This window comes from Bos grunniens, chromosome 22 (assembly GCF_055505025.1).
Source record: "Bos grunniens cultivar Pamir isolate PY7600 chromosome 22, Bosgru_T2T1.0, whole genome shotgun sequence".
Classification (NCBI taxonomy): Eukaryota; Metazoa; Chordata; class Mammalia; order Artiodactyla; family Bovidae; genus Bos; species Bos grunniens.
The window spans coordinates 60,143,662-60,421,600 of record NC_141186.1 but is presented as its reverse complement, the minus strand read 5'-3'; the positions used below and the strand labels follow the sequence as shown (position 1 = coordinate 60,421,600).

Here is a 277,939-nt window from a genome sequence, read left to right as displayed (position 1 = left end):
GTCCCTGCTGAACTCTCAGGTCGGGAGCTGGAGCAGGTGGAGGAGGCTGGTCGGGTGCTGTCCGCCCCCATCCTGTGGTCATAAACCTCACTAAGCAGAGCATCCACCTGAGAGCCTTGTGGGACGAGGCAAAGCCAGACATGCGGAGAGCTGACAGACGGAAGGGCGTCTGAGTGTGTTATACGGAGGGTCATACGTGGTGTGGGTGTGCCTGTAGACGGAGGGGGTGTACACGGCGTGGTGTTTGTACACAAGGGTGTGTACACATTGTGGGTGTTCATAGACAGGGTAAGTACACGTGTGGCTGGATCTGTAGACAGAGGGCATGTACACCTTGTGGGTGTGGGTGTATCTGCAGACAGAAGGTATGACACATTGTGGGTTGGGTGTATCTATAGACAAAAGGAATGACACATTGTGGGTATATCTGTAGACAGAGGCTATGACAGGCTGTGGGTGTGCGTGTCTGTAGACAGAGGGTATGTACACGTTTTGGGTGTGGGTGTATCTGCAGACAGAGGGTATGTACACCTTGTGGGTGTGGGTGTATCTGTAGACAGAGGGTATGTACACATTGTGAATGTAGGTGTATCTGTAGACAGAGGGTATGTACACTTTGTGGGTGTGGGTGTATCTGTAGACAGAGGGTATGTACACGTGGGTGTGGGTGTATCTGCAGACAGAGGGTATGACACATTGTGGGTTGGGTGTATCTATAGACAAAAGGAATGACACATTGTCGGTGTATCTGTAGACAGAGGCTATGACAGGTTGTGGGTGTGCGTGTCTGTAGACAGAGGGTATGTACACGTTGTAGCTGTGGGTGTATCTGCAGACAGAGGGTATGTTCATGTTCTGGGTGTGGGTGTATCTGCAGACAGAGGGTATGTACATGTTGTGGCTGTGGGTGTATCTGTAGGCAGAGGGTATGTACACCTTGTGGGTGTGGGTGTATCTGCAGACAGAGGGTATGTACATGTAGTGGCTGTGGGTGCATCTGTAGGCAGAGGGTATGCACATGATCTAGGTGTGGGTGTATCTGTAGACAAAGGGTATATACACCTTGTTGCTGTGGGTGTATCTGTAGACAGAGGGTATGTACACCTTGTGGGTGTGGGTGTACCTGTAGACAGAGGGTATGTACACGTTGTGGGTGTGGGTGTATCTGTAGACAGAGGGTATGTACACGTTGTGGGTGTGGGTGTATCTGTAGACAGAGGGGATGACACATTGTGGCTGTGGGTGTATCTGCAGACAGAGGGTATGTACACGTTTTGGGTGTGGGTGTATCTGTAGATAGAGGGTATGTACATGTTGTGGGTGTGGGTGTATCTGTAAGTAAAGTGTATGTACACGTTGTACACACATCGGGTGTGAAGCCTTAGGGAGACTTACCAGGCAGAGATGAGTTACAGAGCTCCTGAGCGGAAACAGTGCAAGTGACCCGGGGGCCCATCAGTGATGAGCGGGCGGCCACAGCATGGCAGGTCCGCTCAGTGGACCATTGTTCAGCCGTGGGAGGAGATGGAGCACTGACAGTCCCCATGGGGCAGGGACCCCGAGAGCAGTGTGTCATTGCATGGCAGGCTCTCCTCTCGCAGGACACGTCCACAGGAGAGCCCCGAGGCAGGGAGCAGGCTGGTGGTTTGGGGCTGGGAGTGGACAGGGAGTGATTGCTGACAGCAGGCTTCTTTCCTGCGGTGGCAGAATGTTCTGGGATTAGTTACTAGCAATGGTTGCAGAAAGCAGGGAATTGTATGCTTTAAGGGGGGTTTGTGGGCTCCCCTGGTGGCTCAGATGGTAAAGAATCTGCCTGCAGTGCAGGAAACTGGGATTCGATCCCTGGGTTGGGAAGATCGCCTGGAGGAGGAAAGAGCAACCCACTCCAATATTCTGGCCTGGAGAATTGCATGGACAGAGGAGCCTGGAGGGCTACAGTCCATAAAATGGGGGTTTGTCATCTGTGAACCGTGTGCATGGAAGTGGGGTGTCAGGGCTCCTCAGTTGCCTCCACATCCAGCTGTGCATCTCTAAGTATGTCACTGCACTTCTCAGCGGAAGACAAGACTCCCGGACCAGCCCCTACAGGCTGTCCGGAGCCCCCACCCATGACATCCACACAAGTGGCCACACAGCCCGCTCTGCATCTGAGACCCCATTCCGAGGCTCTGGGGCCTGGGAAGTGTCGATGCTGGGATGCTAGCCACGGGGGCGCCAGCTGGGCTGTCTCTGACCTCAGGCCGGGGGGCCCCGCATCACCCCACTCTGTCCCTGAACCCTCTTCTGTGCCACTCCGGGATCCTGCCACCTTCCCCAGAGCGCTGTAAGATGGCCACGTCTCCCCCAGCCCAGCTGAGCCCGAGAGATGGTGGCCAGCTGAGGGCACCTCTCCCCTGGGGTCACCCCGCAACCTGAGTTCCTGCCCCTCGTCGGCCTGGCTCCTGGGCGTGGGCAGGCCTGTGACCCACATTGGCCCAGGGGCCACCAGCAGGCACGGCTTCAGAAGAGGCTGGAGAGCACTCGCCCCTCCGGCTGCCCCGGGCCGGCCGTGGAGGGAAGTGGGCATCTCTTTGAGGAAGGGGGCGTGCCCCCCACCCCAGCCTTGCAGCAGAGGGCCAGACATGGGGGTGAGGCTCCTGCGGGATGTCTGATTCCACCGTCCTGCCAACACACAGAACGGCGAGAAACAGTGCATTTGCTGAGAAAACCCACTGTGTGTCCTTGGGGGTGAGGCACGCACATGAGCTCAGTCTCAGTTGAGTGTGACTCTCTGGGACCCCCTGGACTATAGCCTGCCAGGCACCTCTGTCCATGGGATTCTCCAGACAAGAATACTGCAGTGAGCCCCCCTTTCCTCCTCGAGGGGATCTTCCTGACTCTGGTTTCCTCCTCGAGGGGATCTTCCTGACTCTGGGATTGAACCTGCGTCTCTTGCGTTTCCTGCATTGGCAGGAGGGTTCTTTCCCACTGCCCCGCCCGGGGAATCCTGCGCATTGGGGATGGCTTATTATGTGGCAAAACCTCACTGATGCGCCTCCGCCCGGGAGGCTGTCCCCTGGAGCAGAGCAGCCGTCAGCGGATCCATCACCAGGCTCCCAGACCCTCAGGGCTTTGAGTAATTGGCGTCGCAGCCAATTAAAGCCTTGGCTCCTGGAGTGAGAAGCCAAGTATCTTGCTCCATGCACCCACTGTGGCTTCCCTCCACTTGGGGGCAGCTGCCTCTCAGTCCCGTGGACACAGGGGAGGAGCTCCTGGACAAAGAGGGGTTAGGATGAACCAGAGCCTGATTTGAACACATCGGAAAGGCCCGAGGCACAGCAGGGGCCGCCTGGGCTGCGTCTGCCTCCGGGGGACACAGGCACACGAGGGCTGCGGGGGACAGGAACCCTGGTCCGGGGAGGAGCCCGAAAGAGACCCAGTGGATGGGCAAAGACATGGGGTGCAGGGTGGGCAAGGAGGGTCACAGCCAGTGTGAAGGCCCAGGGGCAGCCAGGAGGACCAGGAGGAGGTCATCGTGTCAGGGGACAGAAGGCGGTAGCCCTTGGGGGCCTGAGCTGAGAGACCTCCTCAAGCCCGAGGAGGCTCCAAAGGGCTCCGGACAGGCCTTGTCCAGGGGTCAGCGCCCCCCCAGCTGGCTCCACCTGGCCCAGGCTGCTCTCTCTCAGCAGCCTTCCCCGGCCCTGGGCTCCTGCCCTGCGGTCCCCTCGCCTCCGCACATAGCCCAGAGGGTCATCCTAAAGAGGTGTCTCGACTCCATCCTCCACAGCGGCTGTGCCCCCCGGGACAGCATGGCAGGGACCCCACTTGGCTGGCTGGCTGGCGGCCGGCAGCGATCACAGCACTGCCCCCAGCGATCGATGCTGGCGTGCAGCCCCTGTGCGTGTCCGCGTGAGGCTGTCTCTGCGATGGTCGTCTTTGTGCGGCCAGGGGCTCGCAGGGGTCTAGACACTCCCTGAAAAGGCGGATAAAGAAAGCAGGCAGCGGCCCCCCACGGGCCCAGAGAGGCGGTGCCCCGAGGTTCCCCGGGCTGAGTGCTGGCCGCGGGCAGAGGAAGGAATCCCAGCTCCACCGGGGTTCATGGGTGCCCGGCCAAGGGTCCCGCACAGATCCTGCGCCAGGATCTGGATCCCAGCCCAGCACTGCAGTGGCAGGGGCGTGGCAGGGTGGGGACAGCAGGCCTGGGCCGCTGGTCCTTGGCCAGGCTGTGAGGATGTGCCCCCAGCACGTCCTGTGCCCCTAGCACTTCCTGTGGGGGTAGGGGGCACTCGGGGACCCAGGGCAGCAGAGGGGGTTCAGGATACGCAGGGCCTGGGTTGTCCCCTCTTTGATCCGCCGGGTGGTCACTGAGGTCCCCACGGGCAGCAGCACCGGGTCCCGCTTAGGAGTCAAGGCAGTCGCCTTCCGGGGAGCCCAGCGATGGGACCCCAGACCCCACCCCTGCTGCCCTGGGGCCTCGGTGTCAGCCTGCCGTCTGGCTCATCAAGACCAGGCCACCGCCCTGCTAGGGACAGCGCGGGGCCGCTCCACCTCCAGGTGCGGAGCAGCCCAGCCCCCTCTGCCCAAACCCCCAGGCCTGGCTGGATCTCCCTGGGGCCTGACCGGCCACACCTCCGTGGCTGATGATTAGTGGGTGAGGCCAACGAGACAGCAAGTGACTGACCACTCCTGGGGGCTGGAGGCAGGAGCAGAGCAAGACGTGAGGACCCCTAGTCCCGCACAGAGGTGCTCAGGAGGAAACAGTGAGCTCGAGACCAAGAGGCTGTGGGGCGGTGCCTGCTGTGACAGCCAGGAGAGGGCGAGGACCGGGGCCAGGGCCAGGGCCAGGGAGGGCCAGGCCCCAGGTGGGCAGAGCTGAAGGGCTGGGGAGGCAGGCCTCTGTCCTCGGGAACAGGCCTCCAGGGTGCAGGGCAGCGCCTGGAGGGTGTCCTGGGGGAGGGGGCACCTGAGGGGTACCTGGAGGGAGCTCTCTGGCTGCCCAGCCGCCTTCCTCCCCTCCCTCGCCAAGGTCTTTGGTCAGCACCTGGCCCCCGCTGTGGTCTGGGGGGACACCCCTCCCCCGTGATGGTCTGGAGACATCACCCCTCCCCCACCACGGTCTGGGGGACACCCCTCCCTCACGATGATCTGGGGGCGGCACCCTGCCCCTGCCGTGATCTGGGGGCCCCCCTCTGACTGCACGGATGGTGCTGGGGGCACAGAGGCTGATCCCCAGGGCCGCCGCGGACGCAGCTGCTCCAAAACCACCAGCTCAGCGGTTTCTGCACAGACACCTCGCTTCGGGGATTTGCATCCGAGGCCCCGTTTAATCCGCGGGCACTGGGGGCGCCGGGTCCATTCATTCCGGGTCGGGGGAGCAGCTGGCTCTGGAAACCCTGCGTGGGGCCGCGTGCCGGGGCAGGGCGGGGGGAGCGCCCCCAGTCGCACCTTCTTGCAGCCCAGCTCTTTCTCTTCTCTTGTGCATCGATCCTGGCCCTTTGCCCAGAGGAGGGGATTACTGCGTCCATTTCGGGAGGTTAAGTCCCGGGTCAGGGTCCGAGTCCTCTGAGCCCTTGCTGCCCCCCACCAGCGGCTCTGGCTGGAACAGCGGAGCCCAGCCAGCCAGGCGCAACAGGGCTGCAAAGAGCCAGCCCTCGAGGGGGCCCAGAGATGCTGAGACCTCCCAAGGTGGGAATTCCCCTTCCTGCAGGTCACGGAGATCAGACCCTGAGCGCCCCTGGGCCTGACCCCGCTGGGTGCTGCTGTCCCCATGCCGCCTCGCACACTTGACCCCGCAAGATCTCCTGCCTCCCAGGGGTCATCCTGAGAGGGACACTGGGGCTTTAGCAGCTGGGTTAGCAACAAAGATGCTGTAGCCTCAGCCCAGCCCTGACCCACAGGCGGCTCTCCATCCCCAAGGCCTCTGCGGAGAGGACACCCACCAGCCCACCCTCGAGGCCACACCAAAGAGACACCCCCACCCCCGCCCCCCGCCTGCTTCTGTACCCCGAGAACACTGCCTTGGCTGCTGGCCAGGCGCACCCCACGAAGGATGATAAAATGATGGCTGTTATCCTGGGACGCGAGCTGGGGGCGAGGGGCTTGCGTGTGGTCACACAGCACACCACGCTGGGTGGACAGGCCTGAGGGCGACGTGGTGCAGAGTCGACAGGTACTCCTGACGCCACGGGGGTGGCGTGGGCAGGACCTGGGTCCCCCCAGCCTGACGGTGTCAGGAGGCAGGCTGGTGGCACCATCCATGGGGTCAGAGTGTAGCCCTGGCCAGTGGGCAATGCCCAAAGAGAGGAGACCCTGGCTCACGCCCCCCACCCCTGTGAGGACGCGCGCTCCCAGCCTCCAGGCCCGTCAGAGGCACACACCTGCCCTGCAAGCCGCCCAGTCTGTGGCATCTCTGTGACATCAGGGATGGCTCAGGGCTCACGAGTAGAGGAAAAGCAGCTGGGGGCGCCTGGATCCAGCCGTGCCTGACGTCTGATCTGCACTTCTCAGCTTTATGAACCAGTCAGCTCCTTTTCCTCACTAACGCCAGTCTGTGTGAGCTTCTACTAAGTGCAACCAAAAAAAAAAAGGAAAGAGCAATTACACCTGTAATGAGATGGAAAATCTTTTCATCCCAGAATTCCTCTTGGGGACAGCGCTGTGTCTGTTTGGAAGAAATATGTTTAACAGCTTGACGCCTGAAGCGAAGAGTCCAGGGGACCTGAGTGTGGGGAGACAGAGGGAGAGGAGCTGGTGTGGACTCTCCGGGGGTGTCTAACCCCACCTCCCCCACCAGGGCGCGACCCCATGAGAGGCTCACCGGAGGTGACACTTGGTGGGGAGCGCCCTCTGCCAGACGCCCCCAGCCAGGTTCTGGGTGTGACTGTGGGTGATGGGGCCTCCCCTGGGCCTCTCACATCTGGTCTGGTGCTTGTGGCCCGGCTCAGCAGGTGAGGACAGGCCGGCTGCTCGGGGGCGGGGGTCCGGGGAGCCACCCTCCAGTGCTGGCGTGGACCCCTGCGTCCCTGTGATGGCGGGAAGACCAGGCCTGTGTGCGCACCGGTCTGCCCTGAGCACGCGGTCATTCCCAGAGGGCCCTGCCCTGCCAGGTCTGCCATCGCTCAATCCCTGTGGGAAATCCTTGCTGCTTAGATGGTGAAAGGGATCAGAACCCTGACAGGTGAGGGTGTGGGTTAGGGTTAGAGGTTAGGGGTCAGGGTTAGAGGTTAGGGGTTAGGGTTCAGGTTCGAGTTAGGATTAGGGGTTAGGGTTCAGGTTGGGGTTAGGGTTGGGGTTAGGCCATCTCTAATGACTTTCCAGGCTGAGCCAGGAGGCATTGGCCTGAGTCTGGAGCCTCTGAAAGGTCCGGGGCTTGCTCCTCCATGAACACCTGCCCCCTGGACACACCTGCCTGGCCCACCCTTGCTGCCTGGGTGGCGGAAGAGGCTGGGACGACCGTGCCCTGGTCTGCAGGGCCCGGCTGGGCACCCCCCACCAGTGCGCAAGGCTGCAGGAGCTCCGATGGGGCCCCCTCCCCCGCCCGGGGCTGGCGGGAGCCCGCCTCTCGGGCCATCCCTCTGCCCACGTGCTGCTGCCCCCCACCTCCCAGAGCCTGCCGGCCGGGTCTCAGGGTTGTCCAAGGTCAGGAGGAAGAAGGCGGCAGGGCGCTGGCCGGCCCCCATCCGTACATCGGGAGCTGAGTCGCTGTGGAAGGGGGGCCTGTCTCTGGAATGAGGGGCTCAGAGGGTCCAGGGGAGAGGTTTCCCAAGCCTGAGGAAAGCCCCAGAGTCCCCTCGATGCGGCGGTGGTTTGCCACAAGTGAGGGCCCCACATGACAGGCTCGGGCTGGCCTCATGCGTACTCGTCGTTCTTTGAATGCTATTGACCCCCGTGAGGTGAGACATTATCCCCGTTTACAGATGAGGAAACCGAGGCACGAGGAAGAGAAATCACTTCCCAGGTCACATGGGTCAGGGGTCATGATTCTTTCCCAGTTTTCTGACATACGTCTCTGCGTGACAGGTGTACGCGTGATGGTTTGATTTAGACGCGGGGATGTGACCCCCAAGCAGGTTCAGGCAACATCCACCGTCTCGTGTACAATAAACAGAAGGCAGACAGACCTCTCTGCGCGGTGAGAACTCAGCGTCGGCTCTCAACACCCTTCCTGGAGGTCCCCGTGAGGGGCCTGTCTGTGGTCAGCATGCGGCCCATCACCTCCCAGGGCTCCTGTATCTCGGAACTGGGAGTCTGCCCTCTGACCGCCTTCCTCCAGTGCCCCCGCCCAGTGCTGTCTGTGGTGGGCTCCCCTCGTTCGTGGCTGACGGATGTCCCTGTGTGTGTGTGTGTGTGTGTGTGTGTGCCTGCATGCACGTCTCCGTGTGAGTGCGTACACACAGCCCCTATCTGCTCGACCCTCGGTGGACACTCAGGCTATTTCCACGTCTGGGGGCCGGGACTGCAGCCCGTGCGGGAGGGACCGTGGAGTAAGAGGCCCAGCCCTGGAGGAGGGGCACGGGCAGGTGCAGACAGACACGGGGGAGCCAGGCTGGGCTGTGCAGGGAGCGGGGACTGAGGTGTGAGCCAAGTTTATGACCAGATGGCTGAGGGTGGGGGTCCAGAGGAGTGGGGGTGTAGGGAGCAGGCCGCCGACCCCTGATCACGGCTCCCCCGTTGGGCAAGGCCAGCAGGCTGGGACCAACAGGGTGCGTGAGAACTGCTGACTTGGACCCAGAATTCAGTGGTGTAGACAAAGGATGGGGAGGACCCAGCCTGAAAAAAGTCCTAGGAGAAAGCTCAGGGGCTTTAGCCAGCCACAAGCAGAAGCCAGCCTTGAGGCAGAGGTGCCTCTTGTCTTAAATCGCACCACGGGAGTCAGAGTGAACAGAAAGGAGGCGGTAAGCACAGGCCTCGGGTCGCATCGTAAGAAGCACAGGGACCAGAAGGAGGGAGGGGACTGATGGGCAGGCCACATCCGGAAGTCAGGTGACAACTTTTGGCCCCAGGACCTTGGGTCAGCGCCCCCACTTCCCTGCTGTGGCCGTGTGTCCAGGGGGTCTGGCAGGGCCTTGCCCCTCCCCCTTGGGTGCAGGGACGGCGGAGGGGCAGGAAGGGGCTGAGAGGAGAGCTGGCCCGCAGCCAGGAAACTTGTTCCCGCAGCATCAACCGCGTAATTGGGCTAATTCTGCCGTGTTTGTGTTCGGGGCCTCTGTTTCCCTTTGTCTGTGTAGCTCCTGATTGGAACGCTCGCTGCTGCCTTTGTGTGGTCCTAAACCAATCCTTCGTGATGACGAACATGAATGTGCTTCTGATGGATGTTTTCCAGGGCCCTTTGTTGCCTCAATTAAGGGATAATGAACAAGAATTGTTTCTATTTGTAAAACAGCCCAGCCATTTCCCGCTTCCCAATTGGTGGGACAATGTATCTTAATTAAGCTCAAAGACTTGTCACTTCATCTACCGTCAAGATCCCCAGGGGAGCACGGAGGAGGCTGAGGGCAGGGAAGCCCAGTGAACAGCTCGCGCGAGGCAGGGGCTGCGAGACCAGCGGTGGCGTCAGCTCCCCGTGCCCAGCGCCCAGAGGAGCAGGGCGGGCGGCTGCCTGGGGGCGGGAACCCGGCCTTGCGCGGCTGGGCAGGACACCCCCCCTCGCTGTCCCTGGGTTCGGCTGTCTGGGTCCCGGCCCCACGCTCACCTGCCCTGCTGGGTCTCTGAGCGGAGGAGCAGGGCTCCCAAGACCCGCAGGTCCCCAAACTGCCAGGCTCCAGGAAGACAGTCACATGCATCTGTCCAGGGCTCCCAGCTCCCCAAAGACCCCGCTGTCGGTGGCGCGTGAGGCCATAGGAGGTCTTTTGGCTTTTCGTGGGTCCCCTCCACCGAGGGGTTGCCCGGGCTGCAGGTGAGGGGGTCAGCACCAGTCAGGTGTGTGTAGTGACGGCTGGCAACGTGTCTCTATGGCTAACACAAGTCCCAAGAGGTTCCTTTCTGAGACGGTTCACACTTTGCTCCCCAGGTTGAGCTGGCCTCTGGCGGGGGGGCTTCCCTGGTGGCTCAGCTGGTAACCTGGTGGCTCAGCTCGAACCCTGGGTTCGATCCCTGGGTTGGGGAGATCCCCTGGAGAAGTGAAAGGCTACCCACTCCAGTGTTCTGGCCTGGAGAATTCCATAGACTATACACTCCATGGGGTCGTAAAGAGTCGGACACAACTGAGCGACTTTCACTTTTTCCCTTTCTCCTCAAGTCCTCCCAGAGCCCTGGGAGGTGGCCGTTATGATAACACTCTCATTCCCACTTTAAAAAATACTTCCTTTCGTTTATCATGTGGCTGCCGGGGCTCCGTTGCTCCTTTCGTTTATCATGTGGCTGCCGGGGCTCCGTTGCTGCTTTCGTTTATCATGTGGCTGCCGGGGCTCCGTTGCGGAGGGCGGGCCCTTCGCAACTCTTGGTTGTGGCCCGTGGGCTCTGGTTCCCTGACCAGGGATGGCACCCAGGCCCCCGTGTCGGGAGCGTGGCGTCCTACCCACTGGACCCCAGGGAAGCCCCTTGTTCCCACTTTGAACATGCATCACTACAGCTCAGAGGAGCCCGCCAGGGTCGTCCAGAGGTGGTGAAGGTGGGATCCTAACCGGGCGTCTCCAGTGCCACCCCCGGCGGGTAGACCTGTGCGCTGGTCCATCGTGGTCCCCTCCGTACCGTTCTCATGGTTAGGCTCCCACACCGTTTTTTTCCTTAATTTTGTTGACTAAAAAGATGCACGATGTGAGAGTCGTGAGTTCAGTTTTATTGGGGGCAAAATGAGGAGTGTGGCCTGGGAGACAGCGCCGCAGACGCTCTGAGAGGCCGCTGCGAAGAGGCGGAGGGGCGGGGGCGGCGTGTCGGACTTCTGTGGGGGAGCTCCGTGCGATCGCGAGTGTGCTTCACAGGAGGTTTTCTGCAAGTCAGGAGGAGCTGATGTCAGCGTGAAGGGACTCGGTGCTGTGCTAGATGTTTTGTGGTTCAGTTGCTCAGTTGTGTCCGACTCTTTGTGACCCCATGGACTGCAGCACGCCAGGCTCCCCTGTCCTTCCCTATCTCCCAGAGCTTGCTCAAACTCATGTCCATTGAGTCAGTGATGCCATCCAACCATCTCGTCCTCTGTCATCCCCTTCTCCTCCTGCCTTCAATCCCTTCCAGCATCAGGGTCTTTTCAAATCAGTCAGTTCTTCACATCAGGTGGCCAAAGGATTGGAGTTTCAGCTTCAGCGTCAGTCCTTCCAATGATACTCAGGACTGATTTTCTTTAGGATGGACTGCTTGGATCTTGCAGTCCAAGGGACTCCGAAAGTCTGCTCCAGCACCACAGTTCAAAAGCGTCAACTCCACAGTGCTCAGTGTTTGTATGGTCCCACTCTCACGACCGTAGCTGATGCTATTTCATGTTTATTCTGACTGAGTCGCATTGCATTGTGTGTACATGTGCCACATCTTCTTTATCCGTTCATCTGACGTTCATGCTGCTTCCCTGTCTTGGCTGCTGTGAATCACGCTGCAGTGAACAGCGGGTACGTGTGTCTTTCTGAGTTAGAGTTCTCCAGATACATGCCCAGGAGTGGAATTGCTGGTCACGTGGTAGCTCTGTTTTTCATTTTTTTGAGAGACCTCCATACTCTTCTCCATGTGGCTGCCCCAATTTACGTTCCTCCCGGCAGGGTAGGAGGGTTCCCCTTTCTCCACATCCTCTCCAGCGTTTGTTTTTTGTAGACCTTTTCTGATGGCCGTTCCGACCAGCGTGAGGTGGTTCCTCCTGCAGCTTTGATTCGCGTTTCTCTACTTATTTCCTTGGCTGTGTTCCGTCTTGGTTGTGGCACCCAGATCCTTCAGTTGCCGCATGTGGGGTCTAGTTCCCTGACCAGGGATCGAACCCACCCCCCCTTGCTGAGAGCGTGACGTCTTAGCCACTGGACCGCCAGGGAAGTCCCTGCCCGTCTAACAGTTAGCACGTGGCGTGCCTCCTCGTGTGCCTGTTGATGGGCAGGAGCCCTAGGCTCGTCTCCCAGCCTCCTCTGTCTGAGCCCCGCTGCCCCGGGAGGCGGGGATCCTTGCCTTGGCCTCCCATGTCTGTCTTCCCAAGGACGCGGGTGGCTCACGGGCCTGCCCAGCCCCATACCCACGACGTTGGGACCAAACCTGCAGCCCTTGCAGAGCAAAGCCCGGCCAGGGAGGGCCCAGCGGGCGGCCAGCGCCACTCGGCACCTGGAGAGGGCAGGGCCTGCTGCCTGCCGCGGACAGAGGCGCCCCCACAAAGGGAAATCAGAAACTGTTACAGAATAGGAAAAAAGCAGAGGCATGGCCTGAACCCAAGAGGAGGTCGTCGGGGAGGCCTCTGGTCCCCTGTGAGCACAGCTTCTCAGGGAAGCGGGGCTACCTGGGCCCCTCCGCTCAGTGCACCCCCGACTCCCGCCAGAACCACGCTGGTGCCTTCACACAGCCGCACCGCGTGTGCTCCTTCAGGAAGGCCCCAGCGACCCATCGGGTTTGAAGGCAGCTCTGTAACGGGTGGGGGGTGTTCTGACCCCGCAGCCGCCACCCAGGGCCAGGCATGTTGGGAAGACGGGCAGGGAGGGTGACCGAGGCATGGCCACCACCTCAGCCACGACTGTCTGCGGTGGGGACGGCAGCCTCCCCGGAGCTCCGCAGGCGTCTCTCCTGCTTGTGGTCTGCACGGCTTGTCTTCGGGAACAGAGCTTATGACTAAAGAACATCCCCCAGGTGCTGTTCGAGAACCAGAAAACGCCACTTCCACAGCAGAGGCTGGCTGCGGATCTGGGAAGCGGGTGCGAGCTTGGCTCCCCTGTCCAGGGATGTCGCCTTCCCCCGCTTTTCCACGTCCGCCCACAGAGACTGGGGCCTGGCTTTGAACCCAGCCCGTCCTTCCTGAGTCCTGAGGTCTCTCCTCCAAAGCTCAGAGCTGTCATCCTCAGGACACCTCAGTCTGCAGTGTCCTCTGCACTCTCCCTGGGATTTTCCCTCCACACTGAAGCAAAGCAACTCTCAGGTCAAGAAAGCCCAGGCCAAGACTGACTTGTGCAGCAAACATTTAACCAGCGTCTGCTGTATTTCAGACACGGTTCCAGGCGTGGGGCCTGTAGCACTGAAGAGAAAAACTGCCTGCAAGTGGTGTCTCTGGGCTGCAAGGAGCAGAATCCCAGCTCATGAGGCTTAAACAGTAAGGCTAGTTACTTTCTTAGTTTCCTCCATAACAGGAGTTCTGCTGGTAGGGAGGGTCCAGGACTTGTTAATTCAGTGAACCAGTGATAGAAGGGACCCTGGTTCTTCCCATCTCTCTTCTCTTCCATCATCAGTAGGGTAGGTACCTTTGCTCCTCAGACAAGCTGTCCTCATGGTCACAAAATGGCTGCCAGAGTTCCGGACATCGTAGCCAGTTACTGAAATGTTCAGAAGAAAACAGGAGCATCCTCCTGCTGAGTCCTTCTAAGAACTGTGACGTACCCATGGATGACTAAAATCTTCCTCCACCTGAAAAAGGGAATCTGTGAAAAACCTCCCGCCAACATCATAGAGAATCGTAAAAGACTGAACGCTTTCATCCTGGATCAAGAACAGGCAAGGATGTCCACTCTCACTGCTTTTATTCAGCGTTCTCTTGGAGCTCCCAGCCAGAGCAGTAAAGCAAGAAACAGAGATAAAGGGCATACAGATTGAAAAAAATGCAGCTGATAGTCTTGTCACTGTAGAAAACCCTCAAGAGTCTAAAAGGTGCTGCCAGGACTGATGGCAGAGCTTCACAACTTTATAGACACAAGACCCATGTACACACACCATCCTTTTTCATGCTAGAAATGAGCAGTTCAAAATTGACAGCAAAAGTCCCATTTACAGTAGCTTCAAAAGTTATAAAATGCTTAATTACATATCCATCTTACCATCTGATGCCAAGAGCTGACTCACTGGAAGAGCCTGATGCTGGGAAAGCGTGAGGGCAAAAGGAGAAGGGGGCGACAGAGGGCGAGATGGTTGGACGGCATCACCGACTTGATGGACATGAGTGTGAACAGGCTCCGGGAGGTGGGGAAGGACAGGGAGGCCTGGCGCACTGCAGTCCGTGGGGTCGCAAAGCGTCGGACACGACTTAGCAGCTGAACGACAACAATAAATCTTACAAAATATGCTCAAAATCTGCTGGCAGAAAACTGAAAGTGATGGAAGGAGTCAACGCCCGACACAACAGAAAGACGCATCCTCCCGGGTGGGGAGACTCCGTGTTGTTGAAATGTCGGCTCTCCCTTAACTGGGCTGTACCCAAAAGGCAGCCCCAGCCACAGTCCCAGTGGGGTTTCTGCACAGCCCCTCACCTGGTTCTTGAATTGATGTGGGAAGGCAAAGAAACTAGAATAGTTAAAACAATTTTTAACAAGAACAGAGTTGGAAGACTCATACTACTTGACTTCAAGACTTGTTATTAAAAAAAAAAGTGGGGGTTGCTTTAGGGGGAAAAAAAGACTTCTTATAAGGTCACCATCATCGTGAAGTGTGGTGCTGGAGAAAGGACAGACACGCAGATCAATGGATCAGAAGAGAGAGTCTGGAAATAGGCCCACACGTTTATAGTCAATTGATTTTTAACAAAGGCGCGAAGGCAATTCTACGGAGAAAGGACAGTCCTTTCTGCAGATGGGGCTGGCACAGTTACACATCACACGCAAAAACAAAGAAAGAGCACTGACAACAGCTTCAATCCATATCTTGAACCGTGTGAAGAAATGAACTCAGAATACAGGGCTAAATGCAAACCTAAAACAACAAAACTTCTGAAAGAAAGCATCGAAATCTCCACGACCTCCAGTTAGGCAGAGCCTCTTGAGGTTCAGTGCCAAAAATCAGTTTGTGTCATAAAAGAATGGATTTGATCAGCATTAAGAACGTCCACTCTTCACACTCACAGACTTAGAAAACGAGCTTATGTGGGGGAAGGGATGGTTAGGGAGTTGGGGATGGACATGTGCACTCTGCTATATTTCCAGCGGGTCAGCAACAAGGACCTACTGTCCAGCACAGGGCTCTGCTCCGTGTCACGCAGCAGCCTGGATGGGAGGCGAGCTTGGGGGAGAAGGGGTGCATGTATGTGTGTGGCTGAGGCCCTTCGCTGTTCCCCTGAAACTACCACAACTTCTTAATCGGCTAGACCCCGACACAAAGTACAAGCTGAAAATTTGACAGCGTGCAAACACTGAAGTAAATCCTATCTCTGATAAGAGCTTGTGTCCAGAATGTGTAAAGAACTCTTGAAACTCAGTAACAAGAAAAACAACAACCCACTTTTTAAAATGGCCACAAGACTCAAACAGACCCTCTATCAAGAAAGTTGGCAAGCAACCCCTGAAAAGAGGCTCAGGATCCTTTGTCTTTAAGGAAACGCAAGTTAAAGCCTCAGTGAGATAACGGTCATGGCCCTGAGAGAGGCGGGAGTTTAACGGAGCAAAAGGCACAGCATCCAGGTTGGTGAGGGCTGGGCCCTCAGGAAGAGAGCTCATGGCTTCTCAGGGGTTAGACGGACATCTGTGTGCGTGACCCCACACCCCCCTGCTCGGTGGTGCACGGAGACCCACAGGAATGTCATGGGCGTTTCATTCCCATCCACCGAGCCCCGAGGCAGCCCAGATGCTCCGTGACTGCAAAGTGATGGGCAGCGTCCGGGCCATTGTCCAAGGGCGCCCTGCCTGGCAGCCTGAGGAAGGTGCTCCTGGTGCCCGGGCCAGGCTGAACCTCAGGCTCCAGGGTGCGGGCTGCACAGTGTGGCAGGAGGAGTGGCGGGGCGGGGTGGGGGCGGGGGCCCCGGCGAGGGCACAGGGGGCCGCCGTCGTACAGGCCGAGGGTAGTGGTGGGTCCGCAGCCGACACCCTCATCAAAAGTCACCAACTGTCCCCCGGAAAGGGTGAGTCTTCCCTGTGGAAGTTACACCTCAATAAAAGCCAGGGAGGAGCCATGAACGATACCTTCTCCCCACCAGAAGCAGCCTCACGTCTCCCTGACGAGGCTCGTCTCCTGCAGCTTCTGAAGCCATCCACAGCGAGAGCAGTCGGGTCGCAGGGACTGGTTTAGACCCCTCAGCGCCCCCAGGACTCAGTGAGGTGGAGGGCGGACACTCAGCCAAGCCAGCCTTGTTCAGAGGGAAGGAGGGAAGAGAGGGTTGGTCAGGCTTGCTGCCTGTGGGCGAGAGAGGAGCCTTCAGGAAGGCGACGGAAGGACCCAGCCAGGAGGGCAGAGCCCGGCTCTGAGTGCCTGGGGGGCACAGGGGCACAGCACTCGGGGAGCTGGGGGCGAGGGCTGCGGCACAGGGGGGCACAGGGCCCAGGGCGGCTCCCCGGACGCAGCCAGAGGGGCAGACGAGCAGAGGGGCTTCGCACCCAGGGCCTTTGCATGCGCAGATGACATGACTCTGGTCATATTTTCAGAGGATGACAGCTGTGTGCAAAGTGGGCTGGAGGGGGGCGAAAATGAAACTCAGGGTGACCTGAGTCTCCTGGGTGGAAGATGACATGGAAAGAAAGATGCTGGGGACCGCAGGCTGGTCACGGCCTCGGGAGCTGACAAGACGTGGGTGACGGCCGGAGGAAAGGAGGCGTCCAGACTGCGGTCCTGGGGTGGAGCGCTGTCCACATAGTGATCTCTGACGGGCAGGACCAGGGCTGCACGCCAGGAGCTCTGCTGGGCGGGCGGGGGCGGTGGGGACGCTGAGATGCCTCGGCCGTGTCCGTCTATAAGACGGGAAACCACACTAGCTGTGGCAGACGGTGGAAGTCCTCTCTCAACAGCGCGTCCGTGCGAACCAGCAGCCCCAGTCGCTGGTTCGGTCTCCGATGCGCCAGCCTCGGGTCTGCGGCTTTCAGAGCCTCACGTGAGGGGCTGTGGCAGCCTCCCGTAAGGCCTTCAGCTTCCTTCCATGGATGCAGAAACAGGTTCAGAGCAGTTCATCGTCAGCCCAAAGCCCACCCAGCAGGGAGCAGTGACACCTGCGTCAGAAGGGAGCCCGGGGCTCCCAACGTGAAGTCTTGGCCCTTCCTTCCACCTCGTTTCCCAGGTGAAAGGGCGATGTTTTCAGTCGGGAAAGGAGGCACGTGGGAGCCACAGCCCCCAGCCCCTGTCCAGATATCCAGCGGAGTTGGGGTAGCAGGTGCTCCATCCTGCTAGGAGGGAGGCAGCCGCCGGCCTCGCCTCTGTGGCCGGCCCAGGGTCTGCAGGCATCAGCATTAGCCAGGCGGTTCCCGGCGGAACTTAGCCATCCCCTCTGCTGCATTGAGCACAGATGAATATTTTCGAGAGAGGAGGGAAGAGAAAGCATTTTGCAACAAAGCCGGAGCGCAGCCCTGCGCCCCCGCCCTGCAGATCTGGATGGAACGAGTCTGCACCTGGAGTGGCTGGAGGACAACGGTCCTCTGGGGCTGGGAGCAGGCCCAGCCATGCGGATAAATGCCCTGCGCTCCAGAGGAGCTGATGGTTGTCAAGAGGCTGGTCCCTACCGGGGTGGGGGCGGGGAGCACCCGGGCCTGGGTTTGGAGGATGGATAGAGAATAAAGACACCCCGGGTCCAAGGAGGCCACCTGCCCAGGCCATCCCCCAGTCGAGACAAAGGGGAAGCACCCCGTGCAAATGGGCCACAGGCCAGCTAGCCGCCAGGGCGGTCTGACACCCACACCCCACTCCCAGCTCCATGGAAACCGTGACGCTCTGGGACTTCTCAATGAACGGCCCAGGAGCCCAGGTTGGCGATCGGGGCACCCTGCAGACCTGTGCCCACCCCCTTGACCCATGGAGAGCTGCCCTCCACCGAACCGCCCACCCCACACCCCCCGACACTTTCAGGCTGCGCCGTCTTCACACGGAAGACCCCTCACTGCCTGCAGCGTCGCCCCAGTGTGGCCCACAGTGGGGCGCAGCGGGCAGAGCCAGCCTCCAGCAGTGTGGTTGTCGACGGGGCTGAGACACTTCGTGGCTGGCAGGCAGACGGGCACTGCTCCAAGCCCTGAACCCGGGACCCTGGCTGCTCCTGGAGGCCTGGGGCCCAGAGGCCCTTCCTATCGGCCGGTCCTCCTTCAGGGGTCAGACAAAGCTTCAGATTTCTCCCTGGAACAGGGGTCAGACCCCTACACGGTCTCCACCAGCCCTCAGCCCCCCACGGTGGACCAGCCAGGGTGGGGAGACTGTGGACCTGTGTCCCCAAGGCCCCGTCTTTCTCCCACCGCCCAGCCCGGCTGCCTCCCAGCTCCCACCTTCGCTGGTCTCCCACCCCAACTCAGATGGGACGGGAACTGCCCAAACCCGGCCATCCATTGTCCTCCCACTCTCGGTTCAGTTCATTCCAGTCGCTCAGTCGTGTCCGACTCTCTGCGGCCCCATGGACTGCAGCACACCAGGCCTCCCTGTCCATCACCAACTCCCGGAGCTTGCTCAAACTCATGTCCATCGAGTCTGTGATGCCTTCCAGCCGTCTCATCCTCTGTCGTCCCCTTCTCCTGCCTTCAGTCTTTCCCAGCAGCAGGGAGGCCCCTCCTCGTCTGGGCCCCCGAGACTAGCTGGGGGTGCGCAGAGCAGCCTGGGCTCCGGGTCCTGCCCAGGCCGGGGGATCGGGGGTTTGAGAAGGGGAAGGGGAACCGCAGACCTAGAGCCTGAAGACAAAGGGGCAGGGCCGGAGCAGCAGGAGTGCTGGGCCCGAAAGGCCGCTGAGGCATGTCTGGGTCCCGCTGGCAAGGCCTGCGGCCGGCCCCGCCCCTGAGGCCGACCCCCGGACTCAGCCGGCAGACGGCTGTGCACCAGCGGCCTCGGCCCTCCCGAGCAGGCCCGCCTGCCCGGCCCGCGGGTCTCCAGAGCCTGAGGCCCCGCAGGGCTGAGAATTCAGTCCACGTTTGCGTCACAAGTCGTGGCCACCGAGGCTGCTTCTCTAAGGCCAGCGGCTCTCAGCAGGGGGGAAAGAGCGTCAGAAATCCCCGAGGTGCTGTTCCCAAGTGCACCCTCCAGGAAGTACTGCGGTGGGGGACGTGGGGGTGTGTGTCAGAGTCCCCGGAGATGTGAGCGGGAAGGGGCGGCCGGCGGAAGAGCTGTGAAATCTCGAGCGCCCTGAGCAGGGCCCGCCCGGGGAGGGATCATCAGCCCTCCGTCCCGTGAGTCCCACCATCCACGGCGTCTGGGCCTCGAAGGCCCGACTCTGGGCTCCCCCCGCAGCTCTGCATGCCGGGACAGAGGGCTGACCCAGAAGGCCCAGGAGGGGCAGAGGGGAGCCGCAGGGAGAGCCTGGCCCGCGCCCAGCCCGCCCCGGGCACGTCCAGCCCGCCCCGGGCACTGTTACCTACACCTCGGTTTGGTTTTAGAGACACGTCCGCAGGCCAGGCCTGGTCCTGACGCTTCACGTGCATCGCTCAAGTCTTCCGAAGCACAGAGCTGTTTGGCTGCTCACAAGCTGCGTGCATCTCTGTGCCTCAGTTTCCCTGTCTGTTCAACGTGGAAACAACTTCCTGCTTCGGAAGACCAAGTGACGCACGTGAAGCGTCAGGACCGGGCCTGGCCTGCGGACGTGTCTCTAAAACCAAACCGAGAACGTAGATAACGGTGTAGATAACGGTGTAGATAACAGTGCCCGGGCCGGGCTTTCCCCTCTGCCCCTCCTGGGCTTTCTGGGCCAGCCCCACATCCAGGCACAGCTGTCCAGGACAGAGCCAGAATTGACACTCAGGTGTCTGGACCCCCGTGGCCTTGGCTCTGAGCCCTGCTGGGGGTGTGGGGGTGGGCGGCGGGTCCGGGGGGTGTGGTGTGGGACTGCAAGACACTTGGCCCTCCGTCTACCCAAGCAGGGCGGCCGTGCGTGAACCCAGCCCCGCGCCCCGCAGGTTCCCTCTGCTTCTTACACTTCAGCTGACGTTGAGGAAACCTCCGTATCTTGGCCAAGACATAGCTCGTTAATGCACGTTTATGCCAGTCATGACGGCTTCTTTGCACAGAGACTGAAAGTGCCTTCTCGCAGAGCTGGTCACCAGAGATAGCATGCCATGCAAGGCGGTCCCTTCGATGACTCAGCCAACCCTCGGTTTCATTTTTCTCCCGGAGCTGCCTCCGGGCGGTCTCTCCCGGACCGGCCCCAGAGATGCAGGTCAGGAGGGCCCCTTGTGGAGCGACCCTGGGATTGTGGGGCCTCATCCTGGACCAAGCGCCTTGATGGCAGCTGTGAGTGCCTGGGCTCCCTGAGCCTCGGTTTCCCCATCTGCACAATGCGCTTCCTTGGGCACAGTCTCCCACAATCCCTGGTCATGCAAGCGTCAGACGTGGTGGCCAGCATGCTGGGGGCAGTGCCCGCGTTAATGTTCCCCGAGCGGACAGAGGACAGAGAGGGAGGCCCCACCGCTGACCTTCCCGGGGTGTCCAGATTGGGGCGGGGGAATGTACCCTGAGTGGCGAGAGGCCGCGAGCCCTCACCAGGGACCGTCTAGAGCAAAGGTTGATGGTGGTCTGAGGGGCATGGGGGACAGGGTCCAGCCAGGCAGGGTCCGCTGGAGCCGGGGGGGTTGGGGGGCTGGCCAGGCCATGCCCACGTGGACTCAGGACTGAGGATCCTGCAGGGCCCATGCGTGTTCAGGAATCACTGCGTCCCAGGGCCCCCACGGCAGCCAGAGGGAGGCTTGGGGCTGCAACCTCAGCAACAGGGCCCCTGCAGCGGGTGGGAGCCCCCTGTACCCCCAGAGAGACCCCGAGGGGCCCTGTGCAGCCAAGAGCCCCTCCTCCCTCGGCTAGGTTTCCTAGGAAACGGGCCAAGTGCCTCCTGCCGCGACTGTCCCCTCCCCCACCTCCATCTGCAGTGAGCCCTGCTTTCTTGGGGGTGGGCCAGCCCAGACCCCTGCTGCCCCACTGCTGGCTGGCGCTCCAGGGCATGGGATTCGGGGGGCCGAGGACACAAGGAATGTGGCTCCTGGGGTCTCAGAATGTCCACAGCGCAGCTGTTTGAATGTGGTCACGGAGGGTTCCAGCATCGTGGGGGTTGGTGTGGCTCCCGCGGCCCCTCTGAGTCAGGCCCCCCGCCCTCGGCCCAGCCCACCCTGCACCCATTTCACAGACAGGATGGGCTCCAGGGGACACCTCAAGGCTGGCAGGGGGCCTGGGGCAGCCGAGTCTGTAAGCAGGGCACCCGGGGCCCCGCAGGGCAGTGCTCCATCCGCCCCTCCCTCCATCCTCCCTCACCCTGCCTCTGCTTCGGAGGAGTTCCCAGGGTTCCCTGATGAGGAGGTCATGTTTCTTGCAATTGTACGCGTCTGTCTGCACGTGGCTGCCCGGGCCTCCCTCCAGCTGCGGACGGCGGGGTTCTCCTTGTGGGCCACAGGCGTCCCGCCACATGGAGGATCTTCCCGACCAGGGTCACAGCCGTGTCTCCTGTACTGGCGGGCAGGTTCTTTCCCACTGAGCCTCCAGGGAAGCCCGAGGAGGTCAGTCTGTAACAGGAGCCGGAGGTGGGAAGCCAGCTTTCTCCCCCGAGGAGCCCAGTCAGCGCCTGGCCCTCGCCCCCAGTCCACACCATGAATCCAGTTTGGAAACGACACTTTCAGACTATTTCAGTGAAACTGTGACTCTGAGTGCTCCCTCCGAAACTTAGATTCCAGGCCAAGTGACCTGACCCTCAAGAGGCGATGGGCACCATGAGAACCAGAGCTGGCTTCCTGTCTTCCAGCCAAGCCCTGGGACTCCGCTGCCCTTGGGAAAAAACCCTTCCAGATACCACCGCACACACACCCACATGGCAACCCTGCGGAGACAGGCCTCCTGGGAGTGATGCTGGGGGTGGAGGGGGGTGGTCAGGGGCAGACCAGGACCCCCAGGATAATGATGATGGGGGAGGGGGAGACAGGACCCCCGGGCAGTGATTCTGGGGGAGGAGGACCCCCGGGCGGTGATGCTGGGGGAGGAGGACCCCCGGGCAGTGATGCTGGGGAGAGAGAGACAGGACCCCCAGGACTGTGATGCTGGGGGAGCGGGAGACAGGACCCCCGGGACAGTGATGCTGGGGTCCCCGCATTGCACCGTCAACCCCGACCACCTGTTTCCTTGGCCAGGCTGCAGGGTATGAAGCCCTGTCTGCCCAGCTGCACCCCCTTTGAGCCCCGGAAACCGGGCCCCCAGCACCGTCACCAGGAGGGGCGGCCAGCGTCCCCACGTCACGGATGAGAAGCGAAGGACTCAGCACCCTGGGAGTGCAGGGTCTGTCCAGGGCTGCCCACTGGGCAAGCCTGGCAGGAAGGGCGGGGACAGAACCCACAGGAGGCCCGGAGGAGGCGGGAGAGGTGCTCACTGGACCCACGGCCTAGGGCAGGGGCTTCGGCGTCTCACCTGCAGAGGCCTCGCCAGCGCTGAGGCAGGGGCTGGAAGGAGGGGCGTGGGGCAGGCAGGCCAGCCACGGCCACTCCTGAGTGCCAGCCTGCCTTGGTCCCGCGGGCCCAGGCCTGGGGTGTGGTAGCAGGCTGGCCGCTCTGCCGGGAGCCTGTGCCCCCAGGCCGAGCGGTGCCCTAGGCCGCCTCTGTCGTCACAGAGGCATAATGACACCATGTCACCAGCAGGGGAGAGGGAGACAGGGGAGAAATAACCAACAGACCCAAGGTCCCCAAATCAACCTGTTGCCACAAAGCAAGTAAAATTCAGAGGCCAGAGCTGACCTGTTCGCATTTTCCTGGAAACGGGGAAGAATTGCAGCTGCGCCTGCCCCCCGCCAGGCACATCCACAGATGACCCTGGAACCTGGAACTGAGCTGAGGGGTCACTGGGGTGTCGGCCCGAGGTCACGAGTCTGCAGCCGGCCGGCACGGGGGCACGGAGCCATGGTGCCCTGTTAAAGCAGAGGGGCCGAGAGGGAAGGCGCGCTGTGATTCAAGAGCGGCAGACGCGCGCTTCCGAGCGTGGGAATCGAGAAACAACAAAAGATACGAAGGAAAAGAAGGAAGAAAGAAACGCAGGTGGGAGGTGATGAGCGCCAGGAACCCGGCCCCCGGCCACCCCCCCGCACACACGGTCCCCTCCTGGCCTGGTCTCCGTGCCAGGGCACCCCCCAAACACACAGGCCCCTTCACGGCCTGGGAAGCCTGGCCCTCAGGACTCCAGCCAGCAAGCGTCTCCAGCACCGCCCTGGACTCCACTGGCCCTTCACGCCCACGGGGAGCCCGTCCTCAAGGGCCGTCAGCCCTCCCTTTAGATGTCCGGGACCCCCCCTCCCCGCCACCACAGCCCACCCCCACCTCGGGGCCTTGCACTGCCTCTCCTGGTCAGTAGCACACCCCCAGCCCTCTGGGCTGGGAGGCTTATGTTGCTCAGGCCTGGACAGCGCTGGCACGGGGGCTGGGGGTCTCTGGGGCTGGACAAGGGGCCCCCTCATCTCATCTTTACCCTCAGGGTCTGAACCACACCAGACGCGCCGACTGGAGACCCCTGGAGCCAGCTGCAGTCCAGACGCCTGTTTGTTGGGTGTGTATGCTCGCTGACCTGCTGCCTGACCTCACTAACATGGAAGGAAGCTGTTTGAGGGGGCAGGGTGGACCCACAGGTGAGGACCCCCAGCAGCGGTCTTCCCTGCGCTTTACCGGCTTCAGAGGACTTCCCATAAAACCGCCTGGACCCAGGGTCTCCTGTTTTTCTTTTCTTTCTCCTTCCCTCTTCTTTGGATCAACCTTCCTTAGCTCGAGTTCCTGGTCACAGATTAAGGCGGAAAGCTGCATTTCACAGGGTTCTGAGGGCTTCTGGAGCCCCTGGGAGGCTGAGGGGTGCAGGCAAGAGTGAGGAGCACTGTCTGAGCAGAAAGCCCCTGGCCTGCTCGCCCCCACCCCTGCCCTAGGGCAGCTCGGGCCCTTGTCACGAGAACTGGCCTCTGGCAGGAACCGTGCCCGCGCCCCTGGCTTCCAGCCCCAGAGTCCCGCCTGGGTCCGGGCACGTGCCCTCCCTGGGCTCCAGGATGTGTGGAAACGCAGGGTCCAGCTTCGCCTGTGGAGTCCAGACACAGGCTGGCCGAGGGGACAGGGCGGCAGCGTGGAGGGGGGAACCAGCTGGCAGCGTCTGCTGCTTGGTGTGTGCATGGCTATTCCTAAAAACTGCTCGCTTTGCATGAGGTTGTCAGCTGAATCGGCCAGCGGTTTGCGTCTTCCCGGCTTTTCGGGGGGTTTTTTTTATGGTTACTGGTGCGCTTTTCTCATCTTCCTGGCTTTTCGGGGTTTTTTTTTTATGGTTACTGGTGCGCTTTTCTCATCAGTCTTGCTGGGTTTGTCTAGTTTATCAATTTTTTCCCAAGAATCATTTTTCATTTTCACAGCCCAAATCTACTGGTGTCATTAATTCTGTTTCATTAATTTCTGCTCCTTTACTTCATCAGTTTCTTCCGTCTGCATTCTTTAAATGGATTCTGATGTTCATTTGCAGCTTATTGAGGTAAATGCTCGTTTTCCTTATCTTTTCCATGTTCCTCTTTTCTGATGACCACATTGAACACCATTCGTTTTCCTCTAAGCACACGGTCTTGGGTGGTGTCCTGTGGGTTTTTATATGCAGTGTCTCTATTACTGTTTTGTACTAAATAGTTGGTACTTGTTTTGATTTACTGTTTAATTCGCATTATTTAGATTTGTTTGTGAATTTCCAAGCAGATGGATTTGAGGAGGTTACCCTCCTGTTAATTTCCAGCTTTATTTGCCTTGTGTTTGGAAAATCTGTTTGGCGTGATCTTTTTAACTTTTAAAAAACTGGTTTTAAAAAGCAAAGTCGATAGAGATTTATATTCTTCCTATAAGAGAGAAAATCCATACAGAAGTTTTTTGAATCAAACATCAAGAAAAGTGTCCCTTTGTAATTACCGTCTTTCTCCCCAACTTCATTTTCCTACTGAGAACTAATCTCTGTTAGTAGTCTGGGGCCTATTTTTCAGGCCTGTTTTTAAATTTTACATGTATATTTATATACTCATCCCTAGAGTTTAAAAAAAAAATTACTTCTAATTTAAAGCAGTCTTGGCAAACTCTCAGCTAACTTTTAGTTACTTTAAGTCACTTTGGCTTCCAAGTAAATGCTATTTTGTTTTAAAATAAATAGGTGCTTTTGTTCCCAACAAAAGATATAAATTTTGAGATATTATACTCCCATTGTTCATTTTTGTATTGGTTTTCATTCATTTATATGGCCACGCTGGGTCTTATTTGTGGCCCTCGGGATTTTCACTCTTTGCTGAGGCCTGCAGAATCTTTACGTGGGCCCTGTGGGATCTAGGGCTTCCCAGGTGGAGCTACTGGTAAAGAACCCACCTGCCAATGCAGGAAACATCAGAGATGTGGGTTTGATCCCTGTGTCGGGAAGATCCCCTGGAGGAGGGCATGGCGACCCAGTCCAGTATTCTTGCCTGGGGAGTCCCATGGACAGAGGAGCCTGGCGGGCTGCAGTCCACGGGGTCGCAGAGTCGGACATGACTGAGGGGCTTCGCACACACAGTATCTTTAGTGGTGACAGGTGGGATCTTTAATCTGCTACTCGTGGGACCTGGGTCCCTGACCAGGGGTGGAATCCGGGCCCCTGCTTGGAGAGCTCGGAGTCTTAGCCACCAGACCACCAGGGAAGTCCTTCCTTGTTCATTTTCAAGAAATATTTCATCTTCGTTTTGGTTTACATTTTACATGAAAAGTTGTTTATAAAAGAATGTCTTAAAAATTTTCCAGTTTTTAGGTTTAAGAGTATGGAGGTAGGTGGAAAACTTTGTGCTTCTTTCTAAGAGAACTAGGCAAGGATGTAAAGACAATGGAAATTTGTAAACCTATAACACATGTTAAAAAATAATCTCCAAAAACCGAACCAAACTATGAATAGATTGTAGCCCAGATATTCAGAGGGAGGGAAGTGACCCCGCCCCGGCGCTCCCAGGAGCTGCGGTCAGGCTTTCAGGCTCCGTGGAGAAGGAGTTGCTGGTGGCCGCCTCTCTGCCTGTGCTGGTCGTCCGGCTCCCTCGGGGGGCCTTGTCCGCCCACCCCCACGCCAAGTTCACTTCCTCCATTTCCTCCTGCTCTGACCCAGGACGGGTTCACTGGGTAGAAACACTCCCAAGTTGAAGTCTGTGTGTTGGGAGAGCTGTGAAACAGTCAAACAGAACCCCCAGCCCGCAAAGCAACAGTGCACCTCACGGGCTACCTGTTGAGATGCAGCAAAAAAAAAAAAAAAAAAATTAAAGGAGCTTTGATAAACAGGAAACAAAAAATAATTGGGAGCAGTAGATCCTAATGTAACTGGGATCACGTGCAGTATAAATGGGGTAGTGGCTCCAAACAGAAGACAGAGATTCTTAGAGGAATTTAAAAAAAAATCGAGTAAGGTGGATTCTAGCAGCATGCATGTGTGCTGAGTCGTCTGACTCTTTGTGACCCCGTGGGCTGCAGCCCGCCAGGCTTCTCTGTCCATGGCATTTTCCAGGCAAGAACACTGGAGCGGGCTGCCATTTGATCGAAACGGCATCTCCTGTGTCTCCTTTGCAGGCAGATTCTTCACACGCTGAGCCATCAGGGAAGCCTGGATTCTACCAGAAACACACTTAAAGAGATGGAAATAAAGGGATGAAAAAAGAAACAGGCAAATAAGGAAAGTGAGAAAGTCAGCCTGGATTTTCAACATCAGAAGAGAGAAACAGAGGACCCAAGGGAAATGCTTTCTAAGGCGTAAAGAGGACCTTTTATTTTGTTAAAAAACAATAAAGGGACTTCCCTGGCAGTCCAGTGGTTAAGACCCCACCTTCTAATGCAGGAGGCACAGGCTCGATCCCTTGTCAGGGACCTAAGATCCTGCACGCTGAACGCAGTGCTGCCAAAAATTTAAAAATAAAGAACAATGAATTGAGGATATATAATACTAGCAATAAGCATATGTTCACTTAAAGGAGGTCAGCCCTGAATGTTCACTGGGAGGACCGATGCTGAGGCCGAAGCTCCAGTACTGTGGCCACCTGATGTGAAGAGCCGACTCACTGGAAAAGACCCTGACGCTGGGAAAGACTGAAGGCAAAAGGAGAAGACGGCGGCAGAGGATGCGATGGTTGGACGGCATCACTGACTCCATGGACACGAATTTGAGCAAACTCCAGGAGACAGTGAAGGACAGGGAAGCCTGGTGTGCTGCAGTCCACGGGGTCACAGAGAATCGGGCACGATTATTGACTGAACAACAAAAACACATGACAACTGAATGAGCTGTGGAGAAATCTGGATAACGCCAGGGCTGTGCTTGAAGATTTCACATCTCTCACAAGCACAAACAGGTCAGCCAGGCAAGCAGCACGAGCTGATAGATGTAAGAAACGCTCCACCCAACAAAGGGAAAACGTGTGACTTTTCAGCTCATATGGAACATTCACAAAATCAACCATGTATTAAACACCAACGAAGCCCCTATTTAAAAAAAAAAATCAATGTCATACAAGCCAGCCTCCAAACAAAATGTAATAAAATCAGGAACAAAAGACCAACTTCTAAAAATCCCCATATTTCTGAAAAGCAGAGAAAAATTGCAAATAAATAAAATATAGACCAAGAAAGAGACAATAAGTACAGACATGAGAAAAATTTCCAAGTAAATGGATATTGTGAACAGCTATACGTCTAACAAATTCAAAAAGTTGGACAAAACAGATAAATTCCTGGCAAAGCATAAAATGTCAGCGTCAGAGCCAGAAGAAATAGAAGATGTAAATAGATTAATGGCCATTAAAGAAGCTAAAGTAACACCAAACACACACTTTCCCAAAACATCAGGCCAAACGCATTTTACAAGTGAGCTCCACCAGACTTTTCCGTCATTGGAAAAGACCCTGATGCTGGGAAAGGTTAGGGCGGGAGAAGAAAGGGGCAAAACAGGATGAGATGGTCGTTTGGCATCACTAACTGAACGGACATGATTTGAGCAAACTCTGGAAGACAGTGAAAGACAGGGAAATCTGACGTGCTGCAGTCCACGGGGCTGCAGTCGGACACGGCTGAAGTGACTGAGCAATCACACACGCAATGACAGTTGAAATCCCAGCAGAATTTTTCTGAAGAACTTGACAAACATCCCTCATCCTCATGGAGAAGGTACAAGAACAGCCCGCAAATTAATAATAATGGTGCTGGCAACAGCAGCAGGACGGAAACAGCACAGACATTTCTGAGACAGTTTGGTGAAGAAACGGGCATCTTGAACACAGTAAAATTGGCAATCCACTTGACAGCATGTACCGTGATAAATTTCAGGGAGATCAGAATTCTGAACATAAAGAATCTATAAAAGCACAAGGAAAAATAGGGCATAGACTTTTGAACTTGGAGGTTGGGGAGGGTCTTTCTAAGTAAAACCAAAGACCAGGGCGCCATAAAGGAGCCCTTCTGAATATAGCAGAAAGGTCTATACGGGAAATGACACGATGAACAGATTTCAAGCACGATTGTCAGCCCAGGGGACAGTATTCAGAGCGTTTATCGCAGGAAAAGCACTTCTGTCCACAAAGATAAAGAGCCCCTAACACAACAAGGAAAACACAAACAGCCCCGTGGAGACGTGGCGAAGGCCATGAGCGAGAGATTCAACAGAGAGACAGACACCCATAGCCCAGAGAAAGAAGCTCTGTCTCACCAGTCAGGAGGCACAAATTAAACACAAAGTGTAACCCAGATTTTATCCATCAGATTTGTAAATATTTTAAGAGTTGATGGTCTCTGGGATTGGGAAGGCTCCTATTCACCTGGGGAGTATTGATCGTATTTTGTTTGAAATTGATGACAATTATTTTTGCTATTGTTCACATGTATTACATTTAAAATGTTTGACATGGACCATTTTTTACAATCTTTGCTGATTATGTTGCGATGCTGCTTCTGTTTTATGCTTTGGTTTGTTGACAGCGACGCACAGGGCATCTTTCCTCCCTGACCAGGGACTGAACCCACACCTTCTGCATTGGAAGGTGAAGTCTGAACCCAGGGCCGTCAGGGAAGTCCGTATACTTAATTATTTGGGGCCATGCTGTGTCTTTGTTGCTGCGTGCGGGCCGCTTCTGGTTGTCGTGAGCAGGGCTTCTCCCATCCCGGGGCTTCTCTCATCTCGGGGCTTCTCCCGTCTCGGGGCTTCTCCTGTCTCGGGGCGCTGGCCCTAGGGCTCACACGCATCAGCAGTTCTGCCATGGAGGCTGACTTGCTCCATGGCACGCGGTGTCTTCCTGGACAAGGGGTAGAACCCCATCCCCTGCGTTTCCAGGTGGGCTCTTAGCCCCTACAATTAACTGTTAAACAATAACACGACTGCTTATTTTTGCAATTTGCTCATTTCACATAGTAAACCCAGGTCATTCAGGAGGATGTCCTGCCGGCGAGGGACGCCCCACGACAATCTGTCACTGCCAGTTTCTGAACTTGACGCCCTGGACCCGTTCCTACAGCTCTGCACAGACGCGGCTGCACAGGGCTCGTGTGTGTGTGTGTGTGTGTGTGTGTTCACTCACCCGCCGTGGGGCTGAACATGACCTCGGTGGCCTTGACCCACCGTGGCTTGAAGCAGGGTCTCAGTTCCCAGCCGGAGCCTGAGGCCCACAGCAGCAGGGGCACTGAATTGCAGCCACCAGACCGCCAGGCCAGTGACCAGGACAAGGCCCTGGCTCATCAGCTGCGAAGAAGTGAATTTCCACATAGAGACAGAAAGCGGTGAAGCGAGTAAAGTGTTTATTAGGAGGAGAAAGGGTCTGTGTGGTCAGACTGACGGGGGCACTCGGAGAGTGCCCTCGTGATGGCCTGGGTCGCGGGTATGGGGCTTGTCTTCCAGGCTCCTCAGCCAGGCATCTGCTCTGCCTGGCTCTGAGTCCATGTTTGGTTCATCTCAGGGTCCTCCCACGCGTGTGGGCATCTCTCCATCAGATGGATTCTGTCAGAGAGGCTGTGGGTGGTGTACAGCAGATCTTGTCTCACTGGTGAGGTCTCTGGATGGCCAGAGCCTCCCCCAGGCGTGGGTCTGGGCTCAGTCCCAAAGCACACCCCCGCCCCCCGCCCCCTGGGCCCAGGACACCAAGGGCCAGGACACAGGCGAAGGGCCCCGCAGGCGGCCAGTGTCCCCTCGTCACGCCGGCCCATCTGCCCAGTGTCAGAGCAGGAGGCAGAGGAGAAAGGGAGGACCGCTGTTCCCATCGGTCGCATCTCGGGAACAGGAACTCCGTGATCAAGGGACATGCTCGGAAAATGGAAATATTTGGCCAAGCTTTCAGGGATTTAATTAAAGTTAACATTATGCCTTCTGGAAGCAGAAAGCTCAGCACTGCACGCGTGCAAGAATCCGTTTAACCAATTAGTCAAACAAGACGGCCCAGCCTTCAGCGAGGCCTCTACACTCCCTCCTGGGCCAGAGCCGAGGCTGATGCCATGGGCGTCAGACACGTGGCCCAGCCAGACGGGTGATGGGTGACGCGGTGAGCTGAGGTCTCAGGAGAGACTTGGGAGCGGAGGATGGGCTTGCCATGCCTGCCCGGATCCACCTCAGCAAGACTGCCCGGGAGTGTGGTTGCAAGATCACAGACGGAACTGCTGGCTGGGATTCTGAGGGGGCTCCAAAGAGGTCATCCCCTATGTCTCACTGCGGAAAGAACTCATTGAGAGGCAAAGCCATAGATAAGAAACGATGTATCAGAACAGGACGCGTGTGAGCCTCGCAAGTGGGCATACAAGAGGGTGACGCATCCCAAGAGCTTGGTGGGCCGCCGTTGTGTGATCAAAGGGAAAGTGGGGAGGGGGAAGACCGCCTTGTTCCTCGTTCTTCAGCAGAAGCCACGCTTCCGTCACCAGCCCCTCCTCCAGGTTGGGTGGCGGGGTTTTGTCCCAACGTGGTCAAGCCAGGACGGTAGCAAATCATTCCAAGTCTATGTACGGTGGACGCCTTTCTGTCTAGGGGTCGCTGAGCTTGCTGGACCGGATGGGCCTCTTGCCACCAACGTTTTGCTGTTTTGGAAGCACGTCTCCTGCTTCTGCTGCTCGGTTTTATAGTCAAACCTGCTTTCTTGAGTCATCGCTGACTTACAAGGATCTCCCATACTTTTCCCACTTACAGTCTCCTGTGGGATTAATTATTTAATCGTCTGCTTTGTCCCTTTGCTCTGCTCCTGTCAGACTTCCTTCCACGTTCACCAGCTGTGTGACTCTGGGCAGGTTACGTAACCTCTCTGGGGTAGCATTGTCACTTCACACAGCTTGTAGAGAATGTTGGCGCCAACAGGCAGAGTGGCCACAGCAAGCTGGTTGGCCAGAAGCTGAATCCGGCAGTTTGCCTGTTTGCATTTTCCACCTGAGTTTGTTCACAGCATTTTGAAAGTTTTCTGTTCCCATTTCTCACCAGACAAAATGGCAAGGGTCCCACAGTTTGGTGATTCTCTCTGTGGGCAGAGCTGTAGGGGAACCAGCACGCTGACACGTCGCTGGTAGGAGTGTAGACGGATGGCACCCTGATGAAAGGAAGCCGGCGGAATCCAGCAACATTACAAATCCCATCAGGGACCAGTAATCCGCTTTGAGGAGCTCGCCCTGTGGGTGTCCTTGCACACAAACAACATGAGAGCGTGCGGACAACTTTCACTGTTTGTAACGGGAAGGACGGGAAAGCCCAGCTCCCCGCCAGTGGAGGGGGGGGGGCAGTCAGGGCCGCCAGACAGATCCAGGAGTCCCACTGAAATCTGAATTTCAGATAAAGACTGCGTGCTTTTTGGTGTAAGTACACACTCAGGCCGTGTGTGCTGCAGTCTCCTTTCCGCCTGTGACACCCCTCGGCAGGTAAATCAGCACACCTCAACCAGGGCACTAGGAACAGTGGACAGGATAATGCCTCGGAGGCTCTCTCAGGAGCCCAGACTGGTCCTGGCGGTTCTCTGCCTGTGACCATCTGAGTTCCCCAGAAAGCCACTTAGGACCCTGTGACCTGTTGGCTGGCATCCGCTCAGCCCAATGCCATCCCTCCTTTGGAGGCTCTTGTGATTCAGAAGGCATGATCCTAGCTCACACAGGCCTAAATAAAGGGAAGGAGAGCTACTGGCTCCTGTACCAAAGAGCCTTGGGGCTTCAGGCACAGCTGGATCCAGGAACACTGCCAGGAATCCGTCTCTTGCTACTTCGGAGCTACACCTGGCTCTCTGCTGGCCTCATTCCCCAGCAGGCAGCTTCAGACTCATCTTCCAGCAGCCTCAGCACCACCAGCCCAGCGGGACCCTCCGGTCTGGCACACCTTGACTCTGAGTGACTCTGCTGCAGCCACGTGCCCACCCCCCAACCAATCAGTTCAGCTGGGAGATGATGACTGCGCATTGGGCTTCCCTGGTGGCTCAGATGGTAAAGAATCTGTCTGCAATGCGGGAGACATGGGTTCGATCCCTGGATTGTGAAAATCCCCTGGAGAAGGGAATGGCAACCCCCTCCAGTATTCTAGCCTGGCAGGCTACAGTCCATGGGGTGGCGAAGAGTCAGACACGACTGAGCGACTAAGCACATTGGCCAGGACTGAATCATGTGCCCCTGCCTCGGCTCGGCGGGGGCAGAGTCAGCCCCTGGGAACCACACAGACTGAGGAGGGAGGAGAAGCTTTCTGAGAGGGAGCTGGCGGGGGAACAGGTGCTGAGGGAATGCCCTCCCTCCTGCCGGCCAGGCTCTGCCTCAGTGTCTGCCTCCTCCAGGAAGCCCGCTGATCACCTCCCTGCCTCCTGCCCCAGCGGCAGCTGTGAGAGCTGCTGACACTGAGGACACCCCGGCCGGGCTGCACCCCGAGCGCTTTCAGGGTTTCGTCCCATTTAATCAATCAGCTCCCCGGGAAGTGTAATCCCTCACTCGGTGCTGAGAGCCAGGCCTTGACTAGACGTGTGAGGACACCCAGGCTGCAGGGCAGTGCTCTGGGCCTGGCTGCTCCAGTCCTCTCTGCAGATCGTGGGCGGGGCGGGGGGCAGGGAAGTGCTGCAGAAAGGGAGCTGGCTCCCGTGGTTCCTGGGGTGAGCTCCAAATGCCTCCTCCTGCTGTGGAAAGCCTAAGACCACAGTCCCAGGGTCAAGCAGACGCGGGCCCCACTTCAGGGCTGTTACCCTCTGGGCCACTGAGCCACGCTTATAAGACTCCCTCGTCTCTGAAGTGGGATAACCTCAGTGCCTACCTTGTAGGGCCGAAGCAAAGACGAAAGGATGCAGCGCTTCGGCACTGAGCCAGAGCCTGGCGCGGAGCAGAGTTTAAACATGCGAGCCGTGGTGGTGCTGGGGACGGGGTGCAAGCAATCTGCTCCCCTGCTACCGCAGAAGAAAAGAGGGGTCCTCTCACCCCACAGAACTCACAGCCAGAGGAAGGGCTGGTCGGGGGACCCGTGCCCCTTCCGTTCTAGTTAACCCCCTGCCACCTTCTCGGGACTCGAGGCTTCGACGTACCTGTCTCCTCTCAGAACACGGTGCCCCAAGAGCGGGAGAAGCGGGACCAGCGCTGTGGTTGCCATGGAAACCATTGAATGCAAATGTCATTTTCTGCCTTGCCCAGCTAAGCTATCGATTCAGCAAGAGGGAAAGAAATAGGGAGCAGTTCCTTCCCCAAGTGAAGCAGAAGGAAGTGTGGTCAGGTGTAGCGAAACCTCTTAGAGGAGAGGATGGAGCGGGGTCAGCTGTGCTCGCCTCCCAAGGGGCAAAGGCGGAGGGGCTCCCTGGAGGGTGTCTGCCCCCGTGAACCCACTGGCACAGGTAAGCCACACTCCAGTCGTCCGATCCCAGCTCTAGACCACTAGCTGCGTGAGCTGGAGCAAGGGCTGAGCCTCTCTGATTCTTCATGTGTTAAAAAAAAAAAAAAAAAAGTTGAGAAAAGCTGAAATTGGTAAGGCCGGTCCTGGGAACACGCTCACCCCCTCCTCTACAGCTCCCCCCAGCGCGCGCTTCTCCTTTCCAGCCTGAAGTCTCCTCCGTCGTTGTCACCGTGACATTCAGCACACCCACAAGAAGAACGCTGTCCCCGGAAGCTGCCGTGAGAAGTCTGAGGTCCCATGAAAGGAACTAAGAGGGAGACGTTAAGGAGAAGGGACCCGGGACAGGTAAGCTTTCACGGGGCAACCGGAGTGGAAACACGGGCAAATGGGCCGTGGAGCGTCCAGCGTGGACACAGATAAACAGAATCTGCGTCCACTGCGGGGCTCTAGCCTGGCTACGCCCTGTGCCCCCGCCCCCCGCCCCCAGCACTGGCACCTGCACCCCCGTACGTCTCTTAGAGGCCAATCCCTCCCCCGCCGGCTGCAGGGCAGGGAGGGGCTGCAGCCTCCTCAAGTCCTGGGGCTGCGGACTCTGCCCCCAGCGATGGGGCTGCCTTGGCCGCACGACTTGCCAAGGATGCCCTGTCACGCGTGGTGCGGGCATCATGGACGCACTAATTGGGAAGGGAGACGAGCAGAGAGCTTTAACGAGCTACCTTGTCGTAGCTCTAGCAGGCTGACGCTATTTACAGAGATTCTGCTAATGAGGTGCCTGTCAGAGGGGAAGCCCACGAGGGGGAGGGGGACGCCGACCAGCCAACGGCAGAGGGATGAGGATGAAGCCCGTCTGTGCCCAGCTCTCTGGGCCACAGGATCCAGCTCCTCACCCAGGAATTGCGTGGTGCCAGTGAGGCTCGTGCCAGGAGCCCAAGCCAGGCCAGGTGCTCATCTGGCCAGCCCCTCAGGGACAGCAGGTGCACTCAGCCCCGCCTGATGTGGCTGGCAGTGCCTGTGTCCATGAGGAGAAGCATTGGAGAGGAGGCCGCGCCCTGCCCACTCCCTGCCCACTGCGCCGTGTGCCCCTGGACACTCAGGGGCCCTTAGGAGGGGCAGCTCCCAGCCCCGTTGACACACCCATTCTCTGGGTTGGGCCTGGATGGACCAGGGTCCCCCAGCCACCCCTCAATGCCTCCTCCCCGAGGTCCATGGCCAGTGGCTGGGAGGTCTCAGCTCTGCCCCCGGCAGGGGGGGCTTGCTCGCTCTGGGTCACCTGCACCCCCGCAGTCCACCCACCGCTGGCCAGGGACTGCACTGCCAGCTGTTTCACTGGGCTCAGCCTGTCAGAGGGATAATCAGTCTGCAGCAGAGGATCAATTTGTAGCCAAGATAAGGGCTCTGACCCTCCACCTTGGTTTTCCCATATGCAAAATGGGATTAGTAAAACGGGCCTTTCTGGAAGATGGTGGACGAGAGAGGCGGTGACAGTGCCTTGTCAGCTGTGACCATCCACGGGGGCCCTCTGGGTGCGAGGCTGACACCAAGCTCCCAGTGCCAGGGGGCTGTGCTCCCATCCCCCTGGGCCTGGGTCTCCCCCTCTCCACTCTCACCGCCACGACTGGCATCTTTAATTATAACGTCTGTGAGTCTCTTTAGGAGCCGCGTGGCTCCTCCTGACAGCCACCTATTCAAAATGAAAGGCACTCAGAACTTTGCGAAGACTCAAGTTTTTTTTGGGGGGGGGAGGAATGCATTAATTGCTGAGTTGCTATTCGCTCTGATGTGGTCGCAAAGAGAATCTTGACGTGTATATTCAAGAGACCAGCGTGAGGCTGGCGTCAGAGCCAGGAGCTCATCTAGGAGCACTGGGCCCCTCCTCTCTCCACACAGGCAGCCCAGGGAGCGGGGGTCCCAGAGAGGTTAAGGGACTTGCTGCAGGGCGCCACACCCAGATGGCAGATCAAGGCGGCTGCCCGCAGGCTCACGCGGCCTCCACACAGCAGCTGGTTGATCCAGAGAGCACAGCCCTGCATTCCTTCCACGCATCAGCACTCGGGCCATCTGGGGTGCTGTCTGCCCTGCAGGGCCACTGTGCTGGCAAGTGCCGCCTGCCAGGGGGCCTTGTCCTGGACAAGGGGCCTGCGGAGACCCTCCTCTGAGGCTCAAGATCCGCCCCTCTGTTACCAGGACGTGGGCACAGCCCCACTGAGCCGCCATCTGTGGCAGCCGGCTGAGACGCAGGTGCCAAGTGCCAACCACAAAGACTGCGTCCAGCGCCAGAGCCCAGCGGGCAGACGGGGCAGCCCTCGGGGGCACAGCCCTGGGTGGCCGGACACGCCCCCAGCCTCTTGGGAGGAAAGCCACTGCGAGTGGACGGAGCGCCATTTCTAAGCCCAGCTGTCAGCTCAAAGCCCGGCGAGACCCTGCCTTTGCCAGACACCCCAGAGACTTACTGACCCTCTTCGTTTCCAACTCTGTCTGCCAACATGAGCACCAGGCTGGACCATGCGGGCTGGGTTGGGGCCTAATGAGTGGACGTGTGATGAGCGCAGCCCAGGGCTGCCTGCTGCGCAGAAAGGCAGCCGGATCTTGACCAGCAAGCACACACAGCTGCAGGCTGGAACCTCCACGGACGGCCCGTGGGAAGGGCCCCTGGGCCAGGGAGACCCTCTGGGAGCCGGGCTCTAGACCAGGGCGTTTCTGACGGCCTGTCTCCTCCCCTCTCTTTGCAGAAGGCTCAGACCTGCGCCCTCCCCTCTTCTCTCTCATGGCGGTCCTGGTAATAAGCCCCTTGCAATTCCAGCTCCATCATCTTGGCATTGGGTCCCCTGGGGCCCCAGCAGACAGAGTGTCAAGCTTTCCCCAGCTGTAGGCAGGCCATTGGGGTGTGGCATGCTGCAGGACCCGTGGGGAGTGGCTCCCAGAGCGGCTCAGGCCCCTCCGGCTGCCCTGCGTCGTGCAGAGCCCCCAGGCTGAGTCCCACTGGTGTGCCTGCCCCAGCTCCTTTGGCTCCCGGACCTCCAACTCGCTCACGCGTGGAGCAGGCAAGCTGACAGCCACCGAGCGCTGGAGGAGGCACCTGCTTTCAAAGGACAGGACCCAGGAGTGTGGGATTTGAGGTCCATTTCATTAGACTCTAGATGGTTGCGGGTGAAAAAGCCTCACACTTGGATGGTTCAGGTGGAGGGCTGGGGTTGAAAGGCCCTTAGGCAGGGGTGTGGAGGCCGCAGCCGTCTTACAACCAGGCAGAGGGCGCCTGGTGTGACCCCGCCCCCAGCCCCTCACCCTGTCCCAGGCGATTCCAGGACCCGGTGGGAGGAGAGGGACACCCAGGAAGTTCCAAAGACCACCCAGGCAGCCAGAGGGCGACAGGGGGGCTATGATGCCCGTGATGGGGGTGGTGGGGGGCTGACGCCCTCCTGCCCCGCCCCACCCCTACACCCACCACTGCTAAAGAGCCCTCAGGGACCCCCCCTCTAGGGAGAGGGCAAGCGGAGACACACAGGAGGTACCCCAAGAGACCCCTGGCGCCAGCCCTATTTGAGTCAGAGACCAGACAGGACGAGAGACAGGAGGCCAGCAGAGCAGTTCGGAGAGGGGAGGGGAGGGGAGCAGACGAGTGGGGAAGGCAGGGGTGCAGAGAGCCAAGGACCCGCGGAGAGGCGCAGTGAGCCCAGGGGGAACAGTGGGCAGCCTGGCTGGCGGGCTGGGTGGGCGTGCGCCCCCTGGGCTGGCTCATGGGGCTGCGCTCACCTAGGCCCCGCTCACCTGGCTGCGCTCCCCTGGGCCGGCTCACGGGGCTGTGGTCACCTGGGCCGGCTCACCTGGCTGCGCTCACCTAGGCCCCGCTCACCTGGCTGCCCTCACCTGGGCCGGCTCACGGGGCCGCGGTCACCGCGTCTGGCCGCCGCGCACCCTCTTTGTCCTGCGCTGAGCACGTTCCGGCAGGCCGGGGGCGCCCCCTGCCGCCCCCAGAGGGTCGCGCAGCAGAACGCGCTCAGCCCCGCCCGAGGGCGGCCGGGCTCTGCCTAAACTAGACCGTCCACTGCTGGTGGGACAGTGAAGACCAGAGACAGCACAGCGGGGCAGCTGCCGCGCCAGGACCCAGGCCAAGCCCCCGGCTCCTGGTGCGGATGCCGGGGCCGCCCGGGGCCGTTCCGCGTCCGTAGGGCCGAGCGCAGCCGCGCGGAAGTCGACCAGCACCCAGATGAGCCAGCTGGACAGCCGGACAACTGGACAGCTGGAAGGACCGGAGACCCCCAGCTCCCGGCCCGCAGCCCCTCCCAGAGGAGCCCATGCCCAGCTTTGCCAAGTGTTCAGATTTTTCTAAAGAAGCCAGAAAATTAGATTTCTATGGGAACGCCTCACAGTTCAGTAGCATTTCTAAACAGCGTGGGGGAGAGGGTTTGGCCCAGCTTGGAGTGAACTAAAGTGCCCTCCTCGTATTTCAGCCAAAGCCCTCTGGCCCCTCCGTGCGTATTGCCCTTAAGATTTTTCATGGCTTAAAACATTTATTGAGAAAGGACCTCTGTGTCCCTGTTAGCATCAGAAACCTCGTGCCCTGCACGTGAGAGCCAGGTCATGGCGGAGGTAAAACGGGGCCAGACATGGAACGTCTGTCCTTGCTCCACGTCACAGCCGCCCCCCAGGACTGCTGACCCCGGGAAGTGGCCTCCGGGGGTCCGGGGGGCCCACCCCATCCATGCTGCCCACTTTCAGCTCCGCCAGGGTGGGGGACCAGTGGGCGAGGCCTCCCTGAGATGCAGGTACAGAGGCTTCAGGGCCTGGCAGACAGGAAGCAGGGGACAGCGGGGACAGCGCCTGGACGCGGCCTCTGGCAGGGCCTCCATCCTCTTACGGCTTCCTTAGGGGTCCGCTGAGCGGCGCGGGGGCGGGGCCCCTCCTGACAGCCGTGGAGGAGAAGCAGGGGGGTCCGCGGGGGACACAGAGGCAGGGGACGGAAGAGGGGACCAGGAGGGAGGAGGGTCTGGGGTCCTGTGCCCCACAGACCCCACCCACTTGGATCAAGATGGATCTCCGCCTGCCTGGTGGCCCCACGTCCAGCCTGCTGACTCCCCTGCAGATCAGCCTGGGAGGAGGGAACAGGTGGCCAGGGTGCCAGTGTGAAATGGGGCATCCTGCTTGGGGAGCCCAGGGAGAAACTGGGGAGGTAACCCGATTGGGTGAGGGGAGGCGGGCCACGGAGCAGCCACCCCAAGGAATATTAGGCCACCTATAAAAAATTTAATTAACTCTCCACCAATAAGCTTAGAGAGATTGCTATACGGTATTGTCGAGTGAGAAAAGCAATTTGAAGATAAGTAGGTATAATACGATCCATTTTCATAAAACAATGACCAAACCACACTGAGTGCGTACCTATGGCTGCGTCTGTCTGTGTAGGACTTCCTTAGAACAAAGGGAAGCACAGAAGGATATGTGCTGGGCTGTTAACCTGAGTTTTCTTCCCAGAAGTCTATTGTGGGGGAAGAGGGACTAGAGAAAAAAGAACGTGGAAAATAAAGACCGTCTTTTGAAAGATGTATGACCACAGCCATGCGCGTCCCAGCATCACCCATCACCGTGGCTGGACTTGTGGGGAGTGGGCTTAGGCGGTTCCTGCCTGTCATCCCCCATGGCTGCTCCTGTCTAGATGACCCTCTCTAACTGCAGATCACACACAGAGCCCACTCTCCACAGCCCCCATCTGACAGCTCTGATTGTGCTGAGAGAAAAGGACACCCCCAGTGTGGCTCCCTGCCACCCCTGAAGCCTCGGCCCTGCCCACAGCACATGGCCTGTGTCCCCGGCCTCTGAGTCCCCTCAACCCCAAGCCTTTCACCAGTCAGACGTTTGCTGTGTTCCAGTCATAGGTTTAAGCACTTGGCATTTATTAAAAGCATGTGATCCTCACAACAACCCTATAAAAGTAGATAACGTTGATAAATTCAGTTATATTTTGCAGGTGGGAAAACAGAAACACAGAAAGGGGCTGTACTTTGCCTTTTAAAGTTGCACCACGAGCCGGTGGCCGAATGGTCCCCGAGCCAGCACTCTCGAACCTCTCTGCACTGACCCCCACTCTGGGTAGTCTCAGTCTTCCTTTGGCTAAATCCTGATGACCGCTAGATCTCAGATGAGATCTCACCTCCTCCAGGAAGCCTTCTCTGACCCCCACGTCTGGGTAGACCAGTCATTCCTCCATGGTAGCAGGTCTCGTCCTGCTCTGGGGCCGCAGAATGTCCACTGTGGCCCGTGACTCACAACAGGCAGGGGCCTTCACTGACTCTTCTGAAGACGGGTCCTTAGTGCTTGGCTCAGGGAAGGCCTGCATGAGGGGCTGAGTCAGTATCTACTGGATGAAGGAATGAATGTTAGCACCTGAGCCAGGCTGGGTGGCCCACGTGTAGGGTGGGGAGGGGAGGCCTGGGGAGGCCGTTCAGCACCGTGGACAGCTCCTCGGTGCCGGGCGCTGGGCTGGGGTCTCTGCCTCTGGGTCTCTGATCTCAGGGAGGCCCTGAGACCCAGCTTGGGCTGGACTGTCCAGGCACAGAGGGTCAGCTGGTTTGCCTGAGCACACAGATCAAGGCCAGGGTTCGGGGGAGTCTGAGAGCTGGAATAAGCACCCCCCCACAGGTAGAGCAGCGCCCCCACCCCAGGGCCCCAGCCTCAGTCACACCCCATCTCATACTTCCTAACCGATGCGAAGTTTTAAAAAAGTAGTTGCAGAGCCTGTTGGAACCAGCACCAAATCTGTGTGTTTTCTCAAATTATTGAACTAGAAAGAAATGAAAACATCAAAATACTCTTTGTATCAGGCTTGAATGGAGCGGCTGCCTCCCTCAGCCCAGGCCTCTCCTGACGGGAATGATGAAGCGGTGGGGAGACAGCGGATTGAAAGAGAAGTCGGCTCAGCGGGGAAGCTCAGATTGCCTTCCCGGACCACAGGCTGGGAACCAGGAGAGGAGACTGCGAGATTGACAGGTGAGGGGAGGGGAGTGGGGAGGGGAGGGGGAGGGGGGGAGGGGAGGGGGCCCTGTGGGGATTGCTGGGGCACAGAGCAGCACTGTCCTCTGCCCTCAGTGTGAGATCCCGTGCCCACACGGGCGGGGGGTGGGGGGTGGGGGGCAGGCCAGCCAGAGCCCGCAGCCCACGGCGGGGTGAGGACACCAGGAGCCACAGCCACGGGGTAGGGGGGCGGAGGGAGGTGGCCAGCTCAGAAGACAGAAGCAGAGGAAACCCTCAGCCCTCGAGGCTCCCTGACAGCAGGGCTGGCTGGGGTCCCAGCCTTGGGACAGACCTGGCCTCAGATGGACCGAAAGGCTCGGTCACCCCTGGGTCGGGAGAGCCCCTCGCAGACGGAACCCTGTGGCTGGAGTGCCCTGCTCCCCAGCAGGTGCCATGGGCTGAGCACCCGCCCCGGCATATTCACCCCACACCCTCCTCTCGCCTCACCGGTCACCTCTCCAGATGCACCCCCCGCCCCGAACCCCAGCCCCGTCCCCAGCCCTGGCCTGAACCTGCCTCCAGCTGAGCCCTAGAGGGACCGGGGGTCTGACCCCCGCACCCTGGGACTTGCTCTCTGCTGAGTGTTGTAGACGCCCCTCTGGATTCTAGTGCATTTCCTGAGAACCGCCCCGTGTCACAGGTGGGGAACTGAGGCAGGGGGCGGGCACAGAGACTGCAAGAGGCCAGACCCCCGCCTCCGCTCTCAACACCCTCCTGCCCCTGGTGACGTGTGAGCGTGTGACCCTGAGTGTCCAGGGGGCCCATCCCCCTGGAGGGAGGGGTGGGGAAGGGCGTCCCCTCTCCTGCAGGGAGCCCTCTCGGCCCCAGAAAGGAAGGCACTGGGGGTCCCCAAAGTCTGATGGCAGCACCAGAGCGCACGGCAGCCTCGCAGGAGAGCTGATTCCCTCACGCGAGAGCTGATTCCCTCGGTTGTAATGACTGGAGGAGCTGCTGGCTTCTGACTGAAGCGTAATTACCGGGAGACCTCCGTGAAGTAATCCACCAGATAATTACACGGTGGCGGTGGGGGTGCGTCCTGCTCTGGAGGTAGAAAGGCAGCGTTTAATTTCAAGGGGCACACCTAATCCTGTAATTAGTACAGTCCCAGGCTCGCGCCCACCCGCCTCCCCGGGGCGGCTTGACCTGCAGAACCACAGCCAGTAAGACCTCTTCCCAATGTGGAATCAGGGGTGCGGTGTCAAGGGGGCCTGGGGTGGCGCTGGGGGTAACACTGGGGCCTCCCCGAGCGTCTGCAGGGAATTACCCTTGGAGCCAAGAGCACAGCAAGAAACAGGCAGGATGGGAAGGAGAGCCTTCCTCTGTGTACGAGAGGGAAGCCTCCGGGGCCCTGGGAGTCCGGAGTTCCGAGCATGCTCACACGTTGGGGCATTTCCGCCCCTGAGACCCGCTTTCTTTGTTCCATGGCTGGGGGGGGGGGGTAGGGTCGCTGAGCCACGTGCACACACGTCTTATCACAAGTAGAGCTCCTAACAGACACCCCCAAGCAAAGGCTTTGAGACCAAACCCCACAGCTCATCTCCCGCGGTCAGGCGGGTGCTCGGCCCTAGCTGGGACTCGCCCACAGGGCAGGTGACGCTGCCGGGGGCCCCAGCCACGCGTGTCTCGTCCCCCGCAGGCCAGCCCAGCCTGCCCCCGGGGCAGCTGGGCCGGGCAGGAGCCACGGTGGATGATACAGGCTTCCTGAGACCTGGACGGGGAGCGAGAGCCCCGTCACCTGCGTTATGTCCACAGGCCAGAGCGGGTCCAGTGGCCCGGGGCTGCCCCACGTGCCGGGAGCAGGGTGCAGAGGGGTGAGCGCGGGTCCTTGTCTGTAACCTTTCCAGTGCGGCCTGCCTCCCGGGGTTACTGCAGGATTCACGGACCAGGCTCATAGGGCTCTCGGCACGTGCACGTGTGCAGGAAAGCGGAGGCTCCTTCCTGCTGCCCGACCCCCAGGCCGCGGTCTACTCTCTGCGGAGGCAGACGCGGAGGAGGCCGGGCAGCCTGGATCTGGGGTGGAGTTAGAGGCAGGGTCACGGAGGCAGAGGAGGCGGGGCGACCTGGATCTGGGGTGGAGTCAGGGGCAGGGTCACAGAGGCGGAGGAGGCGGGGCGACCTGGATCTGGGGTGGAGTTAGGGGCAGGGCTAGCGTCTGCGCCCCTACCCAGCCTGCCTCTAGCTACCGCCGCGTGACCAGCAGGTCACCCCTCTGAAGGCCCAGGTGTCTAACCCTAACCCTCCACCGGGCAGCTCGGGGACGCCTGGAGAGACTGGCCCCGGTCCTGGCCACTGTCTGCTTCTTGTTCCCAGTTTATCAGTTTATTTTTGGCCACACCGGTTTTCTCTGGTTGCAGAGAGCCGGGCTACTCCCTGCCTGCCGTGCCTGGGTTTCGCATGCTGGTGGCTCCGCTTGCTGCAGAGCTCGGGCTCTGGACTGGAACACAGGCCCCACAGTTGTTCTGAGGCAGGTGGGGCCTTCCCGGACCGAGGATCAGACCCGTGTCCCCTGCACTGGCAGGCAGGGTCTTGGCCTCTGGCCCGCCAGGGGAGTCCTGCTGCGGCCTTCTTAAACCCAAGCCTGGAGAATTGTTTAGTTCTACTTTCTGTAGGTTCTACAGGATACAGGAAAAATACTTTCATTTCCCAAATACGGCATTATTATATAATATGGAAATGCTTTGTTAAGCCAGGTGTTTCCTCATGGAGATTCTGGTACATTCTATGCTCCACATCCCATCCTGCCCTCACCCCCTCCCCAGCCTCCGTCTCCCCCTCCCCCAGCCTCCATCTCCCCTTCCCCCTCCCCCTCCCCCCACCTCCATCTTCCCCTCCCCCAGCCTCCATCTCCCCCTCCCCCAGCCTCCATCTCCCCCTGGCCCCCATCCCCTGCCAGGCATGTTCCCCCCTTCCCCTCCCAGGTCCATCTCCCCCAGATATCTTACCCTGCCCCCCGCGCCCCCCGACCCATCCAGGCCCCGTCTCCCCTGTGAGGGGCCATGTCTCCTGTTTCCCTGACCTGCTCTCCATCTTCAGCCCACTCTGCCTGACCCAGGTCTCTGGCATTGGGCCCCAAGGCCTGGGGTCCCTGACCCGCAGGGATGAGGGACCTGGCCATGCTGTGCCCTTCCCTCCTCGGGGACCTGTGGGGCTCAGACCCCCCAGCCCGCTCTGGCTTCAGCCTGGGCCCCCCGCCCGCCCACTGCAGTCAGGCCTGGCCGCTTCCCTCGGGCCACAGCCTCACATCAAACCCGTGCTCATTAAGAGGCGCCGTGTGTGCCAGGGTGACATCTTTATTCGTGCGCCCGGAGACTTCAAAGCCTTCAGGAGATCTCCTCAGTGGATTAGACATGAAAAATGTTGGAGATGAGACAAGCGAGAAAGCAGACGGCCGCTCCGGGCGTTAATTAGGCAGGGGGTGGGTGCGCCAGCTGAGGTGAGGGGCGCAGGGCAACCTTCTCAGGGCCGAGGAGTCCAGCCTGCCGCCGGCTCGCTGCAGCCACAGTCTCAGGGCACCTGGAGGTCAGAACCTGCCCTCCCACCGGCCAGGCCTTGGTAGGTGGGACGAGGCTGGGCCCTCCAGGGAGGCCACTCTACAGCCAGGGTTCCCTGCCGCCTGCAAACGAGGACTGATTCCCAACCACGTGGGTCTGTGAGCCCGTGGTAAGGAGGAGGAAGGGGGCTTGGGCCACCCTAGGAGCTCCAGGTGGCCAAGGGGGCTCGAGGCTGGGGGCCTGGGGGAAGGCAGGCCGTCCTCTGCTCACGGCTCCCCACAGGGCTCCCCCTGGAGATAAAGCAGGACGGGGGCTCAGGGGTCTTCAGTGTGGCAGTGGGGTCACTCTTAGGGCTTCCAGGATGTGTGGTGACCCCGGGGAGGAGCTAGGAGGAGTCAGGAGCCACAGGCCGCAGTCCTGGTGGGAGACACAGACGTGAAGTGGGGGAGCCCAGAGGAGGTGGGGGAGGGGGCGGGGCAAGCTGGGCCCCGGAGGGAAAGATGCAGAGGAGAAGCTGGCACAGAGCATGCTGAACTCAGTCCAGGAGGGGCCCAGGAGCCTCCCGGATCTTTAGGTGAGATGCTGAGATGGGAACCTCAGGCCCGGAGCCCATGGGGAGCATCCACCCGAGACGTAGGGTCGGGAGTGGGCCAGGCTCTCACCAGCGTCCTGTCCCCAGGGAGACTGTCTCAGGCCTTGGGGGCCTGGGCCTCCACTGGGGCTGGAAAGGGAGACGTAAGGAGCCATGCCCAAGGGGTGGGGGGCCCTGGGTCTGACCCTGAGAAGCAGTGGAGCAAGGACCCTGGGAAGGACGACCGTGGGGGCTCGGCGGCCACGGGGGACCCAGGTCCAGCCCTGGAGGACCACGTTTCTCCACAGGCCGAGGTGCTCACGGACCATCCTCCCGGCTTCACACGGCCCCCGCCCGTAGCCAGGGGACGGTGGACACCGGGCCAGGGGGCAGGCCTCTGGCGGTCCCCACCAGCGTTCCCCAGAACATTTCCAAGGGGAGACGTCAGGGCAGAGGGCAGCTGAGAAGGGTCGTTCCTGGGCCCTCGGGCCTGCGAGACAAGAAAAGAGAAGGCCATCTAAACGCGCCTCTCGCCGCCAGGTGGGCTGGGCCAGTGGAGCTATTGATCGGCCCGTTTGGGGTATCGGCTCTGATTATGTGTGTCTCCTGGGCGACCAGTCTCATCAAGGGGCAGCTTTAGGGTCTCTTGGCAGGGGGTGCTCGTCCAAGGCCCCTGCATGGGGGGAGGTATGTGAGCTGTGTTGCATCTGAAAGTATCAAAGGAGAAAGAGGAGGAAGTCTGCAAGAATTACAGGCGACCCAGCTGGAAGGGCCCTATAGCCACGCGCCCCCACCCCGCCCCGCGGATGGGTGCTTGGACCCCAGCTGGGGCCCTCGGCCTGCGAGCAGAGCAAGCCAGTGGCGGGGGGCGGGAAAGCGCTGCAGAGACCTCTCCGACTCAAACTGAGCTGCTTCCCTTTGTTCAGGCCCGGTGCTGTCTGTAATTAGAAAATAAATTACTTTGCCTCAAAGAAGCACGCTTGGTCCTAGCAGCAGGATAAGGGGATCAGAGGCGAGGAGCCATCCACAGCCTGACGGGTACAGAGCCAGCGCCTATCAGCCTGTCCAGGCGGCCGAGGCCCCGACGAGGTGAGGGGGCAGGGGTCCGGGGCGGGGTCGGGGAACAGCGGCTGGGCTCCGGTTGACCCTCAGAGTCTGCAGAATCCGGGAATCCTGGAGGAGATTCTGGGCCTCCTCGTCCCCTCCCCTTCTGCGTGTGAGGTGACGGCATGGGCCCAGATGTCCTGCAGGGCAAGCGCCCCCCCAGCCGGGGGCCGCCTGCAGTTATCACCCCCCAGCCTGTCTACCTTCACCCACCCACTCTGGCCACTCACCCCCACCCCAGGCCTTTCCCCTGCCTTCCCTCTTTCGTGGAGACGTCCCTACCCCAGGGCCTCTACCCTGGAAGTCTCTACTCTCGGGGTCCCTTGCCGAACACCCCTCCCTCATGCTCCCTCCAGAGCCCACATCTTGGTCACTCGAAGACAGATGCTGGGACTTCTTCCTGTGCTGTCTCTCCCGTCCCCCCAGATATGCTCAGCCCAGGGCTCCCAACTGCAGACCCGGGGTCCCCGGGGATAGCCCTAGCCTGCCTGGAGTTTACTTCCCTGTGTCTTACCCGCCTTCGGGGCACCCCCAGCACCGGGAGGAAGAAGCGGGCATGGAGGGGCTCCTTGGAGGCGCCTGGGGCCGGGCAGACGTTCCCCGAGGCAAGGGGACTCGGGGGATGATCCGGCGGGAAGATGGTCTGTGGGGAGCCCCTGCAGGCCCGCGGCAGAGACCCACGCACCCAGAGAGGGGAGAGGCTGTGGACACGCTGATGCCCCGCATGCCTGCACACCCTCGCCCAGGTGGGAAGGTCCTGGGCTTGGGGACCTGTGGGGCCCCTGGCAGTTACAGCCACCCCACACCCCAGGAGGGATGACCAGCCCAGCGAACTTCAGTCTCGCCAGACCTGTGTTGCGTCCATGGGGTTCAGACCCAGCACGTGGCCGGGCTCACACATTTCTCACCGTGGCCTTCAAGTTGCCTACAAAGTCTTTCTGAAGGTGGGTGAGGGATTGACTCTGACATGACCCCCAGGTCTGTAACGTCCACCTGCTGTTGGAGGGCTGAGATCGCCGTGCAAAGCGACCCGCGGAGGAGGCACCCCCAAGGCTACTCGCCCCAGAGGTGACCACATCCTGACGTCCAACAACCCAGAGGCTTTGTTCTGGCTTTGGACCTTGAGGCCTCTAGCGCGGGGGTACCCAGCCTCCGGGGCCTGATGCCTGCTCTGTGAGGTGGAGCTGAGGTCACGACGGTGCAAATAAAGGGCACAGTAGATGCAGCATGCTTGAGTCATCCCCAAACCTCCCCTCCTCCTGGGTCCACGGAAAACCTTCTTCCGTGGTTTCCGCCACAGAAACCCGGTCCCTGGCGCCCGAGAGTCTGGGGATGGCTGCCCCAGCGCGTGCCTTTCTCTCCATCAGGGCCGACGTCATGAGCTTGGATCCGTGCCCTCAGTGGTCAGTTCTCGGGCGTGGCCCACCCAGGCTCCTGGGCATCTAAGGCGTTTCTGCTGTGCATGGCCCCCAGCATGGACCTGCCAGCTCGTGGGACAAAGGGGAGTCTGTGTGGTGGGCGGCAGCTCTCAGCCGCTCGGGGTGGGGTGCGGGCTCACTGCTCCCACCCCCACAGCACCTGCAAGGGCGGGGGGCGCCCCATGCCCCCTGCGGGGTCTGCCCTGCGTGCGGCCTGCAGAGGTATGTGATCACTCAGTGGACCCCACCTACTTTACTCCGTACCTCCATGCTGACAGCACAGGGTAGCTGTTCACAAGTATTTGTCGTGAAAGGCAAGAAGGGGGTGGGGAAGGAGGAGGGACAGGGAGGAGCCCCGGAGGCCAGCGGATCCAGCAGGCACCGGCCAGCCCCCAACAATTCCGCAGGCAAAGAGCAGAACAACCTGGGCACTCTGACAGCTCCTGCTGAGATGGACGAGCCCCTGGAGGCTCGGCAGGAGGCGGACACCTCAGGACCAGTGCAGCCTCGCGGGAAAGGAGAATGTGGAGGACAGAGACGCGTCCCGAGACTGCCTGTCTCAGGCTGGGGGATGGGCCGGGAGCTGCCTGGGGAGGTTACTTGGAGGGCCAGAAGATGCAGGGCGGGAGGCCAGCTGACCCCTGCCCCCACTTTCTTTGGGGGCACACGAGCTCTGAGCAGGGGGGACAGAAGATCAGAGGGGCCGGGGAGCCAGGAGGCGCCACGGGGCCAAGGCTGGTGGGCGCATGTCTGGCGTCTGAGAGTGCTGCTGTCGGCCGAGGCTGGCGGCTGAGAGGACAGAGCCGTCATCCCAACACACATGCTGCTCGGTCGCTCAGTCATCAGCATCTGCTCGCCTCTCTCCACCTGCTGCCTCAGGCCCTCTGCATGGCGGCTCGGCGCACAGAGATCCTTAGACCCCCTTCAGAGACGGGTAGATTGAGGCATAGGGAGGTCACCCCAGAGAGCGAAGGGTGGGAGCACCCAGCAGTCCCGCCTGGACTCCCTGTTCTCAGACCCTCGCAAAAAAGTTCAGTGGATCCTGATGTTTTTCTTTTCTCTAACATTTTAACGCTTACTCCTTGGAAGGAAAGTTATGACCAACCTAGATAACATATCAAAAAGCAGAGACATTACTTTGCCCACAAAGTTCCGTCTAGTCAAGGCTATGGTTTTTCCAGCGGTCATGCATAGATGTGAGAGTTGGACTGTAAAGAAAGCTGAGTGCCAAAGAATTGATGCTTTTGAACTGTGGTGTTGGAGAAGACTCTTGAGAGTCCCTTGGACTGCAGGGAGATTCAACCAGTCCATCCTAAAGGAGATCAGTCCTGGGTGTTCATTGGAAGGACTGATGCTAAAGCTGAAACTCCAGTACTTAGGCCACCTCATGCGAAGAGTTGACTCATTGGAAAAGACTGATGCTGGGAGGGATTGGGGGCAGGAGGAGAAGGGGACGACAGAGGATGAGGTGGCTGGATAGCATCACCGACTCAATGGACGTGAGTCTGGGTGAACTCCGGGAGTTGGTGATGGACAGGGAGGCCTGGCGTGCTGCGATTCATGGGGTTGCAAAGAGTCGGACACGACTGAGCGACTGAGCTGAACTGAACATTTTTTAGCTTTATTAATTTTATCTCTGGCCATGCTGCGTGTTTGTTGCTGCACACTTTTCTCTCGTTGCGGAGATCGAGGACAGGGCTTCTCCTTTGTGGACACCAGCTTCTCACGGTAGTAGCTTCTCTTGCTGTGGTGCACGGCTCCGGGCACACGGGCTCCGGGTACACGGGCCCCGTATTTGTGGCTCCATAGTTGTGGCTCCATAATTGTGCCCCACGGGCTCAGTTGCTCCGTGGCACGTGGAATCTTTCCTGACCAGGGATCAGACCCATGTCCCCTGCATTGACAGGTGGATTCTTAACCACTGGGCCAACAGGAAAATCTTCTAACATTTTTTAATGTTAAAAATAAAGGGGGAAAAATCTAGTTTGGGTAGACATTTTAATTCACTGATTCTCCTTAGTGAAATATAAAATGAAAAAAATAAGCACAGAGGATGTGCTTATGAATGCTGTGGTCAGAGGAGAGAATTAATGCATAAACATCTGCCATTACAGCCAACAGACAGAGAATGTGCTGCTAGGCTGAGGGTCACGGAGGGTCCATAAAGCATCTTTAGAAGCTGACCTGGTAGTCAGGGTGCAAATGTCAAAAATGTCTAAACAGATCTCTTAGAGACAAAAGTCCCGACCACAGTATAATAAAACTAGAAATAAATGCTTCCTAAAAATAGAAAATTGGAGATTTAAGACTACTGTCATCGATAACATCTAGGTCAAGGAGAAAATGAAGCACACAGCAGACACCGTAGAAAACAATGTCAGCTCAGCCCCGTGAATCAGAGCCTCTGGGACCGCCCCCACCCGAAGGCTCCCCCACGACCGTCAACGCTTCTGCAGCCAGAGACCTGCTCTCAATAGAGAGCACAACAGATGCACTTTCCACCTCAGATCCTTAAGGAGAGAAGAAGCCCCGAGGAAACGGAAGAAAGGAAATAATAAAGATAAAAGCAAATAAATAAATTACAGAACGTAAAATCATTGGCAGTAAATAAACGCCAGACCTGGTTCTTTGAAAATAAACTAGTAAAAAAGAAAAACCTCCTACAAACCCAATCAAGGAAAATTCTGTTATGTGTGGAGCCTTCCCACTTCAAATTCAGCGCTCGTTAATTCTTTAAAGGCAGTCAGATTATTAGACCAGGAAAAGCACAGACTCCGCTAAGGCCGTGGGGTGGGGAGGTTCCAGCCAACATACGCGGGACAGATGTCCGTCTGGGATGCCACCCGGGGGAAAGAGGACGTGAGGTCCCAGCCTCCCGCCAGGGACACCTGATCCCTGGGAGGCGTCCTCCAAGGCGTCTGGGGGCCGTTGTCCGAGGTCCCGAGTGCTGGAGTGGGTGGGTCCCTGCGGCCCTGAGCCCATTTCACAGGTGTGAATGGTGAGGTCCGCAAGCCAAGTGATGTTGAAGCCCCCAGCACCGGCCCCTCTGTGTCCCGGGAAATGGCCTCCCATCCCACCCTCTCTGTCTCTATTCCAAATTTCCCTGGTTCTCTTTTCTGATGAATGTCTTTCCCACGTTCCTTTCTTGTTTCTAAGCAAGGAGGCCGAGGTCTCAGCAGGTCTGGGTGGAGCACGCTCAACTCCAGTTGCTGAGTGAGGGCCCCGCGCCCACGTGCCTCTCTCAGAACGCGAGTGGAGTGGTCGGTTTTATCATCACTTTGATGCGTGGACAAGGTGAGTTCACAGCGCACGCAACCACAAGGATCACGCAAAGTGGCCAAGTGGAGAGTGTCTTTTCTCAGCCAGATCTGTTGTAGGCTGTGTCCAGGCGTGATCGGCTGTGGCTTAATCCTTCCTGGACTTGGGTGACCGTTTCCTTCCCATGTTAGGGAGGTTTCCATCTATTTTCTTTCCCCATGTGTTCCCAGGCCCTTTCTCTCCCTGCCTCCTCCTGACGCCCCTAATGCGTGCATCAGTGCCCTTGCCATCGTCGGAGGCCGCCCTCGCTTCTCGCCTGTCTCCTCCCTTTGCCCCACAGCAGTGGCGTCCGCTGCTCTGGCTTCCATCCCTGTGTCCCGCCGTCTCCTGCGGTTCCTCCCAGGACTTTTTAACTTCAGTTATCACATCCCTTGTGTCTTCTCTTTGTTAGAAACTTCTGGCTTCTCCCCTGTGCGTCTTTCTGCTCCGAGTCCCAGGTCGTCTGCAGTCAGCGCTCTGAAGCCCCGCGGCGGGCGGCCCGTCCCGCGTCACTCAGGTCTGCTGCTGGGGTCTGTCCTGTTCCTCGTCTGGGCCGTGCTCCTCTGCCGGCTCCTCCTGTCCGTGTTGCCGTTTGTTTTCCGTTTCTTGGTTCCGTTTCTGGACCTGGGCGAGCTGGGAGTGTCCTGGGCGTCCCCTCTCCCCGGGCGCTGACGGGGGCTCTGGCGGGCAGGTGGGTGGCCAGGCCCCTGCCCTGTGTGGATGCTGCTGGCGAGCGGGGTCTGGTCACGTGGCGGCCGCTTCCAGAATCATAGGGCCCCCGGCTGGTGCCAGCTCACTGGGGGCAGAGTCAGCCCAGGAGACTCTGGGCCGCGCCCACCCCCTAGCGGGGAAGCCAGGCCTGGGGTGGTGGTGCCCACTACAGGCAGGCGGAGCTGGTCCTGGAGTGGGGGACCACTGGGGAGGGGGGCGTGGCTCCCTATAGTGAGGTGGGGGGCCCGGGGGATCCCAAAGCTTGCTTTGGCTGCTAGTGTGCAGGGCTGGGGCCCAGCTGATCCCAGGGGTGGGGGGCGTCTGGGTCTGGTCTGCTCTGGATGGGCCAGGTCAGGTGGGTGCAGGACTATGGTTTCCTTTGTCTCCCTCTGGTGGGTGAGGCTGGCCTAGTGGCCCCACAGGTGGACGACGCTGTGTCCTGGCCGTCTGGTGGGCAGGGCCGTGTCCACCAGGGGGATCAGGGGGGTCTCAAGGCAACCTGTCTGCTGCCGGCTGGGGCTGTGACCCTGCCCCAGGGCTGTTGACTGAGTCTCCCGGCTCTGGATCTGACGGGCCCGGATCTCAGCCCAGAGGCTGTGTTCACGGGGCCAGTGTGTGTCCAAGCGAGCCCCGGCCGCCCCGTCTCTGCAGGAGACACTCCATGGGCAGCAGGTAGGTCCAGCCCAGGCTCCTGCCCGGCTCGGCATGCGTGAGGTTCTGTGAGGCCGTGTCAGTGTGAGTCTGTGAGTCTCTGCCTCACGCCTTCGCAGCCAGATGCTCCAGGGGCCCCGGGGTCAGACTCCCACATGGGGAGCAGGGTGGGCTCCCAGCGCTCACTCCCGGGGGACGCTCTGCAGCGTCACCTCCCCTCAGGGTGTGGTCACCCACCGGGAGTGCAGAGCGGGACTGTACCCTGGGTGCCACTCCCAAGGTCCCGTCACGGTTCCTCACGGCGGCAGGAGAAGGGGCGGGAGGGGACGGGCAGGCCCCAGGTCTGTCACAGCCGTGGCCTGGCCGCCCGGTGAGGGTCCCCGGGTTCACGCAGGAAGGAGCTCAGGCACCAAGCGCAGGGGAAACGAGTGGCCTGAGACCAGGGCCCTGCAGGGCACGGTGCTCGGGGCGTGTGAGCCGGGTGACTGCACGGCCTGAGTGGCTGGGGGTGGGGGGCCGATTCCAGCTACTTAGGGGAGGGGCTGGCATTTCCAGGACTTGGGCCACCGGCCTCTGTCCTGGCCATCGCGGGGCCGTCATACAGCTGACGTGTTACCGTGGGCGGGAGCAAGGTTCGAGGTTGGCTCGTCTGCCCTCTCAGGTCTGGCCGTCGGTTCTAACCCGTGTCAGTCGAGTCCTGTTCGTCTCGGTGGCGGAGTCCTTTACCGGGTGTGCCCTGCGCCCTTCCCTCCTGTTTCACACCTTTCTGTCTTTGGCGCGGACCGTCTTTTCTGCTTGGTTCTGGTCTTCGACGATGGCTCTTCTGCGGAAGGCTGTGATTTTGGTGGGCCCCCAAGAGGCGCTTGAGCCAGGCTCCTCTCAGTGTACACCCAGATTCCAGGTCACACGTCATTGTGAGCCGACGGTCTCATGTATTTCACTTCTTTATGTAGCTGAGTACATTTTAGGAGGGGATGCGATGCTGGTATTATGTCACTTACAACTTCCAGTGGACGAGAACCCAAATCAAGCTGGCTTAGGCAGAATATGGGGCTTCCCTGGTGGCTCCAATAGTAAAGAATCTGCCTGCAGTGTGGGAGACCCCGGTTCGATCCCTGGGTGAGGAAGATTCCCCTGGAGAAGGGAATGGCAACCCGCTCCAGTATTCTTGCCTGGAGAATCCCATGGACAGAGGAGCCTAGCGGGCTACAGTCCATGAGGTCACAAAGAGTCGGACACGACTGAGAAACTTCGCTTTCACTTAGGCAAAATGAAACAAGGGACTTCCTGGTGGTCCGGTGGCTAACTCTGTGTCCCAATGCAGGGGGCCGAGGTTCGATCCCTGGTCAGGGAACTAGACCCACACGCCACAACTAAGAGTCTGCATGCTGCAATTAAACGTCTCCTGTGTGCAGCGAAGACCTGGTTCAGCCAAACAAAGAAACACAGAGACAAGCGGGCCTCTCTCTCGGCTGGGCCCTGGGAGTCCCGGGGCTGCAGCAAGTCTGACGGCCTGGCCAGCGCCTGTGGGTCTGCTTCCTGGAGAAGTGGCTGGGTCTGGGGACTGCGGGGTCCCTCTGCCCACACAGGGGATGGTGAAGCTGGTGAACACGGGCCGCAGATGAGGCTGAGGAAGGCCTCCATCTCCTGAACCCACTCTCAGGATGCAGCCAGAAGGGCTCAGGTGTTGTGCGTGAGAGAGGGAGCCCTGATGTTTGAGTCCAGGTGCTGCCTGTTCAGACTTCTCTGTCCTTCCATCTTTCTCTGCTTTACAGGTTTTCATCAGAAAAAATGGCAGGAGAGTGGCCAGCTACGTTTGGTTTTAAATGATAAGGAAATGATACAGATTTTGCTGGTAAGGGCGGGGTTTGTCTGCCTGAACCTGAGGCCCCTCCCCCTGCCTGGTGGGTGGGTGTCCCACTCGAGGGCTTCCTGTGCTGTCCCCAGGGTCTCAGGTGACAGGACAGGCCATGTGGCCAGACCCTGGGGTCCCCAGCTCTTTGCACAGGGCTGGTCTCCAGATGAGGGAGGGGGCACCGCAGCAGCCTGTCCCCAACAGCTCCCCATCGATTGCGCGAGAGCAAGAGGAGGCTTCGCACAGTTGACCCAGGGGCTGGGGCCCGCACACACACCCGCAGCCCTCATCCTGCAAATGAGTCCTGCTTTGTAGCTCAGGAGTTGCCGAGTGGGTTCATTGTGATAAGCCCATGGCAGGGGCTGGCTCACAGGGAACGTTCAGTGAATCGTTTGCTGACAGAGCGATGGGGCGGGTGGGGAGGGGGGCAGGGGGCAGGAGGGCTCTGGGCTCCAGAGTTTGCAGCCTCGGTCGGAGGGCAGCAGCTGAGGTCAGAGCGCGAGTGTGGGCTCCAGCCTCGAGCCAGCTGGACTGGGCTGCCTCTGACGATGCTCTGAATTCTTTCCTTGCAAACAGCAGAGTCTGTCAAACTGGCTGGAGTCCTAACCGCGGTGGGTCGTCTCAAACACTGGAAAACCCTCTTGAGTCAAGGTGGGAGCACCCAGGACTCTCCCTCCCGTCTCTCTCCCTGGGAGCCCCAACCCCCCTGCCCCCTGAAACCTCTTGTCCTGAACTGGCGTGGCTTCATGACGTCCGCTGGTCCATGATGTGAACTCCAGAGTCTGGTCTCGGGTGCTCAGGAGTAAAACGTTTTCTAGTGAAAGAGGGGCACCTGCCCTTTGTTTTTGGTGAAATTTCCCGCTTTTCGTTTTTTATGGGGTCTTTATAAGCATCTGCTGGTCAGTTACCTCTGATTCCTCATCTCTGCACGAGGCCGTGTTTTGTGGACGAGCTGTCCCCACGGGCACCGCGGAGGAGAGACAGGCTCTCAGCCACGGCTGGCCAAGTGAGCACCTGTCTGTGCCCAGCAGGGTGATTGTCCCCTGGAGGTCTGGCCCCACGGAGGGTCACCCGGCCGCGTGGCCGGGGGCTTGTTGCAGCTGTGCGATCGTCCACCTGGGCCGCCACTGAGGTCAGTTCGCTGCTCTCAGGCCGAGTACACAGAAGACAAAGGTTCTGTTCCCCGTCTACCGAGGGTCGGGTCTTACAGGTACAGCTGTGGCTCTCCCTCAGACACAAGTACTGTGTCAGCTGCTTCTGGCTCCTCCGGCCATGGGCAGTCGCTCTGCTTCGTCCGGCAATCCTGCTCAGACCGTATTGCTTTTTTCTGCTTCACCTATTTTTGTGATTTGATGTTTCAGCTAAATCCTCATTCTGATCAAGCTGGAGTCTGATTTTCTTGCTGTTTCGGAGAGATTTCAGTGAGATGGGTCTGTTTTCAGAAGTCTCCTTTGTATTTTTAAATTTTGTACCAATTTCACTTTCAATCAATGTCATCCAGTGCACGCATCACATTTGGGTACGGTGAGAAGACAGGTTCACACCTGGGTCTTGCGGGAAACACAGATTTCGAGGGAACGGTGTGGCTATTTGTGGAGCCTGGGCGACGCTGCTTCATCCTGGAAGCCGGCGGCGTTTCAGTGCGCGCCTGTTCCTATTTTCATGCTCTGGCAATCTGGCTTCCTAGTTGGAGAGCTCTAAACCCAACTTTAGTTGATTTATTCAGAAGCAGAGCTTGTTGAAAGGATCCTGGGGCAGCTCAGAGAATATTATACGAGGATCTGCAGGGCTGCTTTCAAGGCTCCCCCTCCGGACACCACTTCAGAAGCCTCCTGCAGAGCTGGGGCCGCACCCCTAGTGCCCCCAAGTCCAGTCTCTGGGAGTCTGGGGGTCTGGGCTGTGTGCAGCTCTGAGCCAGGCTGGAAGGCGGGTGCTGGGGTCCCCGCTGCTTCCATGGGGCCGGCCTCCTGGTCCAGGGGGTGCCCATTGGCTGGGACGGTGCTGGCTTCTGTCTCCTTGACCGTCTCAGCTGCAGACCCCTCGCTGGGGTAGAGCCCCTGGCTGGGGCATCCCCTGCCCCCTGCCCCCTGCCCTTAGCCCTCCTGTGTTGGCCTGGCCCACTCAGTCCCTCCCGTTCCCCACAGTGACCCTCTGGGGAGGAAGAGCCCAGCACCGCCCTGACAGCCACCTCCTGCCCAGACGCCACCCAGCAGGGTAACTCCCCCGCCTTTTCTGCCCTTTGAGGGGCGTGGAGGCCCTGCAGGACCTGGCTGGCGGGGTTCGCTCACAAGGGAAATCACATCCTTCCAGTGGGACTGCAAGAGGAACGAGCTGACAGCCAGCAGGGAGATGGGTAGGCTGAGCACGCGCTGGCCAGAGGTTGGAGGGGTGTGCGGAACCTCAGGGTCACTGGAGCAAGTGCTGTGTCCCCTCGGGTGCTCATCTCCAGATGCTGTGTCCCCTCGGGTGCTGTCTCCTGGTGCTCTGTCCCCTCGGGTGCTCATCTCCTGGTGCTGTGTCCCCTTGGGTGCTTATCTCCTGATGCTCTGTCCCCTCGGGTGCTTATCTCCTGATGCTCTGTCCCCTCGGGTGCTCATCTCCTGGTGCTGCATCCCCTCGGGTGCTCGTCTCCAGATGCTGTGTCCCCTCGGGTGCTCATCTCCTGGTGCTGCATCCCCTCGGGTGCTTGTCTCCTGATGCTCTGTCCCCTTGGGTGCTGTCTCCTGGTGCTCTGTCCCCTAGGGTGCTGTCTCCTGGTGCTCTGTCCCCTAGGGTGCTTATCTCCTGATGCTGTGTCCCCTCAAATGCTGTCTCCTGATGCTCTGTCCCCTCGGGTGCTCACCTCCTCGTGCTGCATCCCCTCGGGTGCTCATCTCCTGATGCTCTGTCCCCTCGGGTGCTATCTCCTGGTGCTCTGTCCCCTTGGGTGCTCATCTCCTGGTGCTCTGTCCCCTCAAGTGCTCATCTCCTGATGCTGTGTCCCCTTGGGTGCTGTCTCCAGATGCTCTGTCCCATCTGGTGCTCATCTCCTGGTGCTCTGTCCCCTGGGGTGCTGTCCCCAGATGCTGGGTCACCTCGGGTGCTTGTCTCCTAATGCTCTGTCCCCTCAGGTGCTCTCTCCTGATGCTGTGTCCCCTCGGGTACTCATCTCCTGGTGCTGTGTCCCCTTGGGTGCTTATCTCCTGATGCTGTGTCCCTTCGGGTGCTCATCTCCTGATGCTCTGTCCCCTCGGGTGCTCTCTCCTGTTGCTGTGTCCCCTCGGGTACTGTCTCCTGATGTCTCTCCCCTGGTCCCGCTGGGGCAGTGCTCTGATACCACGCTGGGGAGGTGGTGACAGTGCTGATCACCTGGGGAGAGGGGCACCTGGCCCCCAGTGCACACACATGGGCCCCCACCAGCACCAACACCCCACTCTGGCCCCTATCCTGCCCCGCCCTGCGTGCTTGGTAACCCACTCTCTGCTTTTCTGGATAGATTCCAACTGGATGTTCAACATGAAATAAAAATTAAAGGAAGAAGAAACCTAAGATGGTTCCAGTTTGGTCAGAAAATCCACCTGTCCCTGCCCAAGGAAAGCCATTGGGAGGCAGTATGCATGTTCACAGTGGTTATCTCTGGCAGGGGGTGCAGGCAACTTAAGTTTCTCTTTGTTTTACCCAGTTTCCTAGATTTTCTACAGTTTTGTAGAACATGTACTACTTTTAGAATAAGGGGAAAAAACAGTAAAACAATAAATTTTTAAACAACAAAAAGTTTAAAAGTATCAACATCTGAAAATAGAGGCTTGCATCGCCAGTAAATTAAGGCACACTTGGTTCCTTGATGAAAGAACATTTCAGGTTTCAAAGGGGCTCACAGCTCTGTGAATAAAAGAGGCATGCGATAACTATTTGCTGAGACAATTAATAAATGAGTTCTCTCCGGGGTTTCCTGAAGCGCAGACTCCCCAGTGCATCTTAAATGAAACCAATTTACAGGACGCGATTGTCCCTCCCCACCACACGCGCTGCTGGAAGGAGAAGACGGGCTATGGCTGGATGCTGGGTTCCTGCTCTGCCCCAGGGTTCAGTCGTGGGCCCCCCAACACCCCCCAGCTCCGTTTCCTTATCAAAAGAGGAGGAATCGCAGCCACTTGCCAGCCGGGCGCTTTCCTGCTTGTGAAAGGCCTTCTGGAAGTGTCCGCCGTGGCTCAGAGTGTCACAGTTGTGAGTCTTTAGAGACCCAGGGAGTAAAAATAGTTTCTTCTTTGTGAGTCGTGAACACCCAGAAGATTGCAGCCGCCAGCAATGCACGTCAGGGGGTCATCGCAGGCATCGCCCGGGGCAGAAAACCCGACCCCGCCTCTCGGCTCCTGCCGTGAGCGCACTCTAACTTTCACACTGACCACGCCCCCTCTTTCCTGCGCACCTTTATCCTGTCAACGCCGCATCACGAGAACATGGTTGTTTACTTTGCCTGTTTTTTGTTTGTGTTTTGTTTATAATTTTTATTGGAGTATAGTTGTCTACAATGTGTTAGTTTCAGATGTACAGCAAGTGGTTCAGTTATACACATACATATATTCATCCTTTTTCAGATTTTTACCCATATAGATTATTACAGAGTACTGAGTGGCGTTCCCCGTGCTCTTCAGCAGGTCCTTATTATGATAGATGTCTCTTTTCAGTGCTGCCTGTTTTTACTTTTGCAATATTATTTCCTTATTTGGCTGCCCCAGGTCTGGGTTGCGTCTCGGCTGCAGGAACTTTAGTTTCGGCGTGTTCAGTCCTACTGTGGGGTCCAGATCCCTGAGGGGTGGAACCCGGGCCCCTGTATTGGGAGAGCTGAGTCTTAGCCACTGGACTAAGGGAAGTCCCCATTTTTGCCTGTTTGCTCTTTTTAAAAATAGAATGGAATCGTAGTTTGTCTTTTTTATTTGGCGTTTTTGCCCGGCATCTTTCGCGAGATGCATCCGCACTGCTGTGCACTCGTGGTTTGTTCACTGTGCTGCGGTGTTCGGCTGGGTCAGTACCCCTGGCTCACATCTGTTACCCTGTTGATGGACAGGTGGGCTGTTTCCAGCTGGGGCTTTGCTGAGGGGGGGCCGGGACCCACTGACCTTCAGCTCTGCCTTCACACCTCCGCATCTCTTGAGCATGAATCTGACCCCTCACTGTCCTTGCAGACTGGAGTTGCTGTTGTGGTTCCGTTTGGTTTTGAATTTTTATTGTAAAGTATCATAACCCCTCCCTGCCAGGCCTGATCTCCAAGCACTGGAGCCTCGTGGCCGGGGCAGGGCGGCTGAAGCCAGAGAGGCCCACCAGGACGTCGGGCCACAGGGTCCGAGCGGCAGGCCACTTCCCACGCTGGTGTTGCCCTTCCAGGGGGACAAGCGCTGCCTTTCCATGGCACTTACCGTGTGCAGGTGCCGGTCTGCCTGCTTGGCCGGCCTTAGCTCAGTAACACCGAGAATGGCTCTCTGAGGTGCGCACCCGTGTGACCCCCATTTTATAGGAGACGAAACTGAGCACAGAGAAGCTGAGACACTTGTCCAAAGTCATACAGCTGGTGAGGAAGGGAGCCTGATGGGACCCCATCCTTCGTCTTGGTCCCTCTGTCTCGTGCGCCCAGGCTCCCTCCTGCTAGGTGTGGCCAGTGGAGGGTGGCGGGGTGGGCGGGGCTGTGGCATGGGCGGGGCTGTGCAGTGTCCTCTCCTGTCATTGGTGCTGTGGGGTGGGTGGGGCCGTAGGTGGGCGGGGCTGTGGGTGTCCCCTCCAGCCGTCGGCCCTTTGACAGTGGCCACGCCCCCCTGCACCACTGAGCTCCAGGTCTCGCGGGGTCTCTTTGGGGCACGCGTCCCATCATCTGATCTCCCCACAGCCAGCCCTTCCTTCCAGTCCCTTCTGGGTGAGGCGCGTTCTATGCTCGCCGGTGGCCGGGCACGGGGGAGACTGGCTTGGCGAAGGGACAGGGGTGATATCTGAGAAGCAGCCCGAGGCCCCCAGGTGCAGGCGGCGGTGGGGGTGGGGGAGCTGATGAGGGGGGAGCGCCCAGGTAGGAGATGCAAAGCCCCGGGGCGGGCTGTTCTTGGACAGTCAAGACAGAACGTGGCCACCAGCAAGGGACGAGAGTGAGGGGAGGGTGGCGGGCTGGCGCCGCGGGGGTTCAGGCCCTACAGGGCCCCGTCGGCCACTAGATGTGCTCTGGGATTCGTGGATGAGATAGAGGCAGGGCCTCGAGCAGACGGCTGCCTGCTGTGCTTGTTGAGGGCTCCATCCAGCTGTTGTCTGCAGAGCAAGAGTGGACGTGAAGGCCGCTGGGGGCTGGGCAAGGGGCCCCAGAGTCCATGGTGGCGGGCACCCGGGTGAATCAGCAGGGCCAGAGGACTCAGGCCGGATTCTTCACAGACTTTGAAAACGGGGCCGACAAGATTTGTGATTGCAGCAACAGAGTTCAAAATGGAGAAGGGAGCCTGTTTACTGACCGGGGGACGGCGGGAAGAGGAACTGGTTTTGGGAAGAGGGTCGGGAGGAGCGTGTCCTCCAGCTTGCTTGAGCCTCGTCCTGGGTCCTGAGTGGAGACACCAAGGTGAGTCAGGAGTCCTAGAGAGTCCAGCTGGAGGCGGGCTGGTCAGTGCAGAGGTGATATTTAAGACAGCAGACAGGGACTTGCCTGAAAGTCCTGTGGCTAAGACTCTGAACTCCCCATGGAGGGGGCCCGCGCCCCATCCTTGGTCAGGGAACTAAGACTCAGCACAACCAAATAAATAAATAGGCAAATAAATAAATATTTTAAAAAACTAAACAGCAAATAATATGGGTAGTTGTGGAGGTCCCCAGGCAGATTAGGGCTTTCCTGGTGGCTCAGTTGGTAAAGAATCTGCCTGCAATGTAGGAGACCTGGGTTTGATCCCTGGGTCAGGAAGATCCCCTGGAGGCGGGCATAGCAACCCACTCCAGTGTTCTTACCTTGAGAATCCCATGGACAGAAGAGCCTGGCCGGCTACAGTCCACAGGGACACAGTCAGACACAACTGAGCAACTTTCTCTTCACTTCACTTCCTGGCAGGCTGACTGCGTGCTCATCTGTGGCAGGAGGGGGCCCCAGGCTGGTCAGGAAATAGGGAAAGGCCAGTCTGGGAGACTTGGTCCTTGACCCTCCCTTGTGGGTTCTGCCCACCCGGAGCTTGGCCTGTATCCCGCATCTGCACAGTTGCCCTCTGGCGTCTCACTGCCCGTGTGCCTTGCTGGGCATCCCAGGCCGCCATGCTCCAGCTCCAGGCACTGGACAATTGTTGCTCAGCTCCGTGCTGAGGATCCCTACCCCTCAGTGTGACCAGGAGGGTCAATGGGAGGAGACCCTGGGATGCTCTCAGAAATGTCGGGAAGGAGGAGTCACTGCCAGCATAAAACAAGAGCACATAGGAGATGCAAGAGTGCAGCAAAGACCGAGCCGGACGCGCAGAGGGAGCGAGGCTGGCCCCGGATGGAGTGTCCACTCCCGTGAATCGCCCTCGACCCCCAGCACGTGTCTTCTGGGCGGGCTGCCTTGTGCTGAATTAAGTCTCACCCCATGTCCCTGCGTCGCTTCTCGCTGGTTGCACGTTTCTGGCGACTGTGTGCTTTGCTCCCCTGCGGTCTTTGAATGGGCTCAGAGTTCCCCCAGGAAGTCCAGCTCAAACGGACTGAGCTCTCTCCCTCACGGTCTCCGCAGGCTCGCTCACAGCACCCTGCCTCCTGGTCCCCGGGTCCCTACAGTCAGACGTCATCACACGGGGAGCAAGGCTCATCCCAGTCACTTTCTAGCTTTGCCCCAGGGCATGGTTCTTCATCTAAAATGCCCTGCGTGGGTCTCAAAGAGATACCCACACACCCATGTTCCCCACAGCATTATTCACAACCGCTAAAAGGTGAAACAACCCAAGTGTCTGACCACAGGTGATCAGTTCAGTTCAGTCGCTCAGTCGTGTCCGACTCTTTGCGACCCTGTGGACTGCAGCACGCCAGGCCTCCCTGTCCATCACCAACTCCCAGAGCTTGCTCAAACTCATGTCCATCGAGTCAGTGATGCCATCCAACCATCTCATCCTCTGTCGTCCCTTCTCCTCCTGCCTTCAATCTTTCCCAGCATCAGGGTCTTTTCCAGTGAGTCAGTTCTTCACACCAGGTGGCCGAAGGATCGGAGCTTCAGCTTCAGCATCAGTCCTTCCGATGAACACCCAGGACTGATTTCCTTAAAGATGGACTAGCTGGATCTCCTTGCAGTCCAAGGACTCTCAAGAGTCTTCTCCAGCACCACAGTTCAGAAGTACCCATTCTTTGGCGCTCAGCCTTCTTTATCCAGGTAATGGGTGGACACAGTGAGGTCCATTCACGTGGTGGACTGTGACTCAGCCTTTGAAGGGAGAGTGCTTGGACACCTACTACCACACGGACGAGCCCCGGAGCAGTGTGACCAGTGAAGTAAGCCTGTCCCATGGGGAACTGGACTGTGATTAGATGGCAGATTTTATATGTTACGTGTATTCTATCACAAATAACAAAGAAAAACTCTTTTTTGGGGCAGTAGCATGTGGGATCCTTGCTCCTTGACCAGAGATCAAACCCACTCCCCCTACCTTGGAAGCACAGAGTCTTAGCCACTGAACTGCCAAGGAAGCCCCGTAAATAAAAAAAAATTTTAAGTATTTAATGTCTCGTGTCCTTCCCTGGTGACTCAGCAGTGCAGAATCCCCTTGCAATGCAGGAGACTCCAGTTCAGTTCCTGGGTTGAGAAGATTCCCCTGGAGGAGGGAGTGACAACCCACTCGTTCTCTTGCCTGGAGAATCCCATGGACAGAGGAGCCTGTGGGCTGCAGCCCATGTGGTTGCAAAGAGTTTGACACGACTGAGCGACTAAACCGCGACAGCACCCTCATCGAAGCTCATTTTTTTCATGCAAGCAAGGTTTCCAAACCTGCATGGTTGCCTTGAAAAAACCTTTCATTGCCCTTCGTGACTGACCCCCGGGTCCCCTGGGGCTGGTTTGCCATCCGACGACCTGGGATGTGGCGGCCGGTATCACGAAGACTTCGCCTTCCACGTGATGACAAGATCTCGCGGGACAGCCGTCCCCGAGGCCCACGGCCACTGGCGGCACCAGGACCCAGCCAGGGCTGCCCGGTCCCTGCAGCCCTGCCCCGCGCCCGCCGTGATGCACACCCAGACTTCCGGAAGTCCTCTCCCTGGCTGTGGCGGGTTGCCGAGGACTGGGGGTGTTGGGGGGCTCCCTGAGTCCCCTTCCGCTCAAACTCCCAGGCACCATTCATGCTTCAGAATTCGTTCTCTGCCACTTAACACGTTACTGTGTGCAGCGCTCTGTGCCATTAAACGGTCTGCAGCGTTCCTAATGGTTACCTGGCCTCTCTTGCATGAATGCCGAACAGATGATTTAATCACGTTTTTCCTCCAGATTGTGCTTGTTTCTAACTTTTTGCTTTTATAATTGCCCCTATAGGGAACACACTTGTACCTAAATCTTTATTCACTTAATTATTACCTTGGAAGAAATTACTGGAACTCGAATTGTTGGTTCAAAAGGTATGCGCGTTTTAAAGGCTTCTCATGCATTTTGCCAAATTGCCCTCCCAGAAACGTTCCGTAAACGTGCGCTCAGACCAGCAGGTTTGCAAGCCCTGTCCCCCTGCGCATCCCGACTCTGAGCCTCTGTTCTTTGTTTTCTTCATCTCTTGCCAACCGCACGGCTTTTTTTGAAAAAGCATCTTATTGTTGTTTGCATTTGCATCTCTGTGATCGCTGGCGGTGCCAGCACTTGTCACGTATTTATTAGCCGCTTGTGGCTCCTCTTTGTCCGCGCCCTTTGTCCGTCTCTCGACGAAGCGCCCATCTTCCCCTTAATGATTTATAAAAGCGCTAAGTGTGCCTGCTCTCCTGACGGGGGCCCAGCTGCGTGGCCCCCTCCCTGGTTGCTATGCAGATGCGCCCGTGGCGGGACCAGTCTCCATGGCCACAGATGCCCAGGTCTCAGCAAGGAGCGGAGTGGGGGAAGCGTTGCCATGGCGATGCTACCCAAGCAGGCCTGGCACCCCTCCCGCTCGCTGCGCGGCTTTCCTGGCCGGCCCAGGCAGAGGCTTTGCGGGCTGTGGGGGTGGGGGAAGGTGGGGGAGCCCTAGAGAAGTTTCCTGTGTGCACCAAGGCAGGGCTGGTCACAGGGAGCCAGGCCACCCAGCCTCCAGGAGTCCACTGTTTAGATTATTTACCCATGAATATAGAGATGCGTGACAGGAAGCTTCCTGTAGCAAAACTCGACAAGCATGCATGCCCCATGGCCAGACAGACGGTCGGCGATGCAGCGTGTGGATGCTGTATTAATAATGTCGGAACTACCTTGTCATCATGTACTAATAATATTGGAATTACCTTGTTATCGGCACAGTTGTGGCGCACTTTCGTGTGAAGTGCCTTCTTGTGAGTAACTTGTTAACCATGTAAAACATAGACTACTGTTTTAAACCCTTGTGGCGTGTTTCCATGCCTTGTTGAAGGTGAGGGCTGGGGGCTGAGTCCCTGGGCATTGTCCTCGGGGATCCACGGCAGCTGCATTGTCCAAGGTCCTGTCGTTTCCCCCTGGTCTGACCTTTACACGCTGTTTGGACTTTGACATGTACGTAGGTCCCGTGGACCCACAGCAGGCCTCACTTGGAGTGAGCACTCAGTGTGCCTGAGGCGGGTATGCAGTGGGGACAGGGCTGCACTCATCGTATTTATTAGAAGATGAAGCAGAAGCTGTTCATTGTCCCCAGTATCCATTCCCAACCCCTCTCACATGCAAACAGAACTAACTCTATAGACTTTCAGCTGGTACAGGGTTCCCAGAATAAAGGCTGTATTTCCCAGCATTCCTGGCAGCCGGGGTGGCCGTGTGTGTAAATGCCTCCCAGTGAAGTGTAAGCAGAAATGACCTGCAACTCTGAATATGTGTTTTCAAAAAGAGTCATGCTTTCCCCTTCCCACTGGCTGGAATGCAGATGTGATGGCTGGAGCTAGAGCAGCCACCTTGGACCGAAAGATAGTGAGCCACCGCAGGCTCATCACGTGTGCCTGGAGTTGGATGCCCGCTGGCTGTGCCGCAGCAAACCTCTTACCTCCTGGCACCACCCTGTTGTGTGTGTGGAAGGAGAATGGAATCCTCAGTGAGCCCATGTCAAACACAGTCTCGTTTTATCTGACAGTTCTATTGTGGAAGGGGGAAAAGAATCCCTTAAAACTACAGAGCATGGACCTTTAGAAGTTCTCAATTCTAAATTGGTTTCCCAGGAGGCCCAGTGGTAAAGAACCCACCTGCCAATGCAGGGGGCACAAGTTTGATCCCTGGATCAGGAAAATCCCCTGGAGAAGGAAATCATCACCCACTCCAGTATTCTTGCCTGGGAAATCCCATGGACAGAGGAGACCTGGTGGGCTACAGTCCAGGGAGTCGCAAAGAGTCAGACGTGACTCAGGGACAGTAATTCTAAGCTAACTGGTTATGAACTCATTGTGCTCTACTCGCTTTGGGGCACAGTCTCCCTTTCCCCGTGGTGGTCAAGTCCCCCTCTCTGGGGGCATCAGAGGCCACCTGGGCGTGGAGGCTTTCACCAGCACAGTCCACCAAGCAGGAGCACCTGCCCAGCTCTGCGGAGGAAGCCAGGGGGGCAGTGATGAGGTACCCGCCCAGCAGGGACCACATCACTGAAGACCTGGTGGGGCCCAGAAAACTCAGCCCCAGCAGTAATGAGAACCGTCCACCTGCAGCATCGGAGGGGGGCTACTGGGCAGCCTGGACCCCCGCCCCCACCAGGCAGTGATGAGACGTTGCCCCTTCCCCCAGCAGAACAGCGGCAGAGAATGCAGCGAAGACGGAGGTTTAAATAAGGCCCAAAATCTCGTACGCTGAGCCCCGCAAAGTCCAGGCTTCAGTTGCAAATCACTGTTCATACCAAGATCCAGGAAGATCTCAAGCTGAATGCGAAACGATGGTCAAGAGAAGCCAACCACAGCGGACACAGACGTCAGTGCTGTCTGCCAGCCATGCTCAGGCGGCCGTTACGAAACTCCTTCAGCAGTGAAGATGACTGAAGCAAACGGAACCGTGGAGAGTCTCCGAAAAGAAACCGAAGCTTAAAGAAGGACTGAATGGAGACTTTGGAACTGGAAAATACAGTAAGCGAAGTGTAAAACTCTACCAGTGGGCTCAGCGCCAGAACGGAGGGGACCTTAGAGATGAAGCAGTGAAAGTTACTCAATCTGAACAAGAGAGAAAAAGTAGACCTAAAAAAAATGAGCAGGCCCGCTTTTCGACCCCTTGAACTGTAGCCCGCCAGGCTCCTCTGTTTATGGGGATTCTCCAGGAAAGAATACTGGAGCGGGTTGCCATTTCCTTCTCCAGGGGATCTTCCCAACCCAGGGATCGAACTCGTGTCTCCTGTATTGCAGGCAGATTCTTTACCATCTGAGACACCCGAAAGGACCTAAGAAACTTAAAAAAAAAAAAAAAAAGGAGGAAGATCTAACATTTGAGTGATCAGAATCCAGGAAGGGAAAAAAAAAGAAGAAGAAGAAGAGAGTGGGACTGGAAAAGTTTTCCGAGAAAAGCTTCTCAAATTTGGCAAAAGACCAAAATCTACAGATTTAGGAAGCTGAGAAATACCCCAAAAGGATTAACCAAAAGAAATCTATGCTGAGATATATAGCATATTAAAACTTCTGAAAACTGAAGACAAAGTCTTGAAAGCAATGGGAGAAATGGCGTCTTAGGTATAGGAGAAAGACGATTTGATTGACAGCAGATTTCTCATCAGAAGCCGCGGAGACCAGCAGGAAATGGCAAACATTTTTCAAGCCCTGAAAGAAATGTCAGCCTGGAATCTTATATCCGGTGACAATATCCTTCAGGAATGAAAAAGAAATCAAGACATTCTCAGAAGAAAGAAAACTGAGAATTTGTCACCATCGCCATCAGACCTACCCTAAAGGAATTATTACAGTAAGTTCCCTAAACAAGAAGAAAAGGACAAAAGCAGGGATCTTGGAACATCAGGAAAGAACACAAAGTGAACAAGAATACGGACAAACAGATTCATCGCCTCTTAAATATCCCAAATTTTGTTTGACGATTGAGGCAAACGTTGTGCCACTAGCTGATGTGATTCTCAGTGCATGTGGAGGAAATGTTTAAGACAATCACACTAAATAGGGAGTGGACACAGAGGGACTCCTGTTGCTATACCTCACTCCAACTGATAAAATGTCAAATCGATAAACTGTGATGTTATGTAATTATAATGTACACCTAGAACACCACCAAAATATGGAGAGATACAATCAAAGACACTATATATAAGTCAAAATAACTTTGAGCTAATTCTTATTCCGTAGTTACTTTTGGCCTGTGCTGGGTCTTGGTTGCGGCTTGGACCTTTCTCTGGTTGTGGCAGGTGGGGGCTCCTCTCTTGCTGTGGAGCATGGGGTCTCAGGTTTCAGCAGTTGCGGCTCGTGGGCTCAGTAGCCGTGGCTCCCAGGCTCCAGAGCTCAGGCTCAGCAGCTGTGGTGCACGGGCTTAGCTGCCCCGCGCATGTGGGATCTTCCAGACCAGGGATCACACCCGTGTCTCCTGCGCTGGCAGGCGGATTCTTTACCACTGAGCCACCAAGGAAGCCCACATCTCTTAAAGGCTCAAGTGGCACACAAGAAGACAAGAAAAAGAAAATAGGAATTAAGAACAGAAGGAACAAAAAGACAAGAAAATTAAACAGCAGACTTAACCCTAACATGTCAATAATCAGATTAAACCTAAACAGTCTAGTTCGCCGATTAAAAGACAGAGACAGACTGCGTGGGAAAAATAGCCCGGCTCTGTGCCGCCCACTCACTCAAATCTAATGACACAGGTGGGCTGAAAGTCAGAGAAGGAAGCAGGCGACAGCACCCGGCGCTGGCGAGGACAGGGAGAACAGGAAGGCTCACCGGCCGCTGCAGACGGGCAGTTGCTTCAACCAGACGTCGATCCTACGACCCTGGGCACTCACACCGGAGAAACCTTATCTTCTGTCCACACGAGACGCTGCACGCAGTTGCTTGTAGTAGGCGTTTCTATAGTCAAGAACTGCGAACAACCCCAACATCCGGTCCAGGCGACGGCCTCAGAGCCTGTGTCCCAGCACCAGCTCAAGCGGCTCTCAAGGGCATTTCGCTGATTGAGAAGGCCGCACGCTAGGGATCCCACTTACAAGAAACCCCCCGTTTTGGGGTGCAGCTTGTGCGATGTTTGTTCCGCCCCCCGGGGATAGAGCCCGAGCCCCCTGCGGTGGAAGCTCAGAGTCCTAACCACCAGACCGCCCAGGGAGCTCTTGCAGGAACGCCTTGAAGGAGGAAGCTGTGAGATGGCTCCTGGGCCAGAGGTGGCGGGGGCTGGGAGTGGCGGGGGAGGGAGCGGTCCCTGCGATGGGGATGGTTCTGTATCTCGATCGCATATCTCGATCGCATGCCTCGATGACAAGGGACGGCAGCCTGCGGGCCCAAGTCACAGCACATCAGCACACAGCCTCAGTGGTCACAGGAGGTGCTGCCCCGGGGGAGGCCGGGGAAGGGACGTGCGGAGGTGGCCGGGCCGCTTTACATTCCTGGAGCCGCTTCCTCTAAACCCACCTTGTCGCTGCCGCTGTTCAGTCACTAAGTCGTGCCCGGCTCCTGGCGACCCCACGCACGCCAGGCTTCCCGGTCCCTCAGCATCTCCCGGACTTCGCCCAGACTCGTGTCCGTGGTCGGCGATGCCATCCAACCATCTCAGCCTCCGCATCCTTCTTCTCCTTTTGCCTTTCGTCTTTCCCAGCATCGGGGTCTTTTCCAGTGTGTTTATTTCAGATTAAATTGCAAAATGGTTTTCTTCACTTTCTGTCCGTGTGTGCTGGTCAGGAGAGCCCAGAGGTTTGTGCTTTTAGAGACAGTGAACAGTTTGCTGTTTCTCAGCCGTCAGTCTGTCTTGCTTCTGGGAAGGGAGCCACACCCTGGAGGCTCAGACCTGAGAGTCCTCCCCCCAGACTCCCCAGCTCCTGCCCAGAGCCCCTCGCCCAGCCTGGGAGGCGTTCCCTCTCACCAGACGGTGCTCCGGGTGGCACAGAGCCCCGGCATTCGCCCGCATTCACCGGTCATTTCCTCACGCCTCCCCCTCCCACCCCACACTGAGCCTCCTGGGTGGGTGGGGCCGGGCTGGGAGCAGGGCGGGTGTCCGTGAGTCCAGCCCTTGCCCGCCCAGGAGGAAAGCGGGGGACGCGGGCCTTGTCCAGTGGAGACCACTCTCCCTCCCTGTCCACTCGCCTCACCCCCGCACGTCTCCGGCATGGCCCCCATCTCACCCACCAAGCTGATAAGACCCTCCGCTGCTGCGTGATGGGAACTGGGGGTGGGGACAGTGGGGAGCAGGCCAGGGCCGCGGGGCCCCATGGCAGAGGCCCCCTGACCATTCAGACAGAAGCAGAGCCCACGAACCGCCCTCACACAGCCCCACAGGCCCTGGGGACACCCTGACACCCTCAGCTGACACCCCAGATCCTCGCAGACAGCCTTCCAGAATCACACCCACACCGATCACACCAAAACAATCACGCTCGCACACATACACGCACACACCCGCCCTGCACACGCTGCAGACGGTCACGGGGCTGCTGCCACAGGCAGGTCAGCTTTGCGCAGACACGCCCGGGGCACACCAGGCACCCGGAGCTGCTCACACACACACCCAGGGGTTGAGGTGGGTGCAGGGGGCTGCCATGCTGCCTGGCCCGGGGCTGAGACCAAAGGGACACCCAGAGAGGTGGCCACCAGCCCTGTCCACTCCGCCCCCCACACCGCCACCCCGATCTCACGTAGCCTTCATCTGCAGGGCCACCCTCTGCCCGAGAGCAGGGCCTGCCACTGCGAACCCTCAGGAGGGGAGACCCCAGGCAGCCTCACCGCCCCCCGCCCCCCTTACAGGAGCCCCGACTGGGTGCCTGGGACCCCGCCGTGAGGAAGGCAGCCCGTGTGTCCTGGCCAGGTGAACGCTCAATGGGGAGTGGACACGTGTGTGTGGCAGAGGTCTTGGGACAGGGCTGGCCGGGCAGCAGGGGGCCAGGGAACGGGGGGCGGCGGGCCTTTGTGATCGGGGTGTATCTCTGTTCTAACTGCAGCAGAGCCCCGGCAGGGCCCCAGCTGGGAGCTGGGGCAAGACCTGAAGTGGCCCCTCATCTCTGGATCAGGGTGCCTGGGCCCCCCGAATGCTGACCCGGAGCGCCGGCAGAGGTCAGGCCCGCCGGGACCGGGTTGTGGCCGGTTCTCCATGGCGGAAGGTGTCCCAGGGCTGGGGGCTGGAGGGGCCGGAAGAGTGGTCACTGAGGACCCTGACTGCGGGCAGGGACCTTCTCTCAAAGACAAAGGGGCGTCTGCAGAGGGCAGCGGTCAATGGGACCCCCCGGGAGACCAGAGCCAAGCGTCCAGGTGATGGGCCGGGGCAGGAGAGGACAGGACACAGGAGGACAGACAGACGGACGGGCCCGCGCGAGCGGCGGAAAGTCGGGGGTCAGGCCGTGCCCCGCGGGAGGAGCCACGGCCCGGCCAGCCCCACGTCTGCCTCGCAGGCTCCCCTCGCAGGCTCCCCTCGCAGGCTCCCAGGTGCCCCGGCCCCAGGACCCCCGGGGAGGACGGACGTCAGGGCTTCAGGGTGGTGGGGACGCCTGCCCAGGGTGCGGTCAGCGGGTGGGCCCCGTGGAGCCCGAGTCTCTCCCCACACCCCACAGGCCTTTCCCCAGTCCAGCCTCAAGGGTGAGCCCCCCGCACACCCCCGTACCCCGCCTCTGCCCAGAGCCTGAAGAGACAATGACGTCTGTCCCGGTGCCATTCGCCAAGGGGACGGAGTGGAGGGACACCCCCCTCCTCGGCCGCAGGCAGAGGGTGGCCTGCGGGGGGTCCGCAGCTTTCCGTCGTCCAGCAAGAGGGTGGTGGGCCCAGGCGAGGTTGCAGGGCTGGTGGGGCGGCTCCGTGTGTGTCTGGGGCAAGGTGGGGAGGCCCCGTGGTCCGGGGGTTGCTGGACGCCCAGGGCCCAGGAGGGCAGGCCGGGGGCTGGGCGAACATGTGCAGAGGGAGCGGATGAGCCACCTCTCCCCGCCCAGGCCCACCCGTGGGGCACCGTGGGCTCCAGGCTGCCGTCAAGGGCCCCCTTCCCAGCCCCAGGGAGGCAGGAGGCACAGGCCTCACGGAGGCCGGAGCCCGGGAGTGCGATCTGCTTCCCAGTATTCACGCAGCCACAGAGATAAGGCACAAAATAATTAGTGAGCAGAGTGTATAATTAAGTGCTAAATTGTGTGTTTCAGACTAGCTGAGCTGTGGGAGTGTGAAGAGGAGAAGTCGCCCCAGGCTGAGGACGGGTTCTGGGTGCGGGCGGGGCAGAGCGGGGTTGGGGGGGGCATTGGGTGGTGTCATGAGAGGAGCCCCCACCCCCAGGGGCAGCAGGCAGGACCAGCTGGCCAGCTGGGTAGGCAGGGCTGGCCTCAGCCGGGAAGCAGGTTTCCCGAGCGCCTGAGTCTGTGTCCAGAGACCAGCCACAGGGTCTGCCCGGACAGACGGACACACAGGCAGACGGATAAGAAAGAGACGTTGAGATGAGGCTCGAAGACCACTGGCTTCGAGCCTCCAAGCTCCAGGCCTGGGGGAGTCCTGTGCAGAGGGGCCTCCCCATGTGTGTCCTACTCCAGGGGCCAGGAGGTGTGCGGCCACCCCGGGGCGGGGGGCTGGCCGGCGGAACATCCCCGAGAGGCCTTCGGAAGCAGAGTGTTCTGGGCTGGCTTCAGGCCATGGGGGTCCAGGCTCGAGCAGACGGTGCCGGAGCAGGGGTGGGGAGGGGGATGGGGGGTTGAGGGGGTGGGGAGGATGTGGAGACAGGGCTGCGAGGTCGCTCTCCGCACCCTGGGGGCAGCCAGGCAGACACTGGGACCCGGGCAGCGTGCCGCTGGCACCGTGAGAGCCGGTGGTCCCCCTTGGCAGCGCCGTGTTTGCAGCCGCGGCCTGTGAGACACATATCGTGACAGGCCCGTCCGCACCAGGGACAGAGCTGTCCCCAAGGGCACCGTCACAGCCAGGCACCACGGCACACCCTCTCCTTCCCACGCTCAGGCAAAGTGCTCTGACGGCTTGGCTGCCATCAAGGGAGCCCGGGGACAGGCCCCCACTCTGCAGTGGCTCCACATGCCAGCGGGAGGGACTCAGAACAAATTCACCCCCGATGGTATTTGCTGAGCACCAGCTGGGCCCCGGGCACCATCCTGTGGGGCAAACTCATAAAGCCACGCAGTGAAGGGGAGCGTGGCGGATGTGGTCAGTGCCAGGGTCACTGAGACTCGGGGGCAGAGACCCGAAGGAAGCAGGAAGGTGGATGGGGACCCCAGGGACGGGCCAGCATCCAAGCAAGGGACCGGCAGGTGCACAGGCCACTGGCTCTTCCCAGAGCTGCGTGGGGCCTGAGTGGCTCAGTACGCGTGAGCAGCAGCTGCCCGGCCCAAGCTGACCTGGGTCCCCCTCCCCCGGGGCTCAGGCCCATGTCCGTCATGGCCAGCGTCCCAGACCGTGGTGTGGAGGCCAGCTTCCAGAGAAGACCCAGCTCCAGGCCCCCAGCGGGGGTTCACTGGCCTGCGCAGCAGAGTCCAGACTGAGGTTGCCTTCCCTCCTGGGTTTCGGAGGCCTTGCGGTGGTCAGCTACGGAGAGTGGCCGGGGAGAGACAGACTGAGTGGGGGTGCGGGGCCCGCCCCCGCAGTCTCCTAGGGGTGTGCACCAGGGTGGGCGGGAAACACGCAGCTAGGAATCCGGGCTACTCCAGATCCCGCGAGGGGAGCATCCTGGGAAGTGGGGAGCTGTCCTGGGAGTGGGGCTGGGGGCGCTGCAAGCCCAGGGGGCCTTGAGGCTGGGGGGAGGGCCGAGCAGGAAGGAGCGTGGTCGCGGTGGAGGAGGTGATGCCAGCGGCCAGGGCCTCTGCAGGTCGGCCAGCAGAGGGGGCGGGGTTTTATTTTCAGGTGACAGGAGCCCGGCCCCCCTCCCCACCCCGGGGGAGGGATCCCAAGGGCGCTTGTGTGGCCGGCGGCGGGCTCCCGCCCCCGACCCTGGGTCTGACTCCAAGCCCAAAACCCCCGGGCACTGAAGCCTGAAGCCAGGAGGGAGGGCCTGGGGGAGGGGCCGCGGGGCGGGGCCACGAGGTGGGCGGGGCGGGGCCAGGATGTGTTCCTGGGATGGGGCGGTGGGCCGTGCTGGGATCGCGGGTGTGGGGGGCGAGCTGGGATGGCCGGTGGGGGCGGTTGGGATACAGGTGGGGACACCTGGCTGGGATCGCGGGTGGAGGACCGCGCCGGAATACAGGTGGGGGCCGGGCTGGGATGGCCCGTGGGGGCGGCTGGGATACAGGTGGGGTGCGGGGTGCAGACACAGCTGGGGCTCTGGGGCCCGGGACGCAGCAGCTGAGGAGCGAGCTCCCCGCCGGTGTGATGCCGCCCCTGCCGGCCGCGCTGGGCATCGCGCCACCTGCGCTGCTGGGGCCGCGGGGCGGGGGCCGGGGGCGGGAGCGGGACGAGGGGCTCCGGCGCGGTTTGCGAGGCGGGACGCGAAGCTGTGGCTCTTCCTGCCACTCCGGACAGCCGCTCCGCCCCTGGGTCTCGTTCGTTCTCTGCGGGACCAGCCAGGGTCGCCCCGTGGGGGTGGCGGCGCTGTCCCCGCAGGCCTGCGGGCTGCACGACCCCTGAGCCTCAGTTTACTCGTCTGTAAGTCAGGGTCGCAGTACCCCCTAACCTGCCTTATAGTCTTCATCTCTCAAACGGGTAAACCCCCAGAAGGTGGAGTGCAAATGCTAAAGTCTCCAGCAGTTTCTAGACAGTGCTCGTCCAAATCTGCCTTTTTTCACTCATTTCCTCTTAGCTCGGGAGCAAAACACAGTGACCTTAAACTGCAGAGTGTGGTGTGTAAAGATTCTGGATTTCGAGAAGCAACGACCCTCCAAAGTCAAACAGCTTTGAGCCCTATTAAAACACGTCTGGACAACTAAAAATTTTATATGCACTCAGAAGGGAAAAAAACAGTCAAAAGATGAACGACCAACTGGGGGAAGCGTTCGCAGTTCACATCACAGACATCCCATCCCGGGGTCAGCAGACTCACTGTCCACACAGCGCACACCCCAGCTCCCAGGCCGTAGGCCGTCAGCGTTCCTGCGGTAACTGCAACAGCCACAGACAGGGAGCCTGGCTGTGTGCCCCAGGGGATTTTGTTGATAAAAAATAGTAAATCAGCAGGCCTGATTGAGCCTACAGGCTGTCAGTCAGCTCAGTTCAGTCGCTCAGTCACATCTGACTATTTGCGACCCTATGGAAAGCAGCACGCCAGGCCTCCCTGTCCATCACCAACTCCCGCAGTTTACTCAAACTCACGTCCATCGAGTAGGTGATGCCATCCAGCCATCTCATCCTCTGTTGTCCCCTTCTCCTCCTGCCCTCAATCTTTCCCAGCATCAGGGTCTTTTCAGATGAGTTAGCTCTTCGCATCAGGTGGCCAAAGTATTGGAATTTCAGCTTCAGTGTCAGTCCTTTCAATGAACATTCAGGACTGATCTCCTTTAGGATGGACCGGTTAGATCTCCTTGCAATCCAAGGGACTCTCAAGGGTCTTCTCCACACCACAGTTCAAAAGCATCAGTTCTTCGGTGCTCAGCTTTCTTTAGAAAAACTCTCACATCCATACATGACTACTGGAAAAACCATAGATTTGACTAGATGGACCTTTGTTGGTAAAGTAATGTCTCTGCTTTTTAATATGCTGTCTAGGCTGGTCATAGCATTTCTTCCAAGGAGCAAGCATCTTTTAATTTCATGGCTGCAGTCACCATCTGCAGTGATTTTGGAGCCCAGAAAAATAAAGTCAGCCACTGTTTCTGTTTCCCCATGTATTTGCCATGAAGTGATGGGACCAGATGCCATGACCCTAGTTTTTTTGAATGTTGAGTTTTAAGCCAACTTTTTCACTTTCCTCTTTCACTTTCATCAAGAGGCTTTTTAGTTCCTCTTCACTTTCTGCCATATGGGCGGTGTCATCTGCATATCTGAGGTTATTGATATTTCTCCCGGCAATCTTGATTCCAGCTTGTGCTTCCTCCAGCCCAGTGTTTCTCATGATGTACTCTGCATATAAGTTAAATAAGCAGGGTGACAATATACAGCCTTGATGTACTCCTTTCCTGATTTGGAACCAGTCTGTTGTTCTAATTGTTGTTTCCTGACCTGCATACAGATTTCTCAAGAGGCAGGTCAGGTGGTCTGATATTCCCATCTCTTGAAGAATTTTCCAGTTTGTTGGGATCCACACAGTCAAAGGCTTTGGCATAGTCAGTAAAGCAGAAATGGATGTTTTATGTAGAAGTAGACATAGTAGACTGCAGGCCATGGTCTGGTCCACTTTCATCAATATATGAAGAGCTCCTAGAAATCACGAAGAGGCAGCCCAACAAAAGTGGGGAGAAAACAGCAATAGACGGTTTTTCAAAAAGGAAACTCAAAGGCCTTGAGCCAGCGTGACAGATGCCCATGCTCTCACGTGACCTGGGGAGCCGAGAAGAAGGACCAGAGACTCTGTGCGCCGGGACACACGGGAATCAGGTCCCGGCCATGGCGCTGGGGGGAGCATCCGGCAGCGCCCACAGACGGGACACTGTCTGTCCAGCAGGGTCTGGCCCTGACCCTGCAGCCCATGCCAACACTGGACCTGCGGACACAGCCGGGCACGCGGAATGACGAGGTTACCCTGTGGGAGCTGGGGTCTGTGTCTGTGACGTGTGAGCACAACCCACCCGGGAACTGGTACAGAGTCTCTGCTTCGGATGCCCAGGGGCCAGCACAGAACCAGGAAGGCAGCAGAGCAGCGCCCGGCAGGAAGGGGAGGCTGTCCTGCGGGCCTGCTGCTGTGTTTGTACGTGTGGGAGGAGCCCTGAGAAACCGCGCAGGCGTGTGCCTGTCTGGGGAGTGGCGGTCAGGCACAGGGAAAGGAGGGCTTCAAACCCTGGCAGCTCTGAAGCCCTGTGAGGAGGTGTCTTCCCAGCAACGTCAAGCTTTGAGATCCATGTGTGGCTGTGAGGAAATGGGGAAACAAGCCACACCCAGCAGAGTGCACGTGCATGCATGTGTGTGCTAAGTCACGTCTGACTCTGTGACCCCGTGGACCATAGCCCGCCAGGCTCCTCCGTCCATGGGACTCCCCAGGCGAGAGTGCCCGAGTGGGCTGCCATGCCCGCCTCCGGGGGATCCTCCCAAGCAGGGACGGAACCCGTGTCCTGAGGCTCCTGCATTGGCAGGCTGTTGGTTGGTTGCCACCTGAGCCACCCCCGAGGATGCCCCCAGACCAGCTGGGCAGCAGACAGGGTCCTGCCAGCAGCACTGGAGTGCCCTCTATCAGACCCTCTCAGCGGGCCGTCCAGCCTTGGAATACTTCCCAGGACAGGAAGCTCACCACCTGGCAAGGAGGGTGTTCCTTGGCTGCTTGGTTCTCTTAGAAGCGCCCCCTCACTCACAGGGGTGCCCTCCCCCCGCCCCCGGCTCTGTCAGGGAAGCCGCACCGGCCCTCAGGGGCCAGGACGCAGAGGGCTGCAAGGTTCTAGGTGCCCCTGGCAGCCCCTTTCAGTCCAGGTGCCTTCCGCGGGGTTGCCCTGAGCTGCAGGGGCCACAGCTGCCCAGCCGGCCTCTCCCGAGACTCCCTGCCTTGCCTGTGTTAACCTCTAACGTGGCCAGGATGGCGTGAACCTCAGGGCCTTTGCACTTGCCCTCTGTGGTGTTGGGAAGGCTGTGTGTCCGCCTCTTCCCTCCCAGCTTCCCGGGAGGAACATGAGCTCCTTGGCGAGGCTGACCGCCTTGGCTGGCCGTGTTCCCCAGTCATTCCCTTTCCCGACTTACTGTCTTATCCTGGGATCGTCTCATCCTGGGGTCGTCTGTGTATTTGTCAGCTGTGTCCCGTGGCTCCAGAGGACCAGGTCCTTATGGGTCCCCGTGCCTGGACAATGGTGTGGGGTCTGCCGACTCCATGCCCCCCAGGGCCGCAGGGCTGAGTGTCATCTCCTGAGTCTGTCACTAGCCTTGCCTTCTGTCCCCCGCCCTCCCAGGGAAACACCAAGCTCTAAATTCCATTGAAAACAGTGTAATTGCCTAATTGCTCTGCTCTTTGATGCAGGGTGTTATCAGAGGCGGCTCTGCAGCGGCTGGGCCAGCCTGGCAGAAAATTGAAGCTCAGCCAGAGGGGATCGCAGCGGCAGAGAGCTGGGAAGCCAGCCCAGGGCCACGACGGGAGGGTGGCAGGCTGGCGAAGGAGCGCGTGGGCCCAGTGGGCACTGCCCGCGTGTTGGGACATCCCCGCTGCCGTGTGCCGCCCTGAGACCTGGGGAACCCCTTTTCCTCTGTGTTTTACAGGAATGACGCTCAGACTCGAGGTGCGGACTGCTCTGCGGGCGGCAGGAGTCTCCCTTCCCCGCTCTGGTCCCCGACACCCACCGCTCCCCAGATGCAGGCGCCCATGTGTGCTGGGGGTCTTGTTCCCACTCACCGTGCTGCGGGGACCTTCCTCACCTGGGCTGTCCGGGGCCCCACCCTCCTCACCGCAGCTCTGCACCCCCCTGGACGCCATGGCTGCCCCGACCGCCTGCCTTTAAGGCAGCATTGCGACTTTGATCTCCTTCGCACCTCAAGGTTGCCTGGGGGAGGGTGTGTGTGCGCAGAATTCATCGTCATCTTCAAAGCGCCCTGTTTTTCGTAACCACGCGGCATCACTTACTTCCCCTGGGGCCCCCAAGCCCACAGCCATCCGGACTCAGACACCAGCCCAGTTACGCCAGACCCGCTTCCTCGCTGGCTGTGACTCGGTTTCATCCAGGCGGGCGCCGGGCACGCAAGACTGTTCTCAAGCTGCGTCCTTATTTCGCTCAAGGGCTGAGCACGCCACCCACACACCCCCATTGCGGCCCCAAGTGCCGCCAGCGCCGTGATTAGGAGCCACACAGAGGGACATTCCTTGAAGCAGAGTCTTGGCACTCACCCCACACTCTGTGCTTCGGGCAGCTTCCCAGAAGTGGGATCTCGAGATCAGGGGTGTGCTCTGCGTTGTGTGTGCGCGCCTTGGTGTGTCTCCAGGCCTGCACTGAGAGGCTGGAGCAGGCCCCCCGCACACCTGCTGTGGTGTGCACATGGGCTGCACGCATGTTCTCTCCACCCCAAGTCAGAGTCGCCACCTCTGCTGGGAGCTGAGAAGACAACCCTCCCCTGGACTCAGGGCTCGAGGGTCTGCGGGCCTCACCCGGCCCCAGCTCGGCCCGCTCCCCCTCCCGCCCTGCTCAGAAATCCGGCCCAACTGGCCCAGCGACTTGGGGCGAAACCCACGTCACTGCAGGGCCAGGACATCAAGCCCACGTGGACGCGGCGGACAGGAAGAGGTTGTCCAGAGTCTCCGGCTGTCTGATGGTTCTGACACTGGAAAGCCTGGGCCCGGAGCCTCAATGCTGGGTCAGAACCAGAGCTCCACCACTTTCTTACAGCGGGAGTTTGGCCAGGTCACCAAATCCTCTGAGCCTCAGTTTTCCCGTCTGTGAAACAGGGACAATGACAGCATCCGCCAAGCTCAGTGCTGAGAGGGTCACAGGGCCCTTGGAGGTGCAGGGCCTCGTGGCAGCGCCTAGCACAGGCGGGAGCTACGCGCACATATCTTCTGCAGACACCTGAGCGCGTGCGGCCAGCGCCCTTCTCCTCTGGGGGCCAGGAAGGCCAGCGTCTAGCAGAGGAACCGACCTCAGGGAGAGCGGGCTTGTTCCCAGCAGAGGCCCCGGCCAGCAGTGTCCTGGCCTGGACCTGCCGGCTTTCTCCCACCACGGCTCACCTGGACAGACAGAGGGGGTGAGGGGCAGCGTCCACGAGGCACAGAAGAAAGCGTGGCACCGAGTATTTAAAAGAAAGAAAGTGGAAGTTGCTCAGTCGTGTCCAACTCTTTGTGACCCCATGGACTGTATAGTCCATGGAATTCTCCAGGCCAGGATACTGGACTGGGTAGCCTTTCCCTTCTCCAGGGGATCATCCCAACCCAGGGATCAAACGAGGGTCTCCTGCATCGCAGGCAGATTCTTTACCAGCTGAGCCACCAGGGAAGCCCAAGTATTTAAAGACAACTCTCCATACCGCATGTTCAGAAAAATTCCAACTAAGACATTTTCAAGCAGGTACATGAATCTTAATCTGGGTCAACAGACATAGCTTTTTTCACACCAGTGTATCAGGTGTCGAACCTGAGAGGGCTAAAGGTAGCGCCTGATCGGGACCAGGCCTCTGGGGTCTGGATGTTGTCTGTCAGAGGGTGGGGCAGGGGCCGGGAGGAGAGCAGGGAGGCTGCTTCCCAGCGCCCTCTGGTGTCCAGTGGGAAGTTCACAGGCCGGGCAGCCAGGCTGGATCGGAGTCCACAGGCTCCAATGTTATTCAGTCTTCAGTCGTGTCCGACTCTTTGCAACCCCGTGGACTGCAGCACACCAGGCCTCCCTGTCCATCACCATCTTCCAGAGCTTGCTTAAGCTCACGTCCACTGAGTCGGTGGTCCCATCCAACCTTCTCGCCAGAATAAACGTCCCCACACAATTCCTAACCAATCTGACTAAACGGCTGCAAAAAGAAATGACTTGGTAAGCATAAACATTCCCAGCCACATGTGGTCTCCCTCCCACATGGCTGGCAGGTGAGCGTTGGGAAGCTTGGAGTTCCGGGGCCACAGGCTGGGGTGCCGGCACTGGGGAGGGTCATCTCACAGGTGGGCCTACGCCCAGGCTTCTGGGGAGAAGTCCTGTGTCATGCACCCACGCTGGGGGTCTTGCCTGGAGAACCCTGGAGGAGCCCGGCGGGCTGCAGTCCACGGGGTCGCACAGAGTCGGACACGACTGAGTGACCAAGCATGCTAGCTGTGTCATTAGGATCATGCCCCCTTTCACAGTCAGGGTCCCTGCTTCCCTCTGAATAATAAATATAAGTAACTAGCATGTGAACAGTGGGTGAGGAGAAGCACTTCCTCCCAGTGGCAGCCAGCCCTCACGTGTCTAGCCCTGAACTAGATTGTTCGCCATGGGACAGTCGGCAGAACGTCCACGGGCCTGTGGTTTCGACAGTGCGGTCCTAGCCACGTGCTTTCCCGACGTGAGTGTTTGCAAAGAGGTGGTCAAGTGGGTATCGAGCAGGAGGAAGGTCCGTCTGCGGGGAACACACAGGATGGCATCGCGGGGCTGGCACTGTGCCCACCCTGGCTCTCGATGCTCCAGGGAAGCGTGCTCTATTCCCTTCTCTGTGTCTGACTAGGCCACAGGGTGTGGGTCACTCACGGCGGCGGAGTCTGACCTGCGCCGGGCTCCCTGACTTCCCACCCCTCCTGGCCTCAGAAAGGACTCCCTGCTCGGATGCTCAGTGTCCCCTCAAGCGATGGATCAGGCAGGTCAGACTATGACAGGCCCTCGGCAAACCCCGCTGCATGCGGGGTCCAGCTGTGACTATTCTGAGGTGGATCGAGAATTCCCGAGCGAGGAGCGAGCGTCCTGGATGGGAGTTAAGTCTACCAACATTTATGTACTTGAAATTATATACTCAAAAGTTTAATTTCAATAATGCATACATGCCATCAGCCATCAGAGCTATGACGTTATCGCCCGCCGGGTCTGGAAAATTCCCCGGTGCACTCCTGTTCACTACTAGGAGAATAGCTTTGACCTCAGGGACCCCTTGAGGGGTCTCAGAAGCCGCGAGGGTGAGGAAGGACCCGGTGTGAGATCTCTGGGTCTGTGGCTCGATCGCCCTGACCACTGGGAGAACAACCCAGACCTCCATCCCCTGGATCTGCCCCTCGTGTGCACAGAGGATCAGACACACGCAGGGCAGGCGTCGCACACCAGTCACTGCAAAACAGAACCGACAAGTTGATGATGCTCCGCCTACACAGCGGAGAGCCAGACGGGAGGCGGGGCCTGGGGCGGGAGCCGAGTGAGGACCGCAGGTGGGAGAAGAGCTGTGCGAACTCGCTTGTTTGAGGCAAAGCCCGTGGTCTGCGGACGCACACGTGTGCGCTCTGGTGACAAACGGGAGATTCACGCCGGGGGCACGTGGTCCCAGGCGCCGGGCAGGATCACGAGGGAGGGGACACGGGGGCTCTCGTTGTCTCCCTGATGCTTAATCCCGGAAGTCCAGCAGCTACTGAGGTCGGGGTCTCGCCCCTGAAGCCCTGGGCTGAGGCCGCGCCCTCAGCACCCGGAGTCCTCCCCGCAGAGGCGATGCCCCCGCCGCCCACCCCGTTGCCCCTCCTCTTCTGCTCATCGTCGATGTTTCCGGCTTGTTGAGCCTACTTTTCCCCCTCCCCTCCTCTCGGTGCCCAATAGTGGAATTTTAGTTTCTGGCCTTGGAAACTCTTAAGGCTTTCTTAGTGCTGATAAGAAGGAATCTCTGAGAGATAAGGAAAGTCACATCCCGCGTCCTCCCAGCTGCAAGCACACAGCTGCTCCTTGGAAGCCGAAAGCTGGTCCTGATGGGAGGGCAATGGAGACCATTCGCCGGGCGCCCCGAAGTCCTGCCAGTGCGGGGACTGGCGAGAGGCAGAAGTCTGATCCTGCTTTCCCCCAAAACCTATGCTGCCCCCGAGTCCTCAAGAGCCGCCCGGCAGGCAGAGAGAGGACCATACCGCTGGGGGCACGGGCAGCGCCCGGCCCCGTCAACCCTCCACGCTGCCACACCACCACCTTCCGCCCTGGTCCTTTTTATTAGAAAACAGATCAGGAAAATAGACACACTTCGGCCCACCCGTTGGCGTGGGCTCTGGGGCAGGGGTGGGAGGCGAGGCCAGTCCAGTTCTGGGGCCCAGGCTGCAGGGAGGTGGCGGCCAGCCGGCCCTGGGACACACGGTCAGGGCCACATCCCCGAGCGGGGCAGGGGGAGCTGGGAGGGGGAGTGGCCTCGGCTGAACAGAGGTGGGGACGGAGAGTGGGCAGGGCCCCTCATCCGTTCCGCTGGGTCTCTCTGCCCCCCGCCCCCCACAGCCAGTCCCACGCGGTCCGGCCCCCGGGGCAGCTGCGTCAGGCGTTGATGGCCCTCCAGCGCTCACTGTCCAAGCTGTTGATGCTGCCGCTGTGGCAGGGCAGGGAGGCCACGTCGTCCAGGTAGGCCACCCCGGCCGAGTCGAACTGCGTGCTGGCCGCCCCGGCCGCCTCCGGGCCCTCCCGCCGGGCCACGGCGTAGGGCTGGGGCAGGTGCATGTCCGGCTCCTCAGTGTCGTCCACTTGGCATTTGTAGGAGAAGAGAATCTTGGGCTCCGAGCTGGTGGGGAAGAGAGTCAGGGGGCCTCCGTGAGTCCAGAAGGCCCTCTTTTGCTGGGGCTGGGCCCCTAACGCCCATCCCTCGCAGTGCCCTTCCTTGTTTGCCCTTTGGGGTCCACTGGGACACGTGTGAACCCCCCAGCTCCAGCGAGTGAACCCGGGGAGCACCTGCCTTCTCACGTCAAGTGGGTGGGCAGAGTCCAGCCTGGTGAACGGCGGGCCTTAACCTGCAGGTGCGCGTAGCACGGGACGCCCACCACTCTGACCCCCGCCCGCCCCGCTCGCCACCGCCCACAGGGCACACACGTGTGCGTGCACTCGCGAGCATGCTCTCACAGGCACCGCCAGGCGCCCTGAGCCAGAGGCCAGGAGGCTGGGGGCGGTGGGGGTCGGGGGGGAGTTGGTGCGCATGCGCAAGCGACCCCGCCCGCAGCCTCTGACTTCAACTCCCACCCCGCGTCCCTTGCGCGCGGGGGGGCTCACCCGAAGAAGCCGCGCAGGAAGGCCACGTAGATGAGGGGCGCAAAGAAGCTGAAGTAGAGGAAGGTGGTGGCGTCCACGCAGCTGGGGGCAGGGGCGAGTCAGGGCTGTGGCGGGGGGACCTGCGCCCCACCCCGGGCCCCCCGCCCCCGCCCCATCCCCCACCCCCCACACGTACCAGAGCCCCTCAATGATGTCTGCGCACAGCAGCGCACTCCCCAGCCCCTGCACCAGGTTGAGCAGCGCCAGTATGCCCGCGTACACGTAGAAGCTCCTGCGCGCTGCGGGGCGGGCGCGTGAGGTCCTGCCTGGGGCCAGGGCCTGCCCGGGGCTGTGCACTCCCGGCCACGCACAACCACACCCCCAACCACCCCACCCACTGCCACCCCCACCCACCCCCACTCCCCAACACCCCCACCCCCGTCCCCCATCCCCAATCACCCCCTACCCCCAACCCAAACCCCCCAACCACCCCCAAAACCCCAACCAACCCTCAACCACTCCCCACCCCCCAACTCTCCAACCCCCAACCCCCCCCCCCCACGCCCAGCCCCCGCGGGGCGCTCACACGGCAGGGAGATGCGCTCCTTCAGCGGGGTCCTGGGGAGCACCACCACCAGGGAGTAGACCTGCGGAGGCAGCGGGGCTGACCGGCGCGCCCAGCCCCTCAGCAGCACGCCCGGGCCCCGTGGGCAGCCCCAGCCCCCGTCGGCTCACCAGGAAGAAGAAACAGGAGCTGACGAGCCAGAACTGGCGGCCCCCGTGCCCGTAAATGTTGAAGTCCTCGGCCGACAGGTGGGCGTCGGGGTACAGGATCTCCAGTGTGCCCTGCAGGGGCGCGGGGGCGGGCCTCAGGGGCTCCCGCAGCCCGCCCCACTAAGGCCCTCCGTCCCCCGCTCCAGCCTCCTCTCCGCCACAGCCCGCCCCCAGGTGGGGGTCCCCCACTAGCAGAGGGCCCTCTGGATGCCGGCTCTTGGGGGGACCCGCAGAGCTGCCTGGCCGCTTGCTGAAACAGCAGGTCCAGCCTGGTGGATCAGAATCCGAGGCGCCCAGCACGCGGCTTGCAGGCGATTCCTTCGCGGCACTGAACGTTTGAGCCCCTGCACTTGACGCCCTGATGCCTCACCCATGACGCCCCCCACCCATGACCGGAGGCAGTGCACTCCCAGCACCCCGCTGCCCGCCCCCTGCCCCTCACCTGGGTGACGGAGTAGGCCAGCGACAGCACCGTGGTGATGGCCAGCACCCGCTTGATGCTGGACTTGCTCTCCAGGTGCCCTGGAACAAATGTCCCGGTCAGGGGGCGGGGCCAGCTCCAGGGTGGGGCCAGCCCCGGGGTAGGGGCCGGGGCAGGGCCAGTCCCGGGGGCGGGGCTGGGGTGGGCGCAGGCCGCAGGGGCACACACACCGAAGGCCAGGCCCAGGATGACCACGCTCAGCTCGATGGCCAGCAGGAAGAAGCGCGTGATCTCCCACAGGATCTGGACACAGGGGGGCAGAACGTCAGCCCCGAGGCCGGCGCCCCCTCCTGGCGCCCAGCGCCCCCACCGACAGGCCCAGGCCCACCTTGTCAGCCACCGTCGCCGCGTCTGACGTGCTGACTGTCATGGACACCACCGCCCGGGCAATGCCCACCAGCGCCACCACGAACACCTGGGGAGGCAGAGAGGACCCAGGGTGGGGGGGACGTCGCACCGGGGGACGACCCCTCCCGGAATCGTTTCTGTGGGCGCAAGGCCGTACCTTCTGACCCCTGAGCCTGGAAAACCGTGTCCAGCCTCAGGAAGGCTGACACTGCCTGGGTACACATGCCCGCCACATGCCAGGCGGCCAGGGGCGGGAGCTCTGTGTGCTCCCACTGGGTGCGTGCTCACAGCGCCGTGAGCTAAAAAGATCCGCAGCGCGTCTGGTGGACGGGCACTGAGGTCCAGAGGGGCCATGCCGCTGGCCCAAGGTCTCTCGGCACAGCCAGAGGTAAGAACACACTGGGCATCCCCCACCTGGCACCCACTTCCCTTTCCCTCAAGTCATACTTCCCCAGTTTGCTTCCTGGGGCCACTACCCTCCTCGGTCCATGCGGTCTCGCTGAGCTGACCCTTCCCTCCCAGCTCCAGAGTGTCTCTTTCCCTGCGAGTCAGGGATAAACAGGGGTTCCCAGGCGGGCCACTCAGAGGTAATGCCAGGTCTGCAATGTGCAACCACTAAGTGATGCCCTTCCGCTGCAGCTGGCAGGGGGTCAGCTCAGGGAAGTCAGCACACAGCTGCTCTTGGACGCTTTTGGTACTGTGTGTGGAGGACGCATGTGAACGTAAGGCCAGAGGCAAGCAGGCGTGCAGAGAGGGTCTTGATGGCGTCAGTTAATCCCTGGATGCAGCCGTACCTGAAGCTGGTTATTCTTTACAAAGACAGTTACTCATTCCCTGTTTTGCTTAAGCCAGGTGGAACTGGGTTTTCTGTCACCAATTGGAATGAACTCACCAGGATATAAAACGTGATAAAGATGGGGCTGGAGGTGACTCGAATCTTGGCCCGAGCAAATGGAAGCTTCCAGAGCAGGAAAATGAAAAACAGCACATTGGGGATGAGCAGCAGGAGGTCCCAGTACCGGACCCTAGAAAATGGGCACAGCAGGTGGCTCAGTGGTGGGGACCACAGCACGCCTGCCTCACACACACACAAAAATAGAGAGGGCTGTGCCTGCCCCCCACACACACGCGCACACACACACACGCCCACAGGGAACCCCTCTCAAGGGCAGGGCCGTGCCCCTCACCGCGAAGTGCCAATGTCCTCGTAGAGCAGCAGCAGGCAGCGGTGCGGCACGCTGATGTTGGGCGCCAGAGGCGGGGGCGAGCTGGCCCCCATGTCCCAGGTGTCCATCCTGCCAGCAGCCAGCCCTGGGTGGGGAGGGGAGAGTCAGCACGTGAGCAGCACCAGGGTCTTGGGGTCCCCAACCCAGCAGGCAGGATGGGGTGTCTGCAGGGAGCGCGGGGCCCGGCAGCAGAACGTGACAAATGCCAGCGTTGAAAACAATGACTGAACAGGCCGCGCTCCTGACCCGGCGCCCCCGCCTCCGGCAGTCCGCAACAACCCGGGGCGAGAGCAGCCCAAGTGCCACCATCAGCAGAATGCTCGCTCAGCGGGGTGTCTGAGTCAACACTAGGACGCTGCCCACAAACAGGAGCGAGTCCCTGTCCTGGCCTGGCAGGCAGCACGCTGAGTGGAGGCCAGGGAGGGGTGCCCGGTGGAGGGCGGCAGGCCCATGGCGGGGTCAGTGCGCGGGTGTGCTGGCTATGGCGGTTCACCGAGCACACGCCTGTGAGTGGGGCGCCTTTCTGGGTAGGTTATGGCTTCAGCGTTTTCAACAGCGAGGAAGGTGAGTCGTTTACGTGCTGAGTGCCCAGGTCGGCACGAGCAGCCCAGGACACTTCCTGCGGGGGGCTGGCGCCCACTGTGCAGGCCGGGGTGGTGGTGCAGGGGCACCCCTGCACTTCGGGAGACTCTGGGGTGGGTGGGCCTGGACCAGGGGCTCAGAACCCTCTATCCTTCCCTCCCACACAGGCCACCAGCAGCTCTGGGATCAGTCCCCCTTGGCAACCTAATGAGGAGGCCAGGAGGTGTTAAAGGGGATTAAAGGTATTAAAGCACCCGTGCTACAAACCAAACTTCCAGAGGTACGTGCTGAGAAGAAAACAGGAGGGGAACAAAACAAAATGACAGGAAACACAGCAGAGACTGCTGGGGTACCCAGCGTCCATGCTGCTTTGTACCAGAGCCATGGATTCTAGCTGGCACATGGCTTCCCAGAAGCAGGACCACTTTCCCAGCTTCCCTTCGTGCTGGCTGTGGCCGTGTGACCAAGTTGCATCCAGCTGGGTGTGGGCAGCAAGATGTGCCAATTTTCAGGGCAGCCCTCCTCCTTTCCCACTGCCTGGGATTGTGGGTGTGGTGGTGGGAGCAGCAGCAGCCATTCTGGACCATGAGGCAGAAGTCATGGAACAGAGGGTAACAGGGTGTCTGGGTCTCAGACAAGCAGGTGAGCCTGCACAGACTGTTGTGCAGCAGGTGGCAGTTCCTGTCCACCTTGTCATCTCAGCCTTTGTTCAGTAGCTAAGCCAGAATGCCCAGGCTGGGTTGTCAGACAGAATGATATTTGGACTGAGATCTAAATAACTGAAAGTAGCTGGCCTGGGGTAATCTGGGCAGAGCACATCCCGGGGAGGGAGCAGTGGAGGCAAAGGCAGGAGGCAGAAATGGTCTTGGCCTGTTCAAAGGGCACAGGGCACACTGATGCTGGAAGAGAGAGGAGACAGGGCGGGGGCCAGGTCAGCCAATCTCCCTCTAAGCACAACAGGAGGGATGGAGGGAGACGGGTGGAGGCGGCACCAAAGCAGGGGGATGGGGGCGGGGAGATGGAGTGCTCGGCCTGCCGACGAGGACAGCAGCCCGACTGGGGGCGGCAGCAGGGGTGGCGTGGTGGGACCCGGGACCCCTTTGGGAGGGTCGGCCAGCAGGACTTGCAGGTGGACCCATGGAGGGGTGAGGGCAGAGGGCAGGGGAGGCTCATTCTAGGCTTCGACCTGAGCCTCGGGGTGCCTGCAGCGGCCCGGCCGACTGCAGACGGTGTCACCGCGATGCTAAGGTGAGAGGGGTGTCCCTGGGATTGCTAAGGTGAGGACAGTGTCCCCACGATTGCTAAGTAGGTGCTCCATCATTGCAGGACCTCCTTGACACCCTGTGCTCACGACAAGGCCCCTCACCAGCACCAGAAGCTGAAGCCACTGACCGTAAGCCAGTGGTTTCCAGAGGGGGTGGCGCGTGGTCAGTGCGGGCCCCTCAGCAGGGTGGCTTCAGGGCTGCCTCATGTCCTGCAGGGACCCCCACACAGCCGAGAGGAGCCCGTGGGTGGACAGCGGCCAGACAGAGTGGGAGTGTGGCTGGAGGACTTTTCCTGGCTTTGCGTGGCCAGCACCCCCTTTTCCTGGGGGAAACCTCAGGACCCCCGTCTCCGTGCACAGGGTATAGGTATGACTTACAATGCCCCCTCCGCAACCTCAGGGAGCGTTCACACTGGAGTCCACGTGGAAGGAGAGCAGACAAAGGAACACAGAGGAGAGACACAGACAGTACCGGGCAGGAGCCCCTGGATCCAGCCATGCCTGAAGCTAGGCTCCCCAGCCCCACCCTGGGGAGCACCTTGCATTCTGAAGTCCTAACAAATCCCCAGCTTGACCTTCTGGCTCTGCCAGGTGCTGCCTTTGTGACCTTGGGCCAGTCTTTTCCCTCTCTCAGTGTCACGGGACTGTAGCATCCCCACCAGCAAGGCTGCTGGAAGGATCAGGCAAGAGCAGAGAAGGGAGTCTGCACAGGACCACACATACAGGGTGACTGCCGCTTTCCCCCCAGAGTGGGAGCTGGGCGTGTGGGCGGGCAAGATTCGGTTCACGGGGTGCAAGCCCCACTCACTTCGGAGCCTGGGCTAGGGAAGGCAGGTGCCTGCTGTGCCTACTTCCCCCGCCCCGGCCTGCTTGCCCTGTAGTAGCAGCAGAAGAGGAGACCCCCACAGCCGAGCCCACCTCCAGGGCCCGGGCCCCCTCCCAGGGGGAGTGTCCCAGGGCTCGGTGTCTCCCCTGCAGACACAGGGCCCCCGGGCCTGATCCAGGGTGGAGTGCTGGTAACAAATGAACTTGGGGCGGGCAGGGGTGTGGGTCACACAACTCACAGCAGGTTGCCACGGTGTGTCAGAGCTCACAAAATAACCGAAGCTGGGACACCAGCAACAGGACAAGCACACCCCTCCCTTCCGGTGGGCGCTCCAGGCCCGCACTTTCTGCGTGCTGACACGTGGGGCCACCACCCGGCCTCCAGGAGCGGGCGGCCAGCCGCTGTCCCATTACAGTCGGAAGGAGGCTGAGGGGGACCGTCGGAGGCTCCCCCATTCCCCTCCCCCGCAACAGGTGATCTCCAGGCCATGCCAGAGCAAGGGGTCTGCAGGAGAGAGGGGCCAGGAGGGCAGGCTGGTGGAGGGCGTGGAAAGAGGGGGACTTCCTGGGACGCTGAGTGCCCTAGGCAGCCCTGCGCCGCTCAGGACCAGGGATGCTGGGACAGACTGTCTCTTCCACCTGGGGAGGACACTCCTGCCCTCGCTGCCATTCCAGAGACCTCCTCCCACCCTCTCGCCCTCCGTCTGCAGCCAGCCTGTGGGCATCGTGCCAGTGGCGTGGGCCCTGTGTGCTGGACCTGGGCCAGAAGGGCCCTACCTCTCTGAGCCTTGGCCTCTCTGAGTTTCTGGGTCTCCCTGGTCTGTGCAGTGGGACTGACCATGTGTGGCCCAGAGGTCCTGGATGGGAGCCCTGCAGAAACAGAAAACCCTGAGCAGACAGGCTGCTGTGGAAACACCCCTCAGGGCAGCCGGCCCCAGCTGCTCACGGAGCTTTCAATCCTGAACCAAAACTGTGTGAGGAATGTTTCACAACCATTATCCTCCAGTCCTGGGGAAGGCGGTGGACCCTACCAGGAGCCCCCAGGATGGAAGACAGCCCTGTGCCTTCTGGCCTGACCTCTGCAGATTCCCTTCGACTTGGCAGGCTGCGTGCTCTCCCGGGCCCCGGCCAGGTCGCACCAGGAGCCCTCCCTGACCACCCCTTCCATCTGAAATGGCCCTCAGCTGTGTGTCTGTGTTTGTGGGCCGTCCAGCCCAGGCGTGTCATGACCCAGTTCTAGGGGGGATAGCCAAAGTAGTGAGCTGGACAGATGAACGTCCAGCAGCAGAGAGAGGGCGGCCCAGCCCTTCTGGACAGTGGGAGGACAGTCCGGGAGGCCCCACGGCCCCGTCCCCAGCACACAGGGAGGACAGGTAACTTCCCGCTGCCCTGCCAGGAGACACCTCCCACACCCCGACCCTCTCGGACGCGGGAGCCAGAGGTGACCATTCCAGACACGGTCTCGGCGCACAGCGTAGGACGCAGGGTCCGGGAGCTCGGCCTCCCCGGGAACCCTGGGCCTGCCTCTGGGCGGGAGGCCCACTCCCGGCGGCAGGAGGCGGGACAGGGACGTTCGGGATCGGCTCGCGCAGCTGGGGCAGAGCAGGGGCTTCCACTTACCTGGGGCCCCGGCCGCCCATCCGCCGCCGGGCGCGGACCCCGCCAAAGGCCGCGGGCCTGGGCCTCCGGCGCTCGGGCCGGGAAAGTGGCGCGGGGAGCGTGGCGCGGGAGGCCGGCCCCGGGAGACCGGGCGGCGGGCGGGCGGGCGGGGAAGGGAGACGCAATCAGGACACGCGATCGGCCTGACCCCGCGCGGCCCTCCCGGCAGCGGCGACCCGGAAGGGAGGCGCGTCCTCTGCGTTCAGCCAAAACTGCAAAAACAGCCACCGTCCCTGCCCGCGGCGGCACGGGGACCCGCCCCCAGCCGGCAGCGACCAATAGAAACGGAGTTACGCCGAAACGGGGGCGGGGCGAGTGCAGAGGACGGAGCCAATCGGGTCCCCGGGAGGCGGGGCGGCCCCCAGCCTCTTAAAGAGCCCGTGCGCGGCCCTCTCGGCCGCCTAGCGTCGCGGCCGCCAAGCGTCGCGTCCGCATCCCTCTACGACCTACCTGTTCACGCCCGCCGCCGGCAGCGCCCCCTCTTCCAGAGTCCGGGGAGACGCTCCGCCGCCTCCGGCCCGGTGACCTCCAGGCCCCAAGGACTAGCCCCCACCCGGGCCCGGCGCGGCCCCTTCGCACCTGCCGACGAACCCTCCGCCTCCAGGCCGCCCTGCAGGCCGGCTGTCATACGTCCCTTTTCGCAGAGCAGACCCCGGGGCGGAGGCGTTAAGCGCTTCCCCCGAAGTCACAGGACCAGGAAGTGACAGGACCGAGGCCTGGGGCTTGGCCTGCTTTCCCTCACTGCTTACCTCCAGGCAGCCTCCTCCAGGAAGCCCTCCCAGATAGCCTGTTCTTCTCCTCCTGTGTCTGTGCGGGGTTCACTCCTCTGTCCCCACCACGAGGCTCCGCCTGGCCTGGCCCCTCCTGTCTCCTCATCCTCAGCCCTCCCACCCGCTCCTCTCTGGGTTCCCTGTTTCTCTTACTTGACTACACCAAGCTTCCTTACCTGTGGGTCTGTCACTTAACACACACTTCCGCTTGACACCCTAGGCAAAGTAGCTGGCCAGTCTCTGTAACACAAAGCCCTTTCATTTCCTTCTCAGCTGTTACCCAAAACTGGATTCTTTTTTCTGGGGGTGTTGAGCTGACTTCTTGGGAAATAGATGGGGAAACAGTGTCAGACTTTATTTTGGGGGGATCCAAAATCACTGCAGATGGTGACTGGAGCCATGAAATTAAAAGACACTTACTCCTTGGAAGGAAAGTTATGACATATTCAAAAAGTTAGCATATTCAAAAGCAGAGACATTACTTTGCCAACAAAGGTCCATCTAGTCAAGGTTATGGTTTTTCCAGTGGTCATGTATGGATGTGAGAGTTGGACTCTATAGAAAGCTGAGCACCAAAGAATTGATGCTTTTGAACTGTGGTGTTGGAGAAGACTCTTGAAAGTCCCTTGGACTGCAAGGTGGTCCAACCAGTCCATTCCGAAGGAGATCAGCCCTGGGATTTCTTTGGAAGGAATGATGCTAAAGCTGAAACTCCAGTACTTCGGCCACCTCATGCGAAGAGTTGACTCATTGGAAAAGACTCTGATGCTGGGAGGGATTGGGGGCAGGAGGAGAACGGGATGACAGAGGATGAGATGGCTGGATGGCATCACTGACTCCATGGACGTGAGTCTGAGTGAACTCCGGGAGTTGGTGATGGACAGGGAGGCCTGGCGTGCTGTGATTCATGGGGGTCGAGAAGAGTCGGACACGACTGAGCGACTGAACTGAACTGAACTGGACTGAAAGACACAACCAAGGTAAAGAGCAGGACGAGGTGGGATTTATTATCTGCAGCAGGTAAGGATCACCTGGGATCTTTCCCAAATTAATGCAAGTGTAAGTCGCTGAATGGGGTCCGACTCTGCAACCCCATCAGCTATACAGTCCATGGAATTCTCCAGGCCAGAATACTGGAGTGGGTTCAGTACAGTTACTCGGTCGTGTCTGACTCTGTGACCCCATGGACTGCGGTGAGCCAGGCCTCCCTGTCCATCACCAACTCCCGGAGTTTACTCAAACTCATGTCCATTAAGTCGGTGAGACCATCCAACCATCTCATACTCTGTCGTCCCCTTCTCCTCACGCCTTCAATCTTTCCCAGCATCAGGGTCTTTTCCAGTGAATCAGTTTTTTGCATCAGGTGGCCAAAGTATTGGAGTTTCAGCTTCAGCATCAGTCCTTCCAGTGAATATTCAGGACTGATTTCCTTTCGGATAGACTGGCTGGATCTCCTTGCAGTCCAAGGGACTCTCAAGAGTCTTCTCCAACACCATAGTTCAAAAGCATCAATTCATGGGCGCTCAGCTTTCTTTATAGTCCAACTCGAACATCCATACATGACTACTGGAAAAACCACAGCTTTAACTAGACAGACCTTTATTGGCAAAGTAATGTCTCTGCGTTTTAATATGCTGTCTAGGTTGCTCATAGCTTTTCTTCCAAGAAGCAAGCATCTTTTAATTTCATGGCTGCAGTCACCATCTGCAGTGATTTTTGGAGCCCCCAAAAATAAAGTCAGCCACTGTTTCCCCATCTATTTGCCATGAAGTGATGGGACCGGATGCCATGATCTTCATTTTTTGAATGTTGAGTTTTAAGCCAGCTTTTCCACTCTCCTTTTTCACTTTCATCAAGAGGCTCTTTAGTTCCTCTTCACTTTCTGCCAAAAGGGTGGTGTCATCTGCATATCTGAGGTTATTGATATTTCTCCCGGCAATCTTGATTCCAGCTTGTGCTTCATCCAGTCTGGCATTTCACATGATGTACTCTGCATAGAAACTAAACAAGCAGGGTGACAATATACAGCCTTGACATACTCCTTATCCAGTTTGAAACCAGTCTGTTGTTCCATGTCCAGTTCTAACTGTTGCTTCTTGACCTGCATACAGATTTCTCAGGAGGCAGGTCAGGTGTTCTGGTATTCCCATCTCTTGAAGAATTTTCCAGTTTGTTGTGATCTACACAGTAAAAGGCTTTGGCGTAACCAATAAAGCAGAAGCTGATGTTTTTCTGGCATTCTCTTGCTTTTTCGATGATCCAACTGATGTTGGCAGTTTGACCTCTGGTTCCTCTTCCTTTTCTAAAAGCTTGAACATCTGGAAGTTAATGGTTCATGTACTGTTGAAGCCCGGCTTGGAAAATTTTGAGCATTACTTTGCTAGCATGTGAGATGAGTGCAATTGTGTGGTAGTTTGAACATTCTTTGACATTGCCCTTCTTTAGGACTGGAATGAAAACTAACCTTTTCCAGTTCTGTGGCCACTGCTGAGTTTTCCAAATTTGCTGGCAGCACTTTTACAGCCATCATCTTTTAGGATTTGAAATAGCTCAACTGGAATTCCATCACCTCCACTAGCTTTGTTCATAGTGATGCTTCCTAAGGCCCACTTGACTTCACATTCCAGGATGTTTGGCTCTAGGTAAGTGATCACACCGTTATGGTTATCTGGGTCGTGAAGATCTTTTTTGTATAGTTCTTCTGTGTATTCTTGCCACCTCTTCTTAATATCTTCTGCTTCTGTTAGGTCCCTACCATTTCTGTCCTTTATTGAGCCCATTTTTGCATGAAATGTTCCCTTGGTATCTCTAATTTTCTTGAGATCTCTAGTCTTCCCCATTCAATTGTTTTCCTCTATTTCTTTAAATGATCACTGAAGAAGACTTTCTTATCTCTCCTTGGATAATCCAAAGAATATATCTTTGGATATATCTTTGGATATATTCTTTGGAACTCTGCATTCAAATAGGTATATCTATCCTTTTCTCCTTTGCCTTTCACTTCTCTTCTGTTCTCAGCTGTTTGTAAGGCCTCCTCAGACAACCATTTTGCCTTTTGCATTTCTTTTTCTTGGGGATAGTCTTGATCTCTGCCTGCTGTACAATGTCACGAAGCTCCATCCATAGTTCTTCAGGCACTCTATCAGATCTAATCCATTGAATCTATTTGTCACTTCCACTGTATAATCATAAGGGATTTGATTTAGGTCATACCTGAATGGTCTAGTGGTTTTCCCTACTTTCTTCAATTTAAGTCTGAATTTGGCAATAAGAAGTTCACGACATGAGCCACAGTTAGCTCCCGGTCTGTTTTTGCTGACTGTATAGAGCTTCTCCATCTTTGGCTGCAAAGAATATAATCAATCTGATTTCGGTGTTGACCATCTGGTGATGTCCATGTGTAGAGTCTTCTCTTGTATTGTTGGAAGAGGGTGTTTGCTATGACCAGTGCGTTCTCTTGGCAAAACTCTATTAGCCTTTGCCCTGTTTCATTTTGGACTCCAAAGCCAAATTTGCCCGTTACTCCAGGTATCTCTTTACTTCCTACTTTTGCATTCCAGTCCCCTATGGTGAAAAGGTCATCTTTTTTGGGAATTAGTTCTAGAAGGTCTTGTAGGTCTTCATAGAACTGTTCAACTTCAGCTTCTTCAGCATTACTGGTTGGGGCATAGACTTGGATTACCGTGATATTGAATGGTTTCCCTTGGAAACAGACAGAGATCATTCTGTCATTTATGAGACTGCACCAAAGTACTTCATTTTGGACTCTCTTGTTGACCATGATGGCTACTCCATTTCTTCTAAGGGATTCTTGCCAACAGTAGTAGATATAATGGTCATCTGAGTTAAATTCACCCATTCTAGCCTATCCCTTCTCCAGCGGATCTTCCTGACCCAGGAATTGAACCGTGGTCTCCTGCATTGCAGGCAGATTCTTTACCAACTGAACTATCAGGGAAGCCCTATTTTAAGTTAAGGGTATATGCATATTCGTGAAGGGTCTTGGGCTATCCAAGCTTTAGTTAATTGAGGTCATATGGGTCAGAGACCATCCCTTAGGTTCCACTTGGCCTGGTGATCAAGTCATCAGGCCTGTCTTTACCATTGAAACAAAACAGGGCATATTTATAACTGATGTACCGTCTAGCATTGTTACTTCTCTTGCCTGATAACAGCTTGTCTCTGCATTCTTGTGTTCCGTTAACATCATTAATTACTGAAACCTGGTCCAGGGCAAGGACAGTGGCCAGTCTTAGATCCCCAAGTGGCTTAGACCAAAAACGGCTTGTCTTATGTCAGGAAAGCCACGCCCAGTTCTCTTTTCCTGGGCCCCCCGCCCTATCTGTGTGCTTGCGTGCGTGTATGCTCAGTCGCTCAGTTGTCTGACTCTTTGTGACCCTGTGCACTGCAGTCTGCCTGGATGCTCTGTCCATGGGAGTTTCTCACAGGAATATTGGAGTGGGTTACCATTTTCTTCTCCAGGGGATCTTCCTGACCCAGGCATCAAACCCACGACTTCTGCAGTGGCAGGTGGAATCTACCACTCAGCCACCTGAGAAGCCCTTATCTGCTTACTCCAGCACAGTCTCTCTAACAGGATCGTGTCCATTTAGTCACTTCCTGGTTCAGCATCAGCCTCCCCTAAGTAGAATGTCCGTGTTGTGATGATAAAGCCGTGCTTATCACATGCCCTGAGTGTCCGGAGCCTGACTCAGGGCCTGGCGCACCTCGTAAGTACCCACTTATCACAGTAAGCCAAGATACACACCCGTGACGCCACACTTTTTCCACAGCTGGGCTGGAATGAGATCAGCCCCAGTCTTTGCCTAGCTCCTGTTCGAAACGAGGGGCAGGTGAGGAGGCAGCAGCTTGGGACCATCTGGGACCATGTGGGACTCAGTTTATCTGCCCTTCCCAGCCTGGACCCTGGTCAAAGTGCCGTTTCTGCAGCAGCCCCCAGAAGCAGCACTCCGGGAGGTGCCTGCATCCCTGAATGGGCAGCTCTGAGAGTTTCTGCCCTGGGGTTACCTGCATCACCCCTGCTCACCTGTAACTGGCAACACAAGTTCCCAGCCACTTCTGACCTCCAGGCGCAGGAAAGTTCTGACCCCCGTGCCAGGAAGGAGGGGAGGTGGAGTACAGTGACCTGCTCTCCACCCGTGTTGTTTGAGATGGGACAGTTGCGGGGTGGAGGTCGGGGATGGGTTTTGTGCTCCGAGCTGTGACCCCACTGGAGGTTTCTGTGGGATCTTATTTGTGGAGTAATGAGGGCACACATTACTTTACATTATCCTCACCTCCTCCCTTCGGGGCAGAGGCACGCTGGCTCAGTGCCGTGCCCCCCGCACAGAGGACAGAGCAGGGCAGCGGTGAGCCTCCATGAACGGGGCTTAATAAACACAGATCTGACCCCCAGGTGTCTCGCTTGCCCTACATCAGGCTTGCAGGGGGTGAGCCTCTCGAGGCATGGCCAACAGGGGGGCAGCTCCTGCAGAATTGGGCTCCCTGAGAGCAACGGGTGCCGGGGACCAGCCCCGGCTGATCCAGGGTATTCGAAGGAGAGACGGCATAGGCGAGGATCAGGATACAATAGCTTCAATTAGATATTAATTAAAGATATAAAGAGTAATAGAATAAGGATAGCTCAGTAGGAAAATTCAGTGGAGAAAAGAGGCTGAGTAGCTTGGTTTACGCGGGAGACCAATAAAACTTCAAGACAAGAAGTTTGCACCACTTACGTAGGCCGCAGGCGTCCTTCCGTTCTCCCGAAGGAGAGGAGACACTGAGGCCTCCCCGGTCGGATCTTAGAAGCCCAGGCATAATTAGTAAGCATGGTGGGTTCCGCGCTCCAGATGGAGACTCAGCCAGAGTGAGAGAGAGAGCGACATGGGGAGACCAGTATTTCGAGAAACTGATCCCAATTCTTTATTTTCCATGGTCTACTTTTATACACTGAGATGTTATGCAAAAGTCACGCGGGGTCAGCAGTCCTGACTTTGATAAAAGTATGTATGTGCTTCATACAAATGTATACAGAGGTCTTAGGGGTGTTACATCATCTTCTGGCCAGGGGGGCCTGCTGACAATTTACGACCCTCTCCTTGTGACAGCGGTCAGTCAATCAGGACACTTATTTCTCCAGGGCTGATTATTCTCAAAACAGACGCCACCCAAGTAAAGTTACATTCCTACAGGGTGAGGATGTAGTGGGTTTTAGTTAAGGAAAGAATTTACTTAGCCTAAGGTCTAACGTGATTAATATCAAAGGTTAATACTTATTTCTTCTATATATTCATTAATGTGTGTAAGGGCAGGGGATGTGGAGACTTAGCAACAAACATTGGCTCAACAAATGAAAAACCCTTCACCAACACAATTTCTAATTAGCCCATTATACTTATACTAATAGTTTTCTAACTTTTCTAAGGAACCTGTTTTTAGAAGGTTTAAAGCATCTTGTGCTGTGAGCGATCACATGTGGCCGGACAAGCCTGTCAGGCAGGCCAGAGAACCTTCAGAGGAGTTTGTAGGTTAAAACACTCTTATCACGACCAGGAATTATTATAAACTGGAGCTCTAAGTTAACTCCTTCTCCAAAAGAGGTGGTGGGGGACAGCCCCCCATAAAGTCAGAGGTGTAGGTGAGCACAAAGTAGTAAAGTAGGCAGGCTCTGGTTATGGGGGTAGATGCTCGAGGAGTTCCAGGGGGACTCCTGAGGCTCTATCCCGCCTTTGCGTATGTCGAGCCTCCTTCCTCATGACCTTTGTCACAGGCGGAGTACCTCACTCTGGCCCCCAACAAACGGGGATCCCAAAATAATAGACATGGTTGGTTCTGCTCAGCAGAGGGACCAGGCAGCAGAGGCTCCTGGCTAAGCCCGGCCCAGTCCCAGGCCCACGGACACTCAGTTGATAACATGCTGACTGCTGTGAGCTGCTGGATTCCTCACCCGGCTTCCCCTCGAGTTCCCCAGCTCAGAGGGGTGCTGTCCCCCACCTAGTCTCCCGAACCAGACTCCTGCTGCCATGGTGAAAGTGAAAGTGTCAGCCGCTCAGCAATGTCCAACTCTTTGTAACCCCATGGACTGTGTGGCCTGCCAGGCTCCTCTGTTCATGAAACTCCCCAGGCAAGAATACTGGAGTGGGTAGCCATGCCCTCCTCCAGGGGATGTTCCAACTCCATCCTGGGTCCTCCCTTTTGCTATCCTCCACTGACTCCAATGACATGAGTCTGAGTAAACTCCGGGAGTTGGTGATGGACAGGGAGGCCTAGCGTGCTGCGGTCCACGGGGTCTCGAAGAGTCGGACGTGACTGAACGACTGAACTGAACTGAACGGATCCTCAAGACCAATAGACTCTACCTCCTGAAGGCCTCTTGGATATCTGCACTTTCAGGGATCACTCCTGCCCCTACCAGGGTCCCCTCCTGAGATGCTTGCTCACCACACAAGAGAGCAGGGCTCCAGCCTCGCCCTGCTCCCCTGCCCCCATCCAGGCTGCCTCTGCCTGGAGGAAGAATGGCCGCATGTTCGTCCCTCTGTGTCCTCGGGGGTTGGTTTCCGGCTACCTGCAGACAACAAACTTCAAGGGTGCTCAGTTCCTCATATAAAATGGTGCAGTATCTGTACATCTCGCCTGCATATAACCAGTGTACATCCTTCTGTATACTGTAGTTTCAAGATTATTTACAATACCTTGTTGTTGTTCGGTCCCTCAGTCGTGTCCAACTCTGTGCAACCCCACGGACTGCAGCAGGCCAGGCTTCCTTGTCCTTCATCATCTCCTGGAGTTTGCTCAAACTCATGTCCATTGAGTCCGTGACGCCGTCCATTCGTCTCATCCTCTGTCATCCCCTTCTCCTCCTGCCTTCTGTCTTTCCCAGCATCAGGGTCTTTTCTAATGAGTTTGCTCTTTGCATCTGGTGGCCAAAGTGTTGGAGCTTCAGCTTCAGCATCAGTCCTTCCAATGAACATTCAGGACTGATTTCCTTTAGGATGGACTGGTTGGATCTCTTTTCAGTCCAAGGGACTCTCAAGAGTCTTCTTCAACAACACAGTTCAAAAGCATCAATTCTTCAGTGCTCAGCTTTCTTTATGGTCCAATTCTCACATCCATACATGATTATTGGAAAAACCATAGCTTTGACTAGACAAACCTTTGTCAGCAAAGTAATGTCTTTTTAATATGCTGTCTAGGTTGGTCATAGCTTTTCTTCCAAGGAGCAAGCGTCTTTTAATTTCATGGCTGCAGTCACCATCTGCAGTGATTTTGGAGCCCCCCAAAATAAAGTCTGTCACTGTTTCCATTGTTTCCCCATCTATTTGCCATGCAGTGATGCGACCGGATGCCATGATCTTTGTTATTTGAATGTTGAGTTTTAAGCCAGCTTTTTCCACTGTTTCACTTTCATCAAGAGGCTCGGTTTATGGGGTTGTAAGGAGTTGGACACGACTGAGCGACTGAACTGAACTGAGCAATATCTAATACAATGTAAATTCTATGCAAATAGGTATAAATACTCTGTAAAAACCATATAAATAGTTAAGTGGTATACATCAAAACCAAGCTTTGATTTTTGGAATTGTCTTTTTTTTTTTCTTCTAACCACCCAGTTGGTTGAGTCCGCAGATTCGGAACTGACTGTAACTTTTTTAACTTGCCTCCATCCTCCTGCATCCCTGGCAGCCTAAAGGATTCTCCTAGAACCCAGGGGGCTGTCGACTGTCCGCAGGAAGTTCCAGTTCTCTAGAAAGACTTGGTTGCCTTTTGTGAGCTGGAGTCTCCAACGTCGTCGTCTTGTCCCTTCCAGGACATCACAAGCGGTCTACCTGGAGCTAGGGAAGTGCTTGCAGATGCCAGGGCGCCCCGCTCTCCACGTCTCTGCGCGGGAGGCTCTTGCTACCTGGAACGCCCCCTTGCATCTCGTCTGCCTCCAGAGGGCACCCCAACCTCGTAGCCTCCTAGCACCCTTGCCTTTTCGGCGCTTGAAGCGTTCAGCCTGAACTTTCGGAGCAGTTGACATAATACAGTAAGACAGAGCCCTGAGCCTCCGTTGCCTCGTCTGTCAAATGGCCCCAGAGTGACCAAGCCGCACAGCTGGCACGGGAGGTTGGTCCTCACTGCCTCCGCGGGTTGCAGCGTCTCAACGGGTCCCGCAGCGTCGAGCGCGGGCTGGGCGGGGCCTCGGGCAGGCTGGGCGGGGCCTCGGGGCGTGCTGGGCGGGCTTCGGGCGGCCTGGGCGGGGCGTCGGGCCGCCCCGCAGAGCGACAGCTGGAAGAACTCGGTAGTCGACGCCGTGAGCCTCGGGCGGCCTGGGCGGGGCCGGGCGGGGCCACGCCCTCGGCCCGCTCCCCGAGCGCCGGCCGGAAAGAACGCGGTCGCCGACGTCGTGACGTCGTGTCGCGTCAGCCGCTTCCCGGGCTCGCGCGGTCACGTGGGCCGCTTTTGGCGCGAAAACTGGTCGCGGCGGGCGGAGCAGGAGAGGAGCGCGGCGCGGAGATGGCGGTGAGCGCGGCGCGGGGCCCGGGGCCCCGGGGCCCGACTCTGCGCTCTGGTCGGGCGGGCCTGCCGGGCCGGCGGTCCCCCACCCCGTCGGCTCCCGGGCACCTCGGGCCGGCCGGCGCCTTCGGGCCCCCTTCCCCCGGCTGGTCTTCGTCAGCAACCGCGCCTCCGGCCCGAGTGCCGGACCCCTTCGGGGGCGGCCGCCCTCGCGTCCCGCCTCCCCTGGGAGCTCCCCCCGAGGGGTCCAGATGGGTGGGAAGCCGGGCCAGGGGCCGGAGCGGGCGGTCAGCCGGCCCAGGGGACGGCTAGGTGCAGAGGCGCAGGCCGGCGGGGTCCGCGGTGCGGGGGGACAGGCAGACGCCCCGAGTCGGGGGTGACGTGCCGGGGAGCGCAGTCGGCCCTCGCCCGCTCCAAGCCTGTCTCCTCTCGCAGGAATCCTCCGAGTCCTTCACGCTGGCGTCCAGCCCGGGCCCGCGGCGGCGCGCCAACGAGCCCCTCACCTCCAGCCCCGGGCGGAGCAGCTCCCGGCGCACGGATGCCCTGACCTCCAGCCCTGGCCGGGACCTTCCTCCCTTTGAGGATGAGTCGGAGGGACTGCTGGGCACCGAGGGGCCCCTGGAGGAGGAGGAGGACGGAGAGGAGCTTATTGGAGACGGCATGGAGAGGTATGCAGCCCCAGGCCCCGCGCTCCACGGCTTACACAGGGAGTCCCTTCGGTGTCTGGCCCCCCTTGTTTGGGGTCCTGGAGAAGCAGATACATCGGAGCCTCCTTGCCTTTGTTCGCATTTTGGTCCAGTGTCCGGGGGGAGACAGGTCTGTGGAGCCACAGCGTACATCCTTGTAACTTGCTGTGTCTACCTGACACCAGACCCTACCTAAGGCCGGGGGAAGCCCCAGCTTCATGAGATGTGCACCCCGGTGGGGGGGTGTCTCTAATCTGGGGCCACGTTGGGGATCCCAACTGGGAAGGTCAAGAAGCAGGCAGCCAAGTTTCTCTGCAACTTCAGACAAACTGGGGGTGGGGGTGGGTCTGATTAACCAAGGTTTAGATTCAGCTCAGCAAACAGTTACGGTGCCTAATCTATACCGGACTCTGTGTTCACCCTTAGTAATAAACGTGCAAACGTACTCACGGTCACGGAGGCTTAATGCTATGACCGCGGAGTAGAGCTCTGAGTGAGCCAGGCTGGGCCCCACTACTGTCTGACCGTGTTCACAGCCAGGACCCAGTCTGTACATTTGCCCCAGAATTGTCTGAACCCCCAGAGCCACACGGACATTCTGCTCTGGGGCCCTGTGGCTCTGACTCAGGGGTGCCAGCCTTTGTGTGTCAGGCCACCCCACAGTCAGTGGGGCGAGCCCTGCAGGAGTGTCGCAGGGACTTTCTGGGGCACTGCGGACTATGTGCACTGTTGCCGCAGAGTCCTGACAGATGGGCCCGGAGCAGCTTCCTTCCAGGCTCTGTGGGGCTGTGCGGGCAGGGCGCCCCTCCCTGACTGCGCTGCCTCTGCCCACCGCTCTCTGCTGCCCTGCCCTTCCTGTGCCAGGGCTCTGATAGAGGTTAGACGACCAGTTGGGCCCAGTTAGGTTTTGTGTTTTGTAGCTTTTTAAAACGCAGTGTTCTCAAGGTATGGTTTCTATGATATACAAGCTACGTCTTACAAGAATACAGTTCAGTGCTTCTGAGTAGACTTCCTGAGTTGTGCGGACGTCAGCACAGTCCCGCTTCTCTGCCATCCCAGGAAGTTCGCTTGTACCTGGTCCAGCCCACCCATCCCCTCTCCCCGCTGCAGGGCAGCTGTAGCCCGCCCCTGTTCCTGTGGTCGGCCGTCTGACCATCTCTTACCTGTAGGGTCTGTGGTGCGCGTGCCCCGTGGTGTCCACATCCATCTGTTGGATCACGCGTCAGCACGTCCGTCCTTTTCCTGGCTGAGTAATATTCTACTTTATGGACAGGCCGCATTTTATTTACCCATTCATAGTTTGGAAGACACTTGGGTTGTTTGAAAGTCTTAATAGTGTTGCTGTGAGATTTTTATGTGAATGTGTGTTTGAATTCTCTTGAAATGGAATTCCAGGTCCTAAAAATGGCATGGTTGGGTCCTGTGATAATTCTAGTGTTAATTTTTTGAGGAACCGCCAAACTGTTTTCCAAAGCAGTTGCATCATTTTACCTTAGCACAGGTGGCGTATGCCGGTTAATTTTTGCACATTCTCGCCCACACCTGATGTTTTCTGGGTTTTGTTAATAGCCACCTTAATGTCATGATGTGGTATCTTACTGTGGTCTTGATTTCCTTTTCTCCGATGATCAGTGATGTTGAGTATTTGTTCATGTGCGTGTTGGCCATCAGTGTATCTTTGGAAAATGTGTCTTCGGGTCTTTGCCCATCGTTTAATTGGTTTGCTTGATTTCTTATTACTGAGTTGTAAGAGTTTTAAAAAACTTATTCTGGATACGAGGCTTTTACCAGGTATGTGATTTGTAACTACTTTCTCAACCTGTGGCTTTTTAAGTTTTAAAAAATGGTTTTGTTTGAGATGCATAATTAATTGTAAATTTTGCTGAGATCGAATTTATCAAAATTTTTTATGCAGACCAATTAGAATTTCACTGGTGGCACCTCACATAACATGAAATCCTTAACAAGTCAGTTGTTGTCATCCTTCAGTCGCTCAGCCGTGTCTGACTCTTCTCGACCCCATGGACTGAAGCACATCAGGCTTCCCTGTTCTTCACTATCTCTCGGAGTTTGCTCAGACTCATGTCTGCTGAGTCGGTGATGCCATCCAACCATCTCATCCTCTGTTGTCCCCTTGTCCTCCTGCCTTCTATATTTCCCAGCGTCAGGGTCTTTTCTAATGAGTCTGCTCTTTGCATCAGGTGACCAGAGTATTGGAGTTTCAACATCAGTCCTTTCAATGAATGTTCAGTGTTGATTTCCTTTAAGATTGACTGGTTGGATCTCCTTGCAGTTGAAGGGACTCTCAAGGGTCTTCTCCAACACCACAGTTCAAAAGCATCAATTCTTTGGTGCTCAGTCTTCTTTATGGTCCAACTCTCATATCCGTACATGACTAGTGGAAAAACTGTAGCTTTGACTCGACGGACCTTTGTCAGCAAAGTAACGTTTCTGCTTTTTCATATGCTAAGTTTGTCATAGCTTTCCTTCAAAGGAGCAAGCATCAGACAGACAGGTACCTTTTCCCGGAGGACACTTCAGATTCTGGAACTCTCGGCCCAGAAATGAAGCTGGCTCTGGGTTTTGTTTCTGGCATCAGCATTATGGGATTATGTGTTTTGAGACTGTGGCTTGACAGAGTTTATGGCACAAAAAAAAGTTAAGAAAGGCTGTTCCCCCATCACCACCTCCCCCTAGGGAAGGAGAATTGGGAGGACTGCAGAGGGCCAGCGTGGAGTCAGAGCCAGCTGGGCCCCTGCCATGGATCGACTGTGACACCCAGCCATGTTGAGTGACTGGTGGCAGGAATCCCCTGAGCCTTGAGCTGGGTTTTCTCCTCTTTCTGATGGAGGGTATGTATGTCTCCCAGAATGCCAGGGAGGGCAGCTGCGTTAGTTCTGAGGGTGGACATTGCTCCATCCAGTATCTGAGAGGTGGTCAGGTGGAAGGTCTCTCGTGGCTGGGAGGGTTGAGCTGCAGATGTGTTTGGGACAGGCTAGTTGGGCTGGTGTGGGTGGGCCTGCCAGGGTCCAGGGTTCTAGGCGAGGCTGCCAGAGGCCGTGCAGGAGGGGAACTCCCCTCCTGCCGGAGGGGAGCTGGGTTGGTGCTCTGGAGGCCCTTCCGGCAGGAGGTTTGGTGGGTCCTCCAATTCCTTTTCCTTTGGGTGCTCAGAGCTCCCCTTTTCATGTGGAAGATGCACATGATGTAAGCTTTCCTGTCTCTGGCACTGAGGGTGAGGTCGGGGACATCAGGTCACTTGTGTGGTGTGACCACCTCCAGCCGGTTCCCAGACCGACTTCTGCAGGACGTCTCCCCGAGCGCAGTGTCCTCAGCATCTCTGTCTTTGAAGGCTGCACCCCATCGTGTGTGTCTGTGTGTGGGGGGGGGGGCGGGGGGGTCCCTGGGGACCCTCGTGGGCCTCCAGAGCCCTGGGGCCCAGATCCTGGTGCTCTTGTTGGGGGTTTGGGCGCCGACACCACCTGTCCGGACCCTGCAGGGACTACCGCGCCATCCCGGAGCTGGACGTCTATGAGGCCGAGGGCCTGGCCCTGGACGACGACGACGTGGAGGAGCTGACGGCCAGTCAGAGGGAGGCGGCTGAGCGGGTCATGCGGCAGCGCGACCGGGAGGCGGGCCGCGGCCTGGGCCGCATGCGCCGCGGGCTCCTGTACGGTGGGTTCTCGGGGAGCCTGGGGCGGGAAGGGGGAAGGTGGGGGGGCACGGAGCAGGCCCTGAGTGCCTTCCGGCTCACAGACAGCGACGATGAGGAGGAGGAGCGCCCCAGCCGGAAGCGGCGGCAGGTGGAGCGGGCCACGGAGGACGGTGAGGAGGAGGACATGATTGAGAGCGTGGAGAACCTGGAGGACCTCAAGGGCCACTCTGTGCGTGAGTGGGTGAGCATGGCCGGCCCGCGGCTGGAGATCCACCACCGCTTCAAGAACTTCCTGCGCACCCACGTGGATGGCCGTGGGCACAACGTCTTCAAGGAGCGCATCAGCGACATGTGCAAAGGTGAGCCCGCCCTGCGGACGGACGGACGGACGGATGGATGGACGTGCTGGGGACGGGGCGGGAGTCAAGGGCTCTGCCTGCAGAGCGGTCTCCCCCGCCCCTCCTGCTCAGCCCGCCCGCCCCGCCCCGCCCCCCAGAGAACCGTGAGAGCCTGGTGGTGAACTATGAGGACCTGGCGGCCCGGGAGCACGTGCTGGCCTACTTCCTGCCTGAGGCGCCCGCCGAGCTGCTGCAGATCTTCGACGAGGCGGCCCTGGAGGTGGTACTGGCCATGTACCCCAAGTACGACCGCATTGCCAGCCGTATCCACGTCCGCATCTCCCACCTGCCACTGGTGGAGGAGCTGCGCTCGCTCCGGTGAGCACCCCCCACTCCCCCCTGGGTCTGCAAGGTGGGCCCTCTGACACCCCTCCGCGCAGCGCCCTGACCCTGACGCCCCGCCCTGCAGCGCCCTGACATGACGTCCCGCCCCGGCCCCCGCAGGCAGCTGCACCTGAACCAGCTGATCCGCACGAGCGGCGTGGTGACCAGCTGCACAGGCGTCCTGCCCCAGCTCAGCATGGTCAAGTACAACTGCAACAAGTGCGGGTTCGTGCTGGGGCCCTTCTGCCAGTCCCAGAACCAGGAGGTGAAGCCGGGCTCCTGCCCCGAGTGCCAGTCAGCTGGCCCCTTTGAGGTCAACATGGAGGAGGTGAGTGCCAGCCAGCCCTCGAGGTGGTTCAGATGCTTCGTCTGAAACATCAGCGTTTACCGTTCTCTCGCAAATGGGAAGATGTGGAGAACTGCCCCTGCTGCCCCAGAGCCCTGCCCACAGCAAGGCCCGGGCCTGTCCTGACTCCCTGGGACATGTCTGGCCTCGCACAGGGTCACAGTTACCCTGAAGGGAGACACTGCTATGCTGTTTGCAGGAGGCCCTGCTCGAAGGCTCTGGGCCTTAAGCACCTGGACACATAATGCTCGGCTTTGTCTATGTTGGGGGGCCATCACAACCCCTGCGTGGGGTGCACATCTCTCCAGCATCTGCTGCCGTGTCAGGCTGACCCCCCACTGCTTCACAAATCTGAGAAGCGCCCCAGTTGGAGCTGCCTTGCCAGGGAGTGCCTGGCAGCCCACCACCAGAGTCTGACCTATTCAAAGTTGAGTACGCCTTGACCTGGGGAGGATGGCTGCAGGGCAGGGCTCCACGTGAGCCCCTGCCTTTGCCCAGAGCCCCCCGCCCCCGCCCCCATCTCGCCGGTCCCCCTCCCTTTATGCTTACCCTGTCACACATGTTGCTCTGGACGCCTCCTGCCCAGGAGCAGAGGTGTAGGCTCTGCGTGCAGGGACAGGAACTCAAGGAGGAGTGGTCCTCACACGAGTTTCCAGGGGGCCTGTTCGGTGCCCAGGGCGGGTGTGCGTTACTGGGTCTTCATCGCCCCGTGGGGGCAGGTGCTGTCGTCGGTCCTATTTGTCCGATGAAGTAACAGCAGGTTGTCCAGCTAGGAGGTGGCCCAGAGGGTTAGAACTCAGGCCTTTTGACCCAGAGCGTGTGCATTTAGCCGCCGTCACATAGCTCTTCTGGACAATAGGGAGACGGGGCTGTTAGATGGCATGCACAGTGCTGCCCCGTGACTTTGAGAGCAGGCCCACCACTGGTGTAACTCGCTTCCTGGGTGCTGGTTTGATGCTTTTCTCATGACCTGACTTCCCCTGGCCGGACCTGCAGAGTTCACGCCCCACCCCATGGGGCACACAGGGAGCCTCGTCCGCCAGCGTCACTCAGCTCAGGCCGTAGAGCAGCCTGGCTCCCGCGGCTGCACACGCGGGGTGAGCTGCAGGGCCCAGAGTGGGCTCTTGTGTCTGCGGAGGGAGGCATCAAGAGGGTGGGCGGCTGGAGCAGAGGTGGGGTGGGGTGCCGGTGCCTGTGGCTCCCTGCCCTCTCTGGTCCTGTGTCTCCTCATCACCAGTGAGAGTAACAAGCTGCACTCCCCACCCGGGGCCGCGGTCCAGTCAGGTGACAAGAGCTGGTGCTCAGACCGCGGCCTCCGCCCCCGGGCAGGACGGCCCCTGAGACCGTGTCTGTCCCGTGCAGACCATCTACCAGAACTACCAGCGCATCCGGATCCAGGAGAGTCCCGGCAAAGTGGCAGCGGGCCGGCTGCCCCGCTCCAAGGACGCCATCCTCCTCGCAGACCTGGTGGACAGCTGCAAGCCAGGCGACGAGATTGTGAGTGCCTGGGGCCAAGGGAGCTGGTGTGGGTGCTGTGGCCGGGCAGCGGGCAGCTCTCTGTTGCTGGGCGGAGCTTCTGTTGGGGTGCAGCAGCCGGGTGCCACACTTCTGCTAAGTTCAGCTCCCTCGGACCGGTGGCCCTGGGGAGGGGCAGGGTGGGGCCGGCCCCAGTTTGGCCCCCTGACCTCTCGGCCTCCCCCAGGAGCTGACCGGCATCTACCACAACAACTACGATGGGGCTCTCAACACCGCCAACGGCTTCCCGGTCTTTGCCACCGTCATCCTTGCCAACCACGTGGCCAAGAAGGACAACAAGGTGGCCGTGGGCGAGCTGACCGACGAGGACGTGAAGATGATCACCAGCCTCTCCAAGGACCAGCAGATCGGGGAGAAGGCAGGTGGAGGGGGCGGTGCTGCCACAGAGCCTGGGTGCCTGGGGTCGCACCCTGGCCACTGCAAGCCTCCGTCTTGGTTCTGGGTCTTGGAAGCTGGGCCCTCGGTTTGATTCTCGTATCCACCGAGTCCACGTGCCTCGACGCGGGCTGCGCTCTCAGGGAAGAGCGACAGTCAGCCTCTCAGAGCCTGTGTTGCATCCAGATGACAGGGGAGTGCTCGGGCTGGACCGGAAACGCGGGAGCAGGAAGAACTCGGCGGGGGGGTCGTCCCCGGTGTCACCCGCCTCCTTGTGGTCTGCCTCCTGGAAGAGCGCTCCTCAGTGCGAGCTGTTGTTTGCCCTTGAACGGCAGGCGTGTTTGCGGAGGCTGGGAGACGGGTTTACTGTCTAGAGGTGAAGATACAGGTGGTTTTTAAGCAGTGCAGGGCTGAGAAGTGCCCACCGCCCCACTGAGGATCCGCGTGTGAGCACCCTTGCAGACAGTCCCATGTGGTTGCAGGCTCAGCCGCAGGGCGCGTGGTTCCTGTCCTTGAGTCCCGCCGGGTCTGCGCTTGGCCCCTCGGGTCCCCCTCCCCTTGCCTCCCACTTACTGTCCACCTGTTTCCGCACTCCCCGCTGTCTCCCGGACTGCTCTCTGCCTGCAGTGCAGGGCCCTGCACCCAACCGGCCCCGTTATCCATCTGCCAAGATTGGGGCCCCCTGGGGGATAGGACTCATGGGTCTGCCGACGTTCTGGGTCAGGGGAGACACTCCGGGGCCACGCCTGGGCCTCCAGAGGGGAGTTGGATCTGGTCATTGCCCTCATGGGACTCCTCCTTTACTGGGTCCCAGTAACACCTCCCGCCCCTCACCTCCCGCTCTGCTGGTCTGCAGAGCTAGGCAGCTGGATTCTGAACAGGGTGGCACTGAGGGTGCCTAATGCCCGGGCTCCTGTAAGTGCCCGGCACCGCCGAGCCCAGGAGGCTGCTCCCTCGTGCGTCCATCCGCCTGGGCTGGCCGCTGACGTTTCCGGGAAGAGTTGAGCGGGAACTCGGTCCTGCCTGCCTCTTGCCCGTGATGCTCACAGAGCAAGGCCTCGGGCGGTGTCTGCCCGTCTGAGCCCCACGCTTGGTCAGCGCCGGCCTCGTGTCGAGCCTGCTGGCAGGGCGGGCATTCTCACCAGCCACTGGGGATGACTCTGCAATTCTAGAGACACGCTGAAGCGATTATAGGCAGGTCCAGAAGCAGTCGGGCTCTGAGCCACTCGGGCCGGAGTTTGCAGGCGGCGGGGACGGGGGCGGGGCCAACGCCGTGGGCTGCCGCCGGGTCTTGCTGCGTGGCTCTCTCTCTAACATTTGGGTGAGTGGCTCCTTGGGATTGGGAGGTTTCACCTAGAAACCTGGGTGCCCAGGTGTGGACAGTTTCAGCCAGGCGCTCCGTACTGCTGGCGTGCTCCGTGGCTGTTGCCCTGAGCTGGTTCTACCCTATCTCGCCACCTGCCGCGGTGGTTCCTCCCATCTGAGTCCCACCATCTGCCCGTGTTGGGTTTCGTGAGCTCGGCCACTGATGGGTGAGGCTGCTGAGAGAGGGGGCTCCTGCCTGATCGGAGACCCTGGAGATGGATGGGGACGCAGAGCCGGAAGCTGGACTCGGGGTTGAGTTCCAGCACCGTGCTTCATGTGGTGGGGTGAGGAGCCCAACTGGGGCCAGGGCGGGGTCATGCCCAGCCCTGGAACAGTCTGAAAGGTCAGTCTGTGGGCGCACGGGGTGGCTGCAGCCGCCACCTCTCCGTCTGGCAGGCGGACGGGGCGCGAGGTCTGTGCTTGGGGGGCGGGAGGATGAGCTCAGACGGCAAGGGCGCCGTCTGCATGGTGGGCGGCAGGCAGGGCCCGCAGGGTTCGGTGGGAGCAGAGGAGTCCGGGGTTGTCCCACCCTGTGCTCAGTGGCAGGTGGCTCATTCCTCCCGTGACACGGAGGTCAAGAGGGTAAGTGGACTAACCCCAGGGAAGTGGGTGTCTCCCCTTCAGGTCTGGGCAGGCCCCGGGGAGCCTGCAGGCATGGCACTGGGAAGTGGGCTGCTGCCCTCGGTCCCGCGGGAGACATCACCTCATCCTGCCATGTGCCTGGTGCCCAGACAGCACCGGGCCGCGATCTGGGCGAGGGTCCTGGCCGGCAGTCCTGACCCCTTAGGACAGACGTGTGGGCGGACGAGCAGCCCAGGGTGACCGTCTCCCAACAGAGCTGGGGGCCTAGTAGGAGGCTCACTGAGTGCTCGGGAGTGAGCAGTTTGCAGAGGGTGGGCTGTGTCGTGTTACTGATGATGTTGGGGGTTGCGTGAGGTACCCATGTCACGGGGCTCACGCGGGGCAGGCAGTGGTCTCACCGGGCCGGCTGGCTTCCAGCCCTGCTCCCAGGGTCCGCCCTCTGCCCCCTCTGTGGGAGTGTCTGTTGGGACGCAGCTCAGGTCTTGAGTCGGGTGTGGTGGTGTGAGGACCCCCGGAGCCCTATGCTGGCGTGTCAGCTCCTTGAGGTCGGGGCTGGTCTGCTCCGTGCGGTGCCTCCTGGGGCCACCGATTCAGATCTGGCATGGCACCAGCACCTTGGTCAGTGAGTCTGTAAGAGGCTCTCTTTTCCCTGAGCCTGGGCCTGCCGCCGCCATCACACTAAAATCACCTAGCTGGTCCTGAGTGTCGGCACTCGATGGGCCCCGTGGTTCCCTGGGGATCTTCCTCTGAAGAGCTTCCTGCGGTCGGCCCACGCGTGGGGATGGTCGAGCATCTCCTGCCCTGAGGTGCCCCTCCAGCCCGTGGTCCGCACGTGGGCACGGTCGAGTGTCTCCTGCCCTGCCCTGAGGTGCCCCTCCAGCCCGTCTCTTGCTGCGGTTTTCTGTGGGAGGCCCGGGTCGTCTGTCCTCCGCGCTTCTGCAGCCCGGACGCTGCCACCCTTGTCCTGCATGAGCACGTTCCTATCGCCTGCTTCTGTAAATCGTTCGGAGGCTTGGTCAGACAGGGCAGGTGTTTCTTGGGTAGGGGGGCCGAGGTGGACCTCCCGGGGCAGGTGGTGCCCACTCGTCTCTGCTGTGAGCAGCCCAGACGCACTTTCGCTGTGTGGGACCTTCACGGGGGCTGCGGGAGGCCTGGCCTCTAGCTTGGCTCCGCCCTTTCCCTGCTGGCGTCCTGTGCTCGGAGAAGCTTTTCTTCACTACCTGACTGCCTGGGGGCCTCCTGGCGGAAAAGCGAAGTGGTGCTCTTTTCCTTTTATTCACCAGTTTTCAGAGTAAAGAGTGTTCCCCTCACCCGAGCTTCAGGGTCAGCGCAGCCATGGACCCGACATCGCTGGGGTTTGGCCCCTCGGGCAGCGCCCCTTGGCGCCCTGTGTCCATGTCTTGCCAGTGACCTCGTTCACATCGGCTCCTGGCCGGCGGCCATGGCCAGTCATCTGGGTGCATCCTCACGGTCCTTTTCTACACACTTCCTGCCTGGACTTTGCGTCAGCGCTTCCCCCAACGCACCCGTGGGAAGTGTGGTTCCCCTCTCGGGGTGGCCTCAGGGAGACACAGGCCCCCAGGGCACTGCCCTGGACCCCGTCCCCACTGCATGCAGGGCTGCCGCTCCCCGGGCCAGGTTTCGCAGTAGGTTTTAGGGGCGAGGACAGAACTAGCAGCGGGGCCGTGCTGTGAAGACGGGCGTCGCCTCCAGACTGACCACGTGCAGCCAGGCGAGAGGCACTCGGGCAGGGCCGGGCCCCGTTCCCAGGAGGGTGCGCCAGTCACCCGCGCACGGGACGGACCGCCGGCCCACACCCTGGTCCAGGGCTCAGATCCCAGCACCCCCCTTCAGGGCACTCGAGGGTCCCTTCCCTGAAGTGGGTGCTAGACAGCCGCCTGGTCTGAGCTGCGTTGGGTTCGTGGATGCTGTGGGTCTATAGGGGCCCCTCACGGGGTGGGGCGGGAGACCCAGGAGGGAGGGGGTCATTTCTACCAAGAAGACATCTCTGACGTCTCTGGTTGTATATTCAGGCTCACGTGGATTTTGAGAGAGCCTTTCTCCCTGTTAACACACACACACACACACACCCAGGGAAGCCCTCTGGTTCTGTGACTCGGAAGGAGGCTCCGAGTCAGCAGGTAGGGGCACCGGTGTGGGGCCGGAGCACACGGGTGACTGTTCCCGTCTCCCCTCACCCCCAGATCTTTGCCAGCATTGCTCCTTCCATCTACGGGCACGAGGACATCAAGCGAGGCCTGGCGCTGGCCTTGTTCGGAGGGGAGCCCAAGAACCCCGGTGAGCAGGGGCGGGCCGTCCCGTGGGGAGATGTGAACGTGTGTCTGTCCTGTCCCCTTCTCGACCAACGAGGCCCCGCGGGCCGCCTTGCCTTGGCGTGGGCCCTCCTGTAGGTCACGGGTCGGGGGTGGGCGGTGCGGGGCAGACCCGTGCAGTCATTCATGCGGACGGCACACGGGCTGACATGGAAAACAGCACGGCACCTTAAGCGTGGTGCTCCTTACACGCGTGCTGCTGCCTGCCTGCGAGGGGCTGTCCAGCCTTGCCCTCCGTGGGCGCGCCCAGCCTGGGCTCCTCCCAAGTGACCGTGTCCTGGTCTGCACGGGCTGCGTCCAGCTGTCCTCCTGGCGGGAGAGCTCGCGCACAGCCTCCGAGGTTCATGTCACAAAGAGCATCTTGGCGCCCACCCCCTATCCCAGGGCCCCCGCTCCTCTGGATTCTGTGCTCAGAGGGGAAAGGCGTCCTGGGTGTCCGACCTCTGTCCCGGAAGAAGCTCATGTCGGTGGTGCTGGGCTGGGGGGTCATCCTGAGCTTGTCCCCTCTGCAGGCGGCAAGCACAAGGTGCGAGGAGACATCAACGTGTTGCTGTGTGGGGACCCCGGCACAGCCAAGTCGCAGTTCCTCAAGTACGTGGAGAAGGTGTCGAGTCGGGCCATCTTCACCACCGGCCAGGGCGCCTCAGCTGTGGGCCTCACAGCGTATGTCCAGCGCCACCCAGTCAGCCGGGAGTGGACCCTGGAGGCTGGCGCCCTGGTGCTGGCTGACCGAGGAGTGTGCCTAATTGACGAATTTGACAAGGTGGGGCCCTGGGCCGCGGAGGTGTGTGCGGGCCTGGGTGGGGAGCCCGGGGCCTGAGCGGGCGCGTCACGAGCCCCGTTGGCCCTCCACGCAGATGAACGACCAGGACAGGACCAGCATCCACGAGGCCATGGAGCAGCAGAGCATCTCCATCTCCAAGGCGGGCATCGTCACCTCCCTCCAGGCCCGCTGCACCGTCATCGCTGCGGCCAACCCCATAGGTGGGAGCGCAACGCTGGGGGGCCTGGACCCAGGGACCCAGCCGCAGAAGGCGTGCCTCTCCCCTGCGCTGCGTGTGGGGGCAGGGTGGAAGGCCGAGACACCCCAGCCCTCATGGAGCCGCGTACTCGGTGGCCGGGAGGAGCACCTGGCGTGTCCCATGGGGCAGGGCTGGCACCAGTCTCAGCCGGCATGTGGCTGGAGCGCCGTGGACCCTTGTAGACGGCCTGGGCAGATGCTGTGTCCGTCGACTCCCCTCCCGCCACTGTAGCCACACGGGTTGGAAACCCATGTTTGGTCAAGGAGAAGAGGGCCCTGGGAGCAGGAGCCCTGACAGCAACCGCCTCTCTGTCCCAGGCGGCCGCTACGACCCCTCACTCACCTTCTCGGAGAACGTGGACCTCACTGAGCCCATCATCTCCCGCTTTGACGTCCTTTGTGTGGTCAGGGACACAGTGGACCCTGTGCAGGTACGCAGCTGTGCACCGAGCTTGGGGGCCTCACGTGGGTCCCGGGGTGGTGGGGTGGTGGGCTTGGAAGGGCTGCTCAACGGTCGTGTGCTCTCCACGCTTGTTCTGAGTCCAGAGGTCCTTGATTTCTCTCCTTGGCTGCCCCATCCCCCAGCGTGGCCACGTTCTGCCACTGCCTCCCGAGTCCACTTGCTTCTCACTGCTCTGGCCCCACCCCAGCCCCTCCTCTGGCACGCGCCCTGCAGCCTTGGTGCTATTGCCTCCACCCTCACAGCCACCCAGCTCCCCTGTCGGAAGCCAGCTGTCTGTGCGGAAATGGGCGGGCCTGCCTCTGCTCGGCCTCCCCTCCTCGCTAGCAGGGAGCCCGCCGTCCTGCGAGGTCTCCCCCGCCCCTCCTCTCCTGCATGCCCCCCTGACCTCTCCCTCCCCTCCCTACTCGCTAGCAGGGAGCCTGCCATCCCGCGGGGTCTCTGCCCCTCCTCTCCTGCATGGCCTCCTGACCTGCATTCCCAGGTGTCGTGACCCGGGCTCTGCTGACCCCAGCAGGGTCCGGGCCTCAGGCTCCAGCCCACCCCTCTGCTTCTCTTCACCCTGTAGCTTAAACCCACCCCCACGCCCCCCCCCCATCTCCTCTGCCCTCCTGGGGGTGCGCCCCACTCACTGTCCACCCTCCCCCCGCCCCGGAGTTTTGTGTCCGCAGTGGGCAGACACATTGTTGGAGGGCATTGGAGGGGGTTCATGTTCTTGTACCGGCTCACCCTGCTCCTCCTCCGCCATCTCAGGATGAGATGCTGGCCCGCTTTGTGGTCGGCAGCCACGTCAGACACCACCCCAGCAACAAGGAGGATGGGGGCTCGGGGGGCGCCCCGGAGCCCGCTATGCCCAACACCTACGGCGTGGAGCCCCTGCCTCAGGAGGTCCTGAGGAAGTACATCATCTACGCCAAGGAGAAGGTCCACCCGAAGCTCAACCAGATGGACCAGGACAAGGTGGCCAAGATGTACAGTGACCTGAGGAAGGAGTCCATGGTGAGGACCCTGCAGCCCAGCCCCATCGTGCGGTAGTGGGCCCAGAGCTGGGGCAGGGAGGCCCGAAAGACGCAGAGCTCACGCGGCCTCCCAGTCTGCTCACTAGTCAGTGCAGTCGCTCAGGCCTGTCTGACTCTCTGTGACCCCATGGACTGCAGCACGCAAGGGTTCCCTGTCCATCACCAACTCCTGGAGTTTACCCAAACTCATGTCCATCGAGTCAGTGATGCCATCCAGCCATCTCATCCTCTGTCGTCCCCTTCTCCTGCCTTCAGTCTTTCCCAGCAGCAGGGTCTTTTCCAGTGAGTCCGTTTGTTTAGATGGAACTTACGTGCATATGCATTCGCCTCAATGTGGGGCTGGTTCTGGTTCGTTCCTGGTGGAGGGAGAATGTAAGGGCAGGTTGCTCCCTCACCCTCGGAGTTCCACAACCACCTTCCTCCCCCCTGCCCCCCAAGCCACCCACCCTGTCACTGGTACGGGCCTTTGCAGGGGGATAGGGCAGGCTTCACAGGAGCAGTCTGTCGCCTCACGGGCATAGCACCTTGGGGCCCCTGGTGTCGGACAGAGACAAAGCACAGCAGCCCCCAGGCATGTGCACTGTAGGTGCCACAAGCTGGTGGACATAGTGGGCGTGAGCCTTTGCACTTCGGTGTGAGTGGAAGTGCCTGTGTACCTGGCTCAGGCGGGCATCCCGCTGTGGAGTGGTCAGCCGGGCCCTTGGCCATGCCAGCTTTGCGGCTCCTCCCGTCCTGGCTGCCCTACAGTGCCCTGATGCGGTCCCCCCTCCAGGCCACGGGCAGCATCCCCATCACCGTGCGGCATATCGAGTCCATGATCCGCATGGCCGAGGCCCATGCGCGCATGCACCTGCGGGACTACGTCATGGAGGACGACGTGAACATGGCCATCCGCGTGATGCTCGAGAGCTTCGTGGACACTCAGAAGTTCAGCGTCATGCGTGGCATGCGGAAGGTGGGCCGGGCCGTCTGGGGATTGGCCACGGAGCTCAGGAGGCGGGGGCGCCTCTCTGTGGGGGCGGGGCTTGAGCTGCGTGGGTGGAGCACAGGAGGTGAGGCCTGTGCCGTGTGGACGGAGTATGGGAGGCGGGACCTCAGCTGTGGGCGGGGCGTGGAGTTGGCAGGTGGGGCATAGAGCAGGGGGCGGGGCCTGAGCTGCGTGGGTGGAGCACGGGAGGCAGGATTCTGAGCTGCATGGGCGGGGCATAGAGCAGGGAGGCGGGGCCTGAGCCCGGGCTGGAGGCTCACCTGCTGTCTTCTCAGACATTCGCTCGCTACCTGTCGTTCCGCCGGGACAACAATGAGTTGCTGCTGTTCATCCTGAAGCAGCTGGTGGCCGAGCAGGTGACGTATCAGCGCAACCGCTTCGGGGCCCAGCAGGACACGATCGAGGTTCCCGAGAAGGACTTGGTGGACAAGGTACGAGCGTGACCGGGCGGTCGGAACGCGCGTGTCTCCCTCGTCCCGTTGAGGAGCTTGGCCAGGCCAGCTCGCAGCTTGTCTGAGTTCAGGGGCGTCGTCGGGCTGCAGTTCTGAGCCCAGTGCCCAGTTGCAGGTTGTCCGGCGGCCGCAGGCCTGTTTGCTCCTCCTGGTGATGGGGACGGAGCCCAGCTGGCTGCCCCTGCGAACGGGCCCTGGGAGCCCGCGGTCCGCAGGGCTCACCTGACGCCCCCTCTCTCAGGCCCGGCAGATCAACATCCACAACCTGTCCGCCTTCTACGACAGCGAGCTCTTCCGCATGCACAAGTTCACCCACGACCTGAAGCGCAAGGTGATCCTGCAGCAGTTCTAGCGTCCAGGCTTCACTCTGCCCCGGGACCCAAAGCCAAATGGGACTCCCAGGGTGGGGCTGGGCTCTGGCTCCCCCGCCGGCGTCGGCCCAGGTGTTTGTTTATTCTGCTCTGTCTTCTGGGGACTCATCTTCCAGGGCTGCGTTTTCAGCACCCGCCTCCCACCAGCGGCCCCCACCTGCAGGAGGTTTGCCTCACCTCCTTCAAGGTGCCTGTGTTTAGGACCCGGGGTGAAGGAGGGCGCTGTGCTGGGGGACTGAAGCCGTAAGGGTTTCACCGGAGTTGTTGGCCTCTTGGCCTGAGTTTCCGGACTTGCAGTGTTTTTCTGAACTGTGTCCCATGGGCTTGTCTCGGCTCCCGTGAGTAGAGACAGCCTGTGGGCCAGCACAGCCTGGCGCCCTCTGGCAGCCCCACAGCCTTAGCTTGTGGCGACAGGGTGGGATGGGGTCGGGGGAGGGTCCCTGCAGCCGGGCTACCCCCTCCCCGTTGCTGTGGTGGTCTTTTCTGCCGGCCGCCTTCCCACGCTGTTGTTTATACATAAGTTCTTTCTATGGTTTTAGTTTTTAATAAAGTCAGTCGAGTAAACCTAAATATTGGTGTCTTCAGTTTCATGTGACAACCCAGGCTTTCCTGCACTTCCCTCTGAGGTCCTCTGCTTCTGCCTCTGGCCTTCTGCAGGTGTGGATCAGGCCGACAGAGGGGTTTGCTTTGTGGGTGCGGGTCTCTGGGGAGTTTGGTTAGCACTTGTTGTCTGTATGGGATCAAGGGACCTTGGGACAGTGCCCTCCTCCACCCCGGGTCCTGAACAGAAGCGCCTCGAAGGCGGTGAGGCAGACCACCAGCTGCTGGCTGCAGGGAGCTTGAGTGTCCTTTGTGTGAACCAGCGTAGGGCACGTAGGCATGCGCAGGCGGTGGGGGAAACAAGACGAAACCTCTAGAGGGCCGAGGTCAGCTGGGGCCCAGCCGGCTGCAGGAACACGGAGACGACAGGCCTGCCCCTGTGCTGCGTCTCCTTGCATGTCAGGTGCCCCGTTATAGGGATCGCTGGTCTCTGCGCTGCCAAGACAAAGGTGCCAGCACGTCAAACGACCAGACGCCACCAACCATGAAACAGCCCAGTTTAGAAATACTGCTGCTGCTGAGTCACTTCAGTCGTGTCCGACTCCGACCCCATAGACGGCAGCCCACCAGGCTCTCCCGTCCCTGGGATTCTCCAGGCAAGAACACTGGAGCGGGTTGCCATTTCCTTCTCCAATGCATGAAATGAAAAGTGAAAGTGAAGTCGCTGAGTTGTGTCCGACTCTTAGCGACCCCATGGACTGCAGCCTTCCAGGCTCCTCCATCCATGGGATTTTCCAGGCAAGAGTACTGGAGTGGGGTGCCGTTGCCTTCTCCTTTAGAAACGTTGGGAAAGCATAAATGTGCGTCTCGGGTTGAAGTTCGGTATTGGTGGTAAGGCAGAGGTTGACGGTGGCCTTGGCCAGCAGCGTCAGTGCAGCCTGAGTAGCGGTGTGTGTGTGGAAGGAAGTGGAAGCTGACAGGCGGGAACCTGAGAAGTCTGGTTCTGAAGCGGGATGGGGCAGCTGGCAGGCCACATGGGATCAAGGGAAGCTTTTCCTTTGATATAGTTTAGGATTGAACAGTTAAAGTTTTTATTCCTGCAATTTTGTTGTTTTTGAGTCACTAAGTCGTGTGCGACTCTGCGATCCTATGGACTGCAGCGCGCCAGGCTCCTCTGTCCTTCAGTATCTCCCCGAGTTTGCTCATATTCGTGTCCACTGAGTCAGTGATGCCATCCAACCATCTCATCCTCTGCCGCCCTCTTCTCCTTTTGCCTACAGTCCTTCCCAGCAAGTTTATTAATGGGTTAATCTAAAATGTAGTTGTGACTGAAAAGATACCGGAAGATGTGATATCATGCAGGTAAAACTTTTAAATATACTGATACTGCATACATCTACATGGGTATTAAAGACAAATGTAAGATGTACACTTGTGGACACTTGTGTTATTTTAGGTAACAGGTTTATTGGGACACGGTTAAATAACATGGTTTAAAATCTACAACTCAGTGGTCTTAGCACGTTCAGAATTGTACAGCCATCGACCAGAATCAATTTTAGGACGTTTTAGTCCTCCCCCTAACCCACACCTGTTGAAATTCACTCTCCTTCCCTCCTCACTCCCACCCCCCGCCCTCAGCAACCACACATGTACTTTCTGTGTCTGGATTTCCCTTTTCTGGACGTTTCGCACACAAGGAATCCTGCACTAGCTGGTGTTCTGTGACGGCTTCTTTCACTTAGCCTAAGGTTTTTTAAGGTTCCTTCAGCATATGTCAGTGCTTCAGTTCTTACTACTGAGTAACATTCTATTTTAGGGAAGCTAGTGAGAGACAGGGAAGCCTGGGGCGCTGCAGCTCACGGGCTCTCAGTCAGCCACGACTGAGTGACTGAACACCACCACCACACCTTGTCCATGTGTCGGCTGGTGAGCGCCTGCCTGTTGTGAATGCTGCTGCTGTGAGCGTCCCTGTAACGAGTTTCTGTGTGGATGCACGTTTTCTCTCGGGTGTGGACCCAGAAGTGGAGTTGCTGGGTCGTAGCGGCGGCTGTGTTTCCTCTGAGAGCCACAAGCCTGTCTTCTGCTGCAGCCGCGCCGTCTTGCCTTCCCACCAGTAATGCGTGAGGGCTCTGATTGGTTTCTCCATGTTCTGCACAAAACTTTGTCTTTTTGATGTCAGTCATCCTTAGTGCCTTGGACTGGTTTCTTTCTTTTGGCTGCGCTGGGTCTTCATTGCTGCATGTGGGTTTTCTCCACTTGCAGAGAGCAGGGGCTACTCTTTTTGCATGGTGCAAGCTTCTCATTGTGGTGGCTTCTCTTGTTTTCGAGCACGGGCTCTGGAGTGCGGGCCCCGTCATGGTGCATGGACTTTGTTGCTCCATGGCACGTGGCATCTTCCCCGGTCAGGGATGGAACCTGTGTACCCTGCATGGTCAGGGTGATTCGTAACCACCGGACCAGCAGGGAAGTCCGAAGTGGTTTCTTACTGTGATTTTGCTTTTCATCCCCCTGATGGCTGATGACGTTAAGCATCTTTTCACGTGCTTATTGTCCATTTGTATATCTTCTGTGCACAAGTGTCTGTGCACATTTATGCCCATTTTTTCATTAGGCAGTCTTTTTGAGTTATGAGTTCTTTATGTGGCCTAGACATAAGTCTTTTATCAGATTTAGGATTTCCAAGTATTTTTTCCCCATTCTGCGGGTTGTCTTCACTTCCTTGATGGTGTCCTTTGCAATGCCCTCCTCCAGGGGATCTTCCCAACCCAGGGATCAAACCTGCATTTCTTATGTCTCCTGCATTAGCAGGTGGGTTCTTTACCACTGGTGCTACTTGGGAAGCCCCTGATGGTGTCCTCTGAAGCACAAAATGTTTTTCATTTCTCGGTCTCCTATATATATTTTTCTTTCAAGGCTTGTGCTTTTGATATCATCTGAAAAACTATTGCCTAAGCCATGGTCATGAATATATTCCCCCAGGGTTTGTTCTAGTAGAGTCACAGTTTTCTGTCTTACATTTAGGTCTGTGATCCGTTTGGCGTACACTTTGTGTATGATGTTGGGGGTGGGGGGTCTACCTGTCATGCTTCTGGGTGTGCATGTCCACCTGTCCCAGCACTTTTGTGGAAGAGACTGCTCTCTCTCCACAGATTGCCTTGGAACCCTGCCAGGTATATGGCCATAAATGTGAGGGTTTATTTCTGAACTCTCCATTTTATCCCAAGGATATGTCCACTTTGTTTTACTTTCTAAGATTGTTCTGGCTAACCTGGACCCCTTGAATTTCCATACGATATTTGGAATCAGTTTATCAGTTTCTGCAAAGAAGCCAGCAAGAATTTTGATGAGGACTGCGTTGAATCCATAGATCACTTTGGGGATTGCTATCTTAATAATTTCAAGTCTTTTCATCCATGAGATGGGCTGTCCATCCACTTACACAGGTTTTATTTTATTATTATTTTTTTATACAGAATTTTATTTTTTAATTTAAATTTATTTATTTTAATTAGAGGCTAATTACTTTACAATATTGTATTGGTTTTGCCATACATCAACATGAATCCACCATGGGTCACAGGTTTTCTTTAATGTGCTTCAGCAATATTTGTAGTTTTCAGAGGAGGTTTTGTACTTATTTTGTAGACTTATTTCCAAGTATTTAATATACTTTTGATGGTCTTTTAAGTGGAATTTTCTTACTTCATTGCAATTTATATGTTCCTATTTCTGCTTTGCGACTTCATGGACTTCAGCCTGCCAGACTACTCTGTCCATGGAATTCTCCAGGCAAGAATACTGGAGTGGGTTGCCATTCCTACAAGTTCAGAGGCTTAAAGTAACACAAACTTACTGTCTTAACAGTTTGGGAGGTCAGAAATCTGAAATGGGTCTCACCAAGCTAAGATCAAAGTGTCAGCAGGGTTCTGGGTAGAAGTTCCTTTGCTTCCTCTTCCAGTTTCTAGAGGGCGCCTGCGTCCCTTCGCTCCTGGCCCCTTCTGCTGTTTTCAAAGCCAGAAACAGCATCACTGAACTCTGCTCTCAGGGTCATGTTTTATCTTGACTGTGACTCTCGTTCCTCCCCGTTTCCTTTGTGAGAAGCCTCGTGATGACCCTGAGTCCACCTCAGTGATCCAGGATCATCTCCCTTCCCATGTCCTTAACTTAATGGCCCCTGCAGAGTCCCCATTCTCCCTGTGAGGGAATGTATTCACAGGTGCTGGAGGTCAGGGACGTCCTAAGGGCCATGATTCTGCTTACCAGACAGTGTGCAGAATACACTGACTTTTATATATTGATCTTACGTGCTGCTACCTTGGTGAACTCGTTCATTAGTTCTAATAGGTTTTTAGTGGATGAAAACTGAGGATTTTTTTTGTGTAAGATTACATCATCTATGAATGGACATAGCTTTCCTTCTTCCTTTCCACTCAGGATGCCTCTTATTTCATTTTCTTGCCTACCTGTCTGGCTAGAACCTCAGTGCTGTATGGAATAGAAGTGGCCACAGTGGACAGCCTTGTGTTGTTCCTGGTCATGGGGGAAAGCTTTCAGCCCCACCATTAGGCATGATGTTAGCATCAGGGCTTTTGTAGATACTATTATCAGGTTGGGAAGGCTCCCTCCTATTCCTGGTTTCTGGAGGGTTTTTATCATGAAAGGGTATTGGATCATGTCAAATGCTTTTTCTGCAGCTATTGAAATGATCATGTGCGTTTTGGCCATTTTTGATATGGTGTATAACATTGATTGATTTTCAGATGTTAAAATAACCTTGTATTCCTGAGATACAAGCGAGATTCTCGCTGGCCATGGTATAAAACTTTTTTATACATTGCTGGATTTGGTTTGCTATTAATAGTACTTAGTAGAGTGGTTTTGTGTCTATGTTCATAAGAGATAGTGGTCTATGTTTTTTTTTTTTATTCTTGTAATGTCTGTCTATATCTGATTTTTGTTTCAGGGTAATACTGGCATCATATAATGAGTTTGGAAGCGTTCCCTGCTGTTCTAATTTCTGGAAGAGTTTATGAAGTGTTGGTATCTTCCTGTCAGCGTTTAGTGTTTATTTTTATGTAGATGTATATCTCAACCAGGACTTCCCTGTAGCTCAAACTGTAAAGAATCTGCCTGTGATGCAGGAGACTAGGGTTCAATCCCTGGGTCAGGAAGATCCTCTGGAGAAGGGAATGGCAATCCACTCCAGTATTCTTGCCTGGAGAATTCCATGGACAGAGAAGCCTGGTGGGCTACAGTTCATGGGGTCACTAAGAGTTGGACCAACTGAGCAACTAAAACACACACACACACACCTCTGTCACTTCCTTTACGCCTTTTGTGTTTGGTTGGTTGTTTGGTTAATATATGACTTATATTATTTGCCAATATTTAAAGCAGCTTTTTAAATGATTAGATTTGATATTTCAGTTTAATTGCTATGTATGATGACCTGGGTTCCATCCCTGGGTTAGGAAACTCCCCTGGAGAAGGGAAAGGCTACCCACTCCAGTATTCTGGCCTGGAGAATTTCATGGACTCTGTAGTCCACGGGGTTGCAAAGAATTGGACACAATTGAGCCACTTTTACTTTTTATGATGTAAAATATGGATCTAACTTTATTTTTTCAAATATAATTGACATAGCACTGTTTATTGACTATCTTCTTATGAAGATCCCTTCGTAATACATTTTCGCACATGCAGCAGTCTGTTCCTGAACTCTGTTTCATTTCATTGTTTATGCATATGTTACAGGTTCCTGAGAGAAATCTCACTGGCCGTGGTATAAAACTCTTTTGTACATTGCTGGATTTAGTTTGCTATTAATAGTACTTTGTAGAGTGGTTTTAATTACTATTTTAATTTGTATAAGTGTTTTGATAAAAGTTTCCTTGGCTCTTGCATATTTTCTCTTCAACATACATCTTTACATCAGTTTGTCAAATTCCACAAAACCTTCCACTAGGTGTTTTTATTGGCATTGCATTGAATTTGTTGTTTAATCTGGTTCATTGATGTCTTTACAACATGGAGTCACCCCATCCAGAGCAAGATGCCTTTCCCCCTTTCTTCTGGTGTTATGTGACGCTGCAGCGTTCTCTTCACCTAGACTTTATATCTCTATTTGATATATTCCTGGTTTTCAGTAGCTGTTGTTGTGAATGGGATCTTTTCCCCAACTAAATCTTCTAATTGTTTATTGATATATTAAAACATTAGATTTCCATGTTATTTTATACCCAGAAATCTTGCTGAAATCTTACTAGTTTTTGGTTAGTCTGTCAGTTATCTTGAATTTTCTTAGGTATGGTTGCAAATAATTGCCTTTCCAAATTTTTATCCTATTTTATTCCTTTATCATGCCTTACTGCATTGTCTCTTACAGAATATTCAATATTTATGGGGGTAATGATCATCCTTTTCTTGTTCCTCACTTAATGGGAATGCTTCTGATGTTTCTTCGTTAAGTATGATTGCTGTAGGTTTCTAGGAGACATCCTTTATTAAATTAAGGGAGTTTTCCTTCCTTGCTTCTGAAGGTTTTGTTTGTTCCTTGTATGAGGAGCAGAGGCTGCCTCACTGCATGCCGTTGGGAGGCACTGGCCTGCTGCGAGCCGTGCAGGGCCTTAGTCTCCTGTGCGTGCTCAGTTGCTCTGTCGTGTCTGACTCTTTGTGACCCCTTGGACTGTAGCCCCCCAGGCTCCTCTGTCCATGGGATTTTCCAGGCAAGCCTACTGGAGTGGCTTGCCATTTCCTTCTCCAGGTGATCGATCTTCCAGACCCAGAGATCGAACCCATGTCTCTTGCATCTCCTGCATTGGCAGGGGAATTGTTTACCACTGAGCCACCAGGGAAGCCCAACATATTTAGTACATGCAGCCTTCACCTTGCTCATATTTCTTCATGAAAGTTGCATCTGCGCTCCATAAGATTGGCTTAGGGCTTTTTAAATTGTTATTCCAACTTCATAAAGTCAATTGGGAAGCTTTCTAACTTTGCTCTGCAGTTTATTTGATGTATCTTTTTTAGGAGGATATTTTAATTATCTTTTATTTTTTCCCCATTGTTGCTTATTTAGCTTTTTCTACTACTTGAATCAGTCATTTGTTTTTTTCCTTAAAAGTATATACTGCAATTACAGTTTAAATGTTAATAATATGTGTCGTTTTGCTTATAATTTTAAAATAACTTATTTGTAGTTTTGTTCTCCTTTTCATTTCTAATGGTATTTATACTTAGGTCTTCTTTTCTTGATGGTAAAAGATTTGGCAGCTTCATCTTTCTCAGGCTTTTAGCAGTCAGTTCTACTGGGGTTTTCTTATGTCAACAAATGTGTTGATTCCTCCTTGTACGTGCGTGTTAAAGCCTCTTACGTCGGATACTTAATTCGCTTTCTTTTACTGTCTTCTAGTAGCGTCTGTGGCTATAAACTCTGACCCGTTGGCTGCGCTCTGCGGATTTTGATATGCAGTGTTCTCAATTTATGAATAAACTATTAATAACATCATGGGACTTATGCCTCTCAAGAGTTATTCAGAAAGGCGTGAGCTTGGTTCTGCTGCGGCTGCTGCTGCTAAGTCGCTTCAGTCGTGTCCGACTCTATGCGAGCCCACAGACAGCAGCCCACCAGGCTCCGCCGTCCCTGGGATTCTCCAGGCAAGAACACGAGTGGGTTGCCATTTCCTTCTCCAATGCATGAAAGTGAAAGTGAAGTCGCTCAGTCGTGTCCGACTCCCAGCGACCCCATGGACCGCAGCCTACCAGGCTCCTCCATCCATGGGATTTTCCAGGCGAGAACACTGGAGTGAGGTGCCATTGCCTTCTCCAGAGCTTGGTTCGGGCATTGCCTAACCCAGACGGAGCCCACCCGCGCCCGAGAAAGAAGCCCCTCACAGAGCCTGAGGTCAGGCGCAGCCTCGCGAGCTCGGCCCTCAGCGCCGCGGCCACGCCCCGCGTTCGCGAGACTTGAGCGCCAGGCGGCTGCGGGCCTGTGAGGCGTGAGGTCTGAGGTGCGAGGCGCGCGAGGCGCGGGCAGCGGGCTGGCTCCGCCCCCGACCTCCGCGACGTCGATTGGCCGGTGGCCGGGCGGAGGGGCGGGGCGCTCACGTGGCGGGGCGGGGCGGGGCGAGTGACGGCCTCGCGGGCCAATGGGCGCGCGCGCGCGCGCCGCCGCCGCTGCCGCCGCCGCCCGTGCGGCCCTGAGATGCCCAGGCGGCTGCGGAGCGGCGACGCGGCACCATGGGCCGGCTGCTGAGGGCCGCGGGGTCGCCGCTGCCGTCCCTGCTGCTGCTGCTGGCCGGAGGTGAGCGGGCGGCGGCCGGCGGCCGGCGCGCGCTGGGCGGCTCCGCGCCAACAAAGGGCCGCGCGGCCGCGAGCGCTCTGAGCGCTTCTGAGGGCGGGGGGCGGGGGCGCCGGGCGGGTGTGTCTCTGCGACAAAGGGCCGCGCGCCCGGGCTGCGGTGACAGGCGCGGGGGGCGGCGACGGCAGGTGTGCGCGCGGGGAGCGGCGCGGGGGTCCGGGCCCGCGGCGGCTGGGCGGGCGCGGGGCGCGCCGGCGGGGATGGGCACCTGTGTGTGCGCGCGGTGGTCCCGCCCGCCGCGGTCGGCCTGATGCTCCCCGCGCGCGGTCGGCCTGAGGCGCTCTGAGGTCCGTCCCCGGCGGGTTGGGGGGGCGACCTCTGCAGAGCAACCGCTGCCCTGTGCGCCGGGGTGCAGAATCCCGCCGCCGCGACTCAGCCAGGGGCCGCCTTCGGCAGCGGGGCGCAGGCACGGCTGAGGACCCAGGCGGTGCGCCCCGGACGTGGCCTCCGGGCCGCCCCATCGCTGTCCGCACCACGCGAGTCCTGTCTGGAGGGCAGGGGCGGTTCAGCTATAGGCGCTGCCGGCCGGCTGCCTCTCCATGTGGCAGCCATCCCAGAACTGGTCTGCAGAGTGTGTCAGGACCATGCCCCAGCTGTTACCGTGCCCCTTCCTGCCAGCTGCGGGTTACCCCCCTCGTCCCTCCGCTTCCGTCCGGGGGGCGCGCTAGTGTGCTGGGGTGCGTGTGTGTCCAGCAAGACGTCTCCCTTACAAAGCTGTAGTGGGGACACGCCTGCCAGGACCGGGCGGCACTGTTTCTCTGACACACGCGCCAAGTGTGTGCCCTCGCGTTGGTGGTGCTGGACCATCTCTGTTGCAGCGGACAGTCCAGGCTGTGGGCCGCGTCACTGATGCTGCTGGGCGGCTCCGAATGGGTGTCTGCGGAGGGTTGGGGATCTCGGACTTCAGAGCTGCTGATTAGGGCAAGGGAAACGAGAGAAGGACGCGGGGATCAAGAGCAGACGCAGGGGAGACAAAACATGGGGATTGTGGAGACCTTGCTCTTTTCACCCCCTAAGATACAAGCCTGCTTCCTGCGCCTCCTTTCCTGAATTTGTTTGGGTCAGGTTTTCAGTTCTTTGAGGCCGATCCCTGGAATCCTTTTCATGCTGTCTTTTTTGTTCTCTTGGTTGAGAGTGATGGAGGTAACAGAAGATTGCAGGTGCTAGAGGAAAAAAAAAGATCAGTGTGTATCAGGAAGTTAAAATCCGGTAGTCTTAGGCAGATTAATTATTAAGTGCAAAATAGTTATACAGGGAATGGGTAGGTCTCAGCTACTATTTTGGTGGGCAAGTTTGAAAATAAGTAACATCTCGTAATTACCCACTGCCAAGCTTTTGAAAATATCAAGGTCTTTATAAAGGAAAAATAACCATTGTGCAGAAAAATAGCTTCAAGAAAAAGAAACTGTTTACTGCAGAAGAAATCAAAAGCCAGATTCCTCCTTTTCAAACACAGCTTTTCAGAAACATGATCAGAATCTCTTAGTGGCTCAGTGGTAAAAGAATTTGTCTGCAAGGCAGGAAATGCAGGAGATGTGGATCCAGTCCCTGGGTTGGAAAGATCCCCCGGAGAAGGAAATGGCACTCTTGCCTGAAAAATTCTATGGACAGAGGAGCCTGGCAGGCTACCATCCATGGGGTCGCGTAGAGTCCGACACGACTGAAGCAGCGGCACTCTCGCACACACTTTTTATTCCTATCAGAGTGTTGGGAAAGATAGACCAGGACGAACTGTGGTTTCTCCGCAGGTGACAGATGGAGGGGAGAGGCTGGGAGAATGGGGCCCCCTCAGTCAGGGGAATGGTCACGATAGACCCTAGCGGATTCCTCAGACCACAGTGCTCTGCATGGAGAGCTTCACGGGCTAAAGATTCATCCCCAGAGGCCAGAAGTCAGCAGGACAGACACAGGTTCCTGGTGGCAGGACTGAGGCCTGTGTGGCCGAGACCCCTCCTCCCTCACCTCCCTTAGCCTCGGAGAGGCAGCTCTCAGGTTGTGGAGAGGCACAGCACGTTTGGTCCTCTGGTGGTTTCGTGGAGGGTAAAATTCCAAGGATTCTTAAGAGAGTCTATTGCTCTTCTAAAACACTGAAGTAATGTCTCTCTCAGTAGGTGGATAAAGGGCTTCGCCTCACAGAGAAGGCTGCTCTGGTCCCTGGGAACCTGTGCAGTTTTTGTTACTTAATTACTGCAGACATTTCTCAGCAGTTGAGTTTTTTCTTCCTGGACTGCCTGAGTTTTTCCAGGTTACTGTCTTGTGGTGTTTGGTTCCCCAAACCTGGGGAAGCCACATCTGAAAGTAGACCTGTTGTATCACCTGGTGTCTTACATAACCGGGCATTCCATTTTTCAAAGAGCACTTTCTCCCGCAAGGGCAGAGGCTGTCTCCTCTCCCCCTTTGTGTCTCTAGAGGAGGCCTGGCACAGTAGGTGGCCAGAATGGGAGCTGGGGGCGGGGTGGACTGCTCTCTCCTGAGCACTGGAAGCCCGGTGCGGACGTTAGCCCCAGTGAGACGCGGCAGCGTACCTGAAACCAGAGTTACCTGGCATCGTGTCTGACTGACAGTTTTGTGCATTGTGATTAGCTTTGTAAAATTAGAGAATAAGCCTTACTCCAGTAGGGCTGATAGATGACCTACTTCTAGACACAGGGTCCAGGCAGAAATGTAGATAAAGGGGCATCTTGGTGGAAGGAAGGGATCACTTCACTGACTTGAGGTCTTTCGGGACAGGAGGAAAGACCCCTACACTCTTAGCCACCCTGTGCTTTGGGTTTCTGGTGGGGACCCTGAGCAGGGTGCTGGGAGGACAGGGTCTCTTCCGTCCAGCTCTTTCCTTGCTCCTCAGATCCCGTGAGGCATCGGGTCACGCCAGGTGCTCTCTCCTTATGTGTCCTTAGGAAGAAGAACACGAGCAGCTTTCCGACATTTCCTCAGGGAGCAGCCACTGGACCTTCTTGTGGGGAGAAGCTGGCTGATTACAGCAATTCTGTTACCTGGTTATTTGACCTTAATCTCACTAGGCCTGTTATCTCTCTGTAAAACAAAACGGTATTTCTTATTTTTAAAATTTATTTATTTTTAATTGAAGGGTAATTGCTTTACAGAATCCCTTTGGTTTCTACCAAACATCAGCATGAATCAGCCATAGGGAAAGGGTATGTCTTAATTTATTTGGTTGTTTACTCAAACACACCCTGAGCTCCTGTGATACTTCAGAGACTGTTGAGGCCCGGTCACGACAAAGGTGAGTCCCATGTTCACCGTTGAGTGAGGGGCTGTCCGGTGGTCTGCTGCAGCGCAGTGAGGAGAGTGCAGTGACGTGTGAAGAGCCAGTGGTCGTGGAGGGGCTGCAGCCTGGACCCAGGGAGCTGGGGCGGCTGTTTGGAACTGAGCCTGGAAGCAGGAGGAGGACTTAGGTGGACGGATGCAGGTGCCCACGGGTGTCGCCTGCTTCTGGTTAACTCTGTCTGAGGCTCTGACAGCGTCTGTTTCTTCCTGTTTTTCCCTGAAGTCACGTAGAGTAACTGGTCTTCATTATTCACAGCAACTTTTTGTTTAAATGTGTTTGAAGACCCTGACCATTGTCGCTCTTAAACGTTCTCTTTTCCTGGCCAAGAATGCCCTGCTTCCCTGCTGTCCATAAAGAGGAGACCACGTCCACGAGCAGTCTGCAGTCTGCCCTTCAGCGTGCAGACTGCACGCTGAAGGGGGCTGACCTCTCCCGGTGGCCCCGCGTCTGGGGGCTTCTCCATCCTGCTGTACGGGTGATGGGGGGCCGACGCTCCCCCAGTCGCTCAGCCACAGGCCGGAGCCCCTGCCTGCCTTGCTCCTGCAGCAGCCTGAGTCTGACCGCAAGGCCCGTGTGTCCTCCCGCGGACGCTTGTTACTTTGTTCCGCCCCTTCCCGGTACCCCAGGCTGCTTTCCTTAGATTCAAGTGTATCTTGTCTGTCCTGTCTCTCTCTGGACGCATTCTCTGTTTCTGGTAGAACTTGCTTCTGAGTCTGAAACATCTGTCTTCCTTAGTGGCCACTTGTTGGGCTTAGGGCCTACTATTGCCTAAGGTGCTTGTAAGCATTAAAATTTAGATAATGCTTGTGTGCTGTGCTTAATCAGTCATGTCTGACTCTTTGTAGCCCGCCAGACTCCTCTGTCCATGGGGATTCTCCAGGCAAGAATGCTGGAGTGGGTTGCCCTGTCCTTCTCCAGGTGATTTTCCCAACTCAGGGACTGAACCCAGGTCTCCCTTACTGCAGGCAGATTCTTTACCATCTGAGCCACCAGGGAAGCCCAGATAACACTTACATGACTAAACATTTCCACGGACTTTGTCAAGTCCTATCACAGTGCACTCCAAGCACAGAGCGGGAAAAAGCTCCTGCAGTTCCCTCTTTCTTGCATCATTGAATATCCGTCTGGAAAAGAGAATGTGGAGGCCCTTTCACCCGCCTTCCTCACTTTTCAGATGAGACTGAGGGCTGAAGACTTACAGCAAGTTAGTGATACTTCTGTAGTTAGTATACATCATAAAACCAGCAAATAGGGCTGCTTCCTGTTCGTAATGAATGGAAGTGAGAGAGACAGGGAAAAAGAAGATCCCCTTTATTTTACTGTTTTTTGTTTTGTAAATTAGGATAGAGGGTCCAGGGTTCCAGTCCGGGATGAATTTGACCTGTGACCACCTCACTTGGTCTTAAACACCCTGTGTTGCTGAAACGCAGATCGAGTTCTTCTTGCAGTTTGGGAAAGTGTGCGGCCTGGGATAGGAGCCTGGGGAGCAGGGTGTGTGCAGGGTCCAGGAAAGCGGGGCCCCTTCTGACCCGCAGCCTTGGGTGTCAGGAGTGTCCGCGAAGCCCCCGCCCTCGCCCTGGGCCCTTGATCCTCGCAGGCAGGTCTCCACCCTGCGCCCTCTTCCCCGTAACCCCCAGCTCTCCTGTCTGCGCAGGAGCGTCCCTGGGTGTGCATGCAGCTGGGTCCGAGGAGCCCGGCTCAGAGGGCCTCCCCTCCACCTCCCTGCTGGACCTCCTGCTGCCCACGGGCCTGGAGCCGCTGGACTCGGAGGAGCCGAGCGAGGCCGTGGGCCTAGGCGCTGGCCTGGGAGCCCCCGGCTCAGGCTTCCCCAGCGAGGAGAGCGAAGAGTCCCGCATCCTGCAGCCACCGCAGTACTTCTGGGAGGAGGAGGACGCGCTCAACGAGTCCAGTCTGGGCCTGGGACCCACCGCAGGTATCGTGCTCGCTCGCCCTTGTTTCTGGAAGGTCTGTTTGTCTGTGTTCTGGCTGCGCTGGGTCCTTGCTGCTGAGCTAAGGCTACCTCTAGCTGCGGTGCACAGCCTTCTCGTTTCAGTGGCCTCTTGTTGCAGCGCAGGCTCTCGGCACGGGGGCTCGGCAGTTGTGGCTCCCGGGTTCTGGTGTGCTGGCTCGGTGGAGGTGGCGGCCTCTGGGCTTTGTTGCCCCTCGGCACATGGGAGCCTCCCGGACCAGGGCTGGAACCCGTGTCTCCTGCGTTGGCAGGTGGGTTCTTAACCACTGGCCCAGCAGGGAAGCCTCCGTCTCTCCTAAGATGTGTGCTGATTGCCGCCGGGAGGCCGGGCACGATGCCCGACGGCCCTTTGCTTGCCCGCATCCCACCTCTCTCTTCTCCGTCCTCACCTGCTTTCACCCTCTGCTGCCCTCCAGAACCTCAAGGCTGGCTCTCTGGACTCTGAGGGCCTTGCTGGCCCAAGGGACCCTTTTCCTTTCGTAATATTCACAGCTGTGTAGTGACCTGTGTTCTGTGCTCGTATAATTGAGTGTAGTGCTGACAGCCCGTGAGATGAAGGGTGTTAACCCCATCCTGAACGTGAGGAAACTGAGGCTCAGAGGAGAAGGCGGGCCTGCAGTCACAGAGCTGTGGGGGTGGCCAGGCGCAGCACAAACGTCGGTCTGTCCAGGCCTCAGGTTGGTCGCCTGCTCCTCTTCTGTGCCATGTGGTCTCTGTTGAAGGGTCCCTGTGCCCCTGGGTCCCTGAGCCCCGCCAGGTGTTCCGAGCGCCCTTCCCTGGCTCTGCCCCGGGGCCAGGCCAGGCTCAGTGGCGCGCGGCTGCGGCTGAGGACGGAGAGACAGGGCTCCCTGGCTGGCAGCCGCCACCGCTGTGCGGGGCTCTTGGCTGGCGCTGGGCACTCAGACTGGTGCCCAAGTTTGGGGCTGGGCATTACAGAGTTTAGCCCTGGGTTTTTTTTTAATAAATGTATTTTGGGTTTGTGTTTTCTAATTACAAATATAATACATGAAAAATACAGAAAATGTGGGAAACACAAAAACAATACAAAGAGGAAAATCCCCCCATGCTGTCATGATGAAAAATGATAAGCACTGGTATTTTGGGCTGCGTGCCTTCAGTCACTTTTATATGCAACATTGGAGTCTTTTTCCACTTTAAGATCGTTCTTAAATATCTTATTTCCACGTTGTTAGCTATCCTTTTATAACCTGGCTTTCAGTGAGTCCATAGCATTTCCTCAGGTGTGGAGCGGTTCCCTGTTGCTGAATGTGTGGTTTCCAGTTCGTTTGTTTGTTTGCTTTGTCTGTGGCTGTGCTGGGTCTTCATTGCGGTGTGCAGGCGTCTCGTTGCAGTGGCCCCTCTTGCCGAAGAGCACAGGCTCGGTACTTGTGGCGCCCGGGCTTAATTCTTTGGCTTGTGGGGTCGTCCCAGACCCTGGAGGGCACCCATGTCCCACGCGTGGACAGACGGCTTATCAACCACGGGACGCCAGAGAGCCCAAGTTTGCACTTGTGAAGACGCTGCAAGCCCTGTGTGTGTCTTTGCACTTTTCTGGTTGTTCCTTGGGATAAACTTCCAGAGTCAAGTCGCTAGGTCTAAAGATGTGTCAGTCAGCGCCCCAGCGTCCCAGAAATAAAGTGCTGCTCACACTGAGGCATCCGAGGAGGCTGTGTTTTGGTGGGGTTGTTGTTGGTGTTGGACACGTCCTGCCTCAGGTTTATTTGCACCAACGTCCAGGAGCACACCAGCCCCGTGCAGGCAGCGGCCCCATGCAGGCAGCCGCCCGGGGGCCACACCAGTCCCCCTGTCCTCACACTGGCAGCTGGCGGCCTGCACTCGCAGCCTGGGGGCCTGGGCGCCTTTGGCAGAGCAGCAACCGTCGCTACGGTGCCTGGGCCTTGGTTCGAGCCTTGGCCTGGGACTTCGGGACTCTTGGTGATGTGGGCACCAGCACATTGCCAGGCTTCAGGTGAGCCAGGTAGGTGAGTCCCCTGAGCGCGCACTGCCCCCGTGGGGACCTGGGGCTCAGACTCCTTGGGCTCTTGGCAAGCTTCGACAGCGCCGGCAGGCGCACTCCGGCCCGCGTTGTCTGCAGGCCCTCCCTGTTGTGCTCCTGAGCAGAGCTTGTCTTCCTTAGGAACTTGAGGTCCAACTTCTTAAGTGATTTGTGCTTTGTGACCAGGGTTTCTCGATGCTGTCTCTGTGCCAAGTTGGGGATGAGTTGTGTGCGGTGTGGTTCTTGGACTTGGCTGTGTCTGCAGCTCCTGAAGCGCCTGGGAGCAGAGAGACCAGGGAGGGTCATTCATAGACAGTGGGCTCACCAGGGGAGCAGCATGGGGTGGCACCCCGGGGCGTCCGGTGCTCCTGGCAGCAGAGTGCTCAGCACCCACCCCCAGGGGGCAAAGAAAGGCACAGACGGCAGGAGCCTGTCCTATGTGGGGAGGGACTGGGGATCCGGGGTCCTGACCCCAGTAGTGGGGTGATGGGGGCGAGGGCGGGGACTAGGTGCTCACGCTCCGGCTCCTCCAGGGTCCCTGTTGCCGGTGGTGCCTCCCCAGCCCGTCGAGGAGTCTGGGCAGGGCTGCTGACGGTTCCCGGGCCAGGTCCCCGGCAGAGGACGGGGTGGGCCTGACGTGGACGGGCCTCTTCTGAGGCTTGTGTCATTGTGGTCGGGGGGCCTCCAGAAAGGGTGCTCCAGGTTGCATGCCCGTCCGGGGGAGTGAATGCCAGGTTCTGGACCCTCTCCGACACTGAGTTCTCTGACTTGGACATCTTTGCTGGTTTGATATACAGAACTCTAACGGCTGGTAAGTTTTTACTGTGGGGCTTCTCTGGTGGCTCAGCAGTAAAGAATCCGCCTGCCAATGCAGATGCAGAGACATGGGTTCAGTCCCTGGGTCAGGAAGATCCCCTGGAGAAGGAAATGGCAACTCACTCCAGTATTCTTGCCTGGGAAATCCCATGGACAGAAGAGCCTGGTGGAGTCCTTGAGGTCACAGAGTTGGACACAACTGAGTGACTATAAACAACACCGGACTGTAGCTGAAGTGTGTGTGAGTTAACTGAATGTATGCACTGATTGTATTATATGGTCCAGTTGTTTTGATTTGAAGCACATGCAATTAAGAGCAAGCTTTGGAGTCAGGCAGAGTCCAAAGTCCCAGCCCTGTGATTTTGGGCAGGTGGCAGTCTAAGCCTGAGTTCTCTGGAAGGAAATAGTATCACAGCATTGTGAGGGTTAAATGCAGTAGTATATTTGAAGTGCTTAACACACGGTAATATTATGAGATAACATGAAAATGTTAGCTGTTATTATTACATTTCCATTGTTTTTGAGGCTTGCTTATCACTGTGCAAATCTTTATATAAAACGCATACAAACTTATGTCTGACATAAAGTTTTTTCCAGTTTATTGCTTCCTTTTTATTATAGTAATACTTGATATACACAGGTGAAAATCTTTAAGCTTTGACAGTCTTCCTTTTGAAATGTGCTTATGTGTTTCGTTTATAAGAGCCTTTCCCTGTATGAGATAGATGCAGCTTTATTTCTTCTGTTCTTTTTCAGCCTCTGTTCTGCTTGTAACTGTCTGCTGGCTGTCATCTGTTCGGGCTGGGGTGTAGGCGGGGATGGAGCTCATCCGTGTGGAGGGCTGTGGCTGCAGCAGCTGTGCCGCGCTCAGTCGCTCAGTTGTGTCTGACCCTCTGCGACCCCGTGGACTGTAGCCCGCCAGGCTCCCCTGTCCATGGGATTCTTCAGGCAAGAATACTAGAGTGAGCTGCCATGCCGTCCTCCTGGGGATCTTCCCGACTCAGGGATCAAACCCAGGTCTTCTGCATTGCAGGCAGATTCTTTACCAGCTGAGCCACCCGGGAAGCCTGGCTGAGGCGGCGCTTTTGGGTGGTCTGTCCTCTCCTCGTTGAGGTGCACTCCCTGTCCTCAGTGGTGCCATGAGGGGTCTTCCCTTTTGTCCAGACTCTTGGGGTTTTGGTGGGAGAGCAGCAGTCGCTCAGAGGGTCCATTGGGAAGGAGCCGCTGTGCGCCTGGACCGTCCTGGGATAGCGGAGGGGTGGCCGGGGCCTGAGGAGCTCAGGTTTGCTCTGCCCCTGCCTCCTGCGCGCATCTCCCCTTCTGCTCTCACGTGGCCTCTCTCCTCCCAGTGGCCTCCCGGGACTCGGTACCTGGCCGTCACTCAGAGTGTGACAGGTCCTCCCGCGGCTGCACACACTGTGCTTCCCAGTCTGTGCTGTTCACCCCTGAACGGTGGGGAGACACCTGGCCGCTCGGGCCGGGACCAAGGAGGGCTCCGTCCTTGCCCCTCCCTTGTTGCTCTGCTTGCCCACAGCCTTGCGCTTTCCCCAGCTTAGTCTCTTCTCTGTACGGCCAAGGAGGTCTCTGAAGGAAGGGGACCGTGGGATCCAGGCCACAGGTCTCTGCTCTGCAGGAGACGCCCTTGTTGTCTGGCACCTCCGTCCTGCCGTCAGCCTGCTTGGGGAGGGCGTGAGACTGAGGATGCACAGGGTGCTCAGCGCCTTGTCAAGGTCACAGCTGCTGTGTGGTGGAGCTGTGTCGAGAGTCGGCATCTGCTTACAGACCACGGCTCCAGCCTGACCCCAGGCGCAGGACACGCTCACCCTGCCCCACCTCTCCATCCTGCGGCTGGAGAGACTGCCCATGAGAGGCTCCCGCAGGGGTGGGGCCCTGCCACTTTCCCTGATGGTTCCGCCCTGGCCTGGGGGCTGCAGTGCAGCCTGTGTCCCTGCGTTGGGCCCTTGGGTGCACGGAGGGCGCGCCTTTTCCTAATTCTCCCCCCGGCGGGGACATCACTGTGCTGGCGAGGGCCCTGAGGTCAGCCTGCCGGGCCTGCCGCTGTGTTCTCAGCACAGGGAAGCAGGGCCGCCGGACTGGGGGTCTATGCCCTGAGGCCATGGTAGGTGCAGAGTGTTTAGGCTGTGGGGCTAGTTTGTACGAGGCGGGTCTTGCCCCGAGAGCACGGACTAGGGTGGGCCCGTGTATGCGCTCCTCTTGCCCTCTGCTCCCAACCCAGAGGGTCAGAGGCTTCCCTCCAGGGTCTCCGGGAGCGGGGAGGGCATCATTCGTGGGGTTGCTGCTCAGGTCGGGGAAACACGTGGGGAGTCTGCCCAGAGTTCAGGGTGAGGCTCGAACACCGCTTGTGCAGCAGTGACCTCGGTGGCTGGCGGCCGCGCTGCAGCCCGTCCCACCTCAGGGCCGTTTCAGTGTTGAGGACGTCTACCCGCGAATCCAACTCCGAGTTCTGCTAAGCGCCCAGTTGGGTGTTGTGGTGTGTTACGTCATTTAATCTTCACAGAAACATTGAGCTATTTATTGTTATTCCCATTTGACCAGTGGACAAACTGAGGCTAGTGGAGTCTGGGTAACAGCCCAGCTAATAAGTGCAAGAACCAGGATGTAAACCCTCGCTGTCAGACTCCAGACCTTGGCTCGCTCTCTCCTGTTGCCTCTCAGCTCAGTGATTTTACTAGAGCCGGCAGTCGTGTCTTAGCTCTGGTGCAGGACTTGGCACGGTTTCTTCGCAGCATTTGCGCCTTGCGTAGTTCGCTGCACTTCACAGCCACCCTGTGGGTCAGCGGGGCAGCCCAGTGGGTGGGGCCAAGGCTGAGAGGCTGTGAGCCTCGTCCGAGGCCTGGCGGCCCATGTGCGGCAGACCCAGTCTGCGGTCAGGGCCTCCTGAGCAGGCCTGCCCTGAGCCCTGCGGTGGGGTGTGCAAAGAGGGAGCAGCGCGTGGTTGTTCTGGGGCCCTGTTCTGTGTCTCGTTTCTGGTGTGTCGGGCCTGCGGGAGCTGGAGCTAGGCCTGCTCCAGAAGTGTCCTCAGGGGCCTAACGGCCCAGCCTGGCGGTGATGAGGGCTTTGACCTTTCTAACCTTGGCATCAGCCTCTTCGTCCTCAAGTGACACCGTGGGAGTGATAGATTGAACTCTTATCCCAGCTCTAAAATACTATAATTCTGTGACATTTTGGGTGAAAAGACTGGTCTCAACAAAGAAGGGAAAACAGTAGAATGTACATCCCTGCCCTACCAGCGAGTCAAGCCTGCCGACAGCCTGGTGGGTTAGCTCATGCACTGCCTTCGTGACCAGGACTAGTTCCCTGGTCGCCTCCACCCATGCAGCCCTGCTGCCGCCCCACGCTTTTGTTTCCCGGTCTCCTTAACAAAGTTCTCTGCTTATGGCTCTAATTTTCCCAGTGAGCAAGCTGATTAGTGCTCCATGGGATGAGAGAGAAATCTCTAAGACTGGCACGTTCTAGGAACCCACTCAGACCGGCTTACAGGCCTGTGTGCGAGGAGTGTGTATCGGCCGTTACACCAACGCCCGGCATCAGTGTCCGGCCCAGGCACGGGGGGGTCCGTTGCTGAGATGGCATCAGGACCTGCCTCGGCCGTCGTGGCTCGTGTCCCTCCCCTGTCCTCACTCCTCGGTGGCTGGCCTGTGTGGCTGCTGAGTGAGGCTCCCAGCCGCTCTCACTTGGCAAGCCCAGCGTGGGGAGAGCTCAGCTGGAGAAGACGCAGGGCGGCTCCTTGGTCTGGCCTCGTCTGGGTCCTGAGCCCTCCGAGGCCAGCGTAGGGCCCCGTGTCCTAGGCCGGTAGGAGAGGGTAGGAGGGTCCCTCCAAGGAGGGTCCAGGTGCCGTTGACAGAGGGGGACAGAGTGATGCTCTTGACTGGGGGCGCCCCTGAGTGCTTTGCTCCATAATCATTTTCACGGGAAGATCTCTCTTCCCTCATGGCAGCCTGACTAGTCTCACATCTCGTCGCGGGGGAGACGGCGCAGGGAGGTTCCCAGGTGATGGTGGCAGGGGCTCAGCCCTGCGGGCTCTGCTTCAGGACCCGCTCCTTCTGTGTCAGCTCCTTCCTCGCAATGCTTGAGTTGCCGCTGTCTGGAGTGAATTTGTGGACACCAGGTCACCGCAGCAGCTGTCTGCCGGACCTGGGGGTGGTTTCTACGCAGCTGTCTCAGTGGGTCATGTCTGCTGTGCAGCGATTTGACCTTCCGGGTAGCTGCACACACATCAGGTATGTTTCCTGACAGAAGCACATCACCTGGACGCCAAAAAAAGAAAGGAAAAGAAAAGCGTGTCGTATTTTTGTTTTATACTAGTAGTAAGTGTCCCTATATGAAAATCAGAAACTTGCAGCAAGGTAAAGAAAAAAACAAGCATCTGCAGCCCCATCATTAACCCAGAGCTAGTGAGCGGTAACCGGAGAAGGCAACGGCACCCCACTCCAGCACTCTCGCCTGGAAAATCCCAGGGACGGGGAAGCCTGGTGGGCTGCTGTCTATGGGGTTGCACAGAGTCGGACACGACTGAGTGACTTCACTTTCACTTCCACTTTCATGCACTGGAGAGGAAAATGGCAACCCACTCCAGTGTTCTTGCCTGGAAGATCCCAGGGACGGCGGAGCCTGGTGGGCTGCTGTCCATTGGGTCGCACAGAGTCGGACACGACTGCAGTGACTTAGCAGCAGCAGCAGCAGTGAGCGGTAACATTTTAGTGCATTTCTTACCGGACCCTCTACCTTCACAGATGATAGATAAAGTAAGCTTCTATGAAGAATGGCATTTGCAGGCACAGATCTTGCTGTTTCACTTGCCCACATCTTACCAAGGCAGCAAACACAGCTCTTCAGCCTCAGCCTTGAGGCCGAATTAGCACCTCAAGTGTGGAGGGGCTGGCTGCTTCAGTCAGCCTCCTGCCCTGTGACGTGGCATTGTGGCGTGAGCAGAGCGTCATGAGCATCCATAATTGTCTCCTTAGAGTGTGTTTCTGGAAATAATAGCCTCAGGATGTTTGTCTCCCAGGGGTCTCATGTGCGCTCTCCCCTCTACACTTCAGCCGGATCTCCCTCCTGTCCCCACGTGGACGCTGAGATGTGCTCCTGTGTTGCCAGCTTGCCATCCACAAGACTCGTCCCCCGGGCTGATTTACACTTCTCTGATGACCGCTGAGTCTGACCGTTAACGAGTCGTGGTTTAATTACACGGAAAGCTTCTCCGCTTGCATGTCTGTTCTACACAGACCTTTTGTGAGTTTCATCAATGTTTCTGTATTAATACTCCTTTGAATAACTCGCTTTAGTGTTGCACTCGGGACGGTTTTCAGTGATTTGACATTAACCTAAAGGACGTTTAAAATGATCTTTCAAGGCTACTGGCTCTGATGCTGGTTTTAATTCCTTGTCTTCAACAGAGGAATCAGTTCATTACTGTTTCAGCCGAGACTGAAGGTCACGTGAGAGGATGGCTGGCCCTGGAAGCAGAAATAAAGTTCAGTGCAGCCGTGATAAACAGGAAAGAGGCCTGCACAGCTGGGGTGAAGCATTCGGGGGAAAATCACGCGGCATGATCTTTTTAGGGAAAGCACCGTCGTGAGATTAAGGGGAAAGGCCTGGATGCGGCTTACGTGCTGTGATAAAGCCAAACTGAGTGTGAGTCAGGACGCCTCCCTTTACATTCTGTGTTAGTTAGCCTCCAGTTAATGAGTTTTGTTCAGTTCCTAAGTTTTTCACCAAATGTTCATTGTGTGCCTACACTGTTGATTTTGTGAGCACTCTTTATTTTTTTATTTGAGCATTTTTGTTTCAGAGTGTGGCTGATTAACAGCATTGTGATAGTTTCAGATGGACAGCACAAGACCCAGTCGCACACACACACGTGTCCATTCCCCCAAACTCCCCACCCAGGCTGCCACGTAACATTGAATAAAGTTCCCTGAACTCTACAGCAGGCCCTTACGGTTTTCCATTTTAAGTACAATAGCGAGTACCTGTCATCCCGAACTACTTAGCTGTCCCTCCCCCACATCCTTCCCCACGGGTAACCATAAGTTTCTTCTCTAAGCTGGTGAGTGTGTTTCTGTTCTATAAACAAGTTCATTTGTATCATTTCTTTTTAGCTTCTGAATGTAAGAGATACCCTGATGTTTCTCTTTCCCGCGCTGACTTAAGTTCACTCAGTAACAGTCTCTGGGCCCATCCGTGTTGCTGCAGATGGCATTCGTTTGTTCTTTCTGGGGCTCAGTGATGCCCCCTTTGTACATGTGAGCCACATGCTCTTTGCCCTCCCCTCTGTGGATGGCCGTTTCGGTCGCTGCCATGTCGTGCTGTTTTCAACGGTGCTGCAGTGAACACTGGGTGCCCGCGGCCTTTCAGCCCATGTGCTTCTCTGGGCGTGTTCCCGGGACTGGGCTGCAGGGCTGTGTGGCAGCCTGTTTTTAGTTTTTATTAAGGAGTCCCCACAGTGGCTGCACCAGTTCACATTCCCACCACTGTAGGAGGGGTCTCATCTCTTCACATCCTCTCCAGCATTTCTTTGTGGATTTTCTTTTAAAAGTGTTTGAAAACTTGTCAGAAGTCATTTATCAGTTTACAAAGTTCCACTTACAATTCAGTGCAATTCAAGAAAAGGTTTGAGCAACCTTGTTTATCTGGTGGTTTTGGCATCCCTGTACCTAGGGTGACTCGTGACCTGTGAGAATCAATGAATCTTTATTCTTCTTCTTCGCTACATTGAAGTTCAGTTACTTGTTATGACGGCACTGGGTCTTCACTGCTGCACGTGGGCTGCAGCGGTCACGGCCCTGGGCGTCCCTGACGTGGGCTCCGTAGTTGTGGTGCGCAGGCTTCACGGCCCCACAACACATGGGCTCTTCCAGATCAGGAATGGAGCCCGTGTCCTTTGCATTGGCAGGCGTATTCTTAACCCCTGGGTCACCAGGGAAGTCTCCTATTTATGGATTTTTTTGATGATAATCAGTCTGGTGCGAGGTGATACCTTGTTTTGAGTTTTGATTTGCATTCCTCTAACGTCAGTGTTAGAAGTGGTCAAACAGGAGATGGCAAGAGTGAACGTCGACATTCTACGAATCAGCAAACTAAAATGCACTGGAATGGGTGAATTTAACTCAGATGACCATTATATCTACTACTGCGGGCAGGAATCTCTTAGAACAAATGGAGTAGCCATCATGGTCAACAAAAGAGTCTGAAATGCAGTACTTGGATGCAATCTCAAAAACGACAGAATGATCTCTGTTCGTTTCCAAGGCAAACCATTCAATATCACAGTGATCCAAGTCTATGCCCCAACCAGTAATGCTGAAGAAGCTGAAGTTGAACAGTTGTATGAAGACCTACAAGACCTTTTAGAACTAACACCCAAAAAAGATGTCCTTTTCATTATAGGGGACTGGAATGCAAAAGTAGGAAGTCAAGAAACACCTGGAGTAACAGGCAAATTTGGCCTTGGAATACGGAATGAAGCAGGGCAAAGGCTAATAGAGTTTTGCCAAGAGAACACACTGGTCATAACAAACACCCTCTTCCAACAACACAGGAGAAGACTCTACACATGACATCACCACATGGTCAACACCGAAATCAGATTGATTATATTCTTTGCAGCCAAAGATGAAGAAGCTCTATACAGTCAGCAAAAACAAGACAGGGAGCTGACTGTAGCTCAGATTATGAGCTCCTTATTGCCAAATTCAGACTGAAATTGAAGAAAGTAGGGAAAACCACTAGACCATTCAGGTATGACTTAAATCAAATCCCGTATGATTATACAGTGGAAGTGAGAAATAGATTTAAGGGCTTAGATCTGATAGAGTGCCTGATGAACTATGGACGGAGGTTTGTGACATTGTACAGGAGACAGGGATCAAGACCATCCCCATGGAAAAGAAATGCAAAAAAGCAAAATGGCTGTCTGGGGAGGCCTTACAAATAGCTGTGAAAAGAAGAGAAGCGAAAAGCAAAGGAGAAAAGGAAAGATATAAGCATCTGAATGCAGAATTCCAAAGAATAGCAAGAAGAGATAAGAAAGCCTTCCTGAGCGATCAATGCAAAGAAATAGAGGAAAACAACAGAATGGGGAAGACTAGAGATCTCTTCAAGAAAATTAGAGATACAAGGGAACATTTCATGCAAAGATGGACTCGATACAGGACAGAAATGGTATAGACTTAACAGAAGCAGAAGATATTAAGAAGAGGTGGCAAGAATACACAGAAGAACTGTACAAAAAAGATCTTCACAACCAAGATAATCACGATGGTATGATCATTCACCTAGAGCCAGACATCCTGGAATGTGAAGTCAAGTGGGCCTTAGAAAGCATCACTATGAACAAAGCTAGTGGAGGTGATGGAATTCCAGTTGAGCTATTTCAAATCCTGAAAGATGATGCTGTGAAAGTGCTGCACTCAATATGCCAACAAATTTGGAAAACTCAGCAGTGGCCACAGGACTGGAAAAGGTCAGTTTTCACTCCAATCCCAAAGAAAGGCAATGCCAAAGAATGCTCAAACTACCGCACAATTGCACTCATCTCACACGCTAGTAAAGTAATGCTCAAAATTCTTCAAGCCAGGCTTCAGCAGTACGTGAACCATGAACTTCCAGATGCTCAAGCTTGTTTTAGAAAAGGCAGAGGAACCAGAGATCAAATTGCCAACATCCGCTGGATCATCAAAAAAGCAAGAGAGTTCCAGAAAAGCATCTATTTCTGCTTTATTGACTTTCCAAAGCCGCTGAGTGTGTGGATCACAATAAATTGTGGAAAATTCTGAAAGAGATGGGAATACCAGACCACCTGACCTGCCTCTTGAGAAATCTATATGCAGGTCAGGAAGCAACAGTTAGAACTGGACATGGAACAACAAACTGGTTCCAAATAAGAAAAGGAGTACGTCAAGGCTGTATATTGTCTCCCTGTTTATTTAACTTATATGCAGAGTACATCATGAGAAACGCTGGGCTGGAAGAAGCACAAGCTGGAATCAAGATTGCCAGGAGAAATATCAATAACCTCAGATAGGCAGATGACACCACCCTTATTGCAGAAAGCAAAGAAAAACTAAAGAGCCTCTTGATGAAAGTGAAAGAGGAGAGTGAAAAAGCTGGCTTAAAACTCTTCATTCAGAAAACTATGATCATGGCATCTAGTCCCATCACTTCATGGCCGATAGATGGGGAAACAATGGACACAGTTTCAAACTTTATTTTCCTGGGCTCCAGAATCACTGTGGATGGTGACTGTGGCCATGAAATTAAAAGATGCTTGCTCCTTGGAAGAAAAGTTATGACCAATCTAGACAGCATATTAAAAAGCAGAGACATTACTTTGTCAACAAAGGTCCGTCTAGTCAAGGTTATGGTTTTTCCAGTAGTCATGTATGGATGTGAGAGTTGGACTCTAAATAAAGCTGAGCACCAAAGAATTGATGCTGTTGAACTGTGGTGTTGGAGAAGACTCTTGAGAGTCCCTTGGAGATCCAGCCAGTCCATCCTAAAGGAAATCAGTGCTGAATATTCGTTGGAAGGACTGATGCTGAAGCTGAAACTCCAGTACTTTGGCCACCTGATGCAAAGAGCCGACTCATTGGAAAAGACCCTGATGCTGGGAAAGATTGAGGGCAGGAGGAGAAGGGGACAACAGAGGATGAGATGGTTGGATGGCATCACTGATGCAATGGACATGAGTTTGAGTGAGCTCCGGGAGTTGGTGATGGACAGGGAGGCCTGGCGTGCTGCAGTCCATGGGGTCACAAAGAGTCTGACACGACTGAGCGACTGAAGTGAACTAAATAACACATATATAAACACATATGAACACACAAACACAGAGGCCTCATAGTTCCTGTTCCAAAATTTCAGCCATGATCTTAAAGACCCAAACCATTTTCCCACAATAGTCTTAAATCTGGGAGAGGATCATTTACGGCCTCTGTCTCTTCGTGTGTGTGACTCAGTAGTTGAGAAGCATTAGCAGTATTATCCGAAATTAAAGCACAGTGTTTGGTCTTAATGTGTCCTCTGGTCGTCCAGTGGTTTCCCTTGGCTTGTTGAAACTGGCCACCTGATGGGATGTGAGCACTGTTAGCCTTTCGCCCAGTGTCAGCCGCCGAGTACTAATAAGGCAGTTGCTGTCACTGCTCATGGGCAGGCTGGCCGTCCCGCTGCTGTCTGGTCCAGACCCTTAGGTAGATATGCAGCAGGTCGATCTGTGGGTCCTAATGCTGGGTAACACACCAGGGGCCGTACCTTCTTCTTTAGTCACAAAGAGAAAAGTGGTTTTTCTCAATTAGGCAGTCCTAGAGCAAGGGGGGCCTAATAATTTTCCTTTTAGAGTTTGGAAGACTTGTTCTCCTGTATCCCCTACAATTTAATGGTCCACTTGCTGTGTTTTGTTTTAGGAGCTCATACAGCAATTGGACATCTGGCTCATAACCAGGAATCCAAATCCAGCAATATCCAGTTATCCACAAGCAGGCCTTAAGCTGTTTTACTGATTTTCATGACTTTAATCTTTGAATTAACACCATTTTATCAGTAGATGTAAACTTCTTTCCTGGGGTAAGCACACATCCCCGATACTGAACCCCCTATTCAGAAGTCTATACCTAAGCTTTAGACACCAGTAACCCTTTTTCCATAAATGAGTTAGAGTCTTAAAAGTGTTCTCATCCTGTTCCTCTTTGAGAAACTTGTTACTGAAAGGTCCTCTGCATATTGCAGAGTAACTCCGTCCTGTTCCTCAGTCGCTCAGTCATGTCTGACGCTTTGCGACCTCTTGGACTGCAGCACGCCAGGCTTCCTTGTCCTTCACTATGTCCCAGAGTTTGCTTAAACTCAAGTCCATTGAGTTGATGATGCCATCCAACCATCTCATCCTCTGTCGTCCCCTTCTTCTCCTGCCCTCAGTCTTTCCTAGCATACAGCTCTTTCCCAGTGAGTTGGCTCTTTGCATCAGGTGACCAAAGTATTGGAGCTTCAGCTTCAGCATCAGTCCTTCCAAAGAATATTCAGGGTTGATTTCCTTTAGGATTGACTGGTTTGATCTCCAAGGGTGTCCAAGGGACTCTCAAGAATCTTCTCCAGCATTACAGTTCAAAAGCATCAATTCTTCTGTGCTCAACCTTCCTTATGGTCCAACTCTCACATCCATACATGACTGCTGGAAAATCCATAGCTTTGATTATTTGGACCTTTGTTGGCAAAGTGATGTCTCTGCTTCTTAATATGCTTTATAAGTTTGTCATAGCTTTTCTTCCAAGGAGTGTCTTTTAATGTCATGGCTGCAGTCACCATCCAGTGATTTTGGAGCCTAAGAAAAGAAAGTCGGTCACTGTTTCTATTGTTTCCCCATCTATTTGCCATGAACTGATCAAAGTGGATGGAATGATCTTAGTTTTTTGAATGTTGAGTTTTAAGCCAGCTTTTTCACTCTCCTCTTTCACCTTCCTCAAGAGACTCTTTAGTTCTTCTTCACTTTCTGCCATAAGGGTGGTATCATCTGCGTATCTGAAGTTTTTGATGTTTCTCCCAGCAGTCTTGGTTCCAGCTTGTCTTCATCCAGCCTGGCCTTTCACATGATGTGCTCTGCACGGAAGTTAAATAAGCAGGGTGACAATACACAGCGTTGACATACTCCTTTCCCAATTTGGAACCAGTCCATTGTTCCATGTCCGGTTCTGACTGTTGCTTCCTGATCTGCATGCAGATTTCTCAGGAGGCAGGTCAGGTGGTCTGGTATTCCCATCTCTTTAAGAATTTTCCACAGTTTGTTGTGATCCACAGAGTCAAACTTTAGCATAGTCAGTGAAGCAGAAGTAGATGTTTTTCTGGAATTTTGTTACCAGTGCCCTGGTTGTTTGCAAAGGATGCATTGACCACAGTGCCCCTCCAGTGCCCCTTTTGTCTCCGCAGGATATTCCGGCATTGTGTGGGTGCCCTTAGGCCTTGCGGTCTGCTAGGGCCAGCTTAGCCCAGAAAAGGTAGCCTACTAGTTGGTGGTCTCTGTGGGGACAAAGCCACTGTGGCCATTCGAGCCTTTTGCATATTTCTCTGGGTGTGTTCAGCCTTTTTGGCCATATCCCTGTTACTGAAAGCTGAACAGGCCAGTTGGAGCAAATCGTTCATTCGAATGCATGGACCAGCAGTTGCTTTCTGAATTTCACGCTGGTGTCTGGGCTGTGAAATGCATAGCCAAAGGGTCTGCCCTCTGGGGAAGGGGCATCCAGGTTTGTATGCTTTCTAAAGGCCTCTGCTAATCTCCTTTGGAACTCTGCATTCAGATGCTTATATCTTTTCTTTTCTCCTTTGCTTTTCGCTTCTCTTCTTTTCACAGCTGTTTGTAAAGCCTCCCCAGACAGCCATTTTGCTTTTTTGCATTTCTTTTCCGTGGGGATGGTCTTGATCCCTGTCTCCTGTACAATGTCACGAACCTCAGGCACTCTATCTATCAGATCTAGTCCCTTAAATCTATTTCTCACTTCCACTGTATAATCATACGGGATTTGATTTAGGTCATACCTGAATGGTCTAGTGGTTTTCCCTACTTTCTTCAATTTCAGTCTGAATTTGGCAATAAGGAGCTCATGATCTGAGCCACAGTCAGCTCCTGGTCTTGTTTTTGCTGACTGTATAGAGCTTCTCCATCTTTGGCTGCAAAGAATATAATCAGTCTGATTTTGGCATTGACCATCTGGTGATGTCCATGTGTAGAGTCTTCTCTTGTGTTGCTGGAAAAGGGTGTTTGCTATGACCAGTTCATTTTCTTGGCAAAACTCTATTAGCCTTTGCCCTGCTTCATTCCGTATTCCAAGGCCAAATTTGCCTGTTACTCTAGGTGTTTCTTGACTTCCTACTTTTGCATTCCAGTCCCCTATAATGAAAAGGACATCTTTTTTGGGTGTTAGTTCTAAAAGGTCTTGTAGGTCTTCATAGAACTGTTCAACTTCAGCTTCTTCAGCATTACTGGTTGGGGCATAGACTTGGATCACTGTGATATTGAATGGTTTGCCTTGGAAACAAACAGAGATTATTCTGTCGTTTTTGAGATTGCATCCAAGTACTGCATTTCGGACTGTTTTGTTGACCATGATGGCTACTCCATTTGTTCTAAGAGATTCCTGCCCGCAGTAGTAGATATAATGGTCATCTGAGTTAAATTCACCCATTCCAGTGCATTTTAGTTTGCTGATTCGTAGAATGTCGACGTTCACTCTTGCCATCTCTTGTTTGACCACTTCCAGTTTGCCTTGATTCATGGACCTGACATTCCAGGTTCCTATGCAATATTGCTCTTCACAGCATCGGACCTTGCTTCTGTCACCAGTCACATCCACAACTGGGTATTGTTTTTGCTTTGGCTCCATCCCTTCATTCTTTCTGGAGTTATTTCTTCACTGATCTCCAGCATATGGGGCACCTACGGACCTGGGGAGTTTCTCTTTCAGTATCCTATCATTTTGCCTTTTCATACTGTTCATGGGGTTCTCAAGGCAAGAATACTGAAGTGGTTTGCCATTCCCTTCTCCAGCGGACCACATTCTGTCAGACCTCTCCACCATGACCCGCCTGTCTTGGGTGGCCCCACGGGCATGGCTTAGTTTCATTGAGTTAGACAAGGCTGTGGTCCTAGTGTGATTAGATTGACTAGTTTTCTGTGAGTATGGTTTCAGTGTGTCTGCCCTCTGATGCCCTCTTGCAACACCTACCGTCTTACTTGGGTTTGTCTTACCTTGGACTTGGGGTATCTCTTCATGGCTGCTCCAGCAAAGCGCAGCCGCTGTTCCTTACCTTGGACGAGGGGTATCTCCTCACCGCCGCCCCTTCTGACCTTGAACGTGGATAGCTCCTCTACGCCCTCCTGCGCCTACGCAGCCACCGCTCCTTGGAGGTGCGGTTGCTCCTCCCGGCCGGTGCGGGGTAGGTCCTCCCGGCTGCTGCCCCTGGCCTCAGGCATGGGGTAGCTCCTCTCGGCCGTTCCTGCACTGTCACAGCCTGGCACTCTCGGCCGCCACCCCTGACCTCGGACGTGGGATAACTCCTCTTAGCCGCCTCCCCTCGGGCATGGGGTCCTCCCAGCTTCTGCAGAAATGGTATGGACCTAACAGAAGCAGAAGATATTAAGAAGAGGTGGCAGGAATACACAGAAGAACTGTACAAAAAAGATCTTAACGACCCAGATAATCACGATGGTGTTATCACTCACCCAGAGCCAGATATCCTGGAATGTGAAGTCAAGTGGGCCTTAGAAAGCATCACTACGAACAAAGCTAGTGGAGGTGATGGAATTCCAGTTGAGCTATTTCACATCCTGAAAGATGATGCTGTGAAAGTGCTGCACTCAATATGCCAGCAAATTTGGAAAACTCAGCAGTGCCCACAGGACTGGAAAAGGTCAGTTTTCACTCCAATCCCAAAGAAAGGCAATGCCAAAGAATGCTCAAACTACCACACAATTGCACTCATCTCACACGCTAGTAAAGTAATGCTCAAAATTCTTCAAGCCAGGCTTCAGCAATACTTGAACCGTGAATTTACAGATGTTTAAGCTCGTTTTAGAAAAGGCAGAGGAACCAGAGATCAAATTGCCAACATCCGCTGGATCATCGAAAAGGCAAGAGAGTTCCAGAAAAGCGTCTATTTCTGCTTTATTGACTATGCCAAAGCCTTTGACTGTGTGGATCACAATAAACTGGAAAATTCTGAAAGAGATGGGAATACCAGACCACCTGACCTGCCTCTTGAGAAACCTATATGCAGATCAGGAAGCAACAGTTAGAACTGGACGTGGAACAACAGACTGGTTCCAGATAGGAAGAGGAGTACGGCAAGGCTGTATATTGTCACCCTGCTTATTTAACTTCTATGCAGAGTACATCATGAGAAACGCTGAGCTGGAAGAAGCACAAGCTGGAATCAAGATTGCCGGGAGAAATATCAATAACCTCAGATATGCAGATGACACCACCCTTATGGCAGAAAGTGAAGAGGAACTCAAAAGCCTCTTGATGAAGGTGAAAGAGGAGAGTGAAAAAGTTGGCTTAAAACTCAACATTCAGAAAACGAAGATCATGGCATCCGGTCCCACCACTTCATGGGAAATAGATGGGGAAACAGTGGAAACAGTGTCAGACTTTATTTTTTTGGGCTCCAAAATCACTGCAGATGGTGACTGCAGCCATGAAATTAAAAGATGCTTACTCCTTGGAAGAAAAGTTATGACCAACGTAGATAGCATATTCAAAAGCAGAGACATTACTTTGCCAACAAAGGTCCGTCTAGTCAAGGCTATGGTTTTTCCAGTGGTCATGTATGGATGTGAGAGTTGGACGGTGAAGAAAGCTGAGCTCCGAAGAATTGATGCTTTTAAACTGTGGTGTTGGAGAAGACTCTTGAAAGTCCCTTGGACTGCAAGGAGATCCAACCAGTCCGTTCTGAAGGAGATCAGCCCTGGGATTTCTTTGGAAGGAATGATGCTAAAGCTGAAACTCCAGTACTTTGGCCACCTCATGCGAAGAGTTGACTCATTGGAAAAGACTCTGATGCTGGGAGGGATTGGGGGCAGGAGGAGAAGGGGACGACAGAGGATGAGATGGCTGGATGGCATCACCGACTCCATGGACGTGAGTCTGAGTGAACTCCGGGAGATGGTGATGGACAGGGAGGCCTGGCGTACTGCAATTCATGGGGTTGGAAAGAGTCAGACACAACTGAGCGACTAAACTGAACTGAAGTGAATCTCCTCTGGCAGACTGAAGGATTTGTTTTCGTCCTGTCCCAGTTGGACCTCTTTCCCCTTTTCATAATTAACAGGTTTTACTGTGCATTTCTTCATACCCTCTGTTAAACATTTAATCGTATAATCCCGTCTGTCTGTCAGTGGAATTCAGCTGGTAAGTCCACTGTGGGTCTCCTCAGGGACAGTGTCATTCCTGCCTGGTGCACTGCATGGTCCTGTTGGTCTGTGTGGGCTCTGGCTGCCAGTATTACAGGCTGCTTTTCCTTGGGAGTGCAGCAGTGGGTTGGTAAGACCTGTAAGTCCTCCCAGGTGAGATCAAAAGATCTCACTAGTTGGGTAAATTCCCTTGTAAAAGTTCAGTATCCTCAGGAAAACTTCCCAACTTGTCCTTTGCCAGATTTAGATACTGAGAAAAGTTACATAGACTCATACTGTTTCTTGATTTCCACCAGGAGCTTCTCTCAGGGGCAGAACTGTAGGGCCCTTGGTTTGTAACTCACACAGTGCTCACTGACCTAAGGGCGGGCCTCTTGGGTAGGGGAGGGGCTCCTACCTGCTTCTGGGGCTGTGGCCCCTCCCAGGGGTTGGGTGGTAGCTCTGGCTTCTTGTGGAGGGTGTGGCTTTCAGGAGGCCCCTCCTTGAGGGTAGAGCAGTTAAAATGTTTCCTATGTCCTTACAGGAGTTAATCCCTCTACATGCCTGTTTCTGCTAGAACTACACGTGCCTTAGGTCCCTTTTGGGTCTCATTCCCTAAATACAAGGAAAATTTGGGCATACGGGAACTCACCCCATTTAGATTTTCTTCTGCAGTATAAATCTAACTGCAATATAGTATCATAACTCAGGGACCTATTTAGTGGCCACTTTTTTGGCTTCCTAACTCATCCTGGCCAAACATGATTACATAGTCTAATCAGGTTTTTTTCTTGTTAATCCCTAGTGTCTGAATTTTTCCCAGTCCTGGAGGATATAGTCCAGAGGGGTACTGTTTGGGATTGAGGCAATCTGACCCATTTCAGACCCAAACCTGAGAAGATGTTCCTGTTTCCCATGCTATCCACATTTCTGCTCTTAAGTCAAAACCCACTGTACAATTTGGTCAAGATTTGCACTTAGGATTTTAGATGCTGTCCCTTTCAAGGTAGTCTCTCAGCCAGCTTAGTGACTAAAACTTGTTGCAAAGAAACAGTACAGAGGGTGTCTCCAGTGATGCTGTCAATGAGCGGGAGCTGGTCTCACTGTAAGTCAGGAACAAAGGGCGAGCGCATGTAAGGGTGAGAGTGAGGGGAGTAGAAGCAATAAAAAGCACACCTTGGCGGCCACACAGGTCTTCTGAGGTTAACAGAAGAAAGAAAGAAAGAGAGCAGAGTGAATAAGAATGTAGGGGAACACCTTCAGTGTCAAGGAGAAGACATAGATTTTAACAGTTCTGTCCTGTTCCCGCTGCTGGGTGGGCCTAAGCATACCGGGTTGACCCTCTGGTCAAAAAGAAGCAGACGTCAGCTGAGTGTCTTCCCCAGGATAACTGGCTCAAGGCCTCCCCCAGGCCTCTTCAGGACCGAGACCTGAGTTTAAACCTTCTCTTACCTTCCTGCTGGCCCTTTGTGGCTGCCAGCTGAAACCATTCCCCTCAGATTGGAACCTGAACCCATGTTCTGGGACTCAGACCTGCCCAAGATCCTGCTTGGGACTTGAACCTGATCAAAACCCTGCTCACTGAGGCTCAGGTTCCTTGTGTCTCAGCACAGAAGGAAATCAGTGAGAGGCAAAGTGATAGGCAAGGAACAGATTGATTTGCACAGGACACTTGTAACTAACTTGGGCAGGCGAGGGGGCTCTGCCCGGGGGTTACTGGGGCTTCCATTTCATAGCGGGAAGGGGGAGGGGACAAGACCACCTTCTTCAAGCCGAAGGGCAGTGACATTTCCCTCCACCTCAGGGCCTGGGGCATACTTCCTGCTTTCGTTTATTGCCTGATTGTTAAGCAAGCGTTAACTTACACTCACCTCCTAAAGTTTCCTAGGTTTTCCTCTTATCTGAGGACCCATACTAGGACTTTTTATAGTCCTTCTACTAGGCTTCCCCAGTGGCTTAGTGCTAAAGAGTCTGCCTGCAATGCAGGAGACTCAGGTTCAATCCCTGGGGTTGGAAAGATCCCTGGAGAAGGAAATGGCAACTCACTTCAGTATGCTTGCCTGGGAAATCCCACGGACAGAGGAGTCTGGCGGGCTACAGTCCATGGGGTCGCAAGCGAGCAAGCAGCAACTGGGATTTCTACAGCTCCACGTGTAACTCTGCCAGTCTGCCCCTGTCACTGCTGTGCCGAGACTGTGTGTGACCTCCAGGTGGACTCTCTGTTTCTGCCGGTCCCGTGAAAGTCCTGCAGTCAAATCCCGCTGGCCTTCAAAGTCAGATTCTCTGAGGATTCCTACTCCCGTTACTGGACCCCAGGTTGGGAAGCCTAACGTGAGGCTGAGCACCTTCGCTCCGGTGGAAGACCTTCTGTGTGTACTTGTTCTCCGGTTTGCGGGTTGCCCGCCCGGTGGGGTTTAATTTTGCTGTGATGGCCCCCTCCCACCCGCTCATTGCCACTTCCCCTTTGTCTCTGGCTGTGGTGTCTTGCTCGGTGGCTCCAGTGTCTCCTGTGCACAGTCACTCAGCAGTGAGCCGTGGTTTTGGCGCGCTCCTGAGGAGAGCATGTCCTGCGCTCTGCTGTCTCCTGTGAGTGCTCTTAAAACTGGCAAACCCAGAGTCTTCACAAGAGGACGTAAGTGACAACGGAAGGATTGAGAATAAGGGATAGTTATGGTTTTAGCTGCAGGAAAGAAAGGCAAATTGGGGCACCTAAGAGAACATGTAGATTCCCGCCCCCCCACCGCGAGGGAGATGCTCCCCAGGTTTGCCTCTCTTAGAGGATAAAACAGAAATGGGCTTAGGTTGTAAGTGAGCCATCCCAGTTGAGCTTAAGGAAATTGGGGGGGCGGGGAAGCCAACGACACACAAATGCCTCCCAAAACGTGATCTTGAAGAGGATTGCAGCCCATCATTGTAGACATATTCTAGAAACTCTCTGCTGAGTAAATTTATCCTTACGTGTACGTAATTCTGCCATGTGTAGTCTGTGCAGTTTTGTATTGACATAGGATGAATAAGAAATAAGCTTTATTGAGTCACCGTTACGATAACTTACAGCCTCACAGCCGTCATGCCGTGGCCAAGGGAACCTCCCAGGTCCTTCTGCTGGCAGGGCCCAGGACTCCTTGGGGTCCTGCCACAGCCACACCTGAGCACACCAGCCACAGCCTGTGTGCTTTGAGCTCAGGGGTGCACAACCTGCAGGTGACCTTAGGGGAGGGTCAGTGCCTCTGTGGGCCTGGGGCTGTGCATCCCTTATGTCATTCATTATAGCCTCACACCCCCGAGAGGTGGCTGTGCTGAGCCCTGGGACTGGTCACCAGAATTTAAAATCCGCCTGCAGAACTCTGAAGCTTGACCTTGGCTATTATATGTCAGCTAGGCTGGCGAAGGAGCCCAGTTTCAAAGGGGCCAGGACCACGGGTGTGAAGCTGCCACATCAGCTGGCTCCTGTGGTGTCTGAAGCCCCTTCTGGCCCTGCCTGGCTGGCTGGGAACGTGTTTTCAGAGACTAGCTCTGCTTACACAGGAGCCTGAGATTGGCAGCCTTACAGCTGCGACGAGTCTGGCCTCACAACGCAGAGGAAGTGTCCTCCTTCCTCCGAGCTTTGTTTCTGCACCCCTTACAGAAGGGCTGTGGGCCGTGACTGGGATGTGCAGGCCTGATATTCCCCATAGCTCAGGGGAGATGTCATTTCCAACAACCACCACCTGGGGGCGCTGCCACTCCTCAGCACGTCAGCCAGTGCATCTGCAGGGAAGCTAATGGGGAGGGGATTGAGTGAGTTCCCAGGTGGGCCTCTCGTGTCTCAGGGACAGTGAGGAGACCTGGCTGGCCGAGCCCTGGGCAGCTTAGCCATCCCTTGATCTTCATACACTGAGACCTAGCTGGAGCCTCCCCTAGGTGGCATGGGCTGTGAGGGACCCTTCCTGACTCTGGTGCCCGAGTTGTGATGCCTGTCCAGGGCACAGGGACAAGCTTTGATGTCCTTATACGCTGAGTTCAAAGTGTCTCCTGGGCATCTCTGCTTGTTCAAATCTGTGTCCAGGTGAGAAGTATGTTTGTCCTTGACAGACTTTCAGGGTTTGTGGGACCTGACTCCACACCCCTGAAGTAGATGGAACGGGAAGACAAAAACTAGAGTAATAAGCAGGGTGGAGCCCCGCTCTCTGTGGCCACAGGGCTGTCAGTGGACGGTCTTCATGGTCTGAGGCGTTGTGCAATCCTGCGATGGTGTTCCAGGACATGATCCAGCTCTGGGAGATGGTCGTGTATGGGAGACAGAGGTGTCCAGCAGACGGTGTTGTTCCAGGAGGAGGTGGTGCATCAGGAGATGATGATGTTTAGGAGATGGTGGTGTCCAGGGTTTGGTGGTGCTCTGGGAAACTGTGGTGTCTTGGAAGAATGGCGCTTCAGGAAAGGCGGCGCTCCAGGGGAAGTGGGGTCCGGGAGACGGTAGTGTCCAGGGAAAATAGTGTTCTGGGAGACAGTGGTGCTCCAGGTGACAGTGAATCCAGGTAAAATGGTGGTCCAGGAGATGATGGTGCTCAGGACTGGGTGGTGTTCCAGGAGACAGTAGTACTGAAAAGATGGTGGTGGGAGACTGGTGCTTCAGGAGAGAGTAGTATGCAGGAGGTGGTGGTGTCCAGGAAACGGTGCTGCTCAGGAGATGGAGGTGTCCAGGAGACAGTGGTGTCCAAGAGACTTTGGTGGCTCAGTAGACAGAGGTGCTTAGGAGACGGATGTGTCCACGAGACTTTGGTACTCCAGGAGATGGGGATGTTAGCAGAATATGGTACTCCAGGAAATGGCAGAGCTTAGGAGAGGGTGCTACTCGGGACGGTGGTGTTCAGGACACAGTGCTGCTGAGGAGACAGTGAGTCAAGGAGTCTAGTGCTCCAGGAGACAGTGGTGCTCAGGAGACAGTGGTGTCCAGGAGATAACAGTGCTCAGAAGACAATGGTCTCCAGAAGACAGTGCTGCATAGCAGACAGCGGTCTCCAGGACTGTCTCCAGGAGACGGTGGCGCACCAGGAGACAGTATATCAAGAAGACAGTGGTGCTCCAGGAGACAGTGGTGCTTCAGGAGATGGTGGTGTCCTGACAACAACGATGCTCCAGGAGAAGGTGGTGTCCAGGAGAGTATACTGCCCCAAGAGATGATCATGCTCCAGGAGACCACTGTGCTTAGGAGACAGTCACAGTTCAGTCGCTCAGTGCTGCGACCCCATGGACTGCAGCACGCCACGCTTCCCTGTCTATCACCAACTCCCGGAGCCCACTCAAACTCACGTCCATTACATCGGTGATGCCGTCCAACCATCTCATCCTCTGTTGTCCCCTTCTCCTCCTGCCTTCCATCTTTCCCAGCATCAGGGTCTTTTCCAATAAGTCGGTTCTTCGTGTCAGGTGGCCAAAGTATCGGAGTTTCAGCTTTGGCATTAGTCCTTCCAATGAATAGTCAGCGGTCTGAATATCGGCTCTCCTTGCAGTCCAAGGGACTCTCAAGAGTCTTTTCCGGCACCGTAGTTCAAAAGTGTCAATTCTTCAGCACTCAGCTTTATTTATAGCCCAGTTCTCACATCCACACATGACCACTGGAAAAACCGTATCTTTAGTATCTGAGATAATATGGTACTTCAGGAAACAGTAATATTCAGGAGAGCGTAGTGCTACAGGACGTGCTGGTATCCATGAGACAATTATGTTTAGGACACACTGGTGTTAAGGAGACTGGAGCTCCAGGAGACAATGATTCTCAGGAGATGGTGGTGCTCAGGAGACGATGGTGTCCAAGAGACTGTGGTGGTCCATGAGTCGGTGGTATCCAAAAGAAAGTGGTGCACAGGAGAGAGTGAACTCCAAGAGACAGTGGTGCTCCAGGAGACAATTGTGTCCAGGAGACAGTTGTGTCCAGAAGACAGTGGTGCACAGAAGACAGCTGTGTTTAGGAAATAGTGGTGGTGCAGGAGACTGTGGTATTCCAGGAGACAGTGGTGTTCAAGAGATGGTAGTATTAATAGACAGTGGTGTTCCTGAAGATGATCATGTCCAGGAGACAGTGGTGTCAGGAGACAGTGGTGCTACTGGAGATGCTGGCATGCAGGACTGTGGTGCTCCAGGAGATGGTGGTGATCAGGAGACCGTGGTGCTCTAAAGATGGTGCTGTCCAAATGACAAAGGTGCTCCAGGACACGGTGGTGTCCAGAAGACAGTGGTGTCCGGGAGACGGTGCTCCAGGAGAAAGTCAAATCTGGGAGACTGTGCTGCTCTACAAGATGATGGTGCTCAGGAGAGCCATGATACTCAGGAAACATTGTTGCTCCAGGAGATGGTGGGGTCCAGGAGACAATGCTGATCAGTAGCCATGGTTCCCAGGAGAGAGTGGTGCAGAGGAGACAGTGGTCTCAGGAAATGTTGCTTTCCATGAGACAGTGGTGCTCCAGGAGAAAGCAGTATCTAGAGGACTGTGGTGATCCAGGAGACGGTGGTACTCCAGGAGAGTATGGTGCACAGAAAGCATTGTTGCTACAGGAGACAGTGGTGCTCCAGACATGGTAAAATCCAGGAGATAGTGGTGCTCAGGAGACATTGGTGTCCAGTAGACAGGAGTTTTACAGGAGATGGTAGCACCCAAGAGACAGTGGTGCTTAGGAGAGGATGGTGTCCAGAGATGGTGGTACCCAGGAGACAGTGGTACTCAGAACATGGTGGTATTGAAGGGAATATGGAGCTCTGGAAGTCTATGGTGTTCACGAGATGTTGTTGCTCTCAGAGACGGTGGTGCTCAGGAGAAGCTACGTCCAGGATATAATGGTGCATAAGAGACATATCATTAATCTCAGATAAGCAGATGTCGCCACGTCTACAGCAGAAAGCAAAGAACTAAAGAGCCTCTTGATGAAAGTGAAAGAGAAGAATAAAAAAGTTGGCTTAAAACTCAACATTCAGAAAACTAAGATCATGGCATCTGGTCCCATCAGTTCACGGCAAATACATGGGGAAACAGTGGAAACGGTAAGAGACTTTATTTTCTTGGGCTCTAAAATCACTGCAGATGGTGACTGCAGCCATGAAATTCAAAGACGCTTGCTCCTTAGAAGAAAAGTTATGACCAACTAGACAGCATATTAAAAACTAGAGACATTACTTTGCCAACAAAGGTCCATCTAGTCAAAGCTATGGTTTTTCCAGTAGTCATGTATGGATGTGAGAGTTGGACTCTAAAGAAAGCTGAGCATCGAAGAATGGATGCTTTTGAATTGTGGTGTTGGAGAAGACTCTTGAGAGTCCCTTGGACTGCAAGGAGATCCAACCAGTCCATCCTAAAGGAAATCAGTCCTGAATGTTCACTGGAAGGACTGATGCTGAAGCTGAAGTTCCAGTACTCTGGCCACCTGATGCAAAGAACTGGCTCCTTGGAAGAGACCCTGCTGCTGGGAAAGATTGAGGGCAGGAGGAGAAAGGGACGACAGAGGATGAGATGGCTGGATGGCATCACTGACTTGATGGACGTGAGTCTGAGTGAACTCTGGGAGTTGGTGATGGACAGGGAGGCCTGGCGTGCTGCAGTGCATGGGTCGCAAGGAGTCGGACACAACTGAGAGACATTGGTGTCCAATAGACAATGGTGCTCAAGAGGTGGTGGTATCTAGGAGACCATGGTACACAAGAGACAGTATTATGCATGAGACAGTGGTGATTTAAGAGATGTTGGTGTCCAGGGGACAGTGGTGCTCAGGAGACGTTGGTTTCCAGGACATGATGCTTTTCCAGGAGACTGTGGGTCTCCAGGAGATAGTGGTATTCAGGAGACCATGGTGCTCAAGGAGACTATGATGCTCAGGAAACACTGTCACTCTGGGAGACAATGGTGTTCAGGAGACAGTGGAGTTCAAGAGAGAGTGCTACTCAGTAGACAGTGCTGCCAAGGAGACAATGATGCTCAGGAGACAGTGGTGTCCAGGAGACTGTGGTGCGCAGGAGACAGTATTCTGCATGAGACACTGGTGTTCCAGAAGATGATAATGTCTAGGAGACCATGGTGCTCACAAGAGAGTGCTGCTCAGGAGAAAGCGGTGTTCAGGAAATCGTGGTTTTGAAGAGATGGTACTCAAACAGCCTGTGGTGCTCAGGAGATACTGTTGGTCTAGAAGACAGTGGTGCTTCGGAGAGGGTCAGGTTCAGACAACAACGGTACGCCAAAGACAGTGTTGCCCAGGAGACAGTGGCGTCCAGGAGACCATGGCACACAGTAGTCAGTGTTCTGCATGAGACTCCGGTGCTCCAGGAGATGATAGTGTCCAGGAGAAAATGGTGCTCACTTTCCAGTGCTTGCCAGGAAGCAGTGGTGCTCCTGGTTATGGAGGCGTCCAGGAGACAGTGGTGTTCAGGAGATGGTGTTGTCAATAGACACTGGCGCTCCTGGAGACAATGGTGTCCAAAAGACCATGGTACTCAAGGAGGCGGTGATGTCCAGGAGACCGTGATGCACAGGAGACAGTGTTCTGCAAGAGACACAGGTGCTCCCAGGAAAGTGATATCCAGGAGACTTTGGTGCTCTAGGAGACGGTGGTGCTTACTAGACAGTGCTGCCAGGGAGACAGTGGTGCTCAGACAATGGTGCTGAGGAGACAGTGGTGTCAAGCAGACAGTACTTCAAAGGAGACAGAGGTGTGCATGAGAGAATGTTGCTCTAGAAGAAAGTCATGTCTAGAAGACTGTGATGTTTGAGGACACAGTGGTACTCCAGGAGGCTACAATACTCAATAAACATTGTTGCTGCAGGAGGCAATGGGCTCAGGACGGTGGGTTCCAGGAGCCGATGGTGCTCAGTAGACAGATATGCTCCAGGAGACTGTGGTGCTCCAGGAGATGATGGAGTACTCAGGAAACATTGCTGCTTTGGGAGACAGTAGACACAGGAGATGGTGGGGTCCTGGAGACGGTGGTGCTCCAGTAGAAATTGGTGTCTAGGAGACTGTTATGGTCCAGGAAATGGGGGTGTTCCAGAAGAAAATGATACTCAGGAAACTTTGTTGCTCTGGGAGACAGTGGAATCAGGAGATGGTGGAGTTCAGGAGACAGTGTTGCTCAGTAGACATGGTGCCTAAATGACAGTGGTCCTCCAGACACTGGGCAGTGCTCCAGGAGACTGCTGCCAGGGGACTCTGGTGGTCCTAGAGACAGTGCTGTGCAGGAAACAGGGGTGCCCCAGGAGAGAGTGGAGTCTAGACACTGTGACGCTCCAGGAGACTGCGGTGATCCAAAGGTGGTGGGATCCAGGAGACTGGTGCACACAGACAGCGGTGTCCGGGACGCGCTTTTGTTCAGGACATGGTGCTGTCATGAGACTGTGGTACAGGGTACTGAGTGAGACAGTGGTGGTAGAAGAGAAAGCGGCGTCCAGGAGACAGTTGTGTCCAGGACAGATGTTGGTTCAGAACACAGTGGTATACTGGGTACATGTTCAGGAGACAGTGGTGTCCAGGAGACAGATCTGTCCAGGAGAGAGAGTGCTCTGGGGACAGTGGCATCCTGCAGACAGTAGTGCACAGGAGATGGGTGTCCAGCACAGAGTGGTGCTCCAGAAGACAGTGGTGCTCAGGAGACATTGCTGCTTCGGGAGACCGTAGACGGTTGGATGGCATCACCAATTCAATGGACATGAGTTTGAGTAAGCTCCGGGAGTTGGTGATGGACAGGGAGGCCTGGCGTGACAGTTCCAAATAAGCTTCCCTCAGGATTTTGAGCACACCTTTCCTTCTTGCAGTCTAGTGTAGTTGACTAGAAGCCTGACGAGAGTCTGTTCCCTGTTGCTTTGTAGGCAGCCCATTTGTCCTCCGAGAGCTGGCGTGTCCTGAGAGTGAGGCTGGGGCTGAGCCCGCCGCTGTTCCCAGCCTGAGGGCTCCTTCTGTGAGGCCTGGACTCGGGGTGTTTCTGTCTTGTTGAAGATCACAGTAACTAGACCTACCGACACTGATCGCCTTTACCCCTTAGCTTATTTCCCTTTTGCTTTTGCTCTGATGACTTTTCTTCAAGCTGTTCTGTCAAAAGTTCACATACATTGAAATGATTTTTAGTTTCCAAGAACTGTTCTTTTACTTAATTTATATTGTAATTGAAGGATAATTGTTTTACACAATTTCGTTCTTTTCTGTCAAACCTCAGCATGGATCAGCCGTAGGTCTACACACGTGCCCTCCCTTTTGAAGCCCCCTCCCGTCTCCTGCCCCATCCCCCCCGCCCAGGTTGGTCCAGAGCCCCTGTCTGAGTTCCCGTTCCCGTCGGCTCTAGTTTACACACGGTGATGGGGGCCTCCATGCTGCTCTCGCCGCGCGTCTCGCCTTCGCCCCCGCTCTCTCCATGTCCAGACGTCTGTTCTCCATGTCTGTTTCTCCATTGCTGCCCTGCAAATAAATCCGAGACCTTTGGTTTTTAGGACTGCTTGCCTTTGTTACTCTGCTCTTGCGTTAGGGAAGCGGTGTGTCTGTGTCTTTCTGAGGCGCTAGCATGCGTTGCGGCGTTGTCTTCTGCCCTCTGAGCTTTGGGCTCTGTGTCCTCACTAAGCCCGCGGCGCTTCCTCTCCTCGGTTCTGACAGAGACAGCTTCCCTCTTCCACTGCCGACTGCCCTCTTCATCCTGGGTGAGAGGCTATCTGACTCTCTGAGCTCATCTGCTCTCCGTGCTAGCAGAAATTTATCTGTGTTTTTAGACTTTTATTTTCATGCTGTGAAACAGTTGTCTCTTTTGTCAGAAATTTGGGAGGAGGAGGAGGAGGCTGAGCAGCTCAGTCACCCCCGTAGACCTTTCCCAGCCCCGGTTCTACGGTGTGTCAGAACTTTGATGTTTATTATTATTATTACTTTTAGCTTCCGTAAAATTTCATTCTTTAAGTAGATAAATTAAGATTTTTAGTTGGAGTTTTATGTTGGTGACGTTTATTATTCTGAAAAAAAGTGGGGCCGCCAATGTCTGTTGCTACCTAGATGTAGACTCTGACATTTTGAATGAGTTTCCAAACAAACTGGCCTGTGCTTTTCACATCTCGTTGAGAAGACAGATGTCCCAGTCTCCAGGAGGCGTCCGTTCTCAGAGGGGGCTGGTGGGTGAGGAAGCACTCCTTCCCCGCCAGCAGTGGCGCTGAGAGCAGGGGAGACTCCAGACACTGGGGCTCAGCCTCTGCCCTCTGCCTCCTGGCATCATTCAGCTCAAAGCAGGAGCGCCGGTCAGGGATGGTGGTCATCACCTGCCCTGAGAGGGTCCTCAGGCTCACGTGGAAGACCCCCACCCCAGCCTGTTAGGAAAGGGGTGAAGCGTCATGATGGTTTTCAGGGGAGAGCGCAGACGAGGAGCCAGAGAGACGCGGAGAGCCGGCTGCCAGAGCAGGGCGTAGATGGCCGCAGGCCCAGTCCCTGGGGCTTGTACACCGGGGCGGGGCGCACCACGTCGTTCCCATGAAGGAAGTGAGGGCCAGCCTGGGGCTCGTCCCCCAGCCCTGTCTGTCCCCTCCAGTCCAGCCTGTTGCCCACGCCTTTCCCACGTGACCCACTGTCCACCGACCTCCCCACCATCCCCCTGAGGCTCTCTTGGATTTTTTATCATCTGCTCAGCAAATCCATGAACAATGAAGCTCTGGAATGAAATCTCCCTCTCTGTCCACAGATTATGCTTTTCCGGACCTGACTGAGAAGGCGGATCCCACGGACAACACGGGCCAGAGTCAGGAGACACCGAGTCTTGCCTCCCCGCTGCCCGGGGTGGACCTGGTGGGGCCGCCTTGGCACATGGCCCCCGGAGAGGAGGAGGAGCAGCTGCTGCCAGTGACCGGACCCCAGGAGGGCGCCCGAAGGCAGGCCCCGGGCTTCCTGCCAGCGGGCAGCAGCCGGGCCCTGGAGCCCCCTGAGCACCGGCCTGAGGAGTCAGGGGACCAGGCGGCCTCGGGGGGGGAGGCAGGCAGCAGCATGGAGCCCAGCCTGTCCCCGCCTGGGGTCAGCCTGAGTCCAGTGACCCTGAGGGGTCAGGACATGGCTGGCCGCGGGCCGGGGCCCACAGTGCTGCCGGCCGCAGGGCGCAGCAGCATGTCTGAGGCCCCTCCGGAGCCCAGTGTGGAGGCCGCTGCTGCAGCTGCGGGCTTGGCCGGCTGGCCGGGCGCGGGGCCGTCCCCCGCTTCCTTCCCTCAGACTGCGGCTCCCGGTGGGGCTGAGGGCCCTGGCAGAGACGCCCTGCAGCCCGGAGGCTCGGCCTCTCTCCCGCTGGCCCCCGGAGGCACAGAGCTGACACCTTCTTCTGTGACTCTGGGGCGAGATGACCTCAGGCAGGAGCCCCAGGAAGGGCCAGCCGGGGCAGCTCCGTCCAGAAGGCCCTGGGACTCCACGCAGGTAGAGTGACTGTGCGGGGCGGGGGCGGGCAGGCAGCAGATTCTGGGGGCACTGCTCACGGCCCATCAGTGGCGTCCTCTCCACACTGGCCCGCCCACCCCCAGCCTTCCCCCCTCTCAGTTCAGGGTCCCCCTGCTTGTCACCGCTGCTGGGGGGCACTCCCGCCAGCCCCCTCCCCACCACAGCCCCCCACGTGTGCCGCCACCCTGCCATCCTCCCCACCCCACGAGTCACTCTCACATACCCCCAGCCTGGCCCACGCCGGCCCCAGAAGAAAAGGGGTGGTCCTGGGCGGTCAGCCTGGGTGTCCGCCCACAGGTGCACTGTTCGCCCTTCAGAGCATTCCAGTTCCCTCTGCCCTGGAGCCTCTGGGCCCTCGCCTCCTGTCCCGAGAGAGCAGGTTGTGAGCTTTGGCTGGGCCGGGGGCTGTCAGTCGTGGAGGTGACGCAGCTGGTCTGCCCCCCAGCCGTCACAGCCACACTCGGCCTCGCCCTCCTCGCGTCTCCGGGGTTTCCACTCAGACTCCTTCCAGACCCCCTCTGTGTCACTGCACAGGTGATCTGCAAAGACTGGAGCAATCTGGCCGGGAAGAACTACGTCGTCCTAAACATGACTGAGAACGTAGAGTGTGTGAGTGCCGGCGGGTGGGCGGCTGGGCCCTGGGGGGGCTGCGGGGGACGAGCTGCTCCCACCAGCGCCTGAGAAGAGGGCTCCCTGGTTTTAAGTCCCCGGGCTCTTTGTGCTCGCCCCCTCTGTTTGTGACTTTGTGCACAGGGTCACGTCCCCGGGGCTCTTTGCGCCTGCCGCCTCTGTCTGTGATTTTGTGCACGGGGTCATTGCAGGTTGCTTCTCCTGCGTGTCGTCAGTTTTCCACCTGCATCCTCTCTCGGGTGTCTGCTGGGGTTAGTTTGGAGCTGTTTTTAGGAGGGCTGGTGCAGCCTGCTGGGGGGCTTCACTGAGCTTCTCCGGAGGGTGGTCTGGCTGCGCCGTTTGATCTGAGAATGTCTTATGTCGGTGTTTTTAGGTCCTTCTTCCTGGGTGAGTAGGATCTTGGAAAGAGGAACTTTGTCCTACCTGACGGTGTGGGGCTGGTCGCCGGTGTTCTGGAGCAGGTGCGAGAGGGCTCTTGTCTGGCAGTCGGGACAGGCGTGCCTGCCGGGCCGTTCACTAGCTGCGCTCGTCTGCAGCGTGAGCCTCTCCTGCAGTTGGGTGTGGTCTTGTGCCAGGAGAAGGGATGTTTGTCAGCTCTACAGTGTTGGGCAGGGGGCAGGGGGGATCGCCTAGGGATGCAGTGCTTTTCAAGCAGATTCGGAGAGTCGTCTTGTTCCAGCACTGTCCTGGCGCTCCTGTCCTCCCCTTCCATCCGCCCCTCCTGTCCTCCCCTGAAGTTCACTGGAGCTCCCGCCCTCCCCTCCCATCGTCCCCCGGAGCTCACCAGTGCTGCACGTCCCGAGCTCGCGGGGAGTGGAAGTGTCCGTGTGACTGCATCTCAGCTCTGCCCGGGCTGGCTCAGGACCTGCTCTCTGGGCTTGCTGAATTGGGAAACCGACCCGCCATCCGCCCACTTCCGGTGCCCAAGCGTGTGGCTTCTGTCTCCTCTGTTGTTTTGTTGTGGCTTTGTCTTTGTGGTTTCAGACCTTAAAACACAACCTTCCTTCTTCTTTAGTGAATTTGGGGCGGGGTGGTGAGAGTACATCACATATTTAATCTGGAAGTGACCAGTGAGATATTCACTTCTTCCCAGCATCTTTATAAACGGGTAGATTTTGACTTCATGGGTGTGCTTTAACCCAGGGCAGTTCTTAATCTCATGCATGCTCAGTCTGTTAACTGGATAAAATGCATGATGCGAGGGCTGTGGGTCGAGTTTATTCAGTGTCTGAGCACGGAGGCCCCGAGGAGCTGCTCGGAGAGGGGGACACTGAGCCGGGATGGCGTGAATTTTGGTGAAGGAGCTGCTTGCAGCTGGGATCTCGGGGGGAGGCTGCCGCTGGCCTTGAGGGTCTTGCAGTTCGTGACTCTGGTGCTTTGCTGCATGTGGGACAGAGTGGGAATCTAGGGCCAGCGACGTTCTTCTTCAGTATGCGTGTTGCCCCTGTGGGGCCCAGGTGTCCAGACACAGCCTGCTTCACCCGGCTCTCCTCTCAGAGGGCTCTTGTAGTCGCGACGCCAGCGGCCAGACTTGATCCTGTGGAGCTGAGTGGCGGGCAGCCTGCTTTGTCCGCACCCGTTTGGCCAGTGAGCGCCTCAGTGAGTCGGCTTCTGAGCCCTTTGACCAGCCTGTGAATGTCTGATAGCCCCTGCTCTCCTCTCTGTGCTGTTTGTTTATCTGATGGTGTCAGCTCAGTGGCGCCGTTGCGTCAGGCAGGCCTGTTGTGGAGCGCGGCCTCCAGCGTGCACGGGCTCAGGACTTGTGGTGCGCAGGCTTGGCTGCTATGCAGCGTGCACGGTCTTCGTGCCCCCAGCCAGGGCTCAGCGTGTCCCCTGCACTGGAGGGTGGAGTCTCTGCCACTGGACCGCCAGGGAGGCCCTGGTGTCGCTGCTTTCAGTGTAGCGGGTGCTCCAAGCTCTTCTTGTATGTCCCCTTCCTCCGACCCGGAATCGGCGTTCTCCAAGCGGCCTTCTGGCTGTTTATGGATATGTGGGGCCTTGAGACCCAGGAATTGGGGTGTGCATACGTGGATAATGACGTCTAAAGTTAATGTCTCTTTTTCTTCCCAAACAACACGAAGAGATTAAAATGCTTTCTGTTTTCCCTGGTTTTATCTGCTTTGTTGTTCTTCTCATTTAATGTTTGTGTGCAGTTCAGTCACTGTCGTGTCCGACTCTGCGACCCCATGGACTACAGCACACCAGGCCTCCCCGTCCATCACCAATTCCTGGAGCCTGCTCACACTCATGTCCATCAAGTCAGTGATGCCATCCAGCCATCTCATCCTCTGTCGTCCCCTTCTCCTTCTGCCCTCAATCTTTCCCAGCATCAGGGTCTTTCCCAAGGAGTCAGTTCTTCGCATCAGGTGGCCAAAGGATTGGAGTTTCAGCTTCACCATCAGTCTTTCCAATGAATATTCAGGACTGATCTCCTTCAAAATAGACTGGTTGGATCTCCTTGCAGTCCAAGGGACTCTCAAGAGTCTTCTCCAACACCACAGTTCAAAAGCATCAATTTTTCTGCTCTCAGCTTTCTTTATAGTCCAACTCTCACATCTATACATAACTACTGGAAAAAACCATAGCTTTGACTAGATGGACGTTTGTTGGCAAAGTAATGTCTCTCCTTTTTAATATGCCATCTAGGTTGGTCATAGCTTTTTTTCCAAGGAGCAAGTGTCTGAATTTCATGGCTGCAGTCACCATCTGCAGTGATTTTGGAGCCCAAGAAAATAGTTTCTCACTGTTTCCCCTGTTTCCCCATCTATTTGCCATGAAATGATGGGACCAGATGCCATGATCTTAGTATTCTGAATGTTGAGTTTTAAGCCAGCTTTTTCACTCTCCTCTTTCACTTTCATCAAGAGACTCCTCAGTTCCTCTTCACTTTCTGCCATAAGAGTGGTGTCATCTGCATATCAGAGGTTATTGGTATGTGTGACATCTACCTAATTAGCCATTATTATGGTGGGTTTTTTTTTATTGTGGTAGAAATTCTAGCATAAAATTTACCATCTTGATCACTTTTGAGTGTACGGTTGTATTAAGTGTGTTCACATTATTGTGCAGCAGAGCTCCAGGACTTTTCCGTCTTGCAAAACTGAAACCACCCCCATTAACAGCTCCGTCTCCCCCCAGCTCCCCTTCTGCTTCCGGTCTCTGAACCTGGCTGCTCGGGGCCCTTTGTGTTAGTGGGTCGCACACGATCTGCTTTTGCTGTGACTTGGCTTGTTTCACTGAGTGTCACGTCCTCAAGGTTTATGCTGGGTGTAGCAGGTGTCAGAACAGCCTTCCTGTCTAAGGCTGAGCAGTATTCCAGTGTGCGGAAGGACCACGTTTTGCTATTGTTCACTTGTTGACAGGCGTGTTTCCGCTGTTGTGGAGAATGCTGCTGTGAATGCTGTGGTGTGCACATGCCTTCCCAGACCCCTTTTTGAATTGTGTGCGCAGAAGGGGCTTGCAGGCCACCTGGTGATTTTATCTGTAACTTTTGGAGAAGCTGCCACACAGTTTCGTTCCGCAGCCACACCATTTTCCATCGCCCCAGGCACCGTGAGGAGTTGTGTGTGGACGCAGGGCCCGGGCACTGGCTGGGGTGCTGCTGTGGCCGTTGGGGAAGGTCCCCTGCCCGGGGAGGGCTTGGCAGGGAAGACCGGGTACGCCTGCGCCTGCTTGGGGGCATCCTCACTCCTCAGGCTGTGGGGACAGCCGGGGAGGGCGGCTGTCGGTCAGGAGAGACCAGCACAGCCTGAGGGCCACACCGCCTTCCAGACTGTTCCTCAGGGAGCCTCCTTGTGGACTTGTGATGCCATGAATCAACCCTGCGTGCTTCTGAACGTGACAGAGGGGGGCTCCTCGAGTGTGGTGTTCTGTTCTAGCTTCTTGCACTTCAGCTCCTGCTTTCGGGAGCTTCTGTGTCCTTGCGCGCGTGCGTTCACGCTCGTCCTCTCTGTCCTTCTGGCTGGTGGCGGGCCTTTGAGGAGCTTCATTCCCAGGCTGCTGTGGGTCTGCTGCTCTGGAGGCTCTGGGGTCTGCACGTTGGCGGGCGGGCACCGGGCACCGGGCACATCCTGATGGGCGCCGCAGGTCACCTTGGCCAGGTGCTGCCCAGCAGCTTCCCACGGTGGCCCAGCAGTGTGCTCCTCCGCGGCAGTGCCTGGCGCTCGGGGGCTGCTGGCTGTCTGCGTTGTTTCCCGGTTTAACCATTTCGCAGGCCTCACTTTGTGGGTTACTTTGCATTTCTCTGATGATCAGTGAGATTGAACAATTTGCCGTACGTGTTTGAGCCTCTTTTCTGTGAAGTACCTCATCAGATCTTTTGCTCACCTGGCGGCCGGGCTAGCTGACTTTGTTTATCGATGTCTGTAAATCACTTATGCATCATGGATGTGAAGCCCCCGTTCTGTGTATATTGTGCGAACGTCTCCTGCTCCGCGGGCTGCCTTTTGACCCTCCTGATAGAACCCTCTGATGAGTGGAAGACCTTTTTTTTTAACTTCACCATGAAATAGTCCAACTTACAATTTTTTTTCTTCATGGTTAGGAGTTTTGGGTCCAATTTAGAAATCTTTGCCCACTCCAAGGCCATGCTTGCTTCTGAAAGCTTTCCATGTAAAATGCACCTGAAATGGACTTTGGTGTGGGTATGAAGTATGAGTCCAGGCATGGTTTTCTTTTCTTTTGGGACATCCAATTGTCCCCGCACTTGTGGTTGAAAAAGTAATTTTAACCCTCACAGAAAGTCTGCGGTTTTAGGACCAGTGCCCACATTCTCAGATGGGAAACCGAGGCTCAGAGAGGAACAGTATTTTGCTAAACGTCACAGAGCTGACAAGTGGCAGAACCGAGATGTGAACCGACACAGGATTCCAAAGCCAGTGCTTTCCCCTCAGTTCCCGTCTACAGAATGCATGGTGTGAAGTTAGGCTGAGCTAGCCGGCCTCCTCGCAGGTGACCCTGTGGCTCTCGGGCTTGAGCCAGCCAGACATGTGGGCCCCAAACATGTGAGGTGTGCTCAGGCGGTGTGTGACCCTCACCCACGAGGGGGCCCAGAACACGCGCCCCACTCGGGCCCCGTGCACACACGCCCACGAGCGCGTGTGCACGCACACACCGATGGTGGCAGCCGTTCCAGGGGCTGGGGCTTCCCTCTGGCTCACTCAGGCATCTCCAGGCACCAGCCTCTCGCGAGCGCGGAGCTGAACCGGCTCCTGTGAGGCCGCGAGTCTGAGGCTGGTAGGAGCCGTGCCTGGATGTGCCGTGACAGCAGGACGCACGTCATTCTAAGGGTGTGACAGCCTCGCTGCTTAGCCTGGGCTCCAGCAGAAAGGTCGGGGCCCACACGGGTGGCAGCTCCGAGGCTGGGCGCTCAAGAGAGGCAGGAGCCGGGGGTGGCGACTGCCCGTGTCCGAGAGGGGAGGTGCTGCTGGGGGGCACCACCAGGCCTGGCGAGGGTCTCTCCCAGGCGGCCCCATGGGGACAGTGACCGGCTGGGAGTCAGGAGCGAGGCCTCCTGCGCGTGCTTAGTTCCTGTTTGCCACCAGCCGCTTGGTCTTAAGTTGTGTAATTCCCTGTGCACAAGGGGAAGGAGACCTAAGCAGGAGAGGAGCGTCAGGTGGGAAGGGGGTCTCCCCGCCCCCAGCCAGGGCCCGAGCGCTCTGGTGCCTCTGCTGGTCCTCCCGCTCCCACTGCAGCCCGCCAGGGCACAGACGTCCTCCCTGACTCCCTGACTTGGGGCCCTGTCTCTGCAGTGAAAGGCGAGGGCCAGCCTGGGGCGGCCGCCTGCCCCCTCTCCTCCAGCTTGTCCCAGCTCTCCGTCACCTGCCGCATGTGGCCCCTCGGGCCCTGTGTGGGTGCGTCTGTCCCCCCAGCTCACCTGCGAGTAGCCCTGGGCAGCCCTGTGCTCGCCCTCCTGGGGGCGAAGGCCAAGGCAGGACTAGGTGGACTCGGGTCTTGCACCCCCGCCGCCCCCATGGTCCCCGGGGCTCCCGGAGCAGCCCCTCTGGGCAGCCCCCACGGCCCTTCCCAGGTGGGAGGGGCTCGGGGGCGCTGCCCCCAGCAAGTGAGACTTCTCTCCGCCCTCAGGAGGTGTTCCGGCGGCACCGGGGGCTGCAGCTCCTGGCCCTAGTGGAGGGCGTGCTGCCCCGGCACGGCCGCGGCCGCCACGGCGCCTGGCACATCTCCCTGAGCAAGCCCAGTGAGAAGGAGCAGCACCTGCTGATGGCGCTGGTGGGCGAGCAGGGTGAGTGGGGCGAGGCTCGGGGCTCTGCAGGGCCTACCTCGTGGGTCATGGAGAGGTGGGGGGGGCGGGGGGGGGCAGATCCGGTCGGGAGGACTGCAGGCCTATGTGCCGCGTAGGGGGGAGGGGCTGCGGGGGCGCAGGCGGGGGTCTGAGGGTCAGGGGTTGAGCGCCTCGTGGCTACCGCTGTGCTGACGGTGCCCTCTGCACAGGCGTGGTGCCCACGCAAGACGTGCTGTCCATGCTGGGCGACATCCGCAGGAGCCTGGAGGAGGTAAGAGCGCGGGGTGGTGGAGGCATGGCTGGGCGCGGCCTGATCCAGCCCCCGAGGGGCACGGAGCCACCCACAGCCGCCTTGTGAGCCCTGTGAGACGGCAGTGCGGACCCAAGCCATGGAGCGGGGTGCTCAGGAGAGGGCACGGAGCGGAGGGGGCCTCGGGGGTCTGGAAGGGTGGGTGGCATTCCCTGGGTGAGCAATGGAGAAGCACCGTGTCTGCTCAAGGAATCCTGCAGAGCCTGGTGGGGGAGGGAACACTGCACGTTCCCAGAGTTTGGGAGGGCCACGCGCTCCTGGGGACCTGGGCTGAGGGGACAGGCTGGCAGACCCCTCCCCGCGCCCCCCCCCCGCCAGATGCACCTTTACTCACCTCCCACCTTGAGGACAGCCCGTGTCCTCCAGGCCCTGTCCACTCACTGGCATCCAGGCCCTTATCAATCCCCTTCATGCCCACGGGCCTGGAGTGTCCACGGCAGAGCTGAGGTACGCGTGCCGTGGGCCCCCCTCCTATCTCCTGCGTGCCAGGCCGAGAAGGGCGGGGCCAGGGAGGCTCCGTCTTGGTGTGGGGCTTCTCGATAAGTGCACAGAGTGCTGAGGGCCAGACTGGGTTCTCGCTCGGGCTCATTGCCAACCGGGGCTGTGAGCAGGGAAGAAGCCCTGTTGAGTCCTGCTGGTGCCCGTCTAGATGAAAGCAGAGAGGAGATGCCCCCACCCAAGGCACGGCCCAGACGTCCCATGAGACACCATGTCTGCACCACCTGGGGGCGGGGCTGGCTGTGAGCTGTGGGGTTCATGACAGGGCGGGGCTGGTGGGCTGCGCCTTGAGTACAGGCCCTCCTGCCTCTTCCCACCCAGGGGTCTGGGTCTTCTGGCTTTACCAGACGCTTCATTCAGATGGATTTGGCAGAAAGGCACACGGGGGCTTTATTGTTGTTTTAGCAAAGAGTACCTCTTTAAAATACGCCTGTGCTGTTTCTCTGGCCCCACCGGTCTCAGTGGCCGTGCTTGTGGTGTCAAGGTTGATGCCTGTGTGCCGGATCTAGAGCTGCGGCACGGCGGGGTTTAGTTCCCTGACCGGGGTGGGACCCGGGCCTCCTGCATCGGGAGCGCTGAGTCTTAGCCACTGGACCGCCAGGAAAGTCCCTGGGCTGGGTCTTTGGCAGTACGCAAGTGGGCAGATGTTTGCGTGTGCACTGGTGGTGAGCCCAGCAGGAACACTGAATCTCGGTGACGTAAACGTGGAAGAGCGCTGGAGGCACACGGACCACTCACGGGAGAGGGGCTGGTCGCTGGCCTTGGGACGCGGGTCTGCAGCGCACGGGTCACTCACGGGAGAGGGGCTGGTCGCTGGCCTTGGGACGCGGGTCTGCAGCGCACGGGTCACTCACGGGAGAGGGGCTGGTCGCTGGCCTTGGGAAGGGGGTCTGCAGCGCACGGACCACTCACGGGAGAGGGGCTGGTCGCTGGCCTTGGGAAGCGGGTCTGCAGCGCACGGGTCACTCACGGGAGAGGGGCTGGTCGCTGGCCTTGGGACGCGGGTCTGCAGCGCACGGGTCACTCACGGGAGAGGGGCTGGTCGCTGGCCTTGGGAAGGGGGTCTGCAGCGCACGGACCACTCACGGGAGAGGGGCTGGTCGCTGGCCTTGGGAAGCGGGTCTGCAGCGCACGGGTCACTCACGGGAGAGGGGCTGGTCGCTGGCCTTGGGACGCGGGTCTGCAGCGCACGGGTCACTCACGGGAGAGGGGCTGGTCGCTGGCCTTGGGAAGGGGGTCTGCAGCGCACGGACCACTCACGGGAGAGGGGCTGGTCGCTGGCCTTGGGAAGCGGGTCTGCAGCGCACGGGTCACTCACGGGAGAGGGGCTGGTCGCTGGCCTTGGGACGCGGGTCTGCAGCGCACGGGTCACTCACGGGAGAGGGGCTGGTCGCTGGCCTTGGGAAGGGGGTCTGCAGCGCACGGACCACTCACGGGAGAGGGGCTGGTCGCTGGCCTTGGGAAGCGGGTCTGCAGCGCACGGGTCACTCACGGGAGAGGGGCTGGTCGCTGGCCTTGGGACGCGGGTCTGCAGCGCACGGACCACTCACGGGAGAGGGGCTGGTCGCTGGCCTTGGGAAGCGGGTCTGCAGCGCACGGGTCACTCACGGGAGAGGGGCTGGTCGCTGGCCTTGGGACGCGGGTCTGCAGCGCACGGGTCACTCACGGGAGAGGGGCTGGTCGCTGGCCTTGGGAAGGGGGTCTGCAGCGCACGGACCACTCACGGGAGAGGGGCTGGTCGCTGGCCTTGGGAAGCGGGTCTGCAGCGCACGGGTCACTCACGGGAGAGGGGCTGGTCGCTGGCCTTGGGAAGCGGGTCTGCAGCGCACGGGCCACTCACGGGAGAGGGGCTGGTCGCTGGCCTTGGGAAGGGGGTCTGCAGCGGGAAGTGGCCCCCGGGCCTCTGCTCTGCAGGCGGCACCCCTGCCCACCCCGGCACCTGTCACTTGGGGATGGCACCTCACTTTCTCTGCTCCCGGGGCCTGAGACGCTGACTGGAGAGAGTCTACCCAGCCCAGGGGGTAGGGGGGTGGGGCACAGCAGCCGCTTGGCCAGGGCCGGCTGCCCCCCGAGACAGCCCACAGTGTGGGAGTGCTGGGCAGCTCAGTGACACTGGTGGCCATCCCAGCAGGAATAGGAGGCTGGGGGCAGCCTGGGACGTGGACACCCACCCTAAGGTGGGAACTGAGTTTGCGGAGCCTGGTCGGGCAGGTGTGCAGTGGAGAAAGTGCGCAGGCTCCCAGCTGCCCTGTCTGCACCCACGTGGGTGGGGCAGTGTGGTCTGTGACAGCCAGTTCATGGCAGCCTCTGGGGATTGGGCACCCCCAGGTGGGCGTGGGGCTGGACATCAACCACAGTTGCGTCAGAGCCACTGCAGGCTTGCTAGAGGAGGCTGGGGCCCTCCGGCTAGGGTGCTGGGCTCAGGCAGGGTCCTCTCCCAGCACAGGTATCAGGCCTGTTCCCATCCCTGAGCCCTAGCCCCATAGGCCCTGGGGGAGCCCGGCACCCCAGGGCCCCAGCTAAGGAACCGGGCCCCTCCCCCCACCCCCAGATTGGCATCCAGAACTACTCTACCACCAGCAGCTGCCAGGCCCGGGCCAGCCAGGTGCGCAGCGACTACGGGACGCTCTTTGTGGTGCTGGTGGTCATCGGCGCCCTCTGCGTGGTCATCATCGTGCTCGGCCTTCTCTATAACTGCTGGCAGCGCCGGCTGCCCAAGCTCAAACACGTGGTGAGCCGGCCTGTGTGGGCGGGGCGGGGCCGGGGGCTGCTCTGAGGGGGTGCCCGCAGGTCGGCCATCTGAGGCTGTGTTCTCGGGCTGGGAGGGGGTGACTGCAGTGAGGCGCTTGTGCAGAGGAAGGCACCAGCCTCCCTCAGGCGCTGGAGGTGCAGGGTGTGGGCTTTGGGCCGCAGCCCCAGGAGGAGCCCCTTTAGAAGGCGTGGGTGCTGAGAAAGGGGTCCGCTGGTGTCCGGGGGTGGGGGCCCTGGCTGCTGGGTGGGAGGCTCAGTGGTCATCTGAAAGGGTTAGAGCTGGGGAAGCCGCGGACCAGGGCCTTGCGTCATCAGGGTCCGCGGGGTCAGGGCCGGCAAAGGGCCCCGGGGTGGGGGCGCGGAGTCCGGCGCGCTCGCCCAGCGGCCCGTCCCGCCGCAGTCGCACGGCGAGGAGCTGCGCTTCGTGGAGAACGGCTGCCACGACAACCCCACGCTGGACGTGGCCAGCGACAGCCAGTCGGAGATGCAAGAGAAGCAGCCCAGCCTGAACGGCGGCGGCGCCGTCAACGGCCCGGGGGGCTGGAGCGCGCTCATGGGGGGCAAGCGCGACCCCGAGGACTCGGATGTGTTCGAGGAGGACACGCACCTGTGAGGGGCTGTGCCCCGCCCGGCCCTCGGCGCAGGGTCCCCCGCTTTTCCTGACTCAGGACGCACCTCGGCCCCGCCCCCGCCCCCGCCCGACGTCCCTCGAGGCCGCCCCGGGACCCCATTAAAGCCGTCCGGAGAGCACGCCGGCCCGCGTCCCCTGCGCGACTCGTTCTTGTGCTGGGCGGGGGTGAAGGGGCAGGTGGGCTGCGGGCGGGGCGCCGCCTCCCCCCTCGCCCGCCTCCTGCCCTCTCGGCCCTCCCCTCCTCTCGGTCCTCCGGTCGCCAGGCGCCGCTAGGGAGCGGGCGGGGCGGGCGGCGTGTGTTTATATCCGGAGGGCGGGGCGGGCGGGGCGTGTTGATATCCGGCGGGCGCCGCCGCCCGAGGTGGCTCGGCGTCTGGGCGTCTGTGCCATGGATACCTGCGATCTGTTCTCCAGCTGCAGGAAGGGGGACGTGGGCCGAGTGCGGTGAGGACGCGTGGTCCCCGGGAGGGCGCGGGGGCGGTCCGCGGAGCGCCCGCTGGGGGTTGGGGGAGGGCACGGGCCGGCCCAGGCGTGGATCCCCGCCCCCAGCCGGCGCCCGGGCTCCAAAGCAGGGCCCTTCTGGTCGAGGAATTCCTCCGAGCGGGGACGCGGGTGCTGGCGTGACTTGTCCCGGGGTTCCGGTGGGCTTAGGGTTAGGACTGTGACGCGGACGCCCGGAGGAGGAGCAGAGGGTGGAGAGAAGGGAAGGGCCCGGCGGTCAGACCCTGGGGGCGGGCCTGGGACCCCCGACGGGGTTACTCTGATGAGCCACGGACCGGTGCTGGGAACGTCTGGGGCCGGAGTCAGGCTCCGGTTGTCGGAGAGCCTGGGCGCTGCCATCGCCGTCACCGCGGCCGCGCCGGAGGGGGTGCGGCTTGTTTGGGAGGTGAGGCGCCTAGTGTTTCCCTTCTCCGTCCTCCCCTGGAGCCCTCCCCGGGGCTAGTCCCGACTTGCGAGTCCTGCTGTCTCGCTGGGCTCCTCCCCAGGTCGAGTGCCACTTGGGGTTTACTTGGTAGCCTCCAAAGCCTGGTGCTCTTCAGAACACGCTGGGTCCCTCCCACCTGGGCATCCTCAGTGGCCCTCCCTACCCGCGCCCGCCTGCCGCCCTCCTTCTGGAGTCTGTCGCTTCAGTCCCACGCCTCTGGGACCCTGCAGGCCTCCCGCTGGGCGGCCCCTCCCAGCGCTGTCAGCCGGCGCTCAGCCTCTTCCGCGCTGAGGCCCCTGAGGCCTACGCTCCCACGTCCACACCCTGACCTGGCTGCTTGGTCTTCAGCGCCCGTCCTGCTCGGTCTCTGCCTCACCTGCCCTCACCGGGGAGGCTTCCCTCCTTCCCCTCCCGCGGGTCTTCTCTAACCCCCGTCCCCCGGCCCAGGTACCTGCTGGAGCAGCGAGACGTGGAGGTGAACGTGCGCGACAAGTGGGACAGCACCCCCCTGTGAGCGCCGGGCCTGGGGGGCGGGTGGGCGGGCGGCGGGCGGGCCTGACGGCGCCCTCCCCCATCTCCTCAGGTACTATGCCTGCCTCTGTGGACACGAGGAGCTGGTGCTCTACCTGCTGGCCCACGGTGAGTGCAGGGTGGGCACGTTCCTGCACCCCTCGGGGTGCTCTCAGAACCGGTCTCCGGGGCCCAGCTCAGCATCTGCCCAGAGCCCGGGAGGCCAGTCTGACCGGTGTGAAGTCCCGCAGGGCCTCCCAGCCGCGTCTCCCGCGAGCTGGAGAACCTGGCCGTGCCCGAGCTGCCCCGTGAAGTGTGCCCCTCCGCCCCCGCAGGTATCACTGCTTTTCTTCGGGGCCTGGCCACGTGCCGTTCCCTCTGCTCTGCTGGCTCTTTCCCAGGGGTTCGCTTGGTTCAGATCCCTGCTCCTCGTCTGCCCCGGTGCCTCCATGGCCACCCCTGTGGCAGCTGCACCACAGCCAGCCTTCACCTTCTTCGTTTTCTTCAGAGCCCCTGACCTCACTTGCTAGCCTGTGTGTGTGCTTCTGCCCCTGGAAGCCCCGTTTTCTGCGGGCAGGGGACCTTCTGTCTGGGGTGTGTCCCCGGGGCCCAGCATAGGCCAGGCCGGCCTCCAGGGTGTCTGTGCTCGGTGGCGTGCGCCCGGGGCCTGGCGGGGAGGGTGCTGGGGGCAGGGCAGTCCCGGGGCCGTGTGTGTGTCTGTGTGTGGTGGAGTGAGCAGCTCCCCGTCCCCAGCCATGGCAGGCAGCCCCAGGCCCCGCTGACGGGCAGCTCTGCCGCCCTCAGGAGCCCGCTGCGAGGCCAACACCTTCGATGGTGAGCGCTGCCTCTACGGCGCGCAGAGCGACGCCATCCGCCGGGCGCTGCGTGACTACAGACAGGTGACGGCCTCCTTCTGGCGGCGGGACCTCTACTACAATTTCCTGCTGCGGTGAGCCGGCCTGCCGGGGCCTGCCGGGGCGGGCTGTCCGCTGCGCGGGACTCTGAGCACACCACTGGCCCCGCCCACAGGCTCCTGGAGCAGGGCCTCCACAGCGACGTGGTCTTCGTGGTGCACGGCAGGGCCTTCCGGGCGCACCGCGGCGTGCTGGGCGCGCGCAGCACCTATTTCGCCCACATGCTCGACACCAAGTGGAAGGGCAAGAGCGCCGTGGTCCTCAGGCACCCCCTGGTGCGTCAGCGGGCGCGAGGGGAGGCGCGCCTGGCGTGGCCGTCCCTGACCCTGTCTCTGCCCACAGATCAACCCCGTGGCTTTCGGGGCGCTGTTGCAGTACCTGTACACAGGTGAGCCGCGCTTGGTGGGCAGGGGCTAGGGCACCAGACGTGGCCTTGGGGCCACCGTTTCCCTCTGGGTTCGTCCGCTGCGGTGGGATGGCCCAGTTGCCGCCTCGGTCAGCTCGTCCACCCACGGTCTGAGGCCCTCTCGCGGTCCTGGGGCCTGAGAGGTCGGACGGCAGCCCTGTAGCCAGTGGTTGGGCAGATGGACCACCCACCTGGGGGTTTGGGGGGCAGCCACGGCTTCCTCAGTCCGCAAGTCTCCCCCTGCACTGCCCCCACACCCAGGCTGCCTGGACGTCGGCGTGGAGCACGTCAGCGACTGCGAGCGCCTGGCCCGGCAGTGCCAGCTATGGGGCCTGCTCGGCGGCCTGGAGGCCAAACGTGAGTGGGGCCGTCCCGCCCTCAGGCCCTGGGCTCGGGCGGGCACCTGCGGGCCGCCTACCCCATGAACCCGCGCTCTTCCCCGCAGAGGCGTCTAAGCCGGGCGTGTGCATGAAGGTGCTGACCATCGAGCCCCCCCAGGCGGACCTGCAGCTGCGGGAGGACCTGGCCCTACTGGCTGACTGCGCCCTGCCCCCTGAGCTCCGGGTAAGGCCCCGCCCTGGGCTGCGGCTTAAACCCAGAGCCTGGCGCTCTTGTGTCTAACTGACCCTGGAGCAGCATCACCTTCCAGGGTGAGCTAGGAGGGGCCCGGCCTGGCGCTCTCCCTCCTGCCTGCCCTGAGGCTGCCCCGCCTCCCCCCAGGGCGATCTCGGGGAGCTGCCCTTCCCCTGCGATGGCCTCAGCAGCTGCCCTGACGTCTGCTTCCGTGTGGGCGGTTACGACTTCCTCTGTCACAAGGTACGCGGCTTCTCCCGCAGACATCCGCCCAGCCCTGCTCCCGGGGCAGCCCCTCCTGAGCCCAGCCTCCCGCAGGCCTTCTTCTGTGGCCGCAGCGAGTACTTCCGGGCCCTGCTGGACGACCACTTCCAGGAGAGTGAGCAGCTGGAGGCGTCGGGCGGCCTCCCGGCCGTCACCCTGCACAGCGTCTCGCCCGAGGTCTTCACGCATGTACTGTACTACGTGTACAGCGACCACACCGAGGTGCGTCACACATCCGACCGGCGAGGGGAGTGTGCGCCGTGTGGACTGCTCCTCCAGCCAGAGCATGCCGGGGACCCCAGGATGCCTTCAGCTGCCCCAAAGGCAGCCGGCGTGTGTGCAGTCACCGTCATAGAGACCCCAAGAAACAGCAGCTGAGGAGGAGGGCTTCTTCTCTGCGGTGACGCTCAGGGCAGGGACAGCACCCCACTGGGACAGCACCCCCTACCCCACCCTCCGTAGGCTCCCGTCACGCCACTCCTGGACAAGGGGACGCCCAAGCAGGGGCCTGCCCAGCAACAGCAGGCGTGGGTCTCAGGGCCGAGCCAGCCTGCGCTGTGAGCCCCAGGGACCCCGTCTTCAGTCTCCAGGTACCCTCCCTCACTCTCTGTCCTTGCAGCTGCCACCCGAGTTGGCCTACGACGTGCTGAGCATGGCCGACATGTACCTGCTGCCGGGCCTGAAGCAGCTGTGTGGCCGCAGCTTAGCCCAGCAGCTGGACGAGGACAGCGTGGTGGGGGTGTGGCGTGTGGCCAAGCTGTTTGGCCTGGCGCGCCTGGAGGACCAGTGTACCAAGTACATGGCCAGGGTCATTGAGAAGGTGAGTGTGGGCCCCGGGCGGCCGGGCCTGGGCGGAGGACAGACCCTGATCCGGCCTGTCCACAGCTGGTGCAGCAGGAGGACTTTGTGGAGGCCGTGCGGGAGGAGGCCGCGGCTGTGGCCGGCCGGCAGGAGACGGACTCCATCCCGCTGGTGGACGACATCCGATTCCACATGGGCAGCCTGGTGCAGACCTGCCATGCCATGGAGCAGGCCGCGCAGCGCCTGCGGGTGCTGGAGGAGCTGCTGGTATCCATTGGCCTGGACTGCTGACCGCCGCACACGGGGCTGTCAGGGAGCTGGGGGCATCCCTGTGGCTGCAGAGGCTCCCTCCTCTCTGCCTGGGGCCCCGGGATGCTCGCCTAGGGATGAGGTCTTTCTCAGCACAAACCAGCCCCCGAGCTCCGGGGCTGGGCACCACTCAGGGCATCCTGGAGTGAGGGTCTCTGAGGGCCTCACTCCTTCATCCCCTGCCCCTCCTGCCATGTCTCCCTGGGGGAGCTGGCTTCTTTGCACAGAGCTGCCATGAGGGGGCCAGAATGTCAGTGTGGTAATAAAGCTTGACTTCACTGTGGGAGCCTGTGTGCCAGGACTGGTTAGGGAGCCTCATCGACAAGAGATGGTGTTGGCTGGGGCCCTGAGACCTGCCTGCCGGGACCGGTCCTCTGCCAGCCAGGCTCCTCTTGCTGAGGTCAGCCTGTCCCCCACCCTTGGGGGCCAGGGCAGGTTTGGAGGAGCCAGCAGTTGCTTCCCCGGCGACGAGGGGAGCCATCTGCGATCTGGTGCGCGCTTAGTGAGCCCCGCTGTTCTTACTGCTGTGGGGCTGAGGACAGAAGCCACTGTCTGTCTGACCTCAGCCTGTAGCCCAGCTCCCCATGACTGCTTCTAAGCGAACGGTCGAATCAGTGTTCAGACATGTTACTGGGAAAAATGATCCGTGTGTTCTGTCCCAAGCCTGGACCCCAGCAGTGTTCACATTTGGGGAAGTAGGCCAACCACCAAGAAAAGACGCAGTGACGGGGGAGCAGCTGTCGGTAACGCGGGGTGTGCCCCGAGGAGACGGCCTGACGGCGCAGCACGGGCCGCAGGCAGGGATGCTGCTCAATCATCCCAGGGGGCCCTGAGCACAGCCATGGCCGATATTCCTGTGAGAATTGTCGGCATTTGGGTCGCTAATGACGTTAAAATATCGCTTATCTTGATTACCCAGGTTTTCGGTGCTCAAGTTTGTGCCCAAGGCAGGTGCTTCACTTGCCTCACCCTACTAGTTCTGGCCCTAACTCCAAAATAGTTCTTACTCCTCCTGTAGTAGCCTTCTCACCTGCAGGAATGAAGGCTTTGGGTGTGTGCTTTGTTCCACCTGGAAAACTGCCTAGCCTTCAGGGCCCCGTCTCCCTGCAGCAGGCTGAGGAGGGGCTGGGGGCGGCAGAAAGCTGGGCGTGCGGTCCCAGGGCTGGGGGCCGCCTGCCTTCCTGGAGCACAAGTTCTGAAGTTAGCAGCAGCTGTCACCTGGGTAAGGTCTGAACCGCTGCCTCAGGTGGGGATGAAGGAAGAAGCTTCTGGAAGCCTGGCTGCGAGTCCCATTGGCGACGCGTGCCACGACAGCTGGGCCCTGGGCTGGAGCCGCAGCGCCCGTCCTTACGGTGTGTGCAGGGCGGCGCTGACAGCCCCCAACGCTGGTGTGCGTCCCAGGGTCCTGAGGGGCCCCTGCAGGAGTGGGGTCCACCCACTGAGGCTCACTGTGCCCTTGCCGTGTGGGGGGGCGGGGCAGGGCGGTGTGGCGCCACCAGCCCCCGACGCTGGTGTGCATCCCAAGGGTCCCCGGGACCCGTGGGCTCAGCCCACAGCTTCGCGGGAACTCTTCCTGAAGGCGGAACATGCGCAGCTGGGCACGTGGCGCAGCCCTCTCCACCTGTGGGTTCTCGGACCCTTGTGTGCTCTCCCCGAGCCCTCTCAGTCAACGCAGCAGCTGCCGGTCGGGCTCTGAGGGTCTCTCCTGGCAGCTCAGCCCCTGTCGGGACCCTGCCTCGCCCCTCGCCTGCTCACCTGTGTGTCGGCCTCTGCGGGTGGACACAGCCCGGGTCTCCGTCCCGCAGAGCCTCAGGTGCACACCTGGCTCCTACCCCAGCTCCCCTGCCCTCAGCTGCGGCCAGGCCCGCAAAGCCCTCTTTCCTCTCCGCCCTCCCTGCCGGCCGGGAGGAGTACGCCCTGGCAGGAGCAGGAGCTGGCACGTTGGTCCACGGGCAGGAAGCCCTGTGCTTCAGGCAGGGCCGTGAGGGCACGGGAGACAGGTGCGGCTGCCCCCGCCCTCCCGTCCCCCCAGCCTGCCCCGTCGGGGGCTGTGTCTGCCCGGGCTCCAGACGCTCCAGCCAGGGCCGTGGGCGCCGCCCAGCGGCTGGTCTTGGCGTTGCAGCCGCTGGCTGCACTTCCTCACACACCGTCCTGGGGGCTGCTGCCCTCAGAGCCCAGCCCCTCCGACGGCCCCTCCCGCCACCCCGTCTGCTCTCGCCTGGTGCTCCATCGGCTTTTCCTGCCCTGCTGCCCTTGGGCAAGCCGTGTCACCCCACCCGATTCTGGGAGCAGCCCCCATGACCGTGGGGCACAGGCTACGCAATAGCCCTCAGGAGGAGTGTCCGTGGGGGGCGGGGACAGCTCAGGGAAGCAATTTCTTATGCTAAACAGGGATTAGTGGTCACACCATCTCCCAGAGTAGATAGGGCCACAAAGCAGTGCAGGCCACCACACCAAAGTAAACCAAGCCAGCGGCAGGGACCAGTGTACGGCTCTCCTGCCTCCGTCCTGACTGCCGTGCAGAAGGGCGGCCCACTCCATCGGACTCAGGAGTGGGTCGTCCGTCCTTCAGGTCTACACGCCACGCGGGGGGGCCTCTGCCTGGGGCAAGGCCAGCTCTGGCCCCCATGGGGCCTGCCCCACGGCGAGAACGGCATCAGATGTCATCTCAGGAGAGCAGCCAAGGCTGCAGAGTAGAGACAGCCTGAGCCCACCTCCCATGAGCATGCCAGCCGTCGACGGAGAAAACCAAAGCCTCCCTGAGATGACCTGCCGCTGATGACATGAAGAAGGAACCACAGCGAGACGGCGGAGTCCCCCAGCCTGGGGGAGGTGACGCTGCAGAGCGTCCCCCGGGAGTGAGCGCTGGGAGCCCACCCTGCTCCCCATGTGGGGGTGTGACCCCGGAGCCCCCGGCTGCGAAGGCGTGAGGCAGAGACCCACAGACTCACACTGACACGGCCTCACAGAACCTCACGCACGCCAAGCCGGGCAGGAGCCTGGGCCGGACTTACCTGCTGGCCGCGGAGCGTCTCCTGCAGAGACGGGGCGGCCGGGGCTCGCCTGGACACACACTGGCCCCGTGAACACGGCCTCTGGGCTAAGATCTGGGCCCGTCAGACCCAGAGCTGGGAGACTCAGTCACACACCCCGGGGCGGGGTCACAGCCCTAGCTGGCAGCAGACAGGCCGCCTTGAGACCCCCCTGACCCCCCTGGCGGACACGGCCCTGCCCACCAGACGGCCAGGACGCAGCGTCATCCACCCATGGGGCTGGGCGGGCACTGGGCCTGCCCTCCAGGGAGGCTGCTAGGCCAGCCTCGCCCACCAGAGGGAGACACCCAGCCACAGAAACCAGAGTCTAAACTGGACAGCTACATGTAAAAGAAATCAGAACGTTCTCTAACACCACACAGAGAAACACACAAACGTAGAGTGGATTAAAGACCTACCTGTAAGCTGGCGACTGTAACACTACTAGAGGAAACAGGCAGAGCTCCCTTTGACATAAATCACAGCAGTATCTTCTTGGATCCATTTCCTAGACTAATGAAAATAAACGGGACTTACAAGCTTTTGCACAGAAAAACAAACCATAATAGGAACAGACAACCCACAGAATGGGAGGAAAGACTTGCAAACAATTTGACTGGCAAGGGATTCGTCTCCAAAACACACAAGCAGCTCCTAAAGCTCAGGATCAAAACAACAAACAGTCCAATCAAAAGAATGGGCAGGGATCTATATAGACATTTCCCCAAGAAGACATACAAATAGGGAAGAGGCACAGGAAAAGCTGCTCAGCATCACTAACAGACATGCGAATCAAAACTGCAGTGAGGTATCACCTCACACTCGTCAGGATGGCCCTCATCAGAAAGTCTAGAAATAGCACATGCTGGAGAGAGAGTCGAGAAAAGGGAACGCACCTCCACTGTTTGTGGAAATGTGAACTGGTGCAGCCACTACAGAGAACAGCGTGAAGTTCCTTAAGAAACCAAACGTAGAATTACTGTATGACTCAGCAGTACCACTCCTGGGCACACATCTAGAGAAAAGCACAATTTGAAACGTGCAACCCAGTCTTCAGAGCAGCACTGCTGACAACAGCCAAGGCTGGAAACGAGGCGTCAGCCGAGGAGCGGATGCAGACGACACGGCACACACGCGCTCTGCAACGGAAGACCGCTCAGCCGTCAAACACCGTGCCGTCTGCAGCAACACGGATGGGTGTGGAGACTGCTCGGTCACACACAGACACCTATCACTTCTATGTGAAATCTTTAAAAAATGATGCAAATAGACTTACAGAATACAAACTCACAGATTTAAAAACCATGGTTATCAATGGGGAATGAGGGCAGGGAAAAATTAGGAGTTTGGGTTCACACAGATACACGACTACACACACAGCAACCAACAAGGACCTGTGTGGTGCTGCTCAGTGCTCGCTGATGACCTACACGGCAAAGGGGCCGAAGAAGAAAGGGCGCCTGCAGACGGAAACCGAATCACTCAGTTGTACCCCTGAAGCTAGCACAGCGCTAAATCGATTATGCGCTGCGTCAAGTCACCTCGGTTGTGTCTGACTCTCTGCAACCCCACGAACTGTAGCCCACCAGACTCCTCTGCCCAGGGGATTCCCCAGGCAAGAATACTGGAGTGGGTTGCCATGCCCTTCTCCAGGGCATCTTCCCAATCCAGAGATCGAACCTACATCTCAGGTCTCCTGAACTGGCAGGTGGGTTCTTTACCACCAGCGCTGCCTGGGAAGCCAAAACACCATCAGTTCAGTTCAGTTGCTCAGTCATGTCCAACTCTTTGCAACCCCAAGGACTACAGAGTCAGACACAACTGAGCAACTGAACTGATAAGGTTTTTGGCAAAAGCTATGTTCCCATGTGGAAACTTCTGAAAGAGATGGGAATACCAGACCACCTGACCTGCCTCTTGAGAAATTTGTATGCAGGTCATGAAGCAACAGTTAGAACTGGACATGGAACAACAGACTGGTTCCAAATTGGGAAAGGAGTACGTCAAGGCTGTATATTGTTATATATTATTTAACTTATATGCAGAGTACATCATGAGAAACGCTGAGCTAGAAGAAGCACAAGCTGGAATCAAGATTGCCGGGAAAAGTATCAATAACCTCAGATATGCAGATGACACTGCCCTTACGGCAGAAAGTGAAGAGGAACTCAAAAGCCTCTTGATGAAGGTTAAAGAGGAGAGTGAAAAAGTTGGCTGAAAGCTCAACATTCAGAAAACTAAGATCATGGCATCTGGTCCCATCACTTCATGGCAGATAGATGGAGAAACAGTGGAAACAGTGGCTGACTTTATTTTTCTGGGCTCCAAAATCACTGCAGATGGTGACTGCAGCCATGAAATTAAAAGACACTTACTCCTTGGAAGGAAAGTTATGACCAACCTAGATAGCATATTCAAAAGCAGAGACATTACTTTGCCAACAAAGGTCCGTCTAGTCAAGGCTATGGTTTTTCCAGTGGTCATGTATGGATATGAGAGTTGGACTGTGAAGAAAGCTGAGCACCGAAGAATGGATGCTTTTGAACTGTGGTGTTGGAGAAGACTCTTGAGAGTCCCTTAGACTGCAAGGAGATCCAACCAGCGCATTCTGAAGATCAGCCCTGGGATTTCTTTGGAAGGATTGATGCTAAAGGTGAAACTCCAGTACTTTGGCCATCTCATGTGAAGAGTTGACTCATTGGAAAAGACTCTGATGCTGGGAGGGATTGGGGGTAGGAGGAGAAGGGGACGACAGAAGATGAGATGGCTGGATGGCATCACCAACTCGATGGACGTGAGTCTGAGTAAACTCCGGGAGTTGGTGATGGACAGGGAGGCTGGCGTGCTGTGATTCATGGGGTTGCAAAGAGTCGGACACGACCGAGCAACTGAACTGAACTGAACTGATGTTCCCATGTAAAATAAAAATTACAAAAAGGAAACCATAGTCCTGTACCCCCCAGTCCTGGCCCACCTAGAGCAGACCAGATCCGGACGCCCCCCACCCCCGGGACCAGCTGGGCCCCAGCCCTGCACACTAGCTGCCAAAGCAAGCTTCAGGATCCCCCAGGCCCCGCACCTGACTGTCGGGAGCCGCGCCCCGCCCCAGTGGTCCCCCACTCCAGGACCAGCTCCACCTGCCTGTAGTGGGCACCACCACCCCAGGCCTGGCTTCCCCGCTAGGGGGTGGGCGCCGCCCAGAGTCTCCTGGGCCAACTCTGCCCCCAGTGAGCCGGCACCAGCCGGGGGCCCTAGGATTCTGGAAGCGGCCGCCGCGTGACCAGACCCCGCTCGCCAGCAGCAGCCACACAGGGCAGGGGCTGGGCCACCCACCTGCCCGCCAGAGCCCCCGTCAGCGCCCGGGGAGAGGGGACGCCCAGGACACTCCCACCTCGCCCAGGTCCAGAAATGGAACCAAGAAACGGAAAACAAACGGCAACACGGACAGGAGGAGCCGGCAGAGGAGCACGGCCCAGACGAGGAACAGGACAGACCCCAGCAGCAGACCTGAGTGACGCGGGACGGGCCGCCCGCTGCGGGGGTTCAGGGCACTGACTGCGGGACGACCTGGGACTCAGGGCAGAAAGATGCGCAGGGCGGTTGAGAATTTCAGAACAGCAGCAGCAGCGCGTTAAACCCAGGGCCCTTGGAGGGGCGGCCTTGGGTGGGGGCGCGGGTGTCCGCCGTGAAGTGGGCCTGCACCCATGACCCCAGCGCCAGGTCCCGGCCCAGAGACTGCCTCTCCCCGTCCCTCGGCAACACTGGCCCTGGACCCAGGGACCAGACCGTTCTGATGAAGACCCGACAGGGGGCACAGCTCCGAGGGCCCCCCGAAAGCTGGCTGTGGGCCGACAGGCTTTGAGGGTTGGGGCCGGAAGAGCCACCGTACGAGTCACCAGACACTCACCCTGGCCGCCCCACAGGACAGGAGGCAGGCAGGGACGGGCCTAGGGCTGGAGGGAGATGGTCTGCAGGACACGCTTGGGGCTCGGGCGACGGGCTGCAGGCGGACGTGCAGATTGCTGCCTCAGCTGCGGGGGAGCTGCGGTGGGTGAGGCGGCGGGGCAGCCCCAGGTCGGGAGCAGGGCGCCTTCCTAACCCGTCAGGAGTTGGGGGCCCACAGAGCGTGGTCAGCCAGGAGGCCACCTGTCTCTGCAGGGCGTGCCGGGGTCGATCAGACAGACAGGCAGGCAGCGGCGGCAGAAACCGTGGTTTATTAGGGTTAGCTGTGTCGGTCCCGCACTATCTGTTACCCGACACACAGGGCCCCACTGACAGCAGGCGTGGAGGGAGGCGGCTGAGCCGTGGGCATGACAGCAAACCAGGAAACTGTGTGGGAAGTCGCTGTGGTCCAATGGGGGGAGTCAGCAGTCGGCGAGGGAGACAGGGGGCCTGCGGGGGGTTCCGAGCACCAGGGCCGAGGGCACGCCGGGGTCAGCACCCCAGCCCCAGCAAGAGCGGGCCCAGGGGGCCGGGACCCCCGGTAGCCGCGGGCAGCATCTTCTGGAAAGCCCGTCCGCACAGAACCACCTCCCGTGGCCCAGGCGGCCTGAGTGACAGGTCCACATGGGCTCGGCCGCCCGCCCTTCCCTCAGTGCTCTGCCCAGCCTTGCCGCCTGTGCACACCCAGCTCCCCTGCACCACCGAGGGCCAGGCGGGCACGGCCCAGGGGCTCTGGGTTCAGCATGGCGGGCGACCCTGATTCAGCACTCGCTGGTACTGCCAGGATGGGGCCCCAGACACGGCTGCCCGCACCCTGACCGTGGAGGGCATGCCCTGGCCCACCCCGTGAGGAAAACAGTCCCAGATCCGAGGAACATCTTTCAAATATGGGCGATTCTTTGACCAGATCGCTGAAGGCGGCTGAATGTGCATCTCTGAAAGCTTTCGAAGAAAATAAGTCCAAGCGTTGAAAGACTCCTGGTCGGACCACGTGCCCGCCCGGCGTTCGGCTTGGGAAGTGGCCCGCCGTGGAGACATTTCCACGCGCGGCGCGGCGGGGGTGGGTGTGGGCTGGTGCGCGGCATCTCTGCGGCTCCTTGGCCCCGGAGGACGGCGGGCAGAGCCCACAGGGCATTTTCTACATTCTTTTTCCTTCTCCAAAGGGGAACAGGTCAACGAAGCCACTCTCCGTGGGGACCTGGCCGGTCCCCCCACGAGCCCACGTGGCTCCTTCACCGGGGGGCCCACTCTGGCTCAGGGTGCACTAGGGGACCCTGGAACGGAGGCGGGGGACCTCCCCAGAAGAGCAGGGTGCAGCGGGGCAGCGGCTCCTGCCGCTGGAGGACTGGGTCGAGCCCCACCCAGCCCCACGTCCAGGGGCCACGCCTTCCCCTCCCAGGGTGCAGCGCCCCCACCACGCTCACACGGATAGCGAAAGCACCCCCGGGCAGCGGGGACCCCCAATTACCGTGCTGGCCAGAGCAGGGAGGGCCAAGGGGCGGGGGATGCGGGCAGGGCACCAGTAAGGGACGGCTGCGGGGACCCGGATCGCCCTTCTTGCTGGGGCCTCGGGCGAGGCACCGCCTGGGACCAGCTCCGGCCCAGCGCCGTCAAGACCCCTGCTTCCCGCCCACAGACTCCGCGTCTGAACAGACGTCCAGCACAGCGGCCCTCCGAACGTCGGGTGAGCCGTCAGGGAGCAGCAGCCGCCCCCATGCGCCCAGGAGCGGGGTGGGGGGTGGTCCCCTCCCCACGCCCAGGCCCCCGCCCCCTAGCCCAGTCCAGCCCCCAGGGCTCACAGCTGACTCGGGCCAGGGTGGGCCCGCGGGCACTTCCGGGCCCCCACAGGCACGCAAGTCAGGCAGGACAGTGGACCTGCCCCGCGTCCCATGGCCAGAGGGGAACAGGCAGGGTGCGGGGCGGCGGGAGGACGCCCTCCAATTATTGCTGGGGTTGGTGGGGGGGTTCCTGGGACCCTGCAGGGCGGGAGAGGCGGGGCAGGGCTCCGTGTGGCCTCAGGCCTTCCAGCAGTTCTCTGGAAAGTGCCCTGACCTCCAGTTTTGCACAAAGCGTCTGCCGTCTAAGGCAGACCCAGTGGTGGACAGCCTGACCGGTGACAAGCCTGCCTGAGTCAGTTGTGCTAGGGAGTCCTCCAATCTGGGGGTGTGTGTGTGTGTTTCTCGGCCACGTCTGAGAAGCCAGCCCCTGCCCTTCCTCTGCCCGCTGCCCGACAGTGGCCCCGCAGCTGGCCGGGGGGCTCAGGGTGGGCACCCCGTTCCCTCCACCGCTGTCCTTTGCGAGACCCACGTGTTTATCTCCCGGAAGACAGAGCTGGTCACCTCAGGAAGCTCTTTGTGGAGGATGTGATAGGCACCTTCGTAAATCTGCAACCAGGAGAGACAGGCGGTCAGGACCATAGCAGGGGACGAGGCCACCAGAGAGGACCCCTGCCCTGCGCCTGGTCAGCCGGCAGTCTGCAGACGGACGCCCCTGCACGGTTGCAGGTCCTGTCCTTACTCACAGTGCCCCCCGCCACCCCCACTCTGTCTGTGCTCCTCTCCCTGCAGGGCCCCAGCCTCCCCATCAGACCCGCACTCCGCCTGCCCACGTGGTGGTCCTGGCAGCAGCACGTGGGCCCCCTGAGCTGCAGGCTGGTGTGGCCGCGGGATGAGGGGCTCTGGCCTCCTCCCTCCACGGCCCCCCAGAACCCCATCCAGGCCCCAGGCTGTAGGAGCCACCTGTGGGTGTACGCCTCAGCATCTACATCTCCAGCCCGACCTCCTCCGGACTCGCCCCGTGTGTAACCAGCAATCTCCTTGCCATTCCCGGCAACTTCCAAAGGCCTCTCCAAATGCCTCTCGTTGACTGCACGGAAATCTCGTAACAGGAAACGGGCCACCTTAGCCACCGCTGCGTGTGCGGCTGGGGCGCTCGGTGTCCCGGGTGGCTCTGCAGCGCTCTCGTGACGGCCGAAAGCCCGGCCCCGCCACATGCCCGCTCCCTGCCCTGCTTCCTGCCCCCTGGCGACAGCAGCCGCTTTCTTTTCCATTCTTTTTTCTGGCCAAGCTACATGGCTTACGAGCTCTCAGCTCTGCGACCAGGCCCTGGCAGTTGAAAGCGCCGAGTCCCACACGGGGCCACAGCGGGTCCCCCCTGCTGTCTACTGCGATGACTTTCGTCACCTTTGCTCGTTTCCTGGGGGTGGAATCGCACATGCCTTGCACTCTGGTGAGCGGCTCGTTTCACTGAGCGTAGCCCTCCTCAAGGTGTGTCCACGCTCGTGGCAGCAGGAAGCTATCAGAACGCCCCCGCCCCCGCTTTCCGAGGCTGAGTAACGTTCCTCCGTCAGTGGGATGGACCCCACTGGGCTCGTCGGGCCCGCCTCCATCTCGGGGCTGCCGTGAGCACGGACCTCTGAGCCCCCTCTTTCAGTTATCTGTCCCAGTTTCAGGAGCGTCAGAACGGGACTCGCGATCCCCAGGGCCGCATCCCCCAGGTACCATCTCCTTCCAGCCCACCCCTGTCCCAGGCTCATCTGAGTCCCTCTCTGCCTGGGCCAAGGCTGACCCTCAGAGCAGAGCTGAGGAGGGCGGTGGGCAGAGGACTTGGGGCACAGCGGCGCTGCAGCCCCAGCCCCCGCAGCAGGTGTGGCACCGCAGGGACCGCCTGTGTGCCCGTGACCAAGCGGGCAGCCCCAGACCGGGCACCCACGCAGCTGTGCCCATGGGGAAGCCGCTAGGGGTGGGAGCCATGCACGCACGTGTCCTGAGGCTTGTCTGCCCCACCGACCACCCAGAGCCACCTTCAGGCTCAGCTGCCACTCGGTGTGGACACGGCCCACGGGTCCGCTCTCTCCCCATCCCTGCAGCCGGCCGGCTTCCCGGTCTAGAGGGAAGACACTCGGGGGACTTCCCCACCGGAAACGACACTTTGCCATCCTGTTGTGCCCGACACGCGGGTGCTCCCCAGGGAGTGAACGACCAGCTGATGCCTCACCAGCGCCCAGGACACGCCTCCCAAAGGCAGGCCCCCACCCTTCCTGGTGCGGGGCGGTGGCAGCCGCTCACCTTGAGCGTCTTGTCCTGGCTCCTGGCCGACTCCATGAGCAGGTAGGCGCCCCTGCTGTTGCAGAGGCGGTCGGCAGAGCCCTGCAGCAGCAGGAAGGGCAGCGTCAGCTTGGGCAGCGCCCGCTCCACCCGCGACACCGCGTTGAGCAGCTGGTTGCCGAAGCAGACTTTGAGCCCCGCGCGGCAGACCAGGGGGTCCGTGTTGTAGATGTCCACCTGCAGGGAGAGGGATGTCCGTCAGACCCTGGGGAGCCGCCCTGTGTACACGCTGACGGGCCCTGTGTACACGCTGACCAGCCCTCTGTACAGGCTGACCAGCTCTGTGTACAGGCTGACGGGCCCTGTGTACACGCTGATCGGCCCTGTGTACAGGCTGATGGGCCCTGTGTACGCGCTGACAGGCCCTGTGTACAGGCTGACGGGCCCTGTGTACGCGCTGACCAGCCCTGTGTACATGCTGACTGGTCCTGTGTACAGGCTGACAGGCCCTCTGTAAGTGCTGACCGGTCCTGTGTACAGGCTGACAGGCCCTGTGTACACCCTGACTGGCCCTGTGTACACGCTGATGGGCCCTGTGTACAGGCTGACGGGCCCTGTGTACAGGCTGATTGGCCCTGTGTACAGGCTGACGGGCCCTGTGTACGCGCTGACCAGCCCTGTGTACATGCTGACTGGTCCTGTGTACAGGCTGACAGGCCCTCTGTAAGTGCTGACCGGTCCTGTGTACAGGCTGACAGGCCCTGTGTACACCCTGACTGGCCCTGTGTACACGCTGATGGGCCCTGTGTACAGGCTGACGGGCCCTGTGTACAGGCTGATTGGCCCTGTGTACACACTGACGGGTCAAGACCTGGGTGTTGGGGGAAGGGCAGGCTGGGCGGGCTGAAGGGGCGGCCATAAGGGCAGGGCAGACCCCACACCCCCGCATAGGGCAACGGCTCAGGGAACAAAGCTCCCCTCAGGTAAGCAGCCCGCGCAATCCCAGCGGCCTCTGCTTTCGGAGGTCTCAAGACCTAAACCCACCAGGGTTTCAGTGTCCTGTACCCCAGGCCGGAGGTGGACGGGGACCTCCCCTGCCAAGGCCAAGCCTGCAGCACCTGAGCAGCCAGCACCCACCCAAAAGCCCAGAGAGGCCTTCCTGGGGGACCACGTCTCCGTGACCCTCTTCCAGTGACCATCAGAGTGGCCAGGCCTCCAGGGGGTTACAAAGCAGCAACACGGGGTCTCTGAGGGGTCAGCCCGACCCGCGCACGCGGGTGTCCTGGCCGCTGTAACCCTGTGGTCCTGCAGGAGGGCACGTGGGCAGAGGCGCAGGAACCCTGCCTGGCTTCTCGGAAAGTGAAGGTCACTCAGTTACATTCCACTCTCTGCAACCCCACGGACCATACGGTCAGTCCATGGAGTTCTCCAGGTCAGAATACTGCAGTGAGTAGCCTTTCCCTCCTCCAGGGGATCTTTCCAACCCAGGAATGCAACCAGGGTCTCCTGCATTGCAGGCAGATTCTTTACCAGCTGAGCCACCAGGGAAGCCCAAGAATACTGGAGTGGATAGCCTTTTCTTTCTCCAGGGGATCTTCCTGACCCAGGAATGGAACCGGGGTCTCCTGCGTTGCAGGTGGAATCCTTACCAGCTGAGCTGTCAGGGAAGCGCAGAGGCCCTGGCTGTTCTGCAGCCGGTGACCTCAAGGACCAGCCTCTCTGGGGCTCAGAGATGTTCCCCCCAGAGTCGCGGGGGGCGGGGGGCAGGGAGCGGGGAACATGGGGATGGGGAGGGGCCGAGCAGACCTCTACGAGGGGCACCGGCTGAGCCAGGCCCCCGTGGTCGCCCCTGCGCAGAGGTCCATGCTAAGAGAGGCTCCTGCGGCTCGAGGCTTATTTGTAAGGCACTGGTAGATCCCCAGCTGCTGAAAACAGACAAGTCTTCTGTGGGGATAAGCCGTGCACGGGGATGAGTCGCAAAGCAGGACCGACCCGCAGGGAAGTGACAGCCGGTCCACAGGGGTGGCGGGGGAGGGGGGGTGGCGGGGGAGGCTGGGCCTGTCTGCAGCCCTGGTTGTGATGAGGCCAACGCCTCGGGTGGCCAAGCCCCCCAGGCCGCGGGCAGGTGGCCTCCCGGCTGCATGGGCAGAAGCCACGAAGGCCACAGCAGCAGGGGCCCAACCCTCAACGCAGGCACACCGGAAACGTTAGTTGGGGAGGGGGCCTGGAGCGGAGTCCCCCGCAGATGTGAGTGGGAGCAGGGCCAGACCCTCCTTAGCCCCCCAGAACTCGCCATACGGCCGGCCAGCGTGCGTGCCAACCAGCCAGGAGGCACTTGGAGGGCGTCCTGGTGCAGCGACAGAGAACACAGACTGGGTTCTGGAAGGGAGACTGCCTCGGCACGGGACTGGGGGTGCTCCCGGCGGAAGAGCTGGAGCAGGGCTGCGGGGGGCCCTGCCGTGAGCAGTCGGAGGTTTGTGGGTGCCGGGAGTGCCCCACGGCTCCTTCTCCTTGCATCCCGTGCTGGCGGCCTCGGCCGGACAACTGTGTGGAACATCCATGGCTTTTCTGAGTGGGAGGGCCTCACGGCATTTTGAGGAAGCCATGGTCGAGGGTGAAACGTTCAGAATGTCGGTGGGGCTCGAAATCCGAGGACAGACGCAGAAGAGGCTGAGGGGCGGCTGCTCTGTCTCCAGGACTGTAGTGTCAGGAGCTTGGGGGTGAGAGTGGTTTAGTTGCTCCAGTCCTGTCCAACTTTGTGATCCCAGGACTGTAGCCCGCCAGGCCCCTCTGTCCGTGGGGTTTCCCAGGCAAGATTAGCGGGGTTGGGTTGCCTCTCCTCCACCGGGGACCTTCCTGACCCAGGGATTGAACCTGCGTCTGCTGTACTGGCAGCTGGATTCTCCACCACAAAGCCCGACGTAGGTTCAAACCCTTACCAACGGCTGGGAGTCCCTGGGGAAGGGACTTGGCCTCTCTGGGCCGACGTTTCGTGAGACGGACGTTCTGGAGCTGTGGTAAGAAGCAGGGCAAGACCCAGCACAATGGGCGGTGCTGAGACCACACGGGGGTCCCTGCCTTTCCTCCCGCGCCAGGGCCTGTGTGCGTCTGCGGGTCCCAAGCTGTCAAGTGGGGGCCTCACGCCGCCCGTCCTGGCTGCCACAGCGAACCCCAGAGATGGGAGCCTGCCAGGGAGCCCGCGTCCGCGCCAGCCTGCAGCCGCTCCCTGAGTCCCGCTCCAGCAAGCCCGACGGGCCATCAGTGCCGGGCCTCGGGCCTCAGGGCTGGGCCTCGGGCCTCAGGGCTGCCGGGCTGCAGGGGAGACTACCACAGAGGGCGAGCCTCAGGAGCCCACTCTGTCCTCGAGGCGTCTGCCCCGCCCGTTTCCCCCCCCCCCCCGCCCCCCGCCCGCCCCTCGGCGCTGCTATTTTTAAAGCTCAGCAGAATGTGGAAAGGGCAGCTCCCAGCACCCGCTGGTAGGAGCTCATCCTCTCTGCTCCCTACTTAATCCAACCGGAGCCCAGGCTCCACGTCTGCCCGGCAGGGAGACTGAGCAGTGTTTCTGGAGAGCCCCACCGTGGACACATGACGCTGTGTGACCGTGGACGGGGCAGCGGTGAGGGGCCGCGAAGGGAAGCCCGCCTGCGAGGCATTCACCCAGATGCTTCCGTTTGGTGTAAAGCCTTCGGGGACATGTTCGTGATTTCACAAAGGAGACAGAAGCTCTGAAATCTGCTCCTTTCAAACTAAGAGTGTTTGGAGTCACCTCGTGATCTTTTTCTCCTCTTTGGCCCGGCTACTTGCAGGTGGTGAGATAACTGGATGTTTCCACTCTAAGCTCTCAAAGGGCCATGGTCCCCCCGCCCCGCCAGCCCGTGCTGCCCAGCACAGCTGCTGCAGTTGCTGCTGTTCCGTCAATCAGTCGTGTCCGACTCTTTGCAGCCCCATGACTGCAGCACGCCAGGCCTGCCTGTCCATCACCAACTCCCAGAGTTTGCTCAAACTCATGTCCATAGAGTCAGTGATGCCATCCAACCAGCTCGTCCTCCATCACCCCCTTCTCCTCCCACCTTCGATCTTTGCCAGCATCAGGGTCTTTTCCAATGAGTCGGCTCTGCATCAGGTGGCCAAAGTACTGGAGCTTCAGCTTCAGCATCAGTCCTTCCAAAGAATATTCAGGGTTGATTTCCTTTAGGTTTGATCTCCTTGCAGTCCAAGGGACTCTCAAGAGTCTTCTCCAGCACCACAGTTCAAAAGCATCAATTCTTCGGCACTCAGCTTTCTTTATAGTCCAACTCTGACATTCATACATGGCTACTAAAAAACCACGCCTTTGACTATACACACCTTGGTTGGTAAAGCAATGTCTCTGCTTTTTAATATGCTGTCCAGGTTGGTCATAGCTTTTCTTCCAAGGAGCAAGTGTCTTTTAATTTCATGGCTTGTGATGATTTGGGAGTGATTTTGCAGTGATTTTGGAGCCCAAAAATAAAGTCTCTCACTGTTTCCATTGTTTCCCCATCTATTTGCCATGAAGTGATGGAACCGGATGCCGTGATCTTCATTTTTTGAATGTTTAGTTTTATGCCAGCTTTTTCATTCCTCTTTCACTTTCATCAAGAGGCTCTTTAGTTCTTCTTCACTTTCTGCCAAAAGGGTGGTGTCATCTGCATATCTGAGGTTATTGGTATTTCTCCCAGTAATTCCAGCTTGTGCTTCATCCAGCCCGGCATTTCACATGATGTACTCTGCACAGAAGTTAAATAATCAGGGTGATACTATCCAGCCTTGATGCACTCCTTTCTCAATTTTGAACCAGTTCTTTCTTCCATGTCCAGTTCTAACTGTTGCTTCTTGACCTGCACACATGTTTCTAGGGAGGCGGGTAAGGTGGTCTGGTATTCCCATCTCTTGAAGAATTATCCACAGTTAACTGTGATTGACACAGTCCAAGGCTTTAGGATAGTCAATGAAGCAAAATTGGATGTTTTTCTGGAATTCTCTCTGTGCGTGCCAGAACCCAGGAAGAAGAAGCAGTGATTCCCAGAAGAGACGGAGCCAGACTTGCCTGTGGGGTCTCTGGCAGAGGCGTGGGTTGGCAGTGGCCTGCCGCGGGGTCGGCGTCAGGGTCACTGACAGCAGCAGTGCTGGAGGAGTGGTGTGTTCACAGAAGTCCTCCTGGAGGAGATCAGGGTCTGTGGACTCCAGGACTGGGAGTGCAGCCCCACCAGTCAGCAGACGGCTGGATTAAAGATTTACTGAGCAAGGGCCCACCCATCAGAGCAAGAGCCAGATTCCCCCACAGCCAGTCCCTCCCATCGGGAAGCCTGCACAAGCCTCTTTCCTGTCTCCATCAGAGGGCAGAGAGAATGAAAACCACGGTCACAGAAAACTAACCAAATTGATCACATGGACCACAGCCTTGTTTAACTCAGTGAAACTACGAGCCATGCCGTGTGGGGCCACCCAAGACGGACGGGTCATGGTGGAGAGTTCTGACCAAGTGTCTATTGGAGAAGGGAATGGCAAGCCCTCTTGGCGTTCTTGCCTTGAGAAGCCCTGAACAGTGTGAAGAGGCTGCTGCAGAAATCGGTGGTTTCACGGGAAACTGCACATTTGAAACAGAGTCATCCTTTGGCTGTGGCAGCACAAGGAGGCCCACAGGCCTCGGCTCGCAGTGACCCTGCACGTGGAGTGCTGGGCCCAGCATCCCCGCCCGCCACGTGCGCCACGTGGACCAGGAAATACAAGTCAGGAGCTCTGTGCTCGTAAACCCCAGCTGGAAGGGCGCGCCAAGCATAGACTGTGGAATCAGAGTGTCGCAGCTCTGCCCCGACCGTCTTGCAACCTCGGGCAAGGTTTATCCCCCGAGCCTCAGTGTCCTCATCTGTGAAATGGGTTAACATCGGCCCCGCTCCTGTCGGGACGCTCTAATGCTGTGCTGCTCACCACACAGGTCTGCCTCTTGGAATGAACATCTTCTTTCTTTACTCAAATATTCTCGACTCTGGTGGGTCAAATGTGGCTCCAAGATGGGGGTTTGGGAGGGACTGCTTTTAAAAATTAAATTCTAATTCAAATGGGGTGTGGATGACTGGGTGGACTGGCTCCCTCTGGAGACCTGCACAAGCCTGACTCAGCAACAGCGGGCCCTCAAGGCCAGGGAGCTGGAACCGTGGCCTGAACATCCCTGCCTGCACGTCTGGGATGACTCCCATCCAGCTGAGTGGCTCAGAGGGCCAGGAGGCCACATTCCATCATGATGCCAGACCCCAAGGAAGCCAGGGCCGACCGGCAGCCACGACTTCCTGGCTCAGCGTCCTGACGAAAGACGGGAAACTGAGGCAGGAGACGACTCGGCGTTATGCTCCCGTTGTCCAGGGCACCGCCTGTTCACCAGCCGTGAGCCTGTGCGGTCCTGCCCCCGAGACAGAGCTCTCAGGCAGGCGACCTCGGGCAGGCTCTGGCACCTGGGGAGCGTCTGTCTGCCCCTGGGACATGGGCCGCCGTGGGTGGGTGAGGATGAGACAGCCACCTGGCCCGGAGCTCGAGGGCCCATCCTCACAGGCTGGGGACGAGGCACTGGCCCTTCACCAGAGGGGTGGGGGCATGGTGCCCTGACCAGCACCTTCATGGACCACCCTGGCCTCCACAGGGACCCGTGGACAAGGGCGCCGGCCTGACCCGTGGCCACAGGCGCCGGCCTGACCGGCACCCTCGGTGCAGCCTCCAGCCTGGCCGCACGCTGCCCGCCCCGGCCCACAGCAGAGCTGTCCTCCTCCGTTCTCAGGCCGTGAGCTTGGGCAGGGTGACGCCGCCCCCTCTCCAGGACAAATAACCAACTGTGCAGGGGTAAGAACCAGCCCTGGGATAGGGCACAGCTTCTGAAAGAGTGACGTAGCCCAAGGCCACAACACAAACTGATGAGAGTCAAATGGGAGCAAGATGCACACAAGACTAGACCTCAATCCTCAACCCATAAGGGAAATGACACCCAGAGGCGCCACGACAGCTCCACTGGTAAAAGACCAAAGTGGAGTGAAGTCGCTCAGTCGTTTCTGACTCTTTGTGACCCCATGGACTGTAGCCTACCAGGCTTCTCCGTCCATGGGATTCTCCAGGCAAGAATACTGGAGTGGGGTGCCATTTCCTCCTCCAGGGGATCGTCCCGACCCGGGGATCGAACCCGGGTCTCCCGCACTGGAGGCAGATGCTTTACTTTCTGAGGCACCAGGGCAGCCTGGTGAAAGACCAAGGAGGGGTTGACATCGCCACCCCTTCCCCAAAATAGCTGGAACAGCCCTCCCACTCATGAGCATATGAAACGACCCAGCCTATAAAATCTAACCAGGCCACATTTCGAGGCCGCACTCGCCCTCTGCGATGGCCCACACTCTGCCTGTGGAGGCTGCTTCTCTCTGTATCTGGATAGATCCACTTCTTACCTATCACCGTGTCTCCCCCTGAATTCTTTCTGTGATGAGACATCAAGAACCTGAGCTTCACGAGGTCCTGAAACCAGGTACTATGGCTTTTGGCTGGGTTCCAGTCCCAGTCTGAGGTACACGGTTTCAGAGCTGCTGTTGGAAGGGGCTGTGCTGCCTCTCCACTGGCTGCTCATGTAAAGCTGCTGGTGGCCAGCTTCGCCTCCACTCGGGGAAGTCTGGCTGGGAATAAGGCCACTCCAGGGGACACGCGAGGTAGGGGCAAAGAGACATGGTGCTGACTAAGACTCTGCGTCCCTGGATCCAGCTGTGCCTGAAGCCTTCCATTACCTTCACCAACAAACCCGTTTCTGCTGAAGTCATTCTAAACTGGGTTGCTGTTCCTCACAAGCTCACGAGACCTGGCTGGCGCACACACACAGCTCCACCTGGTCAGGTGCTCTGCACACGTGGGCACAGCTCAGAGAACCACTGCCCACCCCTCCCTCCAGACCCTGAAGCCAGACGGCCCTCACATGGCTCCACGTGCTGCCACCTGAGGCAGAGCCTCGGGGGAATGGCGGCAGACAGCCGCGGCGAGGCCAACGCCCGGACTCCCCCCAGGCCTGGGCCGTGGCCGGCTCCCCCGACCAGCCCCAGTTGTCCCCAGCTCCTCAGAAAGACTCACCTCCGTCTTATTCCTCGAGAGCACACTGGAGTCGATCCGGCCCAGGGACATGTTTGGCAGGACGAGGTTCAGAACTTTCGCAGCGAAGACCTGGACACGAGGGGAAGCTACGGTTAGCACCATGGGACCCCGGCCCGGCCACCCCTCGGGCTGCCTACAGGCCACTCAGGAGAGGGACACCCGGACGGGGCGTCAGCCGGGCCTGATCCCGGCCAGGCAGCCAAGGACCCCTGCTCGCCCCGCGCAGACGGCCTCCCGGGCCTGGGTTTCGGGTTGGCTGGGGGCGGCCGGGCGGGGCTGGCAGCGGCCACCTGCTCCCTTGCCGCTCCTGACGCGTGCGGCCGCCTCCCCGGACCACTCCGGGCAGTGACCTCGAATTCTCTGTGGGAGGAGAAGCACCCAGGCACCCGAGCTGAGGCAGGACGCGCCCTGATCAGAAGGCACCGCTGACTGTCTTGGGGCAGAAACTGCCGCCAGGCCGGGCGGGGGCACGGGCCTGGCTCCCGGCGTTCACGTGCACAGGGGCTGCACGCTGCCGGCCTGTCTCTCAGCTGCCCACGGGGTTGCTGTGTGCCAAGGCGCCACCTCGCAGTAGGCGCTTAATACACGCTGCTCCAACGTGATCCGGACTGAGGTCCAGGCCGCCCCCACCCCCAACCCCCCCAGAGCTGGTGTTTATCGAGGAGACGCGTCAACCGGCTCTCACGCGTCTGCTGGCGGGGCGGGCCGTTTCCGTTTCTGCAGACACTCAGGGAGGAGAGATGCTATTTCCAAGGCGAGCTGTGAAATGCTAAGATTAAACTCGCTCGGAAAGTGGGGGGTGGTGAGTGCCGGGTCCGTGCGGCCGTCACAGGGCCAACGGGGGGTCTGCCCCTTGGCACCCAGTGACCACGGAGTATCGGCATGGTCCCAGGGACTCCCGTCTTGGGATCTTGACACGAACGCCCTGAGGGAAGGGCTGACCATCATTTAAGAGACGAGGACACAGGCTCAGCACCACTGCCCGCGGCCGGCTGGACGGGGCGGACAGAGGCCTGGGGTGCGGCCGCCCTTGTTCCCAGTGACCGAGAGGCCTGCACTTGCCTGCTGTCCCCCCAGCACCTCCGCCCCCCAAAACCGCTCCTCTTTGGCCATCAGGAGCCTCACGACCTTGCGCACAGCTGGGTCCCAAACGGCTGGGGACCCACAGGGGCGACCTCTGACCTCACCACAACCCCACGCTCGGGTCCATCCTCACATGTGTGGACTGGCGGCCTCCATGTGCCGGGCGTTTGCCCACCCAGCCCCAAACACCCAGGATCCAACCTGGATCCAACCCACATCAGGCCTTGAGTCTCCCGCACCCGTTGAAGCATCATGGGCTGGATAGGACCCATCCAGCAGGGTCAGGGGTCAGGGTGGGGGTGGGCCAGCCCCAGGGATGAGTACACGCCGGGGAGGGCTCGAATTCCAAGAGGGAAGGGGCTGGCTGCTTCTGAGCAGACAGGACGGTCTGTGGGCTCCTGGATCGGGGGCTCCTCTGCGAGCCTGACCCCAGGAGCTGAGATCTGTGCCTCCAAAGGCCAGAGTGTGAGCGAGGCGGAAACACGGAGGTCAAGTGCTCCAGGCGCAGAGAGGGGACACCCCGGCACCCCGCCCTCACTGGCCCCGCCCCACGGGGGTGGGCTTTCGGGGCGCGCACCTCCAATGACAGTGGCCTGAGGGAGTCATGGGGGAAATGTAAGGTGGGGCCCAGAGTCTGCTGAGCGGCTCCGAAGCTTCCTGCTGTTGTTAACGACCCGCCTCGGCTCCCTGGGGACGCAGGGGCTGTGGGCTGACTCTGAGCGTGTCCCCGTCACAGCTGGACCCCCAGGAGCCGCGTGTGATGGGACCAGGACGCCTCCCCCCGCCCCGGCATGTCTGTCTGCCTCGTCCAGCACAGTCTTTTTATTCAGCTGCCCCTTCACTTTCTCTCCCGGGACACCCGCCGAGTCCTGGCAAGGACTCTGCTGCACAGAGCTCCCGGTCTCCCCAAGGGCCCCGAGGTCTCCCCCCAAAGCCCTGTTCCTCCCACCTGGCTGCTGCACCAGGCAGGGTGCCCCCCATTGGGCCCCTCCCTTCCTGACAGTCAGCAGCACGGCTCCACGAGGGGCAGCGTCCCCGACCCCCACGGGCAGGGCCAGGAACAGGGCCACACCTGACCTGCACAGTGCCCTTTCCAAGGAGCCCAGGGTGAGAGGGGGGCGCCACCCAGACCCTGAGCTCTTCCAAACCAGCGAAGTATGTTCCGGTCATGTTTCTAACAAGACTCAATCGGGCAGAGACGAATCTCTGATGGCAGTAAGGTCACAGCTAAAAAGAAAAAACACCTGGGTGCCTCTCTGCCTGCTCCCCACAAAAGCAGAGATGGGGAAACGCTGTCTCAGGGTGGGGGAGAAGCTCGGAACCGCCGCCCCACACACGCTCTTGAAGGGTGGGCTGGTTTCTTTAGCCTTTTCATTAGGAAGAAGCAGAGAGTGGCTGACTGGTGATCAAGGCAGCTGGGGTTGAGGAGGGGCCCCGAGGTCCAAGGCGAGTAGGCAGGTGGGGGGCTGGAGAGCACCGCAGACCCCAGGCGGGGAGGACTGATTTGTCCAGGTCCCTGCTGCTTGCCGCCTCCTCTGCCCCAGCACCGTCCACCGAGAGAGCCCACAGCCACCAGGAGGAGGGGTGGGACAGTGGCTCACCCACAGAGAAGCTGGCATCCACGATACAATGGTTCTTACTGTCAACTGGAACACTTCTTCCAAAATTTTTGGAGGATCCTGCGGGTGCGTGGAGAGAGCCCAGATCCCGCTCAGGAAGGAGTGACCTGGCCACGGCCCTGGGAGGAGACCTCCACCCTCATCGTGAGGCCAGTGGGCTAAGGCAGGTCCGTGCAGCCGCAGGGCCCCCCCAGGGCACCTCAGTGCTCGCGGGCCGAGGACGGCCTGGGAGCTGAGACCCCAGCCCCGGAGGAGGAGGCAGCAGAGACTCGGAGCGGGACAGGCTTGCATCTGACCTCCGGCGGAACCCAGAGAGTCTGTGGTCCCCAGTTTCTGTTTGGAAGGAAAATTATGACCAACCTGGACAGCATATTAGAAATCAGAGACATCACTTTGCCAAAAAGGTCCGTCTAGTCAAGGCTATGGTTTTTCCAGTGGTCACGTATGGATGTGAGAGTTGGACTATAAAGAAAGCTGAGCACTGAAGAATTGATGCTTTTGAACCATGGTGTTGGAGAAGACTCTTGAGAGTCCCTTGGACTGCAAGGAGATCAAACCTAAAGGAAATCAACCCTGAATATTCATTGGAAGGACTGATGCTGAAGCTGAAGCTCCAATACTTTGGCCACCTGGGTGAGCGCACCCCCAGGTGGACAACAGGAAGCCTGCGTGCCTCAGGGTGGGACCAAGGCCCCCGGTGCACGCGGCGGCCGCTTTCAGGGGCCAGGTCACGGCCCAGCCACACCCCGACTCCCGGTCTAACTGTATCTGAGCTTGATGACCAGCCCTTCCCGGGACCCTCCCGTGTCCCCTCCAGCCCCCCGGCTCCAGGGCCTTCCGGACTCCGGGGACTAAAAGCAGAAGAGCAACAGCCAGATGGGAAGCTGATCCCTGGTGGATCTGGGGGGAAAGGACATCCCGCCATGCCCACTGGCCGAGCCAGGGTGCACGCTGACCTTGAGCGAGACTGTAGCCTCATTTCCTGTCCGTGAACCACACACAGGGCAATGACGGAGGGGAAGTCACCCGGGCGTGTCTGGCACACTCGCACGGCCCCTGGCGCCTCAGGAGGGGGCGTCTGGGAGCACGGGGCCACTCCCACATCTCCACCCGGGACCCCAGGGGCAGTCTCCAGCCACAGGCAGACAGGGTCACCTGGAGGATCACTCCAGCCCTCACTCAGGGAGAACATCCAGGGCGAGGCCGGGTTTTCCTGGACAAAGGACGGGTCACCCTGCAGCCCCGCCCGCGTGCCGTCCCGGGGAGGTCGGGGTACGGCACCAATTCGGGCGTGGGGGGTCCCCATGTCCCCTGGGCGGCTGCTCTGCGGCATCTCCAGGAAGCGTCCCACTGACCCTGACACTTGTCCTGGGGTCCAGGCTTGCTGTGTCTATAAACTCCTGCTTCCACCAGGATCTGAGTGCAGACAGGGTTCTCCCCATCTCGTCCCCAGGCTGCACATATCCTAGCCGGCTGGAAGTGGGGCGAGAACCAGCTGTGCTGGGGCTGGGGGCAGGGGCTGGCACTCTCACATGGGGGGCGGGGGGCTGCCACCCTCCATGTGCCCGTCTGCGCCCCGAGGCCCCGATGCTTCGTGCTACTTTGTGAAATGTCTCCATCGGGATGATGAAACAGAGCAAAAAGTCAGTCGCTACGCTGCGTCTGACTCTGCGACCCCATGGACTGTGGCCCGCCAGGCTCCTCTGTCCAGGGGATTTCCCAGGCAAGAATACCGGAGCAGGCAGCTGTGCCCTTGTCCAGGGGAACTTCCCGACCCAGGGATTGAAGCCGCATCTCCTGCATTGCAGGCGGGTCCTTTACCGTTTGAGCCACTGCGGAAACCCGTGGGGGACCGGCAGCCGTGAACCTGTCCCGGAGCCGCGCTCTGGGATGGGAGTCACAGACCCGAACACAGCTCTGCGTGCCGCACCCTACAGCCTCGGGGCCCAGGGAAGCCCCTACCTCACGGTCTGCCTCGGCCAGAAGGGGAGTCTCTAGGAACCTGTCTCTGGGGTCCTGAAGACCGAACCACTGGAAACCCAAAGGCAGGGCGGGGAGGCCTCACCTGACCCACAGCAAGCCGCACGCACAGCGGCAGGCTGCCGGAAGCACAGCACAGGAAGAACAGACGACACGCTCCCGCCTGATGCACGACCCTCGGAGACGCACACGCCCGCCGCCCGGCCGCGGCCAACAGGGGGAGCTGGGCTTGCGCCCTCTGCCTCGCCCCCAGCTGCTGCAGGACCGCTCCTGTGTCCACTGGCATCGCCTAGAGCCCCACGAGCCTGAGATTTCCTTCCAAAGCTGCTCAGGTGCGGTGAGGCCAGAGAGTGACCCCGGGCTCCCGCACGGCAGACGTGATGCAGACTCTGCGGGTCAGGACTGCCCGACCTTCCCTCCCCGGGGCACTCACAGGCTTCACGGAGGGGCGGGGGCGTCCCTGGGCCTCGTGGGTCAGGACTGCCTGACCCCCACAACCCCGGGGCAGCAACGGGCTTCACAGAGGGGAGGGGATGCCCTCCAGGGCTGGGGGCCGCAAGGACTCTCGTGAATCCTGGTTAACAACCAGGACCCACATTCCCTTGCCCACAAGGACATCTATTAGCACCGGCTGGGCGAGGTCCCAACAGAGGCCTTGCCCAGGAGCCCCCAGACTGCCCAAGACTGGAGGGGGCACCGGGTGGGCTCCCCATCGGGGCCTGGCTGCCCCCCATCCCCTGCCCTTGTGCCCTTCATCTGAAACCCCCCAGGGTCCTGGGCTCTTTTGGGGTGGGGGGCACGTTCCCTCTGGGGAGATGCCCTTGATGGGGAGTGGACAGCCCTGGGGGGCGGGGGGTGGACCCGGGGAGCCGAGGGTCCTTTCCAAGCCCCGGGGTCCCGAGCGTAACCGCAGCCAGCGACCTCCCCGCCCCTGGGGTGAGTTGAGGGCGGGAGCTGAGGGCACGATTCACATGTGAGCCCAGCACACGCTGTGCAAACACATCACGAACGGAGCCCGCGGAGCGCCGTGGGGGCTCCACCCGGGACCCCGGTCCAGCTCACTCTCTTCTCTGACCAGGACCCTCAGGTGGTCCGGCCGCAGACTACGTGATCACGACCAGGAGGGGAGGGGGCCAGGAGACCAAGCCCCCCGGAGCCTCGCCTGGGAGTCTGAATGAACCCATCCTTCCAGGCGGTCCCGCCTCCACCAGGCACTGAAATCCACTGGAGTTGATTTCCAGACAGGATAAAACTCGGAGGAGCTGGCTGGCGGGCCTGTTCGGAGAACTGAGTAGAGGGGTGCTCTCTGCTTCAGTGCTCAGAGAGACCCTGGTTTCTCCTTAAGCTCGGTCCAGCCCGGCTTCAAGTTGCTGACACCCTGTCTCCGCTGGACGCCCAGGCCCAGGGTCGGGGTCACAGCTGTGGCGCTGGGTCCTCAGGGGCCCCACCAGGACATCGGGGCAGTGCCCCTCTGCCCTGTCACTGACCGCGGGGCAGGGGGCGGTGCGCCGTGTCCTGCAGGGTGGCCCCCACCTCACTGCCCCCTCCTGCTCCTCTGAGAGTCCTGAGCACTGGCTGGGGCGTAGCAGCTGCCCGCCCGGCCTGTGTCAGGCATAGACTGACCAGAGCGTGGGCCCCGCGTCTCATCCTCCCCAGGTCTCAAGTCTCTGAACTGGGCCCAGATCGGGTCAGCATCCCACATCCACGATCTGGCTGCTCCCAGGCCGTGGTCTCCGCCGCTTCCTCAGGGGGGAAAGCCCAGCCCAGGCCACAACCCTCTGGGAGCTCCATGAGGACCGTCACGGCCAGAAAAACACCCCCGAGGAGCCACGTGGGTCAGAGCCGTGCGCAGCCGTGGGCAGCGGCGAGGCCTTTCCTCCTCTGAACGTCCACCGAGAAACACCCAGACGGGAAGCCGATTTGTTTGTTTGGGGGAAGAAACCACACCTGACCTGAGAAATGACCGAGTTCCAGCCACAACAATGCTCACTGCGTCCAGACCTCGTCACGACAGCAGGAGAAGCCCCTCCGCCCCGGACACGAGCATGAGCGCGGGCCCAGGGTCAGGGAGGCTTGCCGGGGCTCACAGAGCAGGAGGCCTGCTTACCTTGAGAAGTGTCGCCGAGTCTGGATTGGCGACGACCAGCGGGGAAATGAGAACCATGCCCGAGAAGTGGCCCGGCCTCTCCGCGGCCGTGAGGATGCAGATCGCGCCGCCCTGCGGGAAGAGGGGGCACGTGCTGGGCGGGGGCGCCGGAGTGGGTCCCCCAGGCCCAGAGCTGCTGCCTTGGAACAGGCGCCCTCGAGCGCCAGGTGAGCTGGGCCCACGACTACCCTGTTACACGTTTCCCCAGGGCTTTCCAAGAGCAAACGTTTCAGGGGATGTAAACAAGGTCCCCGCTTGAGGGCTCTAAGTGCCACAGAGACACATTTCTATTTCATTTCAAGCCAAAAGCTGGCAGACCCCCCACTCATCCAGTCCATCAGGCTTGATATGAGATTAAAAAAAAAATCAGAGGATAATAAGAGATTGCTACACTTTTTTTTCCTGGTTCAGTTAAAGGGCCCAGGAATCCAGGTTCCAAGAAAAACACTGAGTGGACACAGCGGGTGCTGAAGGAGGGCGGCCACCTCGGCTATTGACTGGAGCGGATCTGAACCAGGGGCTGAAATCCAGACGCTCACGAGCGCCAGGCCGGGAAGAGACTGGCAGGGACAGGGCCAGGCGGGCAGGTGGGGAGGGAAGGTCCCCAGGGTGCAGAACAGCAGCTCACAGTCCTCTGCCGGCCCACGTGGCTGGGCGCCTGCAGGCAGGCCTGGCCTGCGTGCTGCTGGTTTGAGGAGACTCGATTTAAAGATCACAGCTCGATTTAAAGACCACAGATGATTTAAAGTTCACAGATGATTTAAAGATTCTGAGAGGAGTTTGTGTATTTAAAAGGCAGAAGGGATTAGGAATGGCCTTTAAGGACTGCTTTCTGGGGACCCCTGTCCTAGTGGGAACCGCGTGACTCTGAAACCAGCAGGAAGCACGAACCGAGGGGCCCCACCCCCAAAAGTGGGAGCAGAGTGACCCCTGGGCCCTGAAGGGGAGGAGTGGGTGGAGAAACCCTCCTCTGGGGCCGCCTCCAGACGCCGACCCCACCCTGTTTCCTGAGCAAACACCCCCGGGAGCCCACGTGCAGCGTGTGCAGAGGACGACCCCCCATCCGCAGCCGGGCGGACGCCGGGGGCGCTGGCCCGGGCCCTCTGCGGCCTACGCACCATGGAGTGGCCAAGGAGGAAGATGGGCAGCCCCGGGTGGTCCTTCTGCACGGCGTCCACGTGCTGGAGCACATCCCGGATGAAGACGTGGAAGTCGGACACCACCATCCTCTCGCCCTCGCTCTGCCCGTGGCCGACTGGAAGGGAAACAGGCACAGAACTGGTCAGCAGAGGCTGGCGCCCCCACCAAGCCCGGCGGTCTCCTCACGGAACGACCACCACTCTCCAGGGAGGACCCCCGCAACCCTCCCAAGCGCGCTCTCTCGTGTGGAACGTCTCCACCGCCCTCAAACCCATCTTACAGATTATGAAATGGAAGCACAGAGAGGTTAAGGAACGTGCCCAAGACCACACAGCCAGGAGGTGACGAGCCAGGAGGTAAATGCTGCAGAGCCTGTCCACGCAGCCAGGAGGCCTTCCTGGTGGCCACTTCCCCCGAGGGCAGCAGGACGGGCACATGGAGTCCGAGTCCCCCCGGGCTCCCGGGCGCCCCAGCTCCTCGAACCTCAGGGCGTGCGTCCGAGCGCCAGCATGTCACCAGATGAAGGCCGCATCCCGTCCCCTCCCTCCCACCTTCGGGGACGAGGAGGGGACAGATGTGCACCAGCCTAGGGGCGCCAGAAACGGTCTCCGCAAGGCAGCAGCGGGACTAGGCCGTGCTGCCGCCCTCCTGGGCGTTTCCCTCCTCCTGGATCCAAGCTGGTCCTTTCCCCGAGTCCTTTCTGAGGGCCCCTCCACGCTCCCCTCCCTGAGGGATGCCGGTCGCCATGGAAACCGTGTGATGTGAGCATTTGCAAAGTGCAGAAGAGAAGGCACTCCTCAGCACAGGGATGCACATCGAGCACGCCGGCCTGAAGCCCCTCGGCCGCCTCTGCCCGGAGGGGCTGTGACCGAGCCCCCCACCCCACGGACAGAAAGCAGGGCTCGCAGTGGCTGGAAGCCAGGCCGCCAAGATTCCGACTCGGAAACCCTCCGTGAGGCCAGACCACAGCCTGTTCTCTGCTGCCGTCTGCCACGTGTGCCCGCGCACCGCTGCCCAGCCCACCCGCCTCTGACACCTCTGACCGTGCAGTCCGGAGACCCCTACTGTCACCTTCTCGGCGGCAGGCCAAGCCTCTTAAGCTCGTTTTTACTTCTAACGGAGGTAAAGCGTGCCATCGTCCCCGTCATCATCACACATTTCCACACACGCTCCCACTGCCGTGCGACCATCACCACGTCCCCGCAGAACCTCTCCATCACCCCCAGACTGAGGCCGTGTGGGCCTGCTGTGGGCTGGACCCCCGCCCCCCACTCACACGCTGACACCCCACACCCACCACGCAGGAGGCAGCTGGGTTTGCAGACACGGTCTTTCAAGAGGTGATTAAGTTGCCCCCCACCCACGGCAGCCCACTCCAGTATCCTTGCCTGGAAAATCCCATGGACCGAGGAGCCTGGTGGGCTGTGGTCCGTGGGGTCGCAGAGTCGGGCACGGCTGAGCGACTGACAGAACGCCCTCGGCCTGGTGTCCTCGTAAGAAGAGAGTAAGACATGGACGTGCGGGGGGACAGGCTGGACTGTCCCACCACGAGTGGGGACGCGGGGAGGAGACAGCCGTCTGCACGCCGGGCAGAGACCCCGGGAGGAGCCAGCCCAGTCAAGAGCTTCGTCCTGGATTTCCAGCCTCCAGAACGTTCAGGTCATAAATTCCTGCCCTTGACATCACTCAGTCTGTGGTACTTTGCTATCCAAGCCGCCCAACGTACCCGCTACACGATAATCCCTAGCCCACTCCCCAGACCCGAGAATGTAGTTCAGTATCGATATGGACAGAGTATTACGTTTAAAGTCCAAAGAATTGTAAACACAATTATTTTCTCTGTCTGCCTATGTTACTTATCGATACCCGATTAGATTAATTTCAAAATAAACTTGTTGTTGACAACTATAAATTTTTCTATTTCATCTTCCAGTTTAATTCTCTTCTCTGATTATGTAAACATTTGCCTGGTACAACAGTTAGAAAAATAAAAAAAGATCCACTCAGCAAGGTCTCATTTCTACTCCGGTTTCCTCTTGTTCCCCACGGCTAAACATTTTATTATTTTCTTTGTCTTCTGTCAAAAGCATTTCTTTTTGCAAAAATAAGAATATATCAATCTATCCATATTTCCCCTTTTTTTCCTTTTACATGAAAGGTAGCATGCACAGATCCACCCTATTCTACGCCAGTTTTTTTTCATTTTAACACAGTCTGGAGATTACTTCAGATGGCACACTCTTCCTGTCATAGGGCTCCTCGTGTGGGTGAACCATGGTCATTCCAGCCACCTCTCGCCAAAACCGTGCGTGTGACATTCGACCCCTGTTCACCACACCACTGCCTGCACCTCATCTCTGGGGATGACTCTTCGAGCTCCATGAACGCGCGCCTCTGGGGTGCACGGCCAGGAGCAGGTCTGCTTGGCTGAAAGGTGCCCACAGATGCCGTCTCGGCGGGTTGACGTCGTCCACGGGGGGCGTGCTGGGTTGAATCTACTGGCCTCCCAACAAAGCACATCACTCTGTGGATTCGCACCCGAAACACAGGAGAACGTGCCAGTCAAACGTCTTCTCATGTTTTAAGAGGGACTTGTATTTCTTTCCTGGTAAACTGAGAATTCCTGTCTTTGCTGTTTGTTTTTTTTCTATCAAGGTTTTGCATTTTTTGACATCTAAGAGCTCTGTGTACACGAGCTGGTCATCTGTCCTTCAACTTGACGTCGTGTTTAGCTATGGAAGATTTTTGAGAAAATTGTGGATCTTTTCTTTTTGTGGCTTCTGAATTTTGATTCTCAGTTATAATGGCCTTCTCTACTGCAGGGGTGTCAAGGAACTCAGCATTCTTTTCTGAGTTCTTTTCTGGTTCCATTTCTTGGTGGGGGTGACACACGCACAGCATAAGATTCGCAGCAGCCCTCTGTGAGTGTGTTGCTCGGGGCCGGCAGGCACATTCACAGAGCAGGGTGACTGACCGCCGGCGTCCCTGGGCGCGGCTTCACTCTCCACGCACGCATCCTGATCCAGCCGCAGCTTGTCGGGGTTCGTGGTGTGAGACACGGCTCCCTTGCCTGGGGGTTCTTTCCTTCTTAAAACCGAGGTGTCGCTCACACCACCAACCAGCGACCCCCGTAGACTGAGCTGACTTGGGGCATGTAGTACATTCCCAGTGCCGTCCAACCGCCTGGACCAAGTTCCGAGCAGCAGGCGTGGCTTGACTGTCTCAGCAGCTCACGAGGTGCCCTGCACCCCTGCGCTGAGTGGTGATGTCACTCACAGGAGCCTCCTTTTCCACGCGAGCCTGGCCTGTCTCTGGCTTTCTGCGCTGGCCTGCTGGTGGGCCTACGCACAGGCCAGCCCCGCGGTGAAGCATGGCGGCCTGCACCCACCCCGCCAGTTCTCAGGCCGGGAGGGAGCCCCGAGACCCACGTGCAGTCCCTGCCACACAGCCGTGAGTTTCCCCGTGCACCCCACACACCTCAGGTCTCTGTCTCAGGTGCGCTGATTAGGGCCCCCCCGCCCCCAGCACCGCCCCTTCCCCATGGACCGAGGACTCCGCGAGCTGGGGGGACACGGCTCTGCTGGGGGGCTGCGCTGGGAGCCAGTGGCACAGTCCGCCTGGGACCTCGGCAGGAGGCTGGGCACGCACGCGCCCGCGAGCCAGGCCGTCCTCAGACCCAGGATCTCCGTTCACTGGTCTGCAGGCTCCTCCGGCTCCTGGTGACGGCCTGGCCGGGGGCGGGAGCCAGCTTTACGCCTGCTGAAATGGACTGCAGCCTCTGTTTCCACGACGGCCACCCATCACTGTGGCCAGTTCATCTGACAAGGCGTTTCCATTCCCACCACACGGACAGAGCGGCAGGGCTGTGTTTGCGATGAACGTTCTCGCCCTCAGCTCTAAGGCAGCCTCACCGCAGGCCTCGGTCCAGCCTGTTGTGCTTTGTTTTCCCTGATGCTGCTGTGCTCTGTTTCTGTTAAATCCTCTGTATTTTGACACTTTACCATCTGGTTGAAGCTGACCCTAGAAGGACTGCTGCTCCCAAGGTTAGTGAATCTCCAGACACAGGAAAGAACCGACTCGTGAGCTGGCCTGTCACACGCAAACCAACCAGTCCAGAGCCCACCTCCCCGGGCCACTCACTGGCCCGTCACCCAGGCCCCCAGACCCCTCAGCCCATTGACGGTACCCAAAGCAGCCCATCCTCACCGGGCTCATCCCACCCCACCGTTCCTTCTCAAAGCAACTGCAGCAAAGCCTCCCATCCACTCCCCACCGCCTCCCTCTGCCTGCGGCCCAGCCCGTGCCTCCCTGAGTGGTCCCGGGAGTGGTCCTGCAGCAGCCCCAAGTGGTCCTGCTCCTGGTTCTGGGGATCTTTGAGTACAATAAACTCTGCCTCCTGGCGGTCATCTCTATGCGTCTCCTGATCAAAACCTGATCAGATTTTGACTCCACAAAACCTGATTCCACACCTGATCAAAACCCAGCCCACGTCCCGTAAAACGCACTAGCAGCGAATTGCGTGCCCGATAAGCACGTAAGCCTTTGCGGAATGTTTCAGCGATCCCGTCTCTGTCTCATACAAAACATTTCTCCCTCCACGTGATCTGGTGGCACCACGTGCTGAAGACTGAGGACCCGCCCAGAAAGGTGGGGGTCCCGCTAACCCTGGGACCGGAGGAAACGAGAATCCGACTCCCCTCTTCTCAGGGAACCGGTTCTACCTGGGACTCCTTCTCTTACAGACGGAAGAGCTTGAAACGCACCTTGAGTAAGGAGAGAGACGAAGCATAAAAAACCAGTCGTGACAAGACCCGGTGTGGACGCAGCGGGCTGTAATCCGCACAGCCCTGTTCCCAGGATTCATTTCACGTGATCCTCACCACTCTGCGGTTCACCTGTGAATTCTCCCCCATTTTCTGGCTGAGAAAACTGACCCACAGACAGACTGGCGGGAGCTCGCCCCCCGATGAGTTAGAGGGCGGCCACGGACTTGAGCGCTGGGTTCAGACCCCAAATCTCAGCTTCTGCCGTCCTCAGGCAGGGCTGACCCGGGGACGCGCAGCCCCAGAGGCCTCCTGCTGCATGGCGGGGCCCAGCACGGCGCCTCTGGGTCCTCTGTGCTCCCCCAAATCGACCTCGGACGTCCCTCCTGTTACCATCAGGGCAAGACGCACCTGCAGTTGCAAACACAGGCCACTGAACACAGGCCAGCAGGGCGAGCCCGAGGGATGCGCTGACTCCACTGGACGTCAGCGCACGGGCTCCCAGCTTCACCATTCTCCCTCACGGGGGCGCACCACACGTATCTCTGTCCAGGGTCCGCAGCAGGACCCTGACGGATGAACACACGCCACACTGGAGGGTCTGCACAAGCTGAATTCTCTCCCCACCGCTCACCTCTGCTCCTCCAGACGCTCCACGCAGATGGAATGTCCTGCGTGGACCCAGGCCCTCGGAACGTCTGACCAGGAAGGGGACGGACTCTCGTCCAGCCCAGCAGGGCTGCAGGCCCGCGTTCCTGGCCGGCCCACAGGAGGCCAGCAGGAGGCAGGCATGGGCCTCTTCCAGGACATATGGCTCAGCAGCGAGGCAGATGGTCACTGTGGCCCCTCTGGCCTTGAGAACCACAGGACTGGACGGGAGGAGCCTCGCGTAGGGGTCACGGCCACACGGACCCAGAGAGGAAGGCAGCCACTCGGCAGAGCGCCAGCGCAACCCAGCCCAGTGAGGGGCAGGGAGGGCGCCTGTCTGAGCCCCGGGTCTGAATCTAAAGGGAGTCACCAGCCTGTCTACATCACCCGGGGGACGCTGGACCGCCACTTTGGAAGACAGCCTGCATCTCACAGGTTTGAAATTCCATCCTTTGCAGCCAGCGGTTCCATCCCCAGGAGGCCACACACCCAGGAGAAGGTCCTGGGCGGTGGCAGGAGACGGGGCAACACCGTTCCCTGAAGCCCAGAGTCACTGCTGGGGAGCAGGCACCCTGCAGCAAGGGCCATTCCACAGCAGGGGGACGATGAAGACCGAAAGCCTCAGGTACCAACTGCGTGCTGCTGGCGGACTGCAGCCACGAAATCAAGAGACGCTCGCCCCTTGGAAGAAAAGCTACGACCAACCTGGACAGCATATTAAAAAACAGAGATGGAATCCACGGAAAAATGCAGAACCTGTCACGCCAGGCCTCCCTGTCCATCACCAACTCCCGGAGCTCACTCAAACTCATGTCCATTGAATTGGTGATGCCATCCAACCATCTCATCCTCTGTCGTCCCCTTCTCCTCCCGCCTTCAATCCCAAGTCTAACCTCTACTGAAACGGTAACAAATGCGTGCTTTTAAAAAGCAAAAGAGGGGGCTTCCTTGGTGCCTGCACGTTTACTCAGTCTTGTCCGATTCTTTGTGGCCCCATGGACTGTAGCCCGCCAGGCTCCTCTGCCCATGGGATTCTCTAGGTATGAACATTACAGTGGGTAGCCATGCCCTCCTCCAGGGGGTCTTCCTGACTCACGGGTTGAACCCAGATCTCCTGCATTGCAGGCAGATTCTTTACCATCTGGGCTACCAGGGAAGCCCAGCTAAGCCCACGCACCACAACTCCTACGCCTGTGCTCCAGAGCCGTAACTACTAAGCCCGTGTGCTACAGAGCTTGTATTCTGCAACGAGAGGCCACTGCAGTGAGGACCCAGCACAGCCAAAAGTAAATAAGCATTAAATAAAAAGCAAAGGAGGTCAGCCATGCTGAAGTGAACTGCTTTAGAAACGAGAACAAGGACTTCCCTGGGGGTCTGGTGGCTAAGACTCCGCACTCCCAATGCAGGGGGCTCACGTCTCATCCCTGGTCAGGGACCTGGAACCCAAGAGCTGCAACTGAGCCTGGGGCAGCTGAGTCACTTTACAAGAAAGAAAAGCCCAGATTCCTCTCTCTAAGATGGGAGACGCTGGGCAGTTAATGTTTCAGAAGTGGGGTCTCTCAAAGCTTTGGAGACGTCAGCAACTAACGCCAGCTCCAGTCAGGACCCCCTTCAGAAAAGGCAGAAGGTAGTCAGCATTTCTCTACCACAGGGAGTCAATGGAAATGACCGCAGAGCGAGCGCACAAAAGGAATGGCTCCTCTGCCCTGGACCGGGGCCAGCTCTGCACACTGAGGCCGAGGCAGGGCCCAGGGCAGGGGGATGCCCCCCATCGGTGGGTGCTGAACCAACGCTCCTGCAAGTTCAAACTCAGCTACGATGCCAGGAAGGGGGCGGGGGCAGAGGCTGGACTCCGGCCTCGGTGTCCCCCCGACCCGTGCGGTCAGAGCAACGCCCCAGGCAGGGGAGGCCTTGGGCAGAAGCCATCTGCTGGAGGCGGGCGTCCAGCTGGCCCTGACCGTGGGCCCTCCGTGAAGGGTCAGAGATGGGCCCTCTGGGGCCGTGCGGCTCAGTTCCCAGCAGAGGACCGAGCTCAGTCCCGCGGGGACCAGGCAGGTGGTGGTGGCGGGAACCCTGCCAAGGGAGCTGAGCCCCCTGATGCCGTGGGGGCAGGATGACCACAGAGCGGGTGGTGGCCACAGCCGTGCGGCAAGGATACAAACGCACCAAGGTGAAAATTACGCAAAAACCCGCCCTAGTACTCAAAGCTCCACAGGCAGTGTTGAAAACAAGTTCTGGGGCGACGCCGTGTGGAATGAAAAAACTCCTGGACCCGCTGGCTTGAATTTAAAATCTGACTTAAACAGCACAGCCCTGCGTCCATGCTCCGGTTACAGAAGCTGCCTGTGGTCACAGCGGATTACCTGGGAAAAGCCAGGGAGGTGTCAGTGGAGGCGGGCGTGGGCCCAGGGACAGCTCAGGATAGGGCGTCCTGGACCGAACCCGGCCCCCACAGGCTGCGGCCTCCTGCAGCGTTTCGACTCCCCAGGGCCCCCGCACAGCAGGCGTGCCCTCCTCGGACTCTGGGCAAGATGAAGCAAGACCACGCACGTCAAGTGTGCAGGTCTGGGTTATGCACAAAGTGGACAGCAAATATTAGTTGTGGAGATGACAAAAATATTTTTTTTAAAGCAACGGGAGCTTCCCTGGTGGCCCAGTGGCTGGGAGCCCGTGTTCCCAGCGCGGGAGGCCTGGGTTCAATCCCTGGTCGGGAAACGACCAGGTCCTGCGTGCTGCACCCAAGACTTGGCACCGCCAAACAAATGACTTCTAATTACTTAAAAGAATGTTTTAAATAAAAAAGCAACAAACCAGCCCTGCCCTGGCCAAGCAGAAGTAAACACTGCAGGTCTGGTCTCACTGCCGTGGTGGCCGAAGGGAAACGGATCGGCTGCCCTGCGACGCCCTCCAGGACACATACATCCTCGGAAGAAAAGGGCTCAAGTTCTGAGGGACGCCTTCACTGTCACCACTGATGTCTTTGATGACCCACACGACCACGCGTCCCCTCCTGAGGCCCCGGGGGCCCCTGTCCTGTCTGTGCCGCTATCTCAGCTGGCATGGCCTCCTGGCTCCTCTTGGCCAGCCCGAGTCATCCCAGACAAGACAACGCCACCCGTTCGGCAACGACTGTGTTCTCTGCTGGCAGGACACTTTTGCGGGGACCCCCAGCGGCCTCACAGAGGGGCAGAAGGTCCTGGGGGAAGTGGCCACAAGCGTCCCCTGGCCAGGGCAGTTGGGGAGTGTGACCAAACTCCTTGCTCAGTCAACACCTCATCTCCCATCCAGGGCGTATGCGTTAGGACGGAGCTGGGGAGAAAGACAGCCCTGCAGCTGACAAGCGTCCTCTCAGGGCCACTGCAGGAAGGAGGCAGAAGCTGACCATTGCGACTGGACAAACACGTCCCGCTTGCCTGCTAGGGTCCAGTCTTGGCTAGGCTCTGCGGCTTTGAGGGGAAGTGATATTTCACTTAACACATGGAATACATGAATTATTTCCCCCACACTGACATATAATTTCTAACTGTGATTTACACTGCATCATACCCTATCAGGGGACCGAGTCGGAGCTCACATTACTCTCAATGGCAGGGCACTCAGGTCGTCGACAATCTTCGCTATTCTAAATAACACTGAGATGAACAACTTTTCACAGATGCTTACAGAATCGTTAGGATAAACTTGCCAAATCAGGATCTCTCGACTGAAAGATAAGACTATTTTGGGGAGTCCTCATTTATACACTTGACAATGCTCTCCAACTCGAGAATTTCCACGGTCCCCAGCCAAGCACGGAAACGTGGATTTCATCACATCCTTATCAGCTCAGGGAGTTTACAGCTCTGTCTTTATTTCAGGAGGTATCACAAACCCACGTTCTTCCCATTTTGGTACTTTGCTTCCAGGTAGAAACCCTACAGAAAGCTGCTGTTTGGGGCTGGAGAACGTGCCATCAAATGTTTTTCTAGGGCAACTCATTTCTCTGCCTTTGGTAGGGAGACAGCCACGGAACACATGCCTGACCCGAACAGTGGTGCGTAAGATAGCCGAAGCTGAGCGAGCTGGGAGCCCTGACTGCTGGGAGGTCTTCTGTGAAAGCTCAAGCCACATCAGGCGCACCCAAAGGAGGTGTGACAGAAAACCTCCCATCCCAGGGCCGCAGGTTTCCCCCAGACCGTTCTGCACCTCCTGCTTCCCGTCTCCCCTCATTGCTCTGCGGGAAAGAGGAAGCCAGTTTCTCCATAGACCCTCCCGACTTCAGGCTGCAGCGTGATCGTGCTGTTCAGAATTCAGCATCACAGTTTCAAAGCCCATTTTCATGGGATCTTCCCCAGGGATCAAACTGGGTCTCCTGCATTTACAGGGAAAGAATCTGCCTGCCAACACGGGAGACCCAGGTTCAATCCCTGGGTGGAAAAGATCCCCTGGAGAAGGAAATGGCCACCCGTGCCAGTATTCTTGCCTGGAGAATCCCATGGTCAGAGGAGCCTGGTGGGCTACCGTCTGTGGGGGTCGCAAAGAGTCAGACACGACCGAGCGACTAACACTTTCTTTCAAAGCCCTTCATTTCAAAAGAAGGTCTGGCTTGTTTTCTGCGCTCCTGAGACATCTAACAGCAGAAACCCCACATGCGACAAGTCTTCTATGCTGAAGGGCAAGGACAGGAGGATTTTAAATCCAAAGAGGATTTAAAAGCAGAACTGTACCCTTAAGCTAAGAGGTGCCAAGTGCGGTTGTCACAGCCGACACACCGCACAAACGCTAGAAACGCATTTCGGAGCAGACAGCGGGCACAGAGGGCCGAGAGAGGCCTGGGCAGAGGGGCCACGGCGAGCGGAACAGGCCGGCAGAGCCCGGTGCTGCCCCGCTGGCGGGCGTCCGCTCCCTGCCGCACAGGGAGCGCGCACCGTGCGATCGGGACGTTCCGCTTGCGTCTCTCACCCTGTCCAGAAAACGTGCAAACGGCAGAGAGGCCGAGGTCACAGCTTGCTGGCCTGGAACAGTTAGTTCCCTCAACAAGGCCCCTTTGCCCTCTTTTGTCTGCGGATGGTCCAGGCTTCCATCACGGACACTTGGAGCGACGCCCTTTCGTCCCCCAGCGCCCGCTGCGCGAGCGCCCCTGGACGGCAGGAGAAAGGGGGTTCCCACAGCATCCACGTGCAGACTCGATGGCGTGGAGGACATCGAGACAGAAATTAATCTCTCCCCTAATTGACAACAGCTTGAAAAAAGGTATAAGGATGCCAGGATTCGGCATATGGGCTCTGGAAACATCTCGCCTCGGATTTTTTTTTTTTTTTTTTTTTGAGCTGTTACAACAACACGCTTTATAATGTAACCAGCTAAGAGGCGGTTAATGGTGTAGCATTTTAGAAATAATGCATTCTCGGGATTTCATATTTAGAGGGTTTATTTGAAAACATCCTCCTCTCCACTGCATAAATAAGAGGAAACAGCATGACAAAAAGTGTCATAACTATGGTTTTCGGCATCCAGCGAGACGGTCTGCCTTTCGCATCAGCAGCAGGATAGCTGGACGGGCCGGGTCCTCCTGGGCTCAGCCAGCCCTCTCTGGGGTCACGTTCCTTTTCCATCTCATGAGCAGGCGGGGCTCTGGGTGACGCCGGGTGAGCCAGAGTCACCCAGAAAGGCCAGACCTTTCCCCCAGATCTTGATGGAGGCTGAACCTCACACACAGAGGGAGAGCCTGAGGTTCACAAACAGGCAGCAGCTGCTGGGCGGGAGAGGCTGGGACAGAAATTCCAGGACGCGATGAGATCAAGAGATAAACATCCTCCACAGAGAAACAGGATGCGAGGCGATTCCCAACAGCGCAGGAGGCAAACTCCGCCAGGCCAGCAGTCCCGGGGAGTGAAACTTCAGGAAAAGGTTTAATGTTAAAAACACAAAATTTCATAGAGGGTCCAAGGGACGGGCGACCATAGGTCAGATCAGGCAGAGTCCCGACCTGACCTGGTTTCCACAGATACTCCATTTTTAAACTCCGTGTCTTTAGGATCGTCTTCACTCTTGTTAGACGGTGGATGAAACAGGCTCTTGTTCTGACGCGTGTTCTCCTCGGCTCTGTGAACCCTCGACTGGCAGAGTTTCTGGAGGAAGAACATAAAGGTTGGCGCCAGGTCTGGGTTTGAATCCGGCTGCGTCTGGCCGTGAGCTTGGATGTGGACCTGCCTCACGGCCGTGGTCCTGATTCTCCCCTCGGTGAAAATGGCCCCGACTCCAGCGGGCACTGCTGGATGAGTAAACGAGGAAGCAGGTCCCAGCGGCAGTCGTCCTGCCGGCCGCAAAGGTTGCTCCTCTTCTGTGCCTCGTGTTTCGACCTCACGGTGGCGACTCCAGGAACAGAAGGGCCGTCCAGGGACGCCTGGGTCCCAGCAGGGGTCCACCCTTTCCCCGACGGTACCCTTCATCTGTGCAGCTGCTGGGACCACCCACGCCCCGCCCTTCCCGGGAGTCGGACCCCAGCCCTGCACTCCTCTCTGAGCGACCCTCAGGCTCCCTGACGGCGCGCGCTCTAGCCCTGGGCCTCTTCCAGCGCAGGGGTCTGCACACCACCCGCCGGGCCTGCGGGCCTGCAGGGAACACGCGCCTGCCCCTGCCCTGCCTCTTTGTTTCTCCTGGGAGGGGTCTGCAAACCTGAGGGGCCCTGCTCCAGGAGCGAGTGACCTCGAGGTGCGAGCAGGTCCCGCCGCTCCTCCTGGGGCCCCTGGGCGCCTCCCTCCGATGGCCTTGGGCCGCGGAAGGCCACACCAAGGCCTCGTCCCCAGGCCCCCACGCTCCGTCCTCCCCCGGCTCCGGGCTCCACACAGGCTCCATCGGGATCTCTCCCTGCCCCACCATGGCGCTAAGCCCTCCTTCGTCCTGTGTGCCCCCCAAGAGGCCCCCGGATTTCTCCCTGTGCCTCCGGGGCCCGGGACCCGTGTCGGCACACGATGATGCTCTGATGGCCTCACCCGCAAGGCCGCACCCCGGAGACGGGCTTGGGTGGGGGGGCTGGAGCCTCGAGTTCCAGATGCACCTCAGGGAAGTGGGGACCGTGGGGGGCCAGAGATTGGGGTCGCTGACAAGGGGCTCCCCCAGGTCAACCGGCAGGCCCACAGGGACTGAGAGGAGGTCTCAAGTCCAGCCCGAGCGAGAGGGGCCCTCGGGGCTTTGCTGTGGAGAAGGCCTCCGAGACAAGGGGGGCAGCAAGCTGGGCTGGGCCCCGTCTAGGAGTCCAGGCCCCGGCCTGCTGGGCAGCCCAGAGCAGGACGCACGCCCTCTCTGGGCCCGGCCCCTTCCCTGGTGCAGCCCAGGACATGGCCCCCAGTCTGCGCCCATCAGCTTCCCCTCACCGTGCTCTCACTTCACACCTGCAGAAGCAACTTGGGGGAAAAGCAGAGGGGAGCAAAGACCAAGGGCCCAGAGCACGGCCCGGAGGCGGGGCCAGCCCAGGACCCAGGGGCGCGGCGGGGACAGCGACCCACTCTGGGCTCAGCGATCTCCACACACACACAGAGACAGACACACAGTCATATATACAGAGACACACACACCCTCACATACACACAGACACACGCACAGAATACCACACACACACTCACACACACAGACACACACTTACATACACACAGACACACACTCACATACACACAGACACATGCACACAATACCACACACACCCTCACATATACACAGACACACGCACAGAATACCACACACACACACACACTCACACACACAGACACACACTCACATACACACAGACTCACGCACAGAATACCACACACACACTCACATACACAGACACACACAGAGACAGACACAGACACACACTCACATGCACACAATACCACACACACACTCACACACACAGACACACACTTACACACACACAGAATACCACATACACACACACACACAGAAACAGACACACTCACATACACACAGACACACACAGAATACCACACATACACACTCATATATACACGGACACACGCACACAACACCACACACATGTACACACAGATACAATCATACACACACACACTACCACACACACGTACACACGATACACATGTACACACACATACTCATATATACACAGACACACACAGAATATCACACACATGTACACACAGACACACACTCATATATACACACACACACAATACCACAACACACATATGTACACACACACACACAATACCGTACACATACAACACATAGATACACACGTAATACCACACACACATAGACACACACACACAAAACCACACACGTGTACACACACAATCATATATACACACATAACACATACATACACATACAACCATATACACACAGACACACATAATGCCACACACACATACATACACAACCATACATACACATACAATCACACACATACACATATAATCACACACACAACACCATATACACACATGCAAACACAATCATATATACACACAAACACACACACGTAATACCACACACACCACACATACGCAAATACCACACATACATGTAATACCACACACACACCGCACAGCACCACACAGACGTACCACCACACACAGAGACACACACGCACGCAGCTGAGAGAACGCGCCACAGAATGGGGCACGCTCTGGGGGTGAAATCACATTAAGGCGATTTCTCTTCTTTTGTGCTCCTGTATGTTTCCAAATGCCTACAGTGAACTGGCATTTTTGCCACACCGGGCAGGGGGGAGTTAAGGCTGTTTTATCATTTCTGAAACCTCACACTCACCCATCAGTGCAGACACATGAAGCCTGGAAATAAAACCAGCAGCTCTGCAATCAGCCTGCAATCATATCTGCTCCCGAGAAGCGCCTGTAATTGGGAGCTGGCGCGTTCGGGCGTGAAAGCGGGGGGCGAGGTGTCGCGGGCTTGGAGACGAGGAGCCGGTGGGGGGTGAGGAGGGACTGACAGTCGGGCTGAAGGGTCCTTAGTGGAGCCACAAGGCGGCCGAGGCCCGCTCAGGGCCATCAGCACAATCCCCTAAGCGCCACCGAGACAGAAAAAGCAATTATCAGAAGCCGCCCCAGGAGGCGCTTTTCATTTCATGCTGCTGTCTTTGCCTCTCGGAAACACACCTGTGGGCTTGCCCTGGTCCCTTCTGGGCTGGCGGGGAAACGGCTGCACCCCCACCCCCACCCCCCAGAAGCGGCCCCCGCTCCTCCTGGAGGGACCCGATCCTACTCGGGACCAGATCCCGGCTCACGACTTACTTTGACCAAACGCAGCCCAGGTGACACCTGGCCGGGTCTGCGCCCAGGCTCCAGAGGTCTCGCAGCTTCCAGAAACCCTGCTGGCCAGAGGCCAGTGGACGGCTCCCCAGCCTGACGCCTGCTGCCCAGACTCAGGGGCCACCAGCTAGACGAACAGCAGGCATTGAGTCACCACGACAGCCGAGCGCTGACTGGCCACCGTCACACTGGCCGGGTGGGGAACCTGGGCCCAGTCTACACTTGCCCTCAGACACGGCGGGGCCCTGGCTGGAGGCTCGTTCTCCTGAGGTGGCCGTCTGGGTGTCCCGGCACACCCCAGGGCCACGGCAGGTCCCACCCTGGCGCAGCCACAGATGACACAGGTCAACAAGCCCTCACGTTATTTACTGTGAATTACGAAGCACGTGAGCGACGGTGCTGACTCACTGGAAAAGCCTCTGATGCTGGCAGAGACTGAAGGCGGGAGGAGAAGGGGACCACAGAGGACGAGATGGTTGGACGGCATCACCGACTCGATGGACGTGAGTATGAGCAAACTCCGGGAGACGGTGAAGGACAGAGAGGCCTGGCATGCTGCGGGCCACGGGGGCGCAGAGTCAGACACGACTGAGTGCCTGAACTGCAGCAGACGACGGAACAAAGCCGCAGCCCGGCTCATCCTGTTCCTGGGGCGGGGGGACTTGCCGGACCTTTCTCCACAGTCGCACGCAGATCTCTACGTCCAGATAAGTCTGTGGTGGGCTCTTTCTGTCCATAAACAGGACTCCGTTTGTTTCCCTTAACAATACGCCTCGGAGGCCTGTCCAAAGCTAGAATTACAGATCTCTCTCCTTCCTTTCAGGGGACCTGCATGTGCCCACGTCTGGAAGCCTCCAGGAGGGCGCCAGGGCTGCTCCCGCCTCTTCACTAGAGCAGGCTTGCACACCTGTTTGGGGCTTCCTTCTCCCTCCCCCGACAGCCACAGCCTGCAGAACACAGGACTGTCAAACACTTTTACCTTTCTTGCCTTTCTTGTCTTAATCTAAAAAGCAAGCACGCTGAAGCTGCTATTTTTATCCAAAAGGAAAAAATCTCCTTCCATCTACTTGTTCTTGTACCCCTGATTGATTTTTCTGAGTCAAAGGCCTTGTATTAAAAAAAAAAAAAAAGAGGTTCCCTACTCTTGCATAATAAAATAAGCATCAGATTCTCACCAGCAGGAAAAGAATCAGTACAAGAAGTGGAAGACTCGCCACTCACAGAAGCGAGCGCAAAAGGAACCCAGACAGACGAGAAAGGACAAAAAAGACAACCGAAACGGAAGCAGGGCCGTGCAGCGGCAGGGAGCCCCTCCTGAGCGGCAAGCCCACCCCGGGAAGGTGGACTCGCTTCCACACCCTCTGCCTGCCCCGGGGGACATCCTGGGGGTCAAGCCTGAGTCCACACGGAGGCCCGGGACCCAGGGCTCTCCCAGCTGGAATAGATCCCTGTTTCCAGCCACATTCCCTGGATTCTCGGGCTGCGCCAACCCAACCAGGTTGGCGGCCGGGCTCAGCGCCTGCAGCTCAGTGAACAGGCGTCAGACGCCGCGAGGCCTGGGGTCTCACTCTGCCACTCAGGAGCCCAGGCAAACACTGCCAGCTCTCTGACCACCGCCCTCCTTACTGGAGGTGCCAACAGCAACAGGGTCAGCATGTAGTCCGGGGCAGGAATGTTCCTTCTGCAAACGAGGTGGCTCTGGAGCCACCAACGACACGGGGCCACGGGCGTCAGGGCGGCAAGGAGCCCATCCCCCAGATGTGCACGTCTCGCCACGCCCAGCAGGGCCCCCGACACCCTGTCCTCAAGGATGGGGCGACCCTGGCGTGGAGGCTTGGGTGGGCCGGCCTGGACCAGTCTGGACCGACCAGCACGGCCAGGCCCTGTCCTCCCAGAGGTGGCATTCCCATCACAACCACCTCGCAGCCTCTGGGGCTCTGCCCAGCCGTGCACTTGGCTCCGGCCTCCTGGGTCCACAGGGCCCGTGCCCCACAGGCTAGAGCTCTGCTTGTGGCCATTCCGGCCGCTGGGGTAGAAGGAGAGGCGCACTTGCCCCTCCCCCACGCCCCGGCTTCACCCCACTTCTCTCCGCTTCCTCATCCTGCACTTCCCCCCAAGAACCCAGCCCCAGCAGTGACCTCCGACCCCGGGGCCCGGGCACAGCTCCTGGGATCCCCTCAAAAGGGGAGGCGCCCAGACCAAGGCAGACAAGCTGTCCATTTAGGGAATCAACTTCTGCTCCAGCGCCCTCAACCATTAGGCGAGCCTTCTTAAATCTCGTGCTGGGGGGAGAGAAGGCTGCCTAGAAACACGGTGCGTCCACCCTGGGGTCTCCGCTCTCCACACACATCACCCGGGCTTCCCCCCGTCACCCCCAAACCCCAGGCCACCCCCCGCAACCTGGCCCGGAAGAGGAGACCGCAGCATCTGGTCACAGCTGGCTGGCTGCACTCTGCCACCTAAGGGGGTTCGCCCCAGTGGGTTCACCCTGCAGGCCTGGGGAGGGAGGTTCCTGAGTGGTGCCTGGGACGGGGTCCTGGGAGGGGGAGAGGGTCCTGGGAAGGGGGGTCTCGCCCTCATTCCCCAAGTACTCCTCGGCCTTGGAGGAGACCAAAGGGAGGGACTGTGGAAAAGGAAGGGGTTTTCTGGGCAGGCTTGTCCAGAGACTTTCACGCGTGCGGCCCTGCGCTTGTGTTCACATACTGCATGCCCTTTAAACCAGAACATCCCCAACGACTCTCGCTTTCTGTCCCCAAACTCGCCGGAGCCTGTGGGAGCGCCTGTGCAGGAGGAACGATGTCTGACAGGCTGCTGGGTGTTCACAAGCGTCCCCTGGCACCCCCAGCCTCCGGAGGGGGGCGGTGGGCTGCACCACACGAGGGCCATCAGACCCTGGTCAGACCCCAGCCGCTCTCCCTGCCGACACAGCCCCAGCCGTGCCTGGGGGCTGCCCCAACACTGCTTAACCTCAGCGAGAAAAGCAGAAGGTAAAACCCTAATTCAGACAGTTTCACTTCCCACGAGCCATTGTGACCCGGGAGTGGGGGAAAACCCAGAGTCAGCAGCGGGCTCATGTGAGCCGTGCTCTGTTCTCTGCGACAGGGGGATGGCCGTTGAGCAAAGCTGGGGGTGGACGTACGCGAGTGCAGCCCCGCGCAGCGCAGGGCGCCGTCCTGGCCCCGCCCCGCGTCAGCCCCCTGCCCGCCCCACGCCTCAGCCCCTGCCCACACGCTCACACCACGCCCAGGCGTGGGTCAGAGGAAGCGTGAAGGGCAGGTGCCAACGCGAGAAGACGGCACGGAGCGCACGAGGCGGGAACACGGGACAGGGCGCCTGGTCAGGAGGGCGGCTGCCAGCGGACGCTGGCTCAGTGCAGCTGGGCGTTGGCAGACTTGTGGGGCAAGTATCACTATTTCCAGAGCAAGGCCCCCCACAAGCCTCCTGTGACCCCAGACGTCTCTGCAGGAGGCAGGGTCACCCAGCTGCATCGCTGGTACTGCCCTCACTCATACAGGATCGTACCCTGCCCACGAACCAGTTAATATTTACCCGATGACTTCTTTACACAGGGACTCACGGCTCTCGCTACTGTTAATGGAAAACCGGTCCCTTCCTGGAAACAGAGGGGCTGGCACAGACTGCTGTTTGCCTGCCCAGCATCCACTCTCTCCCTTCTGGGTAATGACCTAACTCCTGGAGAAGGGAAAGGCCACCCACTGCAGTATTCTGGCCTGGAGAATCTCCATGGACAGAGCCTGGTGGGCCACAGTCCACGGGGTCACAAAGAGTTGGACACGACTGAGTGGCTGACACTTTCACGTTTTTCAACCCCGATTTTATTCAGATCAGCTGTGAAAGCAGCTGAAGCACTCTTATCCACAGCCTCTCTCGCAGCTTTGCAATGGGTGTGGCAACATGACTAAGTTCTGTGAAGGGAAAGTGGCCCAGTCACGTCCAGCTCTTTGTGGCCCCGAGGACTATACAGTCCATGTGATTCTCCAGGCCAGGCAGCCTTGCCCTTCTCCAGGGGATCTTCCCAACCCAGGGGCTGAACCCAGGTCTCCCGCATAGAAAGTGGATTCTTTACCAGCTGAGCCACCAGGGAGGCCCCTGACTAAGTTCTAGGCATTAAGATGTAAGAGGAAATCAATAGATGAAGCTATAGAGGGAAGGCAGGCAGCATTTCTAATGTCCGAAATATAAGTGTGACGTGATGGCTGGAACTCCAGCTGCCACTGTGGACCAAGAGGGCACCTGAGCTGGATGCACGTCTCTCTGGCAGGACAGAAGCAAGCGGGTTTCCTGATGACACAATAGAGCCATCAATCCAGGGCAGACTGTTGTTCTGTCGCTGAGTCGTGTCGACTCTTTGCCACCCCATGGACTGCAGCCCGCCAGGCTTCCCTGTCCTTCACTGTCTCCCAGAGTTTGCTCAGAATCATGTCCCTTGAGTCAGTGATGCCATCCAACCATCTCACCCTCTGTTGCCGGTGGTCTAGCCACACCCTGCTCCTTCAGTACTGATGCTGAAGCTCCAATACTTTGGTCAGTTGATACGAAGAGCTGACTCCTTGGAAAAGCCCCTGATGCTGAGCAAGATAGAGGGCAGGAGGAGAAGGGGATGACAGAGGACGAGCTGGCTGGATGGCATCACCGACTCGATGGACGTGAGTTTGAGCAAGCTCCGGGAGACAGTGGAGGACAGAGGAGCCTCGAGAGCTGCAGTCTGTGGGGCTGTAGAGTTGGACACGACTGAGCGACTGAACAGCAGACAAGAGGCCCGGGGCCCCCTGGGCCCGAGGTGGCCCCTGTTCCCTGTGGCACCTCCCGCAGCCCCATCTCGTGTCGCCCAGGCTCCTGCCACCCTGCAGGTCCCCCTGCCCTGGTGGTCGCACCTTCCCCTCCTGGTCTCTGCTTAGCTGCCACCACCTCGGTGAGGCCAGCCTCCCCGGCCCCACCGCCCACCCCAGCCAGTTTTCTCTCCCTCCCAGTTACACGCTCTGAAGTCACTCATTTCCACGTAGGGTCTGAAGGGCAGAGCGGGTGTAAACCCGGAGTGTCATTGCTGGGATGAACCAGCGAACAAACTGATGAACTGAAGAGGGAGGGAGGCTCAGGCGTGAGCAGGCAATGGCCGAGGTCCTCTGCACACACTGACCCTCACTCCCAGCCCTCCCGAGCCCCAGCCCTGGCGCTGGACGGAGCCCCCCACCTCTCTCTGCAGTCCTGTCGCTGGAGCAAGGAGAGAGGAGACAGCACTTACGAGTTTCTCTTCTCGCTCACTCTTTAAAGGGGGCCTTAAAGTCGGATGCATTTGATGGGGAAGCCAGCAGTTTTACCATAACGATGACAAGTCACTGCTAAAGGGGAAATGTCACTCTTGGAAGGGGGCAGACGCACCAGCTGCAGGGGAAATGCCTGGGCTCAGGGGTCGCGATGCTGCCATCCTGCCACTGAGACTAGCCCACGTCTGGACAGCGTCCAAACCCGTCCCCACACAGACATGAGACAGAGCCTCGGCGTCGCGCCCCGCACACCGCGTGTCCAGTGAGGGTCAGCCGACCCCCTTCAAGTCTCGAGCTCGAGAGGGACGTCTGTGTCCACCTGGGCCACTTAGAAGTCTCAGCACAGGCCGCTCCTGCCGGCAGACTTCAGTTCACAGGAACGGTGCCAAACGCTTCACCCAACGCTTCGAGCCCGTGCAGGAGGAGGGGGCCTGGCCGGCCCCTGAGCAGCCTGGCCCTCAGCGCCTCTCTCAGGGACCCTGGATTCCCTTGACCTCGAGATGAAGCGGCACACATGATTCCTCTCCTTTTGTTTTTTTTTTTTGGTAAAAGACACAGTTTCCACCGAATAAACCCTCTAAGCGATTTTTCCAATCTGGTGACATCTGCACAATAGCCAGGAAAAGAAATAATTACTATTATGGTGGCAGAATGATCCGGCCCCTCTCCAGGACTCCGGGAACTCAGGGAGGGAGGGAGAGCCGGCCCCCTCGCCCCCACACTGACGGTCCCTGCACCGGCCCTGCCCAGCTGGCTTTCTGGGCTGAAGGAGGGAAGCACGGTGGGGCGGGGGCCGTCACAGCCTCCACGCAGAGCAGAGCAGAGGGGAGTGGAGGGGAGGGGAGGAGCCACCCACTTACTGCACAGAGTCTGCGCTGGCGCGATGATGGATGGCTTCTAGGGGATGTCTTGGGCCATCGTTCAGACAGGCCCATTGTCAGATGGGAAGACTGAGGTTCCGTCAGGTGAACTGACTCGTCCCGGCCACACTGCCAGAAACACGGGCCAGGCCCTGAGCCAGGCCCCTCTGCCTCCGTCCAAGGGCGTCGCACAGAGGTCGCCCCGGCTGGGCTCACGCCGCCACTGACACCCCACCCCGGCCCCCTGCCCCGTGGCGCTCAGGGATAGAAATGCAGCGATGCCGTCTGAGGACTCAGGGGTGGGAGGATTGTGTTTCTACTCCCAGGACTGACTCCGACACTGTCGGTCCCTAGGCAGAGCCTGGTGCCACTGTAGGAGTCAAGCCTCTCCCAGTGGATTCCTGGGAGGGGCGGTGGGAGGCGGACACCCCGGCCCCCACCCCAAAGCAGTTCTCCGGAAGTCAAGACCTTGTCAAGGGCAAGAACCCAGGGGCTTGACCCAGCTCTGTCCCTCCCACGAGGCTGTGCAGCCTTCGGCAGGTTACTCTCCGTCTCTGAGCCGGCTCGCAGACACGCTAGCTGTTGCCACCACCCTGCTGCAAGGAGTCAAGGAGGAGCGATCCATGGGAATCATTACTAGCACGGAGATGAGGGATTCTCCCCCGGCAGGAAAGCCTGAGTCGACTTTCCATTCCAATTTTGTACACACGTACATGATTCACCAGTCTGAACTTGGGCAAACCCACAGAAACCGTGGTTTTTCCATCAGGCGCCTCAGAATTCAGTAGACATTCGGAGACCTTGCTAGGAGCAACGTTCTGGGCAGGAGTCAGGAAGCCTGGGTTATTGGCCACTGTTGGCCTGAGTGCTTAGAGTTGGGGGGCACGTCTGAGGCTGACCACACTGAGAGGGGGCCTGCAGTTGGTGGGGGCATCCCCAGCCAGGCGATGACCAGCCTGCCTGCTTCCCGGAACTCCCCAGGCAACGCCCTTCCTCCCCGACACTGTGTCTCGTTCGGGGTGCCGGGTCAGTCGGCTCGCTTGGATCGGGAGGGGTGAGAGGCTGGGCGTGTCTGTCTCCAGCGGCAGGGCCCCTGCTGCCCACCCTCTGCTTCCAGAACCAGAGCAGGAGTCCATGCAGCTCCCAGGAAAGCTGCTCTGTGGTGTGGCCGGGGTGCAGACTGCACAGCGACTTTCACGCCCGGTGGCATACTTGGTCTGCGGCGGGCCAGCCCACGCTGAGGGCCTTGCTGGTCTCATTTTCTGCAGATGAGGAAACAGAGGCCCCGAGTGGCGCAGCACACAGCCCACCCAGGGCCGAGCTCGGGCGCGGCCCCCTGGCCACCTTCGCCCCCAACCCCTGTGCATCATGCAAACTCACTTCTCTGGCACGGCCTCTGGGAGGCCAGCTCTCCTGTGTGGACTTGCCTGCCCTCCTAGGCCGGGCCTCCTCCTTGAATGTCCAGGCAGGCCCCAATCGCACGAGGCCCCAGGGGCTTGATCATGAGATGTTCTTGGCCTGAGTCTCCCCCAAGGTCCCCAGTGGTCTCTGATTGCTCCCTCTCACCACTCACGAGACAGCACTCAAGACAGGCCCTGCCCGGCTGGCTGTGGGATGAAGCAAGGACCCTTCTTCCAACTGTGCAAGCAACGTGCGGAGCAAAACCCAGCAAAGACCACAGAGCCCCCGGGCAGGGGCATGTGCGTGCGGCTGGGCGTTTATCATTGCAAGCTGGTGACATGCACCCTTAAGAATCGCCCCAGAGGCCCGTGAGGCCTCCTGCCTGCTGCAGGGGTCCTTTCCCAGGGAGAGGGGGTGACAGCTGCCCCCCTCTCCTCCTCCCGCCCCGGCCCTGGAAGCATCACAGCCGGTTATTTTTAGCTCCTGGCGGCAGGCGGCCGGTCACATGCCACTTGAGCTCGCACTTCAGAAAGGCTGCATCTCAGGGGTGGAGGTGATGTCCATCCCCCGGGCCTCCTTCCCCCGCTGTGGGCACGTGGCGCGGCCTCCCCTCGCCCACCCTCAGGGGACAAGCTGCAGCGACGCCAACCTGGCCCCCTCAGCTTGTTAATTTCTTTCAGCAGCTCCTTTCCCCGGGCCGTCTGCAGCCAGAACTATTTCTACTTTTAATTTACTAAAAGGTTAGTGGGCGGGGACATGTAGGGGACCCAGTCCTGGGAACCTGGGGTCTCAGTGCCAACCTGAGGATCAGGGTGAGACCCTGAACCCACACCTGCAAGCCCAGAAAGGGGAGACGGATCCACTGCAGCTCCAGCTTTGTCGGGGACCCAAAGCCCAGTGAATACGACCCCTCCATCAGCTTCAGCCCTGAGCCTTCAGGGGAGGAACTCCTGCCCGGCGGCCCTGGGCCCCGCGGGCTCTCAGTGCAGGTGGCAGTCACGGGCACCCTGCGCCAGGCACCACCCTCTGCAGCCCCAGCTCCCGAGGAAGGGGGCCTGGGACCCTGACCACACCATCTGCTGCTGAGTCGAGGGGCTGAGGCCTGGGCCCGGGCGCTCCTTCCAGGCCCTGTCTCTCACCCCGGCCGCGCTGGGCCCTGGTCTCAGTGCGCAGGAAGCGTCTGCCAGGTCACAAACACCGACTGGGGACACGTGCCGATCCACCCGGCTCGAACGTCTTCAGGAAAAGACTCAGTATTTGCAGGTGGGAAAAGATAACCAGAGTAAGTGTGACCGAAGCCAGGAGCACGGCAGACACGACCAGGTGCTGAGCAGCTAGCCGGCTGCAGCCTGTTCCAGGCAGAAGGCGCCTGGGGGCCTCCCTGCTGGCCCAGGGGTTAAGAACCCGCCTCCCAAGGCGGGGGACACGGGTTCGATCCCTGGTCCGGGAAGATCCCACGTGCCACGGGCAACCAAGGCTGTGAACCGCAGCTGCCAAGGCCAGGCGCTACAGCCTGCATGCCACCATCGCGGAAGCCCGTGCTCCACAGCAGACAGTGGAAGTGAAGTGAAGTCGCTCGGTCGCATCCGACTCTTTGCGACCCCATGGACTGTAGCCTACCAGGCTCCTCCGTCCATGGGATTTTCCAGGCAAGAGTACTGGAGTGGGTTGCCAGAGAAGCCCCCAAATGAGAAGCTGGCAGACCACAGCTAGAGAGTAGCCCCCGCTCAACTACAGAAAACCCACACGTAGCAACAGCAAAGAGCCCAGCCCAGCCATTAAAAAATCAAACTACTCAGAAGGTGACCCGGTGACCAAGGGTGTTGTAACGTGAACTGACTTGAATGCCGGTCTTCCAGACGCCAGGTCAAATATGACTTCTATTATGTACACGTTATCATCAGGTCCTAGAACTGTTTTCTCAGTTCCTGGGCTGTGCAGAGAGCATCCAGGGGGCTGAGAAGAACTTCCTGTCTGGATTACCCCCTCTTCCTTCGTAACACAGCATCCCCTGCAGGCAACTCGACTTTTTCCTCTTCCAACAGGTGACTCACCGGAACACCCCGGAAACCGCTTCCTCCAGAGACAAGGACTGAGGTATGCTTTCTCTTATCAGAAAGTCTCCGGTATTTCCATCTGGAGCCAAGTGAGTGGTTCTCAGTCCCTAGGGGGAAATTCCTTTTGAAAGGTAATGAGGTGGCAGGTTATCAGGTGGCTCCCGCCCTGAGTGAGCAAAGACTGGGCTTCCAGAGCATTCCACGAACAGCCCCTCCCACAGAGCCCTGCTCAGCACTCAGACCGGAACCTGCTTCTAGCCCTCAAAAAGGCTGCCAGCTTGTGTCTCCACCTGCGTTCGTCTCCTGCTTCTGTGCATGAGTAGATGAGAGCACCTTCCCCAGTGAGCACTGTCTAAACACCTTTAGAGATGGAACCAGCGGTGGGTAAAGACAGGATGGATGCTTTCAAACTGTGCTGCTGGAGGAAGACCCTTGAGAGGCCCTTGGACAGCAAGGAGATCCAACCGGTCCACTCTAAAGGAAATCAGTCCTGAACATTCACTGGAAGGACTGAGGCTGAAGCTGAAACTTCAATATTTTGGCCACCTGATGCGAAGAGCTGACTCACTGGAAAAGACCCTGATGCTGCGAAAGATTGAAGGCAGGAGGAGAAGGGGACAACAGAGGATGAGATGATCGGATGGCATCACCGACTTGATGGACATGAGTCTGAGCAAACTCCGGGAGTTGGTGATGGACAGGGAGGCCTGGTATGCTACAGTCCACGGGGTCGCAAAGAGTTGGACACGACTGAGTGACCAAACAACAAAAGGAAGCCTTCAGATCGGGATAAAGAGGCTGCTCTGTGACAGGGACACCCCATCGAGGGTGACACGGAGTTTGGATTAAATAAAGTGGGGAAGGTGAGCCGCCTGAGGCAGAGAGGATGGAAACTGGCCCCCTGGTCTGGGGGCTGGACCAGGAGGCTCTGTTCCTGAAGGTCATGTCTGGGGTGAAGAGGGCTGGGGTCTCCGGGGCGGGGGGCAGCGTGGATGTTTACTGAGCATCCATCGTGCGACCGGCAGCTACCGCTGCGCATTCCCTCACCAGGTAGATGCTGTGAGTCACAGGAGGCTCACGGAGGGTGCGCGCCCCGTCCAAGGTTTCCAGTCGTGTCCTCTGATGCTTCTCCCCATGATGAACCCCCAGGGTGAAGACCGCCCCCCTTTACCCCAGGGACAGCTGCACCAGGCCCCGGGGACCCCGGAGGCTCCGCGGGAGGTCCCTGTCCTTTCCACAGCCCACGGCCCAGCACAGACCTCACGCGGGAGGTTTTCGGACGCATCTACTGTAGGAGATGCCCAATCTGCCTCCTGCACAGATATTACACGTCCAGTGTTAACAATGTCGACGCTGTGCCTTATTTAGAGTAAATCCTAGGACCTTCCCTGGGGGTCCAGTGGCTAAGACCCCACATTCCCAATGCAGGGTCGATCTCTGCTCCGGGAACCAGATCCCACAGGCCACAACCACAAGGTCACGCGTCACAACGAAAGATCTCACGCGCTGCAGACCTGGCGCCTCAAAACGAAGACTTCAACAAAAGTAAATAAACATTAACAATTGAACGCTATGAAAGAAACACCAGAGGTGACCTCGGTGCCTTCTTGGAAGCTGCCCAGTTGTATCTGAAAACCTGGGGGCTGGCCAGCATCTGCATTTCCACTGGCCTCCCAGGACCGTCTGCCAGCGACGTGAACCCGCCCTCTGTCCATCCGTCCCACGGCCGTGGGCACCCTCCCTGCGGTTATTACCACCATCAGCTCCAGTTCACTGATGAGCAGAGACAGAGGTTCCCTTGGGGCTCAGCTGGTAAAGAGTCCACCTGCAATATGGGAGACCTGGGTTCAATCCCTGGGTCGGGAAGACACCCTGGAGAAGGGAAAGGCTACCCACTCCAGTATCCTGGCCTGGAGAATTCCAAGGACTGTATAGTTCATGGGGTTGCAAAGAGTCGGACACAACTGAGTGACTTTCACTTCAAACAGAGGCTCACAGAGTTTGGTTTTATGCAAGAAAGTGGCAAGTGACCAAAGAGACTCATGGCAGAGACCTGACATCCGAGCTGGCAGGTCAGGGACATGTGACGGGACTGAGGACGGAGCAGGAGGGACCTCGAAGACCCGGAAGCCACACGGAGGCGGCTGGGCCCCTCCCACACCCCACGGGCCGGCAGCCAGCTCACCCGTCCGCCAGGGCTGGGCCCTGCGACTATTTAGGCATCAACCTCACTTTCATATTTACTAAGTAAGGCAAGAAAAATGAACAGATGAGTCAAACGCTGCAAACAAACGCATGACTGCAGCTGAGAGGTGCAGAGCTGACCCGCGAGTGACCTGGACTCAGAACTCCCCGCCTGGAGGCCACGCCCCCACCGTTTTCCCCCTGAATTTCCCAAACACTCACCTCTGCCCGGGCAGGGCCCCACCCAGGGGGCCAGGCAGAGCCGCCCCCAGGACTTCCTCTTCTGAGACGCCCCCGCCCGGCTGAGTTCTTTAAAAAGAAACACAGACCCACAGCCTTGAACACTTTCCCTAAATATCTGCAGATAATGAACTCACTGCTGATCAGTGAAGAATGGTTCTTTTCCCCTTTATCACTAAAGACGGGGCAACCCGGGTCCTGCCCCGCCGGTGGAATCCGGGACGCGCTGGGTACAGTCAGGGTGCTGCCCACGGGAAGGGCCCAGAGATGAAGGGCACCCGCCGCCCGCAGCGGGTGGGTCGGGGGCTGCCCGCCCCCCGGCCCCCTGCTCCTGCTCCGAGGGGTTTCCAGTGAGTCACCGGCAATAGCTGGTGGCCGGGGCCGGCATGAACGCGAGCCCGGGTTTCTCAGCACCGCGCTTGGAACAGCACAGAAACTGCCAGCCCGTCCTTCCACCTCCTCTGCCCCCTGGAGCCCCCGCCCCCGCCAGTAGCCCCGCACCGGCCGAGCCCTGGACCTCGCTTCCCCGGGTGGTCGCCCTCTGCTGAGGGTCCCTTCCTGAGCTCCAAGGTCCATGGTGTCTCATCTCGGAGCCCGGAGCGTTGCAGGCCGGGGTCTCGCTCCCTCTCCACTCCTGAAGCTAAACTCCAGGGTCCAGGCTGGGACTCCCCCCGCAAGGACGTGCATCTGTGACCCCGTGTATCTGGGTTTCACTCACACGAGCTCCCCTGCCTGGAACAGCGATTCTCAAACCACAGCTGCTCATCAGACTCACCCAGGGGGCGTCTCAAGGGTCCCGACACGCCCGGCCACACTCAAGAGATCAGTCTCTGTGGAACGAGGGGCCCTGGGAATGACTCCCCAGTGCTTTGGGGGCACCCCGATGAGAACCACAGCTCTCAGTGACTGGTGCTGGCTCCACACCCTTCCTCTCCTCTCAAGCTCCTACTCATCCCACAAAACCCAGCATCCCGCCGGCCCCTGGCGCTGAGAGGCTGTGTACTTGCAAGAGGCCGAGCCCACCTGAGCACCTGAGTTATGGGCCTCGGGGCTCCTCTGCCCCAGCCTTGGCTGCCAGAACCCAGAGTCCTGGCCCCGCTGTGGGGTCCTCCCCACCCTGAGGACACGAACACTCACACGCGGGCGTTTGCTGCCGTTCACAGCGTCTCTGGTCTCATCTGCTCTGGGCCACACACTCCTCCTTTCATTCCATGAACCCTGGTGATGCCTCCGCACTCTGCTCAGCAAGGAGGAGGCTGTGGGACCAAGGGCGGGACGACCGTCTCCACCTGCTGGGAGCCCGCTGCCGTCAGCAGAAGGGAGACTTTCTCTGCGGACAGTGAGAACCCTGACAAGGCTGGGCTCTTCACGGAGGCTGCGCACAGGGGGCAGGGCCCGTGTCCATGCACTCCCCCTCGACAGCACCTGACCCAGGGCTAACGCACCATCAGGAACATCCACCTGATTGAAACAGTGACCGCATCAGAACGCAGGGCACTGATGACCCTGACAACAGCCTGCACGCCAGAGCTTCGGAAAGTCGAGGGGCACGGGTGAGATAGAGAGCTGACGCTGTGAGCTAAACACGGCTCAGAAAATACACAGGGCGGAAACGGTTGAGAAAAGCTCTCTTAAATGATGAGCCCGCGGTGTGGCCGGCAGGGGAGGAGAGGGCGCTTGGAGGGTCCACGCTGTGTCCTTCCTGCTAACAGAGCCCAGTTTGGTCGGGATCAGCAAACACGAAGCGAACAAGCTGGACGCCCCCCATCGCTGCACGCAGTGTGGCTGGAACTCGGCGGGAGCGCCGAGACAGGTCTGCTTTCCCGGCAGGACCCCAGCCCCGCCTCTCCACTGCTTTCTGCATCGCCTTCCTGCGAGACGGCAGGCTGGAGCTGGTACCCATGGGCATAAAAGCCACGTGCTGAGAGCAGCTGAGCAAGCTGCAGATGCGGCCTCAGGCCTGACAGAACGGCGGTGTCCTGAACCCACCTCGGGCTCTGCTTGTCCTGGGAGAAAAACAACCCCTCGTTTGAAATAATCTACCAAGATCAGGGGTCTGACGCTGGTACGTGTGCCCTGTGGACGAGGAGGGCCTCAGACCCTCACCTCTGAAATGGGGGGATGGACTCAAGCATTACGAGGCTTGGAGATAAAGCATGAGAAGGGCCCCAGCCAGAGCCTGGCATGCAGCTGGCACTTAATGAACGGCAGGAATAAAGTTCTCACTTCTGGCAAAGTCCTCTGTGTCTGTGAGGCCGCCTATAAAAGTCTAAGGTCAAACAAAACAGTTACGGGAGACGCTAGCCGAGCACCTTGTGTTCGCAGGCCACCGGGCGTGGGGAGACGCGGCTGGCCACCCGGCCCGATGTCCCCAGGCTTCCGTCTGAACAAGGAAACCCCGGAGTTCAGCCAAGCAACGAGATTTAACCTAAAATCGAGTCAGCACAGGATCTGCAGAAAGCCGTGTTTCTACAGATCATGTCCCAGGAACCAGCCTTGAAACCACCCTTGGTAGGTCTGTTTGCTTCGAGAAGCATTGTCTATCCTTCGGCCAATCTCCCCTGGAGCCTCTGCGGCCGGAAAGGGGACCCAAGGACCCAGGACCCCTGCTTCTGGCCTCGACGTCCCCTGTCCAGGTGCGCCTGCTGCTCTGCCAGGGGGCCGGAGGGGGCCTCGCAGCTGGCAGAGTGAAGAAGAGGCGCCACGCCCTGCTGCCCCCGGACATGCTTATTCCCATTCTATCACCGCGCTGCCTGCCCATTTGGCAGATGAGAAAACTGAGGTCTGAGGTCCACGGCTGGGATCGCAGTTAGGTGGCTGGCCGCAGGTGTGTCTGCCTCAGGTGGGGGGGCAGGTCCCCGAGGCAGAGGGTGACAAGCGACTGCAGACCCTGGAGACAGGGAGGTGACGTCTGCCAGGCCCTGGGCCCTCTCCCACAAACTGGCTGCATCAGTGCTCTGACACTCTCCCCACAGAGGCCTGCTTATATTTAACAGCTAAACGGGAAAAAACGAAGCCCCTCTCCATAGGGGTCAGCCTGGTGTGAGCGGGGCAGCAGCGTGGAGAGAGGAAGGAGGCACCAGAGGGCTCCAGCCCCCCAGGGACCCCCAGCCCCGCCTCTCCACGAGACACACGGGGGCTCCGGGCGCTAACCACCAGCAGCTGCTTCCCAGCCTGCACGGGACCCCCTGCACCCGCTTCTCCCGCGAAGGGAGCCTCAGCCACTCTCAGCGCCAGACAAGGATGGTCACGCAGCTCACATCTTGAGTAAAAGTACCACCATCGGGTACTTGCCAGAGAGATCGCCCGTGAGTCACTGCAAGAAACTGCTCAATCAAGCAAGGTGAGTGCCAGCCTCGGTCGTCAAGCTATATTTGGAAGTCAGCGAGAGTCAGGCCTCAGCTTCAAAGGAGGGGTTGTTTCTTTTCTCTCTTTACTCAAAAAAAAAAACCTCTTCCAATTGTTTTTCAACGTCCCACGGTCACACACACAAACAAGGCATGCCACAGTCACCCGCTCCCACGGACGTGGCCAAGGGCAGCCGACAAGAGGGTGGTTGATGCCAGGACAAAACCAGACTATCTTGAAATTCCGTTGGAGCTGTTTCGTGTTTGCCTGGTACAAACGCCCTTTGCTTTCAGAACGCCCCCGTGTTGTTCAGCTCCTTGTAACAAATGTTACCAGAGACAAACGTGATAGAAAGTAAGTCATTCCCAGCACGGGCCTAACAATGTGGAAAGCACCGGAGTAAATGACAGTCCCGCTGGGAAATTCAGGCTAATCCTCGAATGTTACCTCTCAGATGGTCTCACAAAGATCACTGGGAATGTGTGCAAAGCACGAGAGAACACGGAGCCCACAATAAGCAAGGCCTCGGTCAATATTCTCAGTTAAAAGGACGAGGGCCCTCTGGCTGGAAAAGGGCTCTTGGCAACCAGGTCGCCGTCCAAGGGACTCTCAAGAGTCTTCTCCAACACCGCAACTCAAAAGGAGAGCCAACCAGTCCATCCTAAAGGAAACTGGCCCTGAATATTCACTGGAAGGACTGATGCTGAAGCTGAAACTCCAATACTTCGGCCACCTGATGTGAAGAGCTGACTCACTGCAAAAGACAGTGATGCTATAAAGATTGAAGGCAGGAGGCGAAGGGGACGGCAGAGGATGTGATGGTTGGACGGCATCACCGACATGAGTTTGAGCAAGCTCCAGGAGATGATGAAAGACAGGGGAGCCTGGCGTGCTGTGGTCCATGGGGTCACAAAGAGTCAGACACGACTGAACCACAACAGACCACGCTGCAGTTCCTTATACACAGAACGCCCGAAGCTCCCCTGTCACCAGGACCCCCAGGCCCGGCACTGCCCCCCACCCCCTCTGCAGCTCATTATTTCCATACCGGATGGGACAGAGACAAGGTTTCTGCATCTGGGCGACAGTAATAGGTTTCCACCTTGCAGCAGCGCAGAAATCGCCACGTTCTCCCACGAGAACTGTTCCGTCTTAACACTTTCAGGCCAAGAAAGATCTTGGCTGGGGGCCATCCCAGACACGGAGAACGCCACCCAGGGAAGGAGCTACAGACAGACTCAGGCACCAGACGCTGCTCTTTGATGGTTACTGTGGGTTTCATCACTGAGAAAGAATTAAAGACTTGGCCTGCGGACGAGTGCCTGCACAGGTGTGCGTGCAGCTGTGTGTGTGTGAACAAGCCCAGTGTCGGGGGGTTCTCAGGCCCGCTCGGCCCTCGAGACCCTGACTGTCCCCCTGGTCTGAAGTGCCCTGGACACGCCCGGAGGCCCCCGTGGGCTGTGAACCGGCTTGCACTGAGTCAGCATCGTCTGCAGTCCCCCGGGGGGAAACCAGGGCCCGTTTTTCACGGAGAGCGCTTAATGGATGTGAGAGAGGATGACATGGCCTGGGCTCGCGTACAAATGTATTCCAACTCCAGGGCTTTTCAGCGGAGACTTCCAATCAGCCTGCATTCGGTCCCCGCCGTAACAGAAACTGCGGGCCAATTTTTTTTTTTTTTGCTTACAGAACTACCTGTTTTTCACTTAGAAACAGCCCGTGGAGAAAGCCTTTCTCCGGTCTCAGAGCAGCGTGCCCAGGCAGAGAGCAGGGTGGGGTGAGGCGGACGTGGGGCCCGGAGTGGGCCAGTACTCACCGTGGTCGTGGGCGAAGACCAGCAGGCCCAGCCCCACCAGCATCTGCGCCAGCTCATCGTAGCGGCCGCAGTGCTCGCCGGCTCCATGGGACACGAACACCAGGGCCCTGCGGGACGAGAGACCGCCGTTAGGGAGGCCGAAGCACGGAGGCCGCGGCAGGGTCCCGGGCTGCTGGCTGGCATGGCCTCTGAGGGTGCCGCCCAGGTCGGAGGCAAGTGGGGCACCGTGGTCAGGGCCACAGTGAGTGGCCGGGAGACCCCAGCCGAGTCTCCAGGCCCAGGGGAGCTGGCCCTAGAGCGCAGGTGACCCCAGAGAGGAGAGCCGCGTGGACGGGGGTGCCCCAGGCCTCGGGCTGCCGTCTGGGCCCTGAAGCCACAGCTCCTGGCCCACGCTGGCTGAGCTGTGGGGACACGGGGACAGTCACTTGTACGCAGACCACCCCGCTCAGGGTCGTGTGCTTCGCTTCATTCCGCACATGCTCCCCACCCCCACAGCCTCACTGAGGACACATGGACTCTGCTTCTCTGCGCCTGGCACAGTTCCGAGCTGTGTGCGGCACGCTGCAAACGGGGCTCGAATGAATGAAGGAAAGAGGAAGGTGTGAGGCTCTGAGATAAACGGGGTAGCCTGCACCCAAGACCTGTGCAGAGGAAGCCACGGGACTGGCGGCAGAGCCTGGCTGGGCACCCATCCCCCCGAAAGCCTGCGACGTGGTGAGCCCATCCGGGGACACAGACGAGGCCCCAGCATCACCCGGGAGGGGGTTACAGGAGGGCGTTCAGATGCTGGACTGTGCAACTAGACTCCCCTGCAGGCAAGGCACGGACTGCCAGGAGCCAGAAAGAGAAGGGGGAGAAGGGGGAGGGGAGGAGGGGGAGGGGAGATGAAAGAAGGGGGGGTGGAGGGAGAAGGGGGAGGGGAGAAGGAGGAGGGGGAGGAGGGGGAGGGAGATGGTGGGAAAGGAGAGGGGAGGTAGGAAGCGAGGAGGAGGGGATGGGGAGGGTGGGAAGGGAGGGGGAGGGGAGGAGGGGGAGGGGAGGAGGGGGAGGGGCATGGTGAGATGAAGCGGGAGGGGCAGGCGGATGAGGGAAGGAGGCTGGGACAGCAGCTGCCCTCTTGCTGCGCGTTTACTTTGGGCCAGTCCCTCCGTTAAGCCCACACACAGGATTTCGGATCCTCGCTGTCACCCTACACTTGACCTTCTTCACAGCCAAGACTGAAAACCAGGGAAGCCACGCGGCGAGCTGGTAAAACACGGATCAGAACACGCGCCCCTGCCCCGGCTCTCAGGTCTCCAGTGGGCCTCAGGGGCTTAGAGGACAAGTCATCGTGTCCCTCTCTGTCTCTCCAGCCCTCCAGCACCTCCCTGCTCCCCACCCATCCTCATGAGGGGCTTCCAGTCTCCTCAGCAGCACCAGCTCATCCCGGCTCAGGGCCTTTGGTCCCATCTCCCAGAGCACTTCTCCCAGATCCCCCCTGGCTGCTCCTTACGCTTGGGTCTCATGGCAGACCTCCCCGCAATGGCCTCCCTCCCTTGGGCCTTTCTGACCTGCTCCGGGCCCTCACCACACTTCACAGTTTGCACCAGGCCCTCCGGGCACAGCACAGTTCGCCACTGCTTTGCTATCACTTGCGGGCTTGGTTCCCATCTCTCTCCTCCCCTCTGAGGTCAGCTCGAGAGACCAGGAGCCTTGCCCATCATGTTGTCAGCAGAGCCCAGAGCTGTGCCAGCCTAGCGGTTCTGCAGCAACCAGTGCATATGTGTGTGGTGGGTGAGCCAGCTCCTGTGTTCTCTCTGCAGCTCCCATCTGCCAGGATGTGGATAGTATGCTCTGAGCAGCGCAGGAAGCAGCAGAGCTGACCTCATTTGACTTTGTCATCTGTCCTCCCCGCCCTTCTCCTAAAACACAGGAGACATTTTCCACCTTCTTTGCTGCAGCACACAATGTCCAGCCCCCTCCACTTGATCGGACAGCAGTCTGGGCCGATTCACCTGCCCCCCCAACCCTCAGGGTCTGCGGACGGGATTGTCTCAGCTCCCCCGGCATGTGCTGGAAACTCGAAACAGCCGTCACCTCCAGCTGCACCAGGGGCTGCGCTCCCAGAAGGAGCAGATGAAGCACTTTCCAGTCCTTGGGGAGCGCGGCAGAGGCTGGATTAATTCAGCCCACAGTTAATGCCGGTGGACAAGCCGGGTCACATGACAGCCAGCCTCTCCCTGCGGTCGGGGCCCACGGGGTACACGAGGACCCCAGGGGCTCAGTTCACGTCCCGGGACTGGCACTCAGCATCGCTGCCTGGAACGGCCTGCTGAGAGAGCCCACCTGGAGCCGGCAGTGTGGAAGACACCGCTCTTAGGCCGGAGGGCCGTCTCATCCGGCGGCTCTCCACCCTGGGAGTCACTCGGGGAGCTTTCCACTGTGCCTGGCTGCGTCCCACCCTAGACGCACCTCTGGCTAACGGTGGTTAACGGTCGCGGAGGGCCCAGAGCTCCCACCGGGCGGCCAAGGTGGAGAGGTGCCTCCGTCGGGAGCGATGCTGCTCAGAAGCCGTGTGGGATTCCAGGGGCAGGAAGGCTGCCCTCTGGACGTGGAGACTTGCAGCCACCGTGGAGCCACTAGACTCCCAGGGGGACGTGCTAGGGAAGCCACAGGCTCCTCGGGATTGACGTGGAAGCTTCCGGGGCGTGTTGTCGCCACCTTTTCAGAAACAGGCAGACCCCCGCGGCTGTCCACTGCGGGAAGCACAGGCTCTGCAGCCCTTTCCCCACAGGTGGACGCACCCTCAGGCTCACATCCCCCTGGCCCAGGTCGGGCTTCTCCGCAGACACGTGCCCTGCACTGGCCTTGTCTGGATCCGAGCTGCCGCTGCCATGTGTGTGGGGGGGTGTCCTTGGCTCCTGGATCCAGCTCTTGCCTGAACCCCAATCCTGATGCATCCGCTCCCCCGAGGGCTCCCACGTTTACTGTTCCCTGGACCCAAGCCACAGTGCCCTCTGCTCTTGCCGCTGCGTCACAACAAAGCTGCTGCTGCCCAGCGATCACATCCTCGTCCCCTCCCTCCTCGGCTGAGAGCTCCCCTTCTCAGTGCTGAGATACACGGATGGTGGCGTGATGCTAAGCATTTAATAACCGTGGTGGATGGACCTGATTTGTACTGTCTGCCAACTTCCATGGTATAAATGCTCTCAACACAGCAGATCTCAAGTTATTAACGTGACACCAGGGGACAGGGTGCAAGGGAGGGTGCACACAGTCGGCTCCCGAGAGCAGGCCATGTGGACACCCGTTCCTGACCCTGCTGGGCTATGCCCTGGGTCTCAGGCTTCTCCTAACTGCCCCGGGGATAGGGTCTTCAGTGCGTGTTGCCATCCGAACAACTCGCCCACGGTCAGCTCTGTTCCTCCTCCCCCGACTGGAAGGTCCCTCCAGGGGAGAAGCTTCGTGGGTCTGTGGGTCTGTGGGTCTCGTCTCCGAGGACACGCTCAGCTGAGTTAGACGCCGGTGCACATCAGCAGCCCGGGAAGGACAGACCGCATGACCCCCCCCACCCCCGTGCCTGGATCCCTCCACCCACAGCAGCCCCCAGGCTCAGACCTTCGGCGCAGGCTGGGGCTCCTCTTTGCCCACCCACCCGTAGGGGCACCCCCTCCCCGGGCAGCCCCTGCTGTCTCCCCGCACCTGCGGCGGGTGGAGCCTCTGCTCGCTGGTCCATCTGAGGAGCACATCTGAGGCCCAGACATCCCCCCACGCTCCCAGGCCCCCACCCTGTTCCCACACACACAGCCAGCCGTTCCCGGCCTGAGTGTGTACCCTGTGTCCTCTGGGAAAAGGGCACACCGCCTGCCCCCTGGAACATTCCCCCCCTGCCTGCTGCCTGCCTGCAGCCCTGCTGGCCTAGGGTTTCACGAGACACCATTTCGGGTCTGGGAACAGCACCCAAGAGGGCCGGTAAGCAAACACCAGCGAAGCTGGGAAGCTGAGGACAGAGAGCAAAGATGAGGCCGGGACAACGTGGCAGAGTCGGCATCGCCAGGCACGACATCTGGGCAAGGCCCCTGGACACTCCCAGGGCGCGGGCACGGCCATCCTTCCACTGATAGCATCCAGAAATGCCAACGCAAGGGGCAGGAGAGAGACACCCAGCCCCGCCCTGCCCATGCAGAGCCAACCGTCCACGGGGGAGACAGGCCCGGCAGAGAACGCGGCTGTCGGCAGGGCTTAGGAGAAGCGCCGGGAACAGGGTGGGGACCACGGGGCGGGGCTGCAGGGAGCAGACGGGAAGGCAGGTGGGAGGACAGCCATCCTGTGTGGGGCCCTGCCCACCCCAGGCCAGGAAGAAGGGGGGCCAGTCCTGAGAGGTGGGGGTGGCCCACGCAGAGGAGGGGCCAGTCCTGAGAGGTGGGGGTGGCCCACGCAGAGGAGGGGCCAGCTGGGCAGTGACCTGGTCTGACCTCCTGAAGCCCCAGGGGCTGCTGTAACAGAGCAGGGAGGCAGGGGACAGGGTCTGCCCAGGAGCCCCGGTGGCCAGACCCTCAGCAGGAGCCCAGGAGAGCCCTGTGCTCCCTCCTTGCCTGGCCTGCACGCTCCCAACAGGAGCGGCTGCAGAAAGCCCAGCAGGGCCGTTCACGCGGACAAGGCGCCAAGCAGGCTGCGGGAGGGGCTGGCAGGTCCGTTTCCTGGTGCTTCTTTACCGGCTGCAGCCTGCTGGGAGCCGGTCGTTCCGAGAGAAGGTGACTGTCGGAGGGGGAGGCCCGGCTCCAGAGCAGATGGCCGGCCTGGCACGTAGCCCCGGGGAGGTGGAGCAGCTCCTGGGGAAGCATATGCCGCCCTCGACACGCACACTCAGAGTCACAAGCCGCCTCTGCGCCCAGGTCTGACGGAGCAGGACTCCCCTCCACCCGACAAACCGATTCTCTTCAGTCTTGTTTATCCGTGGTCTAAGGGACAGACCTCGCTGGGTCTCAGTTTGCTCACCTGTAAAATGGGGACAGTCCTAAAACCACCGAGCGCGGAAGCGTCACGAGGTAAAACAGGGAGAGAGGTGTGGAGTGGGGCTCAAGGTCTTGCCTGGCCCTGTCCCAGGAGACCCTGCTTTTTCGGCGGCACGGGGGGTCCACGTGCAGCCTCCACCACCCTCTTAAACAGGTTCCTGCAGCTCTGTGGGCCTCGGTTTCTCCACCTGTGAAATGGGCCACTGTGCCCCCATGACAAGGTTTGGGGATGAAATGAGAGAACTGACATGCAAACCATGGCAGGCAGCCTGTGGCTTCCGCCACCTGCTCTGCTGACTGTCATGCACTGGACAGTGAGCCCCTCCTGGGCCCAAACTGCCCAGGGACCCTTGGAAGGGTGGCCCGGCTGCTTCCGAGACACAGATCAGGGCTGGGGGCAGGGCGTTTACCCCCACGTCACCGGCAGGCTTCTATCCTCGGCCGGGACCTGCTCCCACCTCCGTCTGCACACCCGCGGGGGAGGCACGCGGCTGTCGGGAGAACAAGGGGGTGGATGTGAGACACTCGGCGAGGCCCGGCCAAGGGAGCCAACGCCAGCCCCTCCCGCTCACCCTTTCCTGGCCACCCCCGCCTCATCACAGGAAATCTGAGCGCTCGTGTCGTCAGGAAAAAGAAAGACCAAGGATGACATGTCTGGTGGGAGGGACCACAGGACCAGCTCGGGGGGCGGGGGTGTCTGCTGACCCAGAAGGCGGCAGCTGTCGTGGACGCCAGCCCCACCGGCCCCTGTAGGGTCCTCTGGTGTGGGGGGACAGGGTCCGCCTGCCTCCTGGGGAGCTGCGCTTGCTTATTCCCAAGGCCTCCCCCTCAGGAAACCAGCTGGTCCCAGCATCGTCTGCATCCACGCAGACCTGGAAGTGGGACGCAAGGGTGGCTGGGGCCCCCTCCGGTAAGGAAAGAGGAGCGTGCCGGGCCCGGCAGGACACAAGCCCAGCGCCTGGCCACCTCCCAGAGCCGGGGACCGGCGCGTCCCTCCCTGGCGGGGCTCCTGAGGCACCAACAGTGTGTGACGGGGACGGGAATAGAACAGAGCTGCTGAGGGGTCTAAAAATCTCAGAGGGAGCTCGAAATAGACCTCTCATTTGTAAAACAGACCGATAACTGCCCATCTCCTGGGCCTCGTGAGGCCTGATTGAGAGAATTTATGGAAAATAACCCAGAGGGACGCTGGGGGCAGTGAGCCATTACATAACAGTCAACGCTGGCAGCTGGAACCCGCTGCGGCCCAGATCCCGGCCCAAGCGTGCCGGGCGCTCACAGCGGCCCGGAGGTCGGCCTGGCCAACGTGGACTCAGAGGGGGCAACCCGCGCTCCTGGGGGTCGCCCAGCTCAAGGTCGTGAACCCTGCGCCCTGGGCCACGTGGGGCCACGTGGTAAGGGGGAGACACCCCGTGTGGCTGTGCCCCAGGGGGCGGTCAGGCAGCGTCCCGGAGGCCCTCACGCCAGGCAGTAGCTGGAGCCTGAGGTCCCCCACGGAGGTCGGCTCTGAGTCCATGACCCTGAAATCTCCGCCTGAGCGCCTCCACCCTGCAGTGGTCACTGGGCTCTCCAATGCAGTCAGCCGCGGGGCAGGGGCGGTCCCATGAATGAACCAGGGTGCTGTTCCACGTCCCTCCCAGGGAGGGCCACCCCCAGGGGACGCCTGGCCGGCCCGCCCCCTTCCTGCACGACCCGGCTCTCGCAGCCTGACTGCCTCCTTCTGCTCCAGGTCCCACTGCCTACCTGCCCTGGGGCCCCCTGTGGGGACAAGGACACGGCCTCCTGCTCCACTGGGACCCAGCCGGGTGAGGCCCTGGTGCTCGTGGCCGCCCGCCCTTCCCTTCACCGCTGCACAGCGTGGCCGGCTCCCCCAGACTGCCTGCTGAGGGCATGGCTGCCGGGCCCCCGGAGGCCCTCTCCCGCCTCCTCTCAGCAAGGCGAACGTCCCCACCCGAAGCCGAGAGGCGCCCCGAAACAGAGGACGGCCAAGTGGAGACCCCTGGGCACCCCACGCCCTGTGCTCCGCGCTGCAGCCCTCGTCAGGAGCCTGCTCGCACGGCGTCTGCAAGGGCAGATCCATTCCAAGTTCATCCCCGCACACAGCCACCCGGCCCGCCCGCCTGGTTCACACCCTGCAGCCCCCCGGTGACGTCATGGCTCACGTCCACACCGATCACCCCGCACAGCGGCAGGCGGCCACATCCGCGTCCACGTCCCCGAGCTGCCCCAGCCAGCAGATGTGGACAGACTCTGATCTGCTGAGCGAGGGCGCCTCGTCCTGCTCACTAAGCTCCTTGGCCACTGCCCCCCAGGACACCCTGTGGCCACTCGTCCCACCTGTGAACTCCAAGGCCAGGACCATCCGCCTCCCTAGCACAGAAATTCTGCAAGCGGCTCCTGTCGCCGATGCTTCGCCCCCACGGGAGGGAGAAAGGTCCCCGACCTTTCTCAGGCATCGTGCCCAGGGCCACGCATGGGTTCAAGCCCACATCTCTCTCTCTACGGAGACTGAGAACCGTGGATCTGGCTTTAAGACACTTGAATGAAATCAACCCATCCATTCACCTTGACAACACGCGATGGCCCACAAACATCTTAAGACTTGATGGGAAGGGGCACAAAAAACACTTAAGAGTCTCCAGAAAAGGGCGTGCTTTAAAAGTCGGTTCTCCCCGAGTTCAGACCCCACGTCTGGCATCTGAGGAAGTCACTCCCGGACTCAGGTAGGCAGGCGTAAAAGAGGAAGACCCATCCGGCCTCACGGGGGCATCATGAGAAGTAAGCGGCCGTGTTCTCCAAGTGCCCGGCCCACGGCGTGTGGCTTCCTGTCCCCAGGAAGCGTGCGTCAGGACTGGGCAGATTAAGTCAGCTGAGAACACGCCAAGGTGTGTGTGCTGGGAAGGACTGCTGCGCTCAGCCAAATGGTTACGAGCCCAGGCACCGCCTAGCCCTCGGGTCTGTGCATCTGGGTTTTTACACACACAAGCAGGCCCCGGGGCCAGAAACGGACTTTGACCCGGGAGCACTGGGCCGCCGGCAGCCCGCCCAAGTCCGCAGGAATTCCCTGCGCTGCTCACAGGCGCTCCCACTGCAGAAGTAAGGGAGTCGGAGCGGAAGCAGGTGCCGAGCAGGACGGCGGCCACCCTGCACTCGGCTGGGGTCTGCCCCGGCCCCTCCTCGTCTCTGCCTGCAACCCGTGTGTCCACCGGAAGGGGGAGGCCTGGCCTGGCAGGCTTGCACAACGGGGACAGTTTCAAAAGCCCGCTGAGCTAACTCTTCACGAGCCGATGGCGCCGAGATACCAGAAAACCGGGCTGTGTGTGCAGGTTATGACACAAACGCGGAGCGCGTGAAGTGTCAGTCACCCAGTCCCGTCCGACTCTGCGACCCCGTGGACTGTACCCGCCAGGCTCCTCTGTCTGTGGGAGTCTCCAGGCAAGAACACCGGAGTGGGTTGCCGTGCCCTCCTCCAGGGGATCTTCCCAACACAGGGATCAAACCCAGGTCTCCCGCATTGCAGGCACATTCTTTACTCTCTGAGCCACCAGAGAAGCCAAACACAGATATAATTCTATCTAAAAAATTCTAAGATTGGCATGCTTTGAGAGCCTGTGTGCTGGGCTCTGCACTGTGCCCCTAGGCTGGAAAAGCTCTGGATCTCAGGGTCTTCGCTCCTTGTAAGGGCCTGTCCTTACTTTACAGAACATTCTATAGGTGAGTCTTCTCAAATCCTAGTGAGGTTATTGGAAAGTTTCTAAAGTTCCTGCAGCAAAACTATCTCCTAATAAGATGTTTTCTTGAGTCCTCAGAATCATGTCCTTCAGTGGGGCTGCTAGAACTCTTTTGAGTTTCTGGCGATTTTCATCTTGCGCTCGTCCTTTTTGAAGGTCAGATGTGTCTGGTTTGAGGGACTGAGAGATGACTGTGAGGATCTGCCCAGGTCCTACAGTCCTGACACAGCAGGAGGCACGGAACTGCCCCCGGGGCCGCCAGGACTCCTGGGGGGACCGTGATTAAGGCTCTTGAATTTATGAAGTGACAAAGCAGGCCACCAAACTGCCACAGTATGACACAAAGCGCACGCAGGCCCACACCTCATGCACGAGAGTCTGAAAGAGGAACGGCTCGTTCTGGAAAACGGAAAAACACAGGCAGGCACCAAGAAAAGTAAAGCCCATGTGTAATCCCCCCACCCAGGGCTCCCGTCAGGGACCAGGCACTTCCTTCTGTGTTTTCCCTCCCCATATACGTTAAATTCAGTTTGTTATTACTTATACTTTAATTATGAGCTTATAACTACAGCTTACAACTGTAATTACTCTTTATAACTGTAACCACGCCTAATGTTTCATCTGAGGGGTCACTGACCTCTTTCCAGGAAGAGTTTCCCACGGGAGGGGAGGGCCAGCACCGTCTACTTCAGAGCTGCTGTGGGTGAGCCGACGAACACCCGAGCAGACCCCCGCAGCGGGAGGCGCCCCAGAAACGGCGCGGGGGACACGCCTGCTGCACGCAGAGCAGACGCCACCAGCCCAGGAGGCCTGAGCCCTCCCAGCCCAACACTCTGGGTTCACACTGCGTCCACACTGGGTGGCGGGTTAGAAAAGGCTGGTTCTGATCTGCTTCCATCCCCAGCCCGCCCCCCAGGAGAAGGTCACCGGCACGTGCAGCATTGAGGCTCGGGCACTCGGGACCACAGCTGGCCCTTCACCAGCGAGCATCGAGGAGCCACGTGCGTGGCCTCACGCCTGCTGGGCATCCAGCAGGTGGGGGACATGGACGCAGCAGGGACAGGGCAGCTCCAGTTGGAGCCCAAGCCTCCTTGACTCCTGGGCCATCAAAGGGAAGCTGTCACACGGCCCTTAAGACGGCCACACACAGAGGCCCATGGGGCCCTGGCAGAGAGGTGTCACAGGACGCCTGGTCTACCAGCCCTGAGCCCCACGCAGCACAGGCCTCCCTGTGCAGGGATGATGCAAGCCGTCCACAAGGAAACCACAGGCCACAGAGAAGGTGTGTTTCCATACAAACGTGCAAATGTGGTTCAGCAGCAACCAGCTGCAAGCAGAGGGGGCCGGACCGGCCGGTACACCGCACTCCTGGGTCTCTGCCAGCTTCTCCTGGCTGGCTCCCCGCCGCCCCTCACCCCACGTGGCCATCCCCAGGAAGACTGGGCCCACGGAGCAGGGCCGAGGCTCTTCCCCAGCCCACGACCGTGACGTCTGCAGGCAAAGAAAAGCATCCCCAGCACACAGGACTGCCCCGGCCCACAGTAGGACTGGCCCCTGGCCTTCCGAGCCTCGATCTGGTCTGGCTCAGCACACAGCCATTCTCTGAGCCGGAAGCCCTCTGAGAGCAGAGCCAGGGCAGAAAGAACGAGAACCGCACCATCCTTTTCACTGCGACTGTCTTCACTTCTTACTCATATGCCTAAGATCGCATATATGCCGAAAGCCACGGATAGCTGAAATACGCCTGCTCACAAAGCAAAGTGACACTGACAGCAATACAGAAAGAAGATCCTTACGCGCTTCCTGCAAATAGAAGGGAAAATGGAAACAGGGGCAGGCTTTATTTCCTTGGGCTCCAAAATCACCGCAGATAGTGACTTAGCCATGAAATTAAAAGACGCTTGCTCCTTGGAAGAACAGCTATGACCAACCTAGACAGCAGATTAAAAAGCAGAGACGTTACTTTGCCAACAAAGGTCCGTCTGGTCAAGGCTATCGTTTTTCCAGTGGTCGTGTATGGATGTGAGAGCTGGACTATAAAGAAAGCTGAGCGTCGAAGAATTGATGCTTTTGAACTGTGTTGTTGGAGAAGACTCTCGAGAGTTGCTTGGACTGCAAGGAGATCCAACCAGTCCATCCTAAAGGAGATCAGTCCTGGGTGTTCACTGGAAGGACTGATGCTGAGGCTGAAACTCCAATACTGTGGCCACCTGATGCGAAGAGTTGACTCACTGGAAAAGGCTGATGCTGGGAGGGATTGGGGGCAGGAGAAGGGGACGACAGAGGATGAGATGGCTGGATGGCACCACCGACATGGGTTTGAGTAAACTCCGGGAGCTGGTGATGGACAGCAAGGCCTGGCGTGCCACAGCCCACGGGGTCAAAAAGAGTCAGACATGACTGAACGAGAACAGCAACATGTGCCCAGGAGAGCCTCCCAAGAGCTCCCAGCCTCGTCCTCAGCCAACCCCAGCCTCAGCGTGGGTCATTCCAAGGTCAGCGTGGCCCCTCGCTGTGAACTGCCCTGGGTGGTGGTTACGGTGGGCACACGGATGGGGTGCTGCAGGCCGGAGCGTGTGCCTCCGACCCCTGGGGGCACTGCCTGCCCTCACTCTTGCGACCACCTGGGCGCGTTCTCTTCGTCATTTAACCACATGCGTGCTGTGTAAACGCCAGTCTGTTCCTAACGTCCGAACTCGTATCAAACAGACCCATCCTCACGGTTATTCTGCGTCTTGTTTCTTTGGCTTTGGAGCTGCAGGGCTTCAACCATGTGGATGAGTGTGGCAGTGTTCACCGACACAGCACAGAGTCCCCTGCGGACAGACGTCTGGACGGGCTCCACCAGGGGATGCGGCAAGTCCTGCCGTGGCGGTTGGCATGTGAGGCTCCTGGCGCTCACGGCCAGGGTGTCCCTGTCTGGTGGCAAAGTCACCACACGGCGGGTGAGGACCGTCAGCTCCACCAGGCAGGACCGGTTCACCTTCTCGCCAACGGCACTCAGCCCTCCTCTGCCCACGTGGCCTCCCAGCTGAAGGGCTGGGAGAGGGAACCTCACTGTGGCCTTTATTCGCATTTTCCTGATCATCGGTAGGGCGGCAGCCCGAGCCTTCCGGGCCATGTTTGTGTACCACGACCGCACCCACCTCCCGTCTGTCCAGGGGGCTCCTGCCCCTCCAGTGGTACCCCGGCCACACCAAACACCAGCCAGCATCAGTCACCCTTCCTCCTGGGTTCCCCCGTCTCCAGGTGTGGTTGTGTGACAGGCCCTGGTCACGCTGGGCTAGAAAAACCTGCTTCTTTGTTTTTCAGGCAGTTAAGTGACACCTCCCAGTCTCCATCGCCTGGAACCTCGCCCAGCAGACACCAGGCTGCTCAGTGGGCTGGTGGGTTCATGGGGTTTGCAGGAAAACTGCAAACTCCTCCAGGCAGACAGAACTCTGGTTTCGGGCGGGACGTGAGGATGTGAGCGAGACAGGCAGGGCCCCTTGCCGGCTCTGAGCCTCGAGCCGCGTGGCGGGCAGCCCTGGGTCCACCCCTGCGGCCCTGCCTGCAGCTTCTGGACACGGAGCCCGGGGCCTGCTGCCCAGAAGGCCGCGCCGCTCACGTGCGTCCCATGCAGCCGTCTGGGGCCGCCCCCAGCCCCCGCTACCCTAGACCCAAGGATCGCAACAGCCTCCCGGCTCCACACCCTGCCCCCAGCCCCTCCCACTCCAATCTGTGCAGCTTCCCGTCCTGCCGATGCCAGGAGTCGTCCCCGCGATGCTTGGGCAGCTGACTCCCTCTCAGCCCCGCACCTGCCGGGCCCCCTCCCTCCCTGCCAGGCGTCCTGCCCGCGCTCCGCACCCCTGCCTGTCCTAAGGCTCTGCGCTCAGGCTCCCCCAGAGCGATCCGGCCACGGAGGTCTCGGGAGGGTGCGGGTGGTCAGGGCGGCCGAGACCGTGGATGACCCAGCTGAGCCGGGGAGCAGGGAGGCAGCTTGGGGTCACAGGTAACAAAGCTCAGGACGAGGGGCGGCAGAGTTCCCACGAGGGTGGGGGGCAGGCAGGGCCAGCTCGGACACCGTCCAGCACACAGAACAAACCGTCAGGGGCCGGGGCCCGAGGCGGCCGGAGGGACGGGAGACACAGCTGGGAGCGTCCATCACCCCAAACCGGACCTGTTACCCCAGCGGGCCCTGCCCAGGAGCCCTGTAACATAAAGATGACCAAACCAAGCTGGAAAGGGCTGAGGTCACACACGCCATCAGAAGAGGCAGAAGGAGAACCGTACCCAGTGGCCTCGAACCTGAGTCCTGCCCCTTCCACTGGGGTCCCGGGGCCCAGCTCCTGCTCCTGGCTCCAGCCCCGCCACAGTGAACCCACCCACCCTCTCTGCAGTTCCCTGCCTCATGCCCCATCTCGGGGGCAGTGGGGCAAATGGATGGGAGCGGTGGGCACGAGAAACTGTGGCCCGGCCCCCTGGGCTCGTCCCCGTTTCACAGTCAACAGCTCCTCTCCCAGCTTCTTGGCAGCCCCCAGACAGGTTGACAGTTGCTGTGAAATGGACACGCGATCACAGCATCGTGACGGGCAGACAGCACTTCCCTTGCTCGGCCCCAGGTTCCACCCCCGCTCCCGGGAGCTTCACCTGCACACACGGCCGCCGTACTTCTCACGTGAGCACCACGCTGTGGGGTTTTTCGTTCACAAAGCTCAGGCTGAACCATAACGACCGTGGACCCTCACGGACAAGCCCGTCACCCAGGCAGGGGCCAGAGGGTCTGGGTTCCTTAACCGCGCCATGGGCCAGCTGCTGAATCCCGTTTCCTTTCCTGGGAAGTGGGGACGATACAGGGCCAGCCGTGAGGCCAACACAGAGCGCGCCCCAGAGAGCCGGTGGCGGGGGCCCTCCTGCACACGGCCTAGCTGGGCCCTGTCGGTCACCCTTTGCAGCAGGAAGCAGATGCTATGTGAGCCCCGTGTGGTTCGCCACTGGTTTGCTGCCACAACTGGTGTTTCTGCCCTCACGTCCACGCTCAGGCAAGCTCCTAACAAGCGGGGCGGCGAGACCTCGGCGCTAAGCTCAGATGCTGCAAGGCTCCAGCAAGTTTCTAAGAGCACCTGCTTTCTTAAAAAGAAAAAGAAAAACACTGCTCATCCTATCGTATCTATTTATCTGGCCTTCCCAGGTGGCTCAGTGGTAAAGAATCCGCCTGCTGAAGGCTCAGGTTCCATCCCGGGGTTGGGAAGATCTCCTGCAAGAGGGCATGGCAACCCACACCAGTATTCTTGCCTGGAGAGTCCATGGACAGAGGAGCCTGTGGGCTACAGTCCGTGGGGTCGCAAAGAGTCAGACAGGACTGAGCACGCATGCACGCATCTATGTATCCATCCATCCATCATCCGTCTACACGCAGAGACACAGACGCACTTCTCCTGGGAGGCGGCTCTGGCCCCACGGGTCGCACGGCGTGGTGCACGCCTGCTGCAGGGCCGCCTGCCCCAGCCCGGAGCTCACCCCTTTCTCAGCCACTGCTTCCGTCAGTGACAGAGGCTGACTGAGCTCGGGGTCTGGCTCAGGCTCTGAGGACGCATCTGAATTAGACAAAGTCCCTACCCTGGTGGAGCTCCGCGTCCCCGGCCGGAGCCAGAATAATCAGTACGTGAATACGTGCCAGGCTGCGTGAAGCGCCGTGGAGAGGACGGGCAGGGCGGGGGGGCCAAGAGATGCTGTGCCCACCCCCACCCAACGGGGAACTGCTTCCTGCAGCCCCAGGCCCTCTAGACACAGGTTGAGGATGGGGTCAGGATTCTCCAAAGAAGACACACGAATGGGCAACAAGCACGTGAAGAGATGGCCAACGCCAGTAGCCATCAGGGAAACGCACGTGAAAACCACCATGAGGTGCCACCTCACGCAGCGTGACCACCAGAGAGTCCACAAACAGCAGACGCTGGCGAGGGCGTGGGGAGAGGGAACCTTTCTGCACAGCTGCTGGGAATGTCGGTTGCTGCAGCCACTGTGGAGAACAGTAGGGAGGGTCCTAAAAAGGTTAAGAATAAAGCTGCCGCAGGATCCAGCACTTTCACTTCTGAGAATGTATCCAAAGGAAATGAAAAGGCTATATGCACGAGATAGCCGCACCGCCCCCCTGTTCACAGCACCACTGTTCACAGTCACCACCTTACAGGAGCAACCGAAGTGTCCACCAACAGGTAAACAGATCAAGACGCGGTGCGCACCCGCAGCGGACGAGAACTCAGCCACAAGAGGTGAGGAGATCCTACCGTTTGCCACAACACAGATGGACCCTGAGGGCATTACGCGGAGTGAAGTAAGTCAGAGAGAAAAAAAGCAACACCGCGGCATTACTCGGATGTGGAATCTAAAAAGAAAGGGGGAGCAAAGCAAGAGACACTTTTAAAACAGGGCACCAGATTTGTGGCTACCAAGGATGGGGGTGGGAGGAGGGACACTGGAAGAAGGTCGAGAGGTATTAATGCACTTCCGGTCATAAGTCAAGTCCTGGGATGCGATGTCCAGCATGGCGTATAGTGACCACTGACTGCTGGACGCTGGACAGGAAAGCTGTGAAGAGCGCAGATCCTACGAGCTCTCATCAGAAGGGGAAAAAAGTCCGCCCCCCTTCTTTTTTATCTGTATGAGATACAAGCTCCTGTGATACTCATTTAGAGTCCATGTGATTTCGTTAAGCTGCACAGCTTATTAAGCTCATACAGCGTTGCACATCGACATCTCAGCAAAACTGGGAAGCAGCAGCAGCAGCAACGGAAGGAGTCTGTCAGGGCACTTCCCCGGTGGCCCAGCGCTTGAGCCTGCCTTCCACTGCAGGGACGCGGGTTCGATCCCTGGCTGGGGACCTAACATCCCACATGTGGTGGAGCGACTAAGCCCAAATGCCACAGCTAGAGAGAAGACCGCCCGACGCAGCAAAGAGCCGGGGTGTGGCAGCCAGACAAATATATGCTTTTTAGAGAAAGAGTTTGTCGGACAGGATGTCACTAACTCGAGTACCTGCCTCCTTGCTGCCAATAAAATGCAAAGAAAGAAAGTAAAGTCGCTCAGTTGCTTCTGACTCTTTGCGATCTCATGGACTGTAGCCCACCAGGCTCCTCCGTCCATGGGATTTTCCAGGCAAGAGTACTGGAGTGGGTTGCTATTTCCATCTCCAGGGGATCTTCCCAACCCAGGGACTGAACCCGGGTCTCCCGTGTTGCTGGCAGACGCTTTACCGTCTGAGCCACCAGGGAAGACCCAAAATGCAAACAGCACCAGATGCAGGCCGCCAGAGGCACTGAACCGCTGTCAGTCCTCATGCTCAAAATGTGACGAGCAGAGTGGTCTGGAAGCCCAGGCCAAGCTCGACCAGGCCCCCAGGATCTGCTGGACGCGAAGAACACACAAGAACTCCAGGGATAAGAGGCGCATACCTGCCTCCCATAAACCAAGCTGGAAATGCATGTGGAAATTACCACTCCTCCAACATCAGACAGCTCCTTCCCGAAAAGACTTTCCTACACTTTCGGGGTGTGGCCTCGGGGAGTGGTTTATGCTCCATGGCAAAGCAGTCTGTACCATCAGCCTCCAGGAGGACACAGCACTTCATTGACACCAAGAGCGCGATGTCTTCAGCAGCATCTCCTTGCAGCCACCACCCGCCTGCTGCCCTGAAAAGGTCCTCACGCCGAAGGGCTCCTCAGGCGGCTGGCGTCCGGATCAATGTTTGGAACCAGCCCTCAGGGAAATCACTAACGGCCTGCCCGCAGAAGCACACGGCCTGACGTTCAGGATGGTCCGTGAATGGCGAGTATCACAGCTGCACCAGGGACTGTGATGAGGAGAACCGAGGCCAGGGGTTGGGGTGGCGGACTGGCTTCTCTCGGGAGAGCTCCGGGCTCCGTCCAAGGCCCAGGTCTCCTCCTCTCTGCACAGAGAAGGACCCGCGTGGGCTCTGGTTCCCAGCAGCGCGTCGCCGCCCGCCGGAGGCCCCAGGAAGGCGCCAGGGAGCGCTCTGGCCTCCCCCACTCCCAGGGTCTCAGCTGGACACACAGCAGCAGGGACGCCGTGGGCACAGGGCCACAGTGTCCCGTCCCACAAGAACAGAGCGGCGGCGGGCTCTCGTCGGGGGGCGGGCGGGGGAGGCCTTGTGATCGCAGGCGTGTGCACAGCGCAGAAGCCAGACCAGCGGTCTCTGGAAGGGACAGGAGAAACCTCAGCACTCACCACGCGGTGCGGCGTGTCACAGGGCGGGCACTCCCGTCTCACAGGCTCCCACGCAGACGGGCGCCCGGGCCCAACGCTGGAGGCCCGGCACCAAGTGACGGGCACTGGGTCGTCAGGATCGCCTAATGCCCCCACCGCGTCCTCCGGGTGGGTAGGGAGGCCCCGGCGAGGTGCCGGCCTGTCTGAAACAGCGCTCCAGCACGAGCCGGCTCCGAGAGAAGCTGGAGCTGAGACGCAGCTGGGTGTGTTCCTGTGCCCCGAGCTCCCCTTCTGCTGAGGGCATCTCAGGCTGGCTTTCCAGCCCCAGAGTTAGAATAAACTTCCCGCCCAAAATGGACGTTCAATAAAAAAGAAGGTCTAGTCCAAGAGAACAGCGAAGGCAGACTCTCAGGTCGGACATTGCGGCCGGCCCCACACAGGCGGCCTGCACGGAACTGGAATGCGGCTCCCCGGGGTCCTTCCCCCGACGGGTGGGGGTGGGCACTGGGCCCCCGCTCTCACCGCCGGACGTCTGAAGACCACCCAGAGGAGCGAGGCTGCAGACAGAGGTGACCCCTGTAAGAGGTGGTCAGTTAGGAGGCCAACCTCCAAGTGGTCCTGGGGGGATGAGGAGGCAGAAAGCCCCAGCGTGGGCCTCCCTGGCGGCTCAGCGGTAAAGAACCCGCCTGCCAGTGCGGAGTCAGGGGTCTGATCCCCGACCCAGGAAGACGCTGCATGCGATGGAGCAACTAAGCCCGTGCACCCAACTACGGGCCCACATGCTCTGGAGCTGGTGGTCAGCGACAAGAGAAGGCTCTTCACAGAGAAGCCTGGGCACCACAGCCACGGAGCGGCCTCTGCGACTAGAGAAAAACCTGTGTAGCCAAACACACATAAGGTGTTTTTATAAAAGAAAGCCCCATTGCCAGGGGAGTGGCCGAGAGCAGGAGGGTGTGGCCGGCAGGCGGGTGGATGCCGCCTCCTCCCCAGACAGCAGACTTCTGCCCAGACCAGGCCAAGGTCACCTTGGCTCAGAGCCGCGCTGGCAGGGCAGCCAGCACCCTGTGCCACCGGTCACCCGCCCCTCACTGCCTCGCCCGCCTGGCTCCTTGCAGGTGGGCCTTTGCCTCTCACTCGGCTCAGACCTACGGGTCCTGCCCCAGCCACCCCGTCCCTGCGAGGGAGCGAACGGTCCCAGCTCCTCTGTCCCTCCATTTGCAGAGCCAGGGACTGACCATCTATCTGCATGGCGGTTTCCAATTCCTCAGAGTCCGTGAGTGTTACCAAGGACTGTCCAGCGGGTATGGGGAATCAATCGTTCAAGCCCCTTACTTTCCCTTCATTTCTCAATGTCTTACCATGAACATGCTCACGCAAAAACAGCACATTTTATTTATGACAACAAAAGTCAATGACACAAGCTGAGCGAGCAGGGGAGAGCCTGGAGGCTAAAGGAGAGATGGCTGCAGCTGGAGAGACACTGAGGGGAGGTGGGGAGGGTCCATGGGGACGCCTGCCCCGGAGACGACCCCTCCCTGCTGAGAACACGTGACCAGCACACAGCCCGAGAGCACGGCCTGCGTGTTCTCCAGGAGGAGCCTCTCCTCAGACCCGAAGGGTGTCTGAAGCTGTTCGTGGACGTCGGGGAGACACTCGGATCCTTCTTGACGCCTCTGCAAGGAAGCACGGTCTGACAGCAGCGAGTGACTTTACACCTGGATGATGCAACGGCGGGCGGAGAGAGCAGGGGGCCTGCAGTCTCACAAGTGGCTCCCAACCTTCCTGTAAGAATGTGCTTGGCCCCATCTTATGTAACAGTCTTTTTTTTTTTTTTTTTCCTGGAAGGAGAACAGCATGAACTTTCCAAGTCTGCAGATGGCTCCAAGTCCTTCTGGGTGGTGAAATGCCAAGCGGATGGCGATAAACAATCAGGAATTTATTGAGAATGCAGGAGAGGGAAGAGGACCACAGAGATGAGCTCAGGGGACAGGCTCACCACTCTGTGGGGACAGAGCTCGGGCCTCGGAGCTCTGCTAAGACCCTGCTAGGCAGCTCCAGCCAGGCGAGCGTCGTCAGAGGACGCGGGGGGAGGGGAAGGGCCGGGCACCGTGGGCTCTCTCCACTCCTGTCGCTCCACCCAGGCCCCTGGTCGGACCCCTTGCCGAGCCTCAGTCTTCCCATCTGTCGGGGGGTTACAGGGCATCTGGGCACACAGCCGGGCACTACAGATGGCTCCGTATGTGTTTACAAGGCAGAGCTGGGCGCTGGAGAGAGCAGTGCCTTTAGAGCAAAGAGACGCGAGTTCAGATCCTGGCTCTGTGTTCATTAGCACGCGACTCTCTGGGGCCCGTTTCCACGTCAGGGAAACAGCAAGCGTGACATCAGCCCCGTGTGATGGTGCGAGACTCGTGGAGGCGAAGCCCAGGAGGAGTCCAGCGAGGTGTCAGACTTGAGCGGGGGCTTTCCGAAGACGGCGCGAGGCTTGAGGACACGCATTCCGTTTTTACAGGTGTGTTTGTGATCTCTTTTCCGTGACTGTCTTTTTAACACGACTGAGATCACCGTTTTATACTCTGGTTTCCCCTTGTACCGTCATATCCTAAGTGACTCTGTGTCATTAGGTTTTTTTGGTAAACGTTGTTAAAAATGTTTGCCGAACACCTCTTATCTTCTTAGGTATTTGTGTTTTTTTGGTAAGAGCTTTCATGGGATGTAATTCACAGATTATATAATCTGCTCTGTTAAAGTGTACAATTCAGTGGTTTTTCACTTATTTACAGAGTAGTATAACCCACCTTGTAATCGATTTTAGAGCATTTCCATCACCCTGAAAAGAAACCCCTACTCCTAGCTGTCACCCTCAGGTGCCCCAACCTCCACCCCTGCGCACGGCAACCATGAATACGCCTTCTTTCTCCAAAGACGGGCCTCGGCTGGACACCTCATGAAAATGGGATCATATCAACACGTCACCTTTCGTGACTCGCTTCTCTCAGCGTAACTGTCTCAGGTTCATCAATGTGCCAGCATTTCCTCCCTTTCTATGGCCCGACATTCCTCTGTTTGGACACGCCACGCTTTATTTATCCGTTCACCAGTGATGGACATCCGGCTGGTTCCCACATCTTGACGATTTTTTAGGAATAAGGTTGTCACGAGTATTGGTGTACAGGTGTGTGGACACGTTTTCAGTGTTTTAAAACCTGGAGTATAATTCATTTACAGTGTTCCGGGTATACAGCAAAGTGGTTCAGCGATGCATATTCTCGTTCAGGCTCTTTTCCCCGATGGGCGGTTAGAAGACGATGACTGTGGCTCCTTATGCCACAACACAGGTCCCTGTTTCTCTATTTTAAATATATGACCTGTTAGTCCCCAGTTGCTTTGGATACATACCTTGGGATGGAACCGCAGGGTCATAACGTAACAGGGTTTAACCTCTGAGTGACTGTCAGCCCGTTTCCAAAGCGGCTCCACCATCTTAACCTCCCTCAGCAGGCCACGAGGCTCCAGACTCCACATGCCCACCGTCTCGTCGCCTGTCCCTATCACACAGCCAGCCGAGTGGCGGGGAAGTGCTGCCTCATCCTGGCTTTGATCCGTCATCATCTCCCCGACGACAACTAACGCTGAGCATCTTTTCATGTGCTCACTGCCATGAGTATACCTGTTTGGGGAAACGGTATTCAATCCCTTGCCCATTTTTTTCAGGGAGGCTATCTTCCTATCATTGAATCACAAGCATTCTTTTCATATCTCAGATACAATTCCCTTATCGCACAGATGTTTTGCACGTATTTTCTCCCATTCTGTGAACTGTCTTTTCGTTTTCTTCCAAGCGTACTTTAAAGCACAAAAGTTTTTCCTTCTGATGAAGTCCACCATGTCATTTTTTTGTTGTTGTTGCTCGTCCTTTTGGGGTCATATCTAAGAAACCATGGTCAAAGCCAAGGTCGTGAAGATTTACGCCTGTGTTTTCTTCTAAGAGTTTTATAGTTGCAGCTTTTACATTTAGGTCCTCTAGTTGACTTTTGTACACGGTGTGAGCAAGAGGCCCAACTTCCTCCTCTTGTATGTAGACACCCAACTGTTCCAGGGCCTCCCATGGGGCGCCAGTGGTGAAGAACCCACCTGCTGATGCAGGAGGCATAAGAGACTCGGGTTCAATCCCTGGGTGGCGACGATCCCCTGGAGGAGGAAATGGCAACCCACTCCAGTGTTCTTGCCTGGAGAATCCCTTGGACAGAGGAGCCTGGCAGCTACAGTCCACGGGGTCGCAAAGAGTCGGACACAACTGAGCGACTGAGCGCACACACACGCATCCAACTGTCCCAGCACCGTTTGTTGAAAAGACGCTTATTTTAAGTCTTTTAATAACAGACCAGGCCACTGCTGGGCCTGCAGGGCACAGGAAGACTCTACCCCCGGCACCGCCCGCTCTCACGTCTGAACCTGCCTCGGCCGGTCGGCCAGCGCGGTGTGCTGACAGCAGGTGGCCTTAACACACAGGACACCAAGGCGAGGGCCGAGCCCACGGCCACTGCAGACGGGCTGGGGCGTCTGCCATGAAACCAGAGAAGCACAAGCGTGAAAAGTCAGGACGCTCATCCAGTCGTCCAGCATCTACCCCGTCGGCGGGAGACAGCAGAGAGGCCACCACACACACGAGGACAGCACCTACGAGCCAGAAGCCGCTCTCACCAGACGCCAACCCGCCGGCTCCTCAGGACCGGGCAAAGGAGCCTTCTGCTGTTTAAGCCAGCGGGTCTGTGGCCCATCGTGGCAGACTAACACAACGGCCGTTCAAATTCCAGCTCCCAGACCAGCCATTCCAAACGCATCTCCCGCCATGCACCGCAGACGTCAGGCCGAAAAAGACTTTGTTGTTTTCAGAGCGTGCCTCCATGCTCCTGTGGAAGTGGCTCCTCCAGTCCCCTTCAACACCTTCAAGGGTCAGTTTAAAGTCACCTAAAGTTTTCCCTGAACACCCCTACCACCTACCCAGAAAGCATGACCCTCACAAGCAAACTGCCACGGTGCTTGGCGCTGTCTCCCTGACACACGAGGGGAGCGGTCTTCCAAGGCAGAGGGGCTGCTGAATCAGCTCGGGGTCTCCACACCAGAATGAGGCCCGGCACGAGACACTCAGAAAGAGTTCACGCGATCGGGGCTCTGCGGTTGAGCGGACCCCAAGTCTTCAGGCGCTTGGAGGCCCCCATCGCTTTCTACCCTGGTGCTGAGTTCACACCTGCAGCTCAGGTACCACCTGCTGCATCGTCCGCACGTGAAGAGGAAGCTGACCCCACCCCAGATTCTGGCGCCCGTGCTGACTTCTGAGCTGACACAGAAAACACTCTCTGCTGTCCTGCAGGCCCCACTCACAGGTGTGTCTTCAAATTTTACTTCAAAGTTAAAATGGTTAAAACCCAGCCACCTGGCAGTCCAGGGGACTGCCTGCCTGTAGGGAACATTCTCTTCTTAGCTGTTACTAACTCCCTTCACTCCCTTCACTGCTGCTCCCGAATTGCAGGTGCCCTGATTTCGGCACAGAGTAAGCCCCTCTGGTCTACACTCGGTGGAAATGCTGCTCCTTTCCTAGAAAACCGTGCCGGCAGGGGCTTTTGAGAATCATCCCGCCCAACTGTCTTACCCTATAAACACAGGAACTTCACTCATTCATTCAACAAACATGTTCGGATCTCTTGGTTTGTGCTAGACATGAAACTCTACCAGGGGTGAGAGCTGAGGAAGACAGGATAATATGAAGCTTGAGCTCTGCCCTGGAGAAGCTCACAGGTTGTGTCGCCAGCGTGAGATGCAAACTGGCCCAGAGTTATATAAAATCGCAAGCTCTGGGAACCTGCTGGAAAGTCTACCTGATGGCATCTTATCTAGAGGCACTCAGAGGCAGAAACAAAATTCCAACCCTGGTGTCCCAGCTCTCAGCACAAAAGTCCCTTCCCAGCGACGGAGTCAAAAATAGCCACGAAACATCCTCCCCCAACCTTGCTCTGTGGAAGGGCATCCACCGCCTGTGGGCTGACTCACTCTGCCCGTGGAACACTTGCAAACTTGACCCAAGCAGAGACTTGGAAAGCGTGTTGTTGCTCTCTCATTGCCCTTGAAACGCTGCCACCCTGATGCCCCAGGGGACGTGGGGGGAAGGACAGACCAACAGCCTGCCAGGGGCAAACACTCGAGGCCAGCAGGCCCCGGCCGGCTGCCTGCCCTGTGGGGGGAGCAGCTGACCAGAGATGCACAGAGACACCCACGGGGCCCAGCACAGGCTGCCAACCAGAGACCTCCTGACACGCTGCCCCTGCAGACGCGCCAAGGGCCGGGGCAGCCCTCACAGCATAAGCCCAGCCCAAGCGCCAGCACCTCCACACACCCGAGCACGCCATCAGGGCCCGGGAAGAAAACAGACACCAAGCGCTGAGGCCGCTGCAGACGGGGCTGAGAGCCGGTGGGTCTGGGTGCGCTGACCCCCAGGCCCCCTCCCTAAGGGTCTCTCGGTCCTCCAGCGGGTCAAGGGTCACACCTCCAACACGGGCACAGAGGTTTTCACGTGACATTAACGAAGCATCGAGTTTGCTAATTGCGTGTTATCTCAGAAAGAACTGCACCAGCAACAGCTTCCCCACGACTCTGTAAAGCGAGCACCCGTAGGATGGATGGTTTCGCGGTGTCTGAAATCTCACAGAAATGGCTCTAACTGCTAAGTAACTAGCCCGGAGGTGCCTGCGTCAGGGGAGGGAGGTCAAGACGGACGTCAGGAAGGTCATCACTCGCACGCGGGGTGCCTGTGACTGATGCTGGCGGGGAGGGTGGAGTGACTGTGGTGGATGACAGACGAGCCCACGGTGGTCCCAGAACCCACCGGGTGGGCGGTGGGGGAGCCCAAGACGACCCACACGCTCACATCTCGTAACCGGTGCAAGGCACTGACCCCACGGACGCCCAGCGTCTGACTCTACGACCACCCAGGGGAAAGGGGCCCCTGTTTAACCACGAGAAGACTGGCTCTCGGGTCCAGGGACAGCCTCCAGCCCCACCCCAACGTGTGACTCATGCTGGTTCTGGGTCTGCATCCAAGGCCTGCCATTTGGTCTCCCATTGCCAAGGTCTACTACTGTCCACGGCACCATCCTGCCGTGCGGCCCCAAGACACCAGTCTCCCCTGAAAGATGTCTCGGCACGACGGACTGAACAGCATGAACATAGCGAAGTGCCTAGAGCACCTAAAGGCTGTGTTTCCCAAGTAGGGCCCCCTCTTCTCTCCTCTGGCCACACGGACAGCCCGGGGCAAACCGCCCTGCTCAGACCAGGCCGGCCTGACCCGAGCCCCCGGCTCCCTGCTCGGGGTCCTCCCCCTCCATCCCATCTTCCCTCCTCCCCACTCCACGTGGAGCCCTCCCAGCCCACATCCTCTGCTGCTCTGTTTCTCGAGGCCTCCTGGGCTCCCCGGGCCCCACAGCGCCCCTGGGTCCTACGTCGGTCTCCTACATCTCCCTGAGGTTGGGCTGCCCTGGTCCTCGGCCTCCCTGGTCTCCGCAGAGGCACCCGCACGCTTCACACCACTGAAAACAGGACTGCCCAGACAGAGACATGGGGGCGGGCATCTGGGGGAAGCGCAGAGCAGCAAGGGCCTCTGAGAGCCTGGCCCCGGGCGGGAGGTCTGCTTGAACGCCTCCTGGGAAAGCCACCCAGCGGTCTAAACCCACAGCGGGACGGCGCGGGGCCGAAGGATGCCAGCCCTGGGGATGCCCCTGTGGCCCCATGCCAGCCCCCAGGGCCCGTGCTCACCCTCCGATGCCATCCTCCCACTGCAGGTGATGCAGCTGGCACTGAGCCTTGGGGTCCCGGGCTGCCCCCACCCTGAGGGGCTGGGGAGTGGGTGACCCGCCGTGCTTTCCGAGTAAGGGGGGACGTTCACGTCCCTCGGCACTCTGAGGTCCACAAAACCCACCCCCTAGAGCCTCCACCACCCCCAAGAAGCCCCGACGGCTGGGGAGAGCTGCCGCCGCTGAGGATCCCCTCGTGCTCAGCCCCGCCAGCCACACGCTCAGACACCCGGGCCCCCAGGGGGACAGATGGTTCTGAGCTCCCGCCGAGGGCGGCCCGGATCTCAGCGCCAGGGACACGCGTGTGCACCAGGGGCCCGAGAGCAGGGCTGAGAAGCACTCCCAGAGCTCAGAGACCCAGGCCCTCCTCTGGTCAGCCCCCCGAGACCCGCTTTCCAGGGGCCGCACCCCACGACCCCAGATACGAGAGCCCTGAAGGGTGCAGGGGGTCCCTTCTCTCTGTCCATCCTGCCCGTGGAGCCTTCTAAGGACTCTGCTCAAGGAAAGGAAGGTCCAATTCCCCTTCACCCTGACGCCCCCTGAGGATGCAGTTCCCGAACCCTTTCTCCTTCCTTCTGCTCTGCTGTCCTGGCCACCCTCCTGCCCTCTTCCTTCCCAACGCTCACAGAGTGGCGACTCCACAGTAAGGGCTCCTCTGAACCTTTTTGCAGAAGGTGAGGCAGCCAACCAGTCCATCCTACAGGAAATCAGTCCTGAATATTCACTGGGAGGACGGATGCTGAAGCTGAAACCAATCCTTTGGCCACCTGATGCGAAGAACTGACTCATTGGAAAAGACCCTGATGCTGGGAAAGACTGAAGGCAGGAGAAGGGGACAACAGAGGATGAGATGTTGGATGGCATCACTGACTCAATGGACATGAGTTTGAGCAAGCTCCAGGAGTTGGTGATGGACAGGGAAGCCTGGCGTGCTGCGGTCTATAGGGTCGCAAAGAGTCGGACAGGACTCAACGACTGAACTGAACTGAATCCGCCTCCCCACCTCCACCCCAGCGAGCAGGCCTGTGTGAAATGAAAGCGCCACCCCCAGCGGAAGACTTGGCTGACCCTAAATGTGGGACAAGGGTCACGCTGTAATCTCAGCTGCAGAGTCACACACGAAGGGCCGTTGGCAGGAGAAGGGCCGTTCGGTTGGCACTCGGGGACAAAGTGCGGCCGGATGGGCATCTCTACCTAAAAGGTGCTGAGCAACGCACAATGGTGGACAATGGCTGCCTTTCAGGGAGCGGCTTATTCTGCAATTTTTTTTGTCTTCAACTCCGCTGAAAAACAAAGCCCGACTTGTATCCACAGAACATTCTTATAGCAACTGGAAAAAAGTATGCCTTAACGAAGCTGTTGGAAAAATCAACTGCGAGAATACTGCAAGAACAGCAGTGGCCTTTCCTCTCGCCATCAAAGAGATCTTTGCTATTCGAAGAGTCTTAAAAAAAAAGCCCAGAAGAGACGCCCTATTTAAAAATCAGGCAGTTTGCTGCAACAAAGGCGGAAACACCAGGAGGAGGACCGGCGGCTCCATCCACGAGAAAGGAACTTCGGGAAATTCTTAAAATAGGCAGGAGAAAGCTGAGGTAGGGCTGGAAGGCAGTGATGGGATTAAAAATCATGTCACTGCCATATAACACAGAGTAAGGACCACGGCCTCCGTGTTTAGGTGGAGATATCAGGAGCCCACTCAGAGAAGTCTAAGGCCCTTTCTGATTCTTGTGGTGGGGAGACAAAGGGAGACAGGATTCCTCTCTTGCCTTCAGGAAACTGACCGCCCCCCGTGTCAGTATTTCACTGGGGAGGTTTGCCGGCTGCCCCGCTGCGCCCTGCTTCCCTACGGGAATGCTCCAGCGAGGTCCCGCAGCCTGGTGGTCCACAGGTCCTCGCCATCAGAGAGCAGGCCCGGCGTCCCTGGAGGGGAGTGAGCTGAAGGTGTGCTATGCAGGGGACCCCACGTTCCCTGTGCACCCAGGGAGACCCCTGGGAACCCTCCATCACCACCCAGCAAGCTCCGTCCCCAGCACCTCGAGGGGCTGACTCAGCCCCTTTGTCTGCACCCTGCATCAGGACAAACACCTCCTGCCAGCTGAGCTCAAGCCACAAGCCCGACTGCAAGACTTTTGGGCCTGAAGCCGGTCCATGGCTGCCCACCCACCAAGGCGCAAACTCAAGCCCGTAGCCTGCCCGTAGCCGGCAGGATCCCGAGGCTGGCCTCTCCCCTGTCTCCAGCTTCCCGTGGTTCCCGGCCCTGCACATCCTTCTCACCAGAGCAATACCGCTCAAGGGTGCTGGCTGGCAGGGTGAACGGGAGCCTGTGCTCTGCTCACCAAACCTCCCGCCGAGGGGCCGTGTCTACCCTGTGCAGCCCTTTCTCTAATTCGCGCCATGCCCGGCCGTTGTTCCGTCTCCCGGTTAGTGTTGTTTAGTCGCTCAGTCGTGTCTGACTCTTTGCAACTCCATGGACTGCAGCCCGCCAGGCTCCTCTGTCCGTGGGATTCTCTAGGCAAAGATACTGGAGTGGGTTGCCATTCCCTTCTCCAGGGGATCTTCCAGACCGAGGGACTGAACTCAGGCCTCTGGCATCGCAGGCGGATTCTTGACCACTGAGTCTCCAGGAAGCCGCCCCGTCCCCGGTCGAGGTACCCCCACATTGTATGGTAACCGCCCCCTCTTCCTCAGACGCAGAGATCGTCACCACTGTCTCCCCACCCTGGTGCCAGCTCCCTGGCATCAGTAAACCAGCGACTCCTGACTGGCTTGTTGGGCGGAAGTGTGACCACAGCTGAGTGGGAAGAGGGGACACACCCAGAACTGGGCCCCTAGGGCCACGTTCAGGGACGAGTAAGGGGTGGAACCTAAGGGATAGGACACCCTTGACTACACAGAGATCCAACCAGTCCATCCTAAGGGAAATCAGCCCTGAGTATTCACTGGAAAGACGGATGCTGAAGCTGAAGCCCCAATACTTTGGCCACCTGATGCAAAGAGCTGACTCATTAGAAAAGACCCTGACGCTGGGAAAGATTGAAAGCGGGAGGAGAAGGGGACAACAGAGGATGAGATGGTTGGATGGAATCACTGACTCGATAGGCATGAGTCTGAGTAAATGCCAGGAGTTGGTGATGGACAGGGAGGCTTGGCGTGCAACAGTCCACAGAGTCAGACACCACTGAGCGACTGAACAAGGGGTGGGATTTGGTTGGCCCTGGGGACATGCCAACCAAAGGCAGCGATGTGGTCACGCCTAGTCACACAGGTGGTATGAGTTCAGTGGGGAGGGCTGCGAGGGACCGGGAACAGCAGGGGCCCCAGGGAGGCAGACCCCCCCGAGACACACAGAACCCTGGGGAGCGCCGCCCAGAGCACGGTGCCCACACCCTACGCAGGGGGCACACAACCCGGAGAGCAAACCGGAGGCAGGGGGAGGACACAGACAGGAGCCGATCCAGGGGAACGGGGTCTCAGAGGGCAGTGGGTCCGGCCGGATGGCGGAGGCTCCGCGCCCCACGGTCTGCACCCGGCTGGCCGGGAGGAGCTCCATCTCCAGAGCCCCAGGTGCCAGACCCAAGGGGCTGGTGGCTGATAGGAGGACGGTACGAGGGCGGCAGGAAGGGAGGAGTGTTCTCCAGCCTTTAAATATATCCCAGCTCCCGGCAAGCGCTGCTTCTTCTTCAGGTAAATTTGCATAGGTGGGAGGAAGCGTCCTGAGACGGCTCTGGCCACAACTCCCAAGGCAGATGCCAAGGGCCTCATAGAGATGCGGTCAGCATGACCCAGGGCAGAGCAGGGCACGTCGGAGAGGGAGGAGGTGGAGGCCTCGGCTTGTGGACTCCAGGCTCACCAACAGAGGCCAAGGCTCTGAGCCCACAGGGAGCTTCCAGAAAGAACGCCGTGTCACCTCCTTCAGAGGGAGGCCAGCCCCCTAGAGGAGGCAGGAAAGGAGGTGGGCCTCAGGGTCCCAGGCTGCGGGGTCCCTGCAGGGGACCCGGATCTGGAACTGTTTCAAGGGGGAGTCACCCGGGTGTCTGCACCAGGTCCCCGGCCAGCAGAGGAACGGCGCTCTTTGAAGCGGCCTCCCGGGGACCCCAGCTATCGTGACAATGAACCAACAGGAAGAGAGCCTGCTCGGCTCCGTGGTGGTGGGGTGGGGGGCTCCCCAGAGACGGAACGCGGGCTGGGCATGAGGAAGCCCCTGCTCGGAGGGGAGACGCAGGGCACCCAGGCCTTTATCCCACAAGGGTCTGCTTCAGACTGCCCGGTCAGCCCCAGGCAGACGGGCGTGACGCGTCCATGCCAGGCCCTGAACACCCAGGAGGCCTGCAGCCGTGTGATCACACGTCTCTGCAGCCCTCCTCATCTGGCGGAACCAAGGGAGGACTTCCTTGGAGCCAAGCCATCCAACAGGACGCTGCATTCGTCAGACCCCTGGGGCCCCGACGCTGCTGACCTGTCAGCCGTTCTGGGGGCCCAGGATGGCTGAGTAACTTCAGAAGGTAATTCAAAGCTGCCCTTTAGGCGGACTGAGAGGTAAACTGAATCCCAAGGCGTGAAATACCATCCCGGGGCACGAGAGCCATGACAGAGCAGCTCACGTCCCACCCGGACAGTTCCATGACCCCAAGAACACCATCAGGGAAACCCTGCCGCAGAACCAGGATTTTAAAAATTCCAAAGTCCCAAGTCTCGATAAGGCAGCCAGTCCCCAAGGCCATAAGAAGGTTTGGGGTTTCAGAACAGATCACATTTTAACCTACTGCCAGCAAACAATTAGTAAGAAAAATGACCCTGTTGGCTTCCCAAGCGGCTCAGTGGTTAAGAATCCTCCTGCAGATGCAGGAGACGCGGGTTTGATCCCTGGGTGGGGAAGACCCCCTGGAGGAGGAAATGGCAACCCCCTCCAGTGTTCCTGCCTGAAGAAGCCCATGGACAGAGGAGCCCAGAGGGCCACCGTCCGCGGGGACACTGCTGAGCATGATCACAATGAGAGATCCTATCGCTCCGTTTGGTAAGGAGCGACCTTCACCCTAACAAAAACATGCAAGAATGTATCAGGAAGACAGTCCCTGGACGGAAGTCTTGTTTTGCTCACTGGAACCAGAGGAATGTGGACAAAATCCAGCTGCACCAGCTCTTAAAAGGGTTCACAAGGACAGCACCTGCCTCGCGGGTTGACTGGAAGATAAAACTGAGATCACATCTGAGAGATGTGGCCTGAGGCCAGAGCAGGCCCGAGACCCACTTCGTGGGAGCCCATTCTGCTGCATCCTAAGGACGGTCAGTGTCCGCCGTCGCCATAAGGCTCTGCCACCAGGCAAGCACCAACCCGCCTGGGCGCGACCAAGAGCGGGCTTTCAGCCTCGGACTCACAGTGACTAAGACCCCTCTATCAGGCGCCGTCTGTAAGGCAGGGGCTTCTGAGGTCCCTAGGGCCTCTGTGGCAAAATTTTTAAAAAGGAGCGGAGAGAAGGGACATTTGGTGGTATTTTCCCCGAGAATCAGAGCACAGAAGACTCTGAGCTACCCAGGGGTAAGACCCTGGAGGACGCTCCCTGGAGGATGCTCCCTGGAGGGTGCTCCCTGGAGGACGCTCCCTGGAGGGCGCTCCCTGGAGGGGCGGGCTGAGCCCAGCGGGCGGCTCCGCTCCAGAAGCAGCAGGCTTGTTGCCCACCCGCAGGAGGGCAGGGCGGTCAGTCTGACAGAGCGGCTGGGCCCAGGCGCAGAGATGCGGCCCCACCGGCGGGCACAGACTCTGCCCTGAGGCGCCCCCGGCCCACCCCCACTCGGCCTGGCCTGATCCCTCGGGGACCCCAGGATGCAGCAGCGTCTGTCACCGCAGGGGCCTCCAGGACCTCCCGAGGGGTCACGACTGGTGGGGATGGGTTTTAGAGGTCCTCCACCCGGGGGCGCCGACCCCAAGGGAGGTCACGAACCCGCATCATGTGAGAGGCTGGAGACGCAGGCGGCAGGGGCGGGGGTGGGGGGCCTCTCTGGCAAAGCCCGGAACCCAGCGCGGCCCCCACCCACCCCATTCTCATTCCCAGCAGGAGATAAACACGGACCCCAAGAGATTTAAACACAACTGGCGGAGGCGGGGTGCCGTCTCTAACTGGAGCAAAAGCAAGGAAGTGGGCCCAAGGCCACTGGGGTGGAGACTGTGAGGCCAGCGCAGCTCAAGGGAGGGCGGCCCCGTCCCGTTGGAAGCCGGGGGGCTCTGTCCCGCTGACCTCCAGTGAGGACAGCCCCCCTCCCACGAAGGAAGCCCCCAAAGTCTGAGGCTCAGAATCACCAAGTGCACGGGCAGCGTGTCTTCTTTGCGCACACTGAGCAAATAGACGGGCCGTGCACCGCAGGGCGGCTAGAAGCTAAAGTCACCCCCCCCCCCCCCGCCCCGTCTGACACCCACCCGCGCCCCCTCCGGCGCTCTCCTCCAGAGAGCTGTAAGAAAGACAACGCCAGACCTTAGGACTATTAACCGCCCACTAACAGCCGTTTATCCGGCTGCCCCGGAGCTGTGATTCGAAACCAGGTCTTCACAGTCCGCGTCTCTGCCCTCTTGTTGTTTTTCTCGTCTTGAATGTGCAGCTACCTGGACTACACACACCTTGCTGAAACCGGAGGAGAAATTTTATACCTGTGCTCGGGTTGGGTAACGACTGAACCCGCGAGGGAGACACAATCCTGCAGCCCACACCACAGCCCACACCACACGTGGGCCTCGGGGGACCAGAGGCCTGTTGCAGCAGGTAACACGTCCGCGGAGCAGGAGCGCTGACTGGTCGCCAGGCCAGCTGGCCCCAAATCGTCTCCTTCCCTGAACAACACAAACAAGCAGGGTTTTCCCCGGTTCATGCGCGTGGAGGGAAGTGGCAGGAGACCAGCTGTCTCACTGTGCGTCCTCCCAACGCCTGTTTCTAACAGCAAGACATAATCCCTGATGGGAAATGTACCAAGTAACTGAGCTGGCAAGAAGTCAGGAGACAGGCAGACCCCCTTCCTTCTCTGACACACGAATGATACCCTCTGAGGCTCACAGTCAAACCGGACAGAGAACAAAAGTTACTATTTATACACATCATTTTGATTTTATCTGATCAGGTGGTTTTCGGTCACTGTTGGGTTGGATTTTAAAGGCATGTCTGCTCAACAGGAAATCAACTCCAGCACAAAAAAATAAAGTCCTGTGAAAACCACCATACGGTAGAACTCACATCCTACTTGTCGTATTTGAAATAGAACTCCTGCTTCTTAATTTTAAAAAAGATGAAGCATAAGCCTGTTAGCCTGCTGGGCTCAATGTTAAAATGGCCTGTGAAGTAGGTCATGGAGAGAGTGGCCTCGCAGGAGCTGCACAGGAAGGGGGAGGGGGCGTGACCCCCTGCCGCCGCTGGGGGCCACCCTCAGCATCACCGGGGGGCAGGCTGACCTGGGCGCGCTCAAGGGTCTCCAGTACCGGCAGAAGAGGTGCTGCCCGTCAGCGTTGACCAGGTGAGGGAGGTCCTGGTAGGGAACGTTCTGCGGGGTCAGCCTGGGGGGACGTTCCTCTGGCATTCTGAAAGGATCTTCAGGTGCTGGGGAAGAAACGGAATGGTGCAAGGTCAGAGCGATGGCAGAACAGAGACATCAGGAGGGAAACCTTGTTCAGAGTCACTAACGTTTTTTTAAAGCAGTTTTGTTTTTTTTTTTTAAACAAAACCCTTCCATTTCAAAAATTTTACAGATACATATATTTCTTAAAACTGAAAACCCCGTTTGTTCTTAAGAAAAAAGCTCACTTTATCTTTTAACTGCCTCATTACAGCTTTCTTCCCCCCCTCCCCATCTGTGTTTATTTTAAATCATTTCAGGAAACTTCATCTTAAAGACTATTTTAGCTGTAATCAAGTGGCGATGATAGCTCTGTGGGCATAAAGACCCAGCTGCAAAACACCCATCCATGCTAAAACCCCCAAGGAAGTTTCACAGGGGCGCGGTCACGGGGTGGATGACGCTCCGGTTAATTCCTTCTGCCCGAAATTCTAAAGGTGTGGCCACAAACCTGTCTGCATCACGTCCGGGCTTCTGCGGTCCCCCAGCACACAGCCCCGGGCTTCTGCGGGCCACCAGCACACAGCCCCGGGCTTCTGCGGGCCACCAGCACACAGCCCCGGGCTTCTGCGGGCCACCAGCACACAGCCCCGGGCGTCAGGGCCAGGCCAGCCCGGGCAGCCCCCTCATCTAGGCGGGGGGCGCCCCCCACGCTCCCCCAGCTTCCCAGCCAGCGCCCTGCCCCAGATCCCGCCTGGCTTTAGGAGCGCGGAGCCCAGAGCTGCCCCCCCCGCCCCCTCCCCCGCCGTCTGCGGGCGGAGCCACCCAACGCTAGCCCCCCATCACTCTTCCTAAACAAACCCCTGCGGCTGGGAGAAGGGTTCCCAGGAGGCCGGCTCCCGCTGCCCCAGCTGCCAGGGCACCAGCTCCGCGCGCCCAGATCCCCACCCCCGGACACGCACGAGCGCGGGTCCCCCAGAAAAGTCAGCCAAGCTCCCCCAAAAAACTTTGCCGCCTGCCCGCGTCCGCCGGCGCCGGGAGCGCAACCCCGCCGGCAGGGCTGCCCGCGGGGGACGGACACGCGGACACGGAGTTGACGGCGGCGACAAGTTGGTTCGGGGCCGCCGCCAGGGAGCGGGGCGCACGCGCCGGGCACACGCAGACACGCGCGCGCTCGTGCACACGCGCACAGGGGCGCGGGAGCCCACGCCGAGCGCGGGGACGCGGGGACCGCGGGACGCGGGGCGGCCGCACCCGGGGGACAGGGACGGCTCGGGGCGGGGACGCAGGCAGTTACCGGGCCACGAGCGCCGAGTCCTCGTCTGCGGTCGGGACCGAGAGCTGCGCGCCGCCGCTCCGGAGACAGGGCGCGGCGTCCGCGCCGCCACTTATCCCGGCTCCCTCCCGGCGGGGGCGGCCGGGGGTGGGCCGCGGGGGGCGGCGCCGGGCCCACGTGTGCGGCCGGCCGGGCCGGCCAGCCCGCCGTGCGCTCCTCCCCGCCGGCCGCGCCCCCGGGGTGGCGCCCGGGGGACTGGCGCGCCCCGACCGAACCGCGCTGCGGGAGGACACGCCACACCCACGCGCGCACACACCTCGCGCGCACACCCGCGGCACAGACACGCATGCAGGAGCGACACAGGCGCCCGGGCGTCCCCCCTCCAGAATCACACACGTGGACACCGCGCACACACTCAGTACACGCAGATATACACACCCAGATAACACGCAGAAAAAGGAACACAGAGAGGCACTCTGACACAGACACCCCCGCAGACAGACACACACCCTCAGTACACGCAGATGGACACACAAACCCACACAACATGCAGAAAAAGGAACAGAGAGGCGCTGGGACACAGACACACACACCCCACACAGTCAGACACAAATAATGGCTGGGGCGCGGTGGGGGGACGTGGCACCATTGCCAGGAGGTGGGGCCAGGCCGACAAGGGCAGGCCTGGCCCCAGAGACCCTCCCTGGGGGACACACAAAACCTCAGGGTCAGGTGCAGGCCAGGGACGGTCTGAACACCCTTGGGTGCAGCTGTCCACGGGGCGGGTGGGGGTGGGGTGGGGGCAGCTGGACCAGAGCCTAGATCCCCCTGGGCCCAGCACCAGCTCCGGCGCTCGCCCTGGGAGCCCTGGTCTCCTCACTGGCAGCCCAGGAGAGGACCTCTGCCCCCAGGACGGACAGGTGTCCCCTGCTCACAGTGACCTCCCCTGCATCCCTCCCTCGGTCACAAACATGTTGACACCACAGCAGTGTTGAAAAGAGCCACTGTCCTCCAGAGTCACACGGCCCGTGTGTGGGGAGGCCCCGGCTGCTTAAGGCCTACGAGCTAACTTACACAACAGCTGGGGTGTGAGCCCTGCCTGGTGGCAGGTCACAGGCCTCTGACGGAGCGGGGCTGGCCAAGCGACAGGCCCCAGGCAAGGCCAGTCCTGGAGGCGGCCATGTCCAAGCAGGGAGCCAGGGGCTGGCACATGGCTGGTACCTGGACTAGAATTCATTCCAGAGCCAGGCTGGGGTCCGAGGGACGTTGTGGGGGACCCGAAAGCATACCAAGCCCCCTTTAATATGAAGTCAAGTAAAAGTCGCTCAGCTGTGTCCGACTCTGACCCCATGGACTGTAGCCCACCAGACTCCTCTGCCCATGGAATTCTCCAGGCCAGAATACTAGAGTGGGTAGCCTTTCCCTTCTCCAGGGGATTTCCCAACCCAGGGATCAAACCACGTCTCCTACATTGCAGGCAGACTCTTTATCAGCTGAGCCACCAGGGAAGCCCAAGAATACTGGAGTGGGTGGCCTATCCCTTCTCCAGCAGATCTTCCCGACCCAGGGATTAAAGCAGGATTAATCCGCCTTCGTTACAGGCGGATTCTTTACCAGCTGGGCTACCAGGCAAGCCCCCTTTTACATAGCTGTTTCAAAGTTTGCAGCTCCAGCATTTCAGGACTTCACATAGACAGTGTGAAAGGCTGGGGGATACTTGTTCACAAAAGTCCAGTGGAAATAGGGGTTCAGAGCTTGGAGAGGGCTTCCCGGGTGACTCAGTGGGAAAGAGTCCACCTTCCTGGGCTAGGAAGATCCACATCTAAGCTGCTAAGCCCATGGGCCACAGCTACTGAGCCTGTGCTCTGGAGCCTGGGAACCAAAACTTCTGAGCCTGGGTGTCACAACTGCGGAGCCCATGTGCCCATGAGCCCTGGAGCAAGAGAAGCCGCTGCGGTGAGAAGCCGGCTCACCACGACCGGAGAAAGCCCACGCGGCAACAAAGGCCGGGACAGTCAAAAATCACTAGTTTCTCCTAGACTGCTTACCAACATAAACGAGGGCGTGGGGGTGGTCGGGGGGGGGGGGGTTCTCTGGGGGATGGGTGAGATTGTGCTGTTCTGTATCGGCTTTTTTAATTAAGTTTTTTATTCCGAGAAAGTTGTAGCCTCATATTCAACTACATAAATGTAGATTCGATTCAGAAATAATAGAGATGGTGCACACCCTTTGTTCCAGTGAGAAAGTCTTGCAAAACTCTCGGGCAGCAGCGCGAGGGGGAGGTGGATATTGACAAACCGCACAGCCTTCCAGCCCCACAAAGGCCCCTGTGCTCACACCGTCCTCTCTCCCGTCCCGATTCCCTCCATAACCCCTGGCAGCCACTTTAAGACCTTCTCCAACTGTAACATTTTGTGATTTCGAGAAGTTTTATCCGTTGATTTGCACAGTGTGTGACCTCTTCGGACTCACTTTTCCTCAGCGTTTCCAGGTCGCCGTGCACGATCCGACGGCACGGACGTGCCACGTTGCTCAGCGTGAACGGCATCTGGGTTGCTTCAGTGTCTGGCTACTACAAATGAAACTTCTGTAAATATTCATGCATGAATGTAAATCTTTATTTCTCTGGGATAAATGGGAGTTACACTCCTGGGCCCTGTGGAAGTTGCCTGTTGGGTTTTGTAAGCGATTACTCCGAAATGTGTTTCAAAGCAGAAATGGTTGCGCCATTTCTTACTCCCACCAGAAACACACTAGAGATTCAGTCTCTCAGCATCCTCCATCAGCATGCAGTGTCTATTTTTCGTTGCTGTTTTGCCATTGTTAGATATGCAGTAGTATCTCATTATGGCTTTAATTTGCATTTGTCTGATGGCTCATGGTGGGCTTCCCAGGTGGCTCATTGGTCAGGAATCCACCTGCCAAAGCAGGAGACGCAGGTTCAATCCCTGGGTTGGGAAGATCCCCTGGAGGAGGGCATGGCAACCCAGTCCAGTGTTCTTGCCTGGAGAATCCCGTGGACAGAGGAGCCTGGCGGGCTACAGTCCATGGGGTCGCAGAGTCAGACGTGAATCAGTGACTAAACGACAATAACAAATAACTCACGCTGCTGATTACCTTTTATGTACTTATTTGCCATCTATATGTCCAGTTTATTGAAATGCTCTTTGATGGCTTTTGACGTTTTCGAATTGGACTTCTTGTTTTTACTGTTGAGTCCTGAGAGTTCTTTATATATTTTAGACACTAATCCTTTGTTGGATATGTGATTAGCAAATATTTTCACTTGTGGCTTGTCTTTTCAACCGTTAGCATGGTCTTTTACAAAGTAGAAGTTTTTAATTTTTATAAAATACAATTTACAAGTGTTTTATTTTATGGGATGTGCTTTTGCAAGTCCAAAGTCCTTTGCCTGGTACCACATCTGAAGATTTTCTCCTGTTTTTCCCTTTATATTTCACATTTCAGGCTCTCATCTAGTCTGGGCTAACTGCTGTGTAAGGTGTGAGATTAAGATCACAGTGTTTCTGTTTTTCTGTTGTCCAACTGCTCCAGCACAGTTTGCAGAACAGGCTGCCTCCCCCACGAGCCTTGGGTTGCTGTGTGTCCTTTGCCAAACCTGTTAGATCTATTTCTTTATTCTCTATTCTGGCCGATTTCTTTATCAGCACCTCCTAGTCGTCAACATTGTATCTATTGATTCCTTAAGTCTTAAAATTGATTCCTCCCACCTTATGCTTATTTATCATTTTTTAAGCTAAAGATAAGTTCCTCTACCTTTCAATGTACTTTTTTGAACAGTCTTGTCTATACCTGTAAAAATTCTTGGCAGGGTTTTGATAGGAACTCTGTTAAACATGTGTATCAGTTTCCTGATGATTGACATTTTTGCGATGTTGATTCTTTTAATCCACATATGTAGCTCTTTCACCTCTCTCGGTGTGGTATGGCTCTCAGTTTATGAGTTTTGTACATGCTTTGTCACATTTACACCTTTCTTTTTTCAAATAATTGTAAATGTATTAAAGTTAAAATTAAATGTATTTTAAATTTTGGTTTCTGTGTGTTCACTTCCAGTGACTGGAGATACAGCTGAGCTCTGGGTGTCGACGCTGCGTCCTTTGGCCTTGCTGAACTCGCGCATTAGATTCAGGGGGTGTTTGTTGTTGTTTGCTTGTTTTTGTAGCTGTCTTGGGATTTTCCGTGTAGACTGTCGTTACATTTTAAGTGAGTTTCTTAAAGGCAAGAGTTGAGTCATTTCAAAATAAATCCTTTTGGGAACTTCCCTGGTTGTTGTTCAGTTGCTCAGTCATGTCCGACTCTTTGCGACCCCATGGACTGCAGCACGCCAGGCCTCCCTGTCCCCCAATCCTGGAGTCTGTTCAAACTCATGTCCATTGAGTCAGCAATGCCATCCAACTGTCTCATCCTCTGTTGTCCCCTTCTCCTCCTGCCCTCAATCTTTACCAGCATCAGGGTCTTTTCAAATGACTCGGCTCTTTGTATCAGGTGGCCAAAGTACTGGAGCTTCATCATCAGTCCCCCAAATGAATATTCAGGGTTGATTTCCTTTAGGACTGACTGGTTGGGTCTCCTTGCAGTCCAAGGGACTCTCGACGATCTTCTCCAACACCACACTTTGAAAGAATTAATTCTTCGGGCCTCAGCCTCCTTTATGATCCAACTCTCATACCTGTAGGTGACTACGGGAAAACTAAAGCTTTGCCTACACGGACCTTTGTCAGCAAAGTGATGTCTCTGCTTTTTAATACGCTGTCTAGGTGTGTCATAGCTTTTCTTCCAAGGAGCAGGCATGTTTTAGTTTCATGGCTGCAGTCACCATCTGCAGTGATTTCTGGAGGCCCGGAAAACACAGCCTGTCACTGTTTGCTCGGTGGTCTACCGGTTAAGGCTCTGCCCTTCCAATGCAGCTGGTGCAGGTTCAAACCCTGGTCAGGGAATTCAGGTCCCACATGCCACGCAGCCAACAACAACAACAAAACAGAAGTCTGCTTATCTCTGTTTTCCAATTGGTGTACTTAGAGCATTTACTGAAAGGACTGCTAACTTGTTTTCCGTTGTCTCTGCTTTTCGTTTTGCTGTCTTTTTTCGTGCCCTCCTGTGTGTTACTGGAACAGGATCTTTTTATAATTCCATTTTTACTTGTCTATACTGTGTTTGAGGTCTCTGTATAAACTCTCAGCGGTTGCTCCAAGACTGGATATACACGTGTGTATACACACATAGATGCACACACTCACACACACACGGATCAAGGCTGCTGTCATTTACCAGTTTTACTGAAATATAGAAACCTAACGTCTCCTGATGTCCATCCACTCTCCCCCGTTTATACTACAATCGTCAAGTATTTCCTCTACATACACCGAGAACCACATCAGACTGTTAGGAGTTTTGCTTTGCTCGTCAGATATCATTTAGGAAACTCAAGAGGAAAAGTAAAACCTATTTTATTTCCTCACATTTTTGCTCACCATATTCTGTATCCCTTCCTGGTAGTCCAGGGATCTTTTTTTTTTTTTTTTTTAAATCATTTTGTTTCTGTTTAGAGAACTTGCTGTAGCCATTCTTTGAGTGGCTATACTCAAAGAATGGCTCAAAGACCTATGAGCCATTCCCCATAGGTCTTCTGGGGAAAAAAAATTCTATTAACATCCCTTCATTTGAAGATGTCTTGATTCTCCCTCATTCCTGAAGGGTATGTTGCTGGATGTCAGATTCCGGTTCACAGTTCTCGTCTTCCAGCACTTGAAACAGGGCATCCACTCTCCTCTGTCCTCGTGGAATCTGAGGCGATATCCACTGCTGTTCGAGCTGTGCTTCACTCACACGCGCACGTCATCTCTCCCACTGCTGGCCGGCCTTTTGCCTTCAGTTCTTAGAAGTTTGCTGAGAAAGTGTCTTAGCCTGGATTTCTCCAAGTGCGTATCATCTGAAGTTTGTTGAGCTTCTCGGACGTGCACCTTTCTGTCTCTTGGTGAATCCAGCGCGTTTTCAGCCTTTATTTTTTTCAACCCCAGCATCTTCTCTCCTCTCTTGCTGGGACTCCGATGGCATGAATCTTGCTGTTGTTCAGTCACTCAGTTGTGTCTGACTCTTTTGCGACCCCATGGGCTGTAGCCTGCCAGGCTCCTCTGTCTGTGGGATTCTCCAGGCAAGAACAGTGGCGTGGGCTGCCACAGGGATCATCTCACGGGAATCCGAAGGTGCTGCGAGGGGAGAGGGCCAGCAGAGTCTGACACCACCGTCCAGGAGTCAACCAAGAGGCCCGACGCGTGACCAGCAGACCTGACCACGAGGAGGTCACGTGCGCGCCTGGAGAGAACCCAGCTCACGGGTAATCAGGGCAGAAGACAGCCTGAGCTGAGCTAGGAAGTGAGTGGAACACGGGTGAGGTGGCGGGTGGAGAACAGCTTCGGGATGTTTTCAGCGAACCAGAGGCAGTGCAGCAGGGGTGAAGTCGACGACTCAGGGCCTGGCAGCCTGGACTCAGAGCTCAGCGGCGCTGACCTCGGTCACACGACTTGGGGCAGGTGGTTCATGGGGGCTGAATGGAGCACATAGTGAAGGTCAAGGACTCAGTACCTTCCACTCTAATGTCTCACCATTTCTAAGTTGAGGCACACATGGTCATGTGTGAAAAGAGCCAACGTGGGCTTCCCTGGTGGCTCAGGGATACAAACCCTGCCTGCCAGTGCAGGAGACCTGGGTGCACCCCTGATCCGGGAAGACCGCACACGCCAGCGCCTCGGAGCCTGTGCTCCGCGACAAGAGAAGCCCCTACGAGGAGAGGCCTTCACTCCACAACCAGAGAAAAGCCCGCACAGCAACGAAGGCCCAGTACAACCAGAAATGATAAATAGAACTATTTTTAAAATGCTGATGAGAACCAACAAGTTATCAGGGAAGGGCAGGCCTCCTTCCCACTGTTGCCCCCAGAGGTAACGGCCCTGCAGGCTCCTGTCTGACCTTCCAGACACACCCCTGAGGTCTGAGGAGGGCGGAAAAAGCTGGAAACATCTGCCGGAGGAAGGGAGGAAGTAGGCAGGGGGGCCAAAGGGGACGGAGAGTAACTGAATGTCTAGGGGCTCCTTAAAGAGGCAGGACCAACTGCCGGGTGTGGGTGCCCAGGACACAGCCCAAGAAACTTGTCCTCGGTGGGCGTGAGGGTTTGTGGCACCAACAGCCCCGGTGGAGGCCGCTCGGTCCCCATGCCATCTGCACTGTAACTGCAGCTCTTCTCGACACACGCAGCCCTGCTCCCCTGCCCTGCATTGGACCGGCTCCACGAGCTGCTGTGCCCAATAGAATGCGGTGGAAATAGCGCTGTGCCCGCTCCCAGGGGCCTCCCCTTCCCCTCCCTCTCGCTTCCCGCTGCTGTGTTGACCAGCTCGGGCAGCTCCAGGAGGGAGTGTCACAGAGCAGGGAGGACAAGGCGTGTGGAGGAGGCTGCCAGCTCACCAGCAGCTATGCCCAGCTGACCTTCGGCTGCCCATGTGCCTGGGGGAGCCTGGCCGGGACAGTCTGGAGTCACAAGCTCAATGACTGGCAGCTGCTTTAAGCCATAATTTCTGGGGTGACATAAGTTCTGTGATACAACTGGTTCCCCATTATATCTGCCTCTTCAACTCTCACAGCTTCCTCTCTCTTCCTTGCAACACAGTGGAGCCTGAAACGTGGGTTCAATGGTTCCAAGTCTAAACCTCTTTTATTTTTTCTCTATCTAAAGTTTTTTCCTTCATAGATGCATATTTTATGAAGTATAGTTGACTTGCAGTGTTTTAGGTCCACAGTTGGAGAAGGAAATGGCACCCCACTCCAGTGTTCTTCCCTGTAGAATCCCAGCGACGGGGGAGCCTGGTGGGCTGCCGTCTATGGGGTCGCACAGAGTTGGACATGACTGAAGTGACTTAGCAGCAAGGTGACATTTATTATTTTTGAGGTTATTTTCCATTACAGGTTATTACAAGACATTGACTGTAGCTCCTTGGGCTACAAACCTTTGTTGCTTGTTTGTATCTATTTCTTTAATTTAGAAATTTAGCATTCTATTCATACTAAGTCAAACAAGTGGAATCAAAATGTCATAAATTTTTTAGTTAGGCAAAAATTCTTAAGTTTTCTATAATATATATATTATACGTACTATTTATGTATATGTATACAAAAGGTTTTCTACTACGCTTGATAAAAGCTTGAGCAAGAACATAAGAGAAAAAGAGATGGAGAAATTAGAAAGCAAATATAAAATAGAAAAAGCAAAACAAACTCGATAAAAGTAAAAGATGATCGTATCGTCCAGGTATTTTT

The 277,939-nt window shown here is 58.3% G+C and overlaps 5 protein-coding genes and 2 long non-coding RNA genes across 44 annotated transcripts; 5 read left to right on the top strand and 2 right to left on the bottom strand.

Annotated features, from left to right (window-relative positions):
- Positions 1-80,472: 80,472 nt before the first annotated feature.
- TPRA1 (transmembrane protein adipocyte associated 1) lies at positions 80,473-90,699 on the bottom strand. 10 transcript variants are annotated; one of them, XM_086368883.1, is made up of 12 exons: positions 89,785-90,058; positions 88,942-89,034; positions 85,455-85,578; positions 85,160-85,292; positions 84,248-84,334; positions 84,090-84,162; positions 83,881-83,960; positions 83,400-83,510; positions 83,251-83,311; positions 82,861-82,963; positions 82,686-82,766; positions 81,631-82,203 (listed from the first exon to the last, which is right to left on the bottom strand). In XM_086368883.1, the coding sequence occupies exons 2-12, from the start codon at positions 89,003-89,005 to the stop codon at positions 81,963-81,965; spliced, it is 1,158 nt and encodes a 385-aa protein (XP_086225009.1). In that variant the 5' UTR covers positions 89,006-89,034; positions 89,785-90,058; the 3' UTR covers positions 81,631-81,962. The 10 variants fall into 10 exon arrangements, 8 of the variants coding, with proteins under 8 accessions (XP_086225004.1, XP_086225003.1, XP_086225006.1 ...); XM_086368878.1 differs by lacking the exon at positions 82,861-82,963 and having other exon boundaries at positions 80,473-82,203; XM_086368882.1 differs by lacking the exons at positions 88,942-89,034; positions 89,785-90,058 and adding an exon at positions 90,573-90,699.
- A 142-nt stretch (positions 90,700-90,841) lies between these two features.
- LOC147348780 (uncharacterized) lies at positions 90,842-99,634 on the top strand. The gene is made up of 2 exons (XR_015151930.1): positions 90,842-91,613; positions 99,206-99,634. It is a non-coding gene; the product is annotated as an uncharacterized LOC147348780 (long non-coding RNA).
- A 417-nt stretch (positions 99,635-100,051) lies between these two features.
- Positions 100,052-116,569, top strand: MCM2 (minichromosome maintenance complex component 2). Its single transcript, XM_086368876.1, has 16 exons — positions 100,052-100,097; positions 100,527-100,759; positions 104,274-104,449; positions 104,531-104,788; positions 104,926-105,145; positions 105,272-105,479; positions 106,860-106,994; positions 107,200-107,391; positions 111,560-111,653; positions 112,201-112,451; positions 112,546-112,672; positions 113,028-113,140; positions 113,923-114,168; positions 114,961-115,143; positions 115,452-115,607; positions 115,870-116,569. The coding sequence occupies exons 1-16, from the start codon at positions 100,092-100,094 to the stop codon at positions 115,978-115,980; spliced, it is 2,709 nt and encodes a 902-aa protein (XP_086225002.1). The 5' UTR covers positions 100,052-100,091; the 3' UTR covers positions 115,981-116,569.
- Positions 116,570-124,667: 8,098 nt separating this feature from the next.
- On the top strand, positions 124,668-172,447 carry PODXL2 (podocalyxin like 2). Its single transcript, XM_086368842.1, has 8 exons — positions 124,668-124,844; positions 129,845-130,123; positions 160,531-161,246; positions 161,802-161,876; positions 167,982-168,138; positions 168,348-168,409; positions 171,498-171,677; positions 172,098-172,447. Exons 1-8 carry the CDS (start codon positions 124,781-124,783, stop codon positions 172,308-172,310), a joined length of 1,746 nt encoding a protein of 581 aa, XP_086224968.1. The 5' UTR covers positions 124,668-124,780; the 3' UTR covers positions 172,311-172,447.
- Positions 172,448-172,657: 210 nt separating this feature from the next.
- ABTB1 (ankyrin repeat and BTB domain containing 1) lies at positions 172,658-177,316 on the top strand. 22 transcript variants are annotated; one of them, XM_086368848.1, is made up of 14 exons: positions 172,658-172,772; positions 172,980-173,214; positions 173,701-173,763; positions 173,837-173,892; positions 174,015-174,098; positions 174,568-174,662; positions 174,793-174,952; positions 175,020-175,065; positions 175,345-175,440; positions 175,529-175,647; positions 175,804-175,899; positions 175,975-176,142; positions 176,540-176,740; positions 176,806-177,316. In XM_086368848.1, exons 4-14 carry the CDS (start codon positions 173,842-173,844, stop codon positions 177,010-177,012), a joined length of 1,323 nt encoding a protein of 440 aa, XP_086224974.1. In that variant the 5' UTR covers positions 172,658-172,772; positions 172,980-173,214; positions 173,701-173,763; positions 173,837-173,841; the 3' UTR covers positions 177,013-177,316. The 22 variants fall into 22 exon arrangements, 21 of the variants coding, with proteins under 21 accessions (XP_086224974.1, XP_086224975.1, XP_086224969.1 ...); XM_086368849.1 differs by lacking the exon at positions 172,980-173,214; XM_086368843.1 differs by lacking the exon at positions 172,980-173,214 and having other exon boundaries at positions 174,568-174,712.
- A 6,941-nt stretch (positions 177,317-184,257) lies between these two features.
- On the bottom strand, positions 184,258-269,696 carry MGLL (monoglyceride lipase). Of its 8 annotated transcripts, none has more exons than XM_086368869.1 (9): positions 269,194-269,696; positions 268,844-268,959; positions 268,232-268,376; positions 236,026-236,132; positions 204,130-204,266; positions 202,973-203,083; positions 196,163-196,252; positions 188,072-188,287; positions 184,258-186,388 (listed from the first exon to the last, which is right to left on the bottom strand). In XM_086368869.1, the coding sequence occupies exons 2-9, from the start codon at positions 268,851-268,853 to the stop codon at positions 186,263-186,265; spliced, it is 942 nt and encodes a 313-aa protein (XP_086224995.1). In that variant the 5' UTR covers positions 268,854-268,959; positions 269,194-269,696; the 3' UTR covers positions 184,258-186,262. The 8 variants fall into 8 exon arrangements, with proteins under 8 accessions (XP_086224995.1, XP_086224994.1, XP_086224993.1 ...); XM_086368868.1 differs by lacking the exon at positions 268,844-268,959 and adding an exon at positions 267,440-267,619 and having other exon boundaries at positions 269,630-269,696; XM_086368867.1 differs by lacking the exon at positions 269,194-269,696 and adding an exon at positions 267,440-267,619 and having other exon boundaries at positions 268,844-269,055.
- On the top strand, positions 254,529-256,827 carry LOC147348776 (uncharacterized). The gene is made up of 2 exons (XR_015151927.1): positions 254,529-255,464; positions 255,768-256,827. It is a non-coding gene; the product is annotated as an uncharacterized LOC147348776 (long non-coding RNA).
- Positions 269,697-277,939: the final 8,243 nt, after the last annotated feature.

What these genes read in the sequence shown, in the direction of transcription:
- MCM2 (XM_086368876.1), top strand. An exon ending in GAGGAGCTGCGCTCGCTCCG is followed by an intron (nt 105,146 to 105,271) that starts GTGAGCACCCCC and finishes CGGCCCCCGCAG; the next exon opens with GCAGCTGCACCTGAACCAGC. An exon ending in ACCTGAGGAAGGAGTCCATG is followed by an intron (nt 114,169 to 114,960) that starts GTGAGGACCCTG and finishes TCCCCCCTCCAG; the next exon opens with GCCACGGGCAGCATCCCCAT.
- TPRA1 (XM_086368877.1), bottom strand. Translation starts at nt 90,699, where the DNA reads ATGAGGAGACAGGAGGGGCCAGGCCAGGCGGAGCCTCGTGGTGGGGAC. An exon ending in CTGGAGGAGGCTGCCTGGAG is followed by an intron (nt 85,579 to 90,572) that starts GTAAGCAGTGAG and finishes CTCCCCACCCAG; the next exon opens with GGCTGGCTGCTGGCAGGATG. An exon ending in GGAGCGCATCTCCCTGCCGT is followed by an intron (nt 82,767 to 83,250) that starts GTGAGCGCCCCG and finishes CCCTGCCCCCAG; the next exon opens with CTGCGTGGACGCCACCACCT.
- MGLL (XM_086368867.1), bottom strand. An exon ending in AGACCCTTGAGCGCGCCCAG is followed by an intron (nt 267,620 to 268,231) that starts GTCAGCCTGCCC and finishes TGTGTTGTTCAG; the next exon opens with GGAAGGAGACGATTTGGGGC. An exon ending in ACTCGGCGACACTTCTCAAG is followed by an intron (nt 196,253 to 202,972) that starts GTAAGCAGGCCT and finishes CCTCGTGTCCAG; the next exon opens with GTCTTCGCTGCGAAAGTTCT.
- PODXL2 (XM_086368842.1), top strand. Translation starts at nt 124,781, where the DNA reads ATGGGCCGGCTGCTGAGGGCCGCGGGGTCGCCGCTGCCGTCCCTGCTG. An exon ending in GCTGCTGCTGCTGGCCGGAG is followed by an intron (nt 124,845 to 129,844) that starts GTGAGCGGGCGG and finishes CTGTCTGCGCAG; the next exon opens with GAGCGTCCCTGGGTGTGCAT. An exon ending in GGCGCTGGTGGGCGAGCAGG is followed by an intron (nt 168,139 to 168,347) that starts GTGAGTGGGGCG and finishes CCCTCTGCACAG; the next exon opens with GCGTGGTGCCCACGCAAGAC.
- ABTB1 (XM_086368843.1), top strand. Translation starts at nt 172,717, where the DNA reads ATGGATACCTGCGATCTGTTCTCCAGCTGCAGGAAGGGGGACGTGGGC. An exon ending in TACTACAATTTCCTGCTGCG is followed by an intron (nt 174,713 to 174,792) that starts GTGAGCCGGCCT and finishes CCCCGCCCACAG; the next exon opens with GCTCCTGGAGCAGGGCCTCC. An exon ending in CGGCGGCCTGGAGGCCAAAC is followed by an intron (nt 175,441 to 175,528) that starts GTGAGTGGGGCC and finishes TCTTCCCCGCAG; the next exon opens with AGGCGTCTAAGCCGGGCGTG.